The following is a 248,730-nucleotide window of genomic DNA, read 5'->3' as shown; positions in this document are numbered from 1 at the left end:
GCTGGTTTTGAAGATGTAAGGGGGTCATGAGTCAGGGAATGCTGGCAGACTCTCGGAGCTGAAAAAGCCAGAAAACAGATTCTGCCCTAGACCTCCAGAAAGGAAGGCAGTCCTCTTTACACGTTGATTTTGGCCCAGTGAGACCCAACCTGCTCACCAATCTAAATGTTATAATCAGACATTATGTACAGTAGCAAATATGCAACACCACCTGAGGTATTCTAGCAAATCACCTCTTCCTGCCAACACACACACACACACACACACACACACACACACACACACACACACACGTCATTGAACCGAAATGTTCAATCCCCTAATAGCCATTTTTTAAATCTTTTTATTGTTATGTTAATCACCATACATTACATCATTAGTTTTTGATGTAGTGTTCCATGATTCATTGTTTGTGCAATAACGCCCAGTGCTCCATGCAGAACGTGCCCTCTTTAATACCCATCACCAGGCTAACCCATCCCCCCACCCCCCTCCCCTCTAGAACCCTCAGTTTGTTTTTCAGACTCCATCCTCTCTCATGGTTCATCTCCCCCTCCGATTTACTCCCCTTCATTCTTCCCCTCCTGCTATCTTCTTCTTTTTTTTTCCTTAACATATATTGCATTATTTGTTTCAGAAGTACAGATCTGTGATTCAACAGGCTTGCACAATTCACAGCGCTCACCATAGCACATACCCTCCCCAATGTCTATCACCCAGCCACCCCATCCTTCCCACCCCCACCACTTCAGCAACACTCAGTTTGTTTCCTGAGATTAAGAATTCCTCATATCAGTGAGGTCATATGATACATGTCTTTCTCTGATTGACTTATTTCACTCAGCATAACACCCTCCAGTTCCACCCACGTCGTTGCAAATGGCAAGATCTCATTCCTTTTGATGGTTGCATAATATTCCATTGTGTATATATACCACTTCTTCTTTATCCATTCATCTGTCGATGGACATCTTGGCTCTTTCCACATTTTGGCTATTGTGGACATTGATGCTATAAACATCGGGGTGCACGTACCCCTTCGGATCCCTACATTTGTATCTTTGGGGTAAATACCCAGTAGTGCAATTGCTGGATCGTATGGTAGCTCTATTTTCAACTGTTTGAGGAACCTCCATACTGTTTTCCAAAGGGGTTGCACCAGTTTCCATTCCCACCAACAGTGTAGGAGGGTTCCCCTTTCTCCACATCCCCGCCAACATCTGTCGTTTCCTGACTTGTTAGTTTTAGCCATTCTGACTGGTGTGAGGTGGTATCTCATTGAAGTTTTGATTTGGATTTCCCTGATGCCGAGCGATGTTGAGCATGTTTTCATGTGTCTGTTGGCCATTTGGATGTCTTCTTTGGAAAAATGTCTGTTCATGTCTTCTGCCCATTTCTTAATTGGATTATTTGTTCTTTGGGTGTTGAGTTTGATAAGTTCTTTATAGATTTTGGATACTAGCCCTTTATCTGATATGTCATTTGCAAATATCTTCTCCCATTCTGTCGACTGTCTTTTGGTTTTGTTAACTGTTCCTGTTGCTGTGCAAAAGCTTTTTATCTTCCTGAAATCCCAATAGTTCATTTTTGCCCTTGCCTCCCTTGTCTTTGGCAATATTTCTGGGAAGAAGTTGCTGCGGCTGAGGTCGAAGAGGTTGCTGCCTGTGTTCTCCTTTAGGGTTTTGATGGACTCTGGTCTCACGTTTAGGCTTTCAACCATTTTGAGTCTATTTTTGTGTGTGGTGTAAGGAAATGGTCCAGTTTCATTCTTCTGCGCATGGCTGTCCAATTTTCCCAACACCATTTGTTGAAGAAACTGTCTTTTTTCCATTGGACATTCTTTCCTGCTTCGTCGAAGAGTAGTTAACCATAGAGTTCAGGGTCCATTTCTGGGCTCTCTATTCTGTTCCATTGATCTATGTGTCTGTTTTTGTTCCCGTACCATACTGTCTTGATGATGACAGCTTTGTAATAGAGCTGGAAGTCTGGAATTGTAATGCCGCCAGCTTTGCTTTTCTTTTTCAACATTCCTCTAGCTATTCGGGGTCTCTTCTGGTTCCATACAAATTTTAGGATTATTTGTTCCATTTCTTTGAAAAAAGTGGATGGTATTTTGATGGGGATTGCATTGAATGTGTAGATTGCTCTAGATGGCATTGACATCTTCACAATGTTTGTTCTTCCAATCCATGAGCATGGAACGTGTTTCCATTTCTTTGTGTCTTCCTCAATTTCTTTCATGAATATTTTATAGTTTTCTGAGTACAGATCCTTTGCCTTTTTGGTTAGATTTATTCCTAGGTATCTTATGGATTTGGGTGCAATTGTAAATGGGATTGACTCCTTCATTTGTCTCTCTTCTGTCTTGTTGTTGGTGTATAGGAATGCCACTGATTTCTGTGCATTGATTTTATATCCTGCCACTTGACTGAATTTCTGTATGAGTTCTAGCAGTTTTGGGGTGGAGTCTTTTGGCTTTTCCACATAAAGTATCATATCATCTGCAAAGAGTGAGAGTTTGACTTCCTCTTTGCCGATTTGGATGCCTTTGATTTCTTTTTGTTGTCTGATTGCTGAGGCTAGGACTTCTAATACTATGTTGAATAGCAGTGGTGATAGTGGACATCCCTTCCGCGTTCCTGACCTTAGGGGGAAAGCTCTGAGCTTTTCCCCATTGACAATGATATTCGCTGTAGGTTTTTCATAGATGGCTTTTATGATACTGAGGTATGTAGCCTCTATCCCTATACTCTGAAAAGTTTTGAGCAAGAAAGGATGCTGTACTTTGTCACATGCTTTTTCTGCATCTCTTGAGAGGATCATATGATTCTTGTTCTTTCTTTTGTTAATGTATTGTATCACGTTGATTGATTTGCGGATGTTGAACCAACCTTGCAGCCCAGGAATAAATCCCACTTCGTTGTAGTGAATAATCCTTTTAATGTACTGTTGGATCCTCTTGGCTAGTATTTTGGTGAGAATTTTTGCATCCATGTACACATCAAGGATATTGGTCTGTAATTCTCCTTTTTGATGGGGTCTTTGTCTGGTTTGGGGATCAAGGTAATGGTGGCCTCATAAAACGAGTTTGGAAGTTTTCCTTCCATTTCTATTTTTTGGAACAGTTTCAGGAGAATAGGTATTAATTCTTCTTGAAATGTCTGATAGAATTCCCCTGGGAAGCCATCTGGCCCTGGGCTTTTGTTTGTTGGGAGATTTTTGATGACTGCTTCAATTTCCTTAGTGGTTATAGGTCTTTTGAGGTTTTCTATTTCTTCCTGGTTCAGTTTTGGCAGTTGATACATCTCTAGGAATGCATCTGTTTCTTCCAGGTTATCTAATTTGCTGGCATAGAGTTGCTCATAATATGTTCTTATAATTGTTTGTATTTCTTTGGTGCTGGTTGTGATCTCTCCTCTTTCATTCATGATTTTGTTAATTTGGGTCATTTCTCTTTTCTTTTGATAAGTCTGGCCAGGGGTTTATCAATCTTGTTAATTCTTTCAAAGAACCAGCTCCTAGCTTCATTGATCTGTTCTACTGTTCTTTTGGTTTCTATTTCATTGATTTCTGTTCTGATCTTTATTATTTCTCTTCTCCTGCTGGGTTTAGGCTTCATTTGCTCTTTTTTCTCTAGCTCCTTTAGGTGTAGGGTTAGGTTGTGTATTTGAGACCTTTCTTGTTCCTTGAGAAAGGCTTGTATTGCTATATACTTTCCTCTTAGGACTGCCTTTGCTGCATCCCAAAGATTTTGAACAGTTGTGTTTTCATTTTCATTGGTTTCCCTGAATTTTTTAAAATTCTTCTTTAATTTCCTGGTTGACCCTTTCTTTCTTTCGTTCTTTCTTTCTTTCTTTCTTTCTTTCTTTCTTTCTTTCTTTCTTTCTTTCTTTCTTAAGATTTTATTTATTTGAGAGAGAGAATGAGAGAGAGAGAAAGCACATGAGATTGGGGGAGGGTCCGAGGGAGAAGCAGACTCTCCGCCAAGCAGGTAGCCCGATGCAGGACTTGGTCCAGGGACTCCAGGATCATGACCTGAGCCGAAGGCAGTCGCTTAACCAACTGAGCCACCCAGGCACCCAACCCATTCATTCTTTAGTAGGATGTTCTTTAGCCTCCATGTATTTGAGTTCTTTCTGACTTTCCTCTTGTGATTGAGTTCTAGTTTCAAAGCATTGTGGTCTGAAAATATGCAGGGAATAATCCCAATCTTTTGGTACCAGTGGAGACCTGATTTGTGACCTAGGATGTGATCTATTCTGCAGAATGTTCCATGGGCACTAGAGAAGAATGTGTATTCCATTGCTTTGGGATGGAATGTTCTGAATATGTCTGTGAAGTCCATTTGGTCCAGTGTGTCATTTAAAGTCTTTATTTCCTTGTTGATCTTTTGCTTAGATGATCTGTCCATTTCAGTCAGGGGGGTGTTAACGTCCCCCACTATTATTGTATTGTTGTCAATGTGTTTCTTTGCTTTTGTTATTAATTGCCTTATATAATTGGCTGCTCCCATGTTAGGGGCAGAGATATTTACAATTGTTAGATCTTCTTGTTGGATAGACCCTTTAGGTAGGATATAGTGTCCTTCCTCATCTCTTATTACAGTCTTTGGTATAAAATCTAATTTGCCTGATATAAGGATTGCCACCCCAGCTTTCTTTTGGTGTCCATTAGCATGGTAAATGGTTTTCCACCCCCTCACTTTCAATGTGGGGGTGTCTTTGGGTCTAAAATGGGTCTCTTGCAGATAGTATATCGATGCGTCTTGGTTTTTAATCCAATCTGATAGCCTGTGTCTTTTGATTGGGGCATTTAGCCCATTTACATTCAGGGTAACTATTGAAAGGTAGGAATTTAGTGCCATTGTATTGCCTGTAAGGTGACTGTTACTGTATATTGTCTGTGTTCCTTTCTGGTCTATGCTGCTTTTAGGCTCTCTCTTTGCTTAGAGGACCCCTTTCAATATTTCTTGGAGGGCTGGTTTCGTGTTTGCAAATTCCTTTAGTTTTTGTTTGTCCTGGAAGCTTTTTATCTCTCCTTCTATTTTCAATGACAGCCTAGCTGGATATAGTATTCTTGGCTGCATATTTTTCTCGTTTAGTGCTCTGAAGATATCATGCCAGTCCTTTCTGGCCTGCCAGGTCTCTGTGGATAGGTCTGTTGCCAGCCTAATGTTTCTACCATTGTAGGTTACATTTCTCTTCTCCCGAGCTGCTTTCAGGATTTCCTCTTTGTCTCTGAGACTCGTAAGTTTTACTATTAGATGTCGGGGTGTTGACCTATTTTTATTGATTTTGAGAGGGGTTCTCTGTGCCTCCTGGATTTTGATGCCTGTTTTCTTCCCCACATTAGGGGAGTTCTCTGCTATAATTTGTTCCAATATACCTTCTGCCCCTCTCTCTTTCTTCTTCTTCTGGGATCCCAATTATTCTAATGTTGTTTCATCTTATCATATGGCTTATCTCTCGAATTCTGCCCTCGTGATCCTGTAGTTGTTTATCTCTTTTTCTCAGCTTCTTTATTTTCCACCATTTGGTCTTCTATATCGCTGATTCTCTCTTCTGCCTCACTTATCCTAGCAGTTAGTGCCCCCATTTTTTAATGCACCTCCTTAATAGCTTTTTTTATTTCGATTTGGTTAGATTTTAGTTCTTTTATTTCTCCAGAAAGGGTGTCTCTAATAATTTCCATGCTTTTTTCAAGCCCAGCTAGTATCTTTAAAATCATGATTCTGAACTCTAGGTCCGACATCACACTAATGTCCGGATTGAGTGGGTCCCTGGCAGATGGTACAATCTCTTGTTCTTTTTGTTGAGGTGATTTTTTCGTGTTGTCATTTTGTCCAGAGGAGAATAGATGAATGAGAGAACAAAATGGTAACAGGTTAACAACGTCCCCAGCAAATATACTCTAAACAAATCAGAAAAGACCTGAAACCAGGGGAAAAGAAAGGGAAAGAAAGAAAAAAGAAAGAGAGAGAGAAAAAAAGAAAAAGAAAAAGATAAAAACAAACAAAAACAGAACAAAACAAAAAAACAGAACATGATCAAATATGATCAGGCTACTGCATAGATCAGTGCCACACACTAGATTTTGGGTGTATTTTGGTCTGTTAGAAGACAGTGCTTCCTAAAATTTTAAAGAAAGAAAGACTTATATATGTCTAAAATAAGGGTTGATACAATGAAGGGATGGAATATGACTGTAAAGATGAAAATTATAAAAGAATTTATAAAAGGAATTGGTAAGATAAGAAGTTGTTTGAGAAAAGAAAGATGATTTAAAAAAAAAGAAAAAGAAAAAAAAAGGGAGAGACTGTGATCAGGCAGGAGACTAGAACAAACCCATACACTAGTGATTTAGGGTATATTTTGATCTGTTAGAAGAATCTGTATCTCAAAAGTTTAAAGAGAGAACAAGTTATATATATATATATGCCAAAAATAAGGGTAACTACTCTGAAGGGATAGAATATGACTCTAAAAATGAAAAAAAAATTTTTTTAAAAAGGGATTGTTAAGATGTTGGTTGAAAAAGGGAAAAAGAAAAATTCAAAAAAAAACCAGTTAAATAAAATTAACTTTGAAAAACTAATGAATCATGGTAAAAAAAAAAAAAAAAAAAAAAAGCCATGAATTCTATGTGCAGTATTCCCCTAGCGCTGGAGTTCTGCCGTTCTCCTTGATCAGTAAACTTGGTCTTGGCTGGCCGTTTGTGCTGATCTTCTGGGGGATGGGGGCCTTTTGCTCTGGTTCCCAAATGTCTTTGCCGGAGGCTGAATTGCCCTGCCCTTGTTGGTCCAGGCTAAGCAATCTGCTCGGGTTTGCTCTCGGGAGCTTTTGTTCCCTGCAAGTTTTCCTTACAGCTTTGGAGGATGAGAGTGAAAATGGTGGCCTCCCAATCTCCGCCCGGAGGAGCTGAGAACTCAGGGCCCCACTCCTCAGTGCGCCCCCAGAGAAAAGCAGTCACTCCCGTCTCCCCGGTCTCCGGCCGCACTCCGTGCTCACCCGGCCTGTGACCGAGCGTTTCTATCTCTGGCACCTGACCCCGTGTGGAGTCTCCAAACCCAGCAGATCCCTGCGGTGCGCTTCCGCGCCGCTCCTCCTGGGGGAGAAAGGGGAGTCTCCCTGGCTCTGCCGCTTGTTGGGTCCCTGCTGGAGGAGCAGTGGCCCGACTGGGCCGCGGATCACAGTTTATGGCAACCCCGAGCTGAGAGCCCACGCCTTGGCTCTGTCTCTGCAGCCGGCTTCCCCGCTCCGATACCTGGGAGCTCTGCCGCACTCAGGCACCCCTGGTCTTTCTGTGACCCTGAGGGTCCTGAGACCACACTGTCCAGCGAGGGTTCCACCCCCCGCTTAGCCACTGGAGCGACGTCCCTCAGCGGAGCCGGCTTCTAAAAGTTCCGATTTTGTGCACCGCGGCTCTAGCACTTGCCAGAAGCGGCCGACGGAGGCCCCCTCCCCCGCTGTCTATCCTCCCGAATATCACCTCAGATTCACTTCTCTGCACAACCTACCTTCCAGAAAGTGGTCGTTTCTCTGTTCATAGAATTGTTGCTATTCTTTTCTTCGATCTCCTGTTGAGTTTGTAGGTGTTCAGAATGGTTTGATCCCTATCCAGCTGAATTCCTGAGACCACATGAAATCCAGGTCTCCTACTCCTCTGCCATCCTTCTAATTGCCATTTTAGACATAACACGGCATAGGGGGAAAAATCAAATGGCACCACAAAGAGGCAATCAACTGAACCATGAATGTGAGAAGTTCAATGGGATAAATGAACTGGATTTTTTAACAAATAACTGGGGAGGAAAGAGACGGCTCATGCTATAGATTAAGACAGACTTAAGTTACCTATCAACTAAATGCAAGGTGTGGGGACGCCTGGGTGTCTCTGTCGGTTAAGTGTCTGCCTTTGGCTCAGGTCATGATCCCAGGGACCTGGGATCAAGTCCCGCATCAGTCTGCCTGCTCAGCAGGGAGTCTGCTTCTCCCTCTCCCTCTGTCGCTCCCCTGCTTGTGCTCTCTGTCTCTCTCTCTCTCTCTCTCTGACAAATTAAATAAATAAATAAATAAATAAATAAATGCAAGGTGTGGACCTTGTTTGGTCCCTGATTTCAACAACCACAACAACAAACTGTAAAAACCAAACATAAAAGTGTAAAAAACCAAAAAATCCAATGAAACAAAAACTTGTGACAATTAGGGAACTTGGACTGTGACTGACTGGGTATTAGATTATAATAAAAAATGATTAGCAATTTTGTTAAATGTGATAATGGCATGGTGCTTATACATTTTTAAAGGTCTTTCCCTGATAGAGATATATGCTGAAACATTTATAAGTAAAATGAAATGCTGACTAGGATTTGCTTTAAAATTATTTAGAAGGGGTGCCTAGGTGGCTCAACTGGTTAAGCGTCCAACTCTTGAATTCGGCTCAGGTCATGATCTCAGGGTCGTGGGATCCAGCCCCACATGGGGCTCTGATCTCAGCATGGAGTCTGCTTGAGATTCTCTCTCTCTCTGCCTCTGCCCCTCCCACTGCTTGCTCTCTCTCTCAAAATAAATAAATAAGTAAATAAATAAAAACATTATTTTCTAGTCGTATGTTTCCATGAAGGTAGAGAGATGCTTCAAGTCAGGACTACACAAATTTTATTCCTTTTTTTAGTGGGGAAAAATATTGGTTACTGTTGTCTCAGAGAGTTGTGAAGTATATATTCCCTTGATTTTAAAGTATAAACTTGATGAATTTTGGTATTTGTGAGCTCATCCTCATGCTGAAATTTTAAAAGCAATTGAGCTAGAACTAGACTCAGCTACAGTGGAAACTGTAAATAAGTTTTAATGGTCTGTTGCAGCAGAGGTTTTAGTAGAAAATTGGTTCAGAATATTATTAGTCAACATAAACAATGTATATTAGTTTCCTGCTTGAGGCCTTGAGTTGTGTATTATTTTTATTCTCTTAAATCTACTTGTAACTAACCATTAGAGTTGTTCTGCCCTAAAATGGCTAGATAGCATTTGGGGCTGATAGGTTGTCTACCACAGCGTTCTCTCTGCAAAGGAAAGAAAGACATTATGGCAGTTAGTGTCTTCAGCCAATATGGTTTGCAGGTCTACCTGGGAGCTCTTTAAAATGGGATCTGTAAGCACTAAAGAGCTTGGGGCAGTGGAAAAACCAGGATCCCTGGAGTCAGACTGTTTCAGGCACTGAAGCCCTGGGGAAGTTATTTGACTTCTTTGAGTTTCACTCTGTTCAGTGTAAACAACACAGACCCACCTCTCAGAGCATATAATGAGCGTTTGTAGAAAATACATTATAAGGTGATTCCACTCGCACCATATCAAGTGTGAAGAAATTCACTCAGCAGGGAAGTCTTCATTTTTAAAATGATTTTTAAAAAGCCAAAGCAAATGAACTAGATTAGATCTAAGATCGGATTAAAGGTGTCTGGGGCTTTTAATTATGAATTGTTTCAAGGAGAAGAAACTAAGTCCAAGGTAGTATCAAATTTGAAACACCAGTGGGAGGAAGTCAACGAGCAAAGAGGACCAGGCTTATAGGGGGACACATGAAGTTGAGTCTGAAGTGGATTCTCCCTTCCCTGGCCCTTTCTTTGCTCTGAACTCACATACTTCCTTTCATTCTGAGGTTTGTTGGTTTTTAAATATACATAAATTATTTTCCATTTAGTGTTTATTATTGTTATTTTTAGTAAGCTCTTTTTTTTTAAGTAGGCTTAGACTCATGACCCTGAGATCAAGAGTCACACACACCCTGCATTGAGCCAGCCAGGCACCCCTATTCTGAGGTTTTGAAACAAAACAAAACAAGGACAGTCCCTGCAACAGCTGGAGAAGCTTTTGAATTTTCTCTGAAATAGGAACTGACTTGACCAAAAGAATGACTTCCTGCATGTGCTGTACCCATTCAAGATAGAGAAACGACCCAGAAGATTCCTAGGGCAGTGAAACTACTTTGTATGATACCACAATGGTGGACACAGGTCATTATACATTTGTCCAGACCCATGCACGCTAGGACACCGAGAGAGAACCCTGATGCAAACTGTGGACTTTGGGTGGTAATGATGTGTATGTGTAGGTTCATCAGTTGTGACAAATGTGCACTGTGGCGTGGAATGCCCACAGTGGGAGAGGTTGTGTGTGCATGGTGATGGGAGGTATATGGGAACTCTGTATTTTCTGCTCAATCTTGCCATTAACTTAAAACTAGTCTAAAAATAAGGTATACTCATTTGAAAATAAATTTTTAAAAGGGAGGCACATACAAAAAACAATAGTAATAAGGTAACTGACTTTACTTAGCCAATACACTTCCTGATTGTGCTGTACCCATTAAGGACTAAATTATCTTGGTGGTCTAGTGCTCAACTGCAGAATTTCCTCTTATTGGTGGGGGTGCAAAATGTGTTACGGTCCCCCTGACAGGATGTCTTCATTTATTCTGGTATCTGTAAAGTCTGTATGAATCACCTAGGGATCTTGTTTATAATGTAGATTCTGATTAAGTAGTTTCGGAGATAGGTCTGAGATTCTGCATTTCTGAGAAGCCCCTTCATGCCTGGAGAATTTAGAGAACGTTTGGCAAACATGCATCCCCTTCCTTGCCTAGACTACTGCCTTTGCTGCCTGCCCAGAAATTCCCTATTAAAGAATGGTTCCTTTGAATAGTAAACACATTTCTCTGGTCAGTAGGATTCTCTTTTCTCTCAGTCTCGTTAGTGCTTTGCTTGAGGTTCTCGTGGAACAGAGCACATTCTTTGGCCATACTTGTATCTGTGTATATATCTTATTCCCTCACCCTGCCCCTCTCTACCTCCACTATCCCTAACCCTATGTTCTCACAGATTCCTGTGCTTTTCATTCATAGTCCTTATAACAACTCTGGTTGAATCATTATTTACATCGTTGCTTTTATGGGTGTCTTCCCTACTCAATCAAAAGCTCCATGAGGCCAAGTATCACGTCTGTATTGTACAACACCGTATTGCCGTCAATACCACAGCACCTGGCATGCAGCAGGTGCTCACTGAATATTTGTTGAACAGACTGTGAGGTTCTTGGGAACGGAAGCTTTGTATCCCAGCACAGGGCTCTGCACATACAATTCAGTACATAATTGCTGACCTAATGACAACAATCTCAGGAATGTTCAACAAACATGTTCTCATTCACTCAAGTCATTCAACAGGAATCTATTGACTAGCTACATAAGCCATGCCTGATTCTGTCATCAGAGATCTAACAGTATTCAGAGAATATAAATGTAAAAATAATTCATTTTTTCAAGATGGAGTTCTCTATCCTTGATTTAAGTTCACCTGTTTTTTAGACCAACAGGTCCTGAAGGCCATGGTTTACGCCTTTATAAAGGTTTTTAGGTAAGGAAGGTTTTTATGGAGGTTTTAAGGTTTTTAAGTGTCATATTATTAACTCAGGGATGGGGAAAGATGTGGGAAAGGAAGACTGAAGGCACAGAAAGCATTTGAGCGTGTTGCAACCATGCAACTGTGAGATGGTGGTCTGGGCTAGAGGAGAGGCTGTGGGGAGGAAGAGACTTGCACGGATGTGGGAGATATTTAGGGAATAAAATGAACAGAACAGAAACAGAAGCAAAGATGGACACATGGGACTGCAACAAACTTGAAAACATCAGAGGACACAATCACCAGAGTGAAAAAGCAGGTTGCAGAACGGGAGGAAATGTTTGCAACTCACAGATCTGATAAGGGGTTGATACCTAGAACATACAGGGAATGTCTACAACTCAGCCACCAGAAAATCAAATAACCCGGTTCAAAAATGGGCAAAGCATTTTATTTGCATGACATACAAATTACCAACAAGCATATGAAAAGATGTTCAGTATCACTAATTATCAGAGAAATGCAAATCACAACCACAATGAGGTCTCACTTCACACCCATTAGGGTAACTACTGTAAGAAAAACAACAACAGGGGCACCTGGGTGGCTCAGTTGGTTGGGCGACTGCCTTCGGCTCAGGTCATGATCCCAGGGTCCTGGGATGGAGCCCCGCATCGGGCTCCCTGCTCTGCAGGAAGCCTGCTTCTCCCTCTCCCACTCCCCCTGCTTGTGTTCCCTCTCTTGCTGTGTCTTCTCTGTCAAATAAATAAATAAAATCTTAAAAAAAAAAAAAGAAAAACAGCAACAAAAACCAGAAAATAAAACAAGCATTGGTGAGGACCGGGAGAAATCAGAACCCTTCTGCAGTGTATGGGATTGTAAAATGGTACAACTATGTGGAAAACAGTGTGGAGGTTCCACAAAAAGTTGAAAATAGAACTATCATATGATCCAGCAATCCCACTTTTGAATATACATCCATAAGAATTGAAAGCAGAATCCTGAAGAGATATTTGCACACGCATGAGCATAGTGGCACTATGAACAATAGCCAGGAGATGGAAGCAACCCACGTATCCCTCAACAGATGAACAGATAAACAAAATGTGGTATACACACATACCATGGAACACTGTTCAGCCTTAAAAAGGAAGAAAATTGTGTCACACGCTATATATAACATGATGAACCTTAAGGACATTACCTTAAGTGAAATAAGCTAGTCACAGAAAGACAAATACGGCACAATTCCACTTACACAAGATAACATAGAGTAGTCAAATTCATAGAGCCAAAGAGCAGAATGATGGTTGCCAGGGGCTGGGGGAGGGAGGAACGAGGAGTAGCTGTTTAAGGGCACAGGGTTTCAGTTTTGCAAGATGGAAAAGCTGTGATCTATTTCACAATAATGTGAATATATTTACCACTACTGAACTGTAGATTTAAAAATGGTAAGTGTTATGTTGTGTGGTTTTTTTTTTTTTTACCACAATAAAAAAAAATGAACAGGAACTGTGATTGAGTGGATGGGCTAGAAGGGGAAACAGGAAGACTTACACACGATGGGTCTAAATTTCGAGAGGAAAGCCTAGGATGGAGATACAGGTACACAACCAACCTGGAGAAATGGAGATAGAAGAGATCACCCAGAAAGACCGTGTGGAAAAATGAGAAGAGAATATCCTCTTTAGAACAAGGGCTGAAGAATACTCCCATCACAGGAAAAGGAAATGAGTGAGAATTTCAAGATAGCCTTCAAAGAAGATTGAGAACGAATGGAACATGGAACGGGGCGGGGGGAGAGACAGAGACAGAGAGAGAGTCCTATCGAGGAAGTCCAGGCAAGTAGGTGTGTTTCAGGGTGGAATGAGTCAACAGTATCAAAGGAGTACAACAAAGTAATGACTAAAGAATGTTCACTGGTAAATTGTATACAGTACACGGTGCATCATCAGTGACCCTGGCCAGGCTGGAGGAAGAGGGTAGTGGGTGTCAGGATATCATGGTGGGTGAATTCTCAGAGTCTACATGAAAATGAAGGCCAGAACATTCACAATCATACCCTTGTCTGATAGAGACCCCCTTCGTGAAGTTATATTTGTGACCATCTTGTATACTAAGGATGTTTGAAGATTCTTTAGAAAAAGTCTCAGTTGAGACATCTAGGCTTCAAAGCTTTAAATTTTTCGTGGTGTATTGGAGCCTCGAATTTAAGCACATTTCATGTTAGTTCATTGTCAAAGACACTATATGCAAACTGGAAACTCTCCTCCATGTGTAAAAGGTCTTGAGTCATTTGTCAGAAGAACCTCAGCAGATTCTATCACCATCTCTTATCCTTTTAGGCCTAAAGGAAAATTACTAATTTAGTGATAAGTAAATTTTTTTTTCTAAAAATAAAGAGTTAGAGATTTTGTTCTATCTAAGTATAAACCAAGAAGTTTGAGAAACTAAATGGAGTGGAGAGATTTTCAAAGTATGAACAAAACCAAAATTAATTTCATAAAAAATCAAGTACTCAGATGAACCTGCGCAGAAAGAAAGAAAAAAAAAATCAGGAAACTCACCAAAGTATTTTTTAGGAGCATTGGCCCTTTCGGGGTTAGAAGAGAACTTTTCAAACTCTTCAAAATATCATATAATTTCTAGAGTTCTTTGCGAGATGGTAATTTAGCGCCGGCTTCTGGCTCCTATCATCAAGATCAACCCTGGAGGAATTATAGAAATATCATGGATGCTAGAATTGACCAGGAAAAGTCTGAGAGCAACCCCTGGGAGAAGGCTATTTTGAACCTCTGTGTGTGTGTGTGTGTGTGTGTGTGTGTGTGTGTGTGTGTGTGTGTGTAGAGGTAGCTGCAGCCTGAGGCCAAGGGGCCTAGAATAACTGTAGAAGGTAATTAGGAGGAAAAAAGGTTAGATAGATAGATAGATAGATAGATAGATAGATAGATAGATGATAGGAGAGAGGGACAGAGAGAGAGAGAGAGAGGAGAATTGGGTTCTACTCTGCCTCCTCTACCCCACCCCATACACATGATTGCCAGGAGCAATGGTGCAGGAGTCCATAGAGATAAAACCAGGGCAGTAAGGACGATGAGTTAGGGAGTGTGTAGCCTCAGCCCTCCATCACCCCACCCTCCCTTCTCCAAACCCTCAGAGAGAATGATTTACTAAATAGGAAGTGCCCCCTTCCAAAATCTTTCTGGGGTACTGAAGATAAAAGCCCTGCCCTGAGGAGTGGCTTTGCTTGGGAGAGTTATACTAAACCGAAGTGTTTAACCATGATTTCCAGGTGTCTGATTCTGTTCACACTAATGCTGCTTTCCTTCACTCTCTTTGAGTTCATCCAGCTGATGTGAACTAGGATCTGGCTCTTGGCATTGGCCCAGCACAGAGTGTCTGGTATCTCCAGGGGAACCTGAGGCCCCTCACCAAAATCACAACAGCCCCTTGTACCAGACTATTTACCGAGAAAGTCAACAAAATGGGTTGGGTATCATTGGAGGCAGTTATTAGAAGAGTCGGACCAAGAATTTGAAATAAATGTAATAAATAGAGTACAAGAGATAAGAAGACATTAGAAATATGAAATGAGAATGGAAATAATAAGAACCAAGTGGAACCATCAGGTAGGGAAAATATAATAGACAAAGAACATAAGAGATGAGATCAATCACAGAATGGAGAGAGAAAACACTGATTCCTGAGTTAGGTCATCAGATCGAGGACCTCTTACAGAAAGAAGCTGGAAAGGATAAAGAACTAGAAAATATAAAGCAAGGTTCAAAGATATAGAGAGTAGGTAAAGAAGCCTCATCTGGGAGCACCTGGGTGGTGAAGTCTGTTGAGCACCGGACTCTTGGTTTCAGCTCAGGTCATGATCTCAGGATTGTGAGCGAGCCCCACGTCAGGCTCCTCACTCAGTCGGAGTGCGCTTGGGACTCTCCCTCGCCCTCTGCCCCTCCCCTGCTGCGTGCTCTCTCTCTTTCTGAAATAAATAAATCTTACAAAGGGTGGTGGGGGGTGCCTGGGTGACTCTGTTGGCTAAGCATCTGCCTTTGGCTCAGTGTCCTGGGATCGAGCCCCTCATTCGGCTCCCTGCTCAGCAGGGAGCCTGCTTCTCTCTCTACTTGCTGCTCCCCCTGCTTGTGCTCTCGCTCACGCTCTCTCTGTCAAATAAATAAAATCCTTAAAAAAAAAGGGGGGATCATCCAGATAATATTAGTCCCAGGTGGAGAGCAAACCACTCCCCTCCACAGTCCCACTTTTTCCTTTTTTTTTTTTTAAGTAGGCTCCAAACCTGCATGGAGGCCAACACCAGGCTTGAACTCAGGACCCTGAGTTCAAGACCCGAGCTAAGATGAAGAGTCAGATGCTTAACACTAACTAAGCCACCCAGGCACCATCTTTCCCCCGCCACTTTTTCCTTTCCTTCACACACACACACACACACACACACTCCCACCAGGACATTAGTGGAAAAATTGGTGACATTTCAATAATGTCTATAATTTAATTAATAATAGCGTACCGATGTTCATGTCCTATTCTGACTCATTCTACTATGATTTTATGATGTTCATATTAGGGGAAACAGAGTGAGGGACCTAAGGAGCTTGGTACTATTTTTATAACTCTTTTCGGTCTAAATTAGTTCAAAATCAAAAGGTTTTTAACATTTGGTGTCCTACATTTTCCGGTTTACTTTCTCCCACTGGTAAACCTACAGTCAATGTTCTTTTTTTTTTTAATTCTGGAAAAACAAGAGGAGGAAACATAGATTTTATCACCTACAAACTGTTAGCATAGTGATGTATGCTATCTCGTCTTTTTTTCTAAGAAAAAAAATTTTTTTTTGCAGCGGATTTTTTTTTTAATTTTTTTATTGTTATGTTAATCACCATATATTACATCATTAGTTTTTGGTGCAGTGTTCCATGATTCATTGTTTGTTCATAACACCCAGTGCTCCATGCAGAACGTGCCCTCCTCAATACCCATCACCAGGCTAACCCATCCCCCTACCCCCCTCCCCTCTAGAACCCTCAGTTTGTTTTTCAGAGTCCATCATCTCTCATGGTTCGTCTCCCCCTCTGACATACTCCCCTTTTCTTCCTCTCCTGTTATCTTCTTCTTTTTCTTTTTTCTTAAAATATGTTGCGTTATTTGTTTCAGAAGTACAGATCTGTGATTCAACAGTCTTGCACAATTCACAGTGCTCACCATAGCACAAACCCTCCCCAATGTCTATCACCCAGCCACCCCATCCCTCCCACCCCCAACCACTCCAGTAACACTCAGTTTCTTTCCTGAGATTAAGAATTCCTCATATCAGTGAGGTCATGTGATACATGTCTTTCTCTGATTGACTTATTTCACTCAGCATAACACCCTCCAGTTCCATCCACGTCGTTGCAAATGGCAAGATCTCATTCCTTTTGATGGCTGCATAATATTCCATTGTGTATATATACCACATCTTCTTTATCCATTCATCTGTCGATGGGCATCTTGGCTCTTTCCACAGTTTGGCTATGGTGGACATTGCTGCTATAAACATTGGGGTACACGTACCCCTTCGGGTCCCTACATTTGTATCTTTGTGGTAAATACCCAGTAGTTGCAGCGGATTTTTTAACGTTTCTTTTTGCTGCTCATTGAAGAGGCAACTCTAAGATCCCACCACAAAGACATCTATGCTCTCTTCTTGAAAATTGTCCAAAAGTGAGAATGAGAAAAGAAATGCTGGGAGGTACATCAGCAGACCTCAGCGTTGGTGAGGAAGGGCTAAGGGCTGCCGAGCTCAGGAGACGTGAGGACACCAGGAGAGAGAACGTGCAATTGTGGGTTTTGGCACAACCACCAAATGAGAAGTTCTCTGCGTTGAGCGAGCAGCTTACAGACCTTGAGGAGGAAACTCCATCACCAGCTGTTTGAACAACCAGATGGGCGGCAGAGGTGAGTTTCAGGAGTTTCCCTATCTCTGGGTTGACAGCAAGCGTTGCCAAAAGAGACACCTCATCTTTACAATCACTCTTCAGGGCTGAATAACATCTGTGGAAGACAAACCGCCCTGCTGCTGCCAATATTTAGCTTCAAAAAGAGGAAAGCTGGGATGCCTGGGTGGCTCAGTCGTTAAGCATCTGCCTTCAGCTCAGGTCATGATCCCGGGGTCCTGGGATCGAGCCCCGCATCGGGCTCCCTGCTCAGTGGGGAACCTGCTTCTCCCTCTACCTGCTGCTCCTCCTGCTTGTGCTGTCTCTATCTCTGGCAAATAAATAAAATATTTATTTAAAAAAAAGAAAGAAAAGAAAAGAGGAAAGTTACACCAATCCTCATAACAGTTATAAAACCCTGTGCCCTGTTTCCTGTGACCAGGGAAAGTTTGGTGCCCCCCAAGCATTGCCCTGGACCCTTCCCACAATATAGAGCTGCAAGCAGTTCAGTCCAGAATACAAGGATCGAACCCTGGGGAAAAGCAAAAAGAAAACAAACGGATAAAAAAGCCCCTGGATACGTGTGAAGGGAGAGCCCGGGGATGACAGCCGGGGAGTGGCACTAAAGGGTCCCCAATCAGGACCCAAGGGCAGAGGGCTCAAGGGGAATATGTCCTGAAGACAGGAAATCTGAATTGACGTTAATGGATGGTATACTTTAATGTATTGACACTTAATGTGATTAACAACAAAAACAAAACGTTTCCTCGTTTGAGGCAGAGGATTTGGAGATAAGTTTGTGTCACATACATAGAAAACTAGACAAAAAGTAAGATGATTGTAAATTCTGAGCAAAGCAGAAAATTGTACGGGAAGTAAAATGCGGTCGTAGTATATCACCTAGCCCAGCTGTGACTAGAGAGTCATAACAAGGCAAATGCTGAATATTTTTCTAACCCCAAATGGTGACATTGGTAGGATGTGGGGACAGGAAGCTAGGGAGGGAAGGTAAATGAACTAAGTCTTTCATAGACAAATAGATGGTATGTATACAAAACTGAAAATGGCACTGTTTGGAAACGGAGGTATATACCAAAAGAAATATCAAAGTGTTCGCCTTTGGGGAGCAGGAAAGAGGGCAGGCAGGAAACTGCTGATTTTATACTAAAGCCTTGCAGAACTATTTGACCAACTCGCCATGTGCATAATGCAACTCTGATTTTTTAAATTTATAAATATTCTTATTATAATATAATTATCTGGAAAGTAGTAGGCAGCATGTTGTCTGCTATTATGGAGTGCTTTTTTCCATATAAACTGGCTCTCTCTATAATCTGTGTTTTATAGTCCCATATTCTTGAATGTAAAAGGCCACACACTTGACAGTCCAAATAATAATAATTCTGACCCTCTTGCATCTTCTAAGTTTTGAGTTTTGGGGATCTGGCATTTGTGTTCTCCAGAGCAACTAGTGAAATTGCAGTGCCTGGCCCTGAAAAGTACCATGAGTATAGTTTTCTGAGTGTAAAATAAACAGATTACGTCCCTTTATAGCTTAGACTAGCCGGTGTGACTCAGCTTGGCTGAGCTGTCTTTCCAAATGCTATTTCTAGCAAAGGAGAATTGTGTGAACACCCGGACTATAGAGACTGTTGCTGCGTCCCAAGAAAGCAAATCCCGAACTGCTAAAAAGCCCGCTCTCTGGATGTGTTGTTTAACTAAATGATGTGCAATTCTGACAACATTTAAATCTACACCTGTTTTCCTGGACGTGCTATCCACTTGCAAAGTTGCTTTTTCAAGCCAGGAGAAGGAAGGAGAGCATTTCCCTGTCTCCCATATGCATGAAGATAATAAAACCTCTGCTTCTGCTTAGTTTCTGAGGAGCATGGGAGTTTTGTGTTTCATTTAAATTAACATTTCTAACCCGGAACTGCTGTCAAGCTAGGGGGCTGACCTTCTCTACTGGTTTGGGCGCTGGGAACCATCACCCCACCCCCATGCCACCAGGCGGAATCAGTTCCCCTGGGGCCAACCAGCATATGCTCTGCTCTCCCAGCCACAGGTGACACCAGCTCGGCAGCAGTGGCTTCTCCCTCATCCCTTCCCGTGACCTCTATTACCTTTTTTTTTTATTTTTAATGTTAAGAGTTTATTTACAACACTCCTTTGTTGTACAGAAATATGTAAGCTCAGTGTAACCGGTAGCCGTGGATAGTTATGACTTATTCATCAACCATTGTAAAGCCTGAGGACACTTTCTTTTTTTTTTTTTAAAGATTTTATTTATTTATTTGACAGAGAGAGAGATAGCGAGAGAGGGAACACAAGCAGGGGGAGTGGGAGAGGGAGAAGCCGGCTTCCCGCTGAGCAGGGAGCTGGATGTGGGGCTCTATCCCAGGACCCCGGGATCATGACCTGAGTTGAAGGCAGACGCTTAACGACTGAGCCACCCAGGCGCCCCATGAGGACACTTTCAATTTGTTGGTACAAAATCCCCAAACTTGGTGGACGGCAGAATGTCACAGGAAATACGCTTTTTGGCTGGGTGCATCGGTATCCTGGGGTCTGTACCACAGGCATGTTTTGGGTTTGTTTGTTTTTTTTTAATAACTACCAACTTCATATGAGCCACCCAATCAATCCTAAAGAAGGTCCTAGCACTTTCCCTTCCCAGACCCCAGGGGATATCCTCAGCCCACTTTTCAGTACCCCCAGACTCAGGCTCTGCCCTAGATGATTCTTTTCTAGCTCCCCCACCCACCATGAATAGATGGGAGAGGAAATCTTTCTTCAGGCAGGCCTCAGTCTGTGGGACCATACCCGCAGGAGTATGGTTGATCTTTGGGCTGGGATACACAGACTTTATGGGGTAGCCCAGCACCTACCCGCCACACCCAATGCTGTCCTTCCAAGGCGGTGACTCAAAGGCAATCATCTGGAATACAACCCTTTGTAATAAAATCTCAGGAACCTGTTCGTACCCGAGACTCAAACCTACCTCATTTGGCTCCCAGAACCTTGGCTTACGGTGTGGCTGTTTCCTCTGAAATCTTTCACATTTTATGAAAGATTCTGTGAACCATGAGGAAATCTCTTACCTTGGTATTTCGATGGATATTGAGAGGGAAAGAGCCCGCTGACCTAGGAACCCCAAAGGTCAGTGCCAGAGAGCCTACTGGCAGAACCACATAGACAAGGGAGGTGACAGAGGTGTCTTCCTCCTTATGGCTTGGTATTTTACTGTATTGGAGCGTTTCCCTTATCTCTATCCCCTTTAGAGGTTATACAGTCCTCCCGGAGATTACTGTGTAAGCTCTCGGTCTGTGAGTAGCACCACAGATGCACCTGCAACTCCCCTTCTGGGCATCTCCCTGCTCTCAGAACCTGGGGAAGGAGGGACGTCCAGGAACTCTGGAGACTCGCGCCTCACCGAGCATCCTTGGACCTGTCCCTGCAAAGGGCCCTTCACTGTCACCCCTGGCTGCCACTGCCTCTCTTCTATCATCCCGAAGCCCCCCTCCTTTCTGTGTGCTCTGGGCTTCCCAGTGCTTGCAGGTGGTGGCATCTGGCTTCATGCCCTGTCCACCCACCCCACGGCCCTGGTCACCCCGGCCTTAAGGCGTCCACGCTGGTCTTTCTGGGGCAGTCTCTGCAGAGTCTGGAGCCAGGAAGCGACCCTGCCTGGCCAGGAGAGTAGTTCGTGGGGCAGTGCCTGCCTCAGCAGTCCCATCTAGCTAACAGTGATCAGGAGGGAGCCACTAGACCTCTGAGGGGTGGGGGGAAGCAAGGTTTTGAGGCCCTGAGCTAAGTTGCTGGAAGAACCTCCCTACCCGTTTGCCACCCACTGCGTAGGCACCTCCGTGGAGGCACCAGTGCGCTCCAGCCTCCTTGTACCCCAGGGGGAGGCTGCCCAGCTAGGGTGGCATGGAGGTGGGGGGCACCGAGCAACAGCAATATCTACCCGATCTGGGCATCCATGCCTGTTAGGACAACAGTGGTGGCTAAGGTGGGTGGCCCCGGGTGGCCTCCCCACTCAGGCTCTCGTGCCCTCACCCCAGGGGCACTTCCAGCGGATAGGTTCCTGTTTTGACTTGTCCAGATGTGCCCTGTCCCCTACCCAGGGAAGGAAGTGAGTGTTGGCACAGTGGGGAGGAAGTAGGAAATCGAGCCTCCGACTCTTCCCCTTTTGTCTTAGTGATTAATTTCTCTTTTTTAAAAGGTTTTATTTATTTATTTGTCAGAGAGAGAGAGAGCACAAGCAGGGGGAGCCGCAGGCAGGAGGAGAAGCAGACTCCCCGCTGAGCCAGGAGCCCGATGCGGGACTCGATCCCAGGACCCTGAGATCATGACCTGAGCCGAAGTCAGCTGCTTAACTGACAGAGCCACCCAGGCGCCCCTTATCACTGAAATTCTTAAAGCGGATGTGTCAAAGGCAGAGTTTCCTAGCCCCTCCAGGAAGCTGGGATTCAGCGATAGATGGTAAAAGGCGCTGGTGTTGGGGTTCAGGGAAAACAAAAACGAACAAGTATTTCCTGGGCACACACATGGTGCCAGGCCCAACAGGCCCAAGAAGGCGAAGGCGGGAAGGGCTCAGGAGCAGGCTGCCCGCAGAGCTGATTGACCTGGCGCCTCCTGCGGACCACGCACATGGTGGGGGCTCCGGGGTGGTTTAGTCCAATCCCGACTCCACATGATGCTCTCACGGGCGCCCTCCTGCCAATCCACCTTGCAACCTCGGCATACAGAAGTTTCTTTTCACCACTGCCTGCTTTCCTGCCCAGAAGCCTTAAGCCTTAAACACACTGAAGCCAGATGGCCGCCATGTCTTAGGGGAAATTGCAATTTCATTAATGCCAATATATCCATTTTCTATGGACATTGGGGTTACTTCCACTTAGAGAATGATCACAAAAAGTGTTCTCTATGAAAACCAGCACAGCTCAACATCCGGATATGATAGCACTAACTTCTTTATTCACACACCTGTTAGATCTTACCTTACCACAAAATCCATTTTCCAAAATACAAAGAATTCAGCCCATTATCCTGGCCTTTGGAATGGGTACTGAAAGAATTATCGAACTTGTCTTCCGAATCACAGATGAAAATTATTCTAGGAATTTCTGGAACATGATAGATGTAAGGAGACAGCAAGAGAGCCAATGAAACATCCAAACTGTCCTAGGGCCAAGGGGAAGGTCGACAACTCAGGGAACACTCGTCTTTCTTTTATATGGAGACTTCATTGTCACTGCTAAGATCACCCGCTGAAATGACACCCCTTGAGTTCCCAGCTTAGGACTCTTCATACTACAGGACCAGCCCCAGCAGCTGTGTGGGCCCCTAAGACACTGGTTTAATGAAGCCATAATCCATGCACTTGATGAGACATTCCCGGGCTGTCTGCACCACCGCCGCCTTCTTCTCATCTGGCTCTTGTTTGCCCACGACAGTCAGGATCTCCAGCAGCTCACTCTCCACCAGCTTCTTGGCCAGCTCAGCATCAGCTGCCAGCAGGTTATAGGCAATGACCAGGCCCCGGTGTTGGACTGACAGCCGGTCGTGCAGGCAAAGCCGCTGGAGGATCTCCAACCACTGAGTTGTCTGGAGGGCAGAGGTGGATAAAGAAGGATTAGAGAAATCAGTGGAGGGATGGCGGAGGGACATTTGGGACAAGGTAAACAGAAGGCAAGCATGTATCTGGTTATGTGCATGGGACTCAACATACGCCTACCTGAGCCCATTGGGACTAGCTCACAGATGCCCACCTCCTTACCAGAGCCAGGTGGGAACCCAAAAACTAGAAGGAACTTGACATAATCCAATCCCTTTCATATTATAAGTGGAGAAACTGAGGCGTAGGAAGGGGAAGTAACTCAGCTATGATCACACACGCGAAAACAGTAGAGAATAAACACCCACCTGTCCATTTTTTTTTTAAACATCTGGAGAAGCAAAGGGACAGACCCACTGCATGCCTGATTGGAATAGGGATGGAGGGTGTTCAGAAAGGAGGATTCTAACCCTGGGCACACGGGCAATGCCTGCTTCTGCCAACCCAAGTGCCCTTAGAGACATGAGCTCCAGGCACGCCTGGGGCTTGCGCTCCACCAGTCCGGACTGCAACTGGAATTAATACTGGAGTCTGGAGCACAGCCTCTCCTCCATCCCTCCCCCATCCCTCTTCTCCATTCCCAGTTGTGAAGCAGCCCGACTACTGTGCATGTGGAAGGCAGGACTCTAGACCATCTGATCACCCCAAGAGACAAGAGTTGGAGCTAACAATAGAACCAGGAGGCTTGACTTTACAGAATTCAACAGAGACACATGAGCGGCAGAGAAGAATAGTTATTGGTATGGGTTTTGGAGTCAGAGAGACCAGCTCAGGTCCCAGGTTAGTCACTTACCAAATATGACCTTAGATCAGTTTTTTAACCTCCCCAAGTTTCAGGAGCCCCTCCATCATCTGGTATACCTACTTCTTCACATTGTGATGATTTAGTGCATGGACAGAGCTTAGCACGGGGGCTGGAGCATAGTAAGAGCTCAACAAAGAGAAGTGGACAGAGATGATGATTTTACCCACTAATCCAAGGATTTCCCCTTTGCTTCCTCGCACCTGTTACCTCACCCTCCATTTGTCAACAGGGACAGCTTCCTACATGGACCCCTCTCAAATGGGGAGACAGGCACAGAGGGGAAGAAGAGACGAATTATTGGCTTTTTGGCTTCTAGGCAGATTTTGTCAAATCTGCACCAAGCCTCCTACCACAAGAAAAGGAAATGAAAATCTATCTAGCTGTGGTAGGATTCAGGGAAGGTTTAAGGTTGATGGGTAATATAACAGGTCCGTGCCATTGCTCCCAGGCACAGAAATGTAGCCAAGATTTCAGAGCCCCTCAGGAAGAAAAGAAAGAAGTGGCCAGGAGACGGTCAGCAATACTGAAGGATTCCAATCCCTTCCCAACTACCTGGCAGTGTGACCTTGGGCTAGTTACTTTTCTGCACTCAGTTTTCCTCTCCGGTCAATAGGGATAATAATAACCATACCCACCACCCAGGGTTGTTGGGAGGATGGAATAACTTAATAAATGTAAACGTTTAGAGCATCATCTAAAGCCCAGGAAGTGGGTGAGTCACAGAAGGCCCTGTGGGAGTCTGTTGATTGAAGTTGTGTGACCAGTTACTTCAGCAGAGGCCATTGTAGGGCGGGGGTTTCAAAGTGTGGTCTCCAGGCCAGAAGCACCCCACCTAATTTACTGATTCATAATAGCTAGGGGAAGTATTTTAACCAGCCCTCCAGGTGACTCACCTTACAGTTTTGAGAAATTTGCCTTAGGGGGCAATGCTAAAACCCAAGGACCAACCAGGAAGAGCTACATCTGGCAGAGAGACCCTTCTCTGGTGCCAGACAGCATAAGCACCTGTGCAACTCAGAGAAGGCATGTGTGCAAACACACACACACACACACACACACACACACACACACACACACCTTAAACTGACTACCTAAAAGAGCCTGCCAGGGGAACCTGCATGGCTCAGTGGGTTAAGCGTCCGACTCTTGATTTCATCTCAGGTCATGATCTCAGGGTCATGAGATAGAGCCCCACCTTGGGCTCCCTGCTCAGTGAGGAGTCTGCTTGAGGTTCTCTCTCTCTCCCTCCCTCCCCCCTGTGTGTGCTCACTCTCTCTAAAATAAATAAATCTTAAAAAAAATAAATAAGAGCCTGCCTTTAAAGCAAACGAGTACATTTGAATTGAGATGCTTACATTTTTTGTCTTCAGTGGAGTTGATGCCCACAAACTAAGTTCAGTTCGGTGAAATGAAGACATTTTCATTTTGCACTGCCATGTTCGTGATTGCACATATACCACTTTGCTGAGACGGCCACAGTCCCACCAAAGGATCTGAGCATCATGTTCACATAAGAGGATCTGCCATCTCTTTGCCAAACCACAAGCTCCCTACGGTACCCCCACCAAGTCCATGGTCTTCTTGGGGAGCTCGGGGGTGCCACAGCAGTAGCTAGTGTTAGTGTGGTCCTCCTTGTTATCATTCTGAAGTACTGAGCTATAAGCACCACCAAAGTCACTGGGTGAAACTACAGTGGGAGGGACCCAAGTTAGCTCATGTGGGAAGTCCCCACAATGGATGTAAGAGGCCACACAGTGTAGACCCTCCTTCTAAGGTGGGAGGAACAGATACCCGGGGACCTGGAAAGTGTTAGCATGGAGGCTGGTCTCCCCGGAGAGGATCACACAAGGCAGTCCCCTTCCTGCCCCCAGGACCCACTCTCACCACTTGGGTCATCTTGAGGCACAGTTTCTTATGTGCTGCCGTCAGCATGGCCAGCGCCCCTGCGGCTGCATTCTGCACCTTGTCATCATCCTCCCCGCAGAGCAGCACCACCAGCTTCAACCGGTCATTCCCATCAGCCAGGAACCTCTCCTGTACCTATGGGAGCGAGGCAGGTACGTGGCTCAGACAAAAATTACCCCACCTGCCAGCCTGGAGAGGGAAAGAGGCACCTGAAGCCATGTTCTCTGACCCAAGATTCTTCAGAGCTTTCCTTTGAGCAGCTGGCCCACACCACCTCCCCCAGGAAGTCTCCTCTGATTAACTGGATAAAGGGGCTATAAACTTCTCCAGGTACAAAGTTAAAGAGATAAGGATAGTGCTACCACCCCTGTTTGCATTCAGCTACCCACACCAGGGGAAAGGGCAGGCACACACCCATGAATGGCAGATGTTGCCCAAAGAGCCATGTTTCACTTCTCTTTGGGGAAGCCTGGTATGCTTCTCCCACAACAGATAGGCCTTCAGGGTCTGCCATAAAATGACTTTGCAGTCCCTGAAGGCGCAGGGGTTGGGCAAGAGCAGGGGACAGAGCGAGAGCTGCTGTACCATTCAACCGGAGAGGGATGAGCTTCCCAAGGACCCTAAAGCCAGGAGTAGAGCCTCCTAGGGCCCAGGGCCCTGACATGTCTCAGGGTTCACCGATCCCCACCACCACCACCTGCTCCACAGTAAAAGCTGGTTGGTCACATTTAAGGGCATTTTGTTGGGTCAGGTTTCCTAGAAGTGGAGCTCTGAAAGGGTCAAAGGTCGGTCATGGCTGCCCAGGTTATGACCCTCCCCCTGCATCTCCCTGAAGCCGGAGCAGTGGTCCTCAGAGGCAAGAGGATGACAGAGATGGTCAGTGCATGGGGCACAGTGGTGACTGGGAAGCAGATACCCCCAAAGGACTACATCCCCCTCCTCTCACATGTAGATGTGGCCATAAACTAGTTCTCATCATGGAACGTGAAAGGAAGTGATAGGGGTTGCTTCCAGGCCACCATGGCGGAGAACCATAGGGGCCTTTCCTGTGGTCTCTCTCCCCATTCAAGTGGAGACCACTCCCAGAGTGGCAGAGAGGGAGACAGTTCTTTTTTAGGGTGGGGGGTTGCGGATAGTTCTTGATGGTCGAAGAAGCCTGGATCCAAGTCATCGCTTAGAAGAAAGCCACTGGATCCAAACGTGAGCAAGAAGTGATGTGAGTGAGAAATGAATTTCTATCCTGTTGGGACCACTGTTTATTTTGATTGGGGTTGTTGTAGCAGCTGATGTTCCCAGAGGAAGCCTGTCTCCCTTTCCCATCGTCCCTCCCCTCCGCTTTCTTTGGATATACTCTCTTCTCCCACGAGGCTGCCAGCCCCCCAGGCCAGCCTCAGGCCAGCTCCCCGGTGGATCCTGTTTAGATTGACTGACTGATTGACTGATTGATTTGATTTGATTTGATTTGATTTATTTTACTTCAACAGGCTTTCCTTGGTTGGGTTTTCATTCTATACCAGTGGGAAGATCCAAGACCTTGAGGTAAGAATTGAGAGAAAAGAGAGCGGGTCTCCCACTAAGCCCTATATGAGGGCCCAAAAGGGCCACTTAGCCTGTGTTCAAGAAGGGCCTCAGATTTGGCCCTATTGTTACCTCTGATGAGGTTATACCTACAGGCATAGCATTACTCTGGCAGGACAGAAAGAAGAAGACATTCATTCACCATATGGTTATAATTTCTCCCCATCACTGGACCGTGAAGCTATTGGCATGTTCTGAATTCATTTTATTTATATAAATCCTATAATTACTCTGTGAAGAACACAGTTATAGTGCACTGCAGTTTCCAGGGGAACAGCAATAGTTCATTAAATGTTAACATTTAAAATATCCTGGGGCGCCTGGGTGGCTCAGTCGTTGGGCATCTATCTGCCTTCGGCTCAGGTCATGATCCCAGGGTCCTGGGATCGAGCCCCGCATCGGGTTCCCTGCTCAGCAGGAAACCTGCTTCTCCCTCTCCCACTCCCCCTGCTTGTGTTCCCTCTCTCTGTCAAAAAATAAATAAAATCTTAAAAAGATATATTTATTCTAAAAAAAATTTAAAATATCCTAAAATTGTTTGTATCTGTGTTTGTTTTTCTCATTTTTTTATGTATGGGGAGCTTCAATAAAATGTAAGTGGTCTAGCCTCTTTTGGCCTCTAAGAGGCCCTGGTCTTACATCCTTCTCTGCTAAAAGATTATTCAGACATAAATAACTTAGGGAAATGGTACCTTCCATCTCACTCAGCTCAAGCTAGGGGTTAAACCCTTAGCTAGGAACAATACTATTTTGTGTGTTTTCCTTGTCTCCTTGGTACATGTATTCTTCTCAGGGTCCCTACAGGGAAGGGGGCTGCACTCCAGGAGAGATACAGGGGTTCCTGGGTTCTCTGGCAAAAGGCTACCTTAATACCACTGTAACCCTCAATCTCATGCCAGGCCCTGCTGTGTGGCTTGACTCTTCATGCCAAGATCACTCCCCGCCCCCATCCTGAGCCCGCCCCCATCCCGAGCCCACCTCACCTCCTTGTTCACCACCATATTGCACATGCATTCAGTGGCTGCCTGCCGCAGCTGGTCATGATTCTCGAACATGTAGTTCTCAATGTCAGGCAAGGCCCTCTCCTTAAAGATCTTCTGCCTAGGGTGTCAGAGGTGGGGAAGGGAGGCCACTGAGTCCTCCGTGGTGAGCATTTGGAGTTTTTGGCCACCCAAGGGCCATTCCGCCCTGCTGGTGTTTCCCTCCCACATCCTCAGCCAGCATGGTTTGGATGACATTGATCCTGCCCCCCAGTTCCAGGAAGGGCACCAATGGGCATAAACTAAATGACAGCATAGCATCCTGGCCATAGCCATGGGGTCTGGGATGAACATGTCAGCAGGCTAGATTCTTCTGGGTTTTTTTTGCTGCAGAAGAGAAACTCTTTCTCTCCTGCTGGACATGAAGCCAAGAAGATGTGAGGTCTGGAGTGACCCTTGTGATCGTGACAGAGGGGAAGAATCCATTTGGGAATTAAGACAACACAGGCAGGAGAAGTGGACGGAAGTGGGAAAGTGGGGAGTAGTAGGGAAAGTAAAGAAGAATAGAAAGTAGGGAAGGGGGAAGCTTTGTAACGCCTGCATCAAGCCGCAACCGCATGTGGTCACCCCAGACTTTTATTTACATGAGTCATTAAATTCCTTTTATGCTTAAAACAGTTGCAGTTGAGTTTTCTGCTCCTTGCAACTGAACAAATTGTAACCTAATTCTCTCAACCATCCCCTTGCTCCCAGGAAGGAATCCCCACCCATCCATTGGGTATCTTTTTTACCACTTTAGTCAGAAAGAAGTGTCTTTATGATCTCCTTTGCCTTCACACGTTCACTATGGGCTAACTCAAATCCCTTCCACTGCAAGTGCCTACCCGCCTTCGATCCCGTCCTCGGAGGAAAGCACACACACTACATATGAAACATTCTGAGGCGCCTCCCTCCACACCCGCTCCCTCCCTCCCCACCTCACTCACCGGAGTTTGTCACTCCGCCCCGACAGATTCGTGAGGCCCAGGAGAGCCTCATAGTTCTGGAGCCCATCCCTCTGTGTGTCCAGGAGACTCACGAGAGGCCGCACCACCTCATACACCTGTGTGGAAGGGTCAAGAAGTAGGTCGGGCGGAGACCATGTGCCCCCAGACCCTACCATTTATGGGTGCCCCACTTTAGAATTTCCAAAATGCTTGTCCACCCGCTGTCTGATGCAGCTTTCACAATGACCCTGAGAAGCAGGACTGTTTCCCTTACTTTGCAGATGAGATAACCCCAGTTTCTAAGAGGACAGTCCTGTTAAGTCAGAAGCAGAGCCAAGCCTGGAGTCCAGGCACCTCCAGTTCACTGGCCTCTGTGTGATGGCACCATGCCCCCTCCCAGGCTGGGGGTAGGGTGACAAGGGGAAAGGTCCCTGGGAGCAGAGGAGACTCCTCCCATTGCCCCATCCCACCTACCCCGGCACCTGGCACCCACCCGTTCCCCCGGGAAGGCGATGTCCGGATTAGAGACGGCGGCGATCTTTGCCAGGGCGTGGGCGGCCTTCACCTTGCCCACGTCCGTGCCCTCCAAGGCCAGGGGAATCAGTGCCTGCAAGAGAAGGCACGGTCACTCCTCCGTCTTGGACACTGAAGGCCTCTCTTCCCACCCTCCCTCTCCAGCTGTCTGCCTCTGCAGTACAAGCAAGGCTTGAGCATCACAGAGAACGATTAAATACAGAATCAGGGATTCACTCCCTTGCTTCCCGGCACACTTCGATGTCTTCACCTACACTCTCCGCCACCCATCCACACTGCTGGTTTTTGGAGAAACAAATGGATCTGTGTTGATCCCCTGACTTAAGTCAAATCTAATCATCACAGCAGCCACTTCCTGAGCAGCTACTATGAGCCAAAACTTTAAATGTATTTTCTGTAATCCTCGTGACATTCTGCAGAGTGATTGTGCAATTCCCCCCCCCCGCCCCATTTTACAGATGAAACTGGCTCGGGGAGATTGAGTAATTTGCCCAAAGTTCTGCAGCTAAAAAGGGGACAAGCAAGAATGCAAAGATCAATAGTCCACGGTCTGTGCAACTGTACCAGGCTTCCTTCCAAGAGCAAGGAGGCTAACTGGGACTCCACACCATAAAATCAGGCAGAAGACAGTTTGGGGCCATGAGCGACAGGACAGTATTCCGGGAGGTTGGGTTGGGGCACAGGGTACATTATTCTTGGGCCAGGCAAAGAGCAAGTGCGCACTTGCATGTGCACACACGCGCGTGCGCACACACACACACACACACCCACACACACACACACGCTCCTCCCCATGGATCACCTTCTAGGATGGCAAACCTTATCCCACCAATTACCTTGCCACCACCTTGAGCCACAATGGTTCCTCGGTCTTTAGGGTTATCACAGAGTGCCAGGAATACCCTGTAGGGCGAGGATGAAGGACACAAAATGTGCACCCTTCCCAGGCACCCGCAGGCCAGCCAGTCAGACCTGGTGAAGCTCTAGAAAGTGCTGCACCTGCCCCCAGCATTAGCCACCTTGGCCAATACTGCCATGGATATAAGGAGCTGGGAAGAAAGTGAAGCCAAGTGAGGCTGCCAAGAGCCACCCCCTCCCTATTTGGGGAGACAACAAATGGCTCCTTGCTGCCCATCAGCCAGGAGAAAATCTTCAACCTGGATGCACCCCAGGACCTCCATGATCTGGCCCTTGTCCCCCTCTCCAGTCTTACTAGCACTACTCCCTCCTGTGCACCCCATGTTTCAGACATACTGTAGGAGAACCCCATCTCATTCACTCCTTCTCCCTCTGTCCTCAGTGTCTGTAGATGCTGTCCCTTCTGCCCAGAACCATTCCTCCCTGGCATTTGGGTGGCTCCGTGTCTCCCCTCAGGGTTCCACTGAGTTGTCACATCCTCCAGGAAGCCTTCCTGGTTTGCCCTCCCACCTACCTCCAGCCTGGCTTGTGCTCCAACCAACCCTCTGTGCCGTAACTGGGAGGCTGTCTGCCTCCTCATCACACTGCACAGAAACTGTGCCTTTTGTCTGTGGAAGAGCAGGTGCCCCACAGGGCCTGGGAGACAGGTAACCAGGATAGACAGTGACCTCTTTCCACCCAATGCAAACGTCCACCTGTGATCCCTGCCCCGCCACGTCACTTTTCGATGTTGATCCCCTTCCGTCTCCTCTCCAGGCCCCCCAATGACTCATTCGCTCATTTACACCCTTGCCACCTCTATCCCCGCCCAGCCTCCCGCCCGCAGACCCCTCGGACCCCAGCCCTGGCCCGCTGCAGCCCCACCTGGCCAGCAGCTCTTTGGTCTGGTCGGTGAGGATGGCACTGTCCGCTTTCACCATGCAGGCCAGCACGGAGGTGACCCCAGCCTTCAGAAGCCGCTTCACACGCATGTCTATAAAGTCCTTCTTGTCCTGGGGAGACGAAAGGGTGGCAGTGGGGAAGGAGCCTGGGCACCAGGCCAAACTATATGGGAACCAAAGGTGGTGCATTTCTGACTGCTAGTGGCAGGCTGAATGATGGCCCCCAAAGGTGTCCACATCCCAAACCCCAGAACCTGTGGCCGGTACCTCACACAGCAAAAAAAGGACTTTGTAGATAGGATTAAATCAAGGATCTTGAGACAGGGAGATAATCCTGGATTATCTGGGTAGGCCCAATATAATCACGAGGGTCTCAACAAGAGGGAGGCAGGAGGGTCGGAGTCAATAATAGGTGTGGCAACAGAAGCAAGAAGCTGGAGTGATTTAAGGTCACTAGCCAAGGAAGGTGGCTTCTAGAAGCTGAAAGAGACAACGGAACAGATTATCTTCTCAGAGCCTCCAGAAGGAACCAGCCCTACTGACACCTTGACTTTGGCCCAATGGGACTGATTTTAGACTTCTGACCTGGAAATAGGTCAGCACCGGAAGTTTTAGAACTGGAAGATAATAAGTTTGTGTCGTTTTAGGCCATTACGTTTGTGGCAATTTGTTACCGCAGCAATTAGAAACTGATATACTCTTCCAGATTCCCTTTGCCCAAACAACAGCCAAGGGGGTGTCTGGCATGTTCTCCTCTTCCTTGCCCCCTCCCCCACTCCCAGTACAGAGCCTGAGCATCTGGTGTGGCAAGAAAATCATCCCAAAGATCTTCATCTACAGAGAAGTGAAATCGAAGAGATCATCCAAAACCCTAGATGACCCATACATTCCTTTTTTTGCAAAGGTTGGCTTTTTATTGGCAGGGGGAGTGGCGAAGTTGGATTGGGAAGTTGAGGGATTAGGCAGGAGGGAGAGGGGCTAGGGAGCAGATAAAGTTGACATAACAATGGATTGGGTTGTGCTGGAAATGCAAAGTCTGCCCCCGGGGTTGAACAGTCTCTACAGATAATTCTTGAAGTGGCTGGGAACAGGCTGGCCGTCATGGGCAATCTCTAGAAGCCACATTTGAACTTTACAGCAGAAGAATATGCTATATACCCTTGCCTGCATGAACCACTATGCAGCTTTAAAAACTGATTCCGATAAATTAAAAAAAAAGGGGGGGCACCTGGGTGGCTCAGTTGGTTGAGCAACTGTCTTTGGCTCAGGGCACGATCCCAGAGTGCTGAGATCGAGTCCTACATCGGGCTCCCTTCTCAGCGGGGAGTCTGCTTCTCCCTCTGACCCTACCCCCTCTTGTGCTTTCTCTCTCTCTCTCTCTCTCAAATATATAAATTAAAAAAAATAAAATCTGAAAAACTGATTCCGAGAATGACATAGCAGGTGGCAGGGATTAAGGAGTGCACTTGTGATGAGCACCGGGTGATATATGGAAGTGTTGAATCACTAAATTCTACACCTGAAACTAATATTACACTGTATGCTATCTAACTGGAATTTAAATAGAAACTTAAAAAAAATAATGGCGTAGCAATATGGAAAACACCTATTTTCCCAAAATTGGGCACAAAATAATAACAACATTCTGATTATAACTATGAAAAGAAAAAAGATGCACAGAGAAAAACAGCCTCTGGTAGGTAATATAATATACCAAAATGCTGATAGTGGTCAAGGGGAGATGATGTCATTATGAGTGGTCATTTTCTTTTCTCTGCTGTCCACCTTTTTGTTTGTTTTGCAATGTGGTTATATTACGTTGACCATTTAAACAAATCTAAATCTTTTACAGGCTAGAAATACAATGCATATACATTCATATTTAAACCACATACAAAGCATACCCTTGAGTGCAGGGGATCCCTGGGGAGGGCCCCAAGGGGATTTGTGACATCTGGGCTACTGCTGATTGGCATCTCTCCCCCTCTCATTATTCCTACTTAGTACCCATATCCCCAAATCTAGATATCCTAGGAAACAAAATTTCTATAAGTGTTGGAAACATGAAATACACTGTCTGAGGTCCGCGAAACCAACAACATAAACGTTCATCATGGCTCCGTTTGATTTTCAGACTACAAATGGCTGGATCCTCACCCTCCACCCCACGTAAAACATTAAAACTAGGCGGGGAATGAACACCACTTAGTGGGGGAAATGTATCCATGATCCTCTTCAATTTTTCTGTGTCCTATGCCAAGCCCTCCCAAACACACACACACACACACACACACACACACACATCACCACCTTTCTGTTCACCTCTCTGGCAGCCTGGTGACAGGGAGCCCTCCAGCGTCATCCCTAGCCCTACCTTAGGGTGCTCCTCGGGCACGTGCTGCTTGGAGAACTTGGCGAGCTGCACCAGCTCAGGGATGACCTCCTTGACATCATAGCTGTTGGTGCAGTTCACCAGGGTGGTGGCCACTGAGTACAGGATGGTCTTATCAGCAGTCTGGAGTTATGGGGTGGGGGTGGGGGCAGGAGGGGAAAGGCAGAAAGGAAACTTTAGAACAAATCTCTGCTTCCAGGACGGCTCCCTGGCCGGGCCGGTGAGTTGGTTTGGGAGGAGTATGGCTGATGCGGCCCAGCTTGGAGAAGAGCAGATGGCAGAAGAGGAAGGAGGGGGGCGGAACTGGGAGCTGGCTCGGCTCATGCGGGGTGGGCAGAAGTTTCTCCTGCACCTGCAACAGCTCCCCTGAGAGCATGGGTGGGGGCCCCCTGAGTGTGCAGCTTACTCGGTGCCTCTTTCAAAAACCCAGGCCAGCACGCTTTGGTGGGGGTGGGGTAGGGGCCGGACACCTCTGGTCTGGCCCCCGGGGAAACTCCCTCCCTCCCCTCCTCCCTTTGGTGGTGGAAAAGAGCCAGGGCATTAGCCCAGCAGAGGAGGAAAGGAGGCTGGGAGGTGCTGGGAAGGAGGAAGGGACCCAGAAAGGGCTAAGCACTGCCTCGCAGTCCCTCAAGACCTCACTTCCTGAGGGTCCCAGGAAAAAAAATACCATCCTCTTATTCATCTTCCCACTGCCTGGAAGCCATGAAGAGTCATGAGCCCATTTTATGGTCAGGTAAAACAAGGGCCAGACAGGGGGAAATAACCAATCTGGTTTACATGGGTAGGAGGGCCAGAGCTGGGATGAAGACACAGGAGCCTCATTTCCCAGGTTCAGCGGAAGACCCTGTGAGCCTGAACCCAGGAGACCTTTCCTGAGGCCAGAGGTCAGGGCCACACTTGCCTTGGCCAGCTCAAACATGGCCTGCAGGGCAGGGATGTCCTGGACAAAGTCGTCTTTCATGTCGGCATCTAGCGTGAGGTAGGCCAGGCCCTCCACTGCCCATCGCCGGGTCCGGGTATCTATGGATGCATTGCACAGCCACCTGGAAATTGGAGAGGAAGAGCACTGGGCAAGGGTGCTGGGGCTCAGGTCAAGAGATGAAGCCATTTCAGGGTACTGGGTAGTAGGTGGGGGGCCTTTCATAAGGCGGCGTCCTCTGGAGCACATCCCAGAGAGGGGGTGGCGGGCCTGGGGAAGTAGGAGCCCCTTACTTGCGACACTGTTTAGCCAGCTTCTCTGTGGACCCTTCAGCAAACTGCCTGAGGCCGTAGTCCGTGCCTCCCGCGGAGCCAAGCTTACAGAGTCCCTGTGGTGGGGGGGGGGGGGAGAGGCTTGTAGAGTCAGACACACTTGGGGACAAAAGACCTTGCTCAAATAAGTCCCTGTGGCTGGAACACTTTGCCCCTTTACCTTTGCTTGGACAAACCTCTATGCCTACTACAAAACCCGGCTCAGGGGTCACCTCTTCCAAGATGCCTTCCCTGAGCTCAGCTTCTACGACAGGGTAGATGCTCATGAAGCAGGACTTTTTTTTTTTAAGATTTTATTTATTTATTTGTCAGAGAGATAGAGAGAGAGAGCACACACAAGCAGGGGGAGTGGCAGGAAGAGGGAGAGGAAGAAGCAGGCTCCCCGCGGAGCAGGGAGCCTGATGCGAGGCTCCATCCCAGGACCCCGGGATCATGACCTGAGCCAAAGGCAGACATTTAAACATCTGAGCCACCCAGGTGTCCCACAAAGCTGGACTTTTGCACCCTGCCCCTTTCTATCACCATTTGGACCCCACTGATGTTTAGTGTTCTGAAGAAAAAGCACAAGACAATACTCATCTTATCTGAAACTGCAACGGTGAAGGTTATTCTCGCACAAAAACTGGCACAGAAATCAGACCTTGTGGGTAACAAATTTAGATGTGCAGAATTTTACCCAGGAGAAATTGCACTCATATTAGGAAAACGTGCCTTCCATAAAAGAAAACTCATGATGGCAGAAGCTATAATTAGTTCTTTAAAAATTGATATAAACAGGAAAACACATCAGTGGCTCAAATTGTCACTGTAATGGTATACAAGCAAAATACAAGACCCATGAAAAGACTTTCTGTAAAATGAAATCGGAAACATTGAAACAGGTGACCTGTGCCATCCAGAAACTGATTAAGGACACAAACTGACTTTTTAGAGTTTCTCTGAAAATATTGGTTGGACAGAATCTCCTCAGGGTTAGCGTCATTCAAAAGCACGGAGGCAAATGTCCCCGGGGTTATACAGTAAGGGCTCACCATTCTGAATCTCCGTTCTCAGAGCCTCCTGCTTTTCACCCTGCTCTGCAGGGGCCCGTGGGTGGGTCCGAGTGCCCCCTACAGCGTGGGCTTCTCCCAGATAGGGGCCATGCCCCGTTCATCTTGGCATCCCTGGTGTCCTGCACCATATCTGGTACCAACACTCACCACCAGTGTGCAGATCTTGATCTTCTCGTTTTTGGTGGTCTTGTAGATATCTTTGAGCAGTGACACGCCATTGGTGATGATGAAGGTGGCGCGGTTAAGCTTGGTGGACGCGTGGATGAGAGCCTCCACAGCCACCAGCTGGTCTACCTCGCGCTCCGAGCCGCACAGCGCTACCATCAGCTCCATCACACCTTTTAGTCCTAGCAGCTGATTGCCCAGGTCAAAGGGGCCTTGCAGGATCCCTGACACCGTCTGAATGGCAATCACGTTCTTGTCCATGTCCTGGGGGTCAAACTTGCCCCTAAAACAGAGGGTAAGGTGGTCAAGAGAACTGGCTGAGGCGGGTGGGAAGAGTGTGGGATTTGGGGGCAGACAGACTTGAATTCACATCCCGGATCCACCACTCATGTGCTGTGTGACCTTGGGCAATTCACTGAACCTCTCTGAGCCTCAGTTTCTTGATCTAGAAACCAATGGTATAGTACTACTACTTATCAGAGTTACGGTGAGGGTAAGTGATATAACAGACATGCCATGGGTTGTGTCCCCAAGAAGCACACTCAGATGGATGGGGGTTGACATGTAGGAAGTTTTTGAAGGAGAGCTCTTGGGATCAGCTCAGGTTGGAGAAGGGAAGGAAGCAAGACTGGGCAGAGGGACACGTTGGGCTGCAACTCAGTCAGCATAAAGCCTCAGCCTGTGATGAGTGCTACAACCATTCCAGAGTTGTTCCCAGCTGGGGGTAGGGATGAGTCATTGGATGCTGGCCGCCCTGGGGACTGTCTCCAGCTGAGGGAGGTCCCAAAGAGAGGTTACAGGCGAGGGCTATCAGTGCACGGGTTTCCCAGCAGCTGGGATGTCTAGCGGGACAGTACTGCAGCCACACCAACACGGAAGGGCATACCGTGGTGCCTGGCACACGGCATCACTCTGCAGTGTGACCAAGTCACACGGTAGCCTGAGCTGCTTGCTCCCCCATCTGGTCCCAACCCTCCCCCCCCCCACTAGCAAATGAAAGGTCTGCCTTGCTTTTGGAATCGACTCTCTCTACTCTATGGGAGAATCTCCATGTGAGGATGTCAGAGATGACAAGTTTTCTGATCTTTCCATGATCTGCCCAGGTCGGTCTGATGTGAGGGACCAGAAGTGCATAGTGTGATGAATGGGAAGAAAGAAGGCGGCGTAGTCTGGACAGGAGAAGGCCACACCAAGCCAGACTGGGAGACCTGGGCTGTGATCCTTCGTCTGCTGCTGGCGGGCTGGGTGACCTGGGCAAGTCCCTGTGGGGGAGAGGGTCGGCTTTGGAAGCTCAGAGAGCCCCTCCAGTTCTGACGCCCACTCCGTGCCAGGGAAGCCAGAGCCTTTCATAATCGGTCAGGGTCTGCCCTCTTGGCTCCTGCCACCCGCCCCAGCCCCTGCCACAGCGCCTGGTGAAGTAGGGTGGCTTACACCCTTGGGGAGGGCCCACCTCAGGCACCTCTGCTGCAGGAGGTGACCCCACCCGTTCAGGCTCAGTGACTGATCCAGGCAGGGATGGAAGCTACGGGATGGAACAGGAGCTGACAAACTTTGGCTGCTTGGCCAAATTTGGGAGGCTGAGAATGGTTTTTACAGTTTAAAGGGGGTTTTTTTGTTTGTTTGTTTTTTGTTTTGTTTTGTTTTTCTAATAAGCAACAGAGGGCTGCACATCCCACCAAATGTAAAATATTTACTCTGGTCCTTTAGAGGAAAAGCTTGCCAGCTCCTGGAAGGGAGAAAGGAAAAGCAGAGTGTCTCCACCCTTCCAGACCTGGGATACTTTTTAAACCTGTAGCTTCCTGAGCCACAGCCCAGACTACTGAGTCAAGCGGGGCGGGGGGGGGGGGTCCCAGAATTCTGAATAATTGACAAGCATGAGGATCATTGCAATAAACGGTTAAAAGATGGTGTAGCAGTGAGAAGAGAAGGAAGGGGACACATAAAGAAAAACAGAGACTCGGAGCATCTGAGTCACAGCAATGGCAGAGTGGCGGTGCAGGGACCAGAAGGCCACTGTTGAGGGTCCCAGGCTGCTGTCTAGGCTCCACGAGACCGCAGAGTGCTTAAAGTCTCGACAGCACCGGGTCTCCGTCTCGGATAAGCTGAAATTTGTTCTTTCAACTGCAGGCGCTTGTGATAGGTTTAAAATAAGTCCAAAAATATTTTGATGCTCCTCTGTGCAACAGGTAGAGCCTAACTCTCTCCTCTGAAATGTAGACCACCCCTTATGGCTTGCTTCTCATGAAGAGAATGTGGTGGAAGTGATCGTGTGTGACTTCCAAAGCTAGGTTATAGAAGACATTGCCACTTCTGCCTTGTTCTCTCTGATTCGCTCACTCTGGGAAAGCCAGCTACCACATGGTAATGATACTCAAGCAGCCGTGGACAGGTCCACACCAGGAGGAACTGAGGCCCCCTGTCAACAACCAGCCATTAGAGCGCGCCATCTTGGAAGCAGATCTTCTAGTCAAGCCTTCAGATGATGGCAGCCCAGGCCAACATGTGCCTATAAGTTCCTGAGAGCCCCAAAGCCAGATCCAGGCAGCCTAGCCACTCCCAAACTGCTGTCATATTGTGAAAGAATGAATGGTTACTATTACTTCAAGCTGCTAAATTTGGGGGTGATTTGTTATACAGCCATCAATAACTAACACAGAGAGTGATCCCATGAGACTCACGTGATGTACTCCTCACAGATCTTGCGGAAGTGGTCGCGCTCTGGGTCACAGCGAAGGTCATCGTAGAGCTTGTTGATGAGGATAGAGGCCAGCATGCGGGTGTTGTCGGTCAGAGGCAGGCAGGATGGCAAATCTGGAACCTGTCCCACCACCTTCAGGATCTTCCTCAGACCTGCAGGACAGATGGTGTTGGATCTGCTGGCGTCTGTCCTCACAAACACACCATCTTGTTTGGTTGTCTTAACACCAGCTTCTCTCCAGCGTGCCTTTAGGCAGGACATGGCTTACCCAGAGTGAAGGGCACTGGCATGGGGCCAGGAGACCCACATTCTACACCTGACTCTGCCCCTAGGTGAACAATTCACCTCCCGCTGTGGGTGGGCCTCTATTTTCACATTTACAAAATTAAGACGAGTTGATCTCAGAGGGCTGTACAAGCGCTGACATCCTGTGGGTTGATGTATAACGTTCCTTAAATACTATCTGATATTCTCTCTTCCTCAGGCCTCATTTCTGTAAAATGGGAACCATACTCTACCTACCTCAGCGTTTGAGGACTCAATGAGATCATGTACGGAAGCCACCTGGGGCCAATCCAGACATGTCATCATCACTCAATGAACATTTATTTTTTATTTAGTAAATGGTACATTTGCTATTTATTATTACTACCTCTTCTCTCTTCTGTTGAAAAATCTTCACTGACTTCCTATTACCCATTAGGCTAATCCAATCATTATATACCTGTTGAATAAATGAATGAATACGTGAATAAATAAATTAGCACCTTTTAGGAAGCGAATACTGAAATAAAGGATGCAATCCTCCCCTCAAAAAGTTCACAGTGCAATAAGGAACAGTCATATAAAGATTACAATAACCTGTGATAAGGACAGGAGGTGTGATAAGGACAGAGTTGTGACACCACAGATGGGGTAATTCGCTCCAACAAAGTTAAGAGCTGTAAGTTATTCTGAGCACTTACTATGTGCCAAGAGCTTTAGACACGTTACCTTGTTTAATCCTAACAAAACCCCCCTGGTTAAAAATCATTATTCTCATTTTTTTTTTTTCAGAGCAGAAAAACCAAGACACGGAGAAGTCAAGTAAGTTGCCTAAGATCATGCAGCTGGTAAGTGACACAGCAAGGACACCGTCCCAGCCATGCCTGACTTCAAAGCCCATGATATTAACCGTTATGTCATGCTGCCTCTGGGACAACTGAAAGCCTGACTTCAGAGCCAGGTTTTAGGAGTGGCTCCAAGTTGGTCCGACCTTAGCTGGCGCAGGTGAGCAGGGAGGAGGAGCACTCAAGGTAGATGCTAGGAGGCAATTAAAAGTGCTCAGCAGTATGTTTTCTGTCGTGCACACTTTACCACCCCACAGAAGCACTGGCAGGGCTGGGGAGTCATGGAAGGGGGTTGATGAACCAACCCAAACTCCCCAGCCTGGCTCTCAGAGAGAGCCACTGAATGCACCTGCTCTACCGGCCACCACCTCCCCAACCTCAGCCCCCACGCTTCCCTTCCATTCTCACCCTTGCCTTGAGCATCTCATTCCTCTTCTGCTAGAACACTCTGGACCTTGTCCTCAGCCATCACCGCCCCTCCCTGAACCCAAAAGCTCACTTGAGGCTGGATGTTCTGATGGCTCCCCAGTGCAAGTCTCCCAGACCGGCTCGTACAATGTACTCCCAATGTACTTTTTACACTAGTAAAGAGGCAGCTTTTTACTCGTGTAACAGGATTCGCGAGTCCACATTATTTTTACCCAAGAGCTCTTTATTTTGGCGCCTGGAATAACAAATATTGCTCCCCACCTGCCCTCGCCATTAACTGTGTGGTTGGACCTCGGTCCTAGTGCAGAAAGAGGTCTGTGGCTCCCCTTTGAAATACACGCGAAGAAGACCAGGACTGGGGAGGGGAGGGGAGGTGCTGAGGGAGGAGGTTTTATAAGCTCGAGTAATCTGTTATGGTACACTTTGCTGAGACCTGTGAAAACCAAACAAAAGATCCATTTCAAAAGGGTAAAGCGAATCTGAGCCTTTAGAACAGAGGATGGTCTATGCGCTATTAAACCTGTGGAGTTCCTCACAGTAGATTATAAAGCCATGGGTATGACTCCCGAACAATTAAGTTGATTTGGGAGAGGTGTAACACCCTGGAGCTGACCAGATAGATAGGGACTATCTGCTAGAACCTCATTCCTGTGCTTTATATATAGGACACTTGATGTCATTTCTCCCTTCTAGGAGGCCCGTGGAGTATTTTGCCAACGCCGAGACTTCAGGAACGTTACCCCATGGTTGGGGGAGTCCTGTTTGTCTTTGGCACGGTCCCCCTTGGTGAGGCAGCTCTGCCCAGGTGTTTTCCAGTGTGTCTGGACATTTTCTGGGTGTGTTCAGGCCCTGAATTCAGAGCTGCGCCTTGGTCTGTATCTTCACCAGCCCCTGGTGGTTCCTAACTGCTAATGCCTTGTCCCAGGCAAGGGCCACACTTTTTCTGTTTTCTGCTCAGCGCCAGAGACCCTGGTGCCCACTCGAAAGGCTGGAGTGAGCCCCCGGCCCTCCCGCCTCCTCACCGTTATCCACCACATAGATGGTACGTGAGTTGTCGTGAATGGCGAGGTCCTTCCTAGGGACATTCTTATTGAGCAGGTTCAGGGCCTGATCCCTGCCCTGGCCAGACACCTTCTTACTGACCAGCATGTCGAGCAGGTGGCTGGTGATCTGCTTCAGGTCCTTCTTGGTGTCTGAGGAAGGAGAGGACAGGGGTAAAGAGAGAGGACGGAGTCTCAGATCTATAGGACGAGCAATGGCAGAGGCTTCCAGAAGGACTCCGGAAATACGGAATCCACTGCTTCCTGGATGTTGGAATTTCCCAGGAGGGTATAGTATTGCCCATCTCACCCCCCAAAAGGGGAGAGAAATCCCTAGACGATACCCCCAAGTGGCCCTCCAGCCACTCTGCACTGCGCCCTGACTTCTACCGCAGCTCGCGCGTACTTGAACAGCTCTGGTTCTTAGAAAGTTCCTTATTCCTAAGCATGACTGGCAGGGAGCCAGGGACACTTCATGTAGCTTTTAATAACCTGATTTAACAAAATGTTTTCCAGAAAAGAAATTCATACTCCTTACAGACATCTTACTCCCTGCAGATCCAGGCATGCCGGGAGCCTGAATTCAAGCCTCAGATGGGATGCCACATCTTCCCTGCCCACTGAGGGATTAAAAGGTAAATGCTTTTTCCTGCTTTTGCCCTGTCTGACTTCTCTACATCTTAGGGAATTTTGCTCTCATTCTAAGGTTGGAGCGAAAGGCAGACAGGGAGGCAGGTGGGCAGGGGGGAGGCAGGGAGGCAGGCAAGGAGGGAAGCAGAGAGGCAGGGAAGCAAGCAGGTAGGCAATGAGGGAGGGAGTCAGGAAAAGAGGTAGGGAGGCAGGCAGGCAGGCGGAAAAGGAAAGATCTCCCACAAATGTCATATAAATGAAGGATGAAGGTTGAGGCTATCTCTAACTGGACAAGGAAAGTCATCCGTGGACATGATAGCTTGTTTTAAGATAAGGGTGGGTCACAAGGGTGAGAGAACCGACTTATTCTGTGAGGCTCCAGACGGCAGAACTGGGCTCAGAGGGCAATGGAAGCTACAAAGAGATGGATTTGAAATCAGTTTCTAGAAGAATTCTTTAGCAGAGATGTCCAGCAGCTCTCTACTTCCCAAGGACGCTGTGGCCACCAACAGAACCACCTCTTTCAGGGTCTGCCCCTTCCACTCTGGCCCCAGGTTGGTCATGGGACTTACAGCACTCCTAGCAGCTTAAAAGCACTTGTACGTTGGGGCTGGTCCATTGAGAATGCGGCCACCATGCTTGACAGACACCCAAGCTGCCCACTAGAGAGGCCAAAAAGAGAAAAACCAGGGTGTCCTGGCCAACATGTCCTGTTTGCCACCAGCCGTACAAGCGAGGCCATGTCGGACCCCCCAGAGGTTCTAGCACAGGAAAAGAATGACTTGCTGACCATTACGACAATAAGTCAGAACCACATCAAGAACCTAGGGGGCAGCTGGGTGGCTCAGTTGGTCAAGCGTCGGCCTTCGCTCAAGTCATGACCTCAGGGTCCTGGGATCCAGCCCCTAGTGGGGCTCTCTGCTCCGCAGGGAGCCTGCTTCTCCCTCTCCCTCTGCCTGCCGTTCCCCCTGCTTGTGCTCTCTCTCCCTCTCTCTGTTAAGGAAATAAATACAATCTTAAAAAAAAAAAAAAAAAGACTGGAAAGACACATCTGGCAGCGATAATAATTATCTGGAGGGGGGTTTACAGGTAGGGTTTTTTTTTTTTCATCTTTACATATGTCTAAATTTTTCCAAAATTTTCCAAGAAGTCTCTGTTACTTTTTTCTAGTTGTGCTAAAACATACATGAATAAGATTTATCATTTAACCATTTTTAAAAAGATTTTATTTATTTATTTGACAGAGAGAGAGAACACAGGGAGGTGGGGGAGTGAGGGGCAGAGGGAGAGGGAGAAGCAGACTCCCCGCTGAGCAGGGAGCCCAACTGAGCCACCCAGGCGCCCCTCATTTTAACCATTTGTAAGTGTCTAGCTGAGTGGCATTAAGAACATCCACATTGTTTGCTGCCATCATCACCATCAATCTCCAGAACTTTGTTATCCTGTAAAAACCAAAACTAAACCACTCATTTCCTCTTCTCCCAGCCTCAGTGACCACCATCCTCCTTTCTGTCTCCACGATTTGGACTACTCTAGATACCTCATATAAGTAGAAGCAAGCAGCACTGATCTTTTGTATCACTGGCTTACTGCACTCCACATAATGTCCTCAAGGTTCATTCACGTTGTAGCCTGTGTCAGAATGTCCTTCCTCTTGAAGGCGGAATATTATTCCATTGTGTGTATAGACCACATTTTATCTATCCATTCAACCCTGTGTGGACGCTTGAGTTGCCTCCACTTTTATTTTTATTTTTACTTTTTAAAAGATTTTATTTATTTATTTGACACACAGAGAGAGAGAGAGAGAGAGAGAGAGCACAAGCAGGGGGAGCGGCAGGCAGAGGGAGAAGGAGAAGCAGGCTCCCCGCGGAGCAGGGAGCCCGAAGCGGGACTCGATCCCAGGACCCTGGGATCATGACCCGAGCTGAAGGCAGATGCCCAACTGACTGAGTGACCCGGGCGCCCTGCCTCCACTTTTAAGTTATTGAAAATGATGCTGCCATGCCTCTTTTACTTTTATAATTAGAAAATAAATATGAAAATAAAACCAGGCCACCTCCACATACAGGGACTGAGCCGTCAGAGGAGGCAACTGACTCTCCCTGGCCCCCGCCCCTTCGACAAACACAGAGGACCGCCTCTTACCTAGAACCAGGGCTTCGTCCTTGCCTCGATGTTCCCGTTTGTCCTCTCCTGACAGAGAGTCAATGATGGCCTGGAGCAGGTTGCAGACGGCCAGAGACATCTCCTCGTTCTCCACGGCCATGAGGCCACAGATTCTGTCTACCCGGACTGCATGGAGAATCACCGTGGCCTAAACCCCCAGCAAGACCCACCATCAGCTGCCTGCCCCTCTCTTCCAGCTGCTGAGCAGGTGAGGAAGTAGGGGATGACCCTCCCCACCCTGCCCGTGCTGGAGGGAAATAAGCCCAGGCAGCCAGTGCCTCGTGGGGCCCAAGGTCTGGGAAGGCCTGTGACACAAGCCATGCCTCTTTCCAGAGGCTGAAAGCTGGGCTGTCCGACACGGGAGCCACCTGCCACCTGGGAGCCATTGAGCACGTGCAATGTGGTGAGTCCGCATTGAGATGTGCTCTAAGCGTACAGCATACACTGGGTTTGGAAGATTTAGTATGATAAATGCCAACCATCATAGCCTTTGTATTCAGCTCTGCCTCATAAACCACTTTCAATAACCTTATCTTTGCATAAAAGCATTTCCAGCTTGAAGGGAAATGCAGAGGATCAATCTCTCCGTTGAAACCAGGACCATACAATCAAGGATGGGGGGGGGCACACCTTAGACTTTGTATGAGGGTCTGTTTATGCCAGCCGCTCCCAGCCCACATGTCACCCTAAGCCCGAGGCCCAGGTCCTCACCCTCGCTCGGTGGCCACTGCACATGCCCGACAGGGTCCGCACGGCAGCCAGCACCAGCTCGGGCCTCTTGGTGTCCATGAGCTGCAGCAGCAGGCCCACTCCGTTGTTTTGGAAGATCATCTGAGCCCCTGCTTCTTCACGCCCTAGGACGATGAGGTTGTTGGCAGCCTGAGGGGGGAGGACACAATGAGGGTCACAGAGGAGGTGGGGGTCCCAAAGTCTTGGCCAGGGGCCGATGCAGGGGCTGGTGCAAGGACTCGATTTTCTTTTCTTTGCTTTTTAAGATTTTACTTATTTATTTATTTGAGAGAGAGCCAGCGAGAGAGAGAGAGAGAGAAAGAGAGAGAGCACGAGCAGGAGCAGAGGGGCAGAGGGAGAAGCAGGCTCCCCGATGAGCAGGGAGACGGATGACTGTGGGGCTCTATCCCAGGACCCCAGGATCATGACCGGAGCTGAAGGCAGATGCTCAACTGACTGAGCCACCCAGGCACCAGGACTGGATTTTCAAAACATCTTTATACTGGATTCTTTCCCTGTAATCAGACTCCTGGAGATGTAGCCCAAGAACATGATTCAAAAGAAGAAACAAAGTAACTTGCATAAAGCCAAACTGGATGAAATATAGTATAGCCACTGAAGTCATAAATAAAAAGATGACCCAGCAAATTGGAAAAAAAGAAAAAGAAAAACACTGGTAAGCAGAATCCAAATAGTAGGTTCACTCTGATTGCACTTACATTAAAACAAAACTGTGTATATATGCTTATGGATAAGGACTAAAAAAAATGCATTGAAGTGTTAAATTAATTAAACAAGGAGGCCCTTAGAATGAGTGGCTTTAATGCCCTAGCAGCTAATGTAAGCAAACACAAACGTAAGCCTATAATGTCTGAGTTAAGAAATCAAAACTTAAGGGCACCTGAGTGGCTCAGTCGGTAAGTGTCTGCCTTCTGTACGGGTCATGATCCCAAGTTCCTGGAATTAAGCCTCATGTCCGGCTCCCTGCCCAGCCGGGTGCCGGGTTCTCCCTCTCCCCCCCCCCCCCCCCGCTCATTCTCACTCTTTCTCTTTCTCAAATAAATAAATAAAATCTTTTTTAAAATTTTAAAAATTAAAAAAAAAAATTGAAACGTAAGAACAACCATTACAGCCAACTAGGCTTTCCCACGTAACATAACTGCTTAAGCTATAGCCAATCAAATAATCTGGTTGCTTTGTTTCCACCTCTTTTCTATAAGTCTTTCCCCCAGCTCCTGTGGGTGGAGAGCTCCTAACCACTTCCTGTTTGGGTGCTACCCCATTTGAATAGATTTTGTCCAAATAAACTCAACATTATTAACACGCCTCGGTTTATCTTTTAACAGAAGTGTTTTTACATGGAGAATTCTTTTCCTTTAAAATTTTCCCTTGAATATGGTTTTGGCATTTGGGGTTTGTTTGTTTATCTGTTCAGGACAATCTGAAGTTACAGGGGTTCTCAGGAAGGTGGAAAGTGGTGGGCAGAGAGAGCAGGAAATGGGTCTTGAAAGTTCTGTGTGAGTACTGATTCTGCGATGTGCTAGCTGTGTGAACTTGGGCAAGTCATGGCACCTCTCTGTATTCCAGATTCCAAAATTAGGCAGTTGAGCTAGAAAGTTCCCCAATGTCTTCCCACTCTAAAGCCTTGAGGATACATATACCTTAAATGGCCCCAGACCAGGAGAGGAGACCTCAGCAGGACCTGAGAAGCTGGGGTTGGAGGAAGAACTCGTGAGGCAGGAGAAGGTAAGCAAACAGAGGAGGAGTGGAATGCTGGGGAGGAGATGGACGAGAGAATCCCAGACAAGCGCCACCAGAACCGTTGTCACTCTACCAGTCAAGGGCTTTGTACTTGTCCAGGTACATTTATCAATAACAACTCACTAAGTCCTCACAACAATTTGTTATAAAAGGTATTTGCATATTATATGGACTTATTGACCATAAAACTAACAAAAATTCCTCAGGCATTGTCTGTCAAATTCTTATAAATCAAAACATTCAGATGTTCGGGGCGCCTGGGTGGCTCAGTCGTTAAGCAGCTGCCTTCAGCTCAGGTCAGGATCCCAGGGTCCCGGGATCGAGCCCCGCATCGGGCTCCCTGCTCTGCGGGAGGCCTGCTTCTCCCTCTTCCACGCCCCCTGCTTGTGTTCCTCTCTCACCGTGTCTCTCTCTGTCAAATGAATAGATAAAATCTTTATAAAACAAAACAAAACATTCAGATGTTCAGTTTGTTTCCTCTGAAGAAAGACCAGAAGGGAACATTAAAAAAAAAAGGCAACAAATTTGGCTAAGAGGATGGTATCATGAGCAAATATTTTCATATTCAGGATGAATTTTTGCAATAATTTATAATGGAATAGAACATTATTTTAACATGCCATTTTTAACGTTCTCAGGGTGGAAACCACGGTATGGCAAGTGAGGCACTTGCCTTGGGTGAAAATTTACAGGGACATCAAAAACCTCAGCAATCGAGATAAATAGTATCTAATGCAATATTTTAAAATATCAAAATCAATGCAATGTAACGCAAAAAAAAAAATCCATGATGAACAAAATATCAAAAATTTAAATAAAGACTCCAACCCTGCCACATGACTCTCTCCTCCTCAGTCTCACTCTAGTCCTGGACTTTATAGCCGGAATTAGGGAATTTTCCAAAGTGCTTAAACTTTGGCTTATTTTTGTTCACTTTTTCCAAGAGGCCGCCTTCCTCCCCCTCCCTCTCCCCCCCCCCCCAACCGCCAAGCAGTCTGGGAGTCGCTGTCCAGAGATAGGGGCGGGCCTGCAGCGGAAGCAGAGTTACGGGGGTGGGTGCCCCGCGTGCGCCCTCTGCTGGCCGGCCAGTTTCCCAGCACGCACCTTCTCCAGCTTGTCAGCTTCACTGTTTTCGTCCAGGAGGATCTCGAACATCTTCTGTACCCTGGAGTCCGTGGAGAACTGCACACGGAGCTGAGGAGAGAGGAGGGAGTGGGAAAGGAGGCAGGCAGGGGTCCACATTCCAGGTGGCTCAGTAAATATTAGGGTATCTCCTCGGGGCCCCTACGCTGTCACCCATTCATTCAACAAACATTTGCTGAATAACTCTTACGTGCCAGACACTATTGCAGATGCTGGGGGGTAGAATGGTGAACAAAATCAAGTCCTTGCCCCACAAGGCTGGCAGTCTAGTTAAGTTCGCTATCCCACTGGGTCATCACAAGTCTTGGAAGGCTACAGATCATCACCCCAATTTTGCAGTCTAGTTAATAATTAGAACAGAACTAGGTGTCTAGGATCAGAAATCTGAAGCAGTTTTGAAGCATCTCTTCACACAGATTAAAACCGTTATGTTTGGATGTCTCATCCCCTCACACCCCCAGCCCCAACTCCTGTGCTCTGACTCCACCATAAAATGACCCAACTGATCACCACCCCCCCTTTGTCAGCTCCTTCTGTACATCCTCCTCCTCTGTTCTGCTGGTCCACAGGCTTGCCTATTTCCATCCCGGGCTCATTTCCTCCTAGGGGGTCTCTCGTTAGCCACCTCGTCTTGGGTCACTCCTCAGTTTGTTTACACAGCCCCTGAGTCTGCACTGCGGACAGTGTGCTGGTGGCATGGGGCTGCCCCAGGCACCGAGGAGTTACTGAGTCTCGGTGCAAGGAGCTTAATGATCAGTTACCCTCCTGCGCTTACAGAGGGGGAGCTGACACCCCAAGGGATCCCTGAGAAAATCAGTACCTAAGCCAGGACTAGGATGCAGGAGTCCTTACCTCTGATCCAAGCTCTCCCCACCCCACTCCATTTTCCTAGAAAAGATTTCCTGTTCCTCCTGGCTCCTGACTCTCTATCATTCAGCAATACCCTCTCCTCAATACTGCCTTTGTCCTCCTAGAAAGAGAGGAAGATCATGTTACATACATACTAAGTTACAATTTTTTTTTTTTTTAAGTCTCCACCTGAAATTTAAGAGAGCCATGTTCTGGTCCTGACTGGCTTGCTCCTTCAAACAAGCACCTCTGATCATTCAAAGATGGGTGGATGCGTGCATCTGCTTGGCTGTTCTACGACGCCTGCCTGTGCCAGGTGTTCACTCCATCCAAGAGTGGGGAGGTAGGGTTAGACCTCCCCTGATGGCCTGCTTCCCTAACTTGTCCCTACTAGGAGTGAGGGGAGGCAGGCCAAGGCTTGTGCGAAGGGGTCCAGCTCACCTTCTCTTGGATGCTGGTGTTGAGCCTCCTCAGTGTCTCCTGAAAGTTTTGGTTTCGTGGCTCGAGGGTGGCACAGCGCTGCACGTCCTTGAAGGCCTGGTCCAGCTTCCCCAGGTGCTCCAGTGCCTGGCATCGCCGATACAGAGCCTTGATGTCCGAGGAGTTGATGTCAATAGCTAACGAAGGAGACAGGGATGCCTCAGGGGCCTGGGCTGCAGACCACCGTCCTCCCTTCCCTGCCACTGTCCCCAGTTCCAGGGCTTCTGTGTCTTCAGTGGAGATTATCCACCCATGTGGACTCTCTGGCCCAAAGCTCCCCTTTGTCAAGGAGGCAGTAAGAATCATAGTCTCAAGGTCAGAAGGGAGCTTAAGGGCCATCTCATTTAGCGCCTGATGCTTCAGTCTCTTCTACGTCATGATCCCCGCCAAGTGCTCATCCAACGGGTACTTGCATACCTCCAGCAGTGGGGAGCTCCCTCCTTCTCAAGGCAGCCAAGCAGCTCCATCAAGAAAGCCCTTCCCTCTTCCTACCTGAAATACATCTCCCTGTGAGTTTGCCCTTTTGTCCTAAGTTCAGCCCTGGAACCCCTGAGTTGAAATCCAGTCCTTCCTCCTTGTGACAGCCTCTTAGGTATTTGAAGGCAGCTCTCCATCCCACCTGGGAATTGCCTTCCCCGAGCTAAATATTGCCACTTCCCTCAACTGCTCTGCAGGGGTTGTATTTCCAGGCCCCTCTCCAGCTGCTTCCCTCCCTTCTGAACTCACTTCAGACTCTCTTTCTCCTAAAAGAATAGTAATCAGATCAGAACCCAAAAGCTGCAGCCAAGAGATGTCTTCCCATTTTGATGATGCACTTAAGCCTAAGTTGAAGCTAAAGCTAAGTTTAAAGGTTTTTGGAGTTGTTGTTGTTGATTTTAATGTTCATTTCTCCCCGGTCCCTGTGGACTGGGCTATTGCCTCCCTCCTCCCCTCAGGGAGCCTGATCCCACAGAGTGAACTGGGCCATGCCCTAGTCCTGGGACCGCAGGAGGAGCATACCCTAATTTACAACAGAGGAGCGTGTGTCATTATCATGCCATAAGGATTTTCAGAAACATCTTTTAACAAAAGTATCTCCCTTGACCTATGATTTAATGTATAATGCAAGTTGCAAAAATGCAAAAATTTAGGGATGGCCTCTCTGGACATCTGAAGCCTGCCTACAATGCCTAGGATGACATTACCTGATCTGTAATTCCTTCAGTTGATAAAGAGCCTCTTAGACAAAACAGGGATGCTGGGGGGTGAGGGGCAGAGGTTGGGGGAGGGGCGCTCACCTCTTGAGGCATCTGAAGCCGCCTGAACGTAGCTTTCCTGAGAAAGGGGGAAGAAGAAGGAGCCGGGGTTAAAGTGGGTCCAACGCGGAGGCAGCCCGAGAGGGTTTGCTGGGGAGTTGCTGGCTGTCGGGGGCCCAAGGGCGGGCCCCTCGCTCGCTGGGCATGGAGGAGTGGATGAGCTCTGGCATTAGGCAATCTTGGGTCTGAATCTGGGCTCTGCTGCTAATTACCTGGGAGATCTTGGCAGGTTATGGAGCCCTCTGAGCCCTGAGTTTGTCATCTGCGATATGGGCACGAAACGGTAGCTAACTGGGCTGTTAGTAAGATGCCTTGAAATAACATTTAAAAACCCCTGGCGTGATGCCAGTGCCCACTAGGCTGACTCCCAACTGGAGGAATTTCTGTCTCCGGGAGGAGTGGGTCAGGCAGTGGGTCCAGGAAAGCAGTAGGAGGTGCCCTCCTCCAACCCGAGGGGTCCGGGAGAGAGGACTGGAACAATGGACAATGCCCATCAGGCTGGGGGGCTGCCTCCACACCCCTGCCTCCCAGCCCTGGCCCTCAGCCTCCCGCCCTGCCCGCTCCAGACCGTTTTCAGGCCACAGGCTGCCCGGTTCCGATAGAGTGTGGCCAGCAGTGCCTTATCCTTGGTCAGCTTCAGGGCCTGGCTATAGCTCTTCGTTGCAGCCTTGTAGTCCTGGAGCTGGAAATGCCGGTTCCCTTCCTCCTTCAGCTGCACCGCTTCGGCCTCCGCCATCTGTCAGGACAGGAGCAGCTCCGTCTGGCCAGCCCCTTACTCCAGACCCAGGGCTGGACTCCTGGCCTGAGGTCTGGAGCTCCAGGGTCTCCTCCGACCAGGATGGAAGGCGAGGGTTCTGCCTGGAAAGGACCCACCCCCATCACCCCTGAATCCATCCCCCCCAGGAGGACTTGATACATTTGCTTGCAGATTAGCATGGTTGAGGGAGTCTCAGGGTCCCTGTGCCTCCCCCTCCGTCCCTCCCAGCAGGACAGATGGCGCCAAAGGCCTGAATTCTCACTGCAAGCCTTACAAGTTCTTCTCGGTCCCCCTTCTCCCTCCCCAGTCTGGGGCACCCCCCAGGGGGGCTCACTTGCTTAGAGGACAGTGCTCCTGATCTGTTGTCCTGTGATGCTGCTCCGCTGAGCTCCCTCGTGAACCCCGGGACACCAAGCCTTAGTCTGTCCCCTCCCCCACCCAAGAGGCTTTATCATCCCTGCCAGGGGCTCCAGACCATATTTGGCCACAGGGGCAGGTGCCCCTGGAGTCTGTCATTGATACTCAGGGCCCTCCCCTCCCCGGACTGGACAGTCGTTACCACGTGGGAGCGCTGACTAACCTCTGCCCCAGCGTCCTGTTCAGGGGCTGTCCTGGACTCAGGCACTCATACCACAAAGAGTGAGAGAAAGATCCAGAAAGGAGGGAGACCCCCTCCCTAGGCACAGTTATAATGCCCCTTGTCCCCGTCCACCCCAGATAAACAACCTCCTCTCCCTCCCCCCAGCCGCTGCTATTTTGGGAGCCGAGTGACAGCTGAGGGGCTGGCAGACTTAGAGCAGCTGCCCAGGTCCAGGACCAACTGGAGACTTCCAGAAATGCACTTCTGGAGGGAGGAGGGATGGAAGGGGGGAAGAGAGTTCCTTCCCCTCTTCTACTTGCCCACAAGTCCCCTATCCCTCCGGCACTCATTGCTGAAAAGGTCCTTCCTTTTCCAGAAAGACAGAGCGGCTTGCAAACTTGGTTAAGTGCAAGTGGGTGCTTTCTTTCAGTGTGCACGCCTTCTCCTGCATCCACCATCTGTATGGAGTGGATGCATTCAGTCTACCTCTCCCATCACACTGGGAGCTCCCGGACGATGGGCTCTGCATATCCCCCACTAGACTACGGTCTTCTCCTTGGGCGAGAGCTGGGTCAGTCTAGGAATTCCCTGAGCCCAAGGACTGTAACCCTGCCCCCAATCCACCTGGGAACTCTCCTGGCAAGCTGAGTCTCGGAAGGGGGTCTTCCTGGGACAAAAACTGTTTTCACCACCAGAGCAGGTCTCCCCTGGGGCAGGACCTGTTTCTCCCCATCTGACTGAGGGCTCCTGAGACAAATTTGAGTCTATTCCTACATGGACTCAGAACTCTTTCGCCTTCCAGTGTCTCCAAACCTGGGTCATGAGCTCCCTCCCAGGGGGCAAGAACAAAGGACAGCATCTCATACAGTTTGGCTGTCACCCCCCCAACCCCTCAGCCTGGCACAGAGCCTGGCAGAGTCAGTGCCCAATGCGGGTCTCCTCAATGAATGAATGGAGGAATGAATAGTGTCTCCATGCTCATGCTTTGCTTCACTTACTGCCATTTTGGCCCCTCCCCGCATATATCCTCAAACCTACCCGACCAGGGCAGAGAAGTGCACTGAAGAAAAAGCATAGGTGGGTCACCCACACTGGATTCTGTTCCTCGCTCTGTAACCTTGGACACAGCTATGACTTGGACAAGTTCTACTACGCCTCTGGACCCAAGGCTCAGCCCTGATGCATATTTGTCTGATGCATGTTTATTGGCTGAATAAATACATGAATGAATGTAGGGAGGGATTCCCTGCCATCGTGGTGTCCTAAACCCTGAGCCCCTTTACGGGGCAAGCTCTCTGTAGCAACGAAGTCAGGTGATAAAGGATCCTGCCACTGGCAGAAAACTCAAGTTCTCTGACTTTAAGGTCCAAAGGATCTTAGATTCAAATCCCGATTCAGGGGCACCCGGGTGGCTCAGTTGGTTAAGCATCTGCCTTTGGCTTGGGTCCTGGGATCAAGCCCCACTTCGGGTTCCCTGCTCAGCGGGGAGCCTGCTTCTCCCTCTCCCTCTGCCTGCCACTCCCCCTGCTTGTGTGCGCTCTCTCTCTTTCTCTCTGTGTCAAATAAATAAATAAAATCTTAGAAAACAAAACAATACAAAAAAAAAATCCTGATTCAGTAATTCACACCCCAACCAATTCTTAAGCATCTACTATGTGCCAGGAAGTGTGAATGACAGTGGAAGCCAAGACCACTTGTGAGGACAAGAATTTGTGTCTATTGTGTTCACTTACATATTTCGAGCGGCTATCAAAGTGCTTACACAAGGGCTCAACAATATTCATTGGATGAATGGATGAAATCATTCCATGGATCTGTGATTTCTAAATACAAAGAACACCAGGATATTTTGAAAAAACATATAATGGGGAAACATAGCATTGTTTCAGAGAAGGTTTCCTGAGTAAATGATTACATGAGTTAATACATGAAGCGTTCCTAGAACAATGTCTGGCAGAGACATTTGCTGAATGAATGCATGCATATTTCAGGCAAGACCTGAAGAATGAGGAATTGTTCCTGTCTTCGTCTGCGTGGGCTGCTGTAAGAAAACACCACAGGCAGAATGGCTGGAATAAGTGAAATTTTTGAAAAATAAGCATATTTGTTCACAGTTCTGGAGTCTAGAAGTTTAAGATCAAGGTGCCATCAACATTGGTTTCTGGTGAGGCTTCTCTTCCTGGCTTGTAGATGGCCACATTTTCACTGTCTTCACATAGCCTCTTTTCTGTGTGAGGAGGAGGCGTGGGGCAGAGAGAGAGGGGGAAAGAGACAGAGCGGGAGAGATATAAGAGATATCTCTTATAGGGACACCAATCCTATCGGACTAGGGCTCCACTCTTATGCCCTCATTTAGCCTTTATTACTCCCATATAGGCTCTATCTCCAAATACAGCGACCCTGGGGGTTAGGGCTTCAGCTCACGAATTTGGGGGGGGGGGGATACAATTCAACCCATAAGAGTTCCAGACAGAGAAATCTGCAAGTACAAAGGCACTGATGCAAGAAGGGTCATGCCTTGGAAGAACTAAGAAAAAGCCAGAAGAATTCGATCTTAAAGAGAGAGGAGTGGCTGGACAGGTAAGTAAGGCTGAGTGGAGCATCATAAGGAGTTTGACCTTTGTCCTGCTTATAATGGGAGCCACTGTAGGGTTTTAGGGTGGACAGTGACCCACCAGATCTTTGGTTTGAAAACATCACCCTGGTTGCAGTGTGGAGGATGCTCAGGAAGATGCAAGAGTGGAAACAGGGAGGCGAGTGAAGAGGCTGTTGTATGCAATCACAGTGACTCAGGCCAGAGTGTGAGAGAGGAGATGGGGAGAGATTTGGGACAGGTTAAGGAGGCCAGATTGACAGAGCTTGAGACCCCTGGGATGTGGGCAGAGCTCCAAGGGAGATCCCAGGTTTCTGGTAAGAGCCCCCATGTTAGCTGGTCTCTGCCTCAGCTCCTCATCTGTAATGTGGGGCCAGAAGGGTTTTTGTGAGGATTAAATGAGTTACATGGGTAAAGCACTTGGAACAACGCCTAACACGTTGCTATCATTCCCATCATAGTTGCTATTGCTTTACAGTGTTGAAAACTGTAGACACTTTTTGCTTTTGCACTCAAGAATTATGAACTGATTTGATCCATTTTAAAAAATAGTAATTTCCGCCTTCAAGCGAACAGGCTCTGGTTTTGTAAGCCGCCCCTGCAAGGTTGCTGCTGCCAAGCCAATTCAGTCTTCCGCCATTTCCTGTCTCTTGAGTTTGGGGAAAATCAATAAACCGCTCAGAGCCTCGATTTCCCCATCTATGAAGTGGGGCAAGAATCCCTGTTCTACAGAGACCAAAGGCCGTTCGTATCCCGCACTGCACTGGGAGGGACTGAATGGGGCGACGGCCACCTGTCCAACGGGAGGCTGTGGAGGGAGGTACCAGATGGCGCCCGCCGCCACGCCGGGCCGCGCACGGCGTGACACTTCCCCTCCGCCACACCAGGGGGCGATGTCGCGGCCTGCCGCGCCGCCCGACCCCGGGGGCGGCGCTCCGTCCCGCCAGAGTCTTTCTCCTCCACGTGTGGACGCGGGATGGCGGCGGCGGCGGCGGCGGTGGGTGTGCGTGAGTGCGGGCGTGGGCACTCGGGTCCGGGGTCCCCGAGGCCAGAGGGAGGCGGCAGTGGGGGCTTTCCGGCCGGGCGGCGTGGCTGACCCCCCGACGCGCTTGTGCGCGCAGGATGAGGCGGCGGCGCGCGACGTGCAGCGGCTGCTGGTGCAGTTCCAGGATGAGGGCGGGCAGCTGCTGGGCTCCCCGTTCGACGTGCCCGTGGACATCACCCCGGACAAGCTGCAGCTCGTGTGCAACGCGCTGCTGGCCCAGGTGAGCGGCGGCCCGGGCGGGCGGCCCTGCCCTGGTCTGGCCCGCAGGGCATCGGGAGACCCAAGGTCTGGGGTTCGGGGGTCCCACTGCTCAGCGACAGTGGGTGAACCACCCTGGCGCCTCGTCCGTGGCAGGGCCACCTACTTCGGGGGAGAGTCAGGAGATCTAATCAGTGACAGCGCTTTGCGCGCCATCAGGGTCCATCTGGGGAAAGAGACCGCATTTTGAACGCATTGGATGCATCGTCAAATTCCTCGACACAGCTCCCCGTTAATATCCCCATCTTACAGGGCGGCCCAGAGGCATTCAGTGATTTGTACGGTGCTACGCAGTAGGTGGTAGATTTGGAATTGGAACTCCCGAATGTCAGATTCAAAACCCTTGCTCTTCTAAGCCAGTGTTTATCAAAATGCTGGGGCTTAAAAACACAGTACCTGGACCCCACCCCAGATTTACTACACCAAGACTCTGGGAGTGAAGCCGAGTCTGCATTTTTTCTTTTCTTTTCTTCTTTCCTTTCCTTTCCTTTTCTTTCCCTTCCCTTCCCCTTCCTTTCTTTCTTCTTTTTCTTTTAGATTTTATTTATATTTATTTGAGAGAAAGAGCACACAAGCAGGGAGGGGGGCAGAGGGAGAAGCAGGCTCCCCGCTGAGCAGAGAGCCTGAGGTGGGGCTCCATCCCAGGACCCCGGGATCATGACCTGAGCCGAAGGCGGATGCTTCACCGACTGAGCCACCCAGGTGCCCCCAGAGTCTGCATTTTCAACCAGTTTTTTCGATGCTGCTTATACATCGTAGGGCATGGTGTGGTGGTTTAGAAAACACTGCATAATTCTGTATATGAACACTAATTCAGGACTTTAATTTTTTTTCTGAAGCACTTAAATTAGTCATTAGCAATAAGACATTGGGCTAATTACTTGTAGCTGCTCTGAGCCTCAGTTTTCTCATCTGTCAAGTGGGAGTATTGATGCCTACCTCCCAGGGTTGTTGTGAGATGCAGATAAAGGATTTTAAAGTACTATGTAAGTGTCCTGCAGTTACTCTTTGAGGATAAAAAAGGCCTTGCTCAGTGGGCATGGTGGGTGGTATCCCAAACAGTGGCTGAAAAGAATAAAGCTTCACCTGCCCACAGCTCAGTGGGGAGTGTTCCTGCCTGTCCTTTGATGGAGGAGTTGCTCTTTGCCATTGCCCTCCAGGAGGATCCCTTGCCACTGGCTTTCTATGTCCATGATGCCGAGATCATCTCGTCACTGGGGAAGACGCTGGAGTCCCAGGCCGTGGAGACAGAGAAGGTCCTTGACATCATCTACCAGCCACAGGCCATCTTCAGGGTCCGTGCTGTGACCCGCTGCACTAGCTCTTTGGAAGGTCACAGCGAGGCGGTCATTTCTGTGGCTTTCAGCCCCACGGGAAAGTAAGGACAGCTGCAGAATCGTGGAGTGGAGTGTGGGAGTGCAGCCTCTTGCTGGGGTGGGGAGGGTACCCCAAGTTACAATCAATAGGACCTCAGGCTGCCTATCATAGACCTGAGCTCTGGGCACAAATTGCAGGTTAGGGACATCCCCGGTGGGGTTTGGTCTTGAAGGACACCCACCTTGGAAGAATCCTTCCTGGACTTGATCTCAGGAGAGCTGAGCTGCGAGCTCCCTAGCTGGGTGACCCGGACAAGTCACTTTGTGATTTAATTCATCATCTGTGAAACTGAGTTTCTTTGCTTTTTGCAATCATAACGAGGCTAATGAGCAGCTTCAAACCTGGTTATAGCTGTGGCCGTTCCTTTTAGAAAAGGAAGAGGAGAGAAATGGCCGCCTGGGGTTCTTCTCCCAGATGGGATCAGTGTTACATTTCTCCTTCTCAGAGGAGAGAGAAAAGTCCAGCCCCAGATTCTATGCCCAGAAGACAGTTGAACAGGCGGCAGAAACGCACATGTGCAGTGTTCTGGTGTAGGCCCGACCCCTTGGCCCCACTGCAGAGGTCAGGTGGCCTCTCTTCTTCCCCAGGTACCTGGCCAGTGGCTCCGGAGACACTACTGTGCGCTTCTGGGATCTCAGCACCGAGACACCGCATTTCACATGCCAGGGTCAGTACTCACTTAGCTCTGTAGGGGGACTTAACCCAGTGGCGGATGCGCAATCATTTACTCAGGCCCTTTAGTTCCTGAGGAGGTTCAGAGCTGATTCAGCCCCTTCATGGCCAGTTAGCAGCGGCCTGTTTCTAGGTTGAGACCGCACCTTTGAGCAGGCTACATACAAACTGGACCAGAGAGTTAAGTGTGGGTTGTGGGTTGTGCTGACAGCTGGTAGCAAGGAGAACCTGACTTACATCCAGCCTCTACCACAGTGGTTCTCAAACTTGAGCACTTGACCATGCATCAGAATCACCTGGGAGGCTTGGTTAACATACAGATTGCTGGGCCCCACCCCTAGAGTTTTGGTCTCCTTAGTTCTGAGATGCGGCCTGAGAATTTGCATGTCAAGCTCCCAGCTGGTGCTGATGCTTCCGGCCGGGTGATCTCGTGTATGTAGGGCGTGCCCCGCAAGCTTCAGTTTTATCATCTGAAAAATTGGGGGAATCGTTCCTGCTCCATACTTTAGAGCTATCATGAGAATTATAAGGGATGACGTGTGCAAACACTTCATACCATGTATCGTGTGAGGAATTATTAGAAAGTGGAAGTATTATCTATGCAGCAGGATGCATGGCTTTAGCACTTGGGGTAGAGTCTCCCTTTGCCTAGAAAGCCTCATCTCTCCTTTGGTTCGACTGCTCATTTATTCAGGGACTAGTTGAGAAGTGCCAGGCACTGCTAGGCACTGGGAATAAAGACAGATGTGCTCCCTCCTTTCTCCCTCCCCTGCTTTCCTAGGACACAGACACTGGGTGCTTAGCATATCCTGGTCCCCAGATGGCAAGAAGCTGGCCTCAGGCTGCAAGAATGGCCAGGTAGGTGGTGGTCAGGGTAACTAGGCAGGGACTCTGGGCTCCCTTCCTAGGAGTTGGGTCAGATCAGGTTCTGGGGTCTTAGGGAATGATGGGTTGGGGCCAGTGGGCGGTGACCTGCAGTGGCCCAGGGACAGTTCGGGGAGGGTTATTGAGTAAGCCTCTGTCCTTCAGATTCTCCTGTGGGACCCAAGCACAGGGAAGCAGGTGGGCAGGGCCCTGGCTGGCCACAGCAGGTGGATCACGGGCCTGAGCTGGGAGCCCCTCCACGCGTAAGTGATACTGACGGAGCTGGGGGTGGGAATGAGGAGCTAGGGGCTCAAAACTGTCCTCTCCCCTGCTGAGGGGGCGAGATGGCCAGCCCGACCAACAGGAATGGTATGGCAGGCAGTGGGGCAAGTCTTCCAAGCGTGTGGTTGCTGCTTGAGAGGGGGCTGCTCATCATGGGGCCTGAGAGCTGCCTTGCAATGCAGCTTGATCTTGGGGTCAGGAAGCCTTCGCATCATTGTCCCTGGCCCTCGAGCTGAACATGGGGACGTGCTGTGGGCATTGCCAGGTCAGAAGTGAGGTCACATGTCCCCCTCTGCAGGAACCCGGCGTGCCGCTATGTGGCCAGCAGCTCCAAGGATGGCAGCGTGCGGGTCTGGGATACAACTGCAGGCCGCTGTGAGCGCATCCTCACCGGGCACACGCAGTCAGTCACCTGTCTCCGGTGGGGAGGGGACGGGCTTCTCTACTCTGCCTCCCAGGACCGCACCATCAAAGTCTGGAGGGCTCATGATGTAAGAGCCGGGAGGGTCCAGAACCCAAGCCTGGGGGCATCTCAGGCCATGGGATGCTGGGGCTAGAAGGCAGGTTGGCCGGTGGGTCCTGAGGTCCAGGTCAGGGAGGCACTTCGGGAATGGTGGGTCCTGTGGTTGGTGCTGCATGATAGTGGAGGTTCCAGTGTACATTAGCACGGGCCAGACGTTCCTGCTCTAGGAAGCCTGTTAGCTTTATGGAACCTGCTGTACCCCGGAGTTACTTGACTGGAGCCCATGTATTCCCACATACTTCACTTCCTTCCCATGAAACATGCTTTCAGAAACCATGATCTGGCCCAGTACACTCATCTCAGACATGAGGAGAGACTTGAGCCCAGAGGGGTGATTCGATTAAGATCACAATGAATGAGGGTCCTGATTCTGAGTCCCGCATCACTGTCTTCTGGGGCTAACCTGGGGGTACTGGTTCCCTAGGGTGGAGAGTGGGGCGGGAGTGTGTCTGACCTGACTTCCTCTGCCCTAGGGTGTGCTGTGCCGGACTCTGCAAGGCCACGGCCATTGGGTGAATACCATGGCACTCAGCACTGACTACGCCCTGCGTACAGGCGCCTTTGAGCCTGCCGAGGCCTCGGTTAACGCCCAAGACCTCCAAGGGTCCTGTGAGTGGGCGGGAAGGAGCCACTTCTCTGGCTTAATGTGCGAGATTTGGACCTGGGCCGGGGTGTTTGCTGTTGGCGTGGGATTTTCTAATCGGTCACCTCATCTCCTCCTCTCCCCTCCGGTACCTGGCCACAGTGCAGGAGCTGAAGGATGGGGCTCTGAGGCGATACAACCTGGTGCGGGTGAGTATGAGCCAGCTACCAGCATGCCCAGCTCTGTACTCGTCCCCCACTGGTCCCTGAAACACTGCAGATACCCAGGTCCCTCCCCCCTTTCCTTTTCCAGAAAGTTTTTCGTGATAATCCTAGTTTACACTCCTAAAATCTTAACACATAGGGATCGTTTTAATCATTTTGTTTCATTTATTTGCTTATCTATTTATTGCATTTTCTCTTTTTTTTTTTTAAGATTTATTTGAGAGAGAGAGAGAGAGTGCAAGCATGAGCAGGGGAAGGGGCAGAGAGGGAGAGAGAGAATCTCAAGTAGTCTCCTTGCTGAACATGGAGCCTGACACGGGGCTTGATCTGACAACCCCAAGGTCATGACCTGAGCTGAAACCGAGAGTGGGACACTCAACCAACTCAGCCACTCAAGTGTCCCTCTTTTTTTTTTTTTTAAAGATTTTATTTATTTATTTGACAGAGACACAGCAAGAGAAGGAACACAAGCAGGGGGAGTGGGGGAGGGAGAAACAGGCTTCCTGCTGAGCAGGGAGCCCAATGAGGGGCTCGATCCCAGGACCCCGGGATCATGACCTGAGCTGAAGGCAGACACTTAATGACTGAGCCACCTAGGCGCCCCTCAAGTGTCCCTCTTTTTAACTTTATTTAAAGTAACACATTTAAGGGCACCTGGCTCAGTCGGTTAAGCGACTGCCTTCAGCTCAGGTCATGATCCTGGAGTCCTGGGATCGAGTCCCTCATCGGCTCCCTGCTCAGCGGGGGGTCTGCTTCTCCCTCTGACCTTCCCCCCTCTCATGCTCTCTCATAAATAAATGAATAAATCTTTAAAAAAAAAAAACATTGGGCGCCTGGGTGGCTCAGTTGGTTAAGCGACTGCCTTCGGCTCAGGTCATGATCCTGGAGTCCCGGGATCGAGTCCCGCATCGGGCTCCCTGCTCAGCAGGGAGTCTGCTTCTCCCTCTGACCCTCTCCCCTCTCGTGCTCTCTATCTCTCATTCTCTCTCTCAAATAAATAAACAAAATCTTTAAAAAAAAAAAACAAACACATTTATGGGGTCCAAGGATCAAAGAACACAAAAAAGTAGGTAGTGAAAAAGTCTCCCATCTCTGTGCCCTTCCATTCCTTCTGGAAGTATCCTGTGCTGCTAGTATCCCGTGTTTCCTTCCAGAGACTTCATACTTACACATGCATACAAACCCACATACAAAATCCTTTTTTCTTTTGAGAGAGAGAGGGAAGGGGGTGGTTTGCAGAGGAGAGAGAGAATCTTCAGCAGGCTCCACGCCCAGCACAGACCCATCTCAGGGCTTGATTCTACGACCCTGAGATCATGACCTGAGCCGAAATCAAGAGTCGGACACTTATCCAACTGAACCATCCAGGCGCCCCAATCCTTCCCTTTTTTAACACACTATTCTGTACCTTGCTTTTTCTTGTAATTGTGTACAGTGATTGAAACCATTCCATGTGCATAAAGCTTCGTTTTGGGGGCAGTGACTTGCCAGGGATCCCGTGTGAGTTGGTAGCTGGCCAGGCCTCATTTCTCCTAGCGCTGGCCTTTGTGCTGGTGTGGGGTAATCAGTGGTGTGTTTGCTGCCAAGGTCGGGCTTTCCTGTTTGAGGCCACGTCCAACACGGTGTGCTTTCTGCCTCTCCTAGGGCCAGGGCCCAGAGAGGCTGGTGTCTGGCTCAGACGACTTCACCTTATTCCTGTGGTCCCCAGCAGAGGACAAGAAGCCCCTTGCACGGATGACGGGACACCAGGCCCTCATCAACCAGGTGCTCTTCTCCCCTGACTCCCGCATTGTCGCCAGTGCCTCCTTCGATAAGTCTGTCAAACTGTGGGACGGCAGGACGGGCAGGTGAGTGAGGGCATGGAGAGGAAGGGCCCTAGTCCTCTGGAAGGAGCTTGGCTCTTTCACTTCCTGGCTGTGTGGCCTTCGCAAGCATCTAGACTTTCTGAGCCTTTGTTTCCTCTTTTGTAATATGCAGACCCTACCTCTCAGCTTCGTTTCCAAGGTTAAATGAGATGGTATATTTAGGACTGGCAATAAATGGGCACTGAAATGCTAGCTCCTTTCATGTCAAAGGAGAGAAATGATCTTAAGACGGCCAGGCATGTGGCCCAAGTGTAGGTTTGAGGTCTAATTATTTCCTGGCCCTCCTAAAAGCGTGGTCCACACACCGGCAGCTGCAGCCGCATCTGGGAGCTCGATAGCAATGCAGAACCTTGGGCCCCACCCTGACCTTGTGAATCAGAATCTGCATTTGCATAAGGTCGCCAGGTGGTTCCGCTCCCATTAAAGTCTGAGAAGCACTGGTGTAATGAGGCACCGTGGGCTTGAGGTTAATGAGGTCATAGGAGAGACAGGGGCATGGGCAAGAAGAGAACAGGGATGAGGGAGACCCTTGCTGGGGCCACATGGCAGCCCTTGTTTTTCAAGACAGGAAGCGGGGTCCCAGAGAGGCCTAATCTTGTCCAAATAGACATAGCTCATCTGTATTGCTCTGAAAGTTCCAGGTGGGCCTGGCCCCCTTACTCCATGCCACCTGCCAGCAGGCAACTTGTGCTAGGGGGGGTATCAGACAAGATGGGCTAAGCAGGTGGCTCCGTTGGATTCTATGTCATGCAAAGTTGTCCAGGTACAGAGGCCTGGCAAGAGGCATTCTAGAAGCAGCTCATTTGGAAAAGTTTTATAAAATCGTTATGACCTTAGTAATGATCACACTGGGGTAGGGGCTAGGCAGTGAGGTTTTGTAAACGTTCCCCGGTAATTCTCATGGGCAGCTAAGGTTGAGAACCACTGCTGTGGGCGCAGGGGCCCCCTTCCGACATGTTTGAAGACCTAATGCCCATCATCACCTTTTCCTGGCCCAGGTACCTGGCTTCCCTGCGTGGCCATGTGGCTGCTGTGTACCAGATCGCGTGGTCAGCCGATAGCCGGCTCCTGGTCAGCGGCAGCAGCGACAGCACGCTGAAGGTGTGGGATGTGAAGGCGCAGAAGCTGGCTGCGGACCTGCCAGGCCATGCAGATGAGGTATGGCTGGACCCTTGTGAGCAGAGGTGGGGTGGGCGGTGGGCTTGAAGCCTGGCCCTCCTGCCCCCCCCACCCTCCTCACTGACGTGCCTCCCCCAACCCCCACCTCGGGTTAGGTGTATGCTGTCGACTGGAGTCCAGATGGCCAGAGGGTGGCAAGTGGTGGCAAGGACAAATGCCTCCGGATGTGAGTGTGTGCTTGGCTCTCCTGCCATTAAGTCGGTCACTCTGCATCTTTCCCTTCGGGTGGAGAATTCTAAGGGCTCTCCAGGGGCCGAAGACTGTGTGGCATCAGGTTCTCTTGGTGGTTAAAAGGGAGGGCTGCGGAATTACAGGGATTATGGGAGATCCTGACGGTGCTCTCCAGGGGGCAAGCCCAGGGGCCCTCCAGCAAGAGGCAGTATAGTTCTCAGTTCCAGTCCTGGCTCTGGCTTTTTTTTTTTTTTTTTTTAAGATTTTTTTTTTAATTTATTTATTCATGAGAGACAGACAGACAGAGAGAGAGAGAGAGAGAGAGGCAGAGGGAGAAGCAGGCTCCCAAGGAGCAGGGAGCCCGATGCGGGACTCGATCCCAGGACCCTGGGATCATGACCTGAGCCGAAGGCAGACACTTAACCATCTGAGCCACCCAGGCGCCCTGGCTCTGGCTTTTCACTGCGAAGTCTTAGTGTGGTTCACCTGCCTCCTGGGAGTTACCAAGCCTTGGTAGACGGGACGTTCCAAGATGGGAGGTGAACACACTTGGGAAGCTGAAGCGTGTGTACTTGTAGAGAATAGTTGTTGTTTGCCATTAGATGCCCCCAGTGGACATCCGAGCAGCCAGGCCCTGGGATGAGGTCTTGGCCGGGGCAGGCAGTGGGTGTACCTGAGTTTGGGTAGTTAGAGCAGAGATGGTAGCCAGGCTCTTGATGATTGAGTGAACCACAAGCTCTCCCCCGTCGTAGACTCCTGGGACTATATGGCAGCCTCCCTTTCCCAAGATGGGATCCCCATGCTGTTCCCTCCCCTTCTGCACAGATGGAGGAGATGAGAAATCCCAAGTTCTCTGGGACCCCCACCTGGACCTGCCGCTGCCAGCCGCCTGCCCTGACACAGACCCAAGGCCAGGGTGGTGACCCTGCAAATGAGCATGGCCTGCTGCCCTTGAACAGCCCCCAGTGGGGTCCCTCCCCAGAGCAGGAGAGCGGAGCTCACGGGGGACTACCAGTGAGCTCAGCCGTTGGCTATCACTCTGTACCTCGCTGGAGGTGGGGGGGGCCACGCAATGACTGGAGCCCTGCTGCTGCCCCTTCTCCTTTCCTAAGTGTTCTTTTTACTCAGAGTCAGACCCGAGATTCTGTGACCTAATAAATCACTTCTGTTTTGTGTGTTCGGGTTGTCGTTCCGTGTCCTAGAATCCCAAGGCTCACCTGAGGACTATGCTAAGTCAGTTTGTCTAACCCTTCCCTCTGGGCTGCACCAAAACCCTGCTGACCCCGAAGTTGCCTTTCGTCTCTTTCCCCCGTGCCTACGAGGGAGAGGCTGGTGGAGGCGGGGGAGACCGGCTGAAGCCCAGGAGAGTGGCCAGAGGAAAACCTGAGCCTGCGCTGTCCAGTGTGGTGGATGCCAGCCACATGCGCGGTCTCCGTTTCCCCGGACGGCTAGGAATGCAGTCCTGCGACGCTGGCATACGGCTGGGACAGCACAGATCAGACCACCTCTGTCACTGTAGGGAGCTGTGCGGGCCAGGGCGGCTCAAGGGCTGCTCTCCTCCGCGCCTCTCCCACATGGCACACCTCTCAAGGTCCCGCAGTGCGGCGGGCACTGTGCTGGGCTCTCAGGGTACAGAGCGGAAGGCAACAGCTGTCCCGGCTGTCCCGGAGCGTGCAGGGGTGAGAGCTGCAGCAGCAGGAGGTGTGGCGTGACAGGGGACAATGGTTCTTTGGCCCAGGACGGCTTTCATGGAATGAAGGGAATCCCTACCGGGATGTCCTCAAACTCTCGACCAAGATGTTGCCTTCCAAGCATCCTGCCAACACTTGCTCCTGTTTTGATGCTCAGGCGATCTGCTCAGGGTGGATTCTAAGCTGTCCTTGTATGGACTGCCCAGGGCCATGGCTTTTTTAACCTCTTGTCCCTTCCCCGACCCTGCGCTCACGCTCCACTTCTCAGTCTCCACCTCTCATGTCCCTGCATGGAGGCTGCACGAAGGGCGAAGGGGGGCGGGGGGGGGGCGGGGCTGACTGCCGAGGGCCTGCCCTGCACGGGCGCTGGTCCTGCCGTGTGCTCCTGTGAGCCTCGCAGTAAGCCTGCAGTCATGCTTGTAGGGTTCTCGCGTCCCTGAACCAGCCCAGGGAGCTTAAATAGTTTGTCCGTGCCCTCGCATCCTGGAAAAACCAGGAGGAAATCAGACCGTGCCCCCAGCCTGTGCACTTTGCACCCTGTCCTTCCAGAGCTCGAATCTGATGTTGACCAGCCACAGGCTGCCACCGCCTCTGTCCAGCTTTGCTGTCTTTCCTGGTCTTTGAGTAACATTTCTTCCTCACATGGGGACAGGGCTGATGTTGGCAGAGCCCAGCAGTAGGTGGGGATGGGATTGGCCGGCCACACTTGTGTTTCATGGCCCCTACCCCCCAACCTGGACTCCCTGCCCCGGCAGAAGCTAGGAAGGGGGATGGCAGCCAGCCCCACTGTTGGCATGAAACAGAAGCCGGGGTGCTAGGTGACCTGCAGTGCTTTAATGAGGGATCTGGACTGAGCCCGAATCTGGGGAGGGGGATGCCTAGCAGCTGTGGGCAGTGGCGGACCTGACCTGGCCTCTGGCGTCTCCAGGTGAGTGGAGCTCCTAGCCTCGGCCCCAACCCAGGGGTGGAGTTTGGGGACCACTGCCACCAGCCCCCGGGTGGGCTAGTCAGCAGTTCCTGGCATGGTGCTGGTGGTCCCATCTCATGATTCTGGTTCCTGAGAGCCCTGGGCTGAAGCTGAAGGTAGGCGAGGGGCTTCCTGGGGCCCTCCTTAGTAGGGAAATAGGTATTCCAGATCTTCGAGCTTCCGCATGTCCTCCAGCCTGAGGGACACTGTTTTCCTCTGGGGTTCCTTGCGCTGCACAGTGATCTGGATGGGGTTGTTCTCAGGGAAGCTGTTCAAGTCAGCGGCCACAGTTGCAAACTGAAATAAAACAACCCCTCAGAATTCCTTCCCAGACCTGACCCTAGCTCAGCTCCTTGTTGGTCAGATGCGGTCTTGGATAGCCTTACCACCTACTCATGGGCACCCGAAACAGGTACGAACCCATGCCTTCCCTGTTGTGTGAGGTTTCCAACCCCAGAGCAATCTGTCCTCAGGCCTCCCCCCATGCCCCTGCCCACCTCCCTTCCCTTCTTTGTCCCCCTTTTGCCCTTTACCCCCCTTTTGAAGGGCGTTGAGGGAAACACAGGAATGTGCCCTTCACTCCCTGGCCTGCTCACAATTCTTGGTACTGAGTTGAAGAATTCCAAAGCTAACGGCATTGGAAGCTGGACATTACAGAGATGCTGGTGAATAGATGAGTTTGCATTCCCCAGTGGGCCCCAGAGGGGCTTAATCCTTCAACTCCCAGAAGAAAGCAGCCTGGAATTCATGCTCATTCTCCCAGGCAGAAAGCCAGCAGGAAGAAGAGCTGTGGGGGCATCAGGGTGTCCCCAGCCTCCAAAACCCCTGGCTCAGACCTCTCCCTGCTGCTCCCCAACACCCCCCTCCACGGGCTCTCCTCTCCCAGTGCTCACTTTGTAGGGCTTGCACCACTTCCCCACCCCAGCTGTGTTGGCTGCACGGACGGTGAGGCAGTAAGTCGTGTTAGGCTTCAGTTCCATCAGCTTGACAGTGGTGCCCAAGATCTTGTTGAAGATCCATGGGCGATTCTTTGCCTTGGGTGGCTCATTGTCATTTGTCTTGGCCACCTCCTGCAACAGGACCTGGTAGAAACTGACCTGCTGCTTGCCCAAGGCATAGGTCCAGGAAATCTAGAGGAAGAGAGCCCCCCAGGCTTCCTCAGACCTGCTCCAGGCTGTCCTCCCTTCCCTCCTACCCCCAGCCATGGGTCTGAGGGCCCCACTCCCATCCCCTGCTCCTCCCGGGGCTGGGGCAGGGCTGATGGAAGGTGTAAGGCTTCCAAGGTGTAAGGTTCCCTGGGCAGCCCCACCCACCTCAGAGTGTACCCCATCCCGTATTTCTTCTAGACTAGTTGAGAGGGCCCTTAGAGATCATCTTGTCTACCTTGCTCATTGCAGATGAGGTTACAGGTTCGGAAAGGGCGAGTGGCTGCCCTGGGGTCACACAGAGTGCCAGAGCCAAAGTTCAAAACAGTAGCTCCAGAGCCCACGTACTTCGGGCTATGATGGTGGTTGCCGAGCCCGGCTAAGGAGCTCAGGGAGTTTTTACAACACTGCAGATTCTTGGCCCTGCTGCCTCCTGTCTGGTCTCCCATTCCCAGTTTCCCCTCCTTCTAGGCCAGTGGTTCTCAAACTTGAGTGTGTATCAGAATACCCTAGAGGACTTGATAAAATAGATTGCTGGCCCCCACAGTTTCGGATTCAGTAGGCCCGAGGTGGAGGGGACAAGAATTTAAATTGCAAACATGTTGCCATATGATGCTGATGCTGTTGGTGGTCTGAGAACCACACTTTGAGAGACACTGCTCATCTGGGACTTCCAGATTTATCTTCCTAAAATACAGCTCAAATTGTATCCACCGTCGGATATAAAGCTTTGCAAGAGCTGTTCTCTACCACTTACAGAAAAATCTATATAGTAGCCTAACATTGTAGGACCTCTGAAAAAATGACTGGACTAACTTCGCCCCTCTGTTCCCTGTCCTGGACTCTAGAAAAGTGCTATTCAACATGGGGTCCACCGGCCATCGGCACCATCTGGGAATGTTAGCGGTGCAAATTCTCAGGCCCCACTCAGACCTACTGAATCAGAATCTCTAGGGATGAGGCCCGGGAATCTCATTTTTAACAAGATGATTGGATCCGTAGGCACAGAAATGTTCGAGAAGCCATGAACTGGGACCTGGCTGTTTGCTCCCACATTTTCCCACACGTTGCTCATATCAGCCCCTCCCTGGAATGCCGTTCTCCCATCCCTGGATGTTTAGATCCTACCTCTGTGTCCCAGCTCAAATGTTAACCAAAGCCACCAAGCTTACTCCTGCACCTGGATGTAACGTTTCTTTCCCTCTGAGTTCCCGGTGACACTCGGTCTGAACTCTTCCTACAGCACCGCACCCATTTCCAGCTAGCACTGGAGTTCCTTACAGACAGGGCCTCTCTCCTGAGCCAGGAGCTCGAGGTCAGGATGCAGGTGGTAGGCGTCTTCACACTCCCTATGGAGCTCAGCTCAGTGCCTGGCACACGGGGGCGGCCAGGGAGCCTGCGCTGAATGCACCAAGAGGGAAACGTACCATAGCCGTGGAATCGCTGACGGTGTGTTCACAGATGAAGGGTGCCTCCGGCACATCCATGACCACAGAGGACTCTGAGGGGGTCGAGGAGGTGTCTGTGTCCAGCTCAGGGTTGTCAAGGTCCAGCAGGCCCCCAGGGGCAATTTGGGACTTCGACTGGTGGGGGCAGAGGGCCAGGTCCCTCTTTTCTGTATCCTTGCCCACGGAGGAGAAGCTGAGTTTGTTCAGCTCGCCCTCCAGCATCCCTGCGAAGAAGTTGCTGTTGGGCTGGGTCACAGCCAGTTTGATGGGATTCAGCAAGGTGGTTGAGATGGGGGAGATGCTGGTGTCGTCGGAACTGCATTCAGAGTCCTCCACTGGCATCGGCTTCCTGAGTGGGAGGGAGACAGGGGAGCCTGCTGAGGGAGACCACCCTGGCCCGCACAGCCAGGAAGCTCCCCGAAGGCAGGCCTTGCGCCTGACTCGCCAGAAGCCCCAGCTGCTTCTGAATAGCTCAGAACATCCTTAGCACCCTGTAGCAGGGCATGAAACCCACCAGGGCACTTACTGAAAAATGCAGATTCCTGGTCCCTGCCCTACTTTGGGATGGGACTGGGGAAGCTGCTAAAGTATCTTTTTTAAATTAATTTTATGTATTCATTTGAGAGAGAGAGAGAGAGAGAGCAGAAGCAGGGGGAGAGGCAGAGGGAGAAGGAGAAGCAGACTCCCCACTGAGCAGGGAGCCTGACATGGGGCTGGATCCCAGGACCTAGAGATCATGACCTGAGCCGAAGGCAAACTTTTAACCATCTGAGCCATCCAGGCGCCCCTGCTAAAGTATCTTTAATAAGATCTTTAGACAATTCAGAGGAATGTATTTGGAGAACCATATTTGAGAAACACCGCTCACAGCTTAAATCCTCCTTCCACAGTGGGGTGCAAATACTCCTGGGGGAATGCCCAGCCAGTCTAGCGAGGTATGGAAAAATATCTAAAAAGTATCTAAAAGAACAATAAGCTTTACTCATATTTACTTCTACTGTTTAACAGTAATTACTAATTTATTTACTTAGATTTTCTAACATTTAACAATATTAATATGTACCGTGTAAAATTACCAATAGCACCCATAGATTTACACATATTGGGGTAGATGCTCAAAAACTTTTCCTTCCAACCAAATTTTGTTAAATTATGAGATATTTTAGACATACACAAGATAATCAAGAATAATACATTAGGGGCGACTGGGTGGCTCAGTCGTTAAGCGTCTCCCTTCGGCTCAGGTTATGATCCCAGGGTCCCGCATCGGACTCCCTGCTCCTCCCTCTCCACTCCCTCTGCTTGTGTTCCCTCTCTCCCTGTGTCTCTCTCTGTCAAATAAATAAATAAAAATCTTAAAAAAAAAAACAACCTTATAAAACAAGAATAATACATTAGCGGGGACATAATATACAGTAGGATAACTATATTGTCGGGCACCTGGGTAGCTCAGCCAGATAAGTGTCTGCCTTCAGCTCAGGTCATGATCCGGGGGTCCTGGGATCGAGCCCCGCATCAGGCTCCCTGCTCAGCGGGGGGTATGCTTCTCCCTCTCCCTCTGCCTGTCGCTCCCCCTGCTTGTGCTCGCTCTCTCTCTGTCAAATAAATAAAATCTTCAAAAAAAAATATCGTCTATTTGAAACTTGCTAAGAGAGCGGATCCTAAAAGTTCTTATCACAAGAGGCAAATCTGTAACCATGTGTGGTGACAGATGGAAACAGAACTTAGTGGGGCAATCACTTCACCACACACACACCAAATCATGTTGTACACCTTACACTGATATGATGTTATATGCCAACTGTATCTCAATAAAACTGGGAAAAAAATGAAATGAAGGCATGATAAAGTGAGAAAATAAAGAATGAGATATTAAGCTTCCACTTAGCCACCATCCAATTTCAGAACGACAACCTCACGAGTATAGTTAAAGCCCGCTGGACACTTCTATCCCCCACCTCAGCTCGCATCCTCCCACTCCACAGTAACCAGTACAGCACATTTCAGATTTTCTGTGTATCATTATACATGTGTCTCTATAGGTTTGTGAGCTATGTCTGCTATCCTTAAGCAACATCGACTACTATTTTGCATATTTTAAAACTTCACATAAATAAATGGTATCATCCAATACATATTCACCAGCAGCTCGTTTTGTTTTGTTTTTTTTTTTTACTCCCCATTGGTTTATTTAATTTTATTTTTTAAAAAGACTTTATTTTTAAGTAATCTCTGCACCCAACACGGGGCTCGAACCCACAACCCTGAGACCAAGAATCACACACTCCGCCGACTGAGCCAGCCACGTGCTCCAACATTGTTTGTACTGACGCATGTAGCTTTGGTTCAGTCATTTTAACTGTTGTACATTTTTCATTACATGGATATTTGTATTTTTACCAATTCTTGGCTATTACAAAGAAAAACCTTGTACGTGTTTCATTCTATTTATTTATTTATTTACTGATAAAGTACAGAATCTAGTAAGTTTGGCTTTCAAATCTTTTTTTTACCTTGACCCAAAGTAAATACATATTACCTAGTATACTGAAACATACACATAAAACTAAAACACAGGACGCCTGGGTGGCTCAGTCGGTTAAGTGGCTGACTCTTGATTTCATCTCAGATCATGATCTCAGGATCATGGGATTGAGCCCCACACTGGGCTCTGTGCTCAGAGTGGAGTCGGCTTGTCCCTCCCCTCCTCCCCCCACTCATGTGCGATCTCTCTCTCTATCCCTATCTCTAAAATAAATAAATAAAATCTTTAAAAAAATACCTAAAACACATTTCACAAACCAGTACTTACTCTATGTGTGATATGCTCTGGAATTTTTTTTAAGTTTTATTTATTTAAATAATCTCTACACCCAATGTGGGGTTCGAACTCACAACCCCAAGATCAGAGAGTCGCATACTCTACCGACTGAGCCAGCCAGGCATCCCATGAATCTATTTTATATTCACTCATTCAAAACAGCAGTGCTGGGGAGCCTGGGTGGCTCAGTCAGTTAAGCATCTGACTCTTTTTTTAATTTAAATTAAATTAATTGACATATAGCATATTATTAGTTTCAGAGGTAGAGTTCAGTGATTCGTCAGTCTTGTATAATACCCAGTGCTCGTGACATCACGTGACCTCCTTAATGTCCATCACCCAGTTAAGCATCCGACTCTTGATTTCAGCTCAGGTCATGATTTCGTGGTTGTGGGATCGAGCCCTGGGTCGGGCTCCCTGCTCAGCAGGGAGTCTGCTTGAGATTCTCCTTTCTCCCTCTACCCCTCCCCCAACTCATGTGTGTCTTCTCTCTCTAAAATAAATAAATAAATAAATAAATAAATATAAATAACAAATAAATATTTTTAAAAACACACCCCCCCCCCACAAAACAGGAGTGCTGAAGTGGGCACAGAAAGCAGTTAAGCACTGAGCTATATGTTTGACCATTTTTTATGATCTTTCTGACAGCCCTGCTGGATGAGTGTTAGCCCCATTTTGCAAATGAGGGACTGAAGATCCCTGATCTTAATTAACTTGTCTACAGTCATATATCTAAGTGGTAGAACTTGGATTTGAACTTGGGCTCCTAGCCCAATATTTTCCTACCATGACATTTCCTACAAGCATCTGTCACTTTAGCCATCCCTGCTTACTTACAGGTCCCTTAGGGACTGGATGCCATATCCCTTTCAAGTAATCAAGACCAGCTACATAGTTTGTGGGGGCCCCTTCTTCAAAATTATTAAGAATTTCAAGACATTGACAGCCCCCTCTGGTTCCTCAAGGTGTCTTGTAGCACAGACCACGCCGTATTATTCTTGCTTCTTGCCTAGCATCCCCAACACACACACACACACACACACACACACACACACACACACACACACACACACCCAGGCAGAGAGCTCCTTGAAGGCAGGGGGCATGTTTTGCCGCTCTGCATTCCCAGAACTTGACATTGGGCCAGACACCTGACAGGTGCTCAGAGTTTTGTGGAATGAGCTAAAGAGAACCCAAAATCATAAGGAGGAACAGTAAACTTCAGGCTGAAGGCAGGCAGACTATTGGGGGGACCTAATCAGGCAGGTAAAGACAGCGAAACGGAGGAATGAGGAAGAGGCGCCATCAGGGAATGGAATGGGGTGTCTGAATGGGGGTGTGTGGGACTGGTGAGGACCACAGCTGGACTAAGCAGGAGAAGTACTGTCTGCAAAGCTCTGACGAAAACCAGGCCTTCTGGAGCAGAAGGCCTCCAAGCCTCCAAGAACTGATTTGGGATCAGGATTCCGTAGTGCAACCTACACACGTGCTCTTCCCGGGGAGTCCAGGGATGGGTTGTGTCAGGCCAAGGAAGCCTCATTTCTTCTTCAAGCCCCTCTCCCCGCCCCTCCACTCTGGCCTTAGGAAGGAGGAAAGGACCAGACTGTCTCTTACAGTAGATTGACGGTATCTTCCTGCAAGAAGTTAACCAAACTGCCCCTTGCGGAAAGTGGGAGTCCTTTGGTAGTGACGGTCCTGTTCATAGACTTGGGGTTTGGAAAGGGCTTCGACATTTGATTGAGTGCATTCAGAATGTTGAGGGTTTCCTTCTTCAGCATGGTCTCCTCCCCATCTCCCACTTTACATAGTGTCTCTGATGCCATCTCGTTTGTTTCGGACCACAGCCGTCACTACACAGCTGACAAGAAGCAGAGAGAAACTGGGGGCAGTGGACCCACCCTTAGTTAGGTGGGATGGGGGTGCAATGAGCTGACTTCATAATCATCACTGAGTGTAACAATTAAGGGCCAGCCTCCCCCTTGATCTGAAGCTGCTGCTACCCAGGGCCAATGGCAGGAGTGGGGTACAAAGCATAGACTACATCACCCCTTGGGCCCCTTCCAGTTCTAATGCTCTGTGGTTACAACAGCCCTGCCTCTTTCTGAAGATCTCAAAATGCTTACCACCTGTTCCTTTCGGAGCTGCTCTGGGAAGGAGGAGCAGGGTGGTGAGAGAAGGCTCCTGGGTACAGTGGGAGGTGGCAGCGTCCCTGGGAAACAAGCGGGACTGAAATGGGTCTCTGGGAGTGGGGACTTTGTCTCTAGGATGCTGAGGCTCTATACCCAGAAATCCTAGGCAGCAAATCCCCACTATGTCGGTAGGCACAGGGAAAGTCCAGATGGCTCAGGGGGCTCACAGCCCACATACAGCCAGGTTTTACGGCTAGAACTCTAAATGTGCCACATCCTCACCACAAGTGTCTTCATGTGTTGAGTGACAATGGTGGGTGCCGCAGAGGAATACAAATATGGGCCAGACATTTTTCTGCTCGCAAGGAAACCACCTTACCATAGGAAAACCTATACACAACTTCGACAGTAGGAAGAGAGGCTATTGAAACAGCACTGGCTTTGCACTCAGATGTGGATTTGTCCACTCTAAGTCCGGCTCTGCACCTACAGGTTGTGTAACTTTTGGCAAGTGACTTCACCTGGCCAAGCCTCAGTTTTCGCCTCTGTGAAATGGGGACAAAACCAGCACGGGTCTCACTGGATTCTGAGGAGGTATCCCTGTAAAGTTGTGCTATGTCTTCCAGAGGACGAGGCAAAGCAAAGGGACATCTAAAAATGCCAAATCATATTTTTTATGTTCCACATCAGCAGGGCTTTTGTTGTTGCTATTCATCCAAAAAAATACTCTTGTTTTTTTTCCTTCCAAATTAGAGATGCAGATGCCCTCTCTGCGCTCTGCTGCTGCTTAGCACCTGACATCCAATCTGTAATTACCCAGTATCTTTGATTCCTCCTCGCTATCCTCATCACTAACGGGTAGGGGCCTGAGGTCACGGACGATCTGTCTGGCCGAGCTCCGCCGCCCAGCGTTTAAAACAGAAGCGGGCGCAGCACGGTCTCCGCGCGCGCCCGGGGGAGGCGGGGGGAGGCGGGTGCGGGCGCCGCGTGCGGGGCGTGGCGGGCCGGGAGCCGAGCACTCGGGGCGCCCGCCCGAAACGGCGCGGGGGCGTGGCGTGGCTCCGGCCCGCGCGCGGCTCCGCCCCAACCGCCCTGTCGCCGCGCGGCCAGCAGATGGCGTTGCAGGCCCGTCCCTGGCGCCTGGAAGGCGGAAGCGCGGCGAGGCGCGAGCGGCGGGGCCGCAGCGCAGCGCAGCGCAGGGACCCGGCGGCGGCCATCCCCTCCGCGCCGCCGCCTGCGTCCCCTCCGGAAAGGGGCGCCGCCGGGCGTGAGCAGAGAGCCCGGCGGGTGCCCGCGGGGCAAGCAGCCCCGAGCCCGGCGCCCCCGCGGCCCCCAGGGAACATGGGCGTGCTCAGGGCCGGGCTGTGCCCGGGCCTCACCCACGACACGGTCGGGCAACTGAGGAGCCGCGGGATCAAGACAGGTGACCGCGTGCGCGCCCCCCAGCTGGGCACAGCGCGGACTCGGCGTCCCCCGCGCCGGCGCACCCCGGAGGGGCCGTCCCCTCCGCGCTCTGTAGAGGCTCGGGAAGGCGGGAGTGGGGCCCGCCGAGCCCCGCGGGGAGGGCAGAACCCCTACCGGGTGCCGGGCGCCAGGGCGCCTCGCCAGGCCCTGCGGCTCTGTGTTTTACCTGGGCCCCCTGAGCCTGCCTGCCCCGAGGCAGAACCGTCACCCCACTTTAGGTAGAGGCGAAGCCCAGTGTGGAAAGCCCGGGCCTCCCTTCCTACCAATCAACCACGTGGGTTTTGTTTTCAGTGGTGGACCTGGTTTCCGCAGACCTGGAGGACGTGGCCCAGAAATGTGGCTTGTCTTACAAGGTGAGCTGCCCATCTCCACGGTCCAAACCTAGGTGAGTCTAAATGCTCACCCCTGAGCCAAAGGAGCAGAGGGTTCCCAGAGGTTGATAAGTAGGGTGGGGGGAGCGTATGAGACCCTGGGATTGCCCCCTCCTCTGGCCGGCCATTGCAGAGTACCCTGGGCTGCTTTGGGCTGCAGCATCCCCGGCCCCACCCTGAGTTGCCCCTGCCCCTTCCGCAGGCCCTGGTCGCCCTGAGAAGGGTGCTGCTGGCCCAGTTCTCAGCCTTCCCCTGCAATGGCGCTGATCTCTACGAGGAACTAAAGACTTCCACTGCCATCCTGTCCACTGGCATCGGAAGGTTTGTATGTGTTTGGGGAGGACGGCGAGAGGCCAGAGAACAGGACTGCCTCCGGGGTGGCCTCTTAACGCCTGAGGCTAGAGAGAGCAGGGTTTTTCAAGTAGCCATGGGGGCAACATGGACAGATGGTCGGGACTTCTGAGGTCTCTCACCCTACAACAGGGTTTCTCGACTTCACACTCTGAACGTTTTGGGATTTGTAATTGCTTGGTTGGGGGGGGGTGCTGTGTCCTGTGCATTATAGGGTTTTTGGCAGCATCCCTGGCCTGTGTTCACTAGATACCAGTTGTACCTCCATTCTCCCCATGTTGTGACAATCAAAAATGTCTGGAGAGATGTTGCCAAATGACCCCAAGGGGGGCAAAATTGCTTCTGGTGGAGAACCACTATCCTGTAACACAAGATGTCAGTACTTCATTATTATTAGACCAGAACAACTCCGCTCTGGCCCTGCTTCCCACTTTACTTAGGGACAGGGCAAGAGAACGTGGCAGGACTGACACTCGCCAAGTGCCTCCTAGGTGCCAGCCACTGACATTAAGTTACATAATCTCTTCAGTGATCCTGCGCGTTGGTGATTATTAACCAAACTTGCCTTTAGCCCAAGAGGAGGGAGGGGTGAGGAGTCGGGGGAGCAGCCCTGGGATACCTGATCAGAACCGGGAGTGTTCCCCATACTCTGCAGCAAGAGGGGCCAAGAGAGCTTCCGTGGAGGAGGACTCCCATTCCTCTGTGTTGTTCGGAAAGAGTTGGAAGACAACAGCCAGTTTCTGGCCAAGGGAATCTGATCTCTTTCCTGGCCTGTGTGTAATTTGATGAGGAACTCTGCCACCAGCAAGGTCTCTGGATTGGTTTGGCCCTTGCTGTTTCCCTGACACGTTCTCTTGGCAAGGTTTGCACAGCATGGGGCTTGCTCCTCCTGGGTGGGGGTCTGCAGCTGTTATCCATCAAGCACTGACTCTGTGCCTACCAGGTGCCAGGTATGTGCAGATGATAGGTGTACAAGTCTGGCACAGCTCCTACACTTTATGAGCGTGGGGCCTAGTGGGTAGATAGAAGAGCTGGTCAGCGGGAGAAAGGTGGAAGCATGTGTGGAGGCAGCAGAAGGAGGGACCAATTAACCCGAACCAGCCCTGGGGCTTCGGCTACTTATGAAACCAACAGGCAGAGGAAGCAGTTAGGGAGCAGTCCAGTGATATATGGACAGGTTTGTGGCCACAGTGGGTTGTAGCAAGGGAGATCAGAGTGGTTCCAGAAAGCCCTGTGGAGGAGACAGACCTTCTGTGAATGCCTGTCCCGATCTTGCACTTCGCAGCACATGCTTTCATTTTTTCTCCACCACCACCGATGAGTGCGTTACAGTTAAACTCAACCGTTGGAGAGACGAGGAAGCTGGGGCTCAGTTTAAGTGGCTCGCTTAAGTTCGCTCGGCTAGTAAGTAGGACGCCGGGAGCTTGGGGCCACATCCATCATGCTCCTGACTCTGACTCCCCAGCCCTGGTGCCTCCCTCCCGGTGGGAGGCCGTAATGCGAAAGGGAGCTGTCGGCACAGGGCAGAGGTGTGCAGGGTGGACAGGACTGGGGAGGCTTGCAGGAGAGAGGCCAAGAGAGACAGCGGTGGTGGGGTGTGTGAGTCCGATCCAGGGCAGGTGACAGCAGGAGACGTGTTGAAATGAGGTACAACAGGCCCTGCTTCCTGGTGGGATGTAGGCATGAAGAGTCAGATCAGGCGCTAGGTCTCTAGTCCTGCTCACAGTGTTCTGTGGACACTGGACGGATGTAACTCTTAAAAGGGAGGCAGGGAGTTATGTAGTCAGACATTTGGAAAATGCTTCATTCACCCAAAGTAAACGCTTTTTTTTTTTTTAAGATTTTATTTATTCATTTGACAGAGACACAGCGAGAGAGGGAACACAAGCAGGGGGAGTGGGAGAGGGAGAAGCAGGCTTCTCGCTGAGCAGGGAGCCCAATGTGGGGCTCGATCCCAGGACCCTGGGATCATGACCTGAGCCGAAGGCAGACACTTAACGACTGAGCCACCCAGGCGCCCCGAAAACGCGTTTTTTAAAAGCTGTGGGCCATCTCAGAGCCTGTTGTGCACTGAGTCTTTACAAGGACACCAGAGTATGAAGTGTACCTTGCAAGAAGTTGTATCGACTGGGGGAGATAAGTGGTTCCCTGAAGGCCGGAGCTATGTCTTGTTCATCTCCGTATCTCCCTCATTTTAGAGTAAGGCCTTCAGGAAATGTGAGGTATGTAGGCCACGTTGGAATGAATGGCCGGAAAAAAAAAAAAAAGCTAATTCCAAGGGAAAGGTGGAGGATAAGTCCCAGAAATCAGTTGTATTCAGAACAGGTGGTAAGGCCCAGGTGTGGTTTTGCTGCACGAGGCAGGTGGGGGGAGGTCTGTCTCCACTGAGTTAGAGGTGAGTGGGAGGAGGGTCCTCTGGGCAGTAGGAGAGGTGAAATAGGAACACAGGTGAGAAGTCGGCTGAGAGGCGGATTTGGTAATTCCTTCTGCAACGTCCTCACAGCCAAGAATGAGGTCGATTCTGGTCTGGAGAGTCAACGCCAGTGGGGTAAGCCAGGCTACACATTAGAATCATCTGGAAGGTTAAGAAATATTTATGCCTGGGTCCCACCTTTAGAGATTCTGACTTTATTGCTCTAGGCCAGTGGGTCCCAAACTTGTCCACACAACAGAATCACTTGGGGAGGGCTGTCTGCCTGGCTCAGTCGGTGGAGTGTTTTGACTGGCGGAGCCCTGTGCTTATAATCAGGGCGTCTTTGGAATTGGAATCAATGGGGTTTTTTCTAAGGTGCTGCTTGGCACACACGGAAGGGTCATGGGAGAGACCATTCTGAGAACCATTTCAAAGTACTGGACCCCGTGAAGGTGTTTGCAGGGCTGGAAAAGGGATGCGTGAGGTCAGGACACAGAGTCATTGGTGTGGGCTGTGGTTCAGGCCACAGGTTGGGCAGGGAGTACAGTGTAGTTAGTGACCTGTTTCAGGGTGGTTCAAGGACAGAACATGGATTAGGAATTGGCTATGTCTTGAGTTTACCTGAAGGCTTCCACAGCCAGAGTGTCGACAATATAGTAACTAAATACTACTGTTCTACTGCTTGTTTCTCTGGCAACATTTATTGTGTGTCTCCTCTGTTTCCAGCACTGTGCCAGTGTCCTTGCCCCTGGGTGCTCTGGGCCAAATGGGGACGAGAGACAAAAACAAGCACATAGAAAATAATCACCAACTCCCAGAACTAAGTGAATTCAGCAAGGCTGCAGGATACAAGATTAGCACATAAAAGTCAATTGCGTTTCTATATACTTGAACATGTGGAAATGGAAATTAAAAGGTAATACCATTTACAGTTGCTCCAAAGAAAATGAAATACTTAGGTCTACATCTAACAGCGGGTATAGGAGCTGTATGCTGAAAATTAAAACTTGCTGATGAAAGAAATCAAGAAGACCCAAATAAATGGAGAGACACATTGTATTCATGGATTGGGAGACTCAGCATAGTAAAGATGTCAATTCTCCCCAAATTGCCCTATAAACTTAATTCAGTTCCTACCAAAGTCCCAGCATATTTTTTTTGTAAAAATAAAGCTTATTCTGATAATTACATGGAAAAGCCAATGACTTTGAATTGCTAAAACATTTTTTTTAAAGATTTTATTTATTTATTTGACAGAGAGACAGCGAGAGAGGGAACACAAGCAGGGGGAGTGGGAGAGGGAGAAGCAGGCTTCCCGCTGAGCAGGGAGCCCGATGCGGGGCTCGATCCCAGGACCCTGGGATCATGACCCTAGCCGAAGGCAGACACCCAACCAACTGAGCCACCCAAGTGCCCCTGGATTATTTTTTAAGATTTTAAGTAATCTCTACACCTAATGTGGGGCTCAAACTCACAACCTTGAGATCGAGTTGCATGCTCTTCCAGCTGATCCAGGCAGGCGCCCTAACACTGTCAAGCTTTTAGAACAAAACGGAGGAGAAAATCTTTGAGAACTAGGGCTAGGCAAAGGGTTCTTAGACTTGACACCAAAAGTGTGATCAGTAAAAGAAATATAAAATTTTTAATCAAAAAAATAAAAAAATTCAGAATTAAAACTTTTGCTCTGCAGAAGAGAAAAAGACAAGCTGTACAGTGGGGAAAATATTTGCAAGCCTCATATTCAACAAAGGACTTGCATCTAGAATATATAAAGAATTCTTTTTTTTTTTTTAAAGATTTTATTTATTTATTTGACAGAGAGAGACACAGTGAGAGAAGGAACACAAGCAGGGAGAGTGGCAGAGGGAGAAGCAGGCTTCCCGCCGAGCAAGGAGCCCGATGTGGGGCTCGATCCCAGGACCCTGGGATCATGACCTGAGCCGAAGGCAGACGCTTAATGACTGAGCCACCCAGGCGCCCCAAGAATATATAAAGAATTCTTAAGAGGCGCTTGGGTGTTTCAGTCAGCGAAGCATCTGCCTTCGGCTCAGGTCGTGATCTCAGGGTTCCAGGATCGAGCCCTGCGTCAGGCTCCCTGCTCAGAGGGGAGTCGGCTTGTTCTTCTCTCTGCTCCTCCCCGCACTCATGCTCTCTCTCTGAAATAAATAAATAAAATCTTAAAAAAAAAATTTCTTAAAACTCCAACAGTGAAACAATCCATTTAGTAAATGGACAACAGACAGGAACAGATATTTTACCAAGGAGAACATACAAATGTCAAATAATCACACGAAAAAATGTCAAACATCATTAGTTCTTAGGGAAATGTAAATTAAAACCACAATGGGGGCACCTGGGTGGCTCAGTCTGTTGAGCTTCTTCCTCTTGATTTCAGCTCAGGTCATGATCTCACGGTTGTGGGATCAAGCCCCACGTCTGTTTGTCCCTCTCCCTCCCCTTTAAATAAAATAGAAAACAACAACAACAACAAAAAACAACCCACAATGAGATACATTACTATATACCTACCAGAATGGCCACACCAAAAAATGGTGACAAGACCAAATGCTGTTAAGGATGTGGAGAAACTGGATTACTCATACATTGCTGGGGATAGTAACATGGCATAGCCATTCGGGAAAGTGGTTTATTGTTTCTTATAAAATTAACATGTGCTGCAGCCATCAAAAAAAAAATGGAATCTTGCCATTTGCAATGACGTGGATGGAACTAGAGGGTATTATGCTAAGCGAAATAAGTCAATCAGAGAAAGACAATTATCATATGATCTCACTGATACGTGGAATTAAGAAACAAGGCAGAGGATCATAGGAGAAGAGAGGAAAAAATGAAACAAGATGAAACCAGAGAGGGAGACAAACCATAAGAGACTCTTAATCTCAGGAAACAAACTGAGGGTTGCTGGAGGGGTGGGGTGTGGGGGATGGGGTGGCTGGGTGATGGACATTGGGGAAAATATGTGTTGTAATGAGCACTGGGTGTTATATACAACTGATGAATCACAGACCTGTACCCCTGAGACAAATATTACATTATATGTTAATTAATTGAATTTAAATTTTAAAAAACAAAAATTGTCATGTGCTTACCATACAACAGTTGTGTTTTTTTTTTTTTTTTTAAGAGACAGGGGAGAGGGGCAGAGGGAGAGAGAATCTTAAGCAGGCTCCATACCCAGCATGGAGCCCCATGCTGGGCTCAGTCTCACAACCCTGAGATCATGACCTGAGCCAAAATCAAGAGTTGGACACTTAACTGACTGAGCCACCCAGGCACCCCTTTAATATTTTATTTTTTTAATTTAATTTTTTAAAAAGATTTTATTTATTTGACAGAGAGACAGTGAGAGAGGGAACACAAGCAGGGGTAGTGTGAGAGGGAGAAATGGGCTTACCGCAGAGCAGGGAGCCCGATGCAGGGCTCCATGCATGCAGGGCTCCATGCATGTGGGGCTCGATCCCAGGACCCTGGGATCATGACCTGAGCCGAAGGCAGACACTTAACGACTGAGCCACCCAGGTGCCCCTAATATTTTATTTTTAAGTAATCTCTACACCCAGCGTGGGGCTCGAACTTCCAACCCTGAGTTAGAGAGTCCCACGCTCCACCGACTGTGCCAGCCAGGCGTCCCTTGGCAGTTGCATTCTTAGACATTTATTCCAGAGAAAGAAAAACAGGTTTACACAAAAACCTGTACACAGATGATCATAGCCATTTGATTCACAATTGCCCCAACCTGGAAACAGACTTCGGTGGGTGAATGGTTAAACAAACTTGGTGCATCCATACCATGGGCTACTTCTCGGCAATAAAAAGCAACAGCTACAACAACTTGGACAGATCTCAAGGGAATGATGCTGAGCAAAAGAAGCCAGCCACAACGGCTACATACAGTGTGATTCCTTGTATGTAACACTTTTGAAGTAACATCGTAACAGAGATGGAGAACAGTTGGTGGTTGCCAGGGATTCGGGGTGGGATGGAGGGGTGTGACTACAACAGGGTGACGCAAGGGAGACTTACCGTGATGGAAATATTCTGTGTGTTGCTTGTGGTGGTTGCATAAACCTACACGTGTGATAAGATTGCACAGAACTGTACACACACACGGAACACCGGGGAAATCTGGATGAGCTCTGTAGACTGCACCGCGGTTGGCTTGTGATGTCATACAGTACAAGAGGCCACCATTAGGGGAAGTGAGGGGAGGGGTACATGGGACCGTCCTGTGCAATCTTTTTTTTTTTTTTTTTTTTGCAATTTCCTATGAATCTATAATTATTTCAAAGTTTAAAAAATGACGAGGGTGCCTGGGTCTGCCTTCGGCTCGGGTCATGATCCCTGGGTCCTGGGATCGAGCCCCATATCGGGCTCCCTGCTTGTTGGGGAGTCTGCTTCTCCCTCTCCCCGCACCCCCCCACTCTTGCTCTCTCTTGCTATCTCTCTCTCTCTCAAATAAATAAAAATCTTAAATAAATAAATAAATAATGACAAATTATGGGAAATGCTACCAAGGAAACCCGTAAGGGATTAAGGTCGAGAATGGAAGGAGGACCCTTTGCTGGGGTGCAGAGACCGCTGTGGAGAGCAGAGTGATCTTCAGGCTGGGCGTGAACAGATGAGGAGGGGCCCAAGGAGGAGCTTGTAGCCGTGCCCTCTTTCCCTAGAGATGTTCAGACCATCTCTGGACAGAAGCAGTGCTGGGAAGGAATGTCTTGCTTTTCTTCTTAGTTCCTACTCCCCTCTGTTCCCACCAGTCCGCTGGGTTGATTCTCTTCCTTCCTCTTCTTTCATCAGCCTGGACAAACTGCTTGATGCGGGTCTCTACACTGGAGAAGTGACTGAGATTGTAGGAGGCCCAGGTAGCGGCAAAACCCAGGTACATGGGCAGCCGGCAGCCAGGAGGACATGGGGGGTGGTGGGTGGGGAGGAAGTGGGAGGGTGGGTGCATAGCTCTGGATCCCTGGGGGAGCTTCTGCCAATGTACTTGTGATTCAGAGAGATGGGTGGTGAGAAGTGGGGCTTGAATATGGCCAATTCGTGTCACTGGGATCTGGACAGGATTTGGTGGGGGGCTCCCATTCTGGGCCTTCTTTGGGGGCTCAAGTTCTCCCAATGCCTTGTCTCCTCAGGTATGTCTTTGTGTGGCTGCAAATGTGGCCTATGGCCTACAGCAGAATGTTGTGTACATTGATTCCAATGGAGGACTGACAGCCTCCCGCATCCTCCAGCTACTTCAGGCCAGAACTCCAGATGAGGAGGAGCAGGTAAGGGGCAGGAGGCTTGAGTTCCTTTGAGGTTCTGACACAGAAAGACCCCATTATCCCTTATATTGCAAGAATTTTGGCCATTTGGATGAACAGTCATTTCTGGCTTTGAAACGTGCTGTTATATTAATTCTTCCTGTGTTCTTCAATTCTTCCTGTTACGACATTATCCCAGCTTGGATGCTACCCACACTGATCTCCCAGGTGACCCAGCTCCTTGCACACCCTAACTCAGGGCTGGCAGGCACGCGGCATCTGTGTTTCCTTCCCATTATTTGCCATGGCAGATGTTCCTAATCAGACCTGCCATACTTTCCCACTGAGCTGTGACTTGGCTTTGCAGCTTGGCACCCAGGCAGCCACCACTGTGAGAACTGGCCCCGGAGAAAAAGCCCATTTGCCATCTTGGACCAGAGTCCTTATGTCTAGGGGTCTCTTTCTGCTCAGCTTTAAAATCCCTCTTTATCTTGCTTGAGCCCCTGCTCCCTCTTATCCAAAGCCCCTCCTTCTCCTTCCTACCCCTTTAGGCAGGAGCTCTCCAGAGGATCCAGGTGGTGCGTGCGTTTGACATCTTCCAGATGTTGGACGTGCTACAGGACTTCCGGGGTGCCATGTCCCAGCAGGTGAGCCTGTTGTTCTGCCCCTCCCTGCTTCACCCAGCTTGTCAGCGCTGTCTGCATGTGGGCAGGTGTCCTAGGACAGACTGTTTGGAAATGCAGATGTGCCATCTGGTGACTCCAGCTGTGCCTGCCACAGGATGGGATGGGATTCCTGGATGCTTAATTCCTTCCTGAGTGCCTCATTGTTTACCTGCCCATCTTCCTCACTAAACAGTAAGACCCTTGAGTGCAAGGATCATGTCGTATTCTTTTCTGCATTCATCCCTCCTGGATCAGTGAGGATTACTTTCAGCTGCAAGTAATAGAGTCTGTGTGACAGGCACTTGAACCTTGAGGCCATTTAATTATCTCTCATGAGTCTGGAGGTTGGCAGGTCCATGGTATCAGGGCTCCAGTTGGTGTGTCTGATTCTCTTGCTCTTCCCCCTCGTGATTGCAAAGTGGCTGCTATAGCTCTAAGCATCACGTCCTCGCAGATCAACACCCGTATTCAGGGCAGTAATAGATGGCCCCTTTTCTGCATTTCTTCCCTTTTATCAGGAAAGAAAAATCTTTCTCCAAAACCCACTAGTAGACTTCGCCTTACATCTAGTTGGCCAAAATGGAGTTTTATGTGTATCTTAGACTAGGGGTTGGGCCCACCTTCCATGACATCAGATTTCTGCCCACTACCTGAACACATCCAGAATCCTGTTAACAAGGAAGAGGGGTTTAGAGTGGCATTTGGGTTGGTACCCCATCTTACCTGCTGGGTGCTTAGACAGGATTTGGTGCACTCATTTACAGGCTATTAGATTTAGAAAGACATCTTAGAATAGCTCAACTCTTGTTAAACTTTCTCAGATCCCAAAGCATAACATGTTCCTATGGGCATACCCAAGACCGTGTGTAAAGTAAATGATTTCTACAAACTTTAGAACACTTAATAGTTGAACAGATACTTGCCATAGGAGCTGTAGCTGGTTATGACCCATGTGTTTTGAGACATGAAGTCAAGTAGCCCCGATCTAATCCAGCCCTCTCATTTCTAGAGATGGGGAGAGTGAGGACCAGAGAAGTTCAGTAAGTTGCTCAAAGTCACTACATAATTAGGATAAGAACTAAATCTCTCAACTCCCAGGTCAAATGACTTGTGTTTTTTTACTGGAAGACCATTATGATAGTATATATTCTATTATGGCATAACAAGTTACCACAAACGTAATGACTTAACACGTTTACTACCTCACAGTTTCTGTGGGTCAGGAGTCTGGGCACGGCTTAGCTGGGGCTTCTGTTGGGATCTCAGTAGTCTGTAATCAAGATGGCAGCTGGACTGTGTTCTTATCTGGAGGCTCAAGTGGGGAAGAATCCGCATACAAGTTCACTCAGGTTGTCACCAGGACTCATTTCCTAGGGGGTTCAGTGTCTTGCTGGCAGTTGTCCATGCTCCCACTGTTCTCTGCCCTGCGGCCCTTCCCATAGGCAGTTCACAGCACGGCCTTCATCAAAACAGCACAAGGATGAGAGCAAGGGGCACCTGGCTGGCCCAGTCGGTTAAGCCTCTGACTTCGGCTCAGATCACGATCTCAGGGTCCTGGGATTAAGCCCCTCGTTGGGCTCTGTGCTTGGTAGGGAGTCTGCTTCTCCCTCTCTCTCTCTCCCTCTGCTCCTCCCCTCACTCGTGCTCTCACTCTTTCTCTCTCAAATAAGTTAAATTAAAAAAAAGAAAGAGCAAAATGCAACATGCAGTTTCATGTAACATAACGTAATCTTGGGAGTGACGTCCCATCACCTCTGCCATATAGCATAGCCTCATCAAGAGAGTGACATTCCAGCACCTTTGACACTGTATTAGTCAGAAGCCAGCCACAGGACTCACCCACGGTTGGGGGAAGGGATTACACAAGGCTTGAATACCTGGAGGTGGAGGTCAAGGGGCCGCTTTCGGGCCTGTCTGCCACGGACGACCTGACAGCTCCATAGTTACCAGCAGTGAAAGGCCGGCTGTCCGCATTTTAGCCAGAGATTTTAACCTGCTCTCCCAGAGTGAGGAAGAGCTAAGCTGGTTTCAGTTTTAGCTTCTCTTCTTTTCTGCCATCCTGTCTTAGATGAGTGGATGACATGAGAGTCAGTAACTGGACAATGAAGGAAGACATGCAAAAGACCAGATTATGCCGAAAATCCAAGATTTGGCCCGCATGAAGTGAGAAAGAACGTTGTGGAAACAGAATCAGCAAATGACTTGGACATAAAGAGTAAGGGAGGTTAGGTCCAAGAAACTAGAATGATGCTAATGCATGTTTGGAGACAAAAGATGATGGTTTTAACAGATGGCTGTCTATATAGTCTGTATCGGAACTGCTTTAGATGCGGAAGATGAGGCCCTAGAGGCATGATCTAGAAGGAGACTGAAGTAAAGAGAAGGCTAACCCCTTCAGCACAGGGAGTTAGGAATTTGGAAAGGAAGCAGAAGAGGGAGAAGAGCCTGGCAAGATGGTGGTGGAGAAGGCTGGCCATAAGAAAGATGGCCGCTAAGAAAATTCAGGACTGGGGGTGCCTGGATGGCTCAGTCAGTTAAGCATCCCACGCCTTTTTTTTTTTTTTTAAGATTTATTTATTTGAGGGAGAGAGCGCGTGAGAGAGAATGAGTGAGGGGAGGGGCAGAAGGAGGGGGAGGGAGAGAGAGAGAATCCTGGAGCATCTCTGCTGAGTGGGGAGTCCAGTGTGGGGCTAGATCCCAGGACCCCGAGATCACGACCTGAGCTGAAATCAGGAGCCGGCTGCTTAGCCAGCTGCGCCACACAAGCACCCCAAGCATCCCACTCTTGATCTCAGTTCAGGTCTTGATCTCAGGGTCCTGAGTTCAAGCCCGTGTTGGGCTCCACTCTCGGTGTGGAGCCTACTTTAAAAAAAAATCTTGGGGCACCTGGGTGGCTCAGTCAGTTGAACACCTAACTCCTGATTTCGGTTCAGGTTGTGATCGCAGGGTCCAGGGATAGGGCCTGGGATAGTCTGCTTGTCCTTCTCCATCTCTTTCTCCTTCCCCTACGCGTGTGAGCTCTCTCCATCAATCAGTCAATCAATCAATCAATAAACTTTAGGGAAAAAAATCCTAAAAAAAATTCAGGACTGGGGGCCTGGCCGGCTCTGTGGGTGTAGCATGTGACTCTTGATCTTGAGGTTGTGAGTTCAAACCCCAAGTTGGGTGTAGAGATTACTTTAAAAATAAGTTAAACAAAGAAAAGAAAGAAAATTCGTGACTGGGGCCACAGAACTTGGAACAGGGATTTCTCAAATTTAATTATTTTCGTGTATCTGTGGTGTCCTGTGATTCAAACCCCCTCTATCACCCAAGCCTTCAGTAAAATCTATTATACCTACAAATGGAGATGGGGAAAAAAGACCTTACTGAAATTCCATGATGCCTGCACAGCTGTATTTGGGGTTGGAGAACTTATTTCTTATCAGTTTTTTTTTTTTAAGATTTTTTTTTTAACTTACTCATTTTGGCAGGTAGGCAGAGCGCAGGCAGAGGGAGCAGAGAGCCCAGCGCGGGGCTCAATCTCCGGCCCCTGGGATCCTGACCTGAGCCGAAGGCTGATGCTTAACCGATTGAGCCACTCGGGCGCCCCCTTTACAGGTTTCTGATAGAGGAGCAAGCTTGCCCTATATTGGACGCTCCCTAGAGGCCAACTGGTTTATGGCCTCTGCTTCTCCCCAGGTGAGCAGTGCCTCCGTGACGGTGAAGGTGGTGGTTGTGGACTCGGTCACTGCGGTGGTCTCCCCACTTCTGGGAGGTCAGCAGAGGGAAGGTAAGAGGTGCGGCAGAGCCCAGGTCCGGGACGTGATCTTGCCTCCCAGCTCTGGAATGCAGTCCCCGGTCAGCCCAGTCCCAGGTGCCCTGCTGCCCTCACCCTGTGCTTCTCCTCCTCCAGGCTTGGCCTTGATGATGCAGCTGGCCCGAGAGCTGAAGACCCTGGCCCGGGACCTTGGCATGGCGGTGGTGGTGAGGATGTGGGCTTCGCCAGCCTGCTGGTCTTATCTCTGCTCCCTGGGCTTTGCCAAGTTGGGACCTGACTTCGAGTTCTAGTTCCAGCTGTTTACATTACTTAAATGGCAACTTAACCCCCAACGTGGCCCTTTAGGAAAGGATCTTAGCCCAACTTCCCTGGGCCATCTAGAGCCCTGGACTGTGATGGGATCGGACATAAATAGCCAAGGGGTCAGGGACAGTCTTGGTTTTCTTTTTACTTCAAGACAGGTTTATTGAAGGATAACTCACACACAGTAACTTTCTCCTCATTTGAAGTTTGGCTAACAGTTACTAACGTATCTGCTCTTGTTACAAGGCACAGTCAAGATCTAGAATATTTCGGTTACCCCAAAAAGGTCCCCAAGCCCCAGACAACAACTGATTTGGTTTCTGTCCCTATAGTTTTGCCTTTTCCGGTGCTTCATAGAAAGGGATGTTTTTTGCCTCCGAAGTAACTTTTTCTGCTTACGGAGGACTTTTTTTAAAGTCTGCATGCTTCTCATAGGGTAAAAAATAGTTAAATATAGGAGTCAAATTTGTAGTAAATCTCCACATCCACAGAAAACATACTCATGTTTTTATATATCTCCGTAGAATCTCTTTTCTCTACATATATGCGTGTACTTTTAACCAGCTTTCCAACTCAACTGTAACCGTGTTTTAAAAAAACCCGACTCATCTCATTCCATTTCCCATGTCTTTAAATAGATGCTTTAAGAATGCCATTTTTCGCAGTTACATATTTTATTTAATACCTATGGTACAGGGGTCAGCAAACTTTTCTGTAAAGGGCCAGAGAGTAAATGGTCGAGGCTTTATGGCCATATGGTTTCTGTCACTGCTACTCAGCTCCGCCTAGATTGCGTGAGAGCCACCACAGAGAGGCCCTAAACAGAGGGCATGGTTATGTTCCAGCCAAACTTGACTTTCAGAAATAATTTTGGGGCCACATTTGGCCGGTCGGGAGTAGTTTGCCAAACCCTGGTATCCCATAATGATCTATTTCTTGATTTGGGCCTTCTGGTCATTACTGGTTTTCCTCTTTTGTTTTCTTTTTCATTTTTTTATAAGTGTTCTGTAATTTTTTTTAAAAGATTTTATTTATTTGACACAGAGAGCAAGCGAGAGAGAGCACAAGCAGGGGGAGATGCAGAGGGAGAGGGAGAAGCAGGCTCCCCGCTGAGCTGGGAGCCCGACATGGGGCTCGATCCCAGGACCCTGGGATCATGACTTGAGCCGAAGGCAGACACTTAACCGACTGAGCCACCCTGGCACCCCTGGTTTTCCTCTGTTTTAAGTAAAACTCTGGGGCACTTGTTGGCTCAGTTGGTTAAGCATTGGACTCTTGATTTTGGCTCAGGTCATGATGTCGGGATTGTGAGATCGAGCCCCACACTGGGCTCTATGCTCAGCAGGGAGTCTGCTTGAGATTCTCCCTCTCCCCCTCCTCCCCTGTTCACATGCTTGCTCTCTCTCTCTAAAATAAATATATAAATCTTTAAGTAAAACTCCAGTGAACACCCTGATACCTAAATTTCTTTGCACATTTCATATTATTTTCTCAAACTCCTAAAAGTATAATTACAGAGTCAGGGATACACATTTTTTAAAATTTATTTTATTTATTTATTTTTAAAAATTTTACTTATTTATTTGAGAGAGAAAAAGGGAACCAGAGAGAGAGAGCATGAGCTGGGGGGTGGGGGGCGGGCAGAGGGAGAGAAGCAGACTCCCTGCTGAGCAGGGAGCCCGATGCAGGACTCGATCCCAGGACCCTGAGATCATGACCTGAGCTGAAGTCAGATGCTTAACCAACTGAGCCACCCAGGAGCCCCGGGAATACATACATTTTTAAATGTATACCACCAAATTTCCAGGAAGGTTATACTAATTCGTACACCCACCAGCAGTGTTCTTTTGTTCTTAAGTTGAGTCCCAGGGCCTCCCTCTCCTGACTTCAGGCTGTACATGATCACCTGCTTGTGGCCCTGGCTTAGGCAGTGGGGACTCAGTGATGAACAAGCTGCAGCCCCCTGCCCCTGGTTGGGGGGCTGGTGGGGAGACTCTCATCAAGGGATGCTGTGAGGCTCAGGTAGCCTACCTATGACTATCCTGGGCACCGGAGAACTGACTGACCAGATTACAGCCTCCCTTTCGAAGCTCCCATGACCCCCTACAGGCAGATGTACTCCCTGCCACAAAGGGCTGGGTGGTATAGTCTCAGAATGCCTGTCTGCTGGGTTGGGGGTGTAGGAGGTGCAGGCCCACCACTATCTTCCCTCCAGCAAAGTGCAGACAGAGATGCTTATTCCCGGACCTATGCCCTATGACCTTCTGCTGGAGTCAAGCCTGAGGCATGGTGATTTCGGGAAAGAGTTGAGCACGAGTGAGGACCTGGGGTTCTAGTTCCAGACCAGCTGTCAATAACTCAGGGAGCCTTGGGGGAAGTCCTTTCTCTGTGTTGGGCCTCACTTTTCCCACTTGTAGAATGAAGCAGAAGGAACAGATATCCTCTACACCAGCATTATCAATCTAGAAGTCTTTGCTTCTTTTTGCCTCAGGTAACCAACCACATGACCCGAGACAGAGACAGTGGAGAGCTGAGACCTGCCCTTGGACGCTCCTGGAGCTTTGTACCCAGCACCCGGATTCTCCTGGACATTGACGAAGGAGCAGGAGCATCGGGCAGTCAGCGCAGGGCATGTCTGACCAAATCTCCCCGTCTGGTGAGCTGGCCACAGGGGAAAGGCAGGGATCTGGGCCCTTGAGGGTGTTTGTGTGCCCAGATGTCTCATAGAGGAATTCTTGGACGCTGAGACCCGGCAACCAAAGATGCTGCCTGCTTGTGTTGCTTAACTCGAAAACTTACCATTCCCTCCTGTCTTCTTCCAGCCAACAGGTTTCCAGGAGATGGTAGACCTTGGGACCTGGGCGCCTCCAGAGCAGAGCCCAGCATCCCAGGGAGATCAGATATGACTGTGCTGTTGATTGGGAAGGGGGGGCATCAAGCGCCCCACCTCTCTGCACACTAGCAGCTGCTGGTCACTGCCACCCGGTACTTGGGACTGCAGTAGAAGCTCTTGGGCGGGCAGAAGAGACATCTCTGTTTCCTCAGCTTCTGTTTCTGTGGAAACAGAGCTACAGGCAAGAGAGGATTTGGTGGTGGAAGGACCCAGAAACTCATGCTGGTGCCAAGTTTTCTTCCTTGTTTCTATCATATATGTTTCCCTGCGAGCAGAGTTCACCCTGGCCTCCGGCCTCTCTGAAGAGGCCTGCTAGTGACCGGACAGAACCCTGTGTGTCACCATCTTACCCACGCTCCATCCTCACACAGTGACGGAGCCCGGAAGCCTCTGCTTCTCTCTCTCTTTTTTATTTTGCCTCTGTTTTTCCATCTGTAAGATGGAGCTCCCTTTCCCCTAGCTTTGTCTTTGAGTTACTGGGTGGAAGCAACCTTGTAAATGCAAAGCCCTTCTTTATCCATGTCATGCTCTTAAAAATACAAACGGGAAATTCCTTGAGCCCCAGAGCCACCTGATTTCCCCCCAGAAGGGTGTTTTTCAGTTTCTCCTAGTGAGGTTCCAAAGAACAGTTCTTCCTTTTTTTTCCTCTTGCTTATTTGGTTTCACGCACCTGCATGCATCACCATGACTAGGTGAGACTGTGAACTTGCTGCAGTCCCAGGGATATAATTTAACAGGAAGGGAGGATGTGGCCACAGTGAATCCAGCTATTTGTTTATTATGCATGGTGCCCTGTAGGGCCCCTCCACAGTATAGAGGTGCCTCACAGCCAGAGGTGCTGAACCATGGCCTTGCCCATAAACAGACAGGAGAGAATTTGCACAGTAAATAGAGGCAGCTGGGAAAATTGATGCTGGCGTAAATAATACATGGCAAATCTAGTCCTTTATGCAGAAGTTCATTGCCGGTGGCTCTGAGATGCAATGTAATTCCCCTTCTCTTCCTGACAGCTGTACCACAACCTGGTGCCCTAGTGTATGAAATAACCCCCCGTCTGTTAGCGGCACTGTGGCCGTCCATCTGAGAGCTGTAGCCCTCGCTGGGGGGGAGAGGAGGACACCAGGGAAGGAATAATAAAAAGGCAAAGTAGAGAAATGATCAGAATTGTTTACTGTCCACATTTTTTAAAGGAAGTTCGCCTTTCTCGGTTAGAGAGCCTGTCGTGATTAATTAGTTGTGTCTTGGCTGCAGGAATAGGAGGGGGCAGAGTTCCGGGGGGAAGATAGGACATGAGATGATGAACATAGCAGAGACAGAAGCAGGAAGCATGGAGGATCAGGAGTGAGCGGCAGACCGGCTCCAGGGTATCTGCCTGCGTGAGGAAAGGGTTGGGGAGCCTAGGACTGGGGGGAGGCTGGCCCTGCTGCCTGCAGAAAGGACCCCAGGAGAAACGAACCTTCCATATCCTCATACCATGAGTGGTTGGCTCATTTCTACAACCATCATAGGAAACGGGACGTTAAGCGAGGGGGTGGCAAATCCCTGCCACTCCTACCATTTGAGCATTTTGAGCCCCGGTGGTGGTGGGGGGGTCTCACCAATCTCCCAAGCATTCTGTTTTTGTGGAACTCGGGAGTGTTTTGCAGTTTTTCTCCGCACGGCCCTCCAGGCAGGCACGACCTCCTAATTGGAGGGGGCATTCGAGGTGGAGCCTGGTTGCCCTCTCTGCCCTGGGCAGATCTGCCATGTTCCCTCTATGTGGTGAGTCAGGACCCTGGAATAATGGGGTCTGAGAGGCCTGTAAAGACCATGTGCCCCACCCTGTCACTTAACAGAGGGAAGCTGAGGCCCAAAGAGAAGTGACGGTCCCCGTGGCAAAGCAGCAACCTAGGACTCCTGATTCCTAAGCCAGACTCTTTGGATCTCTGTGTTGCCTTTAGTTTGCCATCTGCACAGCAGTCTTCCCACCAGGTCCTAACCCCAGCTCAGGGTGCCAGGGCCATCACCACGTGGCCTCGCTGCTGCTCCAGACCACCTGTGACATCCTGCAGGACCTTGTCCCTCACAGCTTGCTTCCTCCTCAGACCTTGCTCTCAGACCAGAGCTTTCTCTCGCACTGCCTGCTGCCCCTGCACACGCCACTCGGGGCACACTGCACTGAGCAGTCCCCCTTGCGTGCCTCGGGCCAGGCTGCCTCGGGCCAGGCTGCCTCTTGTGCCCAAGCACCTCTGGCTTCCTTTGCTGATGGCGTTGGCCTCTGTGACTGGTGCACACTCACCCTGACAGCCTCCCTTTTTATGCATCAAGTATGGTCTAGATAGACATCAGAACCTCTCTCTACCACTCATCTTCCTGTGCATTTGTTGCCCATGAGCTCAAGAGCCATTTTTTTTTTAAAGATTTTATTTATTTATTTGAGAGAGAGCACAAGTCGGGCAAGGAGAAGAGGCAGAGGGAGAAGCAGGCTTCCTGCCGAGCAAGGAGCCCCGCGCGGGGCTCGATCCCAGGAACCTGGAGCATGACCTGAGCCGAAGGCAGATGCTTAGCCGACTGAGCGACCCAGGCACCCTGAGCTCAAGATCCATTTCAATTTTTCTTTTGCTCTTTGCATAGTCTGGGAGCTCAGTAATGGTTAACTACATGAGTGGGTGGGCTTTCATGCATTTTAAAGGTGGCAAAGAAGGAATGCAGGAATGTTTTTCTTCTGACCTAGACAGTCATTAAGTCCCCAAAGTATCTTTTTATGTATCTTTCTAGAGAGGATTCTTGTATGTCCCAAGTTTGAGATTAGACAAAATTAATATTGGGTCCCTACTGTGGGCTAGCACTTGATGACTTTAAGTCAGGCACCTGAACTCCCAAAGACTCTCAGGCAAAAGGTCCATGTATCATGGAGGCTGTTGTCTGCTGCAAGTAACAAAATCTGGCTGAAAGAGGCTACAACAATAAGGACGTTATCTCCAGTTACATGAAGTCCAAGATTGGCTCATTCAGTGGCTCAGTGTGAAGGGGTGTAAAGCCCCTTTTCTCTTTCTGCTTTGTTCTCCTTTTGTGTTGGTTTTGTCTTCAAGCTCATTCTCCTTGTTAAGGTCTGGGTGTAGCCATTCTGAACATCAACCCAGACATGACAATATCTACAGGCAGGAACGTGGTCCTTGTGTCCTTTTAAGTTAAAACTCAGCTTCCAACCAAAGCAGACTTACCTCATATCTAATTAGTGCAGAATTGCTTCTTGAACCCACATTGAAATCATGGCAAAGGAAATTGGTCTATGATTGGCTCAGATCAACCAGAAAATAGCCCTGGAGCTGGGGCTAGGGACAGGCTTTCCTTAAGCACGTGCTATGGCCATCAGAAGGAAATGGGGGTGCTACTAGAAAGGAGGGAGTTGTGTGGAGGAATTGAAGTGTCTGCCGTAGTCCAGAAGGCAAGTTTATCAGGGCTTTCATGTGTTTAGGTCATGTATGCATCTCATTAGATTAGCCTTGTGGCATGGGGAATCATTCCATTTTACAGACTAGGAGTCCAGCAAGGCTGAGGACATAAGGCTAATAAGTGGCAGCACCAGAATCCAAACTCGAATTGTCTCATTCAAAACCCTACTTCTTTCCATCCTCATGCTGCCTTCAGCTATGAATATGTAACTGTTTTGATAAAATTCTTTTTTATATTCTACCCAGATAGTAGCCAAGGCTACACATCTTGACCTTTTTTCAGCTTAGCTCACCATAAAAAGCTGGATCAGAGATCTACTTTATCAGCTCTTTCCAATTTCCCCTAGGAAATGTATGAGAGACTGGTACACACATGGAGAAGGGAGATATCGTTGGTATTAAAGTGAACTGGAGGGGTACCTGGCTGGCTCAGTTGGAATAGCATGTGTCTTGATCTCGGTGTCATGGGTTGGAGTCCCACATTGGGTGTAGAGATCACTTAAATAAACAAAAAAACAAACTTAGAAAGTGAACTGGAGGTTTAGGGGAAAATAAATCTGAATAAAAAACAATGGTCATGGGGCGCCTGGGTGGCTCAGTTGTTAAGCGTCTGCCTTCGGCTCACGTCATGGTCCCAGGGTCCTGGGATCAAGCCCCACATCGGGCTCCCTGCTCAGCAGGAAGCCTGCTTCTCCCTCTCCCACTCCCCCTGCTTGTGTTCCCTCTCTCGCTGTGTCTCTCTCTGTCAAATAAATAAATAAAATCTTTAAAAAAAAACAACACATTCTTCAGGGCACCTGGGTGGCTCAGTTGGTTAAGCGTCTGCCTTCGGCTCAGGTCATGATCTCAGAGTCATCAGGCTTCCTGCTGAGCAGGGAGCCTGCTTCTCCCTCTCCCTCTGCCCCTTCTCCCTACTCATGCTTTTTCTCTCTCTCAAATAAAATCTTTTTTTTAATGGTAAAAACAAACAAACACCTGAGATGTGAGCCAGGAAGAGATAAGGGATTTAGAAATGTGCATATCCCACTAGGTTTTTGCTGTGTTCTGGCATGGAATAGTACTGGGTAGAGTTAGTTCAAAGTGGTATATTGGGGAAGGGTATTGGAGAAGGCTCTGTGATGCATGGAGTTTAAATTAGAGCTAGTTATATTATTCATCACAGGTTACCCTCAGGGGTGCCTGGGTGGCTCAGTCAGTGGGGTATCTACTTTCAGCTCAGGTCATGATCCCAGTATCCTGGGATTGAGCCCCATGTTGGGCTCCCTGCTCAGCAGGAGGGTGTGATTCTCTCTCTGCCCCTCCCCCTGCTCATTCTTCTCTTTCTCTCTCTGCCCCTCCCCACCACCATGCTCACTCTCTTTCTCTCTCTCAAATAAATAAAAATTAAAAAAAAATGTTACCCTCAAAAAGGTGTCTCATTTGTTTTTTCTTGTCTTATCGCACTGGCTAGACTAAGGTACTAAGTTGAATAGAAGCACCCATGGCCATTGTCCTGGTCTTGTTCCTGAATTTAGTGTGCTGTTTCCAGTATTTTATCATTGTTCTGTAGGTTCCCTGTAGTGACCTTTTATCAAGGTAGAGACCTCATTGTGTCTCCTGTTTATCCTGCAGAGGGAGGCCAGGTACTGGCCATTACAGTGGCCATGCACAGAGCTCTCTCTCCCAGTCGATGGAAGGTCTGCATCCTGGAGCTATACAATTGTACTTCAGTTGCTGCACTAGACTGACTCCTTGAATAGCCTTTGAACCCTAGCCCTTCTCTGCCTCCCTGTAGTTTCTGGGTATAACAGCCTTAATTAAAGCCTGGGTTTTGCCAGAAGACAATGGGTCTATGCAGAAAAGAATACAAAGTCAAGGAACAAGATTTTTTAATTTTTTTAGAAAAGATTTTATTTATTTGAGAGAGAGTGAGAGAGCACAAGGAGGGGGAGCGGGAGAGGGAGAGGGAGAAGCAGGCTCCCTACTGAGCAGGGAGCCTGATGCCAGATGCTGGGGCTTGATCCCAGAACCCTGGGATCATGACCTGAGCCAAAGGCAGACGCTTAACTGACTGAGCCACCCAGACACCCCAAGGAACAAGATTTTTTACATCTCAACTAACTCGGTCTTAGCTCTGACACTTACTTGCTGGGTGTCATTGGATGAATCACTTAGACTCTTTAAGCCTCAGTTTCATCTACTGTGAAATGGGGAAAACAATGCTTGCTGCATAGGGTGCCTGGGTGGCTCAGTGAGTCAAGTGGCTGACTCTTGATTTCAGCTCAGGGTCATGGGATCGAGCCCTGCATCAGACTCTGTGCTCAGCAGGGAGACTGCTTGAAGATTCTCTCTTTCCCTCTCCCCCTGCCCTTCCCCTGTCTCTCTCTCTCAAATAAATCTTTAAAAAATAATAATGCCTGATGGATAGAATTGCTTTGGAGTCATATAGCTTATTTAAAGCACCAAATGCTTTTCCAGGCCTACAATGGAACTAAATGTCATATCATTGTGAGGCTTCCAATGCCTGAAAGGTACAGGTGACAGCTTCGTTCTGTCCAGGTAAGGCCAGCTTCATGGTAGTGTGACGAGTGCCATTGCACAGAGCCTTGTGTTTACTTTAATACTCTGAAGTATTTGGAAAATATCCTACCATTGATTTCTTAGGGAATAACTCCCTTAGAGTGTTACCTCTTGTAGAAAAATTGGGATTAGCATCTCGTGTCTGTTTATCTCTGTTCTATTCTGGGGTAATATATACAGCCTCTTTTAGAAAGGAATTCTTTATATTTTACATAATTTATTAGGTCCAGAGAAGTTACGAGGCTGGGCTGGTGAAATGGAATGATGATTTGGGGTTTTGGATAAGGAAAAGATCTAGGTTCAAAATGCATTCTGGCAGGGCGCCTGGGTGGCTCAGTCATTAAGTGTCTGCCTTCAGCTCAGGTCATGATCCCAGGGTCCTGGGATCGAGCCCCACATTGGGATCCCTGCTCAGCAAGAAGCCTGCTTCTCCCTCTCCCACTCCCCCTGCTTGTGTTCTTGCTCTCACTATCTCTCTCTCTCTCTCAAATAAATAAATAAAATCTTTAAAAAAAATGCTTTTTGGTCAAATTACTTGGACAAGGTAATGTCTCTGTCTCATTGGTAAAATCTGTGTTGCAGGGAAATTATATTTTCCTTATTGGTAAAATTATATGTCTCAGGGGAACTTAACAGATAATTTATGTAAAGTGCCTTCCACAGAATGTCTGGCACATAGTAGGTGCTCAATCACCATTAATTCTTTCAGTTTGTGCCAGAAGTAACAAAAATCAGGGCACTAGCACTTACAAGCCATGCTGCTACTAATAAAAGAAATAATATGATTTATTTTTTCACCACTGTTTGGGGAAAGGCATGTGCTTCATAAATATGTATTGGAAAGTACTTAGCAAATGAGTAGAAATAATAAAAATATGTCAAAGTAAACAGCTCCTATAAATATGTCACTTGGTAGACAAATTAGTGTTTTATTACTACTAAATACTATTGCTTGCCGAAAAGGATTTTAGATTACTTGCACAATGGGTGCATTATTGAGTGCCTCTGCAGAAGGGCACGCTAAAGATGAAAAATAGTGATGGTGATAATGCTAAAGGTGGAGAAAGGAGGAGTGTGGGTAAATGCAGCTCTGAGACCTCCTTGCTTCAGTGATATGTACATTATTTAGCAGCATTCCCATGATTTAACTGTAATATGGACCAGAGGACCCAGGAAAAAAAATGACCTCCAGAGGATGTCATGAATCTAAAGTCCAGTCATTGGGTCCAACCAGTGGATTGAGAGCACTTCCCTTTGGAACTGAGCACTCAGCTTGTAAACTGAGCTTACAAAAACATCTCTGGTCTCACCCCATCCTTGTTCTGGACCTATTAACTTTCTATACTATAATTAACACAAAGAGAAGGAGAGATCAGGTGGAGAATGCTGTGCCTTAATCACAGGTCACAAATCCATTTCAGAAATGAGAGGATGAACAATGTCCTGACATCTCAAGAGGAAAGGAACCAGATGGGGGAAAACAGGAGACAGTAAATGCCTTCATGGGGGGAATAAAGCCCTGGAGAGAAGCAGAGAAGACAGAATTCCATCAAGGAAAGTTACCAAAGTAGCCAGGTAGGAAAAAGATGAGGGGCGGGAGGCCTCTAGAAGGCCAGTATTTCCATGAGTTACTGGGGGTGGAAAGACCTGGTTTCAAATTTCAGCTTGGCCTTTTTCAAACAGTGTGGCTTTGGGTAAATTACCTAACCTTCAGATCTTCGTTAATAACATGGGAATAATAGTACTCAGTTTGCTGGGTTGTGAAGATTAGAAATATTATGGAGTGACAGTCCACATGTATAAATGATAGTATTTTTACGTCATTTTTTCTCATGATAGTCCTTATTTTAAAATGTAAATTGCTCAGAACAACTGTGGGAGGTTTCGATAGGAACCTAAAAGCAGAAGAAAATTGTCACTAGACATGGTCAGAATAATGATTAGAATGTATATTATTTTCATGACTAGGTATTTTCTTCGTCCACACTGGCTAATGATCCCCCATGCAACCCTGGTGCTTTACAGTTTACTAAGCACTTCTAAATGCATTAGCTCATTTAATCCTCATGCCACCCTACCTCCTAACAACCATACCAATTGTTTCAGGGATGAGGAAGCTGGAGTTCAGAGGCGTTAAGTACCTGCTAAAAAGTACATGGCTGATGAATGTCCGGGATGGGCTCCTGAGCACAGTCCTTTTCCTTCAACCAAGGCCTTCTCGGAGCAGTCTCCTCATCCTCCTAAGGTAGAGCTAACTCATGCTAGATGAGGGAGGTGCCGGCGAGTGAGTGGGACAAGCATGGGTTTTGATGTCTTACACATCTGGCTTCCAGCTACGGGACCTTGAATAAGCTAGTGGACCCTGATGGGCCTGGGTTCCCTCCATTATAATCTGGGGAACCCTCACCTGCTTAGAGCATTGTGGGGAGGAACAATGAAATATTAAAGTGAGGCAACCCGCAAACTCTTACAACGAAACGAGTTCAGGGATGTTAAGGGACTCGCTCAAGGTCACCAAGCTGGACCACCACCTAGCTGAGCCTCGCACCTGGACTCCAGCTCCCCGTGCAAAGTCCGGTGACCAAGGCAACGAGGGGCAGCAGATGCCCCGACACCAGGGAACCGACTCCTCCGCGGCTGGCTGCGGGGCTCAGGTTCAGTCTAAGCCAGCCCCGCCTCCGGCAGCCTCAGCTCCGCCAGGGGGCGCGCGCGGAGACCACACTCTAGCCCGCCGCGCGCCTCGCCCCTCTCTATGGTGGCTGGGGCACCGCGGGAGCAGAGGCGCGCTCCTGAGAGGGGCGGGGCCGCGCCGGGGGCGGAGCCGCGCGAGGGGCGGGAGCGGCCGGGCAGTGCGGCTGGTGATGGGTGGGGGGGCCAACTTCCTGGGGCCGCCCGTGAGGATGTCGCGACCGCCCCCCGGTGCCCCTCAGCCCCGGAGACGCCGCCACGGCGGAGCCCGGAGCCCCCCTGCCTGAGGCGCCCGCGGCCCGGATCCGGCCCCTCCCCTCCCAGGTGCGGACCGCCGGGCGGGCGGGCGCGGCAGGTGAGGAGGCGGCGGCGGCGGCGGCGCTGGGATACGCGAGGTGCCCGGCCTGGGTGGGGTCCTGGGGGAGGTTGGGGTGGGAGTGCGGCTCGACCTCGAGTCCCGGGTTGTGGTCTGGAGGCGCCTCCTCTGTGCGGGGGGCGGCCTGGGACTCTCCCAGCCTCGCTGGGAGTCTCGGCATCCGGGGTAGCTCGCACCTGTCCCATTAAAAGTCCCTTCAAAGAAAGCATTTCACCTGTGGGGGCAGTGACCCGAGACGGGTATCTTCAAATATCTCGAAAGCCTTACAGACCTGCAGGTTCAGTTGGTTTGTGGGGGAAAGATGCCTCTTTACGGCAGAGGAAACTGAGTCAGGTACGCGGCGGCCTGGTGCCCCCTATAAAGGAACTAGCTTGTCCCTGCTTCCTTGTGGAGGAGCCCTTGAGGCTTCTTGGAAGGAGGGGGCTGGAGTTCCGAGGCTTGGTGGAGAAGTTTGGGAATGTGGCCCCCCCCGACCCCTCCGCCCACTCTTCCCTCTAGGGATTTGCCCTCCGTTTATTTGAGGTGATGTGTGAGGTCGCCAATGGCCAAGACGGAGAAGGGAAGTGGGGCCCCTCGCAGCGGGCTGCCCCTGAGACGTTTGACCAGGCATAGGGAAGTATTTGGCTAGACCAGGGGAGTCAGCATGGCAGGCATCTGTCTGCTCAGAGCTTGATTTCGAGTTGGCAGAAGATAACAAGAGCATATTTTCTCCTTTTTGTTGGTTTGTATTTGTTCTAATGGGAGAAAACTGCTTGTGTAATCAAGGAAGATTGTATCAAGCTCCTCCCAGTCTACCTCAGGGAAGAATTATTGTTAGCTTGGAAATAAGGCTTTACCCACAACCGTCACTTTGCACCTTGACTAAAGGCCACAGTGACCTAATGAATCCACAGGTGCATGTGGCCTTCTAAGAAAGCAGTAAGTTCCTTATTCATCCCTTTTACAGGTGGTTTGAAGGACAGGGAAGACTTCCCGTCACTCCTGTGGCTACAGCTGCCTGGGGAGCCTTGTGATTTTCCCAGTGACGGTTCAAGTTACTGAAATGTGGCCAAGCTGTCCATTTTTATTGAGCCATTCTTCTAGGAATGGGAGTAGGCAAGGGGACACGGTGCTTTGCTGAGTTCTTATACAGAATTCCAGGGTTGGGAGGTGCAGTGTTGCTTCCTTTCTGTTCAGGGGATTTTAGGTTTGACAACTTCTTTATCCTTTTTTCCTGATTGTATTCTTTCACATTCAAGGACATAGATGATGGCAGTTATTTCTAAAACGTTGTGGCATATTTCCTAATAATTCTGGACTTCAGAGTACAACTCATAAACTACAGTTTATTTAGAGGTGTCTTTTTTTTAAGTTTGGAAATTGTGTATAACAATTGTAGATTGATGTGGCAGGGCTATATAATAACTTGATTGTGCTTGAAGAAAGTTTCCATGTAATCTAGGACACACACACACTTAATGTCTATATCTAGTTACAAAGATCAGCCCACTTAAAACTTACAAATTGGTCAGGTAGACAGCTGTTACTCTGTTTACATTGGGATCAAGGGCTTTAAATCCTCCAAATTGACTTAATTTAACCAACTCCTAAAATAATATGCACAGAAAAAGAGCTGTTCTCTGATTAGAAATTAATTTGTTTTTAATCTTTCTCATGGCCAAGCTGGTTGACATAACTGCTTAGCACCGTCTAATAGGAATGCATCTTTAAGGCCTCTTAAGATAGTGGAAAAACATTTTCTTTTTTCTTTTTTTGAAAAAGCATTTTCAATTACCAGCATTTAAAAAGATAAAACAGCAACAATATAAAAAAAAGGCACAATTTCTTCCCTCATTACATGTTCACTGTGATGTTTAATATAGCCACACCCATCTGTAAGAGTATTGTGCCTAGGACTTCCTGGAAACACCTACAGAAACTTAAGGAGTGTTAGGGGGATGATTCCACCTTGATTTTTTTTTTTTTTTAAAGACTTTATTTATTTATTTGAGAGACAGAATGAGAGAGAAAGCACATGAGATGGGGGGAGGGTCAGAGGGAGAAGCAGACTCCCCGCTGAGCAGGGAGCCCAATGCGGGACTCGATCCAGGGACTCCAGGATCATGACCTGAGCCGAAGGCAGCCGCCCAACCAACTGAGCCACCCAGGCGCCCTCCACCTTGATTTTTTATTCTTATAATAGAACCATTAATAGTGCTATTGTTTTAATGGTAGATTAGAGACTTTTATATCAGACTTGTACTGGCCATAGTGTTTGTTTTGGGAAGAAAGTTTTAGCCTCTGCACCTTGGAATCTCATCACCCCTGCAATACAGAACTAAGTCATAACTTAGAGTTTAATGAGAATACATAGTTTAAATTGCTATTGGTGAGTCTCAAGGGACTAGCTGCTTCATCGTTGTTATTGTTTGGTAATGATTACTGGTTATTATTTTTGCTTGGTTACTGGTTATTGGTAGTGGTTACTTGTGTTTAGGTAAGAAAGATTTTGGCAATTAAAAGGACGATCTTTTTATTACCTTTTTTTTGGTCTTTTTTTTTAATTGAAGTATCGTTGACACACAAGGACAATCTTTTTATATACAAACACGTGAACTCCCATTCCTTCAATAGGGAAATGGTTTGGTCATTTTCTTGTATTGTGACTTTATATTATTAACAGAGTTTTAAGTAGGACTTTTAATAGGACATGAAAGCCATCCCGGATGGGAAGGAATCATAGGCCTCAGCTCTCCCAGTTTCTGGGATTTATCGGTTGCCATGGTCAGGACAGTGGTTTTATTTAATCCTGTAATGCCATTCTTAGTTTAAACCTATTATCTTCCTTTCTCTTAATTAAGATGGTCATGAAGTTCCTTTGCTTTCTCTTCTGCAGGTTGAGTGTTCCACATTTTTGATGCATTTGGGCCTGTTAACATTCTGAATTGTAGCTAAACAGTTGGTTGAGAGAATCCTCCCGCATGATTTTAAACATTTTCCTTTTACAAAGCAAGCATAAAATCTTATGTTTCCTCTGGGGGAAAAGCAGCTTTTTGAATCTGATAGTAAAACCGAAGCTGGTTTTTCCAGCTTTGCACCAATTCGAAATCTTAACCTTTCTTTTCTGGTTGTGCCAATACAGTGATTGGTGACCAGTAGTGAATGATGCACCAGAGCTGTTGGGAGATCCTGAAGTCTTCCTGAATCAGCAAAAGATGGTCACATTGTATTCAGTGCAGCTTTTGGCCTTTTTAGTGTGTTTTATTGCAAGGAGTTCCCAAAAGCCAGGCGTTCCTTGGAAGCTGCAGTTCGCAGCTGAGTCACTAAGGGGTTCTTTAAAAGTACAGATTTCCCAGCCCCACCTCCTGGAGATTTGATTGAGTAGAAAAGTGATGACCAAGAATTTACATTTTAAAAACCACTCTGGCCTCTATTTCCAAAAAGCTCCCCAAGTGATTCTGATATACAACCAGGTTTGGGAGCCACTGCTGCATTGCTTTGAAATTCTTAAATGGTTGTCCCTTTAAAAGCATCATTATGTTATCCAGGATGTTTGAGATTTGCTAGAATAGCCCATTTCCTAGTCATGACAAGATAACAAAGAGCTTTTACAACTTTTATGTAAATTACTTTACAGAGAGGCCCCCCTCTGCTGTATTATCTATCAGGAGTCACGAGGGAGGGTTGGTGAAAGTAGCTTCCTTTATTTCCTGAGTGGACAAATGAATGGTAATGTGGAAACAACTGGAGGTTGGACTCGGTAGTTGAATCTAGTTATGATCAGTGTTGGGTAGGAGGGGTGCCTGGGAATTCTCCGCATGTAGGACTTAAAAATAAAGCCAACTTGCCAGATGTTTCACTTCTTCATAGCTGAAGCACTTATGGAAACTAATGGAGGCTTAATAGTCGATACAACTTAGTCACAGGTCCTTTGCTGAGTTCACGGAAGGAAGAAAAAGTGCTGAAAGTACTTTTGAGTACAACTCAAACTGAGTTGAATCCCAGCTCTCCCGCCTCCTGGCTATGCTACCTCAGACCCCTTCCTTAATCTCTGTCAGCTTCATTTTCTTCATCCCCAAGATGAAAATCATACCTGGTGGAATTGTTAGGTGGATTAAAAGAGAGAAAATATATTCTTTGTACATTGCAGGCAACTCCATGAATGTTCACTTCTCCTACTTTCTGCTAGGATTTTTAGTCCGAAGGCTCAAGATGTCTTTCAAAATCTGGCTTTCTCTGTAACTCTTTCCAGGAGTATCTACTCTATCAGCTCCTTCATAGTCTATCAAAGAGTGAGGACTGAAGTTAGGAACTGGATGATAGGGGATGAGAGAGTCCTAGGGACTCAAAACTGTTTTTAGAATGAGTGGAGTGTAGCCATATATCCAGAGTTACTGTCCGCAGGAATGAATTAATAATCTCTGAGTTCAGCCATGTGCATCTGTCCATCTGGGTGGTAGCCCAGGCACTCCCATCAGGCCAGGAGGCTGGCCATTAGGGTGGCCCCGTGAAGTAGCAGCTGACATCCATCTCTTTCCTCATCTTCCTTTCTCCCTTTTGGTCTCTTTTGTTTCTCTTTCCCTCTCTCCTCCCTTCCCGTCTTTCAAAGGGCCCTTCCTTTCGACTTGCCAATCATGCCACAATAATCGCAAGCCAAGCCCCTGAAACTCCAGGCTAAAAGAGGTTGCTGGTTGCTAACACCTGTCTCTCAGCTAAATGAATAGGCCCTTTTGTGGGCAGGATGTTTAAAAAGCTGATTAGTACAATGCTGGCTTAAAGGACCTATTAATGATACCGCATATGTAAATCAGAGAGTGATTTAAAGCCATTTTAGAGATTTGTTTCTTATACTAGATATTTATTTTTTATATTGGATTATGATGGTTGAAATTTTATATCTAAACCATGAATCTGTTTATTGCCCAAACAGACTAATTTTTGTCATTTGATTGGGGATCATTTATATTCTAAAGAAGTTCCTACCCTTAAGGGCCTTCATATTGTTCAGCAAATGTCTAACTAGTGTGTAATACAATTAAAGTTTTGTTCACTGTGCTGCTGACATAATTAGTTTAATTTCTGCTCCTTATATATTTCTTTTGGCAGCTGGGAAATTAAAATACTAGATGTTGCATAAAACTGCTTTTTTGAGGGGGTGATTTTACTGTCGGTTGAATGGACTTAGGCCCCAGGGTACATTTTTTAAGATGTCTTATTCAACTTTCCTGTAATAGTCGTCTTTCTCTCCATAGAATTAATGTATTAAGACACATAATTGGCTATTTAAGCATTCAGAGGAGAGAATGTTTGGCCTTTACCCCGTGATTATATTTTTTTCCCTCCATCTCTTTTGAGGCAATGTGTGTAATTTTTGAAACCCCTAAGTATATTACACTTACATGAGCACGTGACCTTTTGCAAAGACTGGAGAATGGAGTGCTTTTCTCTGATAAGGTGTATTATGTAATTCCCTCCCCAAATCACTGCCCTGTTCTTTTTAGATCATAGCGTTTTCAGACCTGATGTGAGTGTGGAAAAGCTGTGATGCCTAGCAAATCCTCTTCACAGTTTGTCTGTGATACGTTTCACAGAAATGGCTCTAGTCTTCAGGAACAAGAAGTTGCTCTCAAGGAGACTTTACATTTAATTACTCTAATCCGCACTTCATTTCCTACGGGATTCTTGGAGAGATTCTCACCAGGCCGCGGATTTCATGGAGTCATGACTTACGCAGGTTTTTATCTCTTGTTAAGGCTTCCAACTTTTTTTTATGGAAAGTGACCTTGGTCTGGTAATTTCTCCATTGTCCTCGCCTATGAAAAGATAAGCAAAACCGTCTTGCTCCCTCAGCAGCCACCCCTCGTGCTGCTTTTGAACTCCTAAAAAATTTTGTTGAGCATTACTTGACTTTTTAAAGCTGGCCCTCTCTGGTGCTGCAGGTCAGGCTTCTATCTCCCAGTTTAACGTGCTCAGCCCTCTTCTGGAATTGCATATCAAGAAAGGATTTCATTGTTTCTGGGTTGTGGGGTGGTCAGGGCTCCCTCGGACATCCGTTTGTTTCCACCAGGCCGGTTCTAAAAGTAGGGGAAGCACACCCCCCATTTGAACCACCAGGAGCTGGTCTGACCGCTGAGGACGTTTTAACTGCCTTGATGCTCTTAAGGAAATGCTGCCTGGGGCGCCTGGGTGGTCAGTTGGTTAAGCGATTGCCTTCGGCTCAGGTCATGATCCTGGAGTCCCTGGATCGAGTCCCGTATCGGGCTCCCTGCTCGGCAGGGAGTCTGCTTCGCCCTCTGACCCTCCCCCCTCTCATGTGCTCTCTCTCTCTCATTCTCTCTCTCTCAAATAAATAAATAAAATCTTTAAAAAAAAAAGCTGCCTAATCATCCTGAAACTTACATACAGGAAGGTAGGCCAACTGGAGGCTCTGCTGGCCTCTGAGTGGTTAAATGTAATTGGTTAGTAATCAGCACCATTGTTTATTTGCAACTGCTGGATTATGTTAAGAGATTTGCAAAAAAAAAAAAAAAAGGCTTTTCTGCTTTTCTTAAGTAAATGTAGCGTCATCCTCTCCCACCTCCTCCTCTTCATGTTTTACTCATTTGCTTCAGAAAAATGTTTCCAGTCTCAGTCTAGATCACATGCGTACAGATTTATGGCACAGGAATCAATATGTTTGATCCTAAAATACATAGAAAAGTGTGTTGTCCCTCCAGGATTTTCTGTGAATCTCATCTTTTTTTTTTTTTTTAACTTTAATGATGGTTAAGACATCTGCTGGAGAAACAAGCAGCTCTCATCCTCTTTCTGCTTCCAACCTTTCCCTAGGTCTTGAGTCAGTGGGGCCACAACGAATTAATTATACTTCCTCTTGACCATGCTAAATTATTATTTTACATGGTGTGGAAGAAGATTCACCAGAGCATAAGCCTTTATTCGAAAATGCTGGACAAAAGGAGCATTCTAGTTTGGAGAAAGAGCAGAGTGTTTTCTAGGGCTTGTTTTAGCAGGATTGGGTCAGCTGAAGTTCAGCTGGTCGGAGCAATCTGCAGTTAAGGACGGTTTTAGGAAGAGGGAGGAATTGTTTTTGCAAATTAGCAGCCGTTGTGTGGGCATTTTTGGATTTTACAGAGGTGCGAAGAGGGCGAGTCAGGGGCTAACATTTTGTACAGTGGGCAGGAGGTGGGGAGCAATAATGCAGGTGCTAGGACTTGCCCAGTCCACAGTGGAAAATTCCTAGTCTGTCAGTTTCTCTCACATCTGTCTACCTTTGTTTCGTCCTTTTGGGCACTACTAGATTCAGGTACCATTCTTGGTCATTTTATTTACTGATGGAAGAGTTTGCTTAGTCATTCCGAGTGAGAGTTGAAGTTTACCTTCACTAGTGTTTGCTATGGAACAGGTGGGGAGAGAGGTGCCAGAATATTCCGAGAGAGTTGGACAGAGGCCACTCCACCTTGCTTATGACCCTCACCATGTAGTTGGACCCAGCACTCCCCGTGACTCTGAATCATCCACCCCCATGCCTACTGGTCTAGTTCAGGACTGGATTGTTGACATAGTTGCAGACCGGCAGCTTGATGAATAGGGACAGTGAGCCAACTAGTTACTGGGGGACATAAAAATGATAGTAATTCTGCTGCTTCACTTCCAGATGATCTTCATCAGATTCCTAAATTTTATTTATTTAATAAAATTTTTCATACAGCACATGAACATGTCTCTTGTACTACCAAAACTAATACTAAAAAGGAAAATACATTTGCAATTACATCTCAGTTGGTTTTTATTTGAGATGCAGGCTGTCCACACCTGCGCTGTTACTTGTGGAAAAGTTTACAAACAGCAGCCTGAGATCTTTCTCCAAACATAAAAATAAGCCACTGGTTTTATTTGGAAGGGATTGGTACAAAACTCAAGAGTTCTGAATATCATGTCAAGAAAGCAGTTTTTGATGCCATAGAATGTAAATATTTACATGTATTTTAATTTACATTTGGTCTTCCCAACCAAACATCTTTTTTAAAATATTCTTTTTAATCTCTTTGCCCAACTTGGGGCTCGAACTCACAACCCTGAGATCAAGAGCTGTGCACGCCACTGACTGAGCCAACCAGGTGCCCCCACCAAACGTCATTTTTTTAAAATGGGGAAAATTTGGGGCACCTGACTGGCTTGATCTCGGGATCGTGAGTTCAATCTCTATACCTTGGGTATAGAGATTACTAAAAAAAGAAGAAATAGGGGCCACTGGGTCGCTTAGTCAGCTAAGCGACCCACTCTTGATTTTGGCTCAGGTAATGATCTCAGGGTCATGAGACCCCTGTCCGACTCTGCGCTGAGCAGGGAGTCAGAGATTCTTGCTCTCCTCCTGCCCCTCCCTTTATTGGCGTGCACTCACTCTCTCTAAATAAATAAACCTTTTAAAAATAAATAAATAGGGCGCCTGGGTGGCTCAGTTGGTTAAGCAACTGCCTTCAGGCTCAGGTCATGATCCTGGAGTCCTGGGATCGAGGCCCACATCGGGCTCCCTACTCAGCGGGAAGTCTGCTTCTCCCACTGACCCTCTCCCCTCTCATGCTCTCTCTCACTCTCTCACATAAATAAATAAAATCGTAAAAATAAATAAACTTAAAAAATGGGGAAAAGTTGAAATTTGTTGTTACATATCACAAATATTATAAAAGCATATTAAAATATGCTTTCTGTAAGTTTTAACATCCTGATTTAAAAATATTCTTCATCTAAGATAATTTATCAGGGATTACACACAAATTATGACCTTTTTTTATTCCTAAAAACATTGGTAACATCATCTATTGCAGATCTCAATTTAGCGTGCACCAGAATCTCCTGAGCACTTGTAAAAAATCCAGTTTCTTGATTCCTAGCCTATACCTACAGAATCAAGGACTGAAATTGGGGATTCCGATGGCAACAACCACGATGATAGTGGTGATGATGTTGAGAAACTCAGAAATTCGGGGGCTGCCTTTATTTTGCAGAGGAGGGATTTAAGGCACTTTGAACAACGTTGTTCTAGGTGGTTCTGAGGACAGTGAGATCATTTTCTTCTTTCTGCTACCTGTAAATGAAGCAACCAGCTGAGGGCTCCCATTCCTACTTGGGGGAAGAAGTTCCATCGCCTGGTGATTTGCTAGATCACAACCATAATTTTTATACTTGGAGATTAGGTGAGGGATGCTTACCTTTAATATGCTTAAGATTAAGTCAGTAGAACTTGCATTTGGTGTCTGTATCAGGAGGGATTTTTTTTTTAAGATTTTATTTATTTATTTGAGAGAGAGAGAATGAGAGAAAGCACGAGAGGGAAGAGGGTCAGAGGGAGAAGCAGACTCCCTCCTGAGCAGGGAGCCTGATGCGGGACTCCATCCCCGGACTCCAGGATCATGACCTGAGCCGAAGGCAGTCGCTTAACCAACCGAGCCACCCAGGCGCCCTGTATCAGGAGGGATCTTGACCTCTTTTGACTAAATACTAAAAAAGAGTTTTCAGCTTCTTGGCCTTTATTCACCATTAATAAAGCTGCTTAAAGGTAGAAGACAAAATTTGGGGGCGCACAGTTTTTTTTGAGGCACTAAAGTTTGCTTTTTAGAAGCCTTTTATAAGTAGTCTAGGAAGAAGTATCATTTGTGTTGTTGCAATGTCAAAATGAATGTTGATACAGAGCAGGGGGGAAAATATCTCTGCATGCTTTGCATCCTGGTTTAATTGCTTAGTTGGATAAAATGTCAAACTTGATAGATTATTGGAGCTGTTATTTTGGTGGTTAAACAAAAATGAAACTGTTGTGGATGTTCGCAAAGAACAGTGCTCCCTGTGTCTTGACTTTGCGCTGGAGAAAGTTTCAATTGTTTTGAAGCAATACTAGTTAGAAAATGCTGCTTCTGTCGCTCCTAGCACAGCTGTCTAAACTACCAGTTCTACTGGGGCCTTTGGACAAGCATTATTGAACAATTTTGGAAACAATTTATGTTTCTGATTCCAAAGTGTCTGCGGTTGTCCCCTGAATAGTTGGGACTCCTAGAAGTGGAGAAAGGTGTGGCATCTTGTCTAGATGATTCAAGTCCAAACTTTTTTTAAGTGTCTCTAGAACAAACTCCCATCTTTCTGACTGCGGCGGGGTGGGGGTTGGGGCTGTGAAGAGAATACTGCCTTCCCCCGTCAGTGACCATTCAGGAGGATGGCATGCTCTTGGGCTGTGTGGCAGCCTTCAGAGGATTTTGGTTATAACCTTGATTAAGAAAGAAGGATGGGGAATATGAGTGAGGGTACAGATGTTTTTGAAAGTCTGTGCCTGCTGTGTGAAGCCTTGAATTTTCACTTTGAACATTTCATTTGGTAAAGGATGTTATAAAACTGTCTTTACAAAACAGTCCCCTTTCCTATTGAAATCATATGTTGCCCACGAGAGCTTGGGAAGCATTAGGCATGCTCAGCAGGGTGTATTTTACTCATTCCATTGCGTAAAATGATAAATTTTTCTGAATGGGATTCTGTGCATTCTTTGGTGGGAGTTAGGGGAAGGCTTACTTGTGTTTAAAAGTAGGAGAGAGCTTTGTGTAAGACTGACATTTCTTTTGCTGTGTGATACTTGTCTTTGTGCCATATTTTACCTGTAGAAGAATTACCAACAGTCGTTGTGTACTGGCTGTGTGCAGGGACTTTACTATAGGAACTTATTTCATCCTCCCCAGAGTTTATGAGGTGTAGATACTAGTATCTGTGTTCCAGAGATGTGAAAACACTGCACAGAGAAGTTAAGTGACAGGCCTAAGGCCACACAGTGTTTGAACCCTTCTGGCTGTAAAGGCCAGGCTCTCAATCACCAGGCTATAGTGGCCTCACCCCACTGGCTCACCTATGATGATTAACTTTTCAGAGCAGGTCTTCAGAAGTAGGTTCCATTTCATATAGTGGTGGGCTTTGAAATTTTTTATACATGGGCCTCCTTGTGTGGAATGTGGTTTAAAAATGATATTAATAATACTTGTTACGTATTCTAGTTTTAGTTCTGTTAGCACTAAAAGATTGCTTTAGAGTTTATTACTAATTCTAACATTATAATGATATTTGATGTATAAGCCAGTCCACCCTTAAAAGCACATTTGGCTAAGCAGCTAGAGCCCTGGCTTAGAGGAGAATTTGTTGGTGGCGGTTCATTTTTCAGTTTTTTTTTTTCTTGTGGGGGGAGTGTCTTCCTGTTTGTCGATAGGCCTTCTCAGTAAAGTGCCTTCTACATAAGATGTATAGATGTTCTGGCCTCATGTTGTAAGTGGTAGTGGCATAAATGATGACAGACCTCTTTCAGGAAGAAGCCCTGATCAGTAGAGAAAGTAAAACTTTGCTATTCGGGCTTGAGACCCGTGTCTTGCTTCCCCTACTCTGAGGCCCTGTGAGGACTGGCCCAAAGAATCAGAGGAAGCATCCCGGAAAGTTTTTCTGCTAACCTCTCCCTCGAATTTTGGAGACTGCTCCTAAGACTTTTGTAAGAAAAGCTTGTGGTCAGAAGCCTGTCAGATGTGAGCTGCCCTGCCTGGTAACCACGTCTTTCACAATTTCCTTGTCTAATTGCTGCAGTGTTCTGATGCTTTTGATTTCAAGCAGGACAGTTCAGCTGAATGCTGAGCTGGGACTACAGCAGGCTTCACTCTGCGCGGGGTTACTTCTGCTTTTGGCTCATTACTCAAGGCTCAGATGCAAATGCAGGGAGGGATTGGGCGCGGGTAATGCCTGAAATGTTATGTCAGGTGGTTGGGCGAGCAACTGATCCATGCTTAAAGAATCTTCCCCCCTCAGCCCCCAGCATAGTAGGGACTGCAAAATAATAAGAAATGTGCTTTGTTTTACAAACTTTTCGCCTTTCTGGGTTCCCCATAGTGATTGAACAGTGGAATGAGTAATTGCACTATGAGAGCCACATCATCCCTAATCCTTGGCAACCAGCGATCTCTTCTCTCTCTCTCTCTAATATTGTCATTTCTGAAATGTTATGGAAATGGATCATCACAATATGTGACCTTCTGAGATCAGCATTTTCCATTCAGTGCGATGCCCTCCAGACAAGTTGCGTGTAGCAGTAGTCCATTCCTTTTTATTGCTAAGTGGTATTCTGTGGTGTGAATGGGCCGCAGTTTCTTCAACCATTCACCTGTTGAAGGGCATATTGGTGGTTTCCAGTTTTTGGCAGTATAAATAAAGCCATCGTGAACATTTGCGTACAGGTGTTCTGTGGGCACAGGTTTTAATTTCTCTGGATTAAGTGCCCAGGAATGCAATTGCTGAGTCTGATGGAGAGTGTATGTTTAGTTTTTTAAAGAAACTGCCGCACAGTTTTCCAGAGTGGCTGTACCACCTTACAGTCCCACCAGCAATGTAGAAGATTCAGTTTCTCCACATCCTTGCCAGCATTTGGAATTGTCACCATTTTTTATTTTAGCTTTTCTACTAGGTAGCAAATCTGGTTTGTAAGTTCATCGGATAACTTGATAAAACTGACCTGACTGATGAAGAGCAAAGATTTTTGAGTCGTGTGTTGTTAGCATGCTTCGTGGTTCTGCCTCTACAGCATTCAGTGGTCTGTTGAGTTGCTCTTTTATCCCCTGGCTGTGGTTTCCTTGAGAGAGGGAAGACCAATCAAAACTCACTGTGGGGCAAGCAAGAACGGTGAGCACGAGACTCGCGCCCTTTACCCGGTAGTACCTAGCACAGGGCTGCCAGTGAAAGTGAACAAACAGTGCTATCCTCGAATTATGAATTTCTGGTATATTCTTTAGAAATGTGCCTCAATGAATATAGCTTTAAATACACTGAAAATTTGGCTTAGAATTGGCCCTACCAACTTGTTCAAATTGTTTCATTTTGTCGAGTGATCCTATTTCTGGTGATATTAATTAGCTTATACAGCTCATTTAAAAATACTAAAATAGCACAGAAGTGTACATATAAAGCAGAAGGTAAACATCACCCTTATCAGAAGTAACTACTATTAAATGGTTCTAGACTCTTTTTTTTTTTAAGACTTTATTTATTTGACAGAGAGAGACACAGCAAGAGAGGGAACACAAGCAGGGGGAGTGGGAGAGGGAGAAGCAGGCTTCCCGCGGAGCAGGGAGCCCGATGCGGGACTCGATCCCAGGACCCCGGGATCATGACCTGAGCCGAAGGCAGACGCTCAACGACTGAGCCACCCAGGCGCCCTAGACTCTTTTTAAGACTTTATTTGAGAGAGAGAGCAAGCTTGTGCATGCACAGGTGTGGGGGGGAGGGGCATAGAGAAAGAATCCTCAAGCACACTCCACACTGAGCACAGAGCCCAATGGCGGGGCTTGATCTCACAACCCTGAGATCATGACTAGAGCCGAAACCAAGAGTGGGAGGCTTAACCGACTGAGCCACCCAGGCGCCCCAGTGGTTCTAGACTTTTAAGCTGTATGTTTTGTATATTTTTTTTCACTCTATGTACATATCTGTGTGTGTGTTTGTGTAGTCCCCAACTGCTGTTCTGTTAATGCTTTTTTGGTTTTCAATGGATAATGGATTATGGGCATTTTCCCTGTGATTTTTTTTTTTTTTTTTTTTTAAGTGCTTCAGCCTGGGACCATGCTGCATTCCTTTCTCTAACCCTTTTTTTGTTTTCTTATAAAAGGGTTGAGGGGAGCCTGGGTGGCTCAGTTGGTTAGGCCTCTGCCTTCGGCTCAGGTCATGGTCCCTGGGTCCTGGAATAGAGCCCCATATCGGGCTCCCTGCTCGGCGGGGAGCCTGCTTCTCTCCTGCGCCCCCTGCTTGTACTCGCTCTGTCTCTCTCTCTCTCTCTCTGTCAAATAAGTAAATAAAATCTTTAAAAAAAAAAAAGAAAAGGGTTGAGAGATACCTTTGAAAGACCTAAACAAAATATGTTTTATTCCTTGTTACATGGGTTTGGGTTGAAATAAGGTGGTAGCTTTATTTGTAAGGAAATCAGTGAAATTCTGGATGTTAGGATCTACCTATCTGCTTTATTATAAATAATGCAGGTCTGATTTTATGAACCTTGAAGAAAGCAAGAACTGTGAGCACAGTAATCTTTGGAGAATGTACAGTCCTTTGGGTATTAGTCTCCTCATCAAGTGCTTAGTCAGATGGAGTGTTTTCTCAAGTGCTACTGAAATGCACAGTTCAGTCTTTATTTTGAAATCTCTCCTGTCTTCTCTGTCTCTTCCATTATTTTGATTACCTTGATGGGATATTCAAGCTGTGCAGTCTTATCCTTTTATTTCCATAGCCTACATAAGCTAGTTTGAAGATTAACTGTAGGTGAACAGGTAACCTTAGCTACTTGGCTAGAAGTCACCCATCCACATGAAATACATGTGAACAAAGGCCCCCTAGGCTTGGGAACCTGCAAGAAGGTAACTTAACCTTGTGGCATTTTTAATGGAAACTAACGTGAAAAGTTGGTAAGTTTGACTTACTGGAGGTGGGGTGTGACTATAGGGGGTGGCAGGGAGCAGAGAGAAAGAAGAGAGTGTGCGTGGATGTATTTGAGAAGAATCCAGAGGTATGCAGTAAAGAAGAATTGTGAATTTGGGAAATCTTTTGAGCTGAATGACAGAATTTTTGTTCTGAGAGCGTGGTTGGTTACTGGGGAATAGGGCCTGAGCTTACTAATCACTCCATTATAAAGCTATGGGAGTTGTTTTGGTGATGCGAGTTGGATGACAAGGGCCTTTCCCTGCCCTTCTGTATTAGCAGCTGGGGAAAAAAATGAAGAAATAGCTTTGTATAGGAAGTTACACTGTCAAGCGGTTCCAAGATTTCTGTTGCCAGGTTTCTATTTTTTTTTTTTTAAGATTTTATTTATTTATTTGAAAGAGAGAAGGAGAGAACACAAGCAGAGGGTAGTGGCAGAGGGAGAGGGAGAAGCAGGCTCCCCACTGAGCAGGGCCCTGGGATCAGCTGAAGGCAGACACTTAACCAACTGAGCTGCCCAGGATGGCAGTTTGGTCGATTCGCTGACTTCCTCCCCCTGCCCCCCCATCTTGTTATTAGGGCCTCAGCCTGTGTCCCGTCAGCTTTGGACTCTTCCTTTTCCTGCAGGCTTGCTACTTTTTCAATTCCCGGACATTTAGGGATCTAGTATTTCAGTGTGCTTGAGGGAGGCAGTTGCTGTACCCTTGATATTGGATACCTTTCTGAACTATTACACCACAGCGGATAGTCAAGTGCCCACAATTACGTTATAGGACAGATTCTGGTAACTGTACCAGCAGGGACAGACTCACTTCGCGTGCCCTCACACAGCTCCGGGGCGGCGGGGGGAGGGGGGGGTTGTGCAGCAAAGTGTTGTGAGGCAGGTTGGGCCTCACGCAGTGCCAGTTTCTACATCTGAACATGAAAGTGTCTCGTTAAAGATTAAAGGGACTGCCTGGTCCTTCTGGCCCCAAGATGGAATGATCCCCACCATGGCGATAGCGTTTGTCTCCCAGGAGAGGCCATTTTATACAGGAGGTTTGTGCTTCCAAATGTTACAGTGAGCCTGCGTTGGCTGATGCCGTGGTGATAAGTTGGCATTTGGGTACTTTGAAGACATATGAGCTACATAGCATCCCATGGTTTGAATTTCTGGGCAAAACTGCCTCATCAGGAAGTCAAAAGCCTCTACTTTCAATCCGCACCTTTGGGGAGGTTTTATCCTTTGTTTTATTTGACTATTCTGTTGAGTCAAGTGGACTTTAATTTTCACAGCCATAAAAATTCCATTAAGCCCCTTGTACTGCATCCCAGGTGTGAAAATGTCTCCGTATAATGACTGTGGGTGACAAAGAGTAGTTAGGATAATTGTCTCTGGAGTCTTGAAGAAAATAATGGTCCAATTGACAAAATAAATACAGTTCAATTGTTATGTTCTTGGCGGTTCTGGTGGGTAAGGGGACTAATGTCTAAGACCTACTCAGTGAGACTACTGTTCATTTTGGTGGTCTTTGAAATAAAACTTTTCATTCTGTGAACAGTCAGTGCTCAGGGAACATAGCTGTATGACCCATCTCAAAATATGCAAGGCCCACCTGCATCAGAATCACGTGGGAGAGGGAGTTCCTTATTGAAAATTCTGATTCTGGGGCCTCTCCATTTGTGCTAATCCAGAATGTCTGAGGGACTGGGATGGGAAATAACCATTTTTAATAAGCACCCCTGTTGATTAAGTACCCCTACAGTGGATTCTCGAGTATCCTAAAATTTACTTCATTTCTCACGTTTAATTTCTGTGATTTATTAGATGATAGATGTTTGGTTGATGCTCATTTGTCTTTTTTGAAGAGGAGGTACTTTAGTTTTTTTTTTTTTTTTAAACATTATAAGATCCTAGAACTCCAAAGGTTAGAATTTGGCAATGTCCCTAATTCTCAACAAGGTGAGACAGCCAGCCACTAGTTCCTGGAAACTTGGATTTATCAGTTCAACCCCTTCTCAATAAGAAAGGAGATGGACATAAATAGGATTAATTTGTTGAACAGAATAAATGTGCAGTATCATTTAGGATGTTAGGGAGGGGAAAGTAGGTAAAAGGGAGATGTTAAGAGAAAAGGGAGAGAAAGGGAAAAGATTAGTTCATAAAACGGTAAAAAACTTAAAGTTAACCCAATTTGATTACCAAGTGATATTTGAATGTGTTTCTTGCAAAACCAAAAAGATTCAAACAGGGAAATGATAATCTGCGATGGTTCTCCTCACCTACTAAATGGTGTTTATTTTAGCAGAATTAGGAAATTCTTTTTTTTTTTTTTAAGATTTTTTAATTTATTTTTTAACAGAGAGAGAGACAGCAAGAGAGGGAACACAAGCAGGGAGCGTGGGAGAGGGAGAAGCAGGCTTCCCGCTGAGCGGGGAGCCCGACGTGGGACTCGATCCCAGGACCCTGGGATCATGACCTGAGCCGAAGGCAGACGCTTAACGACTGAGCCACCCAGGCGCCCCAGAATTAGGAAATTCTGATGCTTCTGACTGCCATATTGCTCTTTATATAATTCACATTTACTTCCTGGGAACAGTACTGTCTGAATTTTCTCATCCTTATTTAAAGTTCACTAATATATAGAACGCGCCAGAAGCTTCTAACAGTAATGTGTTTTTTTCAAAAGAGGTTTTCTGTCCATTTTGTACGTGTCTTGAGGGTTGCTCCATATTAGAATGTTTGTGACTTATCATCAACTACAGAAATATTTTTTAAAGTGTGGTCCATGAGATAATGGTTGCCAACTGCTGTAAAGACGCTTTTATCATTTGAAAAGAACTAATTAACACATACTGTAGGAAAACTTTAAACACAGCCATTTTCTGAAAAAGAAAACACTGAAAGGGAGGAATAAAAGAGGGAACATTTTATAAAACCTTATAAAAGCTCAGTGTGGCTATCCTACTGGAATAGTGTAATTAAGGGGAATTAAGCCAATTGGATAAATAACTTTTTTTTTAAACTAGCCCCTTGAAAAGGAATAGAATTAAGTAGCATAGTTTTTAAACCCAAATTCTGACGGTCTGCACATACATTTTTATTAACCTAATAACATTTATTGAGTGACAAGCTGGGTTGGCAGCTACATCTGGAGTTCATGCCACGTGGGACCCACCTTGAAGGATGGACAAGGCTAGGTGTGGTGGCCTTGAATGCCCATGCTGAGGAAGAGCTGATCGCCTTGGGAAGTTTTGAGCAGGGAACAGAGGGATCTGATATGAACTTTAATGTCTCTTTCTTGTCAAATGAAAAAAACACAGAAAGCAAGGGCTTAATCTTTTGTTTTCTTTACGTAGCACCAAAGCCCATTCTAGCTGGTCAGTGCAAATTCAATAATAATTAATAGCTGTTGATGAGCCAGTCATTCTAGAATTGATTTTTTAATAAGCTGGCCAATAAATGAGAATCGACACAGATTTAGGGATTTTTCTTTTAAAAGCAAGTGTTAATACAGTTTTCACAGACTCCTGGATTCCTTAAGCATCCGGTAGGTGTGATGGTGGATAATGTGGCTTTAGCTGTGTGTGGCAGCTGATTAAAGCCTTCAGTTACTTCTGTGTTAATTAGAGATTCTGCATTGTCTAAGGAAATAGGTCAGGGATGGCCTAGTGGGGGGAAAAAGAACTGGGAGCCTGGTTAAAGCTGACAAAAATTCACTCTGATGATTTGACCTGCCTAGCGATGACGGGGCAAGTTCCCCATTTCCTCTGACCCAGAGGTTCTAATTTGTAAATGCAAAGTGACTTCTTTATCAGCCTCTCGGGGGAAATCTCAGGGCTGTGAACCTGCTACCTTCAGTAATCTTGCTGTCTTGAGCCCCGGGCTGTTCTCAAATGAAATTTCAGAAAGTGACCACTGGAACCTTCCAGGTAAGGGCTCCAGGGGCAGCCGAGCCACCAGCAGGAGGGCAATGAGGGACCTGCCCCCAGTAATCAGCACTGGATTTAAAAAAATCAGTGGGGCGCCTCTTTTCTGAGTCGCAGTTGATTGTGGTTGGCTCTGGCTGGGTTGTTTGGGAAATAGGAGTTTTGCCTCGCATGAGTCAGCACTGCCCTGGGTAAACTGCCTGCTCTGTTGCAATCTTGCTTACCAAAGATACGTCCCCAGGCGGCACCATTCACTTTGCCTGAAAGCTGCTGCTGTTGGTTCCTGAGATGAGGTCATCTGAAATGGCTCCAAGGACCTCAGCGGCAGGAACTGGAGGCAGCTTGCTCTCTGCTGTGGTCATGTTTTGAAACAGGCAAAATCAGGTAACCCCAGACTGTTTTCTCTGTTTCATTAGCTAAACCGAGCTGCAGGAGGAACTGGGGAAATCCTTTGTCTTCAGAATTGCCTTAGAAATTTGGGTATCTTAAAGTCAGTCCCTCAGCCCTTTGGAGGGTGTCTTAAGGGGAAAAGTTTCATTTCATTTGGGATCTGGATGTGGTTTTAGTCCTAAGTAGACCATTTATCATAGAAACCTTAGAGAAGACAAACATGTCAGGTTTACAGCTTTATCCATCTTTTGCTCTTGTATTTTCTGTCCTTTCTGTGTCTTGTGAGAAGTAGTTTAGTCAAATTAAACCATTATTAAAGGACAGGAGAGAAGCAAAAGTATTTTATTGTCTATCTAATCATTGGGAATATTGAATTGTAGGGAACACTGCCTTACCGGTGAGTTTACATATTTTTCTCTGAGGTACTATGAAGAACCTCACCTCATCCCTAATTCTCTTCAGACTACTGCTCTATCTCCCTCCTGTTCTTCACTTCCAAACTTTTTAACGCTTAAGCCTCACTGCTAGGCAGTCGCCCCTCTCAAAGTTTGCTTCTGCTCCTTACGGTCTCCCCTCAAATGGCCCAGGTGTTCTTTCACCCCAGGCCTGTACACAAGCCCCCTATCTCTACAACACCCTGCCCCAGCTCCACCTAGCCGGCTGGCTTCAGCCCAGAAGTCACTTCTTCTATGAAGTCTCTTCCTATTCACCAAGACTGGATGAGAACTCAGGAGAACACTGTATTTACTCTGATCATAGGATATGTCGAGAATCAGTGTCTGTTTTGTTAGAATGATATCCATTTACTTGGCACATAATTGATTCTCAGTAAGGGTAGAGTGAGGAAGAACCTATACTGTACTCCCTCAACTCTGATCCTCTTATCAACACTTTGTTATTTTGGCTTCTGCCCACATTACCTTACTCATGTTTCCTGAAGATCACAAGTAAACTCCAGATTACCAAACTCAATGTTGTGGTTTCAGCCTCCACCTTACTTAATCTCGGCCTGGCATGTGGCACTTTTGGGCCATTCTTCTTTCCCCCAGTGACCCTCTTCATTTGGCTTTGAGGTTACTTTGTCTCTTCTGAGTTTACAGAGTGTCCTTCTATTATTTCTTTGCATTCTCTTTTGGCTATCCCATAAATGTTGAGAGGCTCCAAGACTTCACCTTGGGCATCTTTCCACTCTTCCCCTGCCACCCCCCTTACTCCAGGGATCTCAAATAGGCCCATAAATTCAGCTATCCTCAGTATGTTTAGCAGCCCAGCTGTCTCTCCCAAGCTTCAGATCCTTATTTCCAGCTGGATAAACTTTATCCAACTTACAAACGTACCAGAGTGTTCAAAAGGCATCTTAAATGGCATACGTTATCTCCCCCACCCAGTATCAGTTGGCTACTTGTATTGCTGTAGGTTTGAACTCTGTTAATTACGTCCACCAGGTCTTCCTCTTCATTCTGTTTATGCCTCACGTCACCTAAATATGCTAAATCTGTGGTTGCTAAGCGCTTTTGATGATATTATTGGAGTACTGTTTGATTGATGTGTGGCTTTTCTTCATTCCCACTGTATTGCATTAATTTACTAGAGGTCATAAACTAGACATTTTGTTTAACCAGCCCAGTGGCTTCAGATTTTGTGTGTGAATACTTTGAGGCAGGGCCTGCACTCTTCAAAGATTACAGGTAACCATTCTCCCAGATGTTAAAGACTAAAGATAACACATTTTATCCACGTTGCCTCCAGGAATTTGAGTTTGTAACTTCTGGTTGAGAGCCTTATCAAATCTTTTTTTTTTTTTAAGACTTTATTTATTTATTTTTAAGTAACCTCTACCCACAGTGTGGGGCTTGAACTAATGACCTTGAGAACAAGAGTTGCATGCTCTGCTGACTGAGCCAGCCAGGTGTACCTTCCATCAAATCTTGCCACTCCACCATAGGTCTCTCTCTGCTCCTGTCTCCTCCACATTGTTGCCAAAGTTACCTTCCTAAAGGCCCAAATCATTCTCAGGTTTTCAGAGTGCCATTGGCTTCCTGTTTTCTACTTAGCTTGATAGGTAAAGCCCTTCACGATGTGACTCTGTCCTAAATGTTACTCTTACCTGGCTCATCTCCCTCCTTTCCCCAGTCATTTCTCTCCTCTCCATCCTCACTGAACTGCTCCCATTTTCCCAGTCCCTGGCTATAGATGTTGTTCTAGGACTCTGTCTCTTCCTAGTGGCCTCCCTTGCTCTGACTCGCAAAGTACTTATTTGGACTTCCGCAGCACTGTCTGTTTCTTCCAGTAGACTCTTCCTTCACTGAACCTGTTCCTGGCCTAGGGACTGACACCATCAGACACTGGCTGAAGTGGGTCCCCACATTCAAACCATTAGTCCCAACATGTTTATTAGTCTTGGCAGTATTAGAAAATCCATAAGCTCTCTTGTTAGGTGGCATGTTTTTAATTCCTATTTGATGAACTTGAGCCCATGGTGCTATTCCATATATTTCACCTGAAATCATCAGGTAACCATCCAAAGTTAATTTGAAGATTTATTGGGCTTGCTGAAACAAACTTAGTTCCACAGTATCACCTAACATCTTTATAATACTTTACAAAATTATTTCCCTTGTATCATTTTATTTGATACCTACAATACTCTGTTGGGTAGGCTTTATTATGCCTATTTTACTGGTGATTATAAAGCTACTTTTGACATTGAAGCGTCCATTCAGGTAAGACTTCAGAGAGACAACATGTTTTTACATTGCATTAAGCAACTGGTTTGTCTCTTTGTAGTTAAATATACCCTATTGGGTTCTACAGAAAAAGTGCCTTTGCTTAATAGGCAAGTGCTAAAGATCTTGCCTTTTATAAGGCCACTTTACCATCAAGGTAGAAGGAGGTACCCAGAGCCTGCCTGACCTACAGAAAGGTCTTGACTGTGTTTAGAGAACTTGATTGAAATTAATGGTGTGCCCACTCCAAATTCAAGCTTTTTTATTGTGCTTCAAATACCTAGAATTTGTTAAAAACCTATTTCAGGGGTGCCTGGGTGGCTCAGTTGTTAAGCATCTGCCTTCGGCTCAGGTCCTGATCCCAGGGTCCTGGGATCGAGCCCCACATCGGGCTCCCTCTCCCACTCCCCCTGCTTGTGTTCCCTCTCTCGCTGTGTGTCTCTCTGTCAAATAAATAAATAATCTTTAAAAAAAAAATTCAATAATGGAGTGTCAAACCAGGTTGATGAGTGAAGGGAGTCAGCACAAGATAGAGTAAGCTGAGTGTTAAGAGCCCAAAACATTTCATAGTATTTTCAGTAAATGATTACATTTGTAGGGTAATAAACTTTTGTGGAATTGGATTATGGAAAGATGAACCATAAGGGCTAGGAAATAGTCTCTGTTAGATACTGGTATGTGGCATCCAATTTTGTCGTTCTCCACCCACCCCTGCTGCCCCAGTACTTGAGAGGATAAAAATGATTAAAAAGTTTAAAAATAAGCCCTATCATTATAAGTTAAAAAAAAAAAAGAATGATTTTAGCCTACAGAAGGAAAAGCTAACGGATGGCTTGATTACCATCTTCAAGTATAAGAATAGTTTTTGCCAGGGGGATTTTGATTAATTGTTCTTCCTGTACTTCAAAGATTTAAGAGGAAATGGGCTTAATTTGAAGGAGGAGTAATTGTAATGAATATAAGGAAGAGTTTCTTGTGATCATCAAAGCTGGGAAACAGTTGAATGATTGCTAAAAGTGAGTTGAATTTCTATTTCAGTTATCTACTACTGTCTAGCAAATCACCCTAAAACTTTCAGTGGCTTCAAATGACAGCCATTTTTTTTTTTAAAGATTTTATTTATTTATTTGACAGAGAGACAGCGAGAGAAGGAGCACAAGCAGGGGGAGTGGGAGAGGGAGAAGCAGGCTTCCCAGTGAGCATGGAACCTGATGCGGGGCTCGATCCCAGGACCCTGGGATCATGACCTGAGCCGAAGGCAGACGCTTAACAACTGAGCCACCCAGGCGCCCCAAATGACAGCCATTTTACGGATCATGGATCATGATTCTGTGAGTTATAATCCAGGGAAGAAGGACCTACCACTTTACTCCATGTGATTTCATTGGACTAGGGGCTCCAACATGGCTTCACTCACAATACGTGGGTCTCTGTGCTAGCTTTTGGCTGAGACATCTTGGTTCTCCTCCATGAGGTTTGACTCTGTCTTGGTCTCTCATCATTCATTAATCAATATTGGGTTCCTTTTATAAGGTGGTTGGCTTCCGAGGCAACCATAATGAAAGCCACAGGGCCTCCTAAGGCCTAGGCCTGGGAGTCCTGCGTCATGACTTGCCTCATTCTTTTGGTTAAAGTAAGTCACAAATGTAGCCCACGTCCAAGGGGAGGGAACTCAGTCCACTTCTGGAAGGGTAGAGTATCAACGTCGCACTGCAAAAGGCCATACAGTATGGTTGAGATTATTGTGACCAATTTTGGAAAGTTTATCACACTGACCTTAGGGATTTTTTTTTTTTTAAGATTTTATTTATTTAATTGACAGAGACAGAGAGGGAACACAAGCGGGGGGAGTGGGAGAGGGAGAAGCAGGCTTCCCACCGAGCAGGGAGCCCGATGCGGGGCTCGATCCCAGGACCCTGGGATCATGACCTGAGCCGAAGGCAGTCGCTTAACCAACTGAGCCACCCAGGCGCCCCTGACCTTAGGGATTTTTAATGAGAGACTAACTGATACATGTTTATTGAGTAGATGGTTTAGGCATTTGATTTACAAACTTGGCTGCATATCAGAGTCGTCTGGGAACTTTTTACAAGCATGGATTCCATAGTACCAGACATGTTAATCAGTATCTTCTGGGGGGTGGTGGCACATATGGGACACTCTATGTCCTTTCTCTCAGGTGACGGTAAAATGAGGATGGCGGTTGGGGAAGGGAACAGGACTGATCCTGATAGGTATAATATATAAGGCAGAATGGTAGGTGCCTTAAGATAGGCCTGCTGATCTCCTCTTGCTTCTGGGACCTGGCAGGTTCTATCCTCCAGTCTGCCTAGGTTAAGTTCTATCTCCTTCAATCAGCCCATCATTAAAGGAATGTTTTTTGATGCCTCACATTTTTTTCTTCTAGTTTCTAGCACTTTTTCCTTCCTAGCATTTTGTAGGTTATAATTTTTATAATTTATAACATTTGTGTGATTATTTGATAGAGAGTAGACAAAAATATGTCTGCTTTGCTTTCCTGTGTCTAACACAGTACCTGCCTCATAAAAGGCACTCAGTGTTTGTTGAATGAATAAGTGGTTGATTGAATACATGAATGAGTGAAGTGATTTGAATTCAGTTTTAAAGGTTGGTTAGAATTGTGGACAGGTGGAGCAAATGAATGGGAAATTCATGGTTCTGAAGTGGAGGTGTAGATCAAACTGCTCGTGTAATTTCGGAAGATGAGAGGAACTGGTTTAGGAAGAGATGAAGGGTTGGGTCTTGATTGTACTTGCTATGCTAAATTCAAGGTATGGATCCCTATCTAGCAAGCATTTAGAAACAAGATGCTGAAACTGAAGGGTGAGACTGATTCCGGGTATTTCAATTTGGGGTTCTCTGACTAAAGGCTGTGGAATCTGTTCATTCAACAAATACTCACCGAGCTTCCACCGTGTGCCACACAACTGCGTTATAGGGCAGGTGAGCAGAAGTCTGGCTGATAAGTAAGGAGCCAACTTGGTGAAAAGAGCTGTGGAGAATGTTCCAGGCAGGAAAGGAACCACAAGTGTGCAGACCTTGGGGGTAATAAGTAGTCTTTTTATTTTTGAGGAACTGAAAAGAGGACCACTAAGGGATTAGAGTGAGGTGAATGGGGGTGGGGAGCAGCATGAGGTAAAGCAGGAGAGGAAGACAGGGCCCACATCACACGGGGCTTTTGTGGGCTCTATGGGGAGTCTGAGCTTTACCAGAAAAGCATGATAGGAAGCCACTGAAGGTTTTAAAGCAGGAGAGTGACAAGCGGTGGAATCTGAGCACTATATGGAGAAGGAGTGGCAAAGAGGGGACCAGTCAGGAGGTGTTTGCTCTAGTTCTTGAGAAAGATAATGGCACACAGGGCAGGGTATGGCAATGTATATGGTGAGAATGGGCTATTTGTGGGATGGATTTAATTTCATTTAATTTTTTGAGAGAGAGCATGTGCGTGTGCATGAGCAGGAAAGGAGGGTAAAGGGAGAGGGAGAGAGAGAATCCCCAAGCAGGCTCCATGGCCACGTGGAGCCCAACGAGGAGCTTAATCCCACAACTCTGAAATCATGACCTGAGCTGAAATCGAGAGTCAGACACTTAACCGACTGAGCCACCCAGGCACCCCCAGATTTTTATTTTTTTATTATTTTTTTTAAATAAATTTTTAAAGATTTTATCCATCCATTTGACAGAGGGAGACACAGTGAGAGAGGGAACACAAGCAGGGGGAGTGGGAGAGGGAGAAGCAGAAGCAGGCTTCCCGCTGAGCAGGGAGCCCGATGCAGGGCTCGATCCCAGGACCCTGGGATCATGACCTGAGCCGAAGGCAGACGCTTAATGACTGAGCCACCCAGGCTTCCCGCACCCCCCCGATTTTTAAAAGAGCCAGTAGAATTCACTAGAGAAGGAGAGAGTGGTAAGTACAGAGCCCTAGGGTATACTCAGGGAGCAAAAAGGAGGAGCCAGGGAAGGACAGGGAGAAAGGTTGGTCTTGGAAGTCAAAGGGGAGTCAGCTACTGCACTTTCAGTGGAAACGGAAGGGGAAGAAGGAGCCTGCAGGAAGAACATGGGTAGGTCACCCATGGCTGGGGCTGCGGGGAGGTCAGAAAGGTGGAGGACTTAGGAAAAAGCCATGCATTCAGCCGTCAGAAGATCTCTGGTGACGTTGGAGAGAGGGCTTTCGGTGAAGTGGAGTGGAGTGAGCAAACACCTGTGTGACCTGCGGGTGAAACAGGGCACCAAAGCTTTGTGGGGGGAAGTAGGGAACTGAAGAGAAGGGAAGATGAGGCTGAGAGCTCGCTTCCGCAGACCTGCACGGAGAAGCAGGTGTGCCGAGGCTGATGTCTGCTGAGCACCGACCCCATGAGTGTCCCCGGGCTAGGAACCGCCCCAAGTCTGTTCTCTGTATCTTTGTTTCTAAAAAGGGTGCCTAGTAGTGTAGTGACTCCCAGAATGAATTTCCAGAGTCAAAGAATATGGAAGATCTTATTTTGGGGTCTGGGAAGGAAATACCAGAGCTAAGTTTTTCTATATTTTTATCTTCCTCTCTGAAATTTCTTTTTAGTGTTAGGTTTTAGATAGAACACAGCACATTTGTACAGTAGCCCTTGCTTAATTTGCTGTTATGTATAGAGATATTGGAGATGCGCTAATTTTTTTTTTTAACTGATGGTCAGAAATGGTGCTGTTCTGGTCTAAGTGAATAAAGGGGAGTGTTTGAGATGGAAAGGAAAGAAGAGGCAGAAAGGAGGGGGGAAAACCAACATGCCAAGTCGTCTGTATGTTGTTTTAAACCTGTTCAAAACCCTTCAGCGCTATTTCCCCCATTTTACACACAAGAATCTTGCCGAGGTCACACAGGTAGTTAAGTGGTGGAACTGGAATTTGAGGCCAGGTTTGTTTTACTTGAAAGCCTATCACCTCACTTTACTTCCCCTCTCCCCTCATCTGCTTGATGCTCTTTCATATTTTCCCATTTCATTCTCACATATTAAAATACCCATTTTACAGTCAAGGAATTGGAAGCAAAGGTGAAACGGGTCATGGTCCCATATCTCATGTAGGGCACCAGCTGGACTCCTGATCTCTGTGTTCTTCCCATGGTACCACTGCCTCAAAATAAGTAGTCGGAACCCAACTGAACTGCTTTGGTAAAGTAGGTGAGGAGGTTTCTAGTTACTCAAAGGAGTGGAGGAGGAGAGGGGCTGAGCTTAGACAAAGTAGAAAACAGTCAGGACTTAGATCCCACTTTTTGAGCACTTAGTGTTGTTAAGGGCTTGCATTAATTACCTCATTTAGGTTCTTCATTTTACAGAAACAAGTAAAGATCAGGGAAGTTAAGCACCTTGACTGAGGTCACAGGGGAAGACTGAATTATGTCTAACTCCAGGACCCATGTCCTCAACCCTGCACAACGCTGCTCTTTGGGAAGTTGCTATGGAGACATCAACTAGAGATGAATAAAAGACTTCTGAGCCCAGTGGTGGCTTGGTCCCAGTTGTATGAATTTGTTGGGCACCCAGTAAATAAAGTCTTCTGACGTTTCTGTAATACTCGGTAGCTCAGGTGTGGAAAGGCTGGGGAGTTGGAAGAAGAACATAGAATAAGAGTTCAGTAAATCAAAAGAGGTCAATAAATCCTGCCTCGGGGTGTAGGACTGGTGGATTGCAATGGATTGTGTTGTTAAAGAAAGTTGTGTTTGAAATTCATTTTTATAATAAATGTAGTTCTGTTTGATGCAAGGTACCTTGGGATATGGAGGAAAGAATGCCAAGATGATAAGATGGGATCTTTGACCTCCAGAAGGTCAGAGAGGCAGGTAAAGTGCTTCGCCATAGTACGTGATTGAAGGGTATGGTGAAGTGAAAGGTGGAGAAGAAGTATAGGAAAGTTATGTTACACAAACTGGCTTGTTGCAGATTGAGGGTGGCAGTAGGTAGGGCTAGCCTGGTGGGTGCCACCTATTTTCTCAGGAAGACCCCTCAGGGTTTTGGTCACTGTGTTTTAGGTCTGGTTCTCAGGTCACAAAATTTGTTTTGCTTTGTATCTGGAAATGATCAGTCAGTCTTTGGGAACAGCACTATATTCAGACTTGAGTGACTGTGCTCAGAACAGAATGACAATTTCTTACTCCAGAGTGAAAGAGGCCTTTCCTATTGACAGGATTCTGGATTTTGCTGGGGTATTGCTTTTCTGTATCAAGAGATCTGAGAAATGAAATTTAATAATAGCGAGCTTGCTTGGTGAGCATGGAATAATATGATAGAATACTTTGTGAGGAAAGTTAGAAAAAAGCTAAGGTTATTGATTGCCTACTATATGGTCGGTATTGTACTAAGTGCTTTTGCATACAGTAGGACATTTAATTCTCCCAGTGGGCCCATTATCCTCAATTTACAAACGAGGAAACCAAGGCTCTGTCCAAGCTGGTAAGAGGATGAACTTAGATTGGAGCCAAGTTCCTTGGATTCTAAGAGCCCATACCCCTAACTACTTCTATGTGCGGTTCCCATTTAAGCTTCATGAAAGAACCTTGTCCCACAGCAGAGAAGATGGTGTGTCACCTCGTTGCAGTATTTGTCTGCCTTGGGTGATTCTGGAGTCAAAATGACCCCCTCTATTTTTTCTAGATGTTTCTAAGTTTGTAGATCACACTTTCATGTGGTCACTTTTTTTTTTTTTTTAAGATTTTATTTTTAAACAATCTCTACCCCCAACGTGGGGCTCCAACTCACAACCTTGAGATCAAGAGCCACGTGTTCTACCGACTGAGCCAGCCAGGAGCCTATATGTGGTCATGTTCTTCGTTTAAATATGTTAATGCCATTACCCAAGCCCTTTTGTCCTCCTGTCTTCTTGCTTTTAGTTTGGAAGACATTGCATCTCTTTGGAGGGACTTTAAGTATATCTGCACACATTGATTTTGCGTTAATTTTATTATTATTATTTTAATTTTATGGGTTCTGAGATTCCTCCAAGCTCCTAACTTGTCACCCTCCTTCCTTCCTTCTCCACTGGATTTAAACTCAAACTGGGAGTCTGACTTTGGAACACCTGTCTGGCTCCAATCCAGTTACCAATTTAGCTGTGGCTCTGTGGATTGCTAGCTCTTGTTATTAACGTCCCTCCCTTCAGGCCCACTTCTATCTCAAATCAAATCCAGTTACTCACTGTACCTATATGTCCTTGATTTCCTACTTGGGTGTCCTTGTTTCTGTTGTGTTTTTGGCTTGGAATGTCATTCTTCCATGAAGCCTCCTTGTCTGATCCCTCACTGGGAGTAATCACTTCTTCCTCTGGGTCTCATAGTAGAGAATTCTCTTTTATGTCTCCTTTATGGCACAGTATACTTTCTGCTATATATTTCAATAGTTTGTATACATGCCTTTATCTGTCCTACTAGACCATAACCTCATTGGGCAGATTTATCTGGTTGACGTTTTATCTCCTCTAGTGTCTAGTTCAGTTCCCTGCAGGTAACATAGTAGGCATTCGATGTCTGTTGGATGAATGGATAAGCAGAATTTAAGTTTCTGCTCATTAGTTTGGATTCCCCCCTCCCGCCTTTGCTCTTCTTTTTTTCTCATTTCTTTTTCTTTTCTGTTAAACTTGCTGGGCTTTCCCTTTCACTGACTCACCCAGCATGTCTTCACCACTCCCTTTTCTTACCCTGATTTTGCCTCATTCTTTTGCTATTAGCAGTCACTGTGTGGGAGGGCCACAAGCCGCTGGTCAGATTTTCTTCATCCTTTTGTGGCTTTATTCTGTCCAGGAATCATATGACCAGCATGGGCCGAGTGGTAATTACATTAAGATCTTAATAAAAAGACCATGGGTAAAGAGAATAGTCCTTAAGGTTTGTTATTTTGCCTTCAGTGGGAAACTTTCTGATCCACATTTCAAGGGAGAGGGAAAAGAATCCTTGTGTACTTGAGAGGTATAGATCAAGGCATATATTCACACTGAATTGTGGGGTGTTAGAGGTGTCTTATTTGACCAAAGAAAGAACGCTGGGAGCCACAGAAGCTTCCTCTAACTCCTAGTGTTGAATCCCGGAACTTTTTCGATAGCTGGAAGAAACATTAGAGATTTGTCATCTTACCTTCCTATTTTCCAGATGAGAAAACAGACCCAAGGAGGCTAACTGAGGGGTCCATAAAAACTGGGATATTCATTGTCCAGCATTTACTCCCAACACTGAATGTAGCTAGTGGGGAGAACTACTAGCTCTTGGGAAGTGGTGGAAATTTCACTTCAAGTGGGGGCTTCAGGTCTCTAAAACTGGAAAACTTTTGCTGACATGTGGACTCCGGTTGGTAGCTGGTTGGATTGGGGGTGCAGTGTTCACCAGAAGGGCCCTTTATTAACTGTTGTAATCACTCCTGGTGGTTCCCTTCCGGGGATCAGCTCAGTGGGGATTCTGGCTAATAGGAATATGTTCCTTCTACTTTTGAAAAGGGGCCCACGTTTAATAATAAAAACATTTCCAATCTTCCTTGCTCTTCCCAGCCCCCGTATTCCACGTTCTGTTTCAGGCTTAATTTTCTTATCTCAGCGCATATTTGTGTTAAGTTTTTATTATGTAGGTCAGATGTCATTAGGAAGCATAGGAGAGACAAAGTGGCTTAGAGGCTCGTGATGGGTTTTTGGTGCTCTTTAGGTGAATCTTTTCTACCTGACTGGTAGAATAATGTATTTTATTGTCCGTGAAATAGTGCTCAGTGAACCGGTTGTTGGCAGATATGAAAGGTTACCTATTTTGTGGCTAGGCAGCGGCAGTGTAATTAGATCGCCCAGAACAGGAAGTCAAGTGCAAACAGGATGTGCTTGTCTTTACTGTAACTTTGTGTGTCTGTGTTTTGAAACTTGGTGTAGTTAAAAGGTCAAGACTTCTAGTATTTGAGCTTGACTGAAGATGTCTCTGTTTCTGGTTTGAAAAGGAGTTAAGGCAACTAGTCCTTCACTGGCCTTGCCTTTGTACAGGTGCACATCTTTCTTCTAGGGATCAGGCCATTCTCCCTGGTGCATGATGGTTTTTCCTCACTTACACCATATTGCATCCATATGCTTTATAAAGTGAACCCCCTGAATGCCTGCTGGTCTGTTACTTTTGGTAGATGGGGGATCCAAGCTGTGCTTGGCTATTTATTTCTTAATAACAATAGGAAATCTTAGCCTGTAATTCACCAGCCTTTTAAATTACAGGTTCCTTTTGTTGGATTCCAGGATTTCTAGCACACCTTTTGAGTGTTTCCTGAGTGTGGTAGTTTACAAATTATCCTGGGGCTGTTTTAGTCTTTGAATTCAAAATTTCCTTGAGTGTTGGAGGCTGGATCTAATGCTAACTGTTGAACTGTTTTACCTCTATAGACAAATTTCTGGAGAAGAGATTAAATAAGCAGTTTGCTTGGAGGGGGTGGTATATGTCACTCAGCTGGTAAACAGTCTTAGGAACCCCTCTTTTCTGAATCCCCTTCTCATTCCTCATTGCTTCCCACTGCATGAAATCTGCTTTATTATGTTCATCAGCAGGCTGGATTTGAATAATCCTGTGGGGAATAATGTTGAGATCTGTGCCTTACCATAACCACTTGAGCTATTCCAGAACAGGTCTATTCTGATGGTCTCCAACCATAAACGAATGAATATGGGACAGGTGAAAGTCTGGGTAATGTTTTTTGTTTTTTGTTTTGTTTTTTTTTTAAAGATTTTATTTTTATTTATTCGAGAAAGAGAGAGAATGAAAGATAGAGAGCACGAGAGGGAAGAGGGTCAGAGGGAGAAGCAGACACCCTGCTGAGCAGGGAGCCCGATGTGGGACTCGATCCCGGGACTCCAGGATCATGACCTGAGCTGAAGGCAGTCGCTTAACCAACTGAGCCACCCAGGCGCCCTGGGTAATGTTTTTTGTGCCATCTGCATCCTTGCCACATTGCAGACTATGCTTCCACTTTGTAATTCCAGGAGCAAGTAGGTAAAGTGGCACATCTTAGTAGCATCGATGAGAACAGCACTATGACATCCTGATGTCAGCACACGTGTTTCTTCTCTTGAATCTGTCAAGGAGCAGTGAATATGAGCCAGTCTGCACTCTATTGTGGGATATACCGGCAAAGAATAAAACCTGAAGACCAGGTTAAGCACAAGCGTTCTTCACAAGGAGAGAAGATGATGAGGATACGAAGGTTTTCTTTGTGGCATGAGGTGAACTGGAAATCTCCATTTCTGCTTCTTGGGATAGATAGTGGGCATATCACATCCTCGCAGGAGCAGAAAACATTTCAGCAAAGTCAGCATAATTTTCAGATTGAGATCAGACATTAAACCAAGCCAAAGGTCTGTGGGAGGAAGGGAGTGGTTGGTCTGGATTCATCGGATTCATCGCAAACTCCCATCTGACTTCAGTGCAGCAGGGCAGTTACCGAACACGGGCGGGTGGTGTTCGCTTCTCTGAATCTGGGGGCCAAGGGGGTGGAGGAGCTAAGGGAGAAAGTCTAAACTGGCTGCTCTGTGGGAAGAGTGACAGACTTATTGGCAATGTGGTAGAATTAGGAAGGAATCTAACAGGCTGGGCTGTGCAGAGGCTAAACCACCTCTGAGAGAAGGTCTCCCGGGCTTACAAAGTTAAGAGCTGGTGGGAGGGGCCTAGAGTGCTTTAGTTCTGGGAGGATCATTAGAGAACAACATTGAGGGGCGCCTGGGTGGCTCAGGTCACGATCCCGGGGTCCTGGGATCAAGCCCTGTATCGGGCTCCCTGCTCCGCAGGGAGTCTCCTTCTCCTTCTCCCTCTCCCACTCCCCCAGCTTGTGTTCCCTCTCTCGCTGTGTCTCTCTGTCAAATAAATAAATAAAATCTTTAAAAAAAAAAAAAAGAAAGAAAACTACATTGAGTCTGTTGTAAAGGTATCAGCAGGTCTTAAAAAAAGTAGATAGGGGAGAGAGCAGATAAATTCTGCCACTTTGAGAACCTTGAAAAAGATTTTCTTTATTTGTAGCCAGCTTTTTTTTTTGAGCACCTTTTAGGTGCTAAGCTCTGGAGTAAATGCTTGACATGCATTATTTTAATCCTTTCTATTCTTTAAATGTAGCAGATTCTGTTGTTTTTGAGGAAAATAAGGTTTAAAGGGATTAAATAACACCAGGGTTTAGAATCCTCGTTGAGTCCACACTGCACCGTACATTTGCCTGCAGTAACTTGTGTGCGGTCCACTTTGGAAAGGCAAACTGCATGATTTTGGCCCTAGACAGAACTCATGTCCCCAAGCGCTGCCTTTCCCCAGGGCATTGGTTGTGCCAGAGACCCGCTCACCATACGAATCCCTGGCCTCGTTAATGTTTGTTTTTTCAAAGGTTTTATTTTTAAGTAATCTCCACACCCAATGTGGGGCTCTAACTTACAACCCCGAGATTAAGAGTCACACAGTCCACCGACTGAGCCCGCCAGGTGCCCCTTCCTTAACGTTTCCATTCTGGTTACCCGGTAGTCAGTCAGTGGGATAGTAGCTCGTGAAAGCAGCTTCTTTGGTCTAGAAAAAGCCTGTCTGGTAAATCCTGTTTCCTGCACAAGAGTACAGGGGGATCAGGCTCTTTATTCTTGAGGAGCTTTGTCATCAGTTTTGATGGAAGAAGGATCCTGTGGTAATTAAACTGCAGGTCCGTTTATTCTGTTTTCAGCTTGTTTGAAGACTGTACTCTGAACTGCTTTCTTTCCTGATTGACTCGCCCTTTGGGGCAAAATGCCTGGGCTGAAATTAAATGTGTAGGCTTCTCCGCTGCAGTGTTCAATCTGTCATCTCTCCTGAAGGCCACACTAAGAAGCAGCCATTTAATTGGTCAGACCCTGAGGGTGAGATTTTGGCACAAGTCCATTGGTTAGAATTACTTTTCCCTGAACTTCGTAGCAGATGCCGAGGTCCCTCTGCAGATATTTGTCATAGACTAGTTGAACCCCGGGAGTTTTCAAGAACATTTATAACTTGTGATTATTGTGTATGTTTTTCACTTGTTTACAACAGTTATCACTTCAGGAAAAGAGCTCATTTATTACTAGCAGAAAGTGAAACCTCTCTCCTTTCCCCTTCTTCAAATTGTCATTTTAACACTTTGTGCTCTAAGACCCTCGGCTGTGGTTTCTTGTCTCGTCTTGCTTGGGCTGTGCCTGTCGGTCGCCACCAGCAAAGCTCTGCTTAGACCTGGGTGTATCTGGTAGAGCCTCTTCGATTTCTAGCATTTCTTGTCTCTGTTATTTTACTTCTCCATGTGTTGTTTTCACTGTAATTTGTATTCTTTGCAGTTCTTATCACAGTGCTGTGTGTTCTGAACCAAAGCCGCTGGAAGGCCACTGAAGCCTTCTGTGCCTTCTCACGCAGGGAGGGGACGGACATGCCTGCTCTTGTTCATCCTTGAGGCTGTCCCTTTTCTGGCTTTCTAATGCTGTCATAACTGATAATTTTAACATTTTTCTGCTACTTCTGGAAACTCAGTCTGTTACTGTTCCTATTTTTCAAGTCATCTTAGCAGACGCTAAAAACTTATCTTTAGCAAGTGTGAGCTAGGCATGTTCCTATTAGGCCTTTCCCTCGAGGGACTGCTATGGTTATTTGGGTTTAAAGCCCTTAATTTGCTCATCACCCGGGAATCATGACTGTGGCATTTTCAAGCATGAATTTGTGTCCCTTTTTTTTTTTTTTAAAGCTCTATTGCTGTTATCATTAGTAAGACTTCAAATACCTGGTGATCACACTTACCTGGCACCAAGGCTCAAAATTAAGCTGTAGACTCCTGTTTCACTCCCTTACCATGGGAGAATACTTGAATTCATACAAATTGTTAGCCCATTGATTAAATGCAGTGCTGCGAGCGTGCTCAACTCCTCAGCAAGTAATCCTGTGGGGCGGGGACCTTGCCTGGTTTTGTACCTCTCAGAGTCCCCGGGCTTGGAAGGGGGCTTGTCCGAAAGTAGTGCTAACCAGATAGTCAGATGAATTAAAGTTACCGGGAGGTGTTCGAGATGCTGGGAGAGCACAGACAGGGTCAGAGGAGGTTTTCCTGAGGAAATAAGTGCTGCATGAGGAGGGCTTGCGGGAGGTTCCTGAAAATCAGAATAAGCTTGGCATTTGAGGGTCTGGAGGACAGCAGCGGAGCTGGGGGCTAATAGCTAGGAGGGTGAGGCCCTGAGTGCTAAGGATTTGCTTTAATCATTATTTCATGGGCACCAGTGAAAACACATGTTCAAAGGAGAGTAATAGAGCATTAGGTAGTTGAGACAAGTCAAAAACCTTTCCTTTAGCTGGAACAGAGGCAGGCATGAATAGAAACTGAAACCTCTTAAATATGGATTAATATTTCTCTTTAGAAAGTTGGGGGTCTCTTCGTAGCATTAGTACCCTGTAAGTTTTAGTAGGTCGGAAATGCAGATACTTACTGGATGTATAAATTAAAATTGTGGATTCCCAGGGATGGCTTTTTGTCTGCCTCACCTCTTACGAGGTCCTCAAGTGTTGAAAGGGTGGCTTGGTGCGTCAGTGATGTCCATGGTCTCTCCCGCAAGCAGCTCATTTACCTGCTTTCCAGGCACACAGGCTCTGAGTTACTAGTGCTAATGGGGAGGGAGTTGTGGGTGGTGAAAGCATCCCCCTCTTTCCACAGGACCACCAATTAATCACCCTCTAGCTGTGTGACCCTAGTGCAGTTAGCCAACCCTTAGGGCCCAGCCTCTGGGTTTACAGAAGGAACATTTTAGTTTGGATGTTTGCAGGATTATTGTATTAAAATACACAACAGATGCAGACAAAACCACTCACTTGGCACATGTTAGGTGTTTTGTAGTGTTTTTACTTTTACTTAAAAAAACGATGTTTTCTAGGATCATCTGAGAAGGGTCTTCTGAACCCCTGAGTCTGAATACATTCTATTTCTCCCTTGTGTACCCCTTAAGTAACATGACAGGAAATTCTTTCACCTAAAACTTTGATCCTTTATATTAAAGTCTACCTTGAGAACTGGAGGGCACAGGAGTCCTAGTATCTTTGAAGTCTGACATCTTAGTGTGAATGGAGGCTCTGGGAGCTGGTTTGGAGAGAGGCAGACATTTAATCATTAGCCCCATGCCTTATTGTAATGCCTGCCATTTGCTGAATGTCTAGTACCATCTTCTGCTCTTTATGTAATGTTAGAAAGCTGGTAAAGGTGTGCTCCCTCTTTCTACTGAGCACCTACTCTGTGTCCAGCCTGTGAGATGTAGGTTAAGTTTATGTTCCACTGAAGCTCAGGAGGCCACTTTCTCAAGCTCATTCGGTTACTCAGTATTAGAGCCAGGATTTAAGGTCATGTCTGACTGAGTCTAAGACGAAAGCAAAACATAGTTGGGAATTTTCATTTTAACTTGTCTATTTTCTAAAAATTGAGCCCCAAAATGAAATTCCTATCTAGGAAATGTGCATTGTCCACTACCCACATCCTAAGGACTCCTGTGGAGGATTAGGATTTCAAGCCTTTGGAAATGTTTTCCTCTTCTGTGTTCCAGAACACAGTGGTGAACAATCCCCTAGGTCCAGCCCAGACACCACTTCAGCAGGGCTGCCGATCTGATTCAGGCCTTGGGTTCTAGAGTTCCACAATATACCTGTCTCCTCTGTGACTTAGGTGTTCGGAATTCTTTATTCTAAAGTAGATGTCTGGGAAATGATCTCAGTATCACAGAGAACACACTTCACTGTCACAGGCCCAGCAAGTACTGTTGTGTACTCTGCGACTCACTTCCTCGCAGATGCAACAGTTGCCTATTTCATGCTCATTGTGTTGTCACCAGCAGTTTAAATCTTCCCTGGTCAGGGCGGGCACTGTAATAGGCAGGCTTACTGGAAAATTCCAGTTGTGACTCGGAGATTCTGTTTTAAATTAAACAGTTGTGAGGGATTTCAAATTTCCTTTCAAACTTATTTTTGAAAGTAAGCAGCCCTCCAAGTTGAGAGATGATTTTAAGTTTCAGGTGAGTTCTTAAGATGAGGATTGATTCTTTATTATGTGGGTGATGTGATCAGCTGTGCCAGAGTCCCACCCAACCTCATCCCTTAGGTGGTGGGAAACTCAAGCTTGGTGTGAACAGAGAGAGAAAGAGCAAAAGTCATGTTGGGCTTTCCAGCCAGTAGTCACTATTGAACATCTAGGCTGTGGCCATTTTATAGTTTTAACATGTTAGGTATCGATCACTTACTATAGGTTAGGCGCTTTATGAATATTTTTTTTTTCATCCCTACACTTGCCTTCCAACAGAGAGGGATTATTCCTTTTATACAGGTGAGGAAACAGGCTCAAAACCTTAAGTAACCCATGCAAGGTTAGCTCCCCTTTGTTTTTGATAAAGGACTTTTTTCATAGTCCCTTTATGTCACTGTAAATGTTGACAAAATGCTCTGGCCCGAAGGAGAGATAACTAGTACTTGCCTCATTGGCTGTATTGATAAAATACTTGAAGGTTCCTCTGACCTCCGTTCATTGCACCAATTTGGGTGCCTGCTGTGAAGTGGCACTTGCTAGATGTGGATAAAAAAGTGAAGACAGATGGGGTCCCTGCCCCTGGAGGTTCCAGTCTGCAGGCAGACAGCCTGTAAGCAAACATTTATAATGACAGATTATGGGCAGTGCCCAGGAGGGCAGTGGAAAGGGCAAGGGGAGAGGTGTGACTGAGGGGGCTCCTCTCCGTGGGTGGTGTGGGAGTTGTGACCTGAATGATGAGGAGGAGCACTCCAGGCAGGAAGGAGCTCGGAGTGCGAGACCGGCGAGAGGGCTTGAAGCTTAGTGAGCCAGGAGAGAAGCAGCAGGACATGAATGGGGAAGCGGGCAGGGACTAGTGGCATAGGCAGGGCCTTTTAACCATGCCAGGAGTTGAGTTTTCCTTCTAAAATGCAGTGGGTGGGGGGAGGCGCCTGTGTGGCTCAGTAGGTTAAGCATCCGACTCTTGGTTTCTGCTCAGGTCATGATCTCAGGATCATGAGATTGAGCCTGGCTTCAGGCTCCACGCTCAGCGGGGAGTCTGCTTGAGATTCTCTTCCTCTCCCCCTCTCTCTAAAATAAATAAATAAATCTTAAAAAAACATAAAATAAAATGCAGTTGGATTCCATTAAAGAGCTTTAAGTGTCTGTGTTGGGGAGAAAGAATTGGAGAGAGGCAAGAACGGAAGCTGGGAAACTAGTTAGGAGCAGTTCTTTCATCCAAGATGCCATTTTAGACTCTGGAATTACAATAGAGCGCAAAATCCCTGTCTCATGTGTTTTGTTAATTCTGGTTAGGAAAGGCAGTTCACAAGTAAGCCAGTCATATCAGTTAGTGCTCTTATGCATGAGATTAGAAAATGACATTTAAACTGAGGGGTGAATGGCAAGAGGGAGCCAACTATGTGGTATCCTGGCAAGAAGAGTCCAGGTGGGACTCTTCCAGGAGCAAATAGCAAGTTCAAAGGGTCTAAGGAGGGAAATGGGCGTAATAGATCAGAGATGGCAGTGGAGGTCACCGCGGGGGGACAGGTAGGGTTGAGAGAGGGATTTATGAAATCTTCAAGCTTAAAAATGGTAACCACAGCCACCTGACAGGGCTGTCCTTGGGAGACAGAGAGTGGACAGAGAGGGTGCCAAAGACAGCCTGGGAGCTCCCTACCTCACTGAAGAACAGAGGGAGCGGGGAGAACCAACAAGGAGGCTTTTGAGATAGGAGGCAAACCAATGGTGTAGAGCTGTGGAGAGTGTTTCATGGAGGAGGGAAGGGTTGCTCGTGTCTGGCACTGCCGGGAGGTTGAATGAGAGAGAGAGAGAGAGAAGTGGCACTTGGATCTGGCCACTTGGGATTCCATGGTGACCTTGTGAAGAAGAAATTAGGTAGAATGGTTTAGGTGAGACTGGAGAGGGTTAAAGAGTGAATTTGAGATTGAGGAAGTAGAGTCAAGTATTTGGAGAAATTTCCATGTAGAAGAGAGCCGAGAAAAGGACCTTTACTGAGGTCAAAATATTTTGTTACTATGTTTTGCAAATATTCTACTAGATGCTTTAAAAAACTTTTAATGGAAATATGAGTAGAGAAGTATACAAATGGTAAGTATACAGTTTAAATTAACATCTGTGTATATAACTAGCACTCACACTAAGAAACCAAACGTTACCAGAAGCCCCCTTGTATCCCCTTCCATTTATTTTCCTACCCCCGAGGATAACCACTATCCTGTTTTTTTTTTTTTTAAATAGATACTGATAAGCTTATAGCTATATAGGTTTTTTTTTTTTTTAAGATTTTATTTATTTGAGAGAGAGAAAAAGAGAGAGCATGAGAGGGGGGAGGGTCAGAGGGAGAAGCAGACTCCCCTCTGAGCAGGGAGCCTGATGTGGGACTCGATCCCGGGACTCCAGGATCATGACCTGAGCTGAAGGCAGTCGCTTAACCAACAGAGCCACCCAGACGCCCACCACTATCCTGTTTCTAACACCATAGATTAGTTTGCCTGTGTTTGAATTTTGTGTAGACGGAACTGTTTAGTATGTGTTCATTTGTGCCTGTCTTCCTTCACTCATCGTTAATCTGTATTGCATGTATCACTAGTTTGTATATTCTCACAGCTGTATGAAAATACTGTCATTTGTTTTTCCATTCTCCTGTTGATGGACATTTGGACTGGTTTCCAGCTTGGGGCTGGGACAATCGTACTGCTGTGAACCTTCTCGTGTACTCTTTTGGTGAATGTGTTTCTGTTAGGAATTATACCTGTAAGTGAAATTGCCAAGTGATGGTGTATGTGTATGTTAGCACTTTATACTGTGTGTTGTACCAGTTTACACTGTGTGTGTACACGCGTGTTGTACCTGTTTACACTTCTGCCAGGAATAGTAGAGTTCCAGTTGCTTTAAATCCTTGCCAATAGTGGCTAGTATCCAGTTTTCCCATTTTAGCCATTCCAGTGGGCGATTGGTGTAACATGTTGGGTTGTACTCTGTACTTCCTTCGTGACAAGGGTGAGTTGTTAAATCTGGGAGATCTTGGAGCGTGCCTGTGTGCTGATGGGAAAGCTCCTGTCGAGATGGAAAGCAAAAGCTCTGTATACTCTGCAGCCCATTTCCCTGAGACTGATCGTTATTATTTGAGTTATTGTGGAATCAGGACGACTTCTTGTAGCCCTCAGAGCACCGGCTTCACAGTTGAAGTGATTTAGGGTCACATCTTGGCTTTACTATCCTCTAGCTCTGTGCTTTAACAGTTATTTTACTCTCAGAACCTTGGTTTTCTTACCTGAAAATGGGATGAAATCTCTAATGTGCCTTGCCGGATTGTGAGGATCACATGATAAAGGTAGACCCCAGCTCAGTGCCTGGCAGATGAGAAGCATCCTCCCAGTGAAGAATGACTGCTTTCTTCTTTTCTTCTCAAATCATGTAATTACTTATCCGTTATTTCAGAGAGGCATAGCTAAGCCATATTGATAGGCTTTCATAGCATTTCCTTTCAAAGTCATTGCAGTTGTACTTTAATTGCTTTTTTAAGGATAGTATACAAGATGAAGCAAAACGCATTCTGTATGAATGATCCTCAACGTGGACAACTTTTCCTAGTGCTCTTACAGCCCAGCTGCTTTGAACAATTCTGGGAATATGGTAGTGACGGCAGGCGGGCTTGCCACGGAGCCGCTTTCTCGTTTGCCACGTCAGAAGGGTACTTCTTTGAGGATTGTGGGCATCGTAATTAGGTTTTTTAAAAAGGATTTTTGTGAAGTCTTACACAGTGGGTTCACCCTAAGTCCGTTTATTCTGAGATCTTCAGTTTGTGAAAAGCCCGTTGCTGCAGAAGTACCTTGGCACGCAGAGCAGTTAATTAAAATCCAAATAGATTGGAGGAGAACCTTGGGGACGTGACTTTACTGCCTTAGATTTGGGTGGTTAGCAAGGTGGTTTGGAGCTGCATTGCACACTAGCACCTACTTTCCTAGGGCCCTCACGACATTCTTACCCTTCTGCTCCATGGGTCCGTTCTGACCCTTCTCTCCTCCTTGGGAAAGCCCATGACAACCACTGATCCGCTGAAAATGATTTGCCTGGGGGCAGGTGAACAAGTGGAGAAGTGACTGTCTTAAAATTACTTAGGATTCTAGGACTTAGCGGGGAGAAGTCACATTCTCTCCCTTCTTGCCTCTAACTATGACTGTACTCAGCCTGCCTGGGCTAGGTCATTTATCTTACCCTGTTATTAAAACTGTAATTTCCTGTTCCGCAGAGCTTTGTCTCCCAAGAAATGCCAGCATCCTTGTCAGGCTGACAAACCCTCAGGTGCTGACTAGCCGTCCTGGCCCCCGCCCGCAGGGCTCCTCCACAGGGAGGAGCAAGTTTTCTCATCCCCCTTGGCCTGACACCTCCCCTCTTTCCCTCGGGGCAGGCCCAGTGGAGGAGGCAGGCACGGCCGGCTTCCAGGAGGCTCCGTGGGACAGAGGTGGGAGACTGCATTTGAGGCCAAAATCACCAAGTCCTCTTTTACGAGGAGGGCGAGGGGACTGGGGGTGGGGTGGGGAGAGTTTTAAGCTCTGCGAGAAGATTTGGTCATTTTCTTTCAAGATCGGGAGGCTTGCAGATCGGAGAGCGGAGTTTCTCCCAGTGTGGCCATAGGTAGAGCTCATCACACGCCCCGCAGCTGGTTCTGCTTCCAGCCCTTCGGCAACATCATCCGATGCCAAGTGTGCCTGTGGTCTGGCCAGGGCCAAGGGAGGAGAAAATGCGGCCAAGTTTGTATGGCAGTGTTCAAATGACCAACTCTTTCCTTGCACTCCTTGAAGTAACCCCGAATATAGTTGTTATTTAGGCGTAGCATTTTCCAGTTTGGCAAGAGAGTACTTTTAACTGACCCCTTTAGGAAATGGTATTTAAATATAGGTCAAAAAGAGTAAAAGCCTAGTCTCCTGACGTTGGTACCCCTGTTCGGCTGGGCTGAGCAAGTCTGTAGGTATTTTAGCCCCGGAGACTTTCCACCCACCCCTTTCTGTGCCAGTCCCTTCCCTGCGTATACGTGTGCCCAGGATAAGACTCAGCCCTCCACCTGCACGGGGAGGCCTAGGCAATAACCGAGACGCACATTTCAGGTCTTCTCCCAGAGCCAAGTCCTTCTGAGCCTAGTAACCAGAGACTTGCGTAGGCTGACGACTTTTCTTTCTGAGCTCGTCACAGGAGGCGGTTCAGGTTAGAAGCAAAGTTGGGGCACCTGGGTGGCTCAGTTGGTTAAGCGTCTGCCTTCGGCTCAGGTCATGATCGCAGGGTCCTGGGATCGAGCCCCGCATTGGGCTCCCTGCTCGGTGGGAAGTCTGCTTCTCCCTCTGCCTGCCGCTCCCCCTGCTTGTTTGGTCTCTCTGTCTCTGACAAATAAATAAATAAAATCTTAAAAAAAAAAAAAAAAGATGAGAAGCAAAGTTGAGAGAAAATAGTGCTGAGGGAGATAGGTTGTCTTGGTTCTCGGCTTGAGGAAGAGCTTTCTTCGCTCTCCTGCCCGGACGGCAGAGTTGAGCGAGACAGCAGGGCCTCATTGGGCCCGGAGGCCCCTGGGGGCCAGGACCTGGTGGGCATGGCTTTTGCTGTTCCCAGGGCCCAGCACGCCGCCGGCCGCCGGTGCTCCCTGCGCGCTCGGGAGAACACAGGAATTTAAACGACAGACGGCTGGCCGGCCTGCCTGCCATTATTTTCCTCTCGATTGCGCTTTACCAAGAGGGCCTGGCCCTCCTGCGGCAAAGTCCTCTTCGGCTCTTGGAAGAAATTGCCCCGCCAGATTCCTTGTGCGCAGGAAAAGTTTGTTTTCGTCTTGTGGTTAACTGCACCCCCCTCCTTGCCTTTGTACTTCATTCGTTCACCTTTGAGGAGGCTGTAAGCTTCTCTTGGATGACTTCTCTCTTCCCTCCGTTCCAGTCTCTGGTGAGAGGTGACCTTTCTCCTGCCCGCAAAACTGTCGGCAGGTCACCTTTCTTTCTTTCTTTCTTTCTTTTTTTTTTAAATTTTGTTTATTTATTTGTCAGAGAGAGAGAGTGCACACAAGCAGGGGTGCAGCAGGCAGAGGGAGAGGGAGAAGCAGGCTCCCCGTGGAGCAGGGAGCCCGATGCGGGGCTCGATCCCAGGACCCTGGGATCATGACCTGAGCCGAAGGCAGACGCTTAACGACTGAGCCACCCAGGCATCCCAGCAGGTCACCTTTCTTTCTGCTCCTGGCCCTTACTCCCACCATTTGTTACCAGCTTCCCTTCCTCTGCAGGCTCATCTTTGGGGGCTCCTCTACAGTCGATGCATGCGTCTGCATCGCCGTCTTAGTGACCTGGATCCTCTTCAGCTCCGGCCCTTCTCTTCATGGCCAGAAGTTTCTTCAGAGAATAGTTTATCCTTGGGGTCTGTGCACATCCTCACTTCCCTGTCACTTTCCGACTTACAGCTGTCAGTCAGCTTCTCTCTCCCTTACCTACTTGGGCCAAGAGCATGCTCACATTTTCCTAAAACTAGGTCCATTGGGCATTTTGTATTCCTGTATTCCACTCTCCAGGTCATTCAACAGCATCAGTCATTTCTTCTTGAAACTCAGAACCCTCTTCCAGATTGCCCACCTCTGAGCAGTCTTCCTGCCACTGTTGTGCTGGTTTCCCCCGCTAGCCCTTTAGGTTGGGCGCCCCTGGGGGTTCTCCCAGGCCATCCTCTCTGACCCCCACTGTCCAGTCAGTCTTTTGCCCTGTTCGGCTTTTCATGCTTCTGGTGGTCTGAGGATTCCCAGACTTTCGCCTCAACCAGGACTCTTCCCTTTGTGTGCTGTGTATCCACCAGCAAGTCCCCCGGGTACAAAATGCAACCCATCATCACAATTGCCCCCACACAGACACATGCCTCGTCCTGAGGGCTTTGTTCCTTACTCCCCTTAACGATTCCACTCTGTGTCCTGTTGTGTAATTCAGAGACCCTGGGATTCGTCCAAGACTGTTTTCTCTCCCCCTTCTTCCACCACTTCAATCCATTGACACATCCCACGAGTTCTGTGAGAGATCTGTCTGTCCCTTTCTCCTCCTGTCTTGCCTCTGCCACACCAGCTGTCTGCTTCCAGCCTGCCTGTCAGAGTGCCCGCTATAAAATGCAAATAAGATCACAAAACGTGATTACTTGAACTGCTCATTGTGTCCCACTGCCTGTAGGATAAAGTCCACGTTCCTTACCATGGTTTTTCGTGGCTGCTTGTTTGCCTGCCATACCCTCATCCATCCCACCCCTATTCTTGGCCCAACCAAACATTTTGTAGTTTCTTTAATGCCCTGTTGCATGCTGTTTGCTTTTTCTTGAAAATTCCTTTTACTCTGGGCTTCCTGATGAATCCCCAGCTACTCCAACAGGAGGATACGTGTGGCACATCATTTGAGAGGTCTTCTCTGGTCACCCCTCCGTCCCTGAAGAGCTGCTTGTGTCTCTATCTTCATAGCCCCCGGTACGCTGTACGAACCTCTGTTAAGGCACTGATTACTCTGAAATTTCTCGTTTGGGTTTTACATTTCTTGTTCCTCTCCTTGACCATGAACTCCTCAAGGGCAGATTCTCTGCCTTACTCACCTAGCGCTGGAAACAGCAAGGCATTGGCTTCACTAAAGGTTGCATGCCTGGGTGAGTGGAGATTCTGACAGAGGCCAGCAAATCACCCACAGCCTTGTCCCAAGGCCGTTTTGCTTCTTGCTTTGTCCCCAGCTCCTTCAATTACTTGACCCATTCTGCTGATTTTGTCACGGATGTCCCTGTCTCTTTTTGGGACGAGTCCGGAGAGCCAAATGGTAATTGTGGGGAAACCTCTAGGTTTCCTTTTTATTTGAGCCTTGCCAGAGAAACTAGTTGAAGCATTGTTACAATGCCCGGAGCCACGACTGATCTTTATTTAGTGCCTCACAGCCTGGAGAATGTCCGGTGAGAAAGTGGAAGCACAGAAAGGGAGAACTTGTTCTAAAGATGTACGTAGTCAAGTGGGGCTTGGGCCCGGGTCTTCTGAGTCCGGGTCCTGTGTTCCCTTGTATTATCATATGCAGCCTCAGATGCTTTTGTCAGCAGCTGATTTAGAGAATTGAAAAATCCCTCTCTCCGAGGGGGGCCACGCTGCTATTATCACCCTTATCTTGCCAACAGAGAACTCATCTGTTTAACTGCTCTTTCCTTTGTTATTCCATGTGAACTATTCATTACAATTGTCTTCTGGGAAGTTAGAGGCTGTGGACAAGTAAGAGTGAGTCAGAGAGGAATGTTGATGTGTAGGAAACGGAAAGAATGAACACGATTAGTTAAAATTCAAATATCGCGTGATTCATTCAGTAGTCCTTGTTGAGCCACCTGTCTGCTGGGCACTGACCGACTGTCATGGCCCCTGTTCACACGGGGGCCACAGGCAAGCGGGGAAGACAGGTGTGGATCAGACCTGCCTATAAAAGTGAATGAATTCTAGATCAGGAGTCTCGGGAAGTGCTGCAAGCTAAAAAGGCCCAGGAGTCGTTGGGGGACTTGAGGTTATCGCTGTGTGAGGTTATATCTGTGTTCCCCCTGCTGGGCCTCTGGCTTCCTCTGTGAGATGACTAAGGTTGAACCAGCCAGCTTCTTGTTAGTGCTTTCCAGCTTAGCACGTCTCTGAACTGCGATTTAATAAAGGCACTTACTATAAGTCAGGAGGCAGAGAGCTGAAGGTACCGTTCTTTTGTGTGAACTGGTGATTGAGCAGTAACACTAAATGTTTCATTTATTATCTCTGTAGGCAGAGAGTTCAGGCTCCAGATGTCATAGAGGCTGCCGTGGTCTGCTGAGAAAAGCATACTCTTATCACAGCGATGCTCAGCGTTTTGGTGGACCCTTTCACAACTGTAGATTATTCTGACATTTGAGGGATTGGGTTTTCCTCTGTGATCTTAAAAAGTCATCTATCCCTTTGTCCCTACTACGCATATTTGATATGTAAAATGGGAATCCTATTCCAAAACTTCTTAATAAATCCACCGAGGCACCTGTTCAGCAAGACGACACACATTAGTTGAGCATCTTCTGTGTGCACGACGCTATTCGGCTGCAGTAGACACAGGAATAAGTTGCCCTGCCCTCAAGGAATGTATGGTGTAGTGGCAGCAGGCAGAACAGAGAGAGGTGCTAAGGGACAGGTTTAGGTAGAATTGGAAGTACAAAGGTAAGAGTAGTTCGTGCTGTTGGCCGGCGAAGGGAAAATCAAGGGAGGGGCGGTATGGTCTAGGAAAAGAACGTTAGGTTTAGGGTCAGGAGACCTGGGTTTTCAGAATCTCCGTTCTCTGTATATTAGTGGTGCGACCTGGACTTCTCTGAGCCTGGGTGGCCCCATCCGTGTAAAGGAGATAATACCCCTCCTCTCCACGGTCAGCGTGAATATGGGATCACACGCGTGTGATAAAGTTCTATGTCTCTGAGCTCTAGGAGCAGGTTTGTGTCCCTGAATAAAGGGGGTTTCAGGCCACTTGTAATTGCTAAGTCCATTTTTTATTTAAAATTAGATCTCAGATTAAACCACAGCCAGCAGGGTTCAGCAACCTTTCAGAGGTAGTGCGCCAGCTTGGCATCCCATGTTGTCCTGGCAGATCTGGTGTCTGTGCTCTCCTCCTGGGAGCAGTGGCAAGTGTGGTGAAGCAGGAGGTGGCAAGGAATTTGTGGCCCCCGAAAACACGTCCTCACCTCGACTCCTGACTCTGGCAGCAGGTGTGGACTGAGTAGCCCTGCTCATGGGCGCCCTCGGGAATGGGGGAGTGGAGCAGAGGTGTGTCTTAACTCTGACCTTTCTCCCCTTCCTCCCTTGCACCAGATTTTATCATGTGGGCAACCTGCTGCAACTGGTTCTGCTTGGATGGACAGCCTGAGGAGGCCCCACCGGCCCAGGGAGCCAGGACGCAGGCCTATTCCAACCCTGGGTACAGCTCCTTCCCTTCCCCAACAGGCTCGGAACCAAGCTGCAAGGCTTGTGGGGCCCACTTCGCAAACACGGCCAGGAAGGTGAGTGTTGACTTCTTGGCGTTCTTGGCCGGCTTGGCCGCTACAACCTCAGCCCTCGGGCAAGTCTGCTGACCCCTCCACAATGCCTGCCACCTTGCCTTTGCGGTGCCAGTAACCCACACTGGATCCTTTCACAAAAGCATTACAGAAAAGCCACCCAAAACCAAAGCATCTCAGCGTCGATTTGGACCCAGACAGGCCTGAATTCAGACCTCAGCTCTGCTGCTTACTAGCTGTATGACCTAACCTTTCTGAAGATTCTTTCCCCCCATCTCTAAAATGGGGGTACAGCCGTCATGCCTATCTCACAGGGTCGTGAGAATAACATGAGGTGGGCTACCAAGGGCCCCAGCACCGTGCGGCATGCGGCAGACACTGGTGTCATTCCCTTCATTAGCTGTCGTCGTGAACGCCTGACTGCAGATTGGCTTGGTCTTTGTATCCCACGCAGTGCCGAGGACATCTCATGTACATCTAGACCCCAGCAGGACAAAGACTGGGGCTTCTTTCCTGTAGCGATTTCATGAGAAATGCTCGGCAGCTGTGTTTTCCAGATTAGCGAGCAGCAGGGGAAGTCACTGGCTGGGTGATGGCATGTGGGTGTGGGCCATCCTTGCTCCAGTGCCCAGAGGCAGCCCATTCTCCAAGGTCAAGCACGACCGGGGCTGAGGGTGAACCCCGACCTGCATTCTGCATTTGTCTGCAGAACAGAGAGGTAGGTCTGTAGCCCTGGATGTGAGGTTAAAGTGGCAATGATGGGAAATATAAGAGGAGAAGCTACTTTAAAAAATTTTTTTAGAGAGAGAGAGCGAGAGAGGGAACACAAGCAGGGGGAGTGGGAGAGGGAGAAGCAGGCTTCCCGCTGAGCAGGGAGCCCGATGCGGGGCTCGATCCCAGGACCCTGGGATCATGACCTGAGCCGAAGGCAGACACTTAATGACTGAGCCACCCAGGCTCCCCGGAAAGCTACTTTTTAAGCTATGTGCTGTATGCCAGGGACTTTTGTGAGCAATTTAGATCTTTTGGTTTCATTTAAGCCTCACAGTAACTCTATGGTAGAGGTTTTAGGGTCCCTAAACTCCCATTTTACATATGAGACACTGAGGTTTAGAGTGTAACAGTTAAGAAAGAAAGAAACTGTATTTGTCAAGTTCCTGATAAATGGCATAGGAGAGATGGAAATACTCCTTTTCCGGCTACATAGGTAGTGGCCCAAGATCACATGGTTATTAAATGGCGGAGCTAGGATTCAAACCCAGCTCTTTGAACTCTCAGGCTGTCTCCCAGAAGACATTCAGCATGTCCAAATTCCTGCAGCCTGCAGTGCTGACCACCCGTCCTTTTGTACCCACAAGCTGAAGGAGGATTGGCATTTTGCCTGCGCCTCGCTGTAGTGCAGTGAGGCTGGGCACGTAGCAGAGCTTTGTCGTGATGTGCCTGGCTGCCCCGGTCACCGTGAGGACACCACCGGAGAGGCCGCTGCGGGTCGCAGGGGACTGTGGTACAGCAGGCTGTGGTGCCGCTCCCTTTATACTGAGACTGGAAGATTGAGTCTATAGATGGAGGCCGAAGCAGGGACTAGAAGGAGCTCGGTGCCACATGGCCTCAGTCTACTCAGGGATGGAGACAGGGGGGTGGCTTTGGGATCTGAGGTGAAATGGAAGGAGGCCCAGGGGCGACTTGTCACATGCCCGGCACTGAGCTTGGCGTTTCACATGTCTTCTCTCTTTGAATCCTTAACGAAATATATACTATTATTTGTTCCCATTTTATTTATTTATTTATTTTTTAAAGATTTTATTTATTTATTGGAGAGAGAGAGAATGAGAGATAGAGAGCATGAGAGGGAAGAGGGTCAGAGGGAGAAGCAGACTCCCCGCTGAGCAGAGAGCCCGATGCGGGACTCGATCCCAGGACTCCAGGATCATGACCTGAGCCGAAGGCAGTTGCTTAACTGACTGAGCCACCCAGGCGCCCCAGAAATTGCTCTATTTAAGGTGGTTGTTTTAAGGACTCCTCAGGTGCATCTAGAGTCTGTTGGGTAGTCATAGATCTTACTGTTTTCATTGTTTTACACTGAGAAATGCTAGGAACAACTGCTGGCTGAAGTGGCAAAGTAATTAGCATGAAAGGAATAGGAAAGACCTTTGTTTAAATGAGGCAGCGTGAATTTGCCGTAGGTTTGTTTGAACCTTTTTATAAAAATATCATTTATAGTCTGTGGAGTAGGGAACAGAGAAGGAGCAAAGAGGACAGTGATGGTGACCAGGCTCAGGGACCAGCATGCTAAGCATGTTGAAAAGCATGTTGGGGCGCCTGGGTGGCTCAGTCGTTAAGCGTCTGCCTTCGGCTCAGGTCATGATCCCAAGGTCCCGGGATCGAGCCCCGCATCGGGCTCCCTGCTCCGCAGGAAGCCTGCTTCTCCGTCTCCCTCTGTCTCTGGTTGTGTTCCTGCTCTTGCTATGTCTCTGTCAAATAAATAAAATCTTAGAAAGAGAGAGAGAGAAAGAAAGAAGAAAGAGAAAGAAAGAAAAAGAGAGAAGGAGCCTAGAGGAAGGCCAGTGAGGAGGAGCCCCGCCCGGCCGAAGAGTCTGGGGAGTGCGTGTGTGGCCGGGTAGGAAGAGGGAAGGGCAGAGGCGCAAGGGCGAGCACGCCCCGCAGGTCCCTGACGTTGGTGCGGCCGTTTGCTGCTGGAGGTTTGCGTGTCCTCTCAGTGTGTCTGCAAGCATGTTGGCTCCACTAATTCATCTTTCAGGCCACCTGCTTCCTCAGTCGCGCGCGGTTTGCTCGAGTTGAGACGGATGTTTCCTTCGCGCTTTCTGCCTGTCTGTGTTGGTAGCCGGCTTCTTTGCAAACCGGGAGCGCAGCCTGGAGCGCCGTCCTTTCCCTAGAGGCCGTGTTTTGGATGCGGGCCGACTTCAGAGTCCCTGGTGCGCCGGGGGGGCGCGGAGAAGCTGGGGTGCTGCCTTTGCGTTCTGGTCCCGCCTCCAATAAGCCGTGCATGTTTGAAGAAAGAATAGAGAGTTATTTAGATCTAGCTGACGGAGCATCTCAGGGCTTTTTAATTGTGTCAGGCTAGGTCTTGTCAGACTGCATGGACTTGAGTCACGTTCCATGTCCTACAGCGTCTGACACTGAAGCCTCTTCCTTCCACTCTCAGCCATCCTAAACGCGTTTCATTTCCCGATAGAAAAACCTTCGATGTAAAGGAACCCCCAAGAGCCCCAAACGTCCAATTTCCACCTGAGTGGCTGCAGGTCCCAGAACCGTTATGATGCTAGTGCAGCCATGCATCCTTTTAAGTCGGCCTCTGAAGATTTTATGGTCTGGCTGTAACTAGAGAGAGTGGAGGGAGCTTGATATGTGTCCTTTCGAAACACCTTTCAGTATCCATAGTCACACCTGGGTGGCGAACATTCTGCCCGTTTCCCTTTCGACACGCAGGACACCTGGACAAAGCTAGGCACCACTGCCTCAGCTGTGCAGACTTCTCCAGCCCCGCACGAGTCTGATTTCGATTATGAGAATCTGTCTCCCGGGCATTCTGGTTAGTTTGCATTCAGTTTTCTCTATTTAGAAAAGAGGGAGCAGAAATAGGTTAATGCTCAAGTCACCAGAGGATGAAAAGTTCTTCATTTCTTTGAAGGACTAGTGAGTGTGCTCCCGGGACCATCCCCGTGTGCCCAGGAATTCTCTCTGCTGTGGGAGTGCGGCCTGCGCTCGGCTGGAGCAGAGCTCAGTCAGATGTCACTGTGCAGGCTCAGCCTGTGGTGCAAGAGGCTGAGGATTTGCTTCCTGTGAGTCGAGCAAGCTCTGGTGTGGTGTGGCGTGTGCTGTTGTGTGCCGACTGCGGGCTCTCGTGCGGCTGAGACCCCGCGCGCGCACAAAGGACGAGCTCCCCGATCGGCTCCAGAGGCTCCACCCCTTACCCGCCCCCCCCGCCCCCCCGTAGCTGTCTGAGTATTTGTCTTGGATAGGCTGTTCTGTGCCACTGGATTCCCCGCACTCTGAGTGGGCCTTCCTGGGGTCGGGAAGCCTGGGCAAAGCCTCTGTGGATGGGGCACTGGGCGGGGGTTTGGCGATGGAGAGCCAGGCCCTGGACTGGGTCCTGCTGTCGGCTTGGGCGGGGCGGAGTCTGGCAGCATGGCCTGGTGGGAAGGGCGTGACTGTGGGCGTTCCACAGGGACAGGCTTTGAGCGTGAACCCCAGCTCTGCTGGTCCCTGCCCGCCCTTGAGTGCGATGCTTCATCTCTCTAGGCCTCGCTTGCTTTGTCTGAGATAGGGAGGTACATTAATAATTATTAGTGATGTAGTTTTTTTTTTAAGATGTTTTATTTTTTATCTGACAGAGGTAGAGTATAGGCAGTGGGGGAGGGGCAGGCAGAAGGAGAAGCAGGCAACCTGCTCAGCAGGGAGCCCAATGCCAGACTGGATCCCAGGACCCCGGGATCATGACCTGAGCCGAAGGCAGACACTTAACCGTCTGAGCCACCCAGGCACCCCGATGATGTATGTTAATACGTGATACAGTCATAGAGTAATACTTTGCGGGGTTGCTTTGAAAATTAAATGACAAGCTCTAGCACCTAGTAGCCTCTCAGTAAATTTAATCAATAATATGAATAATAATCACCATCGTACTTATGCATTTGCTTTCTATTCTCAGCAATAAAGTAGAAAAAAATCATAGTTCAGGATTTGAATCCTGGCTTCCAAAATTAGCTCGCGTTTCCTAACAATAATAATTAAAAGAGTTAATACTTACCCTGAAGAATCATGTGTCATATACGCTAAATGCGTTGTCTCTTAGCTGTAGGGCAATCATGAGGTGTAGGTACTGTCATCACCCCCATTTTACAGATGAGGGAACTGAGGGCCAGAGAAACTAAGTTACACACCCAAGATGACACCATAAAGAAATGGAGGCAGACTAAATGAAAATGTGTTTTTTTTTGTTAGAATCGAAACCCTCTGTTTCTCTATCTGCAATGAAAAAAGTAAGTCTCAACTGGAATAATGAATGTAGTGTCCTGGATGTGGGCACACAGGTGCCTACGGGGGGGGGTCTGCCACCTGTGAGTGGTGTTTACTGAAATCAAGGTAGCTTGCACCCTGATGTACAGGAGGTAGCTTTGTACCAGCAGGAGTGATCAGGGGAGTCCCGCTAGACATGGCGGCCCTGAGCCCCCCTCCCGCTCTGTCTTGTTCTCAGTCTGACATGGTTCCCTCTGCCTCTTGGTCTAAGCAGCAGACCTGCCTGGACTGCAAGAAGAATTTCTGCATGACCTGTTCGAGCCAAGTGGGGAACGGCCCCCACCTCTGCCTCCTCTGCCAGCGGTTCCGAGCCACAGCCTTTCGGCGGGAGGAGCTCATGAAGATGAAGGTGAAGGACCTGAGGGACTATCTCAGCCTCCATGACATCTCTACCGAAATGTGCCGGGAGAAAGAGGAGTTGGTGCTCTTGGTGCTTGACCAGCAGCGTGTACTTTCTCAGGAGGGCAGGACTCGTGCCCCCCCCTTGTCCCCCGACTTCCCCGAGCAGCAGGCCTTCCTGGCCCAGGCTCACGCCGGCACAGTACCTCCTACCTCGGCAAGCCTCCCCTCTTCGCCCGCACAAGCCACGTCTGTGTCCCCAGCCCCGGCTCAGGAAAGCCAGCAGGTACGCGCCAGTTTGCGGCCCCTGCCTGTGTCTGCCGCTTTGCGGGCTCAGTCTGCTCCCCTGCCTGCCCTGCGGCGGGAGGGGGGCGGTATGATTAGGGGAGACCCTTCTGCCTATTGCTGCAGGGATGTTTTCTGGACCTCAGGTTCCTGTTTGGGTTTTTTTCAGAGATGATCATGCACGGTACCAGGTAATTTTGTGTTTTTAATACATACCTATCCCAGCTAGTCATTTTTTAAAAACTCGTTCCAGAAACATTTTGAGAAAACTCACTGTTAACTCTCTAAATTTGGTTCTGTTCAGACTGCCCTCCTGCTTACCTTTGTTACAGTCGTCTTAGTGGGTTGGGAACCATCACACGGCACAGAGGGAAAGGCACATGTCGAGGGAAGGGGGGTGGTCATGGCTTCTGTGGCCAGTCATTGCTTGGGCCAGGCATGGTTGGCACGCTCTCGAACGGGAAGTTGCCTTGTCATCGTCCCGGGAGGGCTCAGAAATGGCCAGCGAAGAGCGGCCTGTTGGCTGGACTGAGAACCGGGCAGGGGCCATGCAGAATGGTGGGTGCCCTCAGAAGGCTCCCGTGGGAGGGGGGGTAGATGCACAAAGCAGCTGTTGGGCTCTGGTGAGGCCAGGAGACATAACCAGCGCGTGAGGGCTGATGGTGTCCCGTAGATAAGACTTCAGTGCCTCAGTGACCCTTTGGTGTATATGGCTTGGGCCATAGCTGGGGCATTCGGACCAATCTGTCGCTGACTCTTTGGTCACCTCAGGCAAACTTCGAGCCTTCAGCAGTGAAATGGGGCTAGTAATCCCAGGGCACTGTGGCTCCTGGCAGGCTGTTGGGAGGACTGGCTGGCATGACAGCAGCTCTGAAGAGCTGGGAGCTCCGTCCGGCTGGCGCAGCACCAGGGTTGTGTGCGGCGTGGCTGGCCGCGGCCTCCGGTGTGTGAGCACTGGGTCCCTGATTCAGCTCTGGCGGGCACCGAGGCATAAAGACTGGACCACACTCTGCTCCCCTGGCAGCTGCGCTGTCCCCAGGCCTGAGGCGAGCTCTGCCTGGCGTCCGCCTCCCGCGCGGGCTTCTCCCTCGGCTCAGTGGAGCACTCCTGTCTGGGGTGGGCCAGGGCGTAACTGGAGGGAATTGTTTTTCCCTGAAGAACCTTCAGGTGGATTTTGCAATGAAAGCAGGGGGTTCTAAACTTCCTGTCGTTAACCAGAAATTCCAAACTTCTGCTACGGGTCCCACGCAGGTGCCAGCTCGCATCCCCTGTCCTGGTGAGATCTGCGTTTGTCAAGCCAGGAGAACAGACGTGGGGAAGTCAAGTGACTTGTGCAGACTACCCGCACCTAGGATGCCAGTCTGCCCAGGGCGCCTGCGCCCCCAAGAGTTCTTGCCCTTTGCCCCTAGTGCCCTGGCAGTGGGAAAGAAGTGGGTGGAGGAAGCAAAATGGTGGACAGATACTATTTAAGAGATTTTAATTTAGCCAGTAGGCAAACTGAAGAGACGAGAGCATGCTTTGCAGTGGGACATCCAGTTTCTCTTCCTAGGGAAAAAAAAAGGACATACAGAAGCCCTTCCTTAGGAACAGGTTAGGCTCGGAGAGACTTTGTAACTCCAAGGTGACACCAGGAGACTGGTGGGTGCCACATTTCCATAAAGCTAAGGGGAGAGGGTGTGGGATGCATCCCCGTACACATATGCTGTGTGCATGCTCCTCTTACCACTTGGCATTTTGGATGGTGGTGGTGATTTCTACTTTCATTTCCACTATAGTTATGTGCTTCTTCTTTTTAAAGATTTTATTTATTTGACAGAGACACAGCGAGAGAGGGAACACAAGCAGGGGGAGTGGGAGAGGGAGAAGCAGGCTTCCTGCCGAGCAGGGAGCCCGATGTGGGGCTTGATCCCAGGACCCTGAGATCATGACCTGAGCCAAAGGCAGACGCTTAACGACTGAGCCACCCAGGCGCCCCGTGCTTCTTCTTTTTAAAGATTTTATTTGACAGAGACACACAGCGAGAGAGGGAACACAAGCAGGGGGAGAGGGAGAGGGAGAAGCAGGCTTCCTGCTGAGCAGGGAGCCCGATGTGGGGCTCGATCCCAGGACCCTGAGATCATGACCTGAGCCGAAGGCAGACGCTTAACGACTGAGCCACCCAGGCGCCCCGTTATTTGCCTCTTCTTAACCAGCTCTATGTTAGGCATCCTAATCTGGAATGAGTGGTTGAGGCCATGGGTGACTGGTTTCCTGGGACTGTGCCCTTTATTGGTGTTCCGAGAGTCTAAAGGAAAGGCCTGTGAGCTCAGACATGTCTTTGCTCCGGGCTAATCCCAGGCCCTTTGCCTGGAGGGAGCAGTCGGTGAAGAGTGTCTGGTGAGGGGTTTGTGGCTTAAAGGGTGATGGGACGAGGAGGCTCACAGTTTGAACTACTGTTTGGCAAAACCTTTTGAGAAGTTAGCATTCCAAACTCCTTAAGCATAGACATCTGTCTTTATAGTTTTAGGCTAATAGATTCTTAGGTGCATTAAAATAATTTTTGACCAGGCTTCAAGATAGTTCTTAGTACTAGTGAGCGCTGCTGGTTGGAGCCCATTTCTAGAATGTGGGAGCAGTGACTGGACAGAGTGGTGAGGGTCTAAGAACTGTTTCCTCCGTGTCAGGGGAGGAAGCCAGGGAGATGTAGCGTGGAGGCAGAAAGACATGGTGGGAACGATCTGTAAGAAAGCGGTGCCCATTGCTGCTCGGGGCAGAGCCCAGGACAGTGGGTGGGAGTTAATGGGGAGGGCGGTGGGGCTTGGTGTCCAGGAGAGACCGGATGGCCGTTAGAGAGCAGTCCTGCAGTGGCGTGGACCTGTGCTCTTCCTCGCGCTTGGCCTGTTCGAACTGAGACCACACTGACGGTGAGCGGCCTCTCATGCCATCCTGGTGGGGAGCAAATTAGCGACCTTCTTGTTTTGGAGTTGAAATCTGTTTGTGTCGTGTCTCTGCCTGACAAAGTCAGTACTAGGGAGCAGGCTTCTGAAATGCTATCGTTTGAGACACCAGGTTCCTGGGGAGATGGGAACGTGTTTGGATGTGGAATGAGCTGGGAAGAGGCCCGCATCTCTGTGCATGTGATGGCACCTTTCTCTTCCCACAGGCCAATGGCCATGTGTCTCAGGACCAAGAGGAGCCCGTCTACCTGGAGAGCACAGCCAGAGCACCTGCTGAGGATGAGACCCAGGTGGGGCCTCTGCTCGGGTCCGTGCCTTTGCGTTTGCTCTTTTCTCTGGTGGTGGTAGGCGGTGATTAGGACCCTCCCAGCGGACTCAGACATGCAGAAAAATCCGTGTGTGATGACAGTCCTACAGTTCTGTTGTCAGGGGTGGAGCTTAGTGTTAGCCTTCCAGATTAGCCTTCGAAGCTGTCAGTTGTTATGGCAGAGTGGTGAGCTCCCAGTGGAGACCGGGGAGCCTCGCGGCCCCCTCGTTTCTAGTCTCTTGACGTCCTGTAAGCTGCCGGTGGGCGGGCTCCCGGTGCTGCTGTGCAAATCTTGTTCTTTTCGTCTGCTGCTAGCACACAGTAGCCATCGTCACGGGAAAGAGGTCGGAAAATCAGGAGGAAGGATGAGCAGGGGTCAGGCCTCAGCCGTGGTAGGCCAGCCAGCGGGGCCACAAAGCTGTGGTCGAGGTTGCGCACAGAGGCATGTTCGCCAGGGAAGTCTGCCCCTTCCACAGGGCAGCAGCGGGGAGAGCAGAGACCGGCACCAGGCTCGCTGGTTTCTTGTGCTGCTACATTTAGTCTTTACAGGAACCCGGTGCGGTGGGAGTGCTGGGTCTCCTGTATGGAGGGGCAGACAGGCCGAGGCCGGGGAGCAGCTGGCTCCATAGTGTTTAGCATCAGTCCGTGGAGGAGTCAAAATCAGGGCCATGTGACTCACACCGATGCCCCTTCTACTTGTCCCACTGATGGGTTGGTTGGGGGCTGGCCGTGCCCGAGCCCAGAACCACGGGTCAGGAAGAGACTGTGGCCTCTTTGGCCATGCAGAGCGCCATGCCAGGCACTCTTCCTGCCTCCGCTCCCGCTCTTCTTGAGGTCAGTCCCCGTGGGCACGGCCTAGTGAGTGCTCCGGGGTCCTCGGAGAGAGAGCTTGGGAGGTGAGAGCTGAGGCCACCAATCGCACCGTTGCCATTGCAGTCTGTCGACTCAGAGGACAGCTTCGTCCCGGGCCGGCGGGCCTCTCTGTCTGACCTGACTGACCTGGAGGACATTGAAGGTCTGACCGTGCGGCAGCTGAAAGAGATCCTGGCGCGCAACTTCGTCAACTACAAGGGCTGCTGTGAGAAGTGGGAGCTGATGGAGAGGGTGACGCGGCTGTACAAGGACCAGAAGGGGCTCCAGCACCTGGGTGAGGCGCTGTCCAGGGGGCACTTGCTCTCGTTCTGCAGCCTGACGGCATGGCCTGACTGGGTGTCCGTGCGCTTAGCCAAGCAAGGAGTCACCTTCCACCTTGGCACCAGCTAATAATAGCTGCCATTTGAAGTTGAGTGCCAGGACCAGGCTAGGCTCCGTAACCGTTTATTCAGTCCTCAGGGCGGCCTGTGAAATAGGCATTATTAGCACTACCCGCTCCCCCCTTTTTAAGATTTATTTATTTGAGGGAAAGAGAGAGCGAGCATGCGTGTAGGGGGAGGGGCAGAGGGAAAGGATCTCAAGTGGACTCCTCGCTGAGTGTGGAGCCCAACACGGGGCTCAGTCTCACCACCCTGAGATCATGGCCTGAGCCGAAACCAAGAGTGGACGCTCAACTGACTGAGCCACCCAGGCGCCCCTGGCATTACCCTTTTATTGTAGAGCCTGGGTTTCACTGAAGATTTCCTGGACTGAGTCCGTAGCCTTTCCCACCGTGTCACCCTGCCATCCCCGCTAGTACCTCAGCAGTACTGTTCTCAACAGTTGGGAGATGGGGAGGTGAACCCATGGCACAAGGGAAATAGATCTATGCTGCCTGAGCCTGGGCTTTCCCTATGGTCATTTCCCAAAGCATTCTACACAGTATCATTTTTAGGCGATGCCCAATAAGGTAAGTTGTCTAGGTTTGTGGTTAATTGAGTTTGGGGAAAAAAAAAAACAGATCTTCCTGGTAGATAGGAAAGGCAGAGAAGTCCTGCAGAAGAGGAGTGTGTTTGACTGTTTTAAACTAATTTCCTAAAATTTTACCCAGAACCTTCCCCTCCCCCCGACTGATTTAGCTCCTGCAATCAGCATTTTGATTCCTTGCCTGCTGTTAGTGGTTAAGTCCGATTCCAGGCTCTCCTCTCTCATCCCACTGGTTCATCAGAGTTGGGATGTCTGACCAGTCCTCTAGTCAGACTCACTTCCCTTTGGGGCTGTCCCCAGAATCTCCATAGCGTTGTGAGGTCCTGGGGAACAGGACATGGCCCCACCGGGGCACTCCATCCAGACTCCTTGGCTGACTGGAACAGCCGGTTCTAATGCGGGCTTCAGAAGCGATAGAAGAGGGTACTGTGCCCGTGCAGTGTCCTGCCTACGTGGCAGTGTTGTTCACGCGCGCCGGCGGAATCCGTTTCTCTAAGACCGGATCAGACACACCGGCAGGGGCTGTGCGCGAGCTCTCAGCATGTGAGGGGAGGGCGTGCGTCCGGCCGGGCTCTCCGCCAGCCGGGTCCCCAGGCCAGGGAAGCAGTCCGAGGGCGGCAGACGGGCTGGTGGGAGACTTTGCTCACGCTGTCACATATGCAGACCTCTTCTTTCTCTTTCCTTTTCAGTGTGTGGTGCTGAAGACCAAAACGGTACGTAGTTGCTTCTGCTTGGGACCATGCTTAGGCTCTGAGCTCTGGGGTCCTTCCCTTCTGCCAACCCTGCTTCCTCTTAGCAGTCTAAGAATTCTGAGCGTAGTGGCGTCGAGAGAGTGAGCTGGGGGAAATGCACAGGGAAGCAGGGCTTCTCAGCATCTTAAAAAATTCTCATTCTTGCCTCACCAGGAAGGGTGAAGAGTGGCAGACCCAGGGACAGCTTCATTTGCAGGTCTCGGGGCTGCCAGAGCTTGGGAGTGAGCATTTGTAAAATATTTAGCAAAGTGAGTGATGGCCATGTGTCGCATCCGGTTCATTTTTCATACCCCTGCTGCTACGGCACTCCTTCCCTTACGGTTTTCACTCTGTTTTGGTCCGAGTGGGGAGGGTCTCTGTGGACCTTCAGGGAGATCACTTGGGATGCTTGACAACTTCTGGTACCAACCAGAAAGAAAGGGAGGTGACCTGAGCCTTGTTTGTACAGGGCTGGGCGGTGGCTAGAGCTGCTCTGGAGACGGAGCAGGAAAGGGGTCACCTGTGTTCTCTCTGGACACGAGGCGCATATACCACCTCAGCTGCTACACACCCATCAGTGTGTTCAAGACCACCAGGGGGCCTTCGGGGACCTCAGGACGCACTGCAGGCATCTGGCTGGGTCTGGGCTTCATTCTAAAATACCTTCTATCTTTTTGAAAGCTTCAAGGCTGTGTGGTTGTGAGCTCTTCCCCCAAGAGAGAATGTTCTCAGAGTAGCGTTGGGGGCCTGCAAACCATTTTAAAACTTTCAGAAGACTCCAAATTTGTTATTTGGCAAAAAGGCCTTTTGCTCAGAATGGGGCAGTCTTCCAGCTGTTAAATCCTGAAGAGTTGATTTCTTAGCTCCCCAAAACCCTTGTGGGTTCTAGCCCCCCACCCAGTACCAAGATCGGGCTGTTCCACTTGCTGTCTTCCCTTCTTTTTTGATTCCCTGGGGGGATACTGGTAACTGAGTCGGTTGAGTCTGTTATTCCTAAGAAAATTAATATGATATTCTATAATTCACTCCAGTTCAGTTATAGGTACAGTTCAGCCCTTTTCCAAAGCCCTGTTAGGGCCAACAGCTGCTCCAGAGGGGTAAATCGGTTTCACTGCCTTTCACAGCTAGCCCCCCTAAGTGTTGACTTTTTGAATAGTCTAGGAAGCAGAAGCAGAAGAAAGTGCCGGGCAGCAGAGTACAGAGAATTCCCCTGTGGAGTGGGACAGGTGACTGGTACGAAGCCAGCTCCCTACTTACGGCTGCTCCCTGGTTCAGGCTACAATTTATAAAGATTTTATTATTTTGAGAGAATGAGAGAGCAAGTGTACAGGGTAGGGGGACGGGCAGAGAGGGGAAGGGAGAGGGAAAAAAATCTCAAGCCGACTCAGCACTGAGCATGGAGCCCCAGCTGGGGCTTCAGGCCACCATTTAAAACCTGCTGGGGATGACTAGGTCTTTGGACACGAAGGTGGTTCTGTTCGCACTGAAGTGGGGTACTGGCCATGCCCTCCGCACCTCCCCGCTCACGTAAGCCAGCTAGCTGTTACTGAGAACTCTGTGCCCTGAGCAGTTAATATTGATTTGAGAGTCCCTGTCGTCAGGCCTCTTGCCCAGAAGGCCTGCCTGCCTGGATTTGAATCCTGGCTCTGCTCAGCAGCTGTGTGCCCTTGGGCAAGCCACTTAACTCCTTGGCCTCAGTGGCCTCAAGGCTACAAAACGAGTAGTAAGAGTACCTACTTCGTAGTTTTCACGAGGATTCAAAGAGTTAAAATATGCAAGACTCTTAGGACCCTGCCTGGCACAGCATTCTACAAATGTGAGCTGTTCGGACTCCCTTGGGAGGTGTTCATTTATCAGACATTTCGAGAACCCCTGCCACGTGATTGGCATTTTCGGGATTCAAAGAGGAAGATCTGACCTCAGAGCATCCAACAAATACTAAGTATATAGTTGCAGAAATTGAGCGAATTGGTTGAATTAAGGAGCGCATAGAGTCATGGGGGAGCTAAGAAGTTAGACATTTTAATTCCATGTGAGAAGCTGGTGTGGGGGTAGCACAGAAGAGGGAGCCGCGATCTCTGCTGGGCTCTTCCACCAGGAAGCCTCCTCAGAGGAAGCCCTGGGGAAGGTTGTGGGACAGCACAGGGGCCCCCCAGGACCCTTGGCTGTATTCAGTTGGGGATAGGTTTACTGAGAAGCCTTGCGATCCTTCATGAGCCATTCACTACAGTTCCCTTTGTATCAGACTTTTTAGAAACAGTTTTTATCTTTTCAGCATGTTCTGCCTCGGGGGATAATGAGTCCCTAAGTGCCACTTACTCACATTACAGCCTCAACTGTCTGAAAATTCTCTGAAGCCTTGAGGACTCTGCCTTATTTAGCTGTCCTGTTCTGGGTTGTATCTGATCTCCAAGTACTTTGTTCTGCACCTCTACAGCCTGACCAGTAGAGGTGTGGATGAAACAAGGAACGGGGGCCTGATACCTGGAGTTCTAGCTGAGGGCAGTGTGTGGATTTGGGGGTGTGTCCGCAGCATGCCCCTTCTCTCTGTCCTCCGTCCCCCCACCGCCCCCTGCACTTACGGGCTTCTCTTCCCTCCACCCCTTCTCTGCCCTGTTTGTCCAGACGGAGCGGTGCCGCCCAGCATGGAAGAGAACCTGTGCAGGATCTGCATGGACTCACCCATTGACTGTGTCCTGCTGGAGTGCGGCCACATGGTCACCTGCACCAAGTGCGGCAAGCGCATGAACGAGTGTCCCATCTGCCGGCAGTACGTGATCCGAGCCGTGCACGTCTTCCGATCCTGAGGGCTGGCGCCGGCTTCTTCAGTGCCTTACAGGGATGGAGCTGGAAGGGTCTGGGCTCCAGATTGGCTAGCTTGCAGAGGGGCAGGCTAACAAGAGAATCTTCGAGCAAAGATGCGGTCACCTCTGGGCATGCCTGTCCTGCCTCGGCGGCACACCTCTCAGCCGGCGGAGCCCGAGGCTGGTGGGAACTGGTACAGATCGCGTGGGCAAGTCCCTGGTTCCAGTGATCTTGGGGTAATGATGGTAATTGATGAAGAGAGGATTTTTCCAGAACTTGGACCAGATCTTCCTCCCTTCCTCTGTAAACTTAACAGTTTTCCCCTTCCCCCCGCACCCCAGCCATCCCTGAGCGGCCTGTCTGCATTCCAACCGTCAGAAGTCCTGGTAGAAATGGTTCTCTTCCTCCCCAGCACATTTGGATTTCTTTCTGGTCTCTCTGGCTTTCTGTGCTTTAACCAGCTTTGCTAGTCTCTTGCTGCATTGCCTAACATTCGTTTCTTCAGATCAAAAAGATGTTAGCTTACCAGACCAATAGTGATCCTCCTTAGGACTAAATTTGGACCAGTAAACTTTCTCTGGTGAGAAATGAAACACAAATGCTATTGAAAAATTTCAAAGTCATTTACAGGTTGCTTCCTTAAGTGCTGGGATTGGAAGCAGTTGAGTCTCCTGACCGAACCTTGGGAGCCAGCAAAGAAAGCATCTGCAGGGAAGTTTGAGTCGTGTGTGTGAGATGGCCCGGGGATCATCTCTGCTGCTCTTAGGGCCTGTGCGCCATCCTTAATTTTAGTTTATGAGAAAAGGGAAAGTTTTGGGCGGAAGCAGTGGCTTCCTGCTTAACTTTGACTTCTCCATCACAAAGGAATTGCAGACGACTTTCCCCAGAGAATGAAGTCCTTCTCTTCCCCACGGAGGTTTTAAACAGGGTCTCACTGAAGGCATAAAGACTAAGGTGAGGAGCCTTGCTCTTCTCCAGCCACACTTTTTGTGAAGTTCCTGGAGACCAAAACTGAACAGCCAAGGGGTATCTGAAGGTACTGAATGAGACTGGATTCAGCCCTGGGGCAGACAGCTCCAAGTCTTAATTCCCCAGGTTAGTGGGGACTCCCTGCTCCCATTTCCTTTCTCAGCCTACTGACTTGAGGGCAGGTCTGGAAGAAGCATTCTCCAGGCCCTTTAGGAAAGACCGTACAATGAGTTGGATATTCTCAAGCCCTCTTAGGGTGGTTCTACCACTGGAAGAGCCAAAGGGCTTAAGTTTGCTGGAGAAGCTTAGCCAAGAACAGACACATGCTATCAGAAGGAGCTGTGTGGGCTGCCATTACCTGTGGGTGAGCTACGCAACCCCAATGCACCTGAGGGCCTTGGCAGGCCACCCCGCACCCCATCCCATCCCTGCTATGCAGTCAAGTTCTCTCAGACTGGAACCAGTCAGGATGTTGGAAAACAGTGGGAAACCTCCAAGGGGACCTGCTTATTGGTACAGACATACTTTGGCTTTCCCCCGTCATCAACCATTGTTCCCCTTTGGAGGAATGAAATTTATTTCGTAAAGTAGCTGTCAGTTGCACACTGGGCCACTTACCTCGACATCATACCAAGTCCTGGATGCTTTGATTCTGGGACAGCCTTTGTAGGAATCGGGCGAATCAAGAGAGAGGACTGCTTAGAGGACGTTTCACCTTTTTGCTGGACATAGTACATACTACAGTTTACAATGCCTACCAGTTCAGCAGAGGATTCAGCTACTTCTCGATTCCGCTGTGAAACAGGTCTCTCTCTGTATAATGCAACTCAGTTACAATCTAGTCATAACTTCAGGGCAGAAGCTGGCTCTTTCCCTACTTAAAACTTTTCACTGCTGAGGCCTTACCTCTCCCTACCTCCCACATTCCCTCCTAGACAGAAGTTAAAAATATCCTGAAGGTTGTTTAGTAACCTCAGTAAGAATTAGAACTGGTATCATTTGCTCAGTTTGGAGAAAGAACTTGCCCCTCAATCTCTTTTGGTGAAGGTTTCCATTCAGGAAAAAAGGTGTCTAACAACCCTGATTTGTTGTTATTCATCATTATTACACCAAATAAAGGCTGGGATCCCATTTCAGTTACTATCTAACCTAGGTAGAAAACTTTTTATCTGAGTGCTCTCCCTTGCCCCTCATGGATCCTTGGTCTTAATTATCATGCAACATCTTAATTCTTCCAGTTACTCTGTGGCTTTGGCTGTGATTGTTCTGAGATTTCATTTGAGACTTGTTTTAAGACTTGGGAGAGCCGACTGGTTCATAATGCCTTGGAATGGCTGGATCCGAGCTAGTAACAATAAGCTGTACGGGAATCCGTGCACTATGCTGTACGAATTTGAAATCTTTCAGATGTGGCTTATATTAAGATTCTCTCAGACTTCCTTGGGTGTTAAACCCAAATGTGTATTTTTTTTGTTACAGAGCTCTGCTTTATAATTTTGTAATAAAATTTCACTACAGATGCCTGTCTGATCTGGTGGAGGACACCAGAGGTCTGACAGTTAAGACTGACAAGAGAGTTGACAGACCACAGGCTGGTCCCAGGCTCCTGAGAGACCGCATTAGTTGTGGAGGTACTTGGGCCATGTGGCCATGTGGCCATTCCCGTTCCAACAGATGAGGAAACGGAAGTTCGGTCGTGTTTTGACTTGCTCGAGATCTCACAACTAGGACGTGGGAGCTGCCATGGCATAGCCTAGAGGATGGGAACTGTGTAGCAAAAGGACCAGCCTTAAGACCAAGGAAGAAACACCAAGTGAGGTCAGACGTTGACACTTATCGTGTAGAGATGGGCCTTAAAGATGTGGGTAGAGCGGACTCGGAGGCCAGCCAGCGTGCTCAGTTAAGTCTTCAGGTGACCCTGGGAGACCAATGGTAGCTTTCGGATACAGCTGCACAGCTGGTGTGCGCACGGGCCTGTGTGGGGAGAGCTTGATTATGTGCAGATCTGCCTTGGAACTTGAGGGGAGAAGAGGAAGGAACCTTGCCCAGAGGCTGTGAAGGCTTGAGGCTGAGCTGCAGCACTCTGACCTCCTTGTTCTGTGCGGCTGACCCGCTGGGCACCCAGGACGACCTGCCGTCCATTGCCAACCAGCAGCGTGAAAACAAAGGCTCAAAGGAGGGCAGGCCTCGAGCACGGTGCTGGGGAGGTTTAAGATGCTGTTGCCTGCGGGGGGGCCGGGGGGGGCGGTAATCCGTGGAAATACAGGATTGTAGACAATATAATCTCAGCAGCAAAGAAAAACACGCCTGAAAAAGACCGGAAGGAACGAGACCGAACACCTTGAACAGGGAACTGGAGAACACACCCAGCAAGGCCGCGCCACTCCTGAGCTGCTCCCACATGGCTGGCGGGGCTGCGGTGGTGCACCCTGAGTGTAAGCCGCCAGTCAGGGCAGGGGGGCTGGGTCTAGGGCAGCCGGGTCAAAGGGCAGTGACAGTGTCCTTTGGCAGAATCCTAAGGGAAATGCTTTGTTCTGCTGCCCGGTCTGGCGGCTCGGCCTGAGGAGGGTGGAGCGGGGATGGAAATTTATGTAGGTCAGCGCTTGGAGGAGGAGCGGTTTTGTCTCCACAAAGGGTGGATCGAAGACGGTCTTACTCCCCGTACTCACGCTAGACTGAACGGTGCCTATTCAAAAACACCAACGTACTGGGCCAGAGTCAGGGCAGTACCAACCCCTCCTGTCCCTTCCTCCCAACATTTTAGCCGGCAGGTAGAGACCCAGGTCGGGTCAGAGCTGGCCCCCGGGCTGACTGGCCAGCAGCCTCCCGGCGGAGTACTACCTCAGCCGAGCACACTGGAGGAGGGCCAGGGGAGGCAGTGGTCCTCAATCTTAGAGGCCCAGACACAAAAGCGTGTTACAGAGGTTGAGTCTCATTACCTTAACTCACAGGAGATGGACAAACGAGCCTGGCGACCTGTTGACAGCAAGAAAAAAAGAGAACAGACTCTCACGAGTCAGCAGAACTGAACTCCAGGGAGCCAGTCTGTGAGGAGGGGACCACCTGGGGGGCCTGCCCCAGCTGGGAGTGCGACAGCGACAGGCCGGCATGCGGCCGTGGTGGGGCCCTGCCGGGAGCCGGGGAGGGAAGAGGCCCGGGCCCAGCTCGACACGACTGTGTGCCAGGCCCTGTGCCGGGTGCTTCACGTAAGGTAGCCTGAGTTCGTCTGCTCTTGGAAGCAGCCTGCAGATCCGGGGGCGGACAGAGGCCCCCATGTTGAGTAACTCAGATGTGAACCAGGCCCGGCCCGGCCCCGCACTGGCCAAGGGGCAGTTCGTAGCCACACGTGACCATGTTAAGGCTGAAGTAAAACCAGAACTTCAGTTCCTCAATTGTGTCAGCTGCTGAGCACCTGACGTGTGGCTACGTGTGGCTAAGTGTGCCTAGTTTCTTTTGGCCAGTGAAGATTTACAGGGTGTTTCCATTGCCACAGAAAGTTCTACTGAACAGCACTCCTCTCCACGAAACTGTTTGCCTTTTATTCCAATAAACCAGCCTCGGGTGGCACAGGAGCCTTTCTTGGTAAGGAGGCTGTATAGGTTTTGTCCTCGAGTGGGTTTTTTAATCTTAAAGACCAGTCTTGTTTCCACATTTGGGGGAGGCAGAGCCTCCTGGAGTCCTATATCCCCCAGAGGAGTAGCTCTAATAACCTCCCTTTTCTTTATAAAGGACCCGTTTTCCTACCTGATCCTGGTTCCCTCCCTTCAAACTGGGACCCACACCCTGTAAGAGGAGAACACAGAGAATAAAGTCATAAAATTCATTTTGTTTTCTTTCAAAGGAGCCTTCATTCCTGGCGGAAAGGGCCAAGCTGAATACAAGTCCTGCCAAATAGAAGCAGCATTTCTGAAGGCAGTCTTTTAAATACAACTTTAAAAGGAGCCTGCACGTAAAGGGGCAGGTGGCTCTGCGGACGGAGCTTCAACAGCTGAGCGTCGCTCCGTGCCTTACCACTAGGGGGAGGACGAGGGGAGAAGGGGTGGAGGACCGGGTAACTGCAAGGTATTTTATTTATAGGAAAAAAAAAAAAACTTCTTTTAAAAGAAAACAAAAAGACCACCAAACCAGCACCCAGATCAAAAGATCTATGGTGAACCAGCAGGAGACACGGACTTCCCTGGCAGCACCCACAGCCCGAAGTCCCCTAAGTCCTGGCCGGGAAGAGACCAAGCCCAGCTGGTGGGTTCTGGAAGACGCACTGCTAGGAGAAGAAAGGCCATCCCCTCCCCCCCACCCCCCCCACCCCCGTGTCCTTGCCGTCACCCTCCAGCCCACCGGCCCCCCAGTGAGTGCGGCTGAGGGCAAGGGAGGGCCACAGTCCTAGCAGGGGGCCAGCAGCCTTCGTTTCCGGATACACGCCCAAATCCACTCCGGGGAGACCTGCTGGGCCTCAGGGTTCTTGTCCCCGCTACCCAGCACGTGTGTGGCTGAGGCCATGTCAAACTCCTGCACCAGATCCCCATCGAATGCCACAAAGTAGCGTCTGAGGCGGCTGAAGTCTGGTGTGGAGGGTGGCAGGTAGAGCCGCACCCCCGTGAAGATGTCCAGCAGCACCTGCAAACACACAGCGGTCAGCCCAGGCCGGGGGGTGGGGGGGACCACCACCTCCCTCAGAGCTGACTGCAGGGAAGGACCAGGCATCAGAACGCCAGTCCCCCAGCCCCAGTCTAGAGGAAAAGGAGGCAGTGCTGGTGGATCCCCACACTGGGAAGCTGGAGAAGGGGAGAGTGGGTCTTTCCAGGCTCCATCCAGTGGGCAGGGCCAGTGGCTCCTGGACTCCGGGGTGCTGGTGGACGGGGCAGTGCGCGGCGCCCAGGTAGCCAGACTTGGGGGTCAGCAGCCCCGCTCTGCCGAGGACGGGGGCAAGGGCTTCAGGTAGGGAAAAGCTGGGAAAGACTGCCTGCTTCTGCTGGGGACTAGGCTGGGGGGCAGGAGGACCGTGTGGCTCCACCACGTGTACAGAGACCCAGTGTGTACCTCGGTACCTTTGGGCCAGCAGTCCCCCCGGGGCTGAGCCTAATTTCCGCATCCAGGAGGGGCCCAACAGCTGTTTTCAAACCAAAGACCAACAAGGGCGGGCACCAGGGGACGGCGCAGCAGGTAGGACGACACCCGCTCCCCGCGGGCTGGGTCTGTTTGGGCCCTGAGCACAAACTCACACAGCCGCACCACCCAGACCGGGCTCTGTCCCCTGTCTTTAATATAAACTGTGACGGGACCAGCAGCCCGGGGGCAGCCTGTGGCCTCTGTCACCCAGGCCGGGCCGCTCTAGCTCCCGCCCGCCGGCGCGGCTCTCCTTCGGCTCTGTGGGCTGGCTGGCCGCCTCTGCAAGGCAACGGGAGGGCACAGGGTGGAGCGACCGTCCTGCGGGGCCTGCCCGGGCTGGGGGGGGGGGGGGTCTGGCCACTCGTCCCCACAACACCTCACAAAGGCCTCCGCTCCTCTCCGTGCCCATGGGCAGAGCCCCGGGCCCCGGCACCCTTCCCCTCACCTTGTCTGGGCACGGGGTCTCCTCGGCCTTCCGCTTCCGGCCCGCCTTCACAGTCTGCTGCTGGCCTGCAGGGGAGAGCCCGGGATGGGAGCTCGGAAGGCAGGGGGCAGCCGATGCAAGGGCCAGGCCCTGGCTCTGCTGGGCGCCGAGGAGGCCTCTGGCTCGGAGGCGGCCTCTTCCCGGGTGTCACACGGGTGCTCCCCCAGGGGCCGGGCACGCAGGTGGGCTGAGCAGATTGGGGGGGGGGGCGCCCACGGCTGGACACGCCACAGCAATGCGGTCCAGGCCTGCCGCGGTGGGCACGGCGAACCCCGTGCTCTGTCCTGTGAGCTCTGCGCCCGTGGCCCGCTCTTCACCACCCGCCCCCTCCCTCCTCTTACCGCCTCTGCTGCTGGGGCTACTCAGCCTCCCTCCTGCCTTCCTGGTGCCGGGGGAGGGCTGCTTCGGGGAGGCCCTGGAGGCCTTGCGAGTCCCCGCAGGCCCCGAGGCACCCCCGTTCTCTCCGCTGCTGCCCCCTGTGGTGGAGCTCCCCTCCTCTTGGGCCGCCACGGTGAAGTCGGCCCTCTCCTTGGACAGCTGGTACAGTTCCTGGGGGGGGGAGGCGACGGACGTCAGCGGCGCTCAACCCCTTCCCAGCCACCGGCCTCTGCGGCAGGATGGAGGCCCGTGCGGCCGAGGAACAAAGGAGACAGAGACAAAGGGCAGGGAATAGAAGCTGGCTTTCTTGGTGCTTTTCTGAACTCCGGCCATTTCTTGAGTCATCAGTGCAAATCACTGTTCTCTGTCCCCAGGTTCTTATCAGCAACGGAGACTACAGCCTGGGGCCCAGCCTGAGCAGGAGGGCGGAGGCTGAGAGCTGCAGAGTTCCCTCCTCGGGGGCCCTGAGGCCGGCAGCTCTCCCTCTACTAACCTCCTAGCCCCATCTCAGCAGATGTGTGTGTGTGGGGGGGGATGCTGCGTGCACACACACGCACGTGCACACACATGCATGCGCACACGGGGAAAGGAGAACGCGTGAGCAGGCCAGAGAGCCAGGGCTCCAAGGCTGGGACGGGGGTGGACACATGTGAAAGGGAGGCTGGCACCTTGAGTTGGGGGAGGTTAGTGGCAGATTTCCAGTCTTTATCATCACGGATGCGGGTGCAACGTGGGAACCGGATGGAGATCCCGTCGGCCGTGTGCGCCTCAGACTTGGAGAACTCAGCCCCCGTGATCTCCCACACGGCAGCTTTCTGTCAGGAGTTCAGTCGCCGGTTAGGAAGGCAGACTTGCCCGCCACCAGCAAGAAGCAACGCAGACTGGCACTGGCTGACGGGCGGGAGATGGGTCCTAGTCTCACTGCCGCTGCAGCTATGTGACCGAGGCAAGTTCCAGCTCTCCTCTGGGGCCCCAGTTTCTCTGTCAGTGCGTGGAAGGAATGGGCCCAGTCGCTTCCAGAGCAAACCATTTCTGCGTCTAGGGGATGGTTCATCTCCTCCTGCCCCTGCTAAGGACCATTCCTCAGTGCTGACTGGCCGGCCCATCCCTTGGCCGGAACAGTCCAGACCCCCAACCTGGGCTGAGAGGGCGTGCCTGTGGCGCTAGAGAAGCGGCAAGCTCATTCTGTGGCCTGGGGGAGCCCAGGCCACTGGGCTGGTACCTTTGGGTCTGGGACTATGAAGTCAGGATAGTAGATCTTGTTGATTTTCAGCCAGCCGGGTATCTTGCTGGGATCCTGGAGAAAAAAAAAGATGCCATCCTGGGCCGTTCCCAAGCCAAAACAAAACGTAAACCCCCCTTTGTCAGGGGCTTGTGTGAAGAGGCAACTTTTCACAAAAAGCTGACCCTCACCCCACGGGATCCTCCCTGCCCCGAGAGGGTGTGGCCAGGGGGGCAGGCGGGCCAGCTTCCACAAGGTGGGCACGCAAAGCCTCTGAAGGCCTACTGCACTACTCCCACGGCCAAGCAGCGGCTCTCCTTTCTGCGGACACAGATGAACAATCCCTGCCGTCCGCCAAGCACAGCCAGGCTTGGGGACGAGGTCCAGTCCAGAGGCCCGGACCAAGCAGCTCCCCTGCTCACCTTGCTGATCTTCACCATGTCCAGTTCCTTCTGCAGGCGGGCAAGGGTCGCGTCATCGTGGCCTCCTGAACACTTGGTGACTGTGCACCACTTCTGGCTGCTTGGGTCATAGCAGCCCATGAGGAAGATGGACATCATGCCACCTGCGAGGGGGGGTGAATTAAGTTGTGGATGGAGGCCTGGTGAGGGGCAGCCTGCTGGAAGGGAGAGGCCTGAGCCTTGGCATCAGAGTGCCAAGCTCACCTCCTAGATCTACCTCTTACTAGCCGTACAAGTTTAACCTTTACGAGCCCCATTTTCCTTTTCAGGAAACTGGGGATAATCGTATATAACTTGTTAGACTCTGGTGAGGAATAAAAAAAATTAAACAGTGTCTGGCACATTGTCGACTCAAGACCGCGCACCTTCCCCCCAAGTCAGGAGATTTTTGAGGTTTTCCCTGGGAAGAAAGTGGCCAGGCCCCCAGAAACTAGCTGACGGTGGGCTTCTTTGTGCCAGAGGGCATGGGATATTCTTGCCTGACCTCTCCCTGCCCAAGTCTGTAGCTGTCAGATGTCCCTGCCTGAGGTGACATGGGCTGGGTCGGGGCCCCTGATCCCACAACTGTGGGAGGCAGGATCAGCTGTGCCGGCAGACCACGCCAGTAAAAAGGCCAGCTACACCGAGTGGTGCCTTTCACAGAAGCAGCACCCCAGGGGCCGAGGCCATCCTTACCTTTGCTCCCTTGCCCATAGAAGGCCCCAAGGACCACCAGGTCAGCTGTGTCCGCCATGGCTCCCTCGTTCAAATAGTCTTTCTTCACCTTCAGCCAGTGCCGCTTTCCAGGCTCATATGTACCCTGAGAGAAGAGCAGAGAGAGACTTCAGACTAGAATGGGAACTCCAGGAGGCTGAGATTTACCTTCTTGACATTTTGGCCTTACCAAAGTGCCCAGGCCACTCTGAGCAAGAGCCCTTAGCTCCCGGCCCAGGGAACATACACAAACCCAGCCTCCGGATCCAGGGCGGATCCAGAACAGAGCCCGTCAGGCCCTGGAAAGGCAGCCCTGCTGCCCCCCCCAGCCCCGGCCGCCTCAGACCGCCACCGCCCTCTACTGGCCAGGGCGGGAAAGGCTGGGGGTGCCGAGAGCCTGTGGGAGCAAGCAAGCAAAGGGTGTGGGCGGCTCACCTTCACGTCCTTCAGCACCAGCCCTTCCAGCCCCTCTCGGATGACCCGGTTTATCATGTCGGCCAAGTCCGCAGCTTTCTGAGAGTAACAGAGAGACGCTGAGGTCGGTGTGAGAACAGAGAGCACCATGGTGGGGAGGTGGAGGTGGTTCCCTTTCGCACATTAGCAAAGCGCCCGCTGCAAACAACCCAACTTGAACACACTGAGCAAAGGGCTCGCAAAGCAGGCGTTCTCCCAACCAGAAAGTGGCTGCAGCCTTGAGACACAGGGAGCCCAGCTAGGAAGGATGTTTCAGGGCCTGCCCTCGTACGTGGAGACTCAGAGACAACCTACACACAGTGGCAGCCCCGTGAGAAAATGAGGACTCATTCTCCCCGTCACATCTGACCAAGGGGCTCTCTGCCCTGCTTGCAAACCACTAGGCTACTGTCTGGGGTGGGGTCTTTGCTCACAGTGACTTGCTTCATTTCTGAGAACATGATCCGGTTGGGAATTTCAACCATGTTATCATGAAGAAACTTCCGCCGCTCACACAGAGGCCTAAGGGGGACGAGAGAGCGGAGGTCAGGTCAGGCCCCTCCCACCCCCATAAAGAGTGCTGAGGAGGGAAGCCCCCCAGCCTCACAGTTCTGCCTGTCGGGGGCGACAAGGGCTCCCTCGTGACCAAACGCGGGCAACTGTGAGCTGTGGGACGAAGCTACTTCATCCTCGTAGTTCGGGTTTCTGTCTCGGAGCTGCGGGAGGACTGGCCTCTAGCCCAGACCGTCTGGTCCCATATGCAAAATGACTCCCACTGTCATTTCTCATCCATGCAGCCGCCCCCCTGCCCCCAGGCCCAAGGCTGGCTGGTTCTCAGGACCAAAGTCCTGACAAGTTTCTCCCCTTCCCCTTTTCTCCTCCCCCCTCCCCCCTCAGTGACAGGGCCAGGGTGGGAGGGTGGGGGCAGGGACACATGTCTAGGTGTGCAAGGGATCAATCCTGGTTTCTCAGGCCCAAGAATCTGCATGCAGTGAAGTCAAGACCGCTAATTCTCCCTCAGACGGTCCCACCTCCAGGCCTCCTGTAGTGCCCAGCTTCCTGGCAGACACTTCCAAAAGCAACACCTGAGCTGAAAAGCACCTGCCTCGTGGCCCCTTGGGTGCTGTTTGTGGAGAGAGAAACTGAAAACCTACACTGTTCAGTCTGTTTCTCTCAACAGTCCACTTTGCTGGAGCACAGAAACGTCTGTGGGGATCTGGGTTTCCTCTCTGACTTAAGCTCTCAGGAAATGCAGTCAGCAAACTGGCTCTCACAGTGAGTTGAGGAGTTGAGTGTGTGGCAAGTGTGCGACCTCTCGGCTCCCTCCTCCCCAGTTCCTGGGCCCAAAGAGGCACAGGCTTCAGCCTCTTCCCCTTCCTCCTGTCCAGTCTGAACCCCCACCTCTCAACCCAGGAACCAAAAACAGATCTCTCACCTGTCCATCAAGCTGACATCATTGAAGTAGATACAATCAAAAACAAATAGGCAAACATTAGCATCCTGGAAGGCAGCTTTCTGTAAGGGAAAATGAGGTAGTAGATATACGAGGCCAAAAATGAGCAGGTGTAAAACGTGGACCCGTGAAGCACTGGACAGAACAGTCCTTCCTGTATGCTTTCGGAAGCCCCTGGACCACAAGGGCACCCGATTCTCAGTTCTCAATACTAGCTCCTTTTACGTAGAAAACAAAACACCCGTCTAAACTCAGGGCTACATTCAGAACCAGTCCAGAAACGAAGAATAAGCCCCACCCTGAATGAGTGACAGATTCCCCTCCGTCGAGAGCAAGAGCGCACACAGAAACACGCGCACGTGCGCACACCCGCTCGCTCCTGCACACCTGGCGCTGAGCCAGTACCTTGTGCACTCCCAGAGTCCCAAAGGGCAGCGGTTTGCCTGTCTTCGTGTCAATCAGGAGCACCTCAGAGTCCAAGATCATGCTGTGGCCCCCGGGGAAAGCCTGGGGGATGTAGTCCTTGAAGTGAGCCACCTGGGGGGGCAGAAAGGGGACTCAGGTGAGGGAGGAACAGGCAGCAGTGACCTAAAGCCGAGCCAGAAAGCAAAAGCCAGGCCCGAGAAGGGACACGGAACACCAACTTGCGGACGGCAAATTCATGTGCAAAGCAGCCTGAGGCCTTGGCAGCCACCGACAAGAGAGGAGAGGAGCGTCTGAGGCCCAGGAAGAGGTCGGCCTGGTGCAGCCACTCTGGGCCATGGAGGAGAGTTGGCAGGAAAAAGGAAGAAACAGGGAGCTGAGTATGCGGGGGGCGCGGGGGCAGACAAACGTGGGACGAGGAGGAAACACGGGCAGGCAGACAACTGTGAGGGAGAACAGGCGAGCTACAAAAAGATGGATGGAAAGGAGGAAATGAACCCCCTTAGGAGCAGCAAGGAAACGGGAGGGTCTCCGAGTGGGAGCTCAAAACCTACAGCCGTCTTCGAAATGATTAAGAGCGGATGTTTGCAACCAAGAGTTTTTCCCGACACAGGCGGAAGCCCAGTCTGAGAGTTCCAGACAGGGAGCAGTCCCACTGGAACCCCGGGCGGCCCCTGCCAAGTGATGCCAGCCCTGAGGGTCAGAGAGCATGACTGGGGCCTGAGTCCTCCCCTGGGCAGGGCACCCAGGCCCCTGCTACCTACGGTGCTCAGAGCAGGGGCAGGAGAGGTCTGTCCTGCCGTCCCGCTTGGCGTCAATGCCCAACCCAGCTCTTTACAAAGCACAAGTACAGGAGAGACCAGGGACAGCCGGTGAGGGAGAGCAGGGAAAAGGGCTCTAACTCTGAAAAGCTGGGCCCAAACTTCTGCGTAACAGAGGTGCCCCCTGGGCAGCTCCCCGGGAGCAGTTCCGGGGCCCCGCGGAGGCCAGTGCTTAGCTCTCCTCTGGACACCTGGAATGAAGGGCTCCAGCGGGAAGGCAAGGGTGAGGCAGCACGGAATCACGCAACTCATCCGCTCACCCCCAGGGCTCTGAGGAATGCAGCCGGTCCTAGCACAGAAAGTCCCAGCGCTCACAAGCTACTGGGGCCAGGTGTCCCAGCTGCTCCGCCCTGAGGAGAGTCCAAAGACTCACAGAGGCCCTGGGGGCTGAGAAGGACTGAGGGCCAAGGTTCTTCATGCCCCTTAACGAAGGACAGGAGTCTGCACTTTCGAATGTCCCCACTGGACTGCGTTCACATCAGAATGTAAGCCTCCAGGTGCCTCTGTCCACGATCCGCTGCTGTACACCCACCACCGAGAAGAGCGCCCGGCCCGGACTGAGCCCGTGATAAAGCTTTATCAAACAGACTCATGAATGACAGCCTCACAGCCCTTTGTCCCCGAGCGGTGACTTAGCACTGGGGAGCGCACAGGACACGGAAACACAGAAGACAAGCACAGCGAGTCACGTGCCAGGTGAGCTCCCTGCCCCGGCATCACTGCGGGCCCTGTGCTGACTAACCCGAGTCTGGGCTCTTCGGCTGTCCCCGCGGAGCAGCCCTTCATTTTAAGACTCCAAAAATAAATACATTCCTTCAACAACTACAGGATAAACCCGACTGCGTCCCGGAGCTGAGATGACTACAAGGAAGCCTGGCCTTGAGGTTCTTCGGGGCAGGAAGGGAAAGAAGTCCCCCCAGAGAGGAAGGGACCCGTACCTTGTGAGGCAGGACAGGCTTGAGGCTGCGGCTGAAGTAGTTGAAGTGGTCCCCCTTCTTATGCACCTGCACTCGCTCCCCATCGTACTTGATCTCAGAGAACATGCCGTTAGGACACTTCTTCATCGCGTGCTCGATGGACTTGCAAGCCTCGGCCTTGGGGTGGGGAAAGAAAAGCCTGGAGACTTACAGGTGCTCTTCAATGGGGGCTGCTCAGCACAGACAGCCCCAGAGTCCAGGTCCCGGGGCCTGCCGACCAGAGGATACCCTCGGGCCAGGCCGCTGAAGAGGCGAGGGGCGTGGACAAGGCTAGGCAGTGCCCTATTCGGACTACAGCGTCGCTGCAGTGGACAAGGGAGCTGGCTTTTTGAGGATCACGAATGCGATCCGTGTTAGAGCAAATAAAATTCCACTGAAACAGCATTTCGTTTTTCTTTCAGTAGTGCAGGATCCTGCACGGCCCTGGCTTGCTAGTAAATGCAGTACGCAGAGGGGAGGGCAGAGTGTAGGTGACAAGGAGGCTGGCAGGGCAGCAGAGGTCAGGGATCATTAGCAGAGGACCCAGGAGGGCTTCTGCACACCCCAACGCCATCCTGACAACCTGACGATGACCGACCATCCTGGGGGCGGGTTTCACTTCACTGCATCCTCGACGTGCTATCTTACGGGAGAGACACCGATTTCATTTTATGGATGAGAAAACGGACGCTTGAAGAGCGTAAGTCCTCACTTAAAGGTACACAGCTCGTGAAGGGCAGGAAGGATGCTCGAAGCTAGGCCCAACTCCAAAGCCTGTGTGGTTCACCACGAAGCGATCTAACCCACGCCACTCTGGGAATAAATGACAGGCTGTAGAAGAGACTCGAAGAAGAGTCCCTATAGAAGTCAGAAAGGCCACGAGTGCAGGTGCCGGGAGCCCTGTCCCGGGCATGGAGATCCCACTACTTGGGGGCTGGCTCTCCCACATTCCGGGCGAGAGAGGACACTTCCCCAGCCCAAATGCAGAAGTCTAATGGAAGGCTGTAGTATGTAACGCACGAGAAGGGCTCAGGAAAGGCACGGCACCCCACGGGAGCAGCCCCAAGGCTCTCACTAGGCAGGGCAGCACTGGTGGGGGCCCCCGTCGCACAGAAAAACCTAAGCAGAAAGGAAATCCCAGTTCTCGCAAAATGAGCAGAGCCTCAAGATGATCTTGGTCACACCTGGTCTTCATTCCTTAAGCTTCTTCTTTCCAGAAGAAAGAGGCCAAGGCCCCCTGTCCTAGGGAGCTGGGCTCTGCCGCTAACTCTCAGAGCTACTTTGGGGTAGGTCACAGAACCCCGGGAGTTACTTAACACAGCCACCCGTCTACAGGAAAGACGACCGGTAAACCATGCTAGGTGGATGCTTCAGAAAGTTTCATACAGCATTCACGCAAGGAATGAAAAACCAAGAAAGGCTAAGCAATTCCTTCAAGACTCTACAGCCTGCTGTTGGCCGAGCTGGGCCTCGAGTGCAGACATTTCTACTAGACCACACTGTTTTCTCCTTCGCCTCTACAGACCCACTGACACACACCTTTCCGCACGTGCTCCGTGCCCGGCCCCCCAGCTCACAAGGAAGGTTGGAGCATCAGAACAAAGCAGGGCCGGAGGAGCAGCCTTACCAGCATGGGCTGCACTGGCGTCATCAGGGAAGCCTGGACGCTCAGAGCTCGTCTCCGGCCTGGCTCCTTCTCCACCTCCTGCTCATTGCGGAGGACCCGCTCCACCACGTCCTGCAGGTTGCGCGAGGCTTTGAAGGCTTCATAGGCATTGGGGTCAAGGGCATCTAACCTGTCAAGGCAGACAGGAGCAAAGAAACAAAAACCACTGCCTTTGACCTCACTGCTTTAGATAGCGGTCAGTTCTCGCAGACAGGAGGGATCTCAATATAGGGCGAAGGCTTATGTTCCCGTCTAAAGGCTTCTGCAGAGGAAAATGCTCTTGGAAAACGCAGCAATTTTGAGATCCTGGGTCTATGTGGAGGCTGCCTTAGCAAAGACGGGGCAAGCAACTCATACTCGATTTACTGAACATATTCCATACTTTCAACTGCATGATAAGGGTATTGTGATGTTTTATATGAGAAAAGGGAGGCTGAGCGAGGTCAAGTGAGGGGCTGCACAGGAAGGAGTAAGGCAGAATCAAGACTTGAATCCAGACTGGGACTCTAAAGCCCTGACACCAGCTGGCAACAAAGGAAGTGGGCAGCTTGGCTGTCAGAGAGGGGCTGGTACTTACACGTGCTTTGCACCCGAGTTCATCTTCAGATCATGTTTGATCAACCTGATGATACACTTGAGGTCATTGGCTGTACACCTAGGGGTGAGGCACATTCAACTAGGTCTTTGAAGAGCTCTGGACCCCCAAACCTTCCTTTCCTGGTGATTCCATCTCCCCAAACCCATCCCCATCGGGCAGCTCCCCCACCTGGAGGCAATGTCCTGCAGGGCCTGTTGCTGCTCATCCTCCTTGGTGAGCTTGGAGAGCCGAAGGAGGAATTCATCCACCTCCTGGATAGTAAGGAGGCTCTTGACAGCTGGGGGGAAAGACTTGCTCTGCTCAAAGAAGACTCTGATGGTCTCCGACACGTCGCCCTGTCTCCAAAAATCAAAATGGCTGCAACCCCAGAGTGGCCAAGTGTATCCCCCAAACCCCCAGGACTAAAGGTGAACCAGAGATTTCAAACACCACTTCTGTCCGCACCTCACACATACTAACCTCATTCTTGGAGAATCTATCCCACCCCCAGTTCCTGGAAACGGCACCTCTATCCACCAGAGGATCTGGCCACCAACCTGCCTTGGCTGAGAGGTGACGCAAGGAATAATCCAGGACTGAGCCAATTTGATTCCTGTTAGAATTTGAACCTAGAGGGGCACCTGGGTGGCTCAGTCAGTTAAGTGCCTGACTCTTGATCTTGGCTCAGGTCATGATCTCAGTCAGGGTTGTGAGATCGAGCCCACCTGCCCCGTCAGGCTCACACGCTGGGCGTGGAGCCTTAAGATTCTCTCTTTCCTTCTGCCCCTCCCCCACATATTAAAAAAAGAATTTGAACTAAGAAGCAAATATGGTCATCAGATAAGGCGGGGGGGGGGTGCTTGGATATAAACTTTCCATGCTGCCCAAGCTGGAGTCATGAAAAAACAAAAGCTGAATGTTATACCAAGTTGTACTGGAAAAAAGCAAGAAAAAGCTGCGTCCAGAACAGCAAGCCCAGGAGAGACCATGGGAAGTCTGAAATTCTGTCCCTCGAGATCCAGGCCTCTCGGGGCTCTGCAGGAGTAGGACCGCAATCCTCGGAGCCTTGTGCAACTGACGCCTGTCACCTCACATTCAGCTCTCATAAAGGAAGCTTGCCCAAATGGGTTTCAGTTTCCCAGAACAGTATGTGCCCCAACCAGAAAAAAAGAGGTTGCAGGTGCCTAGCTTGGGAGAACCCCACCTGGAACACTGCCTACCCTCCCTTTTCTCTGACCTGCTCTAGGTCTCGTGCCATATCATCTGGGTTGCAGTTGAAAATGCGGCTGAAAAGCTTCACGATCTGCTTATCATTCAAGTTGTAAACACTCTTAATAACACCCGGCAGCAGCAACTTCACTGTCAGGTACACGTCGCCGTGGAAACTATCTGGAGACAGAAGAACGGAGGCCTTCTTGAGAAATGGAGCTTAAACAAATACATAAACTCAAGGAACTGAGAGAGAGGTCTACATCGCTGTCTGGGCTGCCACAATGCCCTGTGAGTTTTGTTACAGTGACAGAGGCCACAGCATTTGGTGGCTCGTGGCTCCCAAGTCTACCTCCTCTGGCTGAGCTCCCACAGGGCAGGGCCACACTTCCAGTTCAGTGTCCCTGGTGAGGAGCACACTACAGATGCTCAGTGATGATTTGACAGATGAATCAAAGAGCTGGAAGATTCTATTCCAGCTGTGCCCGTGGGTCACAAAAACCTGATCAAACGTGCAGGATAGGGAACTTTCCTCTTCGTCAAATGCAATACGTTCTTCTGGCCTCCTGGGGATAAAGTAAGGGCAGAAGAAAGAGCGATACCAATGTGCTCTGAGCAGAATTCGCTGCGTTCTTTGTGGGGCCCCATAAGAAGTAAAAATGCAGGACTCTCTGTTCAAAATTATTAAGAATTTCAAGGGGCCCCTGGCTGGCTCTGTTGATAGAGCATGCAACTCTTGATCTTGGGGTTGTAAGTTTGAGCCCCACGCTGGGTGCAGAGATTACTTAAAAATACAAAATCTTTGGGGCGCCTGGGTGGCTCAGTCGGTCGGGCGTTTGCCTTCGGCTCGGGTCGTGATCCCGGGATCAAGCCCCGAATTGGGCTCCCTGCTCAGAGGGGAGTCTGCTTTTCCCTCTCCCCCTCCCCCTGCCCATGCTCGTGTGTGCGCTCGCTCTAATAAATAAAACCTTAAAAAAAAAATCTTCTAAAAAAGAGAGAGAGGGAATTTCAAAATGATATTAACAGAGTATTAAACCACGTGTGAAGCCCCGTGCAGCTGTACGATTCACACAGCCATGAAACCGGCCATAGCTCTGAGCTCCTCAGAGGAAAAGCCCATCCAGGATGTTCTGGGCCCCACCTCCTGCTGAACCTCTCCGAAGAAAGTCCTGGATGATCTGGGTCTTCGTGTTGTAGCTAGGATTCTCAGCCACCATGGCACACAACTTCCGAAACTCGCGAAACAGACAATCCTTGTGCTTGGGGTCACATCTGCTTGAGGACAGACTTGCCTTAGGGGGAGGGCTTGAGCGGGCTCCCCCAGAGTTGTTGGGCTTGGCTGTTGGAGAGAAAAACACCAGGGATGATTCATCTGCCTTGCTGAGAAGGCAGGCAGGCAAACTAATAAGCACTCTGCTGGTACTCTATACGGAGCTTCACTCAAGCGCCCAGGACGGCCTGGGGGGTGGAGACCTTCACCTGTCGCACAGGCAGGGCACCGGGCGCCACAGCTGTTAGCAGTAGAGAGACAATGGCTTCGCACCCGCAGAGGCCCAGCTTCTTTATACAAGTGCTGCACAGAATAAGCGGACCTCAGAGCAGTGGTAAAGCTGCCCCCAGAAAAGTGGGGAAGAGAATGGAAATAGAAGCCAAGGGACATGTTAGTTGGTGGGAAACTGTCCCTGTCGCAGACTGTTGGGCTCAAAGAAGGCTTCAAGATGACCTGGTTCAATCTCTTCTCACTATGAGGAGCCCAAGGCCTGAGAGAAGGCATTCCCTCCAGGCCTCTGCCACTCCCACCCACCCCCCAACAACTTCTCAGTGCCAAAATAAAAGGCAGTCAGCAAGCAAGACGTTCCTCCAGACACCCCCAAATAACTCCAACTCTTGAGTGATCCTCTCTTCCCTTCTTCACAAAGCACGTTTCATCCTGCAAGCTTGCAGCAGAGCCATCAGCAAGCAGGCTGCTGATGTAAGCTTCCTCTTGTCTGGGGTCTGTAAATTATAAATCCATCCTCATCTCTGACCTGGCATCTGAAGAGGATTTTAGGGGACAAAATCTCCAAAGTGTCGATGTTCAGCAGGTTGCAAGACTTTAGAACACCCCATTTCTCTCAGCTCCTCCCAAATTTCCCTCCCTAGGACCCGGACCCTTCCAGGAACGTGCTATCCTTGTTGCCACCTGGACTCTTCTGTATTTCTGGCTTTGGCCTACCACCAAACAAAAAACAAACTGCAGAGTTTTAAAAATAACAAAACCCCCAGAAGAATCAGGCACTGTTTCTGTGATCTCTCCAGCACTCCTCATGCGAATACTGCAGGGTAAAGGACACAGGTGTCACTGTTCCCCCTTCACAGAGGTGGCCACAGAGGCTCCGAGGTAAAGCCACCTGCCCCCGTGAGCAAGCTGTCACATGACAGCACTGGGACCAGAACCCAGGTCTCCCAACTTCAAGTCTGTGTTTCTTTCATGCACTTAAAGCCACCTCTCCACAACTTCTGAGTCTGTGTGTTTGGCTTTACTTTCTTTACCTGAGTCAGTCACAAGAATGTCTCCAAACAAAAGAGGCAACAGAGTGCAGGGTAAAAGAGCACAGGTGTTGGGAGTCAAACCGACCTCACCGTCAATACTAACTCCATAATGAACCAGACATCAGCTTTCTCATTTGTAAGATGGGCCTCATAAAGTACTTCCCAAGGTTAACTGAAGAACAGACGAAACTACATAGGTGAAAGCCCCTAGCCCAATGCTACCTGTTATGTAAAGGCCATGCAGGACATCTTCCATACTTTCATCTCTGGTTTGGGCAAGTTTAGGGATGCAATTTCTCAAAATCCCTTCATTACCAAAATACAAGGAAGTTATAGGGCAGGTTATAATCATCTCCATCTGACCCAGGTGACTACTTCAAGCAGAAAAAGTCTTGAAAACACAAGTATCTTTTGCTGCAATAGAGATTAACATATACAGAAAAACGCTATACCAGTGGAATGTTGAAAATAAGCCATTACCTGCCTCTGCTCAGAGGGAAGCGAATTATGAATGAGGCTAGACAGCACGGAATTTTCACTCTTAGCCAGAATCCCAAATAGGATTCCAAATTAAAAGGACCATAAGAGCTAAAGTATCTTTAATCTCTCACCTGAAAAACCAGAAAATTTCCGGGGATTGCTATTGGTGACAAGTGAGGCACCTTTCACTGGAGAGGTCACCTGGCCAGTGGCTGTCAGCTTAGCCTGCACGACGGTTTTCTTCTTTGGTGTGCCTGTTGCCTTAGAAGACAGATCTGTAGGGCCCCCAAGAAAGGGAAAATATGTTTCAGTGAAAGATCCCTGAGAAAAGCTTCCAAAGCATTTAACAACTGCTCTTACAGCCTTGCTGATAAGTTACTACCACGGCATTACTCCAAGGTTGCTTGTGGACTGGCTGATCTTTTTGAGTGGAGGCAGTGGGTAAGACAGTCCTGCGGGGGCTGGGGGGGGCAGTTCGTGGGACAAAAGACCCCATTACTCTTTACTCCTATTAGTAACTTATATTTTCATCAGCACTCTCCACCTCTTATCCCATATATAATGATATCCAGATCTGGGAAAAATCAGAACCCATACCTCCAAAGATAAAACCTGGGGACCTCGGCTCCATGGAATTAACCCCAATTTATAGATGAACTAAAAAGTAAAATGAAGATGGAGAACAGAGCATATCAGGTTGGCACAGGCAGGGAAAGCCCCACCCACCGTTTTTTGAGCTGTGTTTGACTCTACCTTGTTTTTCTCTTCCTCTGAAGGAGATTAGTCAAGAAGTGGCCAAGGCTGGGGCCTATAGCCAAGTCAGGGCAGAACGGGGAGCTTGAGAAAGAAGTATATGCAAAGTAGCTTTCTCTCCTGGAAGTCTCTCCTCTCAAAGAATAATGATAGATAGGTGCCCATTTTTACTTTTTTGCCCATTTTTAGAGCCACTGCCAGAGTTCTCCCACAGTGACCAGAACTATACTTAATTGAAGATATGAATATTAAAGATGAGCACATGGAAGGTCATAAAGGACTAACTGGATTCGGAAGTTTCGGTGTAAGATTTCTAAAATATACACACGTGAATGTCTATGTATGCGTGCATATACATGTATCTATGTGTGTATATGCATGTGTTTTGTGTGTAAACATGTTTTCCTAGTTCTGTCTGCTGAAAGGGCTTAAAAGCAAAGACACCTCATGGCAACTAGGATACACAGCATCTAGATTTTGGTCTCGAAAGCCATTCCCCCAGTAATAGGAACCAGGATTCTTCAGAGAAATGGCTGGTTCCAGAGTTGTGATAGAATACATATAAGGTAAGCCTAAAAGGGGCACCCGCCTGGCTCAGTCGGTGGAGCACATGACTCTTGATCTTGGGGTTGTGAGTTCGAGCTAAACGTAGGGTGTAGAGTACTCAAAAATAAAATCTTAAAAAAAAAAAAAAAAAGTAAGGTAAGCCTAAGAGCATACTGTTATGCTTAGAAAGTAAAGAAGTACTTTAAAACATTAAAAAAAAAAAAAAAAGAGGCAGCATCCAGGACGCAGAAACCAGCTCAAAGGGTTTCCCAAATGGCACAATATGGGACAATTAAGTATGGAATTAATAAAATACAGTAAAATTATAAGCCACCAGGAAAAAGTAATCCGTGAGTCCGTATGATAAACACTGAAAGATAAGAGGGGGTGATGGAAGATACTCTATTCAAAAATATCAATGTCATAAAAGAAAGACTATGGAAATGTTCCAGATTAAAGGAGGCCAGAGAGACACAAAATGTGATACTCGATCCCAGATTAGGATTCTACAGTGGAGGGGAAAAAAGCTACAAAAGATATTGTTTGACCAATGGACAAAACTGGAATACAAATGGTGCATTAAAGTATTACAAGAAGGATCAATTTACCAGAGTTGATTGTTGTGTTATGGTCATGTGAAAGATTATTCCTATTCTTAAGATACACAGACTGAAGTATTTAAAGGCAAAGGCCATAATATGTGTAACTTACCCTACAATCGTTCAGGAAAAAAACAAGCTGTGTGTGTGTGGAAAGAGGAACAGTGCACATAGGAACACAAATGATAACGCAAAGAGAACAAAATGTTAACAGGTATGTTAGGTAAAAGGAATGTGAGCTTTCTTGGGCGCCTGGAGAGTTAAGCATCTGCCTTCGGCTGAGGTCATGATCCTGGAGTCCCGGGATGGAGTCCCACATCGGGCTCCCTGCTCAGCAGGGAGCCTGCTTCTCCCTCTCTCTCTCCCCCTCCTCCCTGCTCATGCTCTCTCAAATAAAATCTTAAAAAAAAAATATGAGCTTTCTTCTTATTCTCACAACTCTTCTGTTTGAAATTTTTTCCAAAAAATTAAACAAAAAAAAAAAACTAAACAAAAAAGAAGGAAGGAAGGAAGAAAAAAAAAATGGGACTCTACTCTCCTTCTCCTTTTTTCTCTCAGCACCATACGGTGAAAAAGCAGTAGTCCCTACCCACCTGCAATGTGCTGGCTTATCTGTTCCTTCTCATTGTCTTCCAGCTCTTCCCAGCCTTCCAGCTCTGTGAGGTCCTCGATTTTTTTTGTGGTAGCCCGGGCCCGCTCCAGTTTCTCAAACATGCATTTAATGTGATACCACTCTTTCATATCACCCCCGGACTCTGAAAAGGGGTTGGGCACCACTTTGCCGATCCGGCACACCCCCTTCACAATCTTTTCCTTGCACTTTTTGCAGCCCGCCGTGCCGCGCTTGGCATAGTCCACACAGAATCGTTGCTCGGCCATCTCACAGGGGCCACTGCAGAGTCCCACATGCGCCCCTGGCAAAACAAGGCAGGTGGCACGTGGTCTTAGATGGCCTTCCTGGAATGACAGAGCAAGCTTTCTTCTCTGGAGGAGGCAGTGCCCATGAAGCAGATCTGTTTCTGACCAATGGCTGAACTGTCTTCTGTCAGGCCAGTGATGTTGCTGTCGGAATAGGCACAGTTCTTTTCGCCTGAGTGCACGGAGGGTTGGTGGGAAGAGGATCTTGAAAGTCAAAGTCATACAGCTGCGTGAAAGAGTGAGACGCAAGAAAAGTGAGATATGAATGAGGAGCTAGGCTGCCACTTTCCCTAAAGCCCACAGTCCTAATACAGTCCATGCTGACTAACCAAACATTTCCCAAAGTATTAAAGATTTATTGCCTACAGGATGAAGAAGAGTTCCAGAACAGGAAAATTCAGTTTGCAGAAGGGTGTTCAAATATCTAATGTACACATGTACATCTAGTAAATCACAATCGAGAGAATCAAATCCAAATAAAAGCTTTTCTCAGGCCATCAGCCATACCCGATACTTAGAATGGATAATGACTCCTAAGTATTACAAGATCCTGAAGTTTCTTTTTAGTCACCAAGAAAAATTACATGATATTCGTGAAGTTTTTAACATGAAGTAGAACATATATATGCCATCCTCAGAAAATAAGTCACTATACAGATCTGTGATGTAATCAGACGACCTATTTTGAGAGGCAATTAAATGGAACCTAGAACCAGACTGCCTGGGTTCATATCCTAGCTCATTAGCTGTGTGACCTTGGTAGGTTACTTAACCTCTCCCTTCCTCAATTTCTCAACTGTCAAAATGTGGATAACAAAACTACCTAACTTGTCATTCTAAGAGTAAAGCCCCCCTCCTTTTTTTTTTTTTAGATTTTATTTATTTATTTGACACAGAGAGAGACAGCGAGAGCAGGAACACAAGCAGAGGGAGTGGGAGAGGGAGAGGCAGGCTTCCTGCTGAGCAGGGAGCCCGACGTGGGACTCGATCCCAGGACCCTGGGATCATGACCTGAGCCGAAGGCAGACGCCCAACGACTGAGCCACCCAAGCGCCCCTAAGAGTAAAGCCCTTAGAACAGAGCTGGGCATAGAGCACAGGTTCAGGACACATTAGTTCTTATTACCATCAGCAAAGCAGTTATCCGTTAAGCAGAGGCTCCCTATGTGCAATTAGCCTATTCACAATGTATCGCCTACAGGGAATCAGGGAATGCTGAAGCAACTGGATGGCAAGAAATCAAAGGAACTGATAAATCACCCCAAACGGAAGCAGGGATTATGTCCACACGGTATCCTCCCACCTTTTCATATTCATATTTTCTAAAGTATCTTCATCGTTATAATTTTAAATATACGGGAAATTATTTCTGGCCTGCACATGCTTTGCAGTGAAATTGTTATTGGTTTATAACGACAAGCAGGCTTTCCTTCCTGTTGAGGAAAGCAGGTGGATCGGAATCAGGGATGGGAGTGCGACTGTGACTGTCCAGTTCAGGGACTGTTATTTTTGAGAACTCCCTTAACTCATCTGCGTCTCAGTTTTCTCATTTCTAAATATGGAAAATAATACCTACCTCACGGGATGACTGGGAAAATTAAAATGAGTCTATGGAAGGGCTGGGGTGGGTGGGCTCTGAACTCCCTGAAACCGTATACAAAATGCACATAATTCATAAATGTACACTTTGTCAGAGAGACGGTCTACAACCCCGAGAAGTTCAAGAACTACAGAGGTGAGGTATGTGAGTCCGGCAGGTCCATCAGAGCAGCACAGAACGAATTTCCACACTGTCCTCCAGAGAGCGTTTGGGCAGCGCGCCCCCCCTTCCCGAAAGAGCCGGCTAGAGAGCGCCTCGCAGCGCCCCACCCTCCGCGGGACCCGAGGCCCAGGCCCAACTTGGCCACGAGGAGGCACCGTGCTGCTCGGAGCAAGCCCGTCTGCCCCGCAGCCGCCAACGGCCGCGGCTCAGCGCTTCCTCCAAGGTGGTCAAGAAGGAAACCGCTGGGGCCCCAACGCAGCCCGCGCCGGGAAGCGAGCGCCCTGCAGCCGCAGTTCCCGGGGTGGGGGAGGTCCTCCCCAACGCCTTCCGGGAGTGGGCAGGGGCTACTGGCCGTCGCGGACGCCCGGGGACGCCCGCGGAGGAGGCGGGGAAGCGAGTCCCTCGGTTCGGGCAGGCCGGGGGCGCAAGGACACAGCCCGGGGCTGCGGCAGGGAACGCGGCGGGCAGAGAAAGGCTCCCGAGCTCGCACCAACGACCACCGGCTTCGGCTCGGCCAGCGTGCAGACCCGGGCCGGCCAGAGCGGCCCCACAGGGGCCCCGGGGGACCCTCCCACTGGCGGAGCCGCGGGGGTCCCGGGGAGCTACGGACCAACCCCCGTGGGCTCCCGGGGGGCAGCCACGTCACGGAGGGTGTGCCCCGGGGCTCGGCGGGCGGGCACGCGGGGGAGGAGCCGAGGGGGCCAGCTCCCAGGCCGCGCCGAGCCCCGGGCCCCCGGGGCCCCAGGACGCCTCCCTCCCCGCTGCCCGGCCCTGCCGTGCCTGCGCCTCACCTGCTTTCCCAACTCCGGCGCACACCGCAGGCCTCGCAGCGGGCGCCCACAGGCAGCGCGCCGCCACGACGGTTGTAGCGCCTGTCTCTTTAAATCCGGGTCCTTGAGCCCGCCGCAGCGCGCAGGCGCAGAGGTCCGGGCCCAAGCTGCTCCACGCGTCCCCGCCCCCCACCTGCCACGTGGGCGGTGGTCAGGTTAGGCGGAGTGAGGCTTTGAGAACCGGCATGGGGCTTAGAGTGGTTCCCGGCTCCGTATGGCGGCGGAGGAAAGCGGAGGTGCGGTCACGTGGTGTCAGTTGGGCTCTCCCCCGGGCCTCAACTTCCGGAGGACCCACAGATTTGATCATGATGTTAGGGATGATCCAGTTCTTAAAGATAATGGTTGAGAAAGTGTATTGTAATGAGCTTGGAGAAGGCAAAGAATGCGCCTTTCAACCTATTTTTCTGTATTCCTTCTGTCCTGTGTCCCGCACAGTGCCTGGCACATAGTAAGTATTCAATAAATGGTATTGAGTTGAAAAGAGGCACTAGATATATAGATACAGATTTAAAGTGTAAAGGAGTGATGGGGAAAGTATTGTTCAAAGTGTAGTGTCATTTTAAACCTCAGGTCAACTTTTTGAGGAATTAGGATGGCTTTTTTTACAAAAGAGTAGCAGGCTCAGAGAACATAAGAGAGTTTGAGTTCGGGGTTTAGGAACAGCAAACAATCGGAAATTGTTAGGTAAGCCAAAAGCAGATTCTGGAGGGAATTCTGTGCTATGTGAAAAAGAGCTTGGCTTTTATTACGTAGGGGATGGAGAACCATGAAGGGCCTTATGGAATAGTAACTACTTTCGAGGCTGGGTAGGGGAGAGACTGAGGCAAGGGAAGAAATTAAGAGGTTCTTAGTACTTGCTGGAGCAGCACATATACTAAAATTGGAACATACAGAGATTAGCGTGGCCCCGTGCAAGGATGACCTACAAATTCCTGAAGAGTTCCATATTATTAAGGAAGATTTTTTTCTTTATTGTATCTGTATGGGGTGGTGTATGCTAAGTAAACTTACTGTGGCATTCATTTCATAATGTATGTAAGTCAAACCTTTATGCTATGTAGGCCTTAAATTTATGTACTGATGTATGTCAGTTACATCTCAATAAAGCTGGGAAAAAAGTTTCTTGTGGTGATCCATGTGAGAGATGAAAGTGGCCTGAACACGCTCAGTTAGTTGGGATGGAGAGGAAGAGACATTTTTAAAAAATACTAAATATTTGGATTTTAAATTATCTTCTAGACAAAATACTACTCATTTACTTAAAGATGAAATGAGAATGACTTGAGTGAGCAGGTAGATAATGGTGCCATCAACTGAAATACAAAATGAGAAGTAGCTTTTTGAGATAAAAGGATGAGTTTTGTTTGGGTATATTAAGGTTGGCTGGTAGGTTGAGGACAACCACAGTCCCACTGTTTGGAGTGGGGCAAAGTCTCTAATGTGATGCAGAATGAACAAGGTCTTTGGGGTTGGAAGGTCCCTGGAGGCTCAAGTCCTACCTGGCAGATGAGTAATCCTGAGTCATCCTTCTATCATTGCATTTACTACATTGTTTTGAGAAGCCCCTTGACTTTACCTTTTTCCGTAACCCTGTGCTGTCAAATGCTGTCATTGCTAGCCACATGTGGCTATCGAGCTCTTGAAATGTGGCTAGTCCAAATGGAGATGTGCTGTATGTGCAAAATGCACACTGATTTCAGAGATGTGCTGCCAAACAAAAGATTGTAAGATATCAATAGTATACTTATGTTGATTCACCTGTTAAGGTTATATCTTGGTTATGTTGGGCTGTATCAAAATATGTTATTAAAATTAATTTCAACTGTTTTACTTTTTTGAAAATGTAGTGCCTAGAAGATGTAAAACTGCATACTCAGCTCACATGATCTTCTATTGGACAGCATTACGCTGGACTTCAAATGTTTGTGGAGGGTGACATCTGGGCCTTATGCATCTCTTTATCCTCAATGCCCAGTGTAGTACTGGGCTCTTAGTAGGCACTCAGCAAGTATTTATAAATAAACTCATGAGTGAATGGAATGAATGAAACTCTGAAAGGATCAGCTCCCTCAGAAGGATGTTTATTACATTGTAACTTTGACAGTGTTAGATGTTAATGAGCAAAAGGACTCAGGCTCTTTTTAAAAAAAATTTTTTTTTATTAATATATAATGTATTATTTGTTTCAGGGGTACAGGTCTGTGAGTCATCAATTTTACACAATTCACAGCGCTCACCATAGCACATACCCTTGCCAGTGTTCATCACCCAGACACCCCATCCCTCCCACCCCACCCCCCACTCCAGCAACCCTCAGTTTGTTTCCTGAGATTAAGAGTCTCTTATGGTTTGTCTCCCTCTCTGGTTTCGTCTTGTTTCATTTTTCCCTCCCTTCCCCTATGATCCTCTGTCTTGTTTCTCAAATTCCTCATATCATTGAGATCATATGATACTTGTCCTTCTCTGACTTATTTCGCTTAGTATAATACCCTCTAGTTCCATCCACATCCAAGATTTCATTTTTTAAGGCTGCATAATATTCCATTGTATATATATATATATATATATATATATATATATACATATATATATATATACACCACATCTTCTTTATCCATTCATCTGTTGATGGACATCTAGGCTCTTTCCATAGTTTGGCTATTGTGGACATTGCTGCTATAAACACTGGCGTGCACGTGCCCCTTCAGATCACTACATTTGTATCTTTGGGGTAAATACCCAGTAATGCAATTGCTGGGTCGTAGGGTAGCTCTATTTTCAACTTTTTGAAAAAACTCCATACTGTTTTCCAGAGTGGCTGCACCAGCTTGCATTCCTACCAAGACTCAGGCTCTTAATGTTTGTTTTGCTTGATTACACCTCCAAGGAACCCCGAATCTTTTTGATTCACCCCCACCTCTCCCATCTCCCTGCTGTAAAATGGAACTAGGTGTGAAAGCTGGCATTTGCATTTCATTAGAGAAGTGGGAACTGCAACCAAGGAGAATGAAGTAATGTGCACTAGGCATAGCAGGGCTTTAGAACCACAGAGTTAGGTGTGAATGATGTTCCACCACTGGCTGTGTAAACTTCGTCTGTTTTCTTAACTTCTCTGGGCTTCAGTTTTCATGGGGAAATGGGAATAAAAATACCTTCTAGGATGGGGTGTGACAGTTAGATGATATGATTGGTATTAACTTGGGAACTGCCTGGCAGTATTTCAGTAAATGTACATTCCCCTCTACTCCCCAGCCTGGATACATTCATATCACTGCAGGGTTGAATCCATCAGGCAAGTACTGAATGCCTCCTCTGTGTGAGGCACTATTCCAGGAAGTGGAGTAGCAGTGAAACAAAACAGACCAAAAAAAAAAAAAAAAATCTCTCCTCAAGGAGTTCAGAGGTTAGTGTGGGAGATAGATAATAAACAGTAAATAAAATGCATAGTATGTACTCTGATGATGAGTGCTATGGAGAAAAAGAAAGCAGAGGAGGATAGGAGGTGCCAGGCAGGGTCGGGGTGGGGGAGTTGCCGTTTTAAACACAGAGGTCAGGAAGGCACCCCCCCCAGGTGACACTGGAGTAAAGACTGAACAGGATGACTGAGAGCCTGCATGGTGTTCTAGGGTGCAGGGAACATCAAGTAAAGGCCCAGAGGCCAGGATATGTCAGTCATGTTAGGAGATCAGCAAGGATATGGGTGTGCTTACAGTGCAGGAGAAGAGCTAGAGATGAGGTCAGCAGGGTATCTGGAGACAGACCCTAGAGGGCCTTGTAAACAGAGGTGTTGCCGTTTATCGCAGGTAAAATGGGAAGCTCGTGGATTGTATTGAGCAGAGATTTGGGTTTTAACGGGACTGCTATGTCTGGCTGCTGTTTAGAGTCTGGGAGGTCAGTCAGGTGAATACTAAGTTGACTTAACACCAGGGGGAAATGAGGGCAGCTTGGGTGGTAACAGTGAAAGAGTAACCCAGTATTCATGTAAATATTTGTAAGTGCATTTTTCCAGGGAGCACTTTTATTGAAGTCTTTTTTTTTTTAAGATTTTATTTAGAGAGATAGAAAAGGGGAGCAGGGGGAGGGGCAGAGGGAGAGAGAGAATCTCGAGCTGACTCCGTGCTGTGCGCAGAGCCCAACATGGGGCGTGGACATCCCTGGGCTCGATCCCAGAACCCTGAGGTCATGAGCAGAGCCGAAATCAATAGTCAGACACTCAACTGACTGAGCCACCCAGGCGCCCCTTGCTTTTATTGAAGTTTTAAAGCAATTCCATGATCCAAACCAAGGATCACCTTGGTGGCAAATAAGCAGGATATCTCCTACCTATTCCTAGTTATTCAAAGTCCCACGATTAAGTCCTTCCCTCAGACCTTGATGCTAAATCCTCCAGGGAGCTGATTCTGTTTGTGAGCCTCTCAGAGCTTCTGCCACCCCCTGTAAGACTGTAGCATCCCTGACCCAGTCTAAGCTCATTAGGATTGTTAACAAGAAAAAAAGAATGAGGGGAATGGGTAGATTCTGTTGTTGTTGTTTTTTTAAAGATTTTAATTTATTTGACAGACAGTGAGAGAGGGAACACAAGCAGGGGGGAGTGGGAGAGGGAGAAGCAGGCTTCCCGCGGAGCAGGACTCGATCCCAGGACCGTGACCTGAGCCGAAGGCAGACGCGCAATGACTGAGCCACCTAGGCGCCCCTCTGTTCATTTTTTTATGCTACTTACTATGGAAGCTTGGCAGCCACAGGCAGGAATAGGGGAAATACTTCACACCTTCCCTAGAGACAGTGTGGGGCACTCGTGAGGCTAGTTTGCACAGTGGATTCCCTTTTTAATAAGCTCCGGTCTATGAATCACATAAATCTCAGCACTGAGAGCCAATTTTACGCTTTGGTTTGCTTAATAGTCACACAATTAAAATAAGTTGTAAAAAACGGGGATGGTGTTTGCCAGGATAAATATTTAAAAGGGAACAGCTGTAGGAAGATGTAATAATTCAAATCAGCTCATGGCTCTTTATTTTCAATAAAGGCTGTGGAGGTTGGTTCTTAACCAGTGGGGTTTCTTGGCCTCTCCTTGGAATATCTTTGTGCTGCAGCTGCCAGGGTGAGGTAGGACAGAGAGGTCAAGTGTGCCTCTGGGAATAGCTGGTCCATGACACAGAGACAGGGACGGGGTTTAGGACCCTCAACCCCAGGGTTGAGGTCACAGATAGAGAGTGAGGGAGACTCCAAGTTGTTACCATTTTCCCTAAACTTCTAGATTGGGTTTTCTTGTATGAAGTCCTGGTGGTCATATTTTTTTTAGCTGGCAGATTAATAACTTTCAAAGGGGAAATTTATTTTACAAAGAGATGAGCCTATTTGGGAAGTAAACTTAAGTTCTGTCCCCTCCACTGGACTCTGGGCTGGCTGAGAGGTAGCAGGGATACCAGTTGGTTTTCCAGCTTCGATATGGTGGTGATGGGGGAGCAGAAGGCTAGCTGAGGACAAAGCACAAGGTGACACCCTGCAACCTCCCCTCCCTGCTCCTGGGTAGGATATGTGTGACATTCCTCCAGGAAACTTCCAACTATCTTCATGTTAATAAAGCTTTGCTAGAGGAAAAAACCACCTTAGCTTGATAATAGCAAGGCCTCCAGTATCCTGAGAGTCTTCTTTACCATATGAAAGTCCTTTTGGACAGCTCCCTTTCTGCTTACCTCCCCCAGCTCCCAGTATAGAATGAGCCACCCCTCACACCCCCGGTGCAGCAGCTCTTGCTGCCTACAGGTCCTGTCCCTGCGCTTTAATAAAACCACCATTTTGCACCAAAGATCTCAAGAATTCTTTCTCGGTCGTCCCCTCTGGACCTCACCCCACCAAACTTCACCTACATTCCAAAACTGCATCAGTGGCAGAGGTTGAAGATGAGGTTGAATGCTTCTTTCCTTTCTTGTACCTCATATGCCATTTCCTTTATCCCAGGAGAGCTCCTACCCCTCTTCTCTCCTCTGGGAGCTTCTGTCCGCGCCTTCTTACCGAACCTTCTCGACCATGCAGCGCACTGTGCTCTCCCTCTCCAGCCTTCAGCTTCTGTCTTGGTCTTGGTGATAGTAAAGGAAAAAACTCAATTGTTTCCATTTATATGATAGACCGTGCTCTCTGAAAACTAAACTTCTGGCACCAGACCTGTGGGTTTTCTACATCGGGCAATGGAAGGGTTTCGGTTAAGGGCCCAGCCCCACCAGACTGCCCCCTTGCCCCACTTCAGATGCCAATCCCAAGTCCAGGGTATCACCTGTGCTTCTGCCTGACCACCCCTAAATCAGAGCTTCCCAGGGCCCCCTCCGCGGGTTTGAGAAATGTGGCAGAGCAGCTCACAGAACTCAGGAAAACAGTTTAGTGACTGGATTACCTGTTTGTGAGAAAAGGATGGAACTCAGGAACAGCCAAATGGAAGAGATGCGTAGGGCAAGGTATGTGGGAAGGGGTGCTGAGCTTCCATGCCCTCTCTGGACACGTCACCCTCCCAGCACCCCTGCTCGTTCACCAGCCTGGAAGCTCACAAATCCCATTCTTTCGGGGTTTTTATGGAGATTTCCTTACATAGGCATAATTGATTAAATCATTGGCCATTGGTGATTGAACTGAATCTGTAGCCCCCTCCCTTCCCAGAGGTGGGAGAGGGGTGCAGAACATTTAACCTAATCACTGGGTTGGTTCCCCTGGCAACCAGCCACACCCTTAGGGGGGCTTCCCAGAAGTCACCTCATTAACATAAACTCTGATGTGGTTGACAGGGGATTGTTTTGAGTAATGGATGACACCTTTATCTCTCTCACCTCTCTAATCCCTTAGGAAATTCCAAGGGTTTGGTTTTTTTATTTTTATTTATTTTTAAAAAGAGTTTATCCATTTATTTGAGAGAGCCAGAGAACGCGTGCAAGCACGGGGGCGAGGGTGGCGGGTAGGGGTGGAGGGAGAGGAACAAGCGGACTCCAGGCTGATGCGGGGCTCGGTCCCATGACCCCGGGATCACGACCCGAGCGGAAACCAAGAGCCAGATGCTTAACCGACTGTGCCACCCTGGCACTCCTAGAAAATTCCAAGGGTTTTTAGATCAATGCCAGAAATGGGGACAAAGGCCAAAATATATATTTCTTATTATAAATCACAATATCACGGTGACAGACAGAGATGGGAGGGCCTAAGGGAGTGCTCAGATAGCATAGTACCCACAAATAGTTTTAAGGCTTGGGGAGCAAACCGACTCCATAGATAACACACAGCTGATGAGTGGGAAAGTCAGACCATAGACTTGATTGCCCTCTTTCTGCTGCCTATACCAGTAGTTTAGTGAATAATTGGGTCCTGCTCAATTTCTTATACCACTTACAATACAACCAGCTTATAGTTATCTTGAACATAAGGGTCTTGTCTTCAGTCATTTATTTAGTAGTATTATTGGCCTGTACTAAAAGCATTACATGCGCTGAATTCATTTAACTCTCTCAGTAATTCTAGAAGGTAGAAACTCTTAAGTCTCCTTGTAGTGGAGGGAAAGAGGGGTGAGGTAGCTTACCCAATGTCGTGTAAAGAGTGATGGGCCACACTGCCCGGTCTAACTTGTTTCCCAGTTGCAATGTCGGGAACTTAAGTTGTTCTTCTTGATCCCATCAGAAACCACTAGAGAGTAAAATTGATTGCTGGTGAAATGGAGAAAGGGTGGGGCGGCGTGGACAGAGTCTGTTAACAAACTACAGAAAACAACAGCTTCCAGCCCAGCCAACCTCTCTGAACAGCACCAGGTTTCCTTAACGTTGATCGTAAACTTCCCTAATCTTAATTCTTGTTATCTTGGGGGATCCTTTCCCATTTTCCACATTTCACTATTAAATAATGGAATAGTGGACCAGGAATCAAGTTCCACCTAATGTTAGCCATTGCTGAGTGACGTTGGAGAAGTCATTAGATGGTGGCAATGACAGTCGTTTTACCTCTGGGGTGTGTTGAGACTTGAAAACTGATGTGAAGGTTGTGCATAAACGATACTCTCACTATGTGAGTATAAGGTGGTGTTAAATAATGATGCAGGGTAACACTGGGGACTCTGGGATTGTTGCCTTGAGCAAGCTCCTCACTTCTTCACATCAGTCTCCTCGTTGGTAAAATGAAGGTATTATGTAACTTACATGGTTGTTTTGAGGATTAGAGACAGTGTGTATCAAACCCTCACACCGTGCACATGTTAGGAATCCAGTAAATGGTAGCTGTTGTTAATAATAACCTGACAACCTGGCTTGGTCGACACTCTCTTATAACCACATTTGGCAGAATGGTAAGCAAACGACACAGGCACACGACAAAAACATCAATAACCACCACCATCAACCACCTCATCAGTGTGGTTCTCTGAACTCCCCTAAAGGTGACCGCTGGCTCCCAAGGGCACATGAAACTGGCCAAACGCTGGTAGCAAAATGGAGGTACAACCAGATGGAACGCCTTTCCTCCTCTGAGAGACTGGGAGTGATTTCAATGAAGGATGGCCGAGTGCAGACTCACTCTGAAATAGCTTTGACTGCCAAGTGACAGGAGGAGGAAGCCAAGTGAAATGGTGGGTAGCAGAGAGAGGACTGAGGGCTGAGATCAGCCCGGAAGCAATGTGTCCTCACGGACTCTTTGATCTTACTCCGCTACTGATTCACTTTCTTCCTCCTTCCCTCCACTTCGGAGGCCTCTAGGCAGTCAGGGCTGCCCACACACTCCTGCTGACAATCTGGACATCCCTTTTGCTTGTTTGGTGCCATGAGGACGTCTGAGCGGCTAAATGCCGAGGTGGACCATTACACTCCAGAGGCTGTGGTGGATACTCCTCTTGGAGCAGGTGAGAGCCTCATGTGCCAGAGAAGGGAGACACTAGGGAGGAAAAGATTTCTCGGCCCTTTAAGCCGCTGAGTTGACTTTTGTTCTGGTTCCAACTTCCACGAGTTAGCTTGGTCTTTTTACCAGTTTTCCAAGCAACTTCCTACCATGTGGGTATTTTCATTCTGTAGATATTTATTGAGCTCTGTTAGTGCTGGGCATTATTTTAGGTTGTGGGCAAGACAGACAAGCTCCCTGCCCTTGTGGAGTTTATATTCTGGTGGGATAGAGACATAATTCATGTGCAAATAAACAAGCTAATTCAAGACAGTGCTAAGTTTAATGAATTCACAGAATGATGTGGCAGAGGGACAAGAGGTCGGGGTTGGGGGATGGCTGTTTATGCCTTCTGAGGAAGAAACATTAGGGCTGAGAACGGAATGGTAAGATTGCCAATGCTGTTTGAAGTCAGGTTCTGGGCAGAGGGAACCGCAAGGTGCAAGTCCTAACAGGGCACGTCTGAGGAACAGAAAGCTCAGCAGCCAGTACTGGGACATGGAGAATAAAGTGGGGAGTGTAGCAGATGAAGATAGAAGACAGGTCGCTGCGTGGGGGCCTATGGATCACATTCAGCCCACATGGTGTTATTGAGATTTCACTAAAAACAAAAACAATCTTGTCATGCCTCTTGATAATTAAAAAGACTTGGCCATGCCAGGCTGCTACTGAATGATGATAATTGATTTCAACATAGAGCATTATGCTCTCCTGCCCTATCCACCCCCCTTTAGCGGGATTTGGGGTCGGTCATTAGCTCACAAGTAGTAGACATTTGAATCAGCAAATGCTGAGCACCATGTGAACTTAATAAGGGCCTGGATTTTTTTTTTCCCCCAAGTGTGATGGAAGCATATGATGAAGGGTTTTCAGTGACAGTGACAGTGACATGACATACATTTTTAAAACATCACTCTACTTAACTGTGGCTAGGGTGTGCATGCGAGAACAGGTTCTCTTGCACACTAACGCAAGAGATGGTGGCTAGGACCGGTGGAGACAAAGTAGGAGACAGATTCTGGGCATATTTTAGAGGGAGAGCTGCCAGGACTTGGCTAATGCATTAGATTTGGGGGGAATGAAGGGGAATGAAGGATGACTCTCAGGAGAAGGGTCAAGGCTAGGGATATAAATTGGGAGTCACCAGTATAAAGGTGATAGTTAAACGCACAGGAATGGATGAGATCACTGAGGGAGGAACTGTAGACAGGAAAGAGAATGCAGAAAAAAGAAAAAAGAACATAGGATGCAGAGTTTTGGGATTTTTTTCCCTGTTCAAATTTAAAGCTTCCTTTTTTTTTTTTTTAAAGATTTTATTTTTTTATTTGACAGAGACACAGCGAGAGAGGGAACACAAGCAGGGGGAGTGGGAGAGGGAGAAGCAGGCTCCCCGCCGAGCAGGGAGCCCGATGCAATGCAGGGCTGGATCCCAGGATCCTGGGATCATGACCTGAGCCGAAGGCAGATGCTTAATGACTGAGCCACCCAGGCGCCCCAAATTTAAAGCTTCTCAAGTAATTCCTGATACACAGGCTACTAGATTCTTAGTATTAAAAAGCAATCTAAAATGATCTATCTAGCCACCATTCCTACCCATATACTTACTCAAATCCCCCTACACAAACATCCAGCCAAGTAGCCAGCCAATTAGTGCATCATTAACAGGAAACATACTATTTCCATTGAGACCTTGACTCCGTGTTCATTAGAAAGTGGTTTTTCTTCCTATCAAAATTTTAGGTGAGTATCTATACCTCCAGAAAAGGAGAGTGTTGAGAGTGAAGGGGCAGGGCACTATTCGTAATTACACCAAGACAAATGGGACTTAAGGTGGGCAAATCTTGTAAGTAATAACAGTAATACTTTAGCCATCTGTCTCCAGATAGTCAATTGAACGACTTTAACAATGTTTAAAAGGTGAGATGCCACTTGTGTCGGTGAAATTAAAAATTTGGAGTTAAAAGAAGTCTCAAGAAAATCACCTGCTCTAATTACCTTAGTTTCAAAGAGGGAATTAAGGGGCATTGAATTGTTAGACTAAAATCAAGTTAGCATGTGGCAGGGGGAGACTACGCTATCTTCCTCAACTTACGATGGGTTTATTGGGATGTAATCCCATGGTAAGTCCCGATAAACCAATCGTAAGTTGAAAATGCATCTAACATAGCCAACCCACCAAACATCACAGCTTAGCCTAGCCTACCTTAAACGTGCTCTGAACACTTACATTAGCCTACACTTGGGCAAAATCGAACACAAAGCCTATTTTATAATAGAGTGTTGAATGTCCCATGTGATTTACTGACTACTTCACTCAAAGTGCAGAACCGAATAGTTGTGTGGGTACAGTGGCTGCCTGGGAGCCGTGGCCCACTGCCTCTGCCCAGCATCACGGGAGATTGTCGTACTGCCCCCCGCTAGCCCAGGAAAAGATTCAAATTCAGAATCCAAAATTTGAAGTACAGTTTCTACCGAATGTGTATCACTTTCCCACCATTGTAAAGTCGAAAAATCGTGACATAGAACATTTTAAGTGGGGGACCATCTGTAAAATACATACTTGTATTGCATTTCAGTTTATAAACCCTTCACACGTCATGTGACCTGAGGCATCTTTTTTTTAAGATTTTATTTATTTGAGAGAGAGAGAGAGAGAGAGAGAGGGAGAGCACAGAGGGAGAGTGAGTGGGAGAAGCAGACTGCCCGCACAACAGGGAGCCCAATGTGGGACTTGATCCCAGGACCCTGAGATCATGACCTGAGCCAAAGGCAGACACTTAACCGACTGAGCCACCCAGGCACCCCCCACATTATCATCACTTGGTAGTAGGGTGCACTAAGGTTTGGAGATGTGACTTGCCCAAGATCGCTAACCCTTAAAATGTAGAGTGGGAACTTGAACCTGTGTCTTGTTTTCTCTTGCCAACTCCGCTGTTCTTCCTATTGCTCCATACTAATCTAGTGATCGTTACTACTAAATTAATTTTTCTCCTGGAGTTTTAATTCCACAGCCTCGTTTCCTGGTGTATAAAAAGTAGTCATTACTTTCATCATTAAAGGAAATACAAAAGTGAGAGTATTTTCCAAGTTGTAAGCCACTGGGCAAATTTACATTTCAAGGCTAGTTAGTTCAGCTTTTTTTCCCCTCCAGTTAGGGGAACTACATTAAATTGGTAAGTGAATTGGTGAGAGGATTACCTTTGTAGCATTTACAGTAACTCTAATAAATTGTTGGCTAAATGAAGGGGTTCTCTAAAAAGAGAAGAATGATTCGAAGAAATCCATGGGACTAAGTCTTACAATTTGGGAACGTTGGTGGGTTTGAAGTCTAATGCCAAAACCTATTTGACCCAGCTCAAAGACGTATAAAGGAGCTCTCCAATGTGTGGAGGATCAGGAAGGATCCACTAATTCCTGTAGCTTTTTACATTGATCAAAGACCCAACAAGGATTTCCTTGATTTTGCTCAGGGCCCCACCATTCATTCTCTGGGATACAAAGCGTGGGGAACAGAGCTTTCTGTCCCTCCTAAAAACCCACTGCTGTTTTTATGTATAGTAATGGCATTCCTTAAACTCCTTAACTGTTATAATTAAGGATTCAACAACCTCAAGGATATTCAATTGTTGACTTAAAAGTTCCAACTCCTTCGAGCATGGAGTTCAAGATCTTCCATAACGGTTCATAATCTACCTTTCTAATCCTAACTTCCACTGTTGTCAGGAATGAACATTCCACTCTAAATTGGTCTGCTATCTCCTGTGCATGTTTTTTCACTCCTACACAACTTTCTCTTTAAGTCTGTGCTATCCTTTCTTGTTAGCCACATATGGCTAGTACTTGAACTGTAGCCAGTCCAAACTGAGATGTGCTAAGTTAGATATACCCAGATTTCAGAAATCTAGAACCCCCTAAATGTAAAATACTTCATTAATGATATTTAAATATTGACTATATATTGAAAAGTGAATATTTTGGATATATTGGATAAAATAAGTTACATTAAAACTAATTTCATGTTTTTTACTTTTTCATGTGGCTTCTAGGAAATTGAAAATATGTATGTGGCTTGCATTGTATTTTTAAATGGACAGTGCTCTGCAAGATCATCAGCCTAGCCTCTTAAGCCAAGGTAAGACAGGGCCTACTACTCAAGCCCACCTTTGTATTCTCTCATTCTTAATGAAGTGATGGATGATAGAAAACTCTGAGTACCTGTGGGTTTATACATTTAAGGCAGGCATGCCCTCTGTTATACTGACAGCTCAAGAAAACAGACTTTCTGCCAAAGAGAGCAAGATAGTTAATATACTCAAGAAGTGTTAGATAACTTTTTCAGGGACCTACACTAAAAACCCCCAAGCCCTTGAATTTCATCTCCTGTTTTTCTTCTACCTCTAGTCACTAAAATGTTAGCCCTTCCTGTTAAAATGTTTCAACTTTATTCCTTTACTCTCAGTCCATAACTAATCAAAGTCTTGCTCACCGAGCTTTTTTAAAATCTAGTTTCCAAGTAGTCTCCCAGCTTCTTTCTCCCCATCCACATTCATTCCATCTTATATACTGCAACTAAAATCATCTTCCATAATTTTTTTTGCAAATATAATTTGTTAAAAAACTTCCACTTTTCCTACATTGCCGACAGAGAGAATTCTTTCATCTAGCATCCAAGTGAGGCTTTTTCATACCTTATCTCTTGGTACTATTCTCCATAAAACCTGAGCTTTAGAGCAACTAGACTTGGTTTATGTAAAGCGCTTAGAACCACATCTGTCATATATTGTAAAAGCTTTATGTTTTAGCTATTATTATTACCACTCACTTCCATTTGAGAATGCTGTATGCATTTCTACCCCTGGAACACTGCTAATTCCATTTTCATTTGAATACCTCTATCGCTAAAGGGAAAAGGAGTGATTTTAAACAATCAATGACTGGAACAAGCTAATTGTTACTCCTTGAGAAAACAACTTATCCTCCCAACAATGGACAGAAACTCTGAACCCTAATTTACTATGAAATGTAATAAAATTTAAGACTGGATGAAATCTAAATATAAAGTAGTATTTCTTTTATACAATAGACAGTAAACTTATGGAACATGGTATTTGAAAAAAACAAAGCCTGAAAAAACATAAATGGGTTCTGGATTTAGGGCCACATAGCTCTCCAACTTTGGCGTATATCAGAATAACCTGGGAAGCTTTCAAACCTAAACAGACGCCTGGGCCCTGCTCCAGATTTATTGAATCTCTAAACGTAAGCCTCGGGCACACGAGTGTTTTAAAAGCTCCAAGGTGATTTTTATGCACCTTTTCAAAAGCTTGGTGCTTTCCATGTGCACCTACACCCAAGAATCACTGCTTTAATCAAGAGAAATATTTGGGATATATCACCATGTGCTCCTAGTGCATGTTTTTAAAACAGAAACAGAATACTCAGAGAATTGATTTGCCCTGAATGACTTATGTGTTTATGAATAGTATTTAAAAAACAAAAACAACCCCGTCCCCCACCTTCCTGCAAAACACTCTTGAGTTGATTTAGGGGATTAGAAAAGAAAAAGTCACACATATCCCAAATACCACACTTGGTTTTCATCTAAAAGCTTGTCTGTTGGCTTGGCTTCTACTTATTTATAAATTTCAAAACAGAATTACTTAAGTAAATATATATTTAACTATATATAATATTTACAGCTTACAGACTTGACAATTCAAAATTATACACTTAAGTAAATGTGTGAAAAAGGTGACCTTTTAGTATATAATAGTTCAAAAATTTCAAAAACAACTTTACCTCAAGAATATTTTACACCAATTTTCAAAAGTGCTATCTTCACAGGCTCATTGTATCTCAACAACCCAGTTAGGTTAACAAATATCAGGGCATGAAATAACCAGTATCCTATCCAGAGACAGCACTTTTGGTACCACTGTAGAGGGTATGAAAATCTCGGGTCTTTGAAACCCTATAACAAAGCCCCTTTTACCCTCCAATCCTGAGACAACAAATCTTGTAGTTCTCCCTCATCATCGCTGTCAACATTCTCCTCTTCCTTTTTCTGAAGTTCTTTTATAGTCAGAACCTCTTTAAGCTTATGTTTTATTTCATCCTGGCGATTCCGAAGCTTTTCCACCCGACGGTAACATTCTATCTGCTCATCGATCTCCCCAATTTGCCGGTCCAACCGTCCCTCCTCATCCTCTTCGGCAACTATGGCTTCGGAAATGGTATTGACCTGTCTCATGGCCTTTTGAAATTCGTCCCACTCTTTGTCCATCTGATCCTTTGGGGCATCAACCTTTCGTACCCTAGCATCTATCTCAGGGTCGTCAAAAAAGCCTTCCGGTAATGCCTCCGCTGTGTTTTCTCTCCTTTCCACGACTTTTTCATGTATTTCTGCTTTCTCAATTGACCCTGAATGAGGAATTAAAGGGGCCTTGGGAGGATGTGTATCTGAGAAACCGCCTGGCAGCATACCACTTGTTGCCTCTCTCGACGAGGAAAGCGAGTGTTCCTTGCCCTGTGCGTCGGACGGCTGCTTGCTAGTGTCCCCTCTTTTCCCTTCTCCTCCCTCTTCCTCCTCCTCTTCCTCATCTTCATAATCAGGGAGTAAACCGAGTCCCGAAACCTTACTGAGGGTCGCTCTGGCGGACTCCTTCCCTGCTCTGTCAAAGTTGGTGGGCAAAGCGGATGTGGAGGGCTGTACCTGAGGCAGCGGAGAGGCCTTGGGTCTTTTGGCATCCTGGCCATCCGCATCCGACGCCTTCCTCTTGGCTGACTGAGGCCCTGCGCTGGAGGACGGACTCTGGGTGGCTTCTTTCGCGCCTTTCAGCTCGGCCACTTTCTCACGGTGCTGCTTTCCCAGGACGTGAGTCTGCCACAGGAGCTCGCTCTTCACCGGGGTGTTACACAGGGCACAGCTCAGCTGCCCCAAACGGTTGTACTTCGCAAATGGAGATTCTATCCGTTTCCGATTGGTGCTCAGACGCTGCTTCTCCTTCATCAACCGCCGCAGTTCGTCCTGATTCACCACTCGCTTCCCCGCCGGAGTGCGAGCGGAGGCGGAGGACGCCATCTCGGCGCCCGGACCCAAGGTGATTCTGGCTTCCGTGCGGGCGAGGCCTGGTAACGTCATTTCCTGTCTCGGCGGCGATTGGCTGAGGCTCCGGAAGGCGGGCGGTGGCGCCGGGGTTTCTCTCGAGATCCGGCGTGAGGCTGTTTTTGCCGGCCGGGTTGCAAGTTAAACGGTGCTATGGCCGCGATCGAGGCGGTCAACCCCAAGGCTCAGGTGGCGCGGGCCCAGGCGGCCTTGGCTGTCAATATATGCGCCGCCCGAGGGCTGCAGGATGTGTTGCGTACCAACTTGGGGCCTAAGGGCACCATGAAAATGTGAGATGGCCCGGCGGTTGGAGAGGCGGTTAGGGCCCGGGGTTTGTTGGGTGTCATGGCGGGCTCTGAGGCAGACGTTCCGCGAAGTGCCTGGAGCGACGGGATCCCCTAGTTCTCATTCCTGCCCGGAGGTCACCCCTGGCCAGGGGCGGGAGGACAGCCTTCCGAGGAAAGGGCCCCGAGTGAAGCTGTGACACCCCCACTGCCCCACTTTCATTAACGTTCGTGTGCAGTAGAAACAGTTCACCTGGTGTCTCTTTAGAACCATAAGCCGTTTAAATCCCCTGCGCTTTGAGACTGTATGCGCATAGTTTGGGTTTCGTTTGGCAGTGTGCTGTAGTGGTAAGGGCACACAGGCCTTGGAGCCCGGCAGGCATGGGTTCAAATCCAAGTTATTGTCTAGCTGTGCGTCTTAGGCAAGTTATTGAACGCTCTGTGCCTACACTTCTTCCTATCTCTTCACCCTTTCAGCATCTATTTACTTAGCTTCAGTATTTTCTTTAGAAGAGTGAGGAAAAGAGGACTAAAATGTGTAAGAGGAGAAATACATTCTAAGAGGAACGAGCAGAATTAAAATTAACGGTAAAAGGGCGGTTGTATACCAACTGGATGCTGGGAACACAGAAATGAAGATTATATATAGCTATATATATGATCATATTGAGGAAAGGGACTAATTACTGATGGGAGTAGGGAGGAGAAGCCTCTCAGATAACAGATTTTTGATCAGAGCCTTGAAAGATAAAGTTAGAGTTCACCAGTTGGAAGTGGTGTGGGAGTGAAGGCCTTGTAGTAACTTCAGGAACAAGAAAGCCCAGTGGTGTAAATCCAACTGAAATGAAAACAAACATGATATATTAAGGGAACCACAAGATTTTCCTACAAGATCTCATTTGGTAGATGCCGCAGGACAAGTAGACATAAGCCAGATTGGGAAAGCTGAACTACGACATTGCTAAATAGTCCGGATTTTACCTTGAAAGTGATGGAGAACATAAAACTCATCGAAAGATTTTTGATCAGGGAGCTGACTGAGTCACATTACTTTTTAGAAATAAATATAGGGGCGCCTGAGTGGCTCAGTGGTTAAGCCTCTGCCTTTGGCTCAGGTCATGATCCCCGGGTGTTGGGATCGAGCCCCACATCGGGCTCCCTGCTCAGCGAGAAGCCTGCTTCTCCCTCTCCCACTCCCCCTGCTTGTGTTCCCTGTCTTGCTGTCTCTCTCTGTCAAATAAATAAATAAAATCTTAAAAAAAAAAAATGTCATGGGAGGGGTAGATTCAAATTCAGAGATACCAGGATGCTGTCTAAGTAGTCCAGGCTAGAGATGTTGAGGACAGTGGACATGGAGAGGAGGGGGTAGATTGAAGAAATACTTAGGTTGTAGAGTTAAAAGAACGTGATGATCGAATAAATGTGAGGGATGAGGGAAGAAACTAAGTTGAGTGAGTGAATGGTACATTCTATCAAAATAAAAGGCCTGCAGGAACTTTATATTTTGTGGTTTGAGACTTCCAAGCATCCTTCTTTGACCAAACTTCTGTTCATAACTCATCAGTTTCTCTTAAACTTGTAAATGCTTCATTTGGAATGAAATCACCATAGTCCATATGGGGAGAGGTGATTCTTTAGGCAGCACATGGTGGTGATTACCATGGTATTGGCCCATGGCACTTGGAAGTTTTGAAGCTCAGTTCTTTATATTAAGGATAGTGAGTGGCAAGAACTGAGAATGTCTTGCTTGACTCTTGCTATATGAGGTTAATACATCACTGTTTTGTGAACAGGCTTGTTTCTGGTGCAGGTGACATCAAACTTACCAAAGATGGCAATGTACTACTCCATGAGATGGTGAGCTGATGCTGCTGACTTTAATAAATCTTACTAAGCCTAGAACATAATACAGATTGTATATCTTTAAACCAAGGCTGTCAGTTAAATACTGCAGTCATGAGTAATACTTGTTGGATTAGACCTTAATAAAAGATGATTTTGATTGTTTTCAAATCTTTGTACAGTCCAAGTAATAGTTTAGAGATACTTCCAAATCAGTTACATCTTTTAAAGACACTGAATTGTGTTCTTTGTAATATGAAAATATAAAAAAAAAACCTTTGCAATTTTAATAAGTATATTCATCTTAGAGATGAAAGGATTTGATCTTATTTTGGAAATGTCATTGCATTCCAAAGCAAAGACTCTTAAAAATGTTCAAACCTCATTAGTTCTCAATCTAAAAAATTTGGTATTGACGTTTATTAAGTATTGATAATAAGAATTTGTGAACTTGTAGAATGAAGCTTATTTTTTAATTTTACTATTGGCCCTTAGGTTATCTTGTTTTCATTGGACTATTTTTTTTTTTTTTACTCTCATTCTCTACTTTTAATCTGTTGCTTACTTTTTCCAGCAAATTCAACACCCAACAGCTTCCCTGATAGCAAAAGTAGCAACAGCCCAGGATGACATTACAGGAGATGGTACTACTTCCAATGTTCTAATTATTGGAGAGTTACTAAAACAAGCTGATCTTTACATTTCTGAGGTATTAGCATTTTACAGAATTCACATTCATGTGATACTTTATTTTGAATGGGGAATTGTTTTCACTTGTAAAATGGTTTAATTTTAGAGGGCAAAAGTAATTTTTATCAAGATACTTTTGGACAATTATAAATGGAAATAGTCATGAACTTTTTTGCCAAAATACTGCCTTTCATTGGAATTATATCCCCCTTTTTAAAATGAAATATTTAAGATATATAAGTAGGTAAAAAATTAGCCATCTACCCATGAATAATGGCCTAAAAAAGAAAATATCACTGATAAAGTTGAAACCAAATTATGCACCTTTAAAAAAGAAATAACTGGAGAAAAATAACTGAAGGTTTTCACGTTATGAATTTACCTATCTTTCTAGTTTTATTTTCCTTATAAACCATCTACTCTAGTGAGACTCCTCTACTCTACTCACTACCTCTGAAATCACTACACCCATTTCTACCTCAGTGCCTTTGTTCAATCTGTATTCTTTTCTTGGCATTACTTATCTGTCTTCTCTGATTAAGTATTTGAATGTTTCCTTTCTTTCAAGGACCATTTCAGCAAGGCATTACTAGGTCAAAGTGCTAGAATTATTACTTCTTTGTGTTTCATTTAGTATTGGGAATTGTCTAGTAATTCAGTACCTGCAGTGTACCTCATTTAGGTACTTTTGGCTGTAAGTAGTAGAAATTTGATTAAAAATCATTTAAACAATAAATTATCTCCATGACAGAACATCCAAGGTTGGTTAATTAAAAAATTCTATTAGTCATCAAGAACCCTGGTTCTTTCTGTCTCTTAGCGCCTCCATTTACAGTGCTGTTTCATGATAAGGCTTATTTCCATCCTGATTATAAGATTATAAGTCAGAAGAAATTAGGAATAGCTGCTTCCTTTAGTAACAGTCAGCAGAAGAGTGCAAGAGAGAACCATTTGCCCAATTATGGAATATAAGTTCTTCCTTTATAATATGATTGGGACAACTTTGATCTGTGTCCATCCTAAATCAATAACAGGTTTTCGGGGGAATTGACTTATCTAATCAGTATCCACCCCTTGAGCTAGCTAGAGAGGGTGGCTTCCTCCGAAGACTGGAGGAAGAGATAACCTAAACAAAATTAGGGTTTTGTTAGGGAGAAAAAAGTTTGGGAAGGGGGAAATGCTGACAGACACTGACATAATTATGAAATTGTGGCAGTACAGTGCTAGAGCTAGGCACAATACATGATAGAAACACTGAGGAGGGAAGGCTTTCCTAAACTAACCTGAATTAGGAAGCATTTTCTGGAGGAAGTAAGACCTGGGTTAAATCTTCAGGATGAGAGGGAGTGAGCCAGAGGAAAGAGTGAGGGGTAAGGAGAATGACCTTCCAGCCAGAAGGAACACCATGAGCAGAGGCACAGAGAAGAGAAGCAAGGTGGTATGTATGTAAAGCTACAAGCATTTCGGTGTTGGCAAAGTTTAAAGTGATGTGGACAGGGGCGCCTGGGTAGCTCAGTTGGTCACCGGTCATCGGGCTCCCTGCTCAGTGGGGAGTCTGCTTCTCCCACTTTCTCTGCCCCTCCCCCACACTCATGTGAGCTCTCTCTCAAATAAATAAAATCTTAAAAAAGAAAGTGATGTAGACAGCAATGAAAGCCTGGAGAAGTAGATGGGAGCCAGATCACAGAGGGCACGTAGTATGCTAACCAAGAAGAATGTTCATGTTAACATATTAATGACTGATATGGTCAGATTAACATTTTAAAAATTTGGGTGACGGTTTTAAGGGAGTCAAGACTGGGAGATCCTAGTAGTCCAGGTGAGAAGTTGTGAGATCCTAGACTGAGGTAATGTTTTGAAAATGGTTCATAACACAGGCTCTAGAGTCAGGCTTTGCAGATTTAAATCCTGGCTCCACCTCTTAGTATACTGGTGATCTAAGGCAAATTACATTATCCCTATAAACCTCTATTTCCTCATTGTGAAACAGAAATAATACCCACTTCATAGTGTTGAGAGGATTGAATTAAATAATACATGTAAAGCCCTTTAGATTAGTACCTGGCTCAAATGCTCAATAAATGTTAACTTTAAAAAATTATTGTAGGACTGATGTAAGAGAATGGAGGAGGGGAATAAATTAGACCTAGTTCCACCTTTTAATAAGTTTATGTATTTTTTCCAGAATCAACAATGCTATTTTTTTAAAAAATTATTTTGTTATAATGTCAGACCTAGAGAAAAGGTTCAGGAATATTCCAAAAAATAACATTTCTCTCTCATATATGCATATATATGATATATATATGTACATATTTTTTTCTAAATGGTGTAAGTTGCAGACATGATTGTCTAAATATTTTAGTGTATACTTTTTTTTTTAAAGATTTTATTATTTGACAGAGCACAAGCAGGGGGAGCAGCAGAGGGCGAGGGAGAAGCAGGCTCCCCGCTGAGCAGGGAGCCCAACGTGGGGCTCAATCCTAGGACCCTGGGATCATGACCTGAGCTGAAGGCAGGTGGTCAAGTGACTGAGCCACCCAGGCGCCCCTAGTGTATATTTCTTAAAACCAGGATATTCTCTTACATAATCACAGAATGGTGATAAAAAACAGCAAATTAATATTAACATTGACACAATGCAGTAGTATAACTTACAGATTTTATTCCAGTTTTATCATTTCTCCCAACAGTGTCCTTTATAGCAGAAAAAAATCTAGGCTTATTCATTGCATTCAGTTGTCATATCCCTTTAGTCTCCTTTAAATTGGAATAATCTTGAGCTGTCACTTTGTGTTTTATGACATTGCTACTTTTAGAGTATAGACCAGTTATTTTGTAGAAAGTCCTCAATTTGGATTTGACTTTTTTATTGTAATTAGACTCAGGTTATGAACGTTTGGCACAAATACCATAGAAGTGCTTTAGTGTTCTTAATGCGTTGTATCAGGAGGCACATGATGCCTATTTTTCCCATTACTGTGATGTTAACATTTGGTGAAGGTGGTGTCTGTCTGTACTTTTCTCCAAATCAGTGCTGGTTCTTTTCCTCTGCATTAAAAGGAGTCTTTTCTTTTGTGCCCATTCAGAAGAGTACCACATGACAATGTGTCCTAATTTTTGGAAATAAAGAAGACTTTTGTAGTTTTTTGTACTGGACTTACAATTTTTCTGTAAGTTTGAGATTGTTATAAATATGAAGCACTGACGGGATGCCTGGGTGGCTCAATTCGTTAAGCATCTGCCTTTGGCTCAGGTCATGATTCCAGGGTCCTGGGATCGAGTCCCACATCGGGCTCCCTTGCTCAACAGGGAGCCTGTGTCTCCCTCTGCTTGTGCTCTCTCACTCTCTCTCTGACAAATAAATAAAATAAAAATCTTTAAAAAAATAAATATGAAGCACTGAAAAATTACTTTTATAAATTATATACATACACATATTTAGTGGCATTGATGTGGGTAATATTACTTTTTCTGGATATACCTGTTAATAGGAGAAGATTGTTACTTTTACTTTGGATGACTTACTTTATAATTTTTAGTTTTATGTTGATGTAATATAGGGCCTGCATCCTAGAGTAATAGCTGAAGGATTTCAAGCTGCAAAGATAAAAGCACTTGAAGTTTTGGAAGAAGTTAAAATTAACAAAGAGATGAAAAGAGAAATCCTCTTAGATGTGGCTAGAACATCTCTACAAACTAAAGTTCATGCTGAATTGGCTGATGTGTTAATAGAGGTATGTGACTAAACTTTTGCATTCAGAATGAGTATAGACTAATGCATGATGATATTTTTCTTTTTTCTATGAGCTAATCAACCGCCACGTGGTTCTTTTGAATGTGAAGTAAAGTACGGAAGACAAACGTTTATAGACTTACTTAGAGACTAGACTTGATTGGTCAGAACAGTATGTGTGATTTTTTTCAAAAGTGTCATATTAAACCTTCTTTTAAGTTACCGTGAAAGTTAGGAGGGGCTTGGCTGCCTGTGGATCATCCCTTGTGGTTGCCACTGGGGTGACGTACTGGTCTCTTTAAACCTAGGGGTCCAAAGTTATGTGAGGTGACACATAGGAAAGTGGTTAAGCTTACTACTTTAATGAAGCCTGATTAATCTGATAGATAATATTCACATCTGGGAAATGCATATTTGTTTTGTTTACTTCTAAAGGTAAAATGTATGTAATAGAAGGACAAGACTGGGTATTTTGGGAAGGCTTTTTCTTATTTTTTTATTTTTTATTTTTTAAATTTTTTATTGTTATGTTAATCACCATATATTACATAATTTGTTTTGGTGTAGTGTTCCATGATTCATTGTTTGTTCATAACACCCAGTGCTCCATGCAAAATGTGCCCTCTTTAATACTCATCACCAGGCTAACCCATCCCCCTACCCTCCTCCCCTCTAGAACCCTCAGTTTGTTTTTCAGAGTCCATCATCTCTCCTGGTTCGTCTCCCCCTCTGACTTACTCCCCTTCATTCTTGGGAAGGCTTTTATCAGGTGGCTATAGTTTGATATCATCATTGTTCCTCAGCTTTGTACTTGAATATATTGGTTTATCAGGAATGATGAATTCATAACCAAAATCACAAGACATTGACATATAAATCAGAATGCTTTCTTTTTTTTCTTTAAATTTTATTGTTATGTTAATCACCATACATTACATTATTAGTTTGTGATGTAGTGTTCCATGATTCATTGTTTGTGCATAACACCCAGTGCTCCACGCAGAACGTGCCCTTCTTAATACCCATCACCAGGCTAACCCATCCCCCCAACCCCCTCCCCTCTAGAACCCTCAGTTTTTTTTCTTTTTTTAATAATTTTTTTATTGTTATGTTAATCACCATACATTACATCATTAGTTTTTGATGTAGTGTTCCATGATTCATTATTTGTGCATAACACCCAGTGCTCCACGCAGAACGTGCCCTCTTTAATACCCATCACCAGGCTAACCCATCCCCCCACCCCCCTCCCCTCTAGAACCCTCAGTTTGTTTTTCAGAGTCCATAGTCTCTCATGGTTCATCTCCCCCTCCGATTTACTCCCCTTCATTCTTCCCCTCCTGCTATCTTCTTTTTTTTTTTTAAACATATAATGTATTATTTGTTTCAGAGGTACAGATCTGTGATTCAACAGTCTTGCACAATTCACAGCGCTCACCATAGCACATACCCTCCCCGATGTCTATCACCCAGACACCCCATCCCTCCCACCCCGCCCCCACTCCAGCAACCCTCAGTTTGTGTCCTAAGATTAAGAATTCCTCATATCAGTGAGGTCATATGATACATGTCTTTCAATCAGAATGCTTTCTTGATAATTTACTTTTTGAGAGAGAGAAATGACAAATGGACTGGAACACCTGAGTTGTTTCTGGTCGATTCCCCTTACCACTAGGAAAGCCTACTTGGCAAATCAGATTAAGATCAGACAATTTCTTGCTCAATAGAGTTCAAATAAAGACTGCAGTATTTTCTCCTGTTGGAGTACATGTATCGAGTGACCCAGAATCTTCATGTTATCTGGCTGGGCCCCCATTCTCTTTTGGAGTTCTAGAAACACTGATATTCTCATTATCCAGTGTTTTTTGTCATTATTCCCTATTAGGCTCCAAAACCAAATATCATGTTTTCTCAGATAAAGTTTTCTAAGGTATAGTTTTTTGCTTTATTTATATTTTAGGATGGTTATACTGTAGCACTTAATTTCTGTAATTAGTTGTTTTCATATTACTTTCTGCTAATAGGATGCTAAGCAATAGGATGTATTGTACCATGTTTCTCAGATTGTATGTCTCTGGGGATATGTGGCAGAATAAGTGAGACGTGTTTTTCTAGAGTGTCAATTTTACTTTGCAGTTTTGGGGAAAAACATTATTTTCACATTAAAACAAACAAACATGTATATTACGGCATGATGTGGAAACTTTTCATGATAAAACACAAAACTTAAGAAATTTCATGTCGGTATAGCCAGCAAATTTTAGCTCTTACTTTACATTACATTTCCTTCTTTTCCATTAATAAGTTCTTTGGTGGAAAAGTTTGAGTAGTATTGGTAGTAGAAAGAGTAGTAGCTTGGCATTCGAAGAGAACTGAATTCTAGTCCTGGCTCTGCTACTGCCTGTTAGACCTTGTTTTTAGACTGTAACTATTTCTTCTTCTTCTTCTTCTTCTTTTTTTTTTTTTTTTTTTGGAGAGAGAGTATGAGCTAGTGGGGGTTGGGGTCGGGGGGAGGGGCAGAGGGAAAGGAAGAGAGAATTCTAAGCAGGCTCCACGTCCGGTGCAGAGCCTGATGTGGGGCTTGATCCCATGACCCTGAGATTATGACCTGAACTAAAATCAAGAGTTGGATGTTTTACCAACTGAGCCACCCAGGTGCCCCTAAGACTGTAACTTCTTAAACTTCTATTGGAGTTTACTTATCTGTAAAATGAAGGATTTGGGCCTGATGATCTCTGAAGTTCCTTTAGGTTCTAAGGTAGTCATTGGCATTGGTTATTACTGGTGTCCATGACGAAGTATTTTGAGGCCTGAAGCCCTTTACCTGCTTAGTCTGGTGATTACTTGGGCCAGTGGTTTCTTTTAGTAGAACAATAATTTACTGTTCTCACTTGCTTCTCTTTCAGGCTGTTGTGGATTCTGTTTTGGCTGTTAGAAGACCAGGTTATCCTATTGATCTCTTCATGGTAGAAATCATGGAGATGAAGCATAAATCAGAAACAGATACAAAGTAAATTACACAAACTTTGATAATACATAGATTCTGGAATATTTGGTTTAGTTCAGATGTTTTTTCATGAATTTCCTTACTTTTATTCAACATCAGTCTATTAATTCAACATATATTAATTGAGGGGCGCCTGGGTGGCTCAGTCATTAAGCATCTACCTTCAGCTCAGGTCATGATCCCAGGGTCCTGGGATCGAGCCCCGCATCGGGCTCCCTGCTCTGCCGGAAGCCTGCTTCTCCCTCTCCCACTCCCCCTGCTTGTGTTCCCTCTCTCGCTGTGTCTCTCTCTGTCAAACAAACCAACAAACCAACAAACCAAACATATATTAATTGAATACTTACCCCGAGCCAGTCATGAAGAGTAAACAAAACAATTTCTTTCTCCAAGAAGATTATTTTCTAGTTGAGGGAGGTAATAAATACGTAAGTGCTAATAAAAGCTTGAAGAAGGTAGAGTGACTATGTGAGAGCATGTGTCTGATTTTAGAATGTTCGGGGAAGGTCCTTGTTCTAGGAAGCTAGAGAACTAAGGAGTATCTGAAGAAATAAGGGAGCTAGCCATGTGCATATCTGGAGGAAGAATGTTCTAAGCCAAGGGAATAACGGTCGCAAAGGCCCTGAGGCACAAGTGTGCTGGGCCATTTGTGTGCCTGGGGCATAGGAAGAGGAAAAAGGAGAAGGACAGGAAGTCGGAGAGGAGAGAAAGCCAGACAGTTGTCTGAATATGTGTGTCCTCAGAGTATGTGGCATCTTGTTGATTTTGGACTTAATGAATTTTAAACTTTCTCTTATGGAAAATTCTAAACATATATAAAAGTAGAGAGAAAAGAATAGGGAACTCCTATATACCTATCACTCATCTTTATCAGTTTTCAACATATGTCCTGTCTTATTTTTCCTTTTATTTCCCTTATATGCTCCTTTTTCCTCCCTCCTCCTTGCCCCAAACCTGGATTATTTTGAAGCCAATCCAGGTATCATTATTTCATTTGAAAATACTTTCTCATTTATTTTAATATATATGTGTGTGTTTGGGCATCTTTATTTACCTATTTCTTGGAGTTTTATTTGGTTTTTCTTAAATCTGCCATGGCACTTTTTATGGCGTCCTTTTCCCTGCAGATCTTTATAAACCTGCCTTATATGTTTTTTTTTTTAAAGATTTTATTTATTTATTTGAGAGAAAGAGAATGAGAGATAGAGAGCACGAGAGGGAAGAGGGTCAGAGGGAGAAGCAGACTCCCCGCCGAGCAGGGAGCCTGATGTGGGACTCGATCCCGGGACTCCAGGATCATGACCTGGGCCAAAAGCAGTCGCTTAACCAACTGAGCCACCCAGGCTCCCTGCCTTATATGTTTTTAAACATGTAGTTCATGTCTGACAATTACAATATTTGAAGTTTTGATTGTCTATTTCTGGTGTTTATTATATTTTGCTGGTTCTCTCTAACTGTGTTTTGTTTCTATATGTGCCACTCAATTGTGTTTGAAAAAAGTATTTGTAGAAATAATTTGAGACCTAGGATGAAGGTCCATTTTTGCACAGAGAATTTGAATTTGCTTCTTCAAGGAGCCCAGGGAATACTTTATTTTTTATTATTATTTTTTTAAGAGTCTCCATGCCCAGTATGGAGCTCAGTGTGGGGCTTGAACTCATGACCCTGAGATCAGGACCTGAGCTGAGATTCAGAGTCCAGGCACTTAGCCAACTGAGCCACCCAGGCACCCCAGGGAATACTTTAAATTAAATCCACAGCTTGAGGGCTTTTTTGTTTGTTTGTTTTTTGTTTTGTTTTTAATATCCAGCTAATTCCTTTTTTTCCTAAACATTTATTTATTTTAGAGAGAGAGAGAGCACACATGTAAGTGGGGGGAGGGGCAGAGGGAGAGGGAGAGACAGAATCCTTAAGCAGACTCCCTGCTGAGTGTGGAGCCCGATGTAGGGCTCCATCCCAGGACCCTGAGATCAGGACCTGAGCTGAAATCAAGAGTTGGCTGCTTAACTGACTGAGCCACCCAGGCTCTTCTTTCCAGTTAATTCTAACTGCTGTTTGGTATAAGGGCTGATTGCTTCTAGTTCATCCTTCTGGTTTATACCCTGAGTATGTTCCCCTTTGGGGTTCCTACTTACTGGGAAAAGTGTCTCCTATTAGACCTTCTGCCTCGGATGAGCCCCGAGCTTTTAATTCTGTCCCCTTCTCATTGTGAGGTTGTTGAAAACAAAGTTCAAATTTTCCTGAATTGTCTAATGACTTTAGGATAAGAGTGCCTGCACTTATTTTCTTACCCCTTGGAGTTCATGTTTTCTTTACTGTTTTATAGCTCTTCAATGTTTTTAAGGTTGTTTTTTTGTTGGACTTTTTTTGGGGTTTTTTTTGAGAGTGTGTGTGTGTGTGTGTGTGTGTGTGTGTGTGTGTGTGCGCGCGCGCGCGCGCGCGCGTCCGCGCACATGAGCCAGTGGGGGTGGGGTGCAGAGGGAGAAGGAGAAAGATCTTAAGTAGGCTCCATGCCCAGTGTGGAGCCTGATGCAGGGCTTAATCTCAGAACCCTAGGATTACGACCTGAGCTGAAATCTTGAGTCAGATGCTTAACCGACTGAGCCACCCAGGTGCCCCAGGGTTTTTGTTTTTATTTTTTTATTTTTATTTGATTTTTTTTAAAGATTTTATTTATTTATTCGAGAGAGAGAGAGAATGAAAGATAGAGAGCACGAGAGGGAAGAGGGTCCGAGGGAGAAGCAGACTCCCCGCTGAGCGGGGATGTGGGACAGAGCACGATGTGGGACTCGATCCCGGGACTCCAGGATCATGACCTGAGCCGAAAGCAGTCGCTTAACCAACTGAGCCACCCAGGCGCCCGGGTTTTGTTTTTAACCCAGAATTCTTAGTTGCTTTTGGTGGTAAGGTTGGTCCAAATTAGTCTGCCATTGCTGAGGGCAAAGCAGTTCTTGACTGATATTTCAGAAGGATCTCTCTGGTTGTTGTGGGGAGAATGCACTGTGGAGCCGGGCACATCCCAGTGCAAGGGCAGAAGCCGGAGGCCAGTCAGGAATCTGTTGTAATTCAGGTGAGGGATGAAAACAGTTCAGATCAGGGTATACTTAGAAGAAGGAGCAATAGGATCTATTGATGGTTCAATGTAGAATGTGACAGATAAAGAGGAAGGATGTCTCCTGGGTTTTTGCATGGAGCAGCTGGAAAAGCAGAAGTACCATTTCTTGGGATGGAAAAGACTGGGAGGAAAAGATTTGGGGAAATAAATCAAGAGTTTAGTTTGGGAAATGTTATGTTTTAGATGCCTATTAGGCATCCATGTGGAGATGTTGAGTCGGGAGTTGGAGAGGTGTGTCTGGAGTTTAGAACAGAGGTCTGATCTGGAAGTATATTTGGGAGTTATCCGAGCATAGGTGACTTAAAGCCTATGAGAGGTAATGAGATCATCTGGGAGGTGAATGTAGATAGAAAAGAAAGTTTACTGTCCCTCTACTCCTCCTGCTCGTGTTCTCTCGCTCACTTGCTCTTTCAAAATAAATAAAATCTTAAAAAAAAAAAGAGGGTGTTTGAAGTTGAGCCCTGGAAACTCTGATGTTTAGAAATGGAGAAGACGAGGAGGATTTAGCACAGGAGACTAAAGAGGAGTGGTCACTGGTAGGAAGAAAACCAGGAGAAGGTAGTGGCCCAGAAGCTAAGATAGGAAACTGTTTCAAAGGGAGTATAATCAACTATGTCATATGCTGCTGAAACTTTGAAGAAGTTGTGGATTGAAAATTGACCATTAGATATGGAAAGGATTTAATGTTTTTGGTGGCTCTAGTGAGAACTGATTCAATAAAGGAGTGGGTATGAAAGTCAGACTGAAGGTGGGCTCCAGAGAGAAGGGTTAGGGAAGAAGTGAGGATGCAAGCTTACACCACTCCAGGGAGGTTAGCAGAGAAATGGGGCAGTAGCTAGAAGGGAGTATGGGAAGGGACTTGAAGGAGAAGCATTCTTTGTTTTAAAGATGGGAGTTATCATGGCAAGTCTGTATCCTGACGAGAATGCACCTGGAGGCAGGAGGAATTGATGGCAGTAGGGGAATAGGGGCAATGCTGGAGCAGAGAGGAGAAATGGAGTAGAGTACACACATGCAGAGGAGCGTAGACAGTTCATTCATAGGAACAGAGGTTCAGGTTCAAGTGCAGGTGGATTGGTGGAGGTAGTGATGGGACAGTGTTTGTATTTTCTCAAGCAGCAATGTCATTTGCTGAGAGTGAGAGAGGGAAAGAGTGGAGACTTGAAGAGTGATGAATATTGAACGTATCGTTAGCTTGTTTCTTCCTAAATATCTTCATTTTCAGTTAGAAGTTGGGAGCGATTAGATTAAATTTTGTAGTTAGATTAAAATTTTGAAAACTTCCTTATAATCGTGTTTATTTAAAAAATTATTTCTTACTTTAATGTAGAACAAATCCTGGCTATAAAAGATTCATAAGTAGAAATACCATTCTCTAATTTGGTATAAATGAAGTTTTAAATGTTATAAAAATACTCTTGAAAGAAAATTTGGAAAACAGGAAAAAAGCCTCTCCCACCCCCAAATTATCTGTATTCCTACTGCCTAAGCATAACTTTACTCTAGGTTCCTTTCATTTTTTTCTTGTTAATACCAAGGTGCTTATTTTTTAAAAGAATAGTTATAATCATGCTTTATAGGTAGTTTGTTGTTCTGTGTTTATCAGCTACCTCTGTAAATAATTTTCCATGTCATTATATAGTTTTCATGACCACCAAATAGTTGGGTCATTTATTTGCTGAACAGTGCCCTATCGTTAGACATTTAGGTTAACAGTTTTTGGTTGTTCCATATAATTATTTTGAACAAATGTTCCTAAGAAACTCATTGTGTGCCTACCTTTCATTACTTGACCAGCTGTGTCATCTGTTTGAGCTACATAATTTAGAGAATAATTCTGGGTTAACTTTTCATTGTGACCTCAATGAAATTGCATTGAAGTAGATTTTCTTTTCCAATTTTTTTAAAAAGATTTTATTTATTTATTTGACACACAGAGAGATAGAGAACACTAGCAGGGGGGAGCAGCAGGCAGAGGGAGAGGGAGAAGCAGGCTCCCCGCCAAGCGGGGAGCCTGATATGGGACTTGATCCCAGGACCCCAAGATCATGACGCGAGCCGAAGGCAGACGCTCAACTGACTGAGCCACCCAGGCGTCTCTCTTTTCCAATTTTACTAGTTATCTGTTAGGCTTAAAGTTGGTGCAAGGAAACAATGTGTGTCCGATCTGTTAAAATTTTAAGAATACAATACAATCCTTATTTTATAATAAATTTAGAGTGTATATTCCAAGTAAGAAACATTACATATTTTTAATAGATTGATCAGAGGATTAGTTTTGGATCATGGTGCCCGTCATCCAGATATGAAGAAGCGAGTGGAAGATGCATTTATCCTTACTTGCAATGTGTCACTAGAATATGAAAAAACGTATGTGGCAGTTACTCTTTGTAAATTTTGAAATTATATTTTCTAAAAGTGTTTTTAATTTTACTTAATTGATTTAGAGAAAGAGGGGTGGGGGAAGAGCAGAGAGAGAGAAGGAGAGAGAGAGAGGGAATGAATCTTAAGCATGCATAGGGCTCAATCTCATGGCCCTGAGATCATGATCTGAGCCAAAATTAAGAGTGGGACGCTTAACCAACTAAGCCACCCAGGTGCTCCCTAAAAGTGTTTTTTAATCTCTTTCTTCCCTCCCAAATGTTTAGTGTAAACTCCTACCTTTCCCTCCTTTTTCTTCCATATTTACTAGCTTGTTTTTATTAATCTTTTAGAGAGGTGAGCTCTGGTTTCTTTTATAAGACTGCTGAAGAGAAAGAGAAATTGGTAAAAGCTGAAAGAAAATTTATTGAAGATAGACTACAAAAAATAATAGACCTGAAAGACAGAGTCTGTGCTCAGTCCAATAAAGGATTTGTTGTCATTAATCAAAAGGTGAGAAAGAAAGTTCAGATTTTAACTATTTGTAAATGTTTTTCAGCATTTCTTGTAGTGTGGTCTGTGGATTCCTAGGAGTCTCAAAGACTATTTCAGGGAGTCTCTGAGGTGTGTCCACATTTGCAATGATCATGCAAAAGTAGTGCTAGGTAAAGCTGCTGATGCCTCAGTACAAATCAAAGCAGTAACGCCAAACTGTACTATTAGTCATTATGTTCTTTATTGCCACACTATCACACACTTGCAGTTTAAAAAAAAGGCAGTTTCATTTGAAAATATCTTTTTTTTTAAAGATTTATTTATTTGAGAGAGAGTGAGAGTGTGCGTGTGAACGGGGGAAGGGGCAGAGGGAGAGGGAGAATCCAAAGTAGGCTGGCTGCTGAGTGTGGAGCCCGACATGGGGCTCAATCCCATGACCATGAGATCATGACCTGAGCCGAAATCAAGAGTCAAGATGCCCAACTGACTGAGCCACCCAGGCACCCCCCTCACTGGAGAATATCTTGAAGTGGTAAAACTTATTAATTAAATTTTGATTAAATATGCATCCTTTTATAATTCTATGTGACAGAGTCTGAAATCTGCATATCAAAATATGGTTGTCTTGGGGGCATCTGGGTAGCTCAGTTTGTTAAGCGTCCCACTCTTGTTTTTGGCTCAGATCATGATCTCATGGTTGTGAGATCGAGCCCCATGTCAGGCTCTGTGCTGAGCTGAGCATGGAGTCTGCTTGGGATTCTCTCTTTCCTCTCCCTCTGCCCACCCCTGTGCCCCCCACCCCCCGCCCCCATGCACCCTGCCCCCCCCCCGCTCACGATCACTCTCTCTCAAAAAAAAATTAAAATATGGTTGTCTTGAGGGAAAATTCTTGTATAATTGAGTTGCAAACTGAACTAGCCACTTTTTTCATGGACTGCCATTTTTACTTTAAAGAATAATTGGCAGGGTGCCTGGCTGGCTCAGTCAGTAGAGCATGTAACTCTTGATCTTAGGGTTGTGAGTGCAAGCCCCATTTTGGGCAAAGAGATTACTTTAAAAAAAAAAGAATAACTGACAGAAAATTATTTAGACATGGGTATTTGGCAGGCTTGTCTCAAAAAGAAAGAAGTGGTTCTGTTACTTCCAAGGAAAACAACTGACAGTATTTGTTGCCAATAAATTTGAGCTTTCAAACCAAAATTAAAATTTTGGAAAACTTGTATCTGCTGCTGTAAACTTGACCGCTTTCTAATGCTTAAGGGACTTTTCTGATAATATTAGTGGTGATATTAGCAAATGTATATTTTTGATATTGTATACCCATGAAATGTATCAACATTTGGAAGCTCTGCTTAACGCAGTGAACCACTGTTTTCTAAATGACTAAAAAATGTATGATTTAACAAAGTCATGCATGGGTAAATAATACATTCAAAGTGTAAGATAGGCAAATGGATTTTAATATGAAAGAGTATGAAAAGTTTGATAGGTTCCATATTTCACATTGACACTAACCTTTAAGAAACTATCATTTATTCAGTTTTGATACAGTATCAAAGAAGAATATCCACATTTATCTGAAAAGGCTATTAAAATGTTCCTCCATTTTCCAATACATATTTGTTTGAGTCCAAGTTTTAATATACTTTAACCCAAACAACATATCACACCAAATTGAATGCAGAAGAAGATATGAGAATCTAGATGTCTTCTATTAAGACAGACATTAAAAAGATAACAAAAATGTGAAACAGTACCATTACTTTAAGCTATACATTTTTTTGTTTAGGAAGGTATAGTAAGTTTTCACTTAAAAGATATTATTTAAGGGGGCGCCTGGGTGGCTCAGTTGCTAAGCATCTGCCTTCAGCTCAGGTCATGATCCCAGGGTCCTGGGATCGAGCCCCGCATCCGGCTCCCTGCTCAGCGGGAAGCCTGCTTCTCCCTCTGCCCACTCCCCCTGCTTGTGTTCCCTCTCTTGCTGTGTCTCTCTATGTCAAATAAATAAATAAAATCTTAAAAAAAAGATGTTATTTATGTTAACATAAAACGGGTTTATTATTTTGAATAGATTAATATTTTAAAATTTTCTCAATTTTAATTTATAATATGACAAATATAGATACAGGTCAGATAAACAAAAGCTTTTTTGGGTTCTTAATAATTTTTAAGAATGTGAAGCAGTGCTGAGATCAGAAAGTTTGAGAACTACTGGCTTAAGATATGCTTATAACTTTTATGCTAATTTGATTTTAGGGAATTGATCCATTTTCCTTAGATGCTCTTGCAAAACATGGCATAGTAGCTCTTCGCAGAGCAAAAAGAAGAAATATGGAAAGGTGAGCTTGCTGATTATTATGTATCCTGTTTTTTTTCTTTAAATTTTTATTGTTATGTTAATCACCATACATTACATCATTAGTTTTTGATGTAGTGTTCCATGATTCATTGTTTGTGCATAACACCCAGTGCTCCACACAGAACTTGCCCTCTTTAATACCCATCACCAGGCTAACCCATCCCCCCACGCCCCTCCCCTCTAGAACCCTCAGTTTGTTTTTCAGAGTCCATCGTCTCTCATGGTTCATCTCCCCCTCCGATTTACTCCCTTTCATTCTTCCCCTCCTGCTATCTTCTTCTTTTTTTTTTCTTAACATACATTGCACTATTTGTTTCAGAGGTACAGATCTGTGATTCAGCAGTCTTGCACAATTCACAGCGCTCACCATAGCACATACCCTCCCCAATATCTGTCACCCAGCCACCCCATCCCTCCCACCTCCCCGCCACTCCAGCAACCCTCAGTTTGTTTCCTGAGATTAGGAATTCCTCATATCGGGTGCCTGGGTGGCTCAGATGGTTAAGCGTCTGCCTTCGGCTCAGATCATGGTCCCGGAGTCCTGGGATCGAGTCCCGCATCGGGCTCCCTGCTCCTTGGGAGCCTGCTTCTCCCTCTGCCTCTCTATCTCCCTCCCTCTCTCTGTCTCTCATGAATAAATAAATAAAGTCTTTAAAAAAAAAAAGAATTCCTCATATCAGTGAGGTCGTATGATACATGTCTTTCTCTGATTGACTTATTTCACTCAGCATAACACCCTCCAGTTCCATCCACGTCGTTGCAAATGGCAAGATCTCATTCCTTTTGATGGCTGCATAATAATCCATTGTGTATATATACCACATCTTCTTTATCCATTCATCTGTCGATGGACATCTTGGCTCTTTCCACAGTTTGGCTATTGTGGACATTGTTGCTATAAACATTGGGGTGCACGTACCCCTTCGGATCCCTACATTTGTATCTTTGTGGTAAATAGCCAGTAGTGCAATTGCTGGATCGTAGGGTAACTCTATTTTCAACTTTTTGAGGAACCTCCATACTGTTTTCCAGAGTGGTCACACCAGCTTGCATTCCCACCAACAGTGTAAGAGGGTTCCCCTTTCTCTGCATCCTCACCAACATCGTCATTTCCTGACTTGTTAATTTTAGCCATTCTGACTGGTGTGAGGTGATACCTCATTGAGGTTTTGATTTGGATTTCCCTGATGCCGAGCGATGTTGAGCACTTTTTCATGTGTCTGTTGGCCATTTGGATGTCTTCTTTGGAAAAATGTCTGTTCATGTCTTCTGCCCATTTCTTGATTGGATTATTTGTTCTTTGGGTGTTGAGTTTGATAAGTTCTTTATAGATTTTGGATACTAGCCTTTATCTGATATGTCATTTGCAAATATTTTCTCCCATTCTGTTGGTTGTCTTTTGGTTTTGTGGACTGTTTCTTTTGCTGTGTAAAAGCTTTTTATCTTGATGAAATCCCGATAGTTCATTTTTGCCCTTGCTTCCCTTGCCTTTGGCGATGCTTCTAGGAAGAAGTTGCTGTGGCTGAGGTCGAAGAGGTTGCTGCCTGTGTTCTCCTTTAGGATTTTGATGGACTCCTGTTTCACGTTTAGGTCTTTCAACCATTTGGAGTCTATTTTTGTGTGTGGTGTAAGGAAGTGGTCCAGTTTCATTCTTCTGCATGTGGCTGTCCAATTTTCCCAACACCATTTGTTGAAGAGACTGTCTTTTTTCCATTGGACATTCTTTCCTGCTTTGTCAAAGATGAGTTGACCATAGAGTTGAGGGTCCATTTCTGGGCTCTCTATTCTGTTCCATTGATCTATGTGTCTGTTTTTGTTCCCATACCATACTGTCTTGATGATGACAGCTTTGTAATAGAGCTGGAAGTCCGGAATTGTGATGCCGGCAGCTTTGCTTTTCTTTTTCAACATTCCTCTGGCTATTTGGAGTCTCTTCTGGTTCCAGACAAATTTTAGGATTATTTGTTCCATTTCTTTGAAAAAAGTAGATGGTATTTTGATGGGGATTGCATTGAATGTGTAGATTGCTCTAGGTAGCATTGACATCTTCACAATATTTGTTCTTCTAATCCATGAGCATGGAACGTTTTTCCATTTCTTTGTGTCTTCTTCAATTTCTTTCATGAGTATTTTATGTATCCTGTTTTTTAATAGATTAAATTGAAATGATCCCATGGTATTCCTTTTAGCTTATATGTAAACATTGTTGAGCAAAATAGCATACAGATTCCAAATGTTGTTTTTAATTTCAATAAGTAATGGAAGTATCAAAAATCAAGACTGTTAACCTACCTCAGAACTTTGTTGAAGTACAAAGAAGGTTTTTATCTTAAAACATTTTTTTTAAAAGGATGAATGGGCAGAGCACTGAGGATTTTTTTTTAAGATTTTATTTATTTATTTGAGAGAGAGAGAGAGAGAGAGAGCATGAACAGTGGGGAGGGGCAGAGGGAGAAGCAGACTCCCCACTGAGCAGGGAGCCCGATGTAGAGCTCATTCCCAGGACCTGGGATCATGACCTGAACTGAAGGCAGCCGCTTAACTGACTGAGCCACAGAGGCGCCCCTTCTTAACACAGATTTTAAAAACAATACAACACAGCAACAATGCAGTCTTCTATGTTAGATATCTTTTCCCCTTTAAGAAATTAAGTCTTTAGTGCTTTCTATAACAAAAGCTATGGTGATATATGTCATTTCAGACTCTCTCTTGCTTGTGGTGGAATGGCTGTGAATTCTCTTGAAGACCTCAATGTAGATTGCTTGGGACATGCTGGTCTTGTACATGAGTGTACATTAGTGAGTATCTCCCTGGGCAGGGGTTATAAAGTGAAGAGTAAACCTTTTTTTTTTAATACTAAATCTTTTAGTTCAGGCTTTACCTTTTGATGTCTGAATAATCCCCAGGACAGATTTTACAATTTATTTATCTGAATGTTTGTTGAGAGTTCAAATATAACTTAACTGCTTTTAACACATATTTAGTTATGTTTGATAAGAAAAATTCACATGAAGATTGGATTCTAATATTATAAACTGGGCCTTCATTTCATAATAACATTAAGTATTAGAGTTATATTTTCTTGGATTATCCTCTAGGGTGAAGAAAAGTTCACTTTTATCGAGGCCTGTGTTAACCCTCGTTCTGTCACCTTGTTGGTTAAAGGACCAAATAAGCATACTCTCACACAAATCAAGGACGCTATCAGGGATGGACTTCGTGCCATCAAAAATGCCATTGAAGATGGTAGGCTCTTTGTTGTGATGGACATGAACCTTATGTATATTTAAAGTAGTAATAAATCTATCATAAATATATATAGTATTTTAAAAGATATGAATGATTATTATCCTCTCACTTCATTTTGGATAATTTATAGTTTAGATTGTGAAGATTTTTCCGTGGAATATTCTTAATAAGTATGCTGCACTTTTTTGGGGGTTAGATTTTATTTATTTATTTATTTGAGTGAGAGTGTGTGAGAACAAGTGGGGGGAGGGGCAGAAAGAGGAGAGGGACAAGCCGACTCGCAAGCTGAGCAGGGAGCCTGACTCGGAGCTTGATCCCAGGACTCTGAGATCATGACCCGAGGTGAAGTCAGATGCTTACTCGACTGAGCCACCCAGCTGCCCCAGTGTGCTGCCCTTTTAATTAACTTCTGTTTATGAAATGAAAAAGCACTTAATTTAATGCTATAGTATCATTTTTTAATTTTTAGAAATTTATTTTTAAAACCATTGGGGCTCCTGGGTGGCTCAGTCAGTTAAGCGTCTGACTCTTGAACTCAGCTCAGGTCTCAGTCTCAGGGTCGTGAGTTCAGGCCCAAGTTGGGCTCCACGCTGGGTGTGGAGCCTACTTAAAAAAGAGAGAGAGAGGGACGCCTGGGTGGCTCAGTTGGTTAAGCGACTGCCTTCAGCTCAGGTCATGATCCTGGAGTCCCGGGATCGAGTCCCACATCGGGCTCCCTGCTCGGCAGGGAGTCTGCTTCTCCCTCTGACCCTCTTCCCTCTCATGCTCTCTATCTCTCATTCTCTCTCTCAAATAAATAAATAAAATCTTAAAAAAAAAAAGAGAGAGAAAAAAAGAAATTTGTTTTTAAAACCACGAAAAGGCTTTTACAGCTTAGAACTCATTCCATTACCTTAGGTGCAGTGTAATTTTAAGAAAGATTAAGAAAGAATATTAGCATGTATTATTTATTGATAATTTATAAACCAACTTCCTTCTAAAAGGAGTTGGAGTAGGTAATTCAATAAAAACACAAATTTAAAATAGAATAATAGGGGCGCCTGGGTGGCTCAGTCTTTAAGAGTCTGCCTTCAGCTCAGGTCACGATCCCGGGGTCCTGGGATTGAGCCCCGCATTGGGCTCCCTGCTCGGCTGGAAGCCTGCTTCTCCCTCTCCCACTCCCCCTGCTTGTGTTCCCTCTCTCACTGTGTCTCTCTCTGTCAAATAAATAAAAAAAAAAAAATCTTAAAAAAAAATAGAATAATAAGCACATGAAAAGATCCTCAACATAATTAGTCATTAGGAAAATGAAAGTTAAAACCATAAAGAGATACCATTTCACAGCTGTTATGATGACTATAAATCAAAAAGCTGGACAATAGTAAATGTTGGCAAGGATATGGAGAAATTGGAGCTGTCAACATTGCTGGTGGGAACTGCTGGAAAACAATAGGGAGTTCCTTAACAAGTTAAACACAGTTATTATATGACCCAGCAAATCAACTCTTAGGTATACACCTAAGGTATACCTTAATATTCTTTGATCAAATTGTTCCAGCTACATTTGTTGAAAAGATTCTTCTTTAACCAGTGAGTTAAGTTGCGATTGAAACTTTTCACTGAAAATCAGTTGTCCATATTTGTGTGGTTCTATTTCTGGGTTCTTATTCTGTTCCATTGATCTGTCTATCTCAATGTTAATATACTATCCTGATTATTGTAACTGTAATTGGGCTCTCTCCTCAGCAGGGAGCCTGCTTCTCCCTCTCTCTCTCTGCCTGCCTCTCTGCCTACTTGTGATCTCTCTCTCTGTCAAATAAATAAATAAAATCTTTAAAAAAATTAAAATTTCAATTTCTGATTGTTGTTAAGACATAGAAATACAGTTGATTTTTGTATATTGATCTTTAATTCTGTAACCTTGTTAAAGTCACCTATTCTAGTAGCTTTCTTATAGATTTCATTGAATTGTCTATATAAATGATCATGTTGTCTGCTAATAAAGACAATTTTACTTCTTCCTTTCCAATCTGGGTAGCTTTTTTTTTTTTTTTTAAAGATTTTATTTATTTATTTGACAGAGAAACAGCGAGAGAGGGAACACAAGCAGGGAGAGTGGGAGAGGGAGAAGCAGGCTTCCTGCTGAGCAGGGAGCCCGATGTGGGGTTCGATCCCAGAACCCTGGGATCATGACCTGAGCTGAAGGCAGACGCTTAACGACTGAGCCACCCAGGTGCCCCTGGATAACTTTTTCTTTTTTCTTTTTATTTCATGGGTTAGAAACTTCAGTACATTGTTGAAAAAATGGTGAGAGTGGGCATCCTTTCCTTGCTCCTGATCATAGGGGGACAACATTCAGTCTTTCTCTATTATGTATGATATTTGGCTGTAGATTTTTCTAGAAGTCCTCTGTCAGATTGAGGAAGTTCTCTTCTCTTGCTGAGTTTTTATCACGAATGATGCTGGATTTTACCAATTGCTTTTCTGGTGATCTATTGAGGTGATTATATGTTTCTTCTCTGTTAGATTATTAATGTGGTAAATTACACTGATTTTCAAATGTTCAACCAACCTTACATTCTTGGGATAAACCCTACTTACTTATGATGTATTATCCTCTATAAAAATAGATTACGGTTTTTATAAAATTGTGGATATGTATATATATACACACACACACACACACATACAATTTGTCATTTTAATCATTTTTAAGTGTTACAATTCAATGGCATTAAGTTACATTCTTTCATGTTGTCGTGCACCCGTCACCATCATCCATCAATAGAACATTTTTCATCTTAAAGTACTGAAACTCCATAGCCATTAAACAATAACTCTCCATTCCCCTCTCCTCCCGTCTCCCGGAAACCACTATTCTACTTACGGTCTCTATGAAATTGACTTTCTATGTACCTCGTTTGAGTGGAATCATCCAGTATTTGTCTTTTTGTGACTGGCTTATTTCACTTAGCATAATGTCTTTCAGGGTTCATCCATGTTGTGGCATATGTCAGAATGTCCTTGCTTTTTGAGGCTGAATAACATTGCATTGTATGTATATACCATCTGTTGTTTATCCATTTATCCATTGATGGAAACTTAGATTGCTTCACCTTTTGACTATTGTGAGTAATGCTGCTATGTGTATTGTCCTTTCTGTATATTGGATTTGATTTCCTAAAATAAGGGGTATTTATATATTTTTTGCTTATAATGCCTTTATCTGTTTTTTTTTTTTTTTTTTTTTTTTGCTGTTAGAATAATGCTGGCCTCATAGAATGAGTTAAAAACATTCTCTCTTTAATTTTCTGAAAGTGTTGAATTGTTGTGTAGAATTGGTATTACTTCTTTCTTTACTGTTTGGTGGAATTCACCAGTAAAGCCATCTGGGCCTGCAGTTTTCTTCATGGGAGAAATTTAAGCTATAATCAATCTTTTTAATAGATACAGGGCTATTCAGTTTATCTTTTTTTTTTTTTTTTGAGTTTGTGTCTTTCAAGAAACTTGTCTGTTGAGAACATCAAACTGCTGCCCATGAGCTAAATCCTGTTTGCTGCCTGTTTTTGATAAATAAAGTTTATGTGGATACAGCTATACCCATTCTTTTATGTATTGCCTGTGGCTCTTTTTGTGCTACAATGGCAGATTTGAATAGTTACAAAGGAGATGGTATGGCCCACAGAGCCTAAAATATTTAAATCTGGTCTTCTGCAGAAAGTTGCTAATCCCTGATCTAAGTTTTCAAATTTATTAGCATAAAGTTGTTCATAATATTCCCTTACTATTATATATATTTTTAAAGATTTTATTTATTTATTAGAGCACATGAGAGGGGGGAGGGTCAGAGGGAGAAGCAGACTCCCTGCTGAGCAGGGAGACCGATGTGGGACTCGATCCTGGGACTCCAGGATCATGACCTGAGCCGAAGGCAGTTGCTTAACCAACTGAGCCACCCAGGCGCCCTTTACTATTATACTTTTAGTGTCTGCAGAATCTATAGTGATAATTACCTTTTTCATTTCTGACTTTCATTCTGTTTTTTAACATTGTTCATGTTTATTTTATTGATTACTGATCCAATTTTTATTATTTTCTTTCTTCTGTTTACATTAGGTATCACTTGCTCTTTTCTAGTTCTTAAGGTGGCAGTTGAGGTCATTAGCTTGAGACCTTTTTTCTTTTCTAATGTAGGTGTTTAGTGATACAAGTTTCTTTTTAGGTATTGCTTTAGTACCGTCCCACAAATTTGGATGTGTGTTTTTGCAGAATGGGATCAGGGAAGTTTTTACACTACTGGTAATGTTCTGTTTCTTAAGGTGGGTGGGAGGTACATGAGTACATTTATTTGTGCATTTATTGTTTGTACATGTAAATATTCTTCTGTGTATATATAGTATTTCACAAGGAACTTAAAAAAGTTTTTTAAAATTACTTTTTAATTCTGGTATAATTAACATACGTGTTATATCACAAGAAACTTTTTAAAAATCTGAATGGGAGGCAAGGATGCAATCACCTTGTGGGTAGACAACTCTTTTGAGCAGTTATGTTGTACAGGGAAGCAGAGGAAAAGGCAAGTAATTAAAAAATGATGTGGGATAAAAGAGAGATTCTTTTTGTGTTGTTTTGTTTTAAAGATGGGTGATTCCAAAGCAAATTTGTTGATTCAAAGGAGAGTCATAAACTTCATAAAAACCGTATCAGCAGGTATAAAAGTCATATCCTGTTGTGAAAATTGATGGTTTTTTAAAATTTTATTTATTTTTATTTATTTGACAGAGAAACAGCGAGAGAGGGAACACAGCCAGGGGGAGAGGGAGTGGGAGAAGCAGGCTCCCCGCTGAGCGGGGTGCCTGATGAGGGGCTTGATCCCAGGACCCTGAGATCATGACCTGAGCTGAAGGCAGACACTTAATGACTGAGCCACCCAGGCACCCCGAAAATTGATGTTTTTAACCAGAGCTTTTGCCTTAGAATAATAAGAACACCTATATTTTTTCCTCAGGTAACAGTTTGGGTTTTGCTTCAGTACAGAAAACAGATACTATAATAAGTCACAAGAATTCTATACCAAAACAATGGCCACATTATCTTGGCCTAAAGTTTTTTTCAAATCAGATACTATAATTAGTTTCCTGTCTCCAAAATTATAAATAACTACCTTTTAAATGTAGTCATAAAGGAATAAGATGAAGGTGGAAGAAATATCTACTCTTCAATGAGATAAGCTGCTTATAGCCAGTTGTCTGTACCATGCCTAATTATTTAATGGTGTGTAACTTCAGGATGCTTCATAAGGCATCTGAGTAACCACTGAACTATGCAACCTACTTTATTTCTGTATATATTTAGATATATTTTAGGTGTTGGCGGTATAATTGAACACAACTTGAATAGCTAAGTACTTTTTTCTCTGGTGTTTCTATCTGGCATGCCTTGCCAATCTTTTCCCTCCAATAGGCTGTGTGGTTCCGGGAGCAGGTGCAGTTGAAGTGGCAATAGCGGAGGCTCTTGTTAATTACAAGCACAGGATAAAAGGAAGAGCTCGTCTTGGAGTCCAAGCTTTTGCTGATGCCTTGCTCATTATTCCTAAGGTACAACTATACTAATGGCCAAAGAACAACTGGTTGGACATAAGGGTGTTGGATTATAAATTGTCCACATTATCTAACATCAGAGTAGAAAGACAGTTTTTATTTGCATTTCCCCATGCAGTTTTGTTTAAGATAGGTTACAGCTAGGTGCAACCACTCTGGAAAACAGTATGGAGGTTCCTCAAACAGTTGAAAATAGAGCTACCCTACGATCCAGCAATTGCACTACTGGCTATTTACCACAAAGATACAAATGTAGGGATCCGAAGGGGTACGTGCACCCCAATGTTTATAGCAGCAATGTCCACAATAGCCAAACTGTGGAAAGAGCCAAGATGTCCATCGACAGATGAATGGATAAAGAAGATGTGGTATATATACACAATGGAATATTATGCAGCCATCAGAAGGAATGAGATATTGCCATTTGCAACGACGTGGATGGAACTGGAGGGTGTTATGCTGAGTGAAATAAGTCAATCAGAGAAAGACATGTATCATACGACCTCACTGATATGAGGAATTCTTAATCTCAGGAAACAAACTGAGGGTTGCTGGAGTGGTGGGGGGTGGGAGGGATTGGGTGGCTGGGTGATAGACATTAGGGAGGGTATGTGCTATGGTGAGCACTGTGAATTGTACAAGACTGATGAATCACGGATCTGTACTTCTGAAACAAATAATGCAATATATGTTAAGAAAAAAAAAAGAAGAAGATAGCAGGAGGGGAAGAATGAAGGGGAGTAAGTCGGAGGGGGGAAATGAACCATGAGAGACGATGGACTCTGAAAAACAAACTGAGGGTTCTAGAGGGGAGGGGCATGGGGGGATGGGTTAGCCTGGTGATGGGTATTAAAGAGGGCACATTCTGCGTGGAGCACTGGGTGTTATGCACAAACAATGAATCATGGAACACTACATCAAAAACTAATGATGTAATGTATGGTGATTAACATAACAATAAAAATTATTTAAAAAAAAGATAGGTTACAGCTAAAGCAGGGAAACTTTTGGATAATAGCTCAGAATCCTTGTCAGAGTTTCATGAAATAACTAAATTACCCCTTTGCTTATCTCTGAGCACCAAAAGTTGAAGTAAGTCTGGAAATTTCCTTCAAAAATGGTTCATAATCATAATGAAAAAGTTTAGAACTTAAAATTTAACTAGACTTTGGGGTAGATTTTTATCTTGGTGGTGGTATCCAAAGTATTATCATCACTTTAAATTGTGGTTAGCGAGAACTTCAGGCTATTTGGCACTGCCAAATATGAGCATGCTTTTGTCATTTTCATATTATTACCTACAAAAGGAGAGAAACCAGATGTTCCCTGTATCGACAGCAGGACAGAGAACTACCATTAAAAGGAATGGTAGTCGTTTGCCTTAATCTGGTTGTGAACCACTAGAAACACAGAAGACCATGTCAAAGACGTTATTACCATGAATTAAAATATTAAGAACAGTGCTAGCAAAGTCTCTTTGTTAATTGCTTTAAAATTATTCATAATTTGTGGAATCTTTGAAAATTGGAGATCTATTTTTCTCTTTGCCTGAAACAGCAAAGTCAGTAAGTGATGATCCAGTAGTTGACACAAACTGGTAAGCCTGGTATACAGTGATGGTTCCTTTTTACTTATCAGCTGTTGGTTTGGTACTACTTGGAAATAAACCTGGTTTAGAGTGCTGTTATCTCTATTCCTGTTGCCACAGGTCAGGACTCTCCTCATGTTAATGAGGGACACAAAGATCCTGAAAATATGTAGGGTTCCTTTAACAGGTGCCTAGGAAAAGCTAGAAAATGTGTGGCTGAAGGGACGAGAAGAAATACCATTCTACTGATTTTCCATTTTTTAAAATTATTTTTTAAAGATTTTACTTAGAGCACGAGAGAGAGAGCGAGTCAGCACAGGCGAGAGCCCAAGTGTGAGTGTACAAGCAGGGGAGAGGGGCAGAGGGAGAAGGAGAAGCAGGCTCCCTGCTGAGCAAGGAGCCTGATGTAGGACTCGATCCCAGGACCCTGGGATCATGACCTGAGCCGAAGGCAGATGCTTAACTGACTCAGACACCCAGGTGCCCCCTAATTTTCCATTTTTTAAAAAAGTTTTTATTTATTTATTTATGTAATCTCTACACCCAGAATGGGGCTTGAACTCATGACCCTTGATCAAGTCACATGCTCTTCCGACTGAGCCAGTCAGGCGCCCGCCCCTCTTTCCATTTTTTAAGAAATCTTTTGCAAGGAGGGAAATTAAGATAGTAGGGTGGGGATGGGGGACTGTAATGTCCTCAGAATTTAGTGTAATATACATAGGGAAAATGTTTAAGTAAATATAAAAACTGCTAGATACATGAAATAATAATTTGATTTAGATTAAGAATGGAATTCTTCAAAAGGAGATGATTACTGTATTATGAATATGTTTTCACAAGACTAGAGAGAAGAGCCTCATTTTTTATATTTGATATTCAAATATGTATGTGAAGATATTTCACCCGTATATTTATTATTATTTTTATTCTTAAAGGTTCTTGCTCAGAATTCTGGTTTTGACCTGCAGGAAATGCTAGTAAAAGTTCAGGCTGAACATTCAGAATCAAAACAACCTGTTGGCATAGATTTGGATACAGGTAAGAAAGTGAAGAAAAATTAGCTGCTCAGTAAAGAAAGAGGTTTACTACAGTGACCTAGAACTTATAGAAAGGGAGTGGAGATTTGGGTGACTTTAATGTTTAAATTTTGGGTGCCTTTAATTTACTTTTGAACTTCTTTTTTTCTTTACTGAAGTTCTTTTTTAAAAAATTTTTTATTGTTATGTTAATCACCATACATTACATCATTAGTTTTTGATGTAGTGTTCCATGATTCATTGTTTGTGCATAACACCCAGTGCTCCACGCAAACGTACCCTCCTTAATACCCATCACCAGGCTAACCCATCCCCCCACCCCCCTCCCCTCTAGAACCCTCAGTTTGTTTTTCATAGTCCATAATCTCTCATGGTTCATCTCTCCCTCCGATTTACTCCCCTTCATTCTTCCCCTCCTGCTATCTTCTTCTTCTTCTTTTTTTCTTAACATATATTGCACTATTTGTTTCAGAGGTACAGATCTGTGATTCAACAGTCGCTCACAATTCACAGTGCTCACCATAGCACATACCCTCCCCGATGTCTATCACCCAGCCACCCCATCCCTCCCACCCCACCCCCACTCTAGCAACCCTCAGTTTGTTTCCTGAGATTAAGAATTCCTCATATCAGTGAGGTCGTATGATACATGTCTTTCTCTGATTGACTTATTTCACTCAGCATAACACCCTCCAGTTCTATCCACGTCGTTGCAAATGGCAAGATCTCATTCCTTTTGATGGCTGCATAATATTCCATTGTGTATATGTACCATGTCTTCTTTATCCATTCATCTGTCGATGGACATCTTGGCTCTTTCCACAGTTTGGCTATTGTGGACATTGCTGCCATAAACATCAGGGTGCACATACCCCTTTGTATCCCTACATTTGTATCTTTGTGGTAAATAGCCAGTAGTGCAATTGCTGGATCGTAGGGTAGCTCTATTTTCAACTTTTTGGGGAACCTCCATACTGTTTTCCAGAGTGGTCGCACCAGCTTGCATTCCCACCAACAGTGTAGGAGGGTTCCCCTTTCTCCGCATCCTCACCAACATCTGTCGTTTCCTGACTTGTTAATTTTAGCCATTCTGACTGGTGTGAGGTGATACCTCATTGAGGTTTTGATTTGGATTTCCCTGATGCCGAGCGATGTTGAGCACTTTTTCACGTGTCTATTGGCCTTTTGGATGTCTTTGGAAAAATGTCTGTTCATGTCTTCTGCCCATTTCTTGATTTTTCATAGATGGCTTTATATTGAGGTATGTACCCTCTATCCCTATACCCTGAAGAGTTTTGATCAAGAAAGGTTGCTGTACTTTGTCATATGCTTTTTCTGCATCTGTTGAGAGGATCCTATGATTCTTGTTCTTTCTTTTGTTAATGTATTGTATCATGTTGATTGATTTGCAGATGTTGAACCAAACTTGCAGCCCAGGGATGAATCCCACTTGGTCATGGTGAATAATCCGTTTAATGTACTGTTGGATCCTATTGGCTAGTATTTTGGTCAGAATTTTTGCATCCATGTTCATCGAGGATATTGGTCTGTAATTCTCCTTTTTGATGGGGTCTTTTTCTGGTTTGGGGATCAAGGTAATGGTGGCCTCATAAAACGAGTTTGGAAGTTTTCCTTCCATTTCTATTTTTTGGAACAGTTTCAGAAGAGTAGGTATTAACTCTTCTTTCAATGTTTGGTAGAATTCCCCTGGGAAGCCATCTGGCCCTGGGCTTTTGTTTGTTGGGAGATTTTTGATGACTGCTTCAATTTCCTTAGTGGTTATAGGTCTGTTCAGGTTTTCTATTTCTTCCTGGTTCAGTTTTGGTAGTTGATACTTCTCTAGGAATGCATCCATTTCTTCCAGGTTATCTAATTTGCTGGCATAGAGTTGCTCATAATATGTTCTTATAATTGTTTGTATTTCTTTGGTGTTGGTTGTGATCTCTCCTCTTTCATTCATGATTTTGTTGATTTGGGTCATTTCTCTTTTCTTTTTAATAAGTCTGGCCAGGGGTTTATCAATCTTGTTAATTCTTTCAAATAACCAGCTCCTAATTTCTTTGATCTGTTCTACTGTTCTTTTGGTTTCTAGTTCATTGATTTCTGCTCTGATCTTTATTATTTCTCTTCTCCTGTTGGGTTTAGGCTTTATTTGCTGTTTTTTCTCTAGCTCCTTTAGGTGTAGGGTTAGGTTGTGTGTTTGAGACCTTTCTTGTTTCTTGAGAAAGGCTTGTATTGCTATATACTTTTCTCTTAGGACTGCCTTTGCTGTATCCCAAAGATTTTGAACAGTTGTGTTTTCATTTTCATTGGTTTCCATGAATTTTTTAAATTCTTCTTTAATTTCCTGGTTGACCCATTCATTCTTTAGTTTTACTTTTGAACTTCTTAAAAGAAAAGGAAATTCTTTTATTTATTCTTTTAGGAAATAGTTTTTGAGTGTTTGTTATTTGACTCTTGAGATTCACAAAGAACCTTCTAAGCTTATATTATAGCAGGGAAGGATAGGCAGTAAATAATACCCTTAACAGATATGTTCCCTGAACATTTAAGGAGTAATAAATTCTATGAAAAAAATAAAAGAACCCTATAAGGATGACTGTGAATGCTAGCATGAGGTGCGGGGAGGGGGTTGCAATTTATTTATTTATTTATTTATTTTTAAATTTTTTTTTTAAAGATTTTATTTATTTATTTGAGAGAGAGAATGAGATAGAGAGAGCGCATGAGAGGGGAGAGGGTCAGAGGGAGAAGCAGACTCCCCGCCGAGCAGGGAGCCCGATGTGGGACTCGATCCCAGGACTCCGGGATCATGACCTGAGCCGAAGGCAGTCGCCTAACCGACTGAGCCACCCAGGCGCCCGGGGGTTGCAATTTAAAGAGAAACGTGGGCGGGGTAGACCTCATTGAGAATACGTCTATAGAAAATAATCAAAGGAAGTAAGGAAGTAGCCATGCTAGGGAACTGAGGAAAGACTATCCTGGGTAGAGGGAGCAGCCAGTGGAAAAGTCAGTCTCTGAAGCTTTTGAAGAGGAGGAAGGAGATGCGAGAGGTAGTAGAAAGATCATGCAGGGTGTGGAGGCCAATCCAAGGACTTTGACTTTTACTGCGGTGGAATAGGGAGCAATTTTTGGCAGAGGTGTGACATGGCCTAATTACATTTAAAAGGATCACTCTGGCTATTCTGTGGAGAGGAGTCCACTGAACAACTGGAATGGCCATTAACCACATCAGAGAACTGTGGGTAGAGCAGCTTGTGATGGGGGGCAGGTCAGCACTGAGTTTTGGCAAAGTTAAATTCAAAGTGTCTGTAGACTTTCAAGTGAAATAGACAGTTGGAAGTATGAGTCTGGAGCTCAAGAAAGAGCTCTGGGTTGGAGATAAAAACAAGAGTCTTCAGAGTGTATATGGTTTATATCCATAAGACCGGATGAGATTACCTGGGGAGTGAGTGTAGAGAGAGAAGAAAAGAACCCAGGACTAAGTCACTGGCTATGCCAGAATTAAGAGCTCTGGGAAGAAGAGGAAGAACCAGGAAAGTCAAGAGAAAAGTTGCCACTAATGCAAAAGAAAAAACGAGGCTGAGCGTGGTGTCCTGGAAGACGGGTAAAGAAAGACTAGTCAGGAGGCCATGTTAAGTGTTGCTGATGCACAAGGCCTGAGAACTGACCCCTGGATTGGATTTGATAACATCGGGTCATTGTGACTTGGACACTAGTAGTTCTGCTGGTATATTAAACACTGTTAGAATATATAACCAGTATTAACAGAATATATCAAGATTGTAGTATTAAAATAGTTTGTTTTTACTTTGCAGGTGAGCCCATGGTAGCAGCAGATGCAGGAGTTTGGGATAATTATTGTGTGAAAAAACAACTTCTTCACTCTTGGTAAATTCATATTAATAAAAAGAGAAAGACTGTTAGGGACATAATCAGTAACTTTAAAACTTGTCTATTGTTTTTGCCACCCTATAGTGAAAAATGGTTAAGTGTATGAGAACGCATGGTATCCAGTTACTAACACTAGCTTCTGTCACTTTATAGTCCTTTTTCCATTTTACTTCTAGCAGTGTCAGATACAGGAAATGTTTATCTTACTGTTTATTTGAGGGGGAAGGGAAAGAAGGAAGTTTACTGAAATTGTACCACGTGTTTAGCAGGGAAAAGCAAATGATGTGCTAAAAATGAACTCAGATTTGCTGGTATATAAAATCAAATTTTTATCAGCAGAGGAGTTGAAATTATAGTACAAGGGGTGATGTTTGTATTTACAATAGCTTCATCTCATAATACCTCATACAACATCATTAAAGAACAGAGTACTTTTAGTAGCTGGAGATTGCTGGGGGGAAATGATGAGAGTGGGTTGGTAGGCTTTACTCACCGTTATCTTTTTCTTCAGCACGGTGATTGCCACCAACATTCTCCTGGTTGATGAAATTATGCGAGCTGGTATGTCTTCTCTTAAAGGATGATTGATTTCAAAATCAACTCTTCTAGAAGCTGAGATTTAGTGCATTTACATCAACTACCATTATATACCCTGAGCCATTCTTAATTTTTGCTCAATAAAAGCAGTTTATATTTGTTGGCCTTAGCAGTCTCAATAATACTTCATCAAGGTATAAAGAACACGAGAAGTACTTTCACAGTAAAGGAATAGTAATCAAAATATTTTCCCTTAAGAGTTCTAACTTTGGAGCTCCTGGTTGGCTCAGTTGGAAGAACATGTGACTCTTGATCTTAGGGTCATGAATTTGAGCCCTACATTGGGGGTAGAGATTACTTAAATAAGAAGTATAAGAGAAAAAGTTCTAACTTCCTATCCTTTATTGTATGTGTAATATGAAATAATAAGTATTTATTTGGTTTTCATCCCCAGTTCCTGGCACGAGCTTTTTAAACTTTTGTAGTTTCCTGAGTAACAGGGGTGATAGGAGCATTTTTTTGGTTATAGTATTTGGTCTTAGTTTCTGTTTCCAGGCATAAGAGCTTCTAAGACTATTGGAGTCTCCGGAACTAATGAGTGTCTTTATGTATGCTAATTAGTGACTCTTGATGGGTCCTTAGGAGGGCACCTGGGTGCCAGAGGAACCAACCTTGTGGTTAGAGGGTTAGAACTTTCAGCCTCTCCTTACATCTCCCACTCTGCCCCTCTACCTCTAGGGTAGGTAGAGGGGCTGGAGTTTTACTAATAAGTCATGGCTATGTGATGAAACCTCCACAAAAATTTCTAAACTATGGGATTCATTGACCTTCCAGGTTGGTGAACACATCCATGTGCCAGGAGAGTTGGCCCAATCCAACCCCCCTTGGGACAGAAACTCCTGTGCCTGGGAACCTTCTGGACTCGCACTATGTACGTCTTCATTAGGTTGTTCATTTTTATCCTTTATAATGCCCTTTATAATAAGCTGCTAAATGTGTTTCCATGAGTTCTGGGAACTGCTGTAGCAAATGATTGAACATGAGGAGGGGGCCGTGGGAACCCCTGATCTGTACCCCAGTTGGATAGAAGTGTGAGTAACATGGGTACCCACTACTTGGAATTGGTGGGGCAGTCTTGTGGGACTCAGCCCTTCATCTGTGGGGTCTGCTCTACCTCCAGGTAGTCAGATTGTAGAACACCCACTTGCTGTCTGGAGAGTTGGAGAATTAGTTGGTGTATGGAACCCCCACACACATTTGGTGTCAGAAGCGTTGTGAGTAGGGGAAGCAGTGTTCCCTTAGTAGGCTACTGCAGTTTTCATAAAATAGAATCTACTGGGATTCTTAGACCTTTGGACAACTTTCAGTGAATAAAATATAGAGCACAAGTTTTGAGTATGCAAGTCGGTCCCTGGTTTATCAACTTCTTACTGCCACCCATTCCTCTTATAAATATGACATCACTTTGTGATTATAACTGGGTTTCATTGAGACCTGACAGTTTATTTCGCGTATAATGTATTATATTTTATCTGGCTCTTTGGTATATATGATCAGCAATGTACACTTCTGTGCTCTCTGACCAGGTGGTTAAATGGAGCAGGTCTCATTTGGAAAGTGGTGGGGCGGGGGGAGGCAGTGTTGGCACCAACACTGGGAAATAATTGTTTTTGGCTTTGAATGCAGCTCTTCTGTATCAGCAATAGCTTTCTTGTTTGAAACACTGGAATTAATCTCTTGTACTCTTTATTATCATTAGGCTGCTTGTAGTTAATTTTTTTCCATGGATGCAAGTTGATAAGAGATTAAAATAAGGCAGGTGCATTTAATGGAACTTTGGCCTGTTAGTGCATATAGGAGGTTTATTTAACTATTTCCGGCCTTAGTTGAAAACCTATGCTTTTATACCCATTTCCCCCCTGACTTGATATGTTGTCAACATCTTTCCAAGTTAATAACCATGCTTTTGAGCTATAATTTTTTTGTGGTTATGTGACATTTGATTGTATGGCTATTCTGTGATTTATTTAATTCTGTTTTCAAAATTTTTCCCCACTGAAAACAAACATCTTCCTTTTTAGTTTCTGTCCTTGTTTTATAGGATAGGCCTTTTAAGACATGCATACCATGCATACTGCCAGACTTTTTTCTACATAAAATGTTTAAATTATGAAATATTTTAAATATGCCAGAGGACAGAAAAAATACAAACTCCTTTGTATCCTCCACCTATCTTTAACAAATAGTAACATTTTGTCATGTTTGCTTCAGAGTTTTTTGTTGTTAAATTGCCACCCTTCCCCACCCACACCCCATCATATGTTTTTCCTACCTTTTCTCCCTAGAAAAAGACTGCCTAGAGGTAGTCTTTGATCTTTGATATATATCATCCCCATGCACTTAAAAAAAACCTTTTTATATGTATGCATATGCCTGTAGCAATGTAAAATTATTCTTTTTGGGTTTTTAAAATGTAGAGAAAATATGTACTTTTCTTTTATTTCCTACTTGACATATGGTTTTGAGATTTATCCATTCATTAATTTTAGCTGTTTTTGAGTATGCCAGTGTATTTCTCTACTATAATGTATTGATCCATCAATGGACCTTTGGTTATTTCTAATTTTACATCATTTTAAACACCACAGCATTGAATTTCTGTGTACATGTCTCTTTGGGCACATTTATGAGAGTGTTTCTAAAGATTATACCTAGAAATGGAATGACTTGGGTTTAGCATTCCTCATCTTTATATTTACAAAGTGATTATGCCAGTTGACGTTCTCCCCTGCAATGTATAAAACTATTGTTCCATGCCCCTACAACCTTACTAAGTCTTAGTATTTTTAAAGTTTTAATTTTTGCCCATCTGAAGGGTATAAAATTATAGCTCATCTTAAGCAATTGCCTTGATTACCAGTGTAATTGAACATATTTTCATAAATCTGTTGGTCATTTTCCATTCTACGGAATTGCCTACTCACATTGTTGACCATGCTTTTCATTGGATTTATCTTTCAGATTGGTATATGTGGGGCTCTCTCTCTGTTCGTCTATCTTCTGTGTTTTACAATATTTTCTTCCAGCCTGAGGCCTTCTCAGCTTTGCAAAGTACACAGAAAAATTTGATACACATATTTTTATTTTATAGACTGAAATTTGTCACTTTTTTCTTTTCATTTTTTTTGTGTCTCTACAAAAATTCTCTACCTCAATAATAAAGATTTTTAAAATATTTTATGAGTTTTCAAATTTTATCACATTTAGGCCTTTAATTCATCTGGAATTTATTTTTGTGTATAGTGTGTGTTGTGGATCTAATTTTTTCCCCCCACAATGCCAACCAAGTGTTCTCAGACTGGCTAATTTATGTTATCACCTCTATCATATATTGCATTCCCTTAGGTTGACCAAATTTTAAAACTTGCATTTGTTTCTGGTTTAAATATTTTGTTCCCTTGGTCTGGTAGATTGTTATTATAATAATATTGCTTTAATTCTTAAAACTTTATAAAAAAGTTTTGATATGTGGTAGGTAGGATGGTCCCCCAACCCCTTCTTTATTTTCTTCAGAATTGTTTTGGCTATTCCTGGATCTCATCTTTTCCTTCTTCCATATGAATTTTAGGATCAGCTTGTTGAGTTATGTGTTTTGATTAAAATTGCAATAATTTTATAGGTGATTTCAGGATGAAATAAATATATAAGTATAAATACACACCTCTTACTCATAAATATTTACTATCCCTTCATTTATATCTTACGAAGTGCTTCAGTTGTTTTATTTTTATTTATTTATTTAAAAGATTTTATGTATTTATTTCGAGGGAGAGAGTGTGAGAGGGGGAGTGGCAGAGGGAGAGGAAGAAAGAGAATCTCAAGCCGACTCCATACTGAGCGTGGAGCCCGATAGGGGCTTGATTCCACAATGGTGAGATCATGACCTGAGCCAAAATGAAGAGTTGGACGTTTAACTAACTGAGTCACCCACCTGCCCCAGTGCTTCAGTTGTTTTAGATTAGTAAATGTTTTGTTTTCAATAAAGCTTTAGATGTTTCCCATAAAAATGCATTGCATCTTTAGCTATATTTATTCCTATGTGTCTCATTTTGGAAGTTATTATGAATAGGATATTTTATAAAAATTGTACTTTTTAATTGTTTGTCATTGTACTGTAGGCCCTTTATGGAGTCTTCATACTGGCTTTTGTATTCCACAATCTTGCCAAACTCTCTTATTAGTGCAGTAGTTTTTCTGTAGCTATACAGGGATAAGTCTGTTCCTATTTTTTTTTTTTTTTAAGATTTATTTATTTGAGAGAGAGAGCATGAGTGGGGAGAGGGACCTCAGGAGAGGGAGAGAGAGAATCCTCAAGCAGACTCTTCGCTGAGCTGGGAGCCTGATGTGGGGCTCAATTCCAGGACCCTGAGATCATGACCTGTGCCAAAATCAAAGGCTGGCCACTTAACTGACTGAGCCACCCAGGTGCCCCATCAGGTAGCATAAATTCTTCATCTGTGCCTGAGCATGAGTGCAGACTTTGGGCTTCAATTTCTTGAAGGAGCCCTGAGCAGAGCAAGTTTCCTTATTGCTTTATTGTTTCACTTGGTAAGTGGGTAGAGTTTGTCTAGCATCATGGAGAGGTGGCCTTTCCAAGGCTCTTCTTTCATTTAGGGGTCTTCAGGGGTGGCCTTGTTTCTGTGTGGGCATTAAAAACTTGACATGTAAACTAGATCTTATTTTCCTGGGCTTCTACTATTCACCTTTAGAGTTTATCACTCTGTTTGGGTTTCCTCGTGAGGAAAATCTCCCTCTCTTTTAAGTTCAGTATAGTTTTTTTTTTTAAGATTTTATTTCTTTATTTGACAGAGCCAGAGAGCACAAGAGGGGGCAGTGGCAGAGAGAAAGGCAGAAGCAGGTTCCCCGCTGAGCAGGAAGCCCAATGCAGGGCTCGATCCCAGGACCATGACCTGAGCCAAAGGCAGACACTTAACCAACTGAGCCACCCAGGCGCCCCTGTAGAGTAGTCAACTTTTAAGTATGTAAAAAAATTCATGACAATTCCCTTAAAAATAAAAAAAAGACTTTATTCCAAGTTTGTTTCATAAACCTCTCAGTTCCAGTCAAAGTTTCATGAGCCAAGAATCGTTATCCCCCTGTCTGCCATTCTCCTAACAGTTTGTTTCTTACCTATCTTTTTTTTTTACAGTCCTTTCCATAACAATAACTCTGTCTTTGAGATCATTTTATTGGTACCATCACTATTGCTTTATGTTTTGATCCTTTCTGATAGTCATACATTACTATCCTCCCAGCCTCCCACAATACCACTGCCATCCCATGGTTTTGGCTCTTGAACATAATTCAGTTTAATATCTCTTAAGTATCAAGGTCTTGTAACAATCCATTCACTCTTCCTTTACAGCTGCCTGTATAATGTCAGAGAAATCTAGGGGAACAGGAATACAATCATTAAGGACATCCCTGGTGGCTCTGTAAATAGACTTGCTTTCCTTATCCTATTCTAGATTGAGGTCTTTAAGCTTATCAGCGAGGAAATCAAGTGCCTCATGAATTAATCTTCAGTCATACTTTTCCTGGCCAGATCTTTAGGCTATACAGAAAGGGACAGAAATGGGAAACTGGAAGATCAGTGTTTTAGAGTTTAGAAGATCAGTGATTCAGTGCTTTAGTGAAAAACAAACATGCCGCTAAGCTATTTCTAAGGATTGCCTTGCACCATAGCCTTGATTATGCATTTTTTTTAAAGATTTTATTTATTTATTTGAAAGAGAGAGAGAGCGTGAGAGAACAAGCAGGGGGTGCAGGAGAGGGAGAAGCAGGCTCCCCGCGGAGCAGGGAGCCTGACGCGGGGCTCGATCCCAGGACCCTGGGATTATGACCTGAGCTGAAACCAAGATTCAGACGCTTAACCAACTGCACCGCCCAGGAGCCCTAATATTAGCCTTTTTTTAAAAAGGAGACTTGAGCATCTGAGTTGGGACCTTTACTGAGGGGGCATTATATTTGAGGACTGAGAGAGAAGTGCTGGAGTGCTAATATTCCCCCAGAGCCTACAGGCAGTAAGGATGGTTTTCTCATGACCAGATTTGCTGTCTTCTCCATGCTCAGTAGAGTTCTTGATGGCACAGAACTTAGCTGATGACAGTCACAATGAGCATGAGCAATGACTGCTGTTTCCTTCCTTCTGAGACTTTCTCAACATTTCTCAGTTGCTTAGTCCCAGAATCAGCTGGCATAGCCCTGGGTCTGCTCATTGCCTGGGCCAGGATGGAGCCAAGTGTCTTGTTGGACAAATAGCCTGTGGGCCTATATCTGGCTCCTGCCCATGCCTTGGAGATAAATCTAGTTGCAGAGGTTAAGGAATAGGTTTGGGCCATATGCTTGCCTGGCAGGGGCTTCACAAAAAGCTCAAGATGCATAGGGTAAGGCTGCAAAAGCAGTGAGCTTGAAATAGCTTTCCTATTGTCTGTTCTTCTGTAGCCCTTGAGTTATACGCAAGGGCCATGAGCTGTATGCAGTGTTTGTTGGTGGAGGTGCTGTTGACATATGGGAGGCACCATTCATTGTGCTTAACTGTTCTATCTATTGTAGGATGTTTCCCATTCCCGGCACTCAGGCAGTATACCCCCTTTTCTTATGACAGCCAAGAATGGCCTTGCATTTCCAGATGTCCTCTGGAAGATGTACCACTGAAGAAAACTCCAACCATTCAGGAATCTATCCATTTGTATATCTTTTTTTTTTTTTTTTTTTTAACGTGGTTCTTTGTTTTCACTAAACTTCAGCTTCAAGAAGTACTCTTTTCTCCCTCACCCTTGATCTGGGTCAGAGAAGGGAGGACAGTGTTAGAGACTCCCTCAGTCATGGAGTTGTCTTTGTGGAACGGGGTTGTGCTGGCAGTTAAGAATGCTGGCTCTGGAACCAGAGTGTGTTAGGTCATATTCTGTCTTGACTATCTGTTAGCTGTGTGACCTGGGCGCAGTTAGTTAGCCAAAGTTTTCTCATCGTTTAAAGAGGGATAATATTACCTACCTTACAGGATTGTTGTGGGGGTAAGTTAGTATATATAACTTGTTTACCCAGTGTTTGGTCCATGTTTTGTACTTAATAGCTGTTTAGCTATTGTTTTTATTACCATCAGTGGTATGTATAAGAGAAGGGTAGTTTGTGACATAAATAGAATAAAATCAACTAGTGACAATAACCCTGCAAGCTTCTGGCTTTAGCTGTTAGAGTTCAAGAAGTATCAACATTGCTTTGACAGTAGGACCAGGATCATGCTGCCTGAAGGCAGGTTGGATGCTTGAGAGTTTTCCAGCGGGGTGTGTCAAATGAGTGTTTTCTTTCCTGTTTTTCCACTGAACACACTGTTAGTCTCTACCACAGACTATGACGGTGAAACTTGTGTGGTTTTTTTTGAGAGGGGGGTGGGTGATGTTCCTGAAAGACCATAAGGCCTATAAAGCCATTTTCCCTACAGTGTAGGGAAAGTATTTCTGCCTAAGCACTGCGTGACATGAGCTGAGAGTTCTTTTCTGTCACTCCAAATTAAATTTTCTAGAGATGCAGGCTTGACTTTATGCATACATGTAGGTAAGCTGAAAGAGTATGGTTTCAAGGCACCAAGAATGTTATGGCACTCAAACCTTTCTACCTCCTGTGGCTAAAATTCCAATATTAGTACTTAATTCTTTTTATTAAGCATTATCTGCTTTCTGGGTTTTTGTTTGAAATGCAAGTGTGCAGAAAAGAGTTAACATAGCAGGCCTGATTCTTGTCCTTTGAAAGGCCTGCTTCTAGGGTTGGTTTCTGGTTGGCATCTGGTCACTTGGATTTTGGGAGTGTTCCCACTACCCTGACTGATAAGAGTGGCTCACTGTGCCTCAGCTAACCTGTAAACAATATGGTTTGTGCTGAACATTTGCTTTCTTTCTGGGATTCTGGAACTTGGGTTTATCTCAGGCATGGGGTCCTGATGTGACCAGCCTCCAAGAAAAACCCTGGGTGCTGAGTCTCTAATGTCCTTTCTTGGTTGGCAGCATTTCATATGTTACAGTTTCTCGGTGCAGGAATTCAGAGCATCCTGTGTGACTCCACTGGGAGAGGGCCTTTAGAAACTTGCACTTGGCTTCTTTTGCTGATTTTGCTTTGTATTTTTCTGTAATAAGTTATAGCCACAAGTATGACTGTATACTGAGTCCTTTGAATCTTCCTAGTGAATCATTGAACTTGGGGGTGGTCTTGGGGTCCCCAACACAACAGTATCCTGATATCACAAGAAAACTACAGAACAATATCTGAGCAAAAATCTTCAATGAAATATTAGCGAGCTGAATCCAGTATCTTAAGATTATATACTATGTCCAAGTGGGATTTATCCCAGGAACGAAAAGTTATTCTTACATTAACAAATCAATTAATGTAATATACCATATTAATAGAATAAAGGACAAAACCCATACAATTATCTCAATATAAACACACAAGAAAAATCACTTACAAGTTTCATGATACAACTCACCAAAGAAGGAAACTCCCCTGATAAAGGCCATCTATGAAAAGATGTGGTGAAAGCCTGAATGCTTTCCACCTCAGATCAGGAATAAAACAAAGATGTCCACTTATTCTTCTTTGATTTAACAGTGTTAGAGGAAGAACTGTGTTCACAGACTGCATTATCTGGTCTCTAGAAACTCTAGGGAATTAATAAACACAAGTTGTCCTTAGAGAAGAGCACCTTGTCAAGTTTGCATGAGAATGAGTGTAGGGGACTTTCTACCGGGAGTCCTGAAAGAGCCTGGCAACTTGGGACTTGGGAGACTTGGAGATGGAGGAGGTGTTGAATGGGAAATTCACAATCTGCCCGCTGCCTGGTATGTGGTTAATTGATCTACTAGAGTGCATAGGTAACTAGGAAGACAGTCTGCTCTGATGTGTATCCGTAAGACAAGAGCAGGGAATGTAGGGGTTGTTGGCTGTTTAAAATTCTGCTGTAATGCCTGTCTGTGCCTTCTCATGAATGACTGAGTGTGAACAGGGCTCTTACCAGAGGGATAGGAGAGGCATGACTTTTGGAACCAGACAGACTCAACTTTGAATCCTACTTCTTTCCCTTACTTAGCTGTGGGATTTGGGACCATGCCTCAGCCTCAGTTTCCAAATCGGGATGATGGCAATAACTACTGTATCTGTTAAGACATGCATTTGACTGCCAGCAACTGAGATGAGGAATAATAATTTAAGCAATAAAGAAGTTTATTACTCACTCATGTTCAGAGGCAGGGAGATCAGGCTTGTATAGTGGTTCCTCAGTATCATCCGGGACCCAGGACCCTAATTTTTTTGTTTCACAATTCTGAACATAAGATTTCCATCCTCAGAGTTGCCTTTATGATCCATGATGTCTGTTGGAACTTCAGCCATCATAACTGAGTTCCAGGCAGGAAGTAGGAGAAAGGGCCCACCTCGGTAGTCTCTTCGATTTAAGGATCTTTTCCAGAAGTTCCACACAATGGCTTCTTTGACATTTTGTTGGCTACAGTTTAGTCTTATGGCTATACCTAATTGCAATAGAGACTTTATTTTTTTTTTTTCCAAGTACCAGTCATCTTTTATTGGATGTTAATTCTGAATTAGAATATGAAAGGATTCAAGGGTGCCAGGCAAAGGTCATGGTCAGGAATGCCGAAAGTGCCTCCACACTGAGCCCTCTTCAGAGGTACTTGCGGAGCCGATTGTGTTTGAGTTCCTTGTAACAACGACAGTAGTTGAAAAGCACATAAGCTGCCAGCACCATAGAAATCCCAGCAACGCCCCCTTTCTTCACATTGACATAATTGTTGTAATACCGGTAGTAACCTCTTCGAAATGCTCCAGCAATGCCCTTAGGGGTGAAATCCCGCATCAGTATCCAGCTGGGCAGCTCTCCTAGTTTCACATCCATGAGCTTCTTCTCCTTCACTGGTACGACTAGACGCCATCTTGGAGTCCCGGGTGTCCGCTCTCTGCAATAGAGACTTTAAAATGTGGTCTTTAGTTAGGCTCATTGACACTCTTTTTTTTTTTCTTTAAAATTTTTATTGTTATGTTAATCACCATACATCACACCACTAGTTCTTGATGCAGTGTTCCATGATTCATTGCTCGCGTACAACACCCAGTGCTCCACGCAAACGTGCCCTCTTTAATACCCATCACCAGGCCAACCCATCCCCCCACCCCCTCCCCTCTAGAACCCTCAGTTTGTTTTTCAGAGTCCATCGTCTCTCATGGTTTGTCTTCCCCTTCGATTTCCCCCACTTCATTCTTCCCCTCCTGCTATCTTCTTTTTTTTTCCTTAACATATATTGCATTATTTGTTTCAGAGGTACAGGTCTGTGATTCAACAGTCTTACACAATTCACAGCGCTCACCATAGCACATACCCTCCCCAATGTCTATCACCCAGCCACCCCATCCCCCGATCCCCCACCACTCCAGCAACCCTCAGTTTGTTTCTTGAGATTAAGAATTCCTCATATCAGTGAGGTCATATGATACATGTCTTTCTCTGATTGACTTATTTCACTCAGCATAACACCCTCCAGTTCCATCCACGTCATTGCAAATGGCAAGATCTCATTTTTTTAATGGCTGCATAATATTCCTTTGTATATATACCACCTCTTCTTTATCCATTCATCTGTCGATGGACATCTTGGCTCTTTCCACAGTTTGGCTATTGTGGACATTGCTGCTATAAACATTGGGGTGCATGTACCCCTTCGGATCCCTACATTTGTATCTTTGGGGTAAATACCCAGTAGTGCAATTACTGGATCGTATGGTAGCTCTATTTTCAACTGTTTGAGGAACCTCCATACTGTTTTCCAGAGGGGTGGCACCAGCTTGCATTCCCAGCAACAGTGTAGGAGGGTTCCCCTTTCTCCACATCCCCGCCAACATCTGTCATTGACACTCTTGATAAAATCAGAGTTCTCATTCTGTAGAAGTAGGGGAGCGTGGCATGGGATAGGCAAAGCAGTCCCAGCCCCATCTACCTTGCTGAGCAGGCTGATGGAAGGGCTCTGTGATGTCATGCACAAAAAAACCAAGCACAGAGCGGGAGCTCATCAGTGTTCTTCCCCACCCCACCCCCTGGCTCTCACTAGCTGTAGCCAGGAATAAGATGAATTTCCTTAGGGGGCTGAGTAGAGGATATAGGTGACAAGAGCACTAACCAAGGGCTCCTTCTAAGGGCAGTGCCTTTCCCCATGTTTGAATACTTGGTTCAGTGCCTGCCACTTCATAGATGCCCGTAAGTGCTTTTGGATGAATGAAAGACCATGGGATTTGGAGTCAGGCAAACCTGGTACTTGAATCTTGTCTTTGTCACTTCCTGGTAAGGTTACTTAAGCTCTTGACTCTCAGTGTCCTCATCTATAAATTGGGGATGAAGTAGTTACTTCACAGCCCGTGAAAGGATCAAACAGGAAAGCACTTTGTGAAATTCCCAAGCACTGAATGGATAGCATCATCATTGAATTTTATGGGGAGAAAAACAGTATGGGAGGCAAAATTCTTCCCCTGAGCCCCCCGCCCCCTTGCTCAGCCTGCTTCTCTTCAAGCCATCTTTGCCCAGGTTCCTGTCCCTACATAACCATGAGCGTGGACCATAAAGCCAGCCAGCACGGACTGGCTCTCCGCTCTGTCCCTAAACTGGTTGGTACTTAACTACTCTGTGCCTCAGTTTCCTCATCTATAAAATACACAGACCGCAAAGGTTTGTTGGGAAGATGAGGAGACTTGATACAAAGCTTTAAGAACAGTTCCCTGCACATGGTGTTAGCTGCTCTTTTTATTTGGCATTCTCCTTCCTCCGCCTGGCACCTGGTTTCCACCCGATGCTCTTTTCCCTTCTTCACTGCAATTCACATCCTCTTGTCTCTCGTGAATAATGAAGCACCTTTTCTCCGGTGCCTGCGGCCACGTAGGCCACCCTCCCTCACCACCCGCTTCTCTTTGGCGATGCCTCAGTGGATGACAGAGAGTTTGCCTCCTTCTCCTCCTCCTCCTAGAACCTTAAGCAGCAGTAGAGCGTGAGCTTGGGAGGGGGGTTATTGCTGTGGTGGAATGGGAGAAAGGCTCCTGTCAGGAGGGCTCTCCTGTATCTCCAGCCCACCCCCATGACTGTGGTCTAACAGGCCTTACCCTGCACCACCCCACCCACCTCTGCAGCCTCAGCTCTTCCTTCCCCACCCCCATCACTTTTCTTTAGCCACACTGGGCTCCCTGCTGTACCTCCAGCTTATTTCTGTCTGGGGGACTTTGCTTTTCTCTCAGCCTAGAACGCTCTTCCCCCAGGCCTCTGCATGCCCTACTCCCTCACTTAATTTAGTCACACGGTTTTTTGTTTTTGTTTTTTTAATTATACTGCCTC

At 46.8% G+C, this 248,730-nt stretch overlaps 9 protein-coding genes and 1 non-coding gene across 37 annotated transcripts in view; 5 read left to right on the top strand and 5 right to left on the bottom strand.

The window, feature by feature from the left end:
* Nucleotides 1–21,726: 21,726 nt before the first annotated feature.
* On the bottom strand, nt 21,727–52,191 carry UNC45B (unc-45 myosin chaperone B). 4 transcript variants are annotated; one of them, XM_027626188.2, is made up of 20 exons: nt 51,819–51,906; nt 51,296–51,463; nt 50,710–50,746; nt 49,394–49,569; nt 48,065–48,154; nt 45,182–45,349; nt 44,450–44,618; nt 41,654–41,824; nt 39,074–39,245; nt 36,378–36,678; nt 35,140–35,234; nt 34,829–34,970; nt 33,910–34,050; nt 31,519–31,646; nt 30,573–30,639; nt 29,696–29,809; nt 29,203–29,318; nt 28,220–28,337; nt 25,638–25,793; nt 21,727–22,938 (listed from the first exon to the last, which is right to left on the bottom strand). In XM_027626188.2, exons 2-20 carry the CDS (start codon nt 51,461–51,463, stop codon nt 22,678–22,680), a joined length of 2,790 nt encoding a protein of 929 aa, XP_027481989.2. In that variant the 5' UTR covers nt 51,819–51,906; the 3' UTR covers nt 21,727–22,677. The 4 variants fall into 4 exon arrangements, with proteins under 4 accessions (XP_027481989.2, XP_027481993.2, XP_027481990.2 ...); XM_027626192.2 differs by lacking the exon at nt 51,819–51,906 and adding an exon at nt 52,065–52,191 and having other exon boundaries at nt 22,284–22,938; XM_027626189.2 differs by having other exon boundaries at nt 22,284–22,938; nt 51,296–51,585; nt 51,819–51,915.
* A 3,413-nt stretch (nt 52,192–55,604) lies between these two features.
* NLE1 (notchless homolog 1) lies at nt 55,605–64,869 on the top strand. Of its 5 annotated transcripts, none has more exons than XM_027624438.1 (13): nt 55,605–55,654; nt 55,779–55,922; nt 57,121–57,338; nt 57,925–58,004; nt 58,791–58,867; nt 59,039–59,136; nt 59,454–59,646; nt 60,152–60,287; nt 60,424–60,470; nt 62,130–62,332; nt 63,349–63,508; nt 63,625–63,695; nt 64,526–64,869. In XM_027624438.1, exons 1-13 carry the CDS (start codon nt 55,634–55,636, stop codon nt 64,536–64,538), a joined length of 1,461 nt encoding a protein of 486 aa, XP_027480239.1. In that variant the 5' UTR covers nt 55,605–55,633; the 3' UTR covers nt 64,539–64,869. The 5 variants fall into 5 exon arrangements, with proteins under 5 accessions (XP_027480239.1, XP_027480237.1, XP_027480238.1 ...); XM_027624437.1 differs by having other exon boundaries at nt 55,618–55,660; XM_027624436.1 differs by having other exon boundaries at nt 60,152–60,470; nt 62,194–62,332.
* Nucleotides 64,870–66,204: 1,335 nt separating this feature from the next.
* On the bottom strand, nt 66,205–74,835 carry FNDC8 (fibronectin type III domain containing 8). Of its 2 annotated transcripts, none has more exons than XM_027626535.1 (5): nt 74,721–74,835; nt 73,899–73,984; nt 68,931–69,300; nt 67,252–67,488; nt 66,205–66,655 (listed from the first exon to the last, which is right to left on the bottom strand). In XM_027626535.1, the coding sequence occupies exons 1-5, from the start codon at nt 74,751–74,753 to the stop codon at nt 66,503–66,505; spliced, it is 879 nt and encodes a 292-aa protein (XP_027482336.1). In that variant the 5' UTR covers nt 74,754–74,835; the 3' UTR covers nt 66,205–66,502. The 2 variants fall into 2 exon arrangements, with proteins under 2 accessions (XP_027482336.1, XP_027482335.1); XM_027626534.2 differs by lacking the exon at nt 74,721–74,835 and adding an exon at nt 73,390–73,633 and having other exon boundaries at nt 73,899–73,980.
* Nucleotides 73,828–91,946, top strand: RAD51D (RAD51 paralog D). Of its 2 annotated transcripts, none has more exons than XM_027626533.2 (10): nt 73,828–73,942; nt 75,660–75,721; nt 75,942–76,060; nt 83,322–83,403; nt 83,657–83,791; nt 84,319–84,414; nt 88,114–88,204; nt 88,328–88,398; nt 90,987–91,151; nt 91,318–91,946. In XM_027626533.2, exons 1-10 carry the CDS (start codon nt 73,891–73,893, stop codon nt 91,399–91,401), a joined length of 957 nt encoding a protein of 318 aa, XP_027482334.1. In that variant the 5' UTR covers nt 73,828–73,890; the 3' UTR covers nt 91,402–91,946. The 2 variants fall into 2 exon arrangements, with proteins under 2 accessions (XP_027482334.1, XP_027482333.1); XM_027626532.2 differs by lacking the exon at nt 73,828–73,942 and adding an exon at nt 75,068–75,327.
* An 8,339-nt stretch (nt 91,947–100,285) lies between these two features.
* Nucleotides 100,286–166,017, top strand: RFFL (ring finger and FYVE like domain containing E3 ubiquitin protein ligase). Of its 10 annotated transcripts, XR_003525299.2 has the most exons (8): nt 100,305–100,424; nt 146,762–146,949; nt 152,198–152,608; nt 155,750–155,833; nt 156,787–156,997; nt 158,379–158,402; nt 161,046–164,629; nt 165,146–166,017. XR_003525299.2 is itself a non-coding variant. In XM_035724608.1 (7 exons), the coding sequence occupies exons 2-7, from the start codon at nt 146,770–146,772 to the stop codon at nt 161,225–161,227; spliced, it is 1,092 nt and encodes a 363-aa protein (XP_035580501.1). In that variant the 5' UTR covers nt 100,286–100,424; nt 146,762–146,769; the 3' UTR covers nt 161,228–163,713. The 10 variants fall into 10 exon arrangements, 9 of the variants coding, with proteins under 9 accessions (XP_035580501.1, XP_027481738.1, XP_027481735.1 ...); XM_035724608.1 differs by lacking the exon at nt 165,146–166,017 and having other exon boundaries at nt 100,286–100,424; nt 161,046–163,713; XM_027625934.2 differs by lacking the exon at nt 165,146–166,017 and having other exon boundaries at nt 100,307–100,393; nt 161,046–163,713.
* A 153-nt stretch (nt 166,018–166,170) lies between these two features.
* LIG3 (DNA ligase 3) lies at nt 166,171–186,732 on the bottom strand. 6 transcript variants are annotated; one of them, XM_027625918.2, is made up of 21 exons: nt 186,477–186,724; nt 183,600–184,150; nt 181,240–181,383; nt 179,238–179,435; nt 178,125–178,276; nt 177,077–177,243; nt 176,888–176,965; nt 176,272–176,440; nt 174,627–174,782; nt 172,850–172,981; nt 172,427–172,506; nt 171,426–171,513; nt 171,213–171,302; nt 170,974–171,051; nt 170,521–170,644; nt 169,807–169,949; nt 169,385–169,459; nt 168,831–168,977; nt 168,126–168,333; nt 167,746–167,810; nt 166,171–166,808 (listed from the first exon to the last, which is right to left on the bottom strand). In XM_027625918.2, the coding sequence occupies exons 2-21, from the start codon at nt 184,144–184,146 to the stop codon at nt 166,575–166,577; spliced, it is 3,075 nt and encodes a 1,024-aa protein (XP_027481719.1). In that variant the 5' UTR covers nt 184,147–184,150; nt 186,477–186,724; the 3' UTR covers nt 166,171–166,574. The 6 variants fall into 6 exon arrangements, with proteins under 6 accessions (XP_027481719.1, XP_027481720.1, XP_027481723.1 ...); XM_027625919.2 differs by lacking the exon at nt 186,477–186,724 and adding an exon at nt 185,500–185,647; XM_027625921.2 differs by lacking the exon at nt 166,171–166,808 and adding an exon at nt 166,817–167,579 and having other exon boundaries at nt 186,477–186,732.
* Nucleotides 186,733–187,365: 633 nt separating this feature from the next.
* On the top strand, nt 187,366–187,467 carry LOC113908342. Its single transcript, XR_003515423.1, has one exon. It is a non-coding gene; the product is annotated as a U6 spliceosomal RNA (small nuclear RNA).
* A 9,327-nt stretch (nt 187,468–196,794) lies between these two features.
* ZNF830 (zinc finger protein 830) lies at nt 196,795–202,525 on the bottom strand. The gene has a single exon (XM_027625929.2). It carries the CDS (start codon nt 202,492–202,494, stop codon nt 201,385–201,387), a length of 1,110 nt encoding a protein of 369 aa, XP_027481730.1. The 5' UTR covers nt 202,495–202,525; the 3' UTR covers nt 196,795–201,384.
* Nucleotides 202,526–202,605: 80 nt separating this feature from the next.
* On the top strand, nt 202,606–236,447 carry CCT6B (chaperonin containing TCP1 subunit 6B). Of its 5 annotated transcripts, XM_027625924.1 has the most exons (14): nt 202,606–202,808; nt 204,596–204,659; nt 205,219–205,353; nt 208,898–209,071; nt 211,977–212,080; nt 217,449–217,559; nt 217,904–218,063; nt 220,302–220,384; nt 223,106–223,202; nt 223,503–223,650; nt 229,096–229,229; nt 231,756–231,858; nt 235,676–235,748; nt 236,263–236,447. In XM_027625924.1, the coding sequence occupies exons 1-14, from the start codon at nt 202,672–202,674 to the stop codon at nt 236,333–236,335; spliced, it is 1,596 nt and encodes a 531-aa protein (XP_027481725.1). In that variant the 5' UTR covers nt 202,606–202,671; the 3' UTR covers nt 236,336–236,447. The 5 variants fall into 5 exon arrangements, with proteins under 5 accessions (XP_027481725.1, XP_027481726.1, XP_027481727.1 ...); XM_027625925.1 differs by lacking the exon at nt 217,449–217,559; XM_027625926.1 differs by lacking the exon at nt 235,676–235,748 and having other exon boundaries at nt 236,263–236,389.
* Nucleotides 236,448–245,893: 9,446 nt separating this feature from the next.
* Nucleotides 245,894–248,730, bottom strand: part of LOC113939097 (ATP synthase subunit f, mitochondrial-like) — a 22,867-nt gene continuing 20,030 nt past the window's right edge. The window contains exon 2 of the mRNA XM_035724410.1: nt 245,894–246,328. Coding sequence (XP_035580303.1) covers nt 246,025–246,328 — 304 coding nt within the window. The 3' untranslated portion in view covers nt 245,894–246,024. The remainder of the gene's footprint in view (nt 246,329–248,730) is intronic.

This window comes from Zalophus californianus, chromosome 16, assembly GCF_009762305.2.
Source record: "Zalophus californianus isolate mZalCal1 chromosome 16, mZalCal1.pri.v2, whole genome shotgun sequence".
Taxonomy (NCBI): Eukaryota; Metazoa; Chordata; class Mammalia; order Carnivora; family Otariidae; genus Zalophus; species Zalophus californianus.
The sequence above is the reverse complement of the archived record's forward strand: the minus strand, read 5'-3'. Positions and strand labels throughout refer to the sequence as shown.

Bases quoted from the DNA above. Each gene is read 5' to 3' on its own strand.
- UNC45B (XM_027626192.2), bottom strand. From the start codon at position 51,463: ATGGCGGAGGCCGAAGCGGTGCAGCTGAAGGAGGAAGGGAACCGGCAT. The intron at 49,570-50,709 runs GTGAGCGCCCCT...CTCCTTCGTTAG, and splicing joins GGCTTCAGATGCCTCAAGAG to CTATTGACATCAACTCCTCG. The intron at 22,939-25,637 runs GTGAGAGTGGGT...TCTGCCCTCCAG, and splicing joins GCCTCAAGATGACCCAAGTG to ACAACTCAGTGGTTGGAGAT.
- NLE1 (XM_027624434.1), top strand. From the start codon at position 55,634: ATGGCGGCGGCGGCGGCGGCGGTGGGT. The intron at 59,137-59,453 runs GTAAGTGATACT...CCCCCTCTGCAG, and splicing joins AGCTGGGAGCCCCTCCACGC to GAACCCGGCGTGCCGCTATG. The intron at 62,333-63,348 runs GTGAGTGAGGGC...TTCCTGGCCCAG, and splicing joins TGGGACGGCAGGACGGGCAG to GTACCTGGCTTCCCTGCGTG.
- FNDC8 (XM_027626534.2), bottom strand. From the start codon at position 73,598: ATGGCATCAGAGACACTATGTAAAGTGGGAGATGGGGAGGAGACCATG. The intron at 69,301-73,389 runs GTAAGAGACAGT...CCTCCCACTCAG, and splicing joins GAAGATACCGTCAATCTACT to GAAGCCGATGCCAGTGGAGG. The intron at 67,489-68,930 runs GTACGTTTCCCT...CTCTTCCTCTAG, and splicing joins TCAGCGATTCCACGGCTATG to ATTTCCTGGACCTATGCCTT.
- RAD51D (XM_027626532.2), top strand. From the start codon at position 75,246: ATGGGCGTGCTCAGGGCCGGGCTGTGCCCGGGCCTCACCCACGACACG. The intron at 75,722-75,941 runs GTGAGCTGCCCA...CCCCTTCCGCAG, and splicing joins AATGTGGCTTGTCTTACAAG to GCCCTGGTCGCCCTGAGAAG. The intron at 83,792-84,318 runs GTAAGGGGCAGG...CTACCCCTTTAG, and splicing joins CTCCAGATGAGGAGGAGCAG to GCAGGAGCTCTCCAGAGGAT.
- RFFL (XM_035724608.1), top strand. From the start codon at position 146,770: ATGTGGGCAACCTGCTGCAACTGGTTCTGCTTGGATGGACAGCCTGAG. The intron at 155,834-156,786 runs GTGGGGCCTCTG...TTGCCATTGCAG, and splicing joins CTGCTGAGGATGAGACCCAG to TCTGTCGACTCAGAGGACAG. The intron at 158,403-161,045 runs GTACGTAGTTGC...CTGTTTGTCCAG, and splicing joins TGGTGCTGAAGACCAAAACG to ACGGAGCGGTGCCGCCCAGC.
- LIG3 (XM_027625918.2), bottom strand. From the start codon at position 184,146: ATGACTTTGACTTTCAAGATCCTCTTCCCACCAACCCTCCGTGCACTC. The intron at 181,384-183,599 runs GTGGGTAGGGAC...GGGGCCCTACAG, and splicing joins GATAAGCCAGCACATTGCAG to ATCTGTCTTCTAAGGCAACA. The intron at 168,978-169,384 runs GTACCAGCCCAG...AACTCCTGACAG, and splicing joins TCATAGTCCCAGACCCAAAG to AAAGCTGCCGTGTGGGAGAT.
- ZNF830 (XM_027625929.2), bottom strand. From the start codon at position 202,494: ATGGCGTCCTCCGCCTCCGCTCGCACTCCGGCGGGGAAGCGAGTGGTG.
- CCT6B (XM_027625924.1), top strand. From the start codon at position 202,672: ATGGCCGCGATCGAGGCGGTCAACCCCAAGGCTCAGGTGGCGCGGGCC. The intron at 202,809-204,595 runs GTGAGATGGCCC...TTTTGTGAACAG, and splicing joins CCTAAGGGCACCATGAAAAT to GCTTGTTTCTGGTGCAGGTG. The intron at 231,859-235,675 runs GTAAGAAAGTGA...TTTACTTTGCAG, and splicing joins TGGCATAGATTTGGATACAG to GTGAGCCCATGGTAGCAGCA.